Source organism: Nylanderia fulva, unplaced genomic scaffold (assembly GCF_048542155.1).
Source record: "Nylanderia fulva isolate GAGA-0341 unplaced genomic scaffold, ASM4854215v1 Scaffold5, whole genome shotgun sequence".
Lineage (NCBI taxonomy): Eukaryota > Metazoa > Arthropoda > Insecta > Hymenoptera > Formicidae > Nylanderia > Nylanderia fulva.
In genome coordinates, this window is record NW_028190587.1 from 6,266,520 (window position 1) to 6,478,663 (window position 212,144).

At 34.6% G+C, this 212,144-nt stretch overlaps 4 protein-coding genes and 1 long non-coding RNA gene across 10 annotated transcripts; 1 reads left to right on the forward strand and 4 right to left on the reverse strand.

Moving 5' to 3' along the window:
• Window positions 1-11,749: 11,749 nt before the first annotated feature.
• Galk (N-acetylgalactosamine kinase) lies at window positions 11,750-23,696 on the reverse strand. Of its 3 annotated transcripts, none has more exons than XM_029316777.2 (10): window positions 23,543-23,696; window positions 19,613-19,787; window positions 18,984-19,151; window positions 17,321-17,528; window positions 16,545-16,653; window positions 15,889-16,046; window positions 15,052-15,192; window positions 14,497-14,611; window positions 13,464-13,668; window positions 11,750-12,895 (listed from the first exon to the last, which is right to left on the reverse strand). In XM_029316777.2, exons 2-10 carry the CDS (start codon window positions 19,771-19,773, stop codon window positions 12,718-12,720), a joined length of 1,443 nt encoding a protein of 480 aa, XP_029172610.1. In that variant the 5' UTR covers window positions 19,774-19,787; window positions 23,543-23,696; the 3' UTR covers window positions 11,750-12,717. The 3 variants fall into 3 exon arrangements, with proteins under 3 accessions (XP_029172610.1, XP_029172612.1, XP_029172611.1); XM_029316779.2 differs by lacking the exon at window positions 23,543-23,696 and adding an exon at window positions 22,460-22,723; XM_029316778.2 differs by lacking the exon at window positions 23,543-23,696 and adding an exon at window positions 21,976-22,404.
• A 10,063-nt stretch (window positions 23,697-33,759) lies between these two features.
• exex (motor neuron and pancreas homeobox extra-extra) lies at window positions 33,760-62,454 on the reverse strand. Its single transcript, XM_029316727.2, is given in 4 exon segments — window positions 33,760-35,527; window positions 42,164-42,327; window positions 60,571-60,838; window positions 60,840-62,454. Coding segments are annotated over 4 exon segments (1,632 nt in total). The 5' UTR covers window positions 61,797-62,454; the 3' UTR covers window positions 33,760-35,284.
• Window positions 62,455-72,541: 10,087 nt separating this feature from the next.
• Window positions 72,542-82,551, reverse strand: LOC114941724 (uncharacterized). The gene is given in 10 exon segments (XM_029316822.2): window positions 72,542-73,129; window positions 73,463-73,576; window positions 73,901-74,113; window positions 74,315-74,414; window positions 74,498-74,598; window positions 75,362-75,438; window positions 77,467-77,749; window positions 77,751-77,857; window positions 80,231-80,413; window positions 80,992-82,551. Coding segments are annotated over 10 exon segments (2,133 nt in total). The 5' UTR covers window positions 81,791-82,551; the 3' UTR covers window positions 72,542-72,973.
• A 7,618-nt stretch (window positions 82,552-90,169) lies between these two features.
• Window positions 90,170-93,615, forward strand: Atf-2 (Activating transcription factor-2). 3 transcript variants are annotated; one of them, XM_029316756.2, is made up of 8 exons: window positions 90,170-90,251; window positions 90,437-90,526; window positions 90,622-90,715; window positions 90,791-90,933; window positions 91,196-91,518; window positions 91,789-92,005; window positions 92,235-92,568; window positions 92,806-93,614. In XM_029316756.2, exons 2-8 carry the CDS (start codon window positions 90,476-90,478, stop codon window positions 93,213-93,215), a joined length of 1,572 nt encoding a protein of 523 aa, XP_029172589.2. In that variant the 5' UTR covers window positions 90,170-90,251; window positions 90,437-90,475; the 3' UTR covers window positions 93,216-93,614. The 3 variants fall into 3 exon arrangements, with proteins under 3 accessions (XP_029172589.2, XP_029172590.2, XP_029172587.2); XM_029316757.2 differs by having other exon boundaries at window positions 90,170-90,526; window positions 90,794-90,933; window positions 92,806-93,615; XM_029316754.2 differs by having other exon boundaries at window positions 90,170-90,526.
• Window positions 93,616-93,645: 30 nt separating this feature from the next.
• LOC114941690 (uncharacterized) lies at window positions 93,646-190,524 on the reverse strand. Of its 2 annotated transcripts, none has more exons than XR_003821687.2 (5): window positions 190,337-190,524; window positions 160,279-160,393; window positions 104,576-104,732; window positions 95,406-95,599; window positions 93,646-94,793 (listed from the first exon to the last, which is right to left on the reverse strand). It is a non-coding gene; the product is annotated as an uncharacterized LOC114941690 (long non-coding RNA). The 2 variants fall into 2 exon arrangements; XR_003821686.2 differs by having other exon boundaries at window positions 95,406-95,604.
• Window positions 190,525-212,144: the final 21,620 nt, after the last annotated feature.

Genomic DNA, 212,144 nt, shown 5'->3' on the forward strand with positions numbered 1-212,144 from the left:
ATAATTTTCTATGAAGGAAAAAGTATGCAAGATTTCATTAAATGAATAATCTTTAATTAAATACATACAAAAAGTTTATTCTTTCCATTGTATTCCTGCCTCAATTTCTTATTTAAATAAATCTCTTAATTCGAACGTTTTAATTGCATTTACTTTGAAGGTTTATTAATTAGATTTTGAAAAAAATGTTTATTGTCCAAGTTTATTAGCCACGATAATTAAATTCTATGATTATTATTAGTGAATAAATTTTTGTTCAATATTTTTACTGCAAATTTACTGACAAAAATATTTCACTGGAAATTCACACTTTTATTATTTTTTCCTGTATATTTTTTATATCTTATATATTATTATTAAAAATGTGTGTCTATATGCAAACTTGATTTGACACACGTTAACGTATAAATTGAGATTTTATTCTGGTATTCTCAATTATCACTGATCTGCTACATAATATGATTTATTGGAATGCTATTAATAGTTGTTATCGTTACACAGCATATTCGATATCAAGCACGATTATATATTTATCCAGAGAGAGGGAGAGAAATCACACTTTTCTTAATCTGTTTAGACGTTATCATTATTTAAATACAATTTCCGTTATTATTATCCACGTGTGAAAATCCACTGTTACACAAATACACACACACACACACACGTGTCCTATCTATACGTATAGTCGTTTAATTAAAATGAGCTCGAGCTATAAATGCAAAATGAAAATTGCGCAATCTACATAACATATCGGATTGGTATAAACTTATTTTTAATTATGCATATGTTGGCATATATTAAATGTCAATGCATAGTATATATAATTTGCGAATTTATTTACCTGGTATATAATCGAGAAATTTGTATGAGCAGCAAAATGATAAATTAACGTAAGATTTTGCGCGTGAGTGTATGATTCTCGAAGAGCCTCGAGAGAGGCGAAATTTTATTTGTGTCAAAGTCTCGGGAATTATATTTGAGCTGCGTTCTCGAGGACGCGAATGGAATTATGAAGTTGGCGAAGTATATACCTGCCGTGGAAGGCGGAATTCGATATTTGTCAGACGGGAGTATCTAATGAATAAACAAGATGTAGATGCATCGGCGTATAAATTTTCCCTCTTCGGGCGAACGTGCGCCTCTTTTGACATCGGGGCTGCGCATGCAACAAGAGCAGAGCTTGGGGGGACAATTTTCTGCCAACTTCCGACAGCCTTAACATTACGCGAAAAGTCGCCGGGAGGAGGAACAGACACGCTTGGCAAACGAATTAAAACTTATTTAATGAAGATCGAGTAGTGAACTATTCCATTCTCGGCATCCTTAGGCAAGTTAGTACTCTTTTTAACATATACTCGATATTCAGTGTTGGGTATAGATACATTTTTTGTATCTGATAAGGGAAGTTAGGCAACCCGGAAATTCAAAAAATTCTGAAACTTGGTGTACAAGTAGTTTATTCATAAAATTATTTTTTGTTCATGCTGAATTACATCCTGAGAAGGTGAAATCACCCTTCATAGAGTGATTTATAAGTTTCCTCCTTTTATCTTGAAAATTATTCATGATATTGAAAAATGTTTTAGACAAAAGTTTTATAGTAAAAATACCTCTATTTAACCACGTTAATAATATTTTGAAAAAATAATTTTGGAGGATTGATAATTTTGAAAAATTATTTTTCAAAATTGTATTAACGTGGTTAAATAGAGGTTTTTTTACCATAAAACTTTTGTCTAAAACATTTTTTAATATCTTGAATCATTTTCGAGATAAAACGAGAAAAGCTAAAAACCATTCTACTTATAAAGGATGATTTTACCTCCTCAGGACGTAATTCAGCACGAACAAAAAATAGTTTTGTGTTAAAGATAAATTACTCTTGCACACCAAATTTCAGAATTTTTTTATTTTCCAGGTTGCCTAACTTTCCTTGTGAGTCTGTATCTGAGATATATTCGAATTGAAGTATCTATATCTGTATCTAGATACAAAACATGGTATCTGAATTACTTTTTTCAGAAACATTTGCAGATACATTTTCACATATTTTTTTGAATAGCCCAATTCTTTAAATTTGTAAAAGATCAAGACTAGTTATCAACATATCGTCATCAACACCGATTATTAAGCATTGGTTAAATTTTAGTACCATGGTGAAATAGTTTGAGTGACAATATCTTTGAGGCATTTTTCACCGAATAAAGTCGTAATATAAACAAAAATATGAATAACAGAATTATTCAGTACATTTTGTGCATATTACCGCATTATTACGATAAAATATAATTTAAAAATATCTGATATACTTTGAAAGTATCTGAGTATCTGTATTTATATTTTAATTTGTGTGTCTGTATCTAGATATAAATTTTTCACACATATCTGTATCTATATCGAGATACATTTTAAATATATCTTACCCATCACTGTCGATACTATACTTTCCTCGAAATAAGAAATCGATAATCGACAAAGCGGATGAAGCACGTGTACATACTATATGTGCACTCGTCGGATTTTGAAAAAGAATTGGACGGGATGAAACAAATCAAATCGCGCGAATTGATTTCGACTTCGCGAGATTGAAATCATATCGATTATCCACGATTATCTCGCCCGAACATTTCCGAATGAATCTTTACGAACACATCCTATTGATTCTCTGTGGGTCTACATATAGCTCTTTCTCTCTCTCTCTCTTGATTCTGAATTATAACGACGATAGAGACCGCGGGTAGAGATGGGAATATATTCGTGACGCGTAAAACTGGAACTGACGTTTTTGCGCGTCAAAGGCTACACTTGTGCTTTGTCGCAGTAATTTAAAGGCGCTTTAGCACAAAGTTAGGAAATTATGGCTGACGAACAATTAGTTAATTACAATCTATATTGATCGCAAGTAGACGATATCAAAGTGTAATCAAAATGCACCACGTTGAAGCCGCCAAAATTTAATTTATGTTGCTTCAAACAAATATCACGTTACAAATACTCATATTTTCTCTTAAATTTATTATAACTTTCACGGAATTCGTACATAAACGTGTATAAATATATACTTTTCAAAATTAATGTTATCTTATTTTAATTTTTAAAGATAAAACGTAGGAATAAATAAGAAAGAGAAAAAGAGAGAAATATATCGAAATATAATCAAAAAGTTAGTAATTCTACTATTTTTTATGTAAAGTTAAGGCTTGATTAATATTTGTGAAATTAAATTTGTATGGAAGATTTACCTTATAAACTATATAATAAAACACGTGCGTTTACTATTCAAAAATCTAAATCTTATGTGCGTACGACTTCGTTAACTCTTATTTTTCTCACATACACATACACATATATACAAATACATATATATCAGTGTAAGGGAGAAGCTGGTTGAATTTATTTTGCCAACGGAGTCTCAGAGATTACGTTCTCTTGATGGAAAAATACGTTGTTATTCAATGGATACTGTGTGTGTACATTTCTTCCATTCCATATAAGCTCTTCTAAATTCTGACCATGCTAAGGATATAACAAAATACATGCATGTACAAATAGGGATATACTTATATTGCGTGAAAAATAAAATTTTAAATTTATATATATAATATTTTAATAAATATTAAATATTTTTAATATATATTAAAATATTATATATACAAATTTAAAATTTTATTTTTTACGCGATATATATCTCTACTTGTACATGCATGTATTTTAGAAAAAATTTAGAATATATTTTTACATGCATTATATATTAAATAATAATGTTAAAACTGAGATTATTACGGAGATTATCGAGCAATTATTTTTACAAGTAACAAATAATACAATAGATTAAATAATAAAAAATAAATTAAATAATTAATTATATAAAGCGCGTTGTCACCCGAACCTATGATTGTTTTATCTTTCGCTGTTCCATCGTGATACCCATACATTTATTCTTATTTATTTATTAATATGATTAATTAATGAGATTATGAGATTATGAGTACACTAATCCGTGAAATACGATGTCTTCGTAACATTTTACACGACGAATCTTATTATATTGCAATAGGAGAACAATACATAAATTTCGATCGCACAAAACTATAATTTGTTCGGTACTCGAAAAATTGCGCGATCAAATTCCTCACTGATGCTACATTTGTTGCTGACAAATAGCATACGTTCTCGTTTTAGTACGATTACTATTTTCTATTATAACGTAAATGTGAATATATGAGTGGGAATTAAAATTTTATAGAAAGAACGTTAATGTATATCATCTCTTTACTGATTGAATTACTCTTTGCTTGCATGATTTTGATTGAATAAATCATGAATGGCAAAATATCAAATTTTTATGCATTTTGCATCTTTCCATTACCTAAATTACTCGATCCATGCATAAAAAAAAAGGCGAGCGTATTGTACTTAAATAGATGAAAAATTTAAGCGCAATATAGAAAATGTATATTTGACTTCAATGTATTTAGAATTTCTATTTTTTTGTCATATATCAATTTCTACATGATCATATATTTTTGGAAAAATCATCTCTGCGATACCTTATGAATAATTGCAAGAATTAATTAATCGTGCAAGTAATAATTTTTAATTTTAATTGTTTGTAAGAATAATCACGTTTGATATCTAATACTTGTCGATCATATTTTGGGAGATAAATGGGACGATACACACAAAAACTATTCGCATCGTTACCTGCCTGTTCGAGTCTGGTAGCTCGAATAACTACAAAATGTTTGTGTATAAGCAATACACGTCATATGTATATATACGTGCTATTTCCTTTCTTTTTTCACAAAAAATATTTTTTTTTATAAAGCTTTTATAAAAATATATTTTATAATTTAACATACTACAAAATAGAATACGTAGAATATTGTAATAATAAACATAAACTTTTAGAAGGACGAAACAGTTGTCGGTGCATATAATTAAAAGTAATGAGAATAATTATTCATATTTTAATCAATTATAGGCATTAATTACTCGGACTGTAATAAGGCTCTCAATGTAACAATAATATTTAAATTTAAACTCTAAATTGAATATATCATTTTATGCATATATATAATTTGAACAATATTATAATTTTAATCAGAACATTTCTATCATTAAATTAAAATTTAATATTAAATTTAAATTTATATATATATATAGAAATGTTTTGATTCTTGTTTGAATCCTCTTTAGTTGAAATTTATATATATATATATATATATATATATATAAATGTTTTGATTCTTGTTTGAATCCTCTTCAGTTGAAATTTATAATAAAAATAAGCCAAATATATACAGAGGAAATCGATTAATTACAAAGCGACAAAGAATTAATTAAAATCTTGCTAATAGAAATTTCTGGAATGTCACGAGTATAGAAAGTTCAAAAGCTATTAATTATTATTGAATATTCTGTTCTTTGAAAATTTTAAATTAATATTAATAAATGATAAATACATCACAATTTTTCATTACCTAAATCTCTCGATTCGATGATTCATCTATCAACATAAAATTCATTATTTCCCACTTTTAATTCGAAAACGTAATTGGCAAGTTACATTTACATTGACGAAAGTTTTAAAGCACGATGAGAGATAAGTTTGAAATTAAATATTGGACAAAAAATTATCATCTTAAATAGAACAAGAATTAAGTAGTAATTTATGATTTCGTTTCAAATCCTATTTCGGAGATGAATATATATCGAAATAAATAATTTTGTTTTAATATAATAATCACCATAATTAAAAATTGCTCTTATCAAAATTGATTAATCGCGCGGATTTATAATAATTATAATAATCGTAAAAAATAATCACGAGTTTGTCACATGTTTCTTAGTATTTATGCTCGAAAAAATGCAATAATGCAACAATGCACAGTGTTTCCCGCTCGAGTTTCATCCCGCGAATGACAACAATAGCGTGTTTGTATAGCGCAGAGAAAGTATAAGATGCGAAAAATTATTATGTAGTATTTTATACGTTTATCATAATTATAAGGATGATAAAAATAATTTTTTATTTCAACGTAATACCGGTTCTAGAATGATTATTTATATCTTTTTCTCGTATTGTTAATGTACGGTTTCTTTATGAGGTACCTATTTAAATGAAAATTTTCTTATCCGCTTTTTCTTCCCCATTTTGACCATAATAAGACACAGTATTAAGCCTTCGAGATAAATGAACGATATTTCTCATTGTCAGTGTCGCAAACTTTCCGGCTGTACTGTTTTTTCATGCAGTTATTTACATAGTTTTTTCTTTATTTTTTATGTTTATATGTTTGTACTATATTAGACTTCCGATAATAAATCGTTATCTTAAATATATCATGTTTATCTTAAAATATCTCAAAATAAAGATTTTTGAAATATGATAGTTTAGAAATTTGTGATTAGCATAAATTATTTTGACAAGGATTAAAAAAACATAGTCTTGTAATTATTTTTATTGTATTAGAGAAAATTATTCTTTTTCAAAATTTCTTTTAAATAGCTACACAAATTTTTAATTGACTGAAAATTTAGTTAATTTGAAAATCTTTCACAATTCAAAGATTATTCTATCAATTTGATTGTTAAAATAAAATTCATTCTTTTGAAGTTGACTTATATTCTTCCAGCCAATCGATTGATTTATTCAATTATAAATATAAAAATATACCGTTATCGAATCGTTATTTTTTTTTCTTTTTTTTTTCTCTTTCTCTCTTTTTGCGAGATTATCTATATAGCGATTTTAATCTTGCAACTATATTTAAAGAAGGTTTTTAGAAGCTTAAAACTTAGAATCTAATTAAAAATTATCTTATAATTAAAACAATTAAAAGAATTTTTTTCTTATTGTTAGTTTTTTTTTCAACTTTGAGTATGTATATTTTCACGTAAGATTTCATGAAATTTATTAACTTAAGAGAGAGGGAGAGAGAGAATTGTAAAATGTATGGCACAATAAATATACGAAATTTATATTTTTCAAGTTTTACGTAAAAAAATTACATAACGAATAAATACCTTGTAAGCTACTTTCAGAGTATGTGAGTCTGAAATTTCAAAAGTTTGTATCCTTAGAGAAGTCTTGCGAAAGTAGCAAGATGAATGAATAGAGTATTAAGCTTTGTACTTTCTCAACAAAAGATTGCTCTTCATTTATTTCTTTTATATTGAGGCATTTCACTAAGTTTAAAGTCTTCAGACGCGATCGGCGACAAGCTATTCATATAAAAATAAATTGTACTTTCTTAATTAGTTACGTAGTAGTTTTTCAATATATTATGCATATATTTAAAACTTGAACAAGTAAATCATCTGCAGAAGAAAAGATAGATATGCGAGAGAAAACTATGGAAAATTTAATTACTTTATACTTTACATAATAATGATAACAATAAAAATATAATTATTAAAATTTATATAGTTTAAACTATAAATAGAAAAATATTTAGATTATAATATTGAAAAAAGATTCATATAGAGCATTTTTTATTTACTATTTTTTCTTAGGGAAACTTTACGACGCCTAACGTGTTTGCCAAGGAGAACATATTTTTTTCTTTCTTATTTAGAGACACATAATATCAGCGAATACTCATAAGAGCTGAGAACATGAATTCTTACAATATATATTTCAAGTGCAGGCCTTTCAAATAAATTGAATCCTAAATCTTTCACGACAGACGCGTGACAATGTTGATATATCCAGCTAAGATATATAGTATAAGAAACTGTGATATATAGGGTGGTAAATTTTCGGAGAACAAATATCACGTGGCGGACTGAGCTTTAACTCTTCCGGATCACGCGATCTCACGTTGATATACGCACGTGCGGAATATTCGCTAACGAGATGATTCTTTCTTTAGGCATAAATCTCTCATTTTGGTATTGCTTATACATATACAGGGTGTTCCATTAAAAAAACGCATAATTCCTCGATAATCCTTCAACGAAGCATTTTCAGCAAAAATGTTTTAGAGTTGAGAAAAGTTTCAAAGAAAATTTTTATGGTTTCGAGGGAGACATAAGATGGTGCCATTGATTTGACCTTGAAAAGTTATTTGAAGGTCACGCGAAGGTCAATTTCTTAAAAAAAATACTTTATTATATATAGGGTTTTGAAAAGCTGCAAGAATATACAATGAAAAATAGATGGTTTTATTTAAGAAATTGAAGTTGACCTTCACGTGACCTTCAAATGATTTTTCAAGATCAAATCAATGGCACAATCTTATGTCCTCCTCGAAACCATACAACTTTTGTCTGAAACATTTTTGCTGAAATGCCTTGTTGAAGAATTATCGAGGTGTGTTTTTTAAAATGGGACACCCTGCATAGTCTTCTCCCAAAAACGAGGGTTCAATATAATAATCTAAAAGCAGCCTACGTGTTTAGTAGCACGCTCTGCGATATCAATGACCGCGTGTTATCGTTTAACGATGTTGAGGGATATATCGGACGTGTATAGGCGAGGCAAGATACATTCTGGAAATAGATTCGATCTGGTTTTCGTCCCTCCCATTTCTCTTTCTTTATAATAGGATTTGGGATAAACTGTCATTCGTTTCTTGCTTCAATGGCTCTAAAAGAATACACGTACATGTATACATATATATGTATATCATTCTATGTAAACGATAGCGCGCATTTCCACCATGTTATCGAGAAAAATGGAATAAAATTCGCCTCTGTTTAGGTGAAACGGGTGGTTGGCATGAAATATTCATATCTTCCATTCTATCGAACACAATAAAATCTGCAAAAAAAAAAAAAAACACAATGGAATGGTATTTCCACTGAAAGGAAAAAAAAGACTGATTTTATTCATCACTATTTATGCTAGAAATAATAGAGCGAGAATTTTAGGATAGAAAAATGGAAAATCGACGTTCTATCGTGAATGGCGAACACGTACTTCGAGAAATCTGATCTACAGGTGAAAAGCATAAAAAAAGAACGAGTTCCTCTCGCCCACGTTCTCTCCCCAAAGTGTGAACAATGGACAAAACGCGTGGTGCGTGGTTTAAAGGTGCCGTATCGAAGTGTCGAACTTCCCTCTCGTACATTCAGACGTGATTCTTGTCGATACCAGCTGCCGACATTCAATAGTCGTCGATAATTGCACCGTCAAATATACCGAAAAAAAATTTATTGAATTTGAATAAATATTTATTTCAATATATTGCCTAATAAATCATTTATTTGAAACTAATAATATTGATTTGATGTAAAAAATATTTATTTCATATAAGAAAACCCTTTTCAATTTTAAAACAGATATGAATATTTATTTGTTTCAAGTAAATGATTTATAAAGCAGTATTGAAATAAATATATATATTTATTAATTTAATAGTTTTTTTTTAGTGTAAAAATAAATAGCAAACTGACTTTATTCTTTTTTGTTGAAAGATTTGAAACAAATATGTTTAATTAATTATTTTAAATATAATATTCATGCTAAATATATTTTGGTAATATAGAAGGGAGAAGAAGATTGATAAATTCATATAGCGTATAAAAATGTATTAAAGACCAATGATGAATTCAAAGTCATATTGGAATAAATTCATAATTTATAGAATTCCACTTTATATACGACTCTCTTTTTATTCTTATTCGTATATAAATTATGAACTTTAACCTTCTCAATTGCAATAGATACCCGCTGATCGATATTCGAATAAAATTCAAGAAAAATAAATGTTAAGTTTCTTTTCGCCAGAGCACGATGCTTCTCTTATATGGACCAAAACTTCTCTTTATCCTATTCTCTGACGGAGCAACTGCTCCGATGCTTTAATTTTAGTTACTCTATGGTCAAATGCACGCTTGCCTGACCGCTTTGTCCAATCTACAGAGACAAACAAGATAAACCGACAAGTTTAATTCAACCCTGCGCAATAACTCTGCGAATAAACGTGAAAGTGCGAAATAATTTACGCGAATATTTTATCTGCCTATCGATTATTCTCTCTCTCTCTTGCATGCGCGCGTGAAATATTAATTCAAATTAATTGAGATTGGCTCTCTTTCCGAAGATAGAACTGGAAAAGAGATGGACGATCGGTCAAGCTTAACTGATGCTAATATAACTGCGCAAACAAAATACAAAATGGAAAGGGAATTGTTAAAAATGTGCGGAAAAAGTTTGTAAAGAGAGTTTTATACACACACCCACTTTGTAATTTGACTCCTGACTTTGATTTATGTGCGCGCAAACCCAGTTTATCCCGAGCAAGAGTCCATGTATAAGATGTCTTGAGATAAAAAAAAAATTGCGATATCTCTTTTTAGTCAACTATGATTTAGTACAACCCTATCTTCGCCGTTTTCCTTTTCGTTCCTTTTGCTTACGCGATAGTAATACCGGGTATAATTTGCAAGCATGCGGTACGTGTAGCGCCATTATACCGCCTTCACTACTACATGCGTGCCCTCGTTGCATGGTTGACCTTAAGTAGAACTAGTATTCACGCTACAGCAGTCATTAAAGCTGCGTATTAATGTCTGACGCGAAATTACGAACGTAGTGAGCGTGAATGCGAAACAAACGCGAAGTTTCTGGCATAATAGATATTACTTCGTCGTAGATATATATATATATATATATATATATATATGCATAATTTATTTATATTAAATATTGCATTTGCGTTAAATTAAAATTGCGCAATAAAATTTTCGCATTTAAATATTTATGATATTTAATAGATACTGAAAAGTCGGCATTTCTCTTTAATATCGGTTGAAACGTTGCAAAACATCTGCTTAATGTAATATTTTTATAATTAAATATTTTTTATATTTTTTCGAACCTCATTAGACATTTTTCCGCTGGAAAAGAGTGCATAACTGAGATCTTGTGTATCACATATTTCATTAAAACAGTGTTACGTAAAGGATACATTAGGAAAATGAAGTCTAGGAAGCTCGCTAACTAGTCTTGCAATTTTCAGAGAAACCCGCTTCCTCTGAGAAAATGCATAAAGAGATTTGACTAAAAAAGCATCTTCTAAATATATTCAATATATTTAATAATGATATTAAATATATCTATGTTTGAGAAAAACATAAAAATTAGTGTTCCTAATTAGCTCTATTCAGAGAAACTATTTTACTAAAAACCGATAAAAATTAATCTCCATTATTGAAAACTTTTAAAATTAACATTTTTTATTGATTTATATATCAGTTTACTTAATTCAAATAATAATTTTGTAATTCGAATATCTCGTAAAATAAATGGATGTAAATAAATATTGCGATTTCGAGTGAAAAATTGTTACGTCAATATATATTTTGGTTGACGCAACGTTTTATTCAATACCTCTATAGTTAGGATTTTGATTTCAATTCAATCGAATATGTTCCTCATCCGGGGTTGATCGTTTTATCGATGCAATAACATCGATGTAATTGAAATCGAAAGTGACTTCTCAAGGTGCGGTACCGATGATTACTTGCAGTAAAATTTATCGACACGGACAGGCGGTGGAAAATCAATATCCGGTCGGACTTTCGGACAGTGCAGCATCCCATTCCGCAAATAGAAATTTTTCGTAGTATTTTCTTTGCACAGTTATATAAATATCAAAATAATGCACATTTAATGATAATTTATTTTTATGAATAATAATTGCTAGCAAAGTTATGCAAAAGAAACATTTTACTTTATCATACTCTCATTGCATATTATGATTAGATACAAGGTACAACATGATAAAGTAAACACGTGTAAGTTATGAACATATATTTTATGACTATATTAGACTCTACACTTTAGTATGCAACACGCAATGGTGGCAATTTAACATAGGAGTATGAGAGTTTGAGTGAAATTTTGCTACGATATATTCCACTTTATCTCTCGTTATTCATTAACTTAACTTTGCTCGTATCTCATTAGAAGTTTATTAGAGATTTTTATCTTAAAGTTTGACGCAGGAAAACATATAATTAAAAAGGAAAAATTAATAAATTATTTATACATTTAAAATTTTTTAAACTTGGGTTATTACCTCTTTATCGATTTGCAATTACATATTCGCTAAGAGTGATATATTTCACTGCAAATTGTTTATTCATAATTATCTCATGTAACTGCTACAAACACTGTCACAATATGTCAAAAACTGTTACAATATATAATTATCATATATGAATAATTCTTTATATTAATTATTAAATATTGCTTATTTCTATTAGGCTAATAATAGACTTCTTATATTTATATAATAGCAAATTATATAACTCTTTCCACATATATTAAAATTATATTTTCACATGCAATAACTGTAAGAAAAAAAGATCAATATATGTTGATTTTTGACAAAATTGTTGAAGGATTAGTGTCAGTCTTCGAGAATGTATAATATGCTATTATAAGACACTACATTTAATTGATATCATGATGAAAAAGAATTTATAATGTATAAAATATAATTAAATGGCAAGAAGCAACGTTTGGAAATAATTGCGATTCGTTCGGCAGTGAATTTTAGACTCGAACGCCAATGACGTTAAATGGCACAAGTGGTATTCTTTCGTCAATTAGAATTCGTGGTGAAAAACAAAAAAAAGCAGGTCAGAGAAACAGACACGTAAAGTAAAGTGAGGCGAGGAGAAAATAATGGAATGTCAATAGAGGGACGACGCGAGCCAAGGAGAGCCGCAATATTTATTATATACCGCGGGCTTTACGATTCAAAACGGTGTTGACACAGTGTAAATAACAGCACCCTGGTTCGGTGCCGTCGGAAACACCATATCCTTTAGCTCCGTCCGGTCCTTTGTGCTGTTCTGATAGAGATATGTTCGGAGAGTGTCCACGAATTGTTGAACTTCGTTTTTATCAATGATTGCCACGATGCAACCGCCCCAGCTGTGTGCAACACGTGAATAGAAATTTGTTTTACTTTTATTACGGAACGACGAAGAGAACAAAAATTAATATAATATATATTATAAAATAATTGTTTTTTCAATAGAATTAATTTATATATTTATTTTTAACATAATAAAATTAGTTAAAAAATAATTTTTCTTTTTATATTAATATAATATATATTATAAAATAATTTTGTTCAATGGAATTAATTTATATGTTTATTTTTAACATAATAAAATTAGTTGTAAAATAATTTTTCAATAGAAAATTTAAATACAGCTATCGTGTAATAAATTCTTCATTGTAAGAAGTATTTCGCATTCGATGGAACAGAGAGAGAGTCGAATAGAGAATTTCATTTAAAGGGAGTTCACATTTTCCGTACTACATGCGCGGATTATTACTGCTTTAATAGGGCATATATTAATCATATCGCGCTATATAATATATATGTGGCGTACTCGTCGATATTAGAGATAAGCGGGTGGAAGCTCCCGATCCATCTGCATCTCTATATTTATCTCGCGCTTTCGGAGGTATTAAATATATACTATATACTTACCCAGCTCCGGTGAGTCTGGCGCCGTATGCGCCGCAACGCATGGCTCTTTCGACGAGCGAGTCCACGCTGGGATGGCTGCATTCGTACAATTGATGAAGACTGGCGTGGCTCTTCGACATCAAACTGCCCAGATGTTGAAGCTTCTCGAGCTCTGTTATGCCGCTTTCCTCGTTTATACGGCGAAACGCGAGCACTCGGCTGGCCTCTGTAAAATCAAGTTGATCGGGACGAGTTTACTGGATGTCATAATATAATAAAGACGCTTTTTAATCTGACGATGACGTAACGTGACAGCCAAGAGCGGAATGCTTAATCAGGCGCTAATCGATTTAATATTATTTAATATGTGACGTTTCATCGTATAATTTATCGTTGCATTGGAAATACAGATAAATAATTATAAAGTATAAAGTTAGTAATTATAACACTTATAAAGAGGAGAACATTTAAAATTTTATATTTCAAACGTCAATTTTTGCTCTTGTACAATTAATTTCTTTCTCTCTCTCTCTCTCTCTCTCTCTCTCTTTTCTACAACATTTAATTTGAAAATGCGAGCTCAAATTGGCTTCGAAATTATTTAAGAGGATAATATGTCCATCGAAATAGCTTTATAGAACAATGCACATATATGATTGCTCACCGCTATATTTTTACGCGCACAAAGCCGGACTAATACGCGGTAATTTCTACTTCGTAGAACGATAATTCGATTTGCAACTTTTGATGCTTCCTTTTGCTAGCGATGATAACATTAGGAGATAGGACAAAAAAACGATTACATAATTTTATAATTAGAAGAATAAATGGGAAGAGAACAGGCGCGCGCGTCTCTAACTTTTATAATAGTACACTTTTGAATGTTTCTTTTTTAATGAGCATAAAGTTCGTAAAGTTCAACCGAGATCTTTGCTTGCGCGAAACAATTAAGTTAATGCATTAGGTTGGAGAACGAGAGGGTAAGCTCTCTTGATTTATCGGATTTAAAACTGCGTTTTACGATTTACCAGCGCATGAAAATTGATGTTTTTACCTTGAAAAACGTGCAAAGCCCGTTGCTGCAGCTTGAACGTTTGCGAGGTATTAAAGGAACTGATGAGAGACGTTTTCTTCAATCGTTCATGGTCTGTACCAAAGCTCTCGCAGATCTGCGGAGGAGAAGCATTTATTTTGTCGATAAAATATATATATATAGACCTTTAATTCCATCGCAGACGAGAATTTCGTTTGATAGTAAATTATTTGACACAATCGAACAGATTAATAATTACAATACTCGAAATGCGTGTATAGCTGTTTATTATTTTTTTTAATAATAATTAATAATTTATAATAATTAATGATAATATATAATTTCTTTAACAATGAGAAATTCGTTTAATAGCAAGTTAATATGACTGATTGTGAGTTAGCTTGAGAAGTATATACATCTGAAATATATGAATAGCTTTTTATCATTTTTTATAGCAAAGTTTATAAAGTTTATTTTGTCCCGACGTGCTTTTTTAATAATTTCTAGGAGGATCCATGTCAGGATATTGTGCAAAAGAGAAATCTCACTTCCCTTTTATAGCGCAACAATGTATACCTCATCAAGAGTATATGGCTGCTCGTGCAGGTCTGTCATTACTACAGTAACCATCTCATCCAAGTCAAAGGCGAGCTTTTCTTGAATGTCAATTAATCTTTGAACATGTTCCCAATCCATATTTCTCTTCTTAGCTATCATCTAAATTAAAAAAAAAAGAGGTTTCATTACTTATTTCTTTGGGAAATGACCTAGTAATATCGCGAAAGAAAAATAATTGCGTATACGCTTTCGTAAAATTTATATCTCTGTTTTTTAATAAAGAAGAATGTCTTCAGAAAGCGAAGGGAAAATCAAAGGAAGAAAGGCGTAAGAGAAAAAGAGTTAGAAAATATTTTGAATATAAATGCAAGGTGCATCGATCAATGTCAATCGACGAGAGATGAAGCGTAATTGAAAAACCAGTCTTGTTCCTCTCCTCGGAGAGTCTCTTTTCGTGAATATATTTACAGATCTTTAAAGGGTTCAGCGTTGCTCAAACTAAAAAATAGTTAAGTATTCACAAATATTTACAGATCTTTAAAGAGTTCAACGTTATTTGAAAGGGTGAATCGAATTGAGCCGTTTAACAATTATGTTTTATTTGAAATCGATATTCGCGAGTAATAATATATTTACAAATGAAGTAAGCAAGTGTTAGAGATACGTAACGAGCAGAAGCGTATCAAGAGAAAGCCCGAGGTGGCTTATACAATTAGTGGTAAAAGCAGTTGTCTGATAATTGATACACCCGGATTCGATTCCCTTTAATCATCTACGTCTTGGTATTCTTCTAGCTCGTATTCTTCTCGTGTCTTCGTAATAAAAAGAAATTCTTCGAATAGGACGTAACAATACCTGTGCAGCTAATCGACATTCTGCAACTCTGAGATTGAAGTCGGTAGTCGAGGCTTTGTTGTGATAAGCCTGGCTATGCGCTATTACAAAGACTGCGTTCTCTGGCAATGTTACATCGATGGCACGTAAAGGGTTAAAGTTTATCAACTTAGCAGAACCTTTATAAGGAAATAAAAAATAAGATTTCGAAGTTTTTATATCATTATTCTAGAAGTTTTAATTTTATATTTCATTTTGCGACTAAACAATTGATATGAATTACTTTAAATAGATTTAATTTTATTATATTATATATTATATAATATATAAATATTAATATAAAATATAATATTATATATATTATAATTTATTATACATTATATTATATAATTTTACTTATATTATAATATATATATATATTATTTTTAGTTATATATATAATATAATAAAATTAAATCTATTCGAAGTCATTCATAGCAATTTAGTCGCAAAATAAAATATAAAATTTAAAATTCTCGAGTGTGAAATAATATATAAAAAATATTATTACATAATATTATGTACATTATATAATATATATTGTATATAATTAAAAATTTGAAAAATTATTTTTAATTAGTAGCTAATAATTCAATTTACATAAAACATCCAATAATAAATAATAAGATTGTAATCACCAGGTTTTCCAAGAAAAGCGATAGCTTGATCCATTCCTCCACCTTGAGTTCCGATATGTCGCTCTGCTCGAGCACTGATAGTCGCCAATTCATGCTTCGATAACTGACGCTACAATACCAATACAAATACGGAATGGAATGATGATATCGGCGCGTGATTCTGATTTATGTCGATAAAACATGGCTAATAATATCTAGAATCTGAGTTAAGATTAAAGGTAACTTTCTCTTTTTCTTACGAAACAAACTTGAAGATGAAAACTCTTGAACCGAGAAATATGAACATAGCAAGAAGTTGAGAAGAACAAGATAATGGCGCACTAAGACGAAGTATAAAGAAGTATCTCAAAAGATCTGCGGTGACTAATGTCGCGTTCGATATCCATTCGAGCAAATACGAAACTGCCAAAGAAATAAGATCTATATTCCAAGACGCCAACGAAGTAATAGAAAAATGCTTTATAGGATAGTAATCGGTAGTTCTCGATCCACTTTGAAACACAATACACATACTTTTCGAGTCGACAACAAATACGTCACTTCATCCATTCGTACAAGTCCATAAAAGTCTGATTGAGGACTCGTACTAGAGGAAATTTCGTAAAGAACAATTCCAAAAATTAAAACTCTCATTTTGCAATATATCCAAGCGGAAATAGTTTACTTCCCCTTAATTATTAGTCTTATTTTTTAAATACAATTAATAAATAACTAATATTGTCAAATAACAAAGTGCGAAGTTTGATGATATTTAACATTCTGCGTAAGATAAATACCTGACTGGCTTGCACAATTGAAAGAAGCGCGGCCGAGACGAGCGCACTGGAACTCGAGAGGCCAGAATTAGGAGGGATGTTGCCCCATATCGCAACCAGAATTCCCATGGGAACTGAGTCTGCCGGGATTACTTCCAGTGCTCCTTTTACTCCGCACAGAAAATATTTGTACCAGGCCGGCCCGCTCTCGTTATCATTAATACAAGATCTGTAATATGCGCGACTGCGTGTTACGCGGCTTAAATATTTATAGAATGCAGCCGGAATTGAGAAAGAGAGCACGATAACGTTATCAGATTTAATCGGATTTCATACAATTCCATCTCTCTCTCTCTCTCTCTTTGGCTTTCTATTCTTTTTCCTCTTTTTTTTTGTATGACATACAAAATTTACGCATAAGTAATATATATACGCGTGCGGTATTAAAAATCGGAAAATTGATAACGAAATATACATATATATATATATATATATATATATATATATATATTTGTTTAAATTTCGCCCACCAACAATAAGGTATATTTGCTATCTGACGTGGTTACGCGACATTAAATAATGAATGGGATTAAGAAAGTTTGTATTATCTTCTCGGGTATTATATCGTGGGCAAAAAAAGCGCGGAGGAGGTAATTTAATACAAACGAACAGCACAGGGTTACGAGACGAGAAAGAGAAAAGAGAGAGAGAGAGAGCGAGAGAGCACAATGTCATCTGCTTTTCTTACATTATTACAGATCGCGTGCATTCCGTGTTGGCCGCATCCATCTTTCTTTTTGCACCGTGAAATAAGCATTTAAATTTTTATTTGATTTAATTACGCGAAATGAGAGGAGCCGTAGGGATGTTATCTCAATCACGAACGCGCACGTGAGCTGTGTGATAGGGATAAAGCGCGCATAATTCTGGCTTCGGTGTCATAATCCAAGATGGCCGCGTGGGAGATCAAGAGGCTTAAATTGTTAAGGGGCTATAAGTGCTTATAAGTGCTTGGAGATTGCAAACTGCAAGCACGACAGTATGCTATAGAGGAGATATTATATGCCACGTGCAGTACACTGCGCTATATTAAGTATGTATATTTATCATAAAAGGTTTTAGTGAAGCAAAAAAATTATGTGTCGCGTGTTACAAGCTGTTAAGAAATTAATTAATCAATTCTCGAATAAATTATTACTAACCAACTTATCTTATCGTTAACTAACTTCCCAGTGAGCAAGAAATATTTAAGCAACATTTTAAAAAGTTGATTTTATATAAATTTTCTAAACGTTATCATGTTTTATAAACATGTTTAAAATATTTTAATAAACGTGTTAATAAAAATTAAAAAAATATTTTAACTGACGTTTTATAAATATGTTTTAAAAATATTGTTTAATAACATATTGCTCTCAAAATATTAATAAAATATTTTAAAAACGTTATTCAACATTACCGAAACTTCTAAATCGATGTCAAAGTTTGTTCATAATGATGTTGCATACAATGTTAAAAACTATTATACATACTTGACAACATTATAATGTTAGTGAAAATTATTATAATAATGTTGTGTAGCAATTATTTTTACTGGGTTATTCTCGTTTAAAATAATTAACTCTAACGTTGCTGTTCGCTTAACAAAATCTTAAATTCTCATTAAAAATGACATAATGCTTACCCTACGCTTTCTAAACTGCATCGGAAATCCTTGTATTTGGGATCGACATTAGTCAGATAAATGTCGTTATATTTCGACAATGCCACTGCAACAAGGATATCTTGTTCAATAGCCATTGGACAGACAGCATATCCGCAATAATCGATGTGCTCGCCTATCAGATTTACTCTGTAACAAACACACAATACACAATTATTCATAAATCTGTCATTGTCAAAATAGTTTATAAAATCTGTTATTCATGTATCTGTCATTGTCAAATAGTTTATAAAATCCGCAGAAAACGTTCCACTGTATTTAAATAATGATATATTACGCGTTTCAAAAATTAGGATATATAGCTGATAATTATGAACTTTATTATATTAATTTTATATATATTATATTATATTTATTTATTCGATGCTGAAATCATATATGAATTAAGCATTTTGTGTTTCAACGTACAATATTATATTAAAAATAATTTAGAATGCTTAATAATAGAGCGATTCCCTGATTGTCAACAAGATCAGATTCGATTTTCGATTGTGTCGAATTTACAATCTAAATAAATTCCGTTGTAATAAAAAGCAAACAATTGAGACTGAAGTAAAATAATCTCGTTGTGTGTAAACAAAATAACTCACCTTCCAGGCACTCGAGCGAAGAAGGAAGGTTCTACATTGTATTTGGAGTTGAAATGGGCGGCCAAGGTCTTTAATCGTGGTAAAATATCGGCGGTAGGTGTCAAGATGGGCACAAGGTCATCCGCTTCGACGACATAAGCCTCGTTAGCTTGACGGGACATTCCTAACAGTCAAACTGCACAAAGGCGTAAGAAAACCTCTTAAAACCGTGTGTAGGACGTTTTGCCAAAATTAATTCGCATTATTTGCGAGAGAGATCAACTGTAAATTCTAGAAGTTTCATCATCATTTATGCTGCGCGATTAGCCTAATGAAATTATACTGTTACACGATGCGGTTGCACAATTTGTTGCACGATTGAATGCTTTCCTTTAGCATTAACGGCAATTTTGTTGGTAATTACAGCACTATTTCAGGTATAGCCACAACAGATACATTTGAGTAGGAGTATGCATGCAACAATCCTGCTACGTAATCTCTATTTAAGCCTCTTATATTTGATGCGACTGAGATTATGTACTAAGAAACGCACAGAAGATATACATAGATATTAAAACTATATATAGTAACAAATAAATATAATTTATATATGTATATATATATATATATATATATATATATAAAATGTATATATATATACATATAATATATATAATATATATTATATATATATATATATATATATATATATATATATATATATAGTATATATATATATATATATATATATATATATAAATATTTATGTATATTTATGTATATACATATATGTATATACACTATACATAGTGTATATTTATATATAGTATACGAAACGCATAACTATTTATTTAAACATTTAATAGTATTTAACTTTTAAATTATCTTTATATTTTTAAAACATTTAAAATTTAATTTAAATAACACGGAACTGTAGTTGGTAATTGTTGAAATTTTTCCCATAAGTTTTATTAAGATAAAAGCTACATCTCCTTAATAAAATAATTAACAACTAACTTTCTTTGTGGAACTGTCAAACCGCATTACAAGATAAAAAGCAAGCTCATAACAATAAATAATATATAATGCATAATAAAATTCTCTCAAATTTCATTACCTGGTAAGAGCTATCTTTAGTGGCTCACTGCGGTGCTTTAATTCAAATGCCCATTGAAGCCGCAAGGTATTAACTCACCCTCTATAATTCTAGGATTGGTATTTGATGGAAATGACGTTTAATATGTACATGCAGCCGGCTTGTTACGTGAATCGCACAACAAATCTGCTTTATCGTTAAATTACTGACAAATTTAATACCGCATCATGAACCGAATACAATTTACGAAACTATTAATGCATATAACGGTGCAATTACGTTCACAAATACGCGCGCGCGCACACAAGCGCGCTCGCACACACGCGCGCGCGCACACACGCGCGCCCGCACACACGCGCGCCCACACACACGTGCGCTTGCACACACGTGCGTTTGCACACACGTGCGCCCGCACACACGCGCGTTTGCACACACGTGCGCTCGCACACACGCGCGTTTGCACACACACGCGCTCGCACACACGCGCGCCCGCACACACGCGCGCCCGCACACACGTGCGCCCGCACACACGCGCGTTTGCACACACGGGCGCCCACACACACGTGCGCTTGCACACACGTGCGCCCGCACACACGCGCGCTTGCACACACGTGCGCTTGCACACACGTGCGCCCGCACACACGCGCGCTTGCACACACGTGCGCTTGCACACACGCGCGCCCGCACACACGCGCGTTTGCACACACGGGCGCCCACACACACGTGCGCTTGCACACACGTGCGCCCGCACACACGAGCGTTTGCACACACGTGCGCCCGCACACACGCGCGTTTGCACACACGTGCGCTTGCACACACGCGCGCCCGCACACAGGCGCGCCCGCACACACGCGCGTTTGCACACACGTGCGCCCGCACACACGTGCGCCCGCACACACGCGCGTTTGCACACGCGCGCGCCCGCACACACGTGCGCACATATATATAGAATATAAACATTTGCATTATGTCTACACTGGAAATTGAACATACTCGGCAAAAAATTGTATATATATAACAACATAAAATTAAATTGAAATATATAAAATTGTACATATATAATCGCAAAATTATATATGAAATATGTCTATACATAATTAGATAAAGTGCTATATATATTATTATATATGAACCTTTATAGTTTATAAATATATTTATATAATTATGTATAAAAATAGACATAATTTTACGATTATATGTATAATTATATAATTATTTATATATAATTATATATCAAAATTTTGTTATCAGGTAATCAACGACACATTATTATTAAGTGATATTTTACCTTTACGAATTATTCGATTTTTTCTTAGAACAATTAATTTAAAGATGTTTGCTTATGTGCTTTCGCTCGAGATACTGCAGACGTAATGAAAGCTTACTTATTGTGCGACAAATGGAATCTTATTTATATTATATCGAGTTTATAAATCTCTTATTTCCTCATCTCAAACGATAAGATATATAAATTTCTTACACACACGTACTTAAACGGAAATGATATAAATTGATCACGATGATAATTATTAACACGATCGAATGTTAATATTTTAGTACACGCAGTAATTTCACAGTAATTTTTAATGTTAGTAAATGTCACGTATGGTCGAATTACATAATATTTGTCATAGTGCATATTGTATACGGTGCATAAAGGAAATCGATCGCTCGATAATTCATTAATAATGAATAATTGCCTGTCATATTGATTACCAACAATTAAAGATTTACATAAGATTTTTGTAAACATACCTACATGCATAACTTACATTTATATTTACATTGTGCATCGATCCAGTCGAACGATACAAGTTGGTTTTATTTCCATCTCGTGAAACTTGTTACGTAACTCGATAGAACATCTGTTGCTAATTCCACACTATTTATCATATTTTTTATGCGCAAGAGAAAGTTGAGATTATTCTTTTGATTAAAATGATAATTATTTGGCATTTTTTCTTTACTCTCTTGAAAGAAAAAATTAAACGCGCCAGAACAAACGAAGACGCGGTATCTCTTTCACTTAATTATAAAAAATTCAAGTAATCAGTAAAAGTCAAAGAGACCCTCTTTACCTTTTTAAAATTCTTTTCGTTTAAAAATTCTATTAAAGTTTTGTGAATTGTAAACTTTCATGACATTAAGAAAGGGTTTTTATGAGAAATCAGTTATGACAAAGAAAAATAAAATTTTATATAGAAGTATGAGACAAACGAGAGAGATTTAAAAAAATATAAGTTTTATAACATTAACCTAATACTCTCTTATTGTTAGTACATATTAAAAATCAATGTTACATATTGTTACATTTTTACATTGTATAAAAATTATTAAATCTCTATATAATTTGTGCAGTTTAAATAAAGAAAATTTGGAAAAAATTAAATATTATTAAATGTTTTTAAAAAATATAAATTTTATATACATTATATATATATATATATATATATTTTTTTTTTTAATTTAATTTACAGCAAGTATAATATTACTTCATTCATATGCAAGTAAACAAGTGTCTGACGATAAGAAGCGCGCGTCTGATAATTACTGAGAATAATTGCGATAGTATTATTTGCAATTATAATTTCTGGAGCATTGTTCGGGTATCATAATCTGTATTAGACACATTGCACGCACCTTATCTCGCAATACACAATTCATAATAGAACCGCGCATGTGTGATACGAGCAAGCGCGCGCGTATAGAGGCATTCGCGTGTAACTGTGGACTATAACTACGCCGGTCGTGCCGCGTCAGCTGTTCGTGCGTCAAAAACACTACGACGTGGCGATGGAATTAAATAAAGCGTTTCGGAATGCGGAAAGAATTTTTGAAGATTTTTAGAAACGTACCTCGGTTTGCGGCTGTTCACGACGATTCACTGAATGACACGAGACACGTTATCGCCGTTGATTAACCTTATCAACACGTGATGTTTTTTCTCGTTGTACGCTCCGTCCGGACTACGGTCCATCACTTATCGATCTGTATGTACATCTCACCAGGGTACGGAACGCCGTCGGATGAGTCGCTGTTGTGGGTGTATTATTCGCCATAGTGACTAAAATTATACGTGGCGGGTTATTTGAACACATCCGTGTTAAACGTGGCACGAAATTTGATTAATAATAATAAAGCGGAACGTAAACTCTTATTTTCGCGCAAAAAATTTAAAAATTACAAAAATATTGTTGCAAGTATTCCCAGGTTTAACAAATTTGCTCTTAGATACTTGTTTAATTATAAATCTTGTCAAATATATGAGATATAATATAATAGTAAACTTGCTTTTAGTTTAAAAGACTTTTGTTAAAATATTTTTGAGTTTGAAATATTGATATATTTAATTTGATTATATATATATTATATTTAATAATTAATATTTCTAATCTTATCTATAAACTTCTTTTCATTCTACCAAAAAGTTCTATAAAATATATTTTAATTTTTATCAATACTTCTTGTACATTTTAATTCATGCTTAGAAAATCTTCATATCTTGCTTTTTTTAAAACAATCGTTTGTTACGAAAATATATTATGTGTTTTACAATATTTAAAAAAATAATTTTTAAAGAATAAACATTTGTATGAGCTACAATTGTTCTGTTTTTATATCTCAACAGAAGTTATAGTATCGACTAACCAGCATTAATACCGTCAGTCAGTAAAATGCATGGCATTACAGGCAATTACCTTTAGCTCTACTTTTATTAATAATTATAATCAATAATACTATCATTAATAATTCATTTTAGGACGATATTAAGAGATATTTTACATAAATATAGATACTGAATATATTATTTTTTGTTCAATCGATAAAGCAGAAGATTTGAAGCATTGATTCTTTCATATGGATAATCTCTTTGTTATTGCGTGATAACAGTTGCATTTTATTATATGCCATTAAAAAAGATCAGTTATACAAAATTATAATAAACAATAATTATATTATGCAGATTTAAATCTCGATAATTTCAACACATTTTTTAAATTAATGCACAAAATGATACTAAAGGAAGTGTGTGGGGAATATATATATATATATATATATATATATATATATATAATTTTAAATATAAGTTAAGTTTCGAATTTATGAAACAAGAATGTTGCTTTTTTCTTTTCCATATAAAAATTCTACGTACTAATCTAAAGTCGTATTATGAAAAGGATTTTATCCAACTAGATTATTCTGTCTCATAATCTTTCAAGCTTTAGCGAGCATCCTGCAACAAAGTACTGCCGTCTCGGAAATTAGAAAACGCGTTTAAATCTCACTCGCGCAGTTCGTGCAATTTCGAAGAGAAAAGAGGAATATATATATTCTGGAAACGACGCGAGTACAAAAGCATTTCTTATATCATTCTCGGGATTAAATTGCGTTATCGAGGAAGATAGTAGGCAGTCAGCACACCATAATGTATGTTGCCCTCGAGGCTGAGTCGAACACGATCAGCCCGAATGAAATGAACCGTTCAGAAGGTACTTTCCTGAATTTTTATGTGATCCGTCGTGCGCAGACAATCCGAATTACTCCGACTTTGTTGGCGACGTTCGCTGCGAACGGATTCGAAATCACGCTTCTTAATTAGCTACGGACTTGAAAATGTCTCAAAGAACCTATTTTCATATCTTCTTCTGAAAGAAACATACTTGATTATATATTTAAAAAAATACATATTTAATTTCAATATTTAATATTAAATTTAAATATGAATGACTAAATATATAAGAAGTGCTTAAATTACTGCTATTCAAGATATAATTATGAAACTTATATCTCTAATTGTAAGTGATGTTATATTTAAAATTGTGATCGAAAGCATCTATAACACGGTCTTATATACAGGTCAGGACACTTTTATATCGACTACATGCTGTCAAGTGTAACAAAATGTAACTAATATGGCTCCAACTCCAGACCGATTTATTCAACGCATCAGCGCAGATTCTTTTTATTTTGACAGTTTTGTGTTAGATCTTGTGGACAATTGAAAAAAATGTTAAAAATAAACGCGGTTAAAAAACCTTTATATATATAAAATTTTAAATATTAAGAATAGTTTTTATTAAATTATTTAAAAATAATTAAATATATTATAATAAATATATTATTATATGACAGGCCTGAGTTGGCCGCCATATTGGTTACATTTTTTATTCCCTTCATTTTAATGAGTGTCCTGACCTGTATATAAGATCGTGATCTATATTCAGTTCCATCGATATTCGATTCGTATTTGCACCATTCGCAAATTTCAGAGGAAGATGTTGAATATTACTGGAGCATATAGAAAGCCGCGAACAAGCTCGTACGGTATGATTGAAATGTGCTTCTACTTTAGAGAGCGGTTTCCATGTCGTCGGATCCGGAGCGTGAATCGCGAGCCGATTTCATTAGCGTCGCATTTGGCGGGCTTCCGTCAAAATTGCAGCGGAGCAGTAGCAGCCAGCCGAGGCTGGGGTTTAAGTGAAACAGCCATCATGCAGGCGGTGGTGAAAAGGGGAGTGGTTGGTGGTGAAATAGGAGCCGGTGGCTGCTGCTACGCGATGGTGGGAGAAACCGGGCCAGTAATCTCCGCTCACGGCTCCACTTCTGCGTAATTTATTACGACTTGCTGAGCATCCCGCAGGGTCGAATCCAACTTCGGACGGAGATGCGCGCTTTCTCTCGCCAGCGCGAACCCAGGATTTATCGTAAAATACCAAATAAACTGTAGAGAAGATCCGGAGATCCTCCTCGTCTCGAGGAACCAAAGGAAGTACTTGAAAATCCAGCGACTACCTCGTTTCATGATCTCTATAAAGAGCAAAACTTAAGACATATATATCGAAAGAAGTTTTACGTAGGAGATAAATGATGACCGGATAGTTACAAATTCATAAATAGCGTATAAATTAAAATTGATAATGTTACGTGTCCCTAATAGCACAACATATCTGAAAGACACTCAGAGGACACCCTAAGGATGTTCTTTAAACATCTTCGGGATATGTGCGTTGTTAGGGATGTTTTACGTAAGTCACCCCACGAGCGCTAAAAACGCAAAGTCTTCAATTAGATTCCGAAATCTCGTTGTTACACCGTCGTAAAATATTTCTCACCCGTTCTCAGGCAGAGATAAAAGCTCGAGCGATGTAAGGAACTTTGGCGTGCCCGCAGAGGGTGCATCCCTGGGCGAACCGTATAGCACGTATTATACGAGGGTGAGGGTGATCAACAATGGCGGCACGACCTCAGGAGGCTCCTCCGTTCTCCGTTCCCTGTTCCCGACGCCATTTTACGTTGATTACGATGCGGTTAGCTCCTTCCAGCCTCTCCCGCAACCCCTCGAGTCTCTCACTCCATCGCTCGGACTGCCTTCCCTTCTCTCATCCTCCTTCAGGCATCTCTTCCCTTGCCCCCACGGTCCTCCTCCGTTCCTTCCGAGGCACTTACACACAATCGACTCGGCCAACGCAATCCATGCTCGCCGGTCGTCGTACTTAAACGTTGCGGTCCGTTCTGCCGGAGGTAAGAACCAGCTCGGCAGCGCGGATCAGCGACTGATCTATGAGTCTTCGTCATGTTTACCGAATGGCTGGCCGGACGTCTCGCTTTAGTCTCTTTTGCTCGGCGATATATCGCGCGAACGCGCCGTAAGCATCGTGTCGAACGTTGCTTTTTTGCGACTTACGTAGCGAAGAAAGTAGGAGTGTAAAGCGGAAGTTTCAAATTAATTTTTTTTTATTGCAATTATATATAATTTAGAAAAATTTTATATACATAGTAATTCGTACTGGTATGTAAAAGTGAAAAAAAAAAGATAGACATTTGAACTCTTCGCGAGATTTTTTTTACAAACGTGAAGTTGATTTGATCTTTCTTTAATACCTATTTTAAATGTTTTATTGAAATATATAAAAGGATGAAAACGCAGCGTAGATTATAATGGAGAAAAATGTTTCACGCTTTGTCGGTAGATTCATTAAAGGCAACATTTCTAACTTTACTCGACGTATCTATTCCGGAACATAAAAATGCATGTAATTTGCTTCGCTAACAACGACAATAACAATTCCACGTGAGTTATAGCTTTAATCCTAATAGATCCGATCTTTATGATTCCGACCTATCTTGTAATGGATAAGTTTGGTCCCCAGAAGACAAAGTAGAAATGAGAAACTCGGGAAAATATGAGGGATAGTAGATCAGTTTCTGACAGAAGCTACGGATTGTATTCTTCTGCTACTTTTTATGGAGTTGGCTAATATCTTCCATATCACCGAACAGAAGATATCACGGTTTTTTCGTCAATGTTATTATCTGGCTTATTGAAACTTTGATATTAAACAAGATCAATAATATGTTGTATTTAATATTTATAAGAAATCATTGTATTTTATACACTAATTCTTTATTCTCAATAATTATAGCAATAAGTGTATTGCACAATAATTTCTTATAAATCATTTAGCAAACAATAATGTCATAATTATTAAATTAAAATAAAATACAAAATAAAGAAAAATGTTATTCGAGTATCTTGCAACAATTCAATAAATCGTTCGTCGAAAAATATCACGATAAATGCACCACCCAGTTTGAACAGTTCCCGAAATATTCAACTTACATGATTATATTATACATTGTTGTTATTGGGGTGTCCACAAAGGACGCTATTACAATCGCGCGTTTCAACAGAGTGTCGAGAGAAACTGTTGACGAATCGTGCCGGCAAAATGGTTGTGGAAACTGAATAGCTTCCTATTTCGGGGTACACACTGGTGAGAAGCTCGGTGGAAGAGAGATGATAAGGGTGAGAGTCGGACAAGACTTCGCGAGAGTGACACAAGGATAAAGAGGGAAGATGAAGAACCGGAGGCGGTAGACAGGAATGGATGTAGATGTGGAGATAAATAGAGGTAGATGTAGAAATCAAGATAGAGACAGAACACTCCGGCAAGGAAGACGAAGTGCAGTCGAGGGTACACGAGATGTGGGAAGAGATGTGCACGTAACGTGACGGACGTCGCCTGAAAGCTCGTCCGAGAGAGCGTCATGACGCTCTGTCGGCAGCCTCGTCGTCGTCCTCGTCGTCGTTGGGGTTGATTGTCGCAGATCTTATTATCCCCCCTTCCACCCCCACCCCCTTGTTCCAAGGAGACCACGGCCGCAAGATTGTGTAGGTGTACGTGTCCGTGCACACACGCGCTCGCGCGCACGTGTCGTGCGCGCGTGCGTGTATGTTGCGAGCGAAGGGTGGGTTGGAGAAGGGTGGCATCTCTCCCTTCGTTCTCCTCCGCCGGCCTCTCCCTCCCCGGTCGTTCTCCACAGCCCCAGGCTAACCTTGTTAGCGCTAATGACGGACTCTGCCGCGAAATGCGCGCGAGCCAAAGGCAGGGACGTATTCTCTCGTGATTCTCGCGGGGTCGAAAATGGCGGCGATTGACCCCCTCGAGATATCTTGTCATGTCGAAGTTGATGCAATTAAAGGTCGTAGTTTTAACCGAGAATCTGAGGGTTTTGGATTGAAATTTTATTCACTTTTTTTCTTAAGCTTTCTTCTCCGTATGTGTTTGAATTCGTCTAAATCTTTGGAAAGAGATTTAGATTTTATGTACCCTAATGGAATAACATATTCGAAGGCTATTCAGAGGATATCCAGAGGACATTATCAGAATATTCTTTGAACGTCTTCGGGATGTTTTGTCAGGTATAATCATGTAAAGAAAATTACTGTAATGAATTGTGTATCTGGAATGTTCTTTGATTACGAAGTCTCTAGTTACTCAGAATCGAGAAAAAATATAATTCAGCACTAAATCTCTTTTTATATTTTAATATTTTTTACATTCCAGATACACAGTTCATTACAGTAATTTCCTTTATACGAAGATGTTCGAATGTTCTCTGGATATCCTCTGAATATCTTTCGAATATGTTGTGCTATTAGGATTCCTAAAAATATTGTATAGTATTCAATACATGTTAAAATAATTACAATGTGCAAACTATCGTGGAATCTGCATCCATCATCTTCGATAAAAACTCCAAGTATTTCATATCCTGTTTTGTGATCAACATTCCATTGCACAGATCGTTGACAACATCGGAACAGGATTCTAACAGGGGGACCCGTATTCGAAAGGTGCTAGAAATGCCCGTAGATCGAGAAAGAGAGAGAAAGAGGTAACGCGAGAAACTCTCGAAGCAACCCTCGACGGCCCCCAAAATCCATTAGACCGGAAAACGAGGTAGAATCGTAGAACGCAATGGCGTCTAGAAACAAACGACGGCCGATAGGAGTGAACAAGCAGTGAATCACCCAAGCACTTGTTTACCAAGAGAATCAAGGATTCAGGGATGCCGTTCTCCGACTCTTGGAATCCAGCCCCCATCCTCCCCCATCCGGTCCACCAACCCCCTCACACCATCGCCCTCGCCATCAGCTCACCACCGTCGTCGTATGGGATCTTCCGAAGGCGGATGGAGTAGCTCTTCGCATACGTAGACACACGCAGCATCTCGAAGCGGGTTGAAGAGAGATGGGGGATGGAGCGAGCGAGGAGGGAAAGAGAGAGAGAGAGAGAGAGAGAAATCGGGAGGGATGAAAGGGAGGGAAGTTACGCAGACATAGAAGCGGCACTAGAATCGCTAAATGTAATTCGGTTAAAAGGGTTTTAGCAATACAATGCATATAAACATGAGTGCCCCACCCTCGTCGCCGCCACGTCCTTTCGAACTACCCCTTCTCTTCCTCCCTCCTGCACTCTGTGTCTTCGCAATCCTCTATTGCAACAGCGACGACTCTCGACTTCCTTTTCGATGAGGACCAACTTCCGTTAATAGATAGATACGAGGGAAATCAGCTAACCGAGATATAACGTTCATCAAACATTAGAGAGTCTTGCAATCAAGTAGGATAACATGATTCCAAGATTTTTAAACGATTTTTACTCGAAGGAATGATTCCAAAGTATTTTTCGCAGCATTTTTTAAAGTAGACACTATATGTGTCTTATAATTAAGAATCACCTCGCTTCATTGTATTAGAAATTAGCAAAGCAGGAGTGCTTTGCTAATTTCTAATACAAAAAATCTAGTACAAAAAATTAAAAAAAATAAAAATATAAAAAAATGTATCATTTATACTCGTTTAAATTATACATTTTTATATATTTTTTTTTTTTTTAAATTTTTTGTACTAGATTTTTGTATTAGAAATTAGCAAAGCACTCCTCGACATTTAAATAATAATTTCGTTTACTTAGAGTGCTCCCAGGTAGAACATAAAACTCAGAATGACATCATGATGGCGTCACTTAAAAGTGCTTTTAGAAAACAATTTTTATATATTACAGTTATTTATTTATTTTATTGTTCGCACATGTTCTAACGATATTCAAGCAACATAAAATTTTCGAAAATTATATAAAGCGATTATTTTATATTAAGAAGATTTAAATTTATGATTTCTCTTGTCAATTTTAAATCATTTTTGAATCATTGTTCTCCAAGTAACTTTTAAGCGACGAATAAAATCACGATGACGTCATGTATATTATACAATTATTTCTTTATTCTATTGTTCACACATATCTCAACAATATTCAAGCAGCATAAATTTGTTAAAAATTTTATAAAACGATTATATTAGAAGGATTTAAATCCATGATTCCTCTCGTCATTCATAAATCATTTTGAATCATTGTTCTCCAGGTATAACTATTGTTCACACATATTCCAATAATATTCAAGCAGCACAAATGTGTTGAAGATTATATAAGAGGAATCTAAATCTATGACTCCTATATCGTTATTTTTGAATCATTGTTCTCCAGGTCGTGATGACGTCATTACGAGTTCTATGTTCTAAATATCTGGGCTGCGAAAGGAATAAATCACAGATAAATCACGAAGAACCAATACAATTATTCCAGATTGATCGAGATTGACGCGTACTATGTGTAATAGCGTTTTTCGTTAAATTGCCGTCCGCGAACGGGGCCTCGCACGCAAATAAATCCACCCTCGTTCTCTTCATCCCCCGAAACCGGAAGAAGGGAACACGCGGGAAACGCGAAGCGGGATTGGCCGTTATGCTAATTTGAAGAGAGAGAGAGCGCGCGCGTCACGGTAACACGCCTTCGCGCTTCCTCGGGTCGTCGGCATATTCCTCGAGAAAGCTTTACGGCCATTCCCTTTTTCCGCCATAGCGTAAACGGAGACGTGGCGCCATGCCAGAACGTTCCCGAGATCGCCTGCCTGTCCCGGACAATCCCGGAGATTTTTCCTCGCAAATAATCACGCCCGAGTAAAGCTCGCTTGAGTTGCTCTCGCCACGGATTTTTCACGACCGAAAGATGAAGACGAAAAATTGGAATGGTACACGAGAACAAGTGGGGTGAGAGAGAGAGAGAAAAAATTGGCAGTCGCGAATCGGTAATAAGAGGAACGACGAATAGATTGACGAAAATCTGCGCGGCAGCGAAATTACGAGGAAAATATACGTATAAGTGAGAAAATTCCAACACGAGACGAGAGGCGCGATCTCGATAATGTTTGGCGATCCGGAACTCGACTTGAATCATTTTCTTTTTTTAGTATAAAGCGTTGTGCGAATCATCTAAAATATTTTAACAAAATTCGGTATACGGTAATGTTGTTTCTTTCAAGAAATTAATTTTTTATTGCCGTTTGATCAGCTTGTAAATATATATTTATACAGATTATTTTTTGAAAGTCGACTTGAATAATTTTCTTTTTTAATATAAAGCGTTGTGCGAATCATCTAAAATATTTTAACAAAATTCGGTATACGGTAATGTTGTTTCTTTCAAGAAATTAATTTTTTATTGCCGTTTGATCAGCTTGTAAATATATATTTATACAGATTATTTTTTGAAAGTCGACTTGAATAATTTTCTTTTTTAATATAAAGCGTTGTGCGAATCATCTAAAATATTTTAACAAAATTCGGTATACGGTAATGTTGTTTCTTTCAAGAAATTAATTTTTTATTGCCGTTTGATCAGCTTGCAAATATATATTTATACAGATTTTTGTTGCACTCTATATAGATATACATTTTCCTTATTTCTGGTTTGCAATATGTCAATGCACACTCGTGTCTCCCGTTTGATTGAAACTCCCAGACCGTCGATATACATGCGCGCACCCGCGGTATCCTCGATTTTCCCGTGATTTTCGCGTTCTCGAAACGGAAAAAGAAAATGGCAGCGCGGGGAAAGCGGTGACATCGATCCGCGTTCGTCAAATACGACTTTGCCTCCTTCTTGCGCCGGTCGCGCTGACGTTTTCCGAACGAGCGAACTCTCTCTCCGCCGCGGAATGTCGCGGAATTCGTAACTGGGGATTAGCATATCATAAATACTGATGACGCGACGCGGCGCGGCGCGGCTCCTTCGAGTGCCTTTCGAAACACGACGTTCGGTTCTCCATTCGAGCACCAACCAGACCAGCCGGGAGGGTCGTCTGGGGGGATGAAGCCTCTCATTTACAAGCCATATACCAATCAGCGGCCATCATGCAAATAACATGAGGAGACTCCCTCGCACACGCGGTTCAATACAAGCGGGATACTCCGGGTATTCGTTGTTCCAAGTGTAAAGTCCAATTTCATATTTTGATCATTATACAAATTCGGATTTTTTTTACATTTATTTTCAAGTGTTACTGCGTGTGGCAAAGTTAGGAAAAGAGCAACTTGATTTTGGAGAACACTGAAATATATATATAATTAATTGTGTGGTTAAATCGAATAATAAATGATACTTTTAGTTTGAGAAACATTGACATATATATTTTCAAGTAATATTCTATCCGTTTAAAACTATAGAATGTACTTGATTTAGGACTTCTGCAATATTGTCAGAGAAAACCGTTTCTCCTAATTACTGTTTTTAGATCAATTGTGTGATATTGATTGTGTGCATTTTATTAGACGAATAATTCATGCAAACACATGTAGGATAATATCTTTTTATAATAGCATTAAATTAAAACAGTTAAATACCCGGGAATGAATTATGCGAAGGGGAAAGAAAGGAGGCACAGAGAGTTTGTTCGATTTCATAATTTATTTAGGAACTTCTCGCGATAATCATACCGTGTATCTGCATCGCATTCGCTAACTTAGAATCTATGCGGATAATATTTACACTCACATTGTATGCTATAAATACATGCTTCTCGCTCGTGCACTCATACAGGACAATACTCGAATAACGCTTATAACCCTGGACAGGATAGAAGATCCTAATATCCTGCGTACGTCTCCTCTTTACATCGTTTATATTAACAACGTCGCGGTTTCAGCGCTTATCTGCCAGCTCTATTTTACAAGCCGAGCGAACACAGAATAAATAGTCCCTAGAATGTCTATGTACATGACGGATTCAGATTAAATGGCATCCGTCTCGAGGCTTTCATCGATTTCGAAGCAGACTTTGCTGTCACGTGCACTGAAAAAAGAATTATTAAATTTTAATAAATATTTATTTCACTACTGCCGAATAAATCATTTATTTGAAACTAATAATATTGATTTGGCGTGAAAAATATTTGATCTGAGGAAATTCTTTTCAAAACAGATAAATATTTATTTGTTTCGAGTAAATGATTTTCTTAGGCAGTATTGAAATAAATATATTTTAATTTAATAATTATCTTTTTTTTCTAGCAGATTGTAAAAGATTAATCCGATTATACCACCATATCCAGTTACTTTGAGCTTCTCGAGAGTCAGCAATGACGCTCGTGTGTCTAATAACCGTGATTAACAAGCGAGGTATCGTTAATGATCGAGTGTATGTGAATACTATCTCATTTGCAATTATTTACATTAGGTTTTCTGGTGCAAAAGAAATTATAGAGATGAGATATATATACACGAGATCAATTATTTTTTTTTGGTAAAAAATTACGAAATCAAAATTTATCAACACCGAGGTAATTTCGATAATATCGATGCACGCAAAAATAATTCTTCCGTTTATCTCTGACAGTAGAAATGTGACTAATTGATATAAGCTGGATTTTTTTCTGACAAAAAATGATGCTGATTTTAATTTCTCCTTTATAAGTCATATAGCTTTATCAGTTTGCTGTTATAATCGATTATGAGAATTATATTGCGATTGAAATGACAGAAAGATTCTTGATTTTTACTACAAAAGTATCTATATAAGAACATATGCGCGGTTGAATTAATTAAGCAGAATTAACTTAGTCGAATCTTCAGATTCGAATTTTGAAAGACTCTGAAATAATGACTTTCCTTAACAAATAAATTGTTCAAGAAGCACAGTCAGCTTGATGATTTTCGCATCTTTCTAATCGTTGGAGGGCCAACAATATATAATATTTCCTACTTAATCCTTCGAGAAAAATATTCCTTTTTCCTGACTTATTCCTTTCGTCATAAACGATAATAAACAGAGAAAAATATTTTGTGATTTGCTTATTGCAAAATATGAATAATAAATAAAACAATAATAAATAGAACTGTAGCGGCAAAAATGTTCGCGGTTTATTTATTGAAAAATGTTGGTCTTCCAAAGATTAAACGAGCCTCTGGTGATTTTTTAAACCACGTAAGGCCGATACAAAGGTTCCTGAAGGTCCGTCCCAGTTCTCTGACTTTCCTGGAGCGTTCCTCTGGGTTCCTCCGGTGTTCCAGGCGCGTTCACGCTAACGTCACTTCCGGCGTCTCGCTCGACGCTTCTCGTGCTTCCGGTCTCTTCGGCTTTCCCGGTCGTGCGAGCCTCCTGCTGCGCTTTTTTGCTACGCTTCCATTTCATTCGGCGATTTTGAAACCAGATTTTCACCTGCAACGAAAGTGTACCGTGTAATTGCTGATCGAATGCGGGATAAAACTTATCGAAATTATTTATTACGCATCAAGCGAAGCGTTCGTGATGCAAAGATTAATGAAATTGCACGGCGATAAGCGATTTCGTGGAGCTAATACGTGGAACTATAGTGATATCTGCTCTGATAAATTATTTTTAGGCACTGAATATCTCATTTAATTTTAGATAATTTTAGAAATAATTATAATTATAATATTATTATATTATATATAATATAATATATAATATGAATAATATAATATATAATTATATATAATATAATATATAATATATAATGTAATATATAATTATATTTATAATTATATTATAAAATAAACCTTCGCGTAAAAAAAAGATTATTCTCTGTGTATTATAACATCTCTGTTTGCATGTATTTATTTTATTAAAAAATTGTATTTAAAATTATTGAAAATAGGGAATAAAAAATCAAATTTATCTATTTTGACATAATATCGTGATCGATTACATTTGAAAGGAGAAAGTCGACTCGGATATATATTATCTAAACATCACAAAGTAATCATTCCTCTTTTACTTACACAAACGATTATCGATTACTCTATACGGAAATAACGATAAATACCAAAAAAAAAAACAATAATCTATCTACTAACAAAGTACCTTGGACTTTCTATACACACATACTTACTCCTGATATTAAATGATAAAGATTTCCTCATAGTATATACGTACTTCAATTATGTAAAGATATATTTTCGAAGAGCATCATTATAATGAAAAAAAAAATTATTGAATTTGAGTAAGTATTTATTTCAATACTGCCAAATAAATTGATCTGATGTGAAAAATATTTATGTTATACAAGAAAATCCTTTTCAAAACAGATATTTAATTGTTTCAAATAATTTACATAAATCGCAAGATTTGCTAGTTCGATTTCGAGTCGATATCAGTTTTGAAAAGTGCTAATTATCTGACGATTTATCGCCGGGACACGAGTGTGCGTCTCAATCTCGACTCCGTTCGATCCACGCCCGATTTAATTTGGCGAATGCGTACTCCATAAGCGCGAGTAACATTACGTGAGCCACCCCGCGAGACGCCGTAAATCAGGTAGACAGATACAGGGACTCGATTTTTCCTCCCCAATCGTAAGAAAACGATGTAAATCTTTCGGACAACATATCATGCGCCCGGGCCAATCCCCTCCAGGCACACCGACCGTATTATATCTTTACCCTCCGCACATAGGAGCGCAGTTTTCTCGTACGAATACGAATGGGAAAATCCGTGAACGTTTCACCGAGTTCTCGCGTCGCGAAGGATCCTTCCGTGTGACAAGATTAATCCGAAATTTTCAATCATCTCGCAGTAAAGTATATATAGGTTTTTTCTAACTAAAATTTCAGTTAGAAAAAAATTGTTAAATTGATAAATATTTATTTGAATACTGTCTAATAAATCATTTATTTGAAGCAAGTAAATATCTCTTTTGAATAAAAGTATTTTCTTGTATAACAAATATTTTTCACATCAGATCAATATTAGTTTCAAATAAATGATTTATTTGGCAGTATTGAAATAAATACTTATTCGAATTCAATAATTTTTTCATTATAATGATGCCTAATTTTTAATTCATTCACAGGGAAAGGAGAACTTGTATAACATAATATTTTTCACATCAGATCAATATTAGTTTCAAATAAATGATTTATTTGGCAGTATTGAAATAAATACTTATTCGAATTCAATAATTTTTTTCATTATAATGATGCCTAAATTTTTAATCATTTCACAGTAAAGTATATAGGTTTTTTCTGCACTGAAAAAATTATTAAATTGATAAATATTTATTTGAATACTGTCTAATAAATCATTTATTTGAAGCAAGTAAATATCTCTTTTGAATAAAAGGATTTTCTTGTATAACTTAAATATTTTTCACATCAGATCAATATTAGTTTCAAATAAATGATTTATTTGGCAGTATTGAAATAAATACTTATTCGAATTCAATAATTTTTTTCATTATAATGATGCCTAAATTTTTAATCATTTCACAGTAAAGTATATAGGTTTTTTCTGCACTAAAAAAATTATTAAATTGATAAATATTTATTTGAATACTGTCTAATAAATTATTTATTTGAAGCAAGTAAATATCTCTTTTGAATAAAAGGATTTTCTTGTATAACATAAATATTTTTCGCATCAGATCAATATTATTAGTTTCAAATAAGTAATTTATTTGGCAGTATTGAAATAAATACTTACTCAAATTCAATAATTTTTTTTTATTATAATGGTGCTCTCCGAAAATATATCTTTACATAATTGAAGTTTCAAAAGTATACGACATGTAGAATTGATAAAAAACTGCATATTTTTACATCAAATTAAAAAAAATAAGAAAAAGAAATAAAATAATAATTATTACACATTTTTAACGTAATGTAATCTAATGTTTAAAGAGCATTTTTATGCTCCAAATATTGATCTCTTTTATAGTCTAGAATTTTATCGAGAGAAACGGCGAGTGCCATCACTTTTCAATCAGCTGGATAATTTGATAGGCGAAACACTACGATTTGCAGGGACTTACGTAAATCATTCGCGTCGCGTTAACAAATAATTCGGAGCGCGAGGCAAACAAGCGTTGGGGGTTGAAAGGGGTGAGTATAGGGGAACGAAAAGGCGCGAATTGTAGGCGCGAGCGAGTCGGTCGAAAAAAATGGATTAAAGGTGGGAAAAAAAGCGACATGCGAAAATAAATATTTGTTGTCGATAAATCGACGAGCGATGAAGAGCGAGCGGGCGAGATAGAGAGAGAGAGAGAGAAAAAAAGAGAGACAGAGGAGAAATAGATCGCGCTGTAAATTATCTCACGAATCGAAATTAATCGACACTTTGTACACGGGAAACCGAACGACGAATGAATCATGGAACACCGAAAGCGTTCCGAATCGACGATATCACTTCGATCGCAATCGCGCTAATTGCCGAAGATATTTTTTTTTTCTCGCTAACGATCATTATTGTTGCGTAGATTTCGCGTGTTATTACAAATGATTACGATCGCGATTTTGCGATAACTTTTAATCGCGAGTATTATTACCAGGTCTTAATTAATTCCGCCGAGCAGGAAATCCTTGTCGCAAGTCAAATCGAATTACTTTTGGTAAGAGTCCAAAGTCCGAACGATCGTCTGGAGAAAACATTAAATGCATAATGCATCGAAAAAATTCGCATTTAATCTTTCAACGAGATGCATTTTATGCAATTTTTGCGTTAAATGATAATGGCACACATTACACTGAAAAAAATGCATTATACATCATTTGTTTGAAACAAAAAGGTATTTATCTGTTTTGTAAAGGATTCTAATATTAAACCAATATTATTTATTTAAATTCAATAATTTTTTTCAGCGTGGAATTATTGCTTGTTATCTTTGGAAAGTTTTAACATTGTGACATTTATCTAATGAAATTGTTTGCCTTAGGATAGGTATGATAAGGACAAATCTTTATATATATATAAACGTATATACTATGAGGAAAAATATATATATATTATATATATATATATATAATATATATATATAATTTGTAACAGCCCTTTAAAAATTAATATACATATAAAAGGCAATAAGAGCTAATTAATTTCTGTTATTAATATTTATTTGTGGAAAAAATTTTTTAACATAAAATATTAGACAAAAAAGTTCGAACGTTTCGGTTGCCTTTTTCAATCTTCTTCAGCGCATCATTTAAAATTAAAGATTAATAGAAATTAACAATAAATTATTCATAACTGTCAATATACTAAAATGCGTTGATTTAGTTTTTTATAAAAATAATATCTTGACGTAGTTTATGCTCTGTTTCTGTATAGTTTTAGTATATTGACAGTTATGAATAATTTATTGTTAATTTCTATTAATCTTTAATTTTAAATGATGCGCTGAAGAAGGTTGAAAAAGGCAACCGAAACGTTCGAACTTTTTTGTCTAATATTTCATGTTAAAAATTTTTTTTCACAAATAAATATTAATAACAGAAATTAATTAGCTCTTATTGCCTTTTATATGTATAATTATATATATATATATTTTTTTTATAGAAAGAGAAAAAAATATCTACTGTAAGTATGCAACCTTTGTCTTTGAAATAAACGCGCATTCTTCGGACATCGCGACGCTTTTCCAAGCTCGCACCTGGCCGGTAAATCGACGGTAATTTCTGCGAGCGCGGAAGTCAGACGAACCGAAACGGGTAACAGGATTCTGGGGTAGGAAGGAAGGAAGGGAGGAGGCCGAGATGGAGGCGAGGCAGAGAATCGGTAAAATATCGAAACAAATCAGCGACTGAGCCCGCCATAACTCAGACTTTCACGTCTGTTTGCCGAGCGATCCGTCAGGGCTCGTAAGCTTCGGAGTTATGTTTAAGTTGTTGAACTATGCGAGAGAGGATTCGCGTGCACACGGCCGGGCAACCGGATGGAGAAAGGAAGGGCGGCGGACCGGATTATTCGGATTTTCTCTCCTTTTCGAAGAGAGGCTCTCTTCCTTTTTCTCCCGTCGCGTGCTCGCGTGACCTCTCGCGAATTTCCATTTTCGCGCTATTTACAGACCCGACGACGCGACGTCGCTCGACGAGGAGGAGTCGGAGCGACTCTTGACGAGCTAACTCGACTTCAAACTCCAACTCGGGAAATAACCGATTGGATTTCTTAACGATTTCTCCGCAAACTATCCTCTGTATCAATCGGAGATACGCTATTACGGAAAAATATGCTTTCGCAGTTTGAAGAATAGATATAGATACATGGACGTCCGCAAGATTTTTTTCAGGCAAGGATATTGATTAAATAAATATTAAGGAGATTGTTGATGATATCAATGTAATATACATATATTTAAATTAAATCGGCCGAAGAGCCACCGCGCGCGAAAATTAATTTCTTTCGCGAATTTTTAAACTTGACAGATTGCCAAGATTTAATTAGGAACGGTGTCTCTTTATTTGAGACTATCGATAGAAAAATTGGTGAGAAAAATAATATTCGAAATTATATGGGTAGAATTAATTTTTTTTGTTCTTTCTTAATTTTTTGGTTGTTTGTTATTTTCATTTTTTATATTAAATAAAAACTCGGGAAATAACCGATTGGATTTCTTAACGATTTCTCCGCAAACTATCCTCTGTATCAATCGGAGATACGCTATTACGGAAAAATATGCTTTCGCAGTTTGGAGAATAGATATAGATACATGGACGTCCGCAAGATTTTTTTCAGGCAGGGATATGATTAAATAAATATTAAGGAGATTGTTGATGATATCAATGTAATATACATATATTTAAATTAAATCGGCCGAAGAGCCACCGCGCGCGAAAATTAATTTCTTTCGCGAATTTTTAAACTTGACAGATTGCCAAGATTTAATTAGGAACTGTGTCTCTTTATTTGAGACTATCGACAGAAAAATTGGTGAGAAAAATAATATTCGAAATTATATGGGTAGAATTAATTTTTTTTGTTCTTTCTTAATTTTTTGGTTGTTTGTTATTTTCATTTTTTATATTAAATAAAATCTCGGGAAATAACCGATTGGATTTCTTAACGATTTCTCCGCAAACTATCCTCTGTATCAATCGGAGATACGCTATTACGGAAAAATATGCTTTCGCAGTTTGGAGAATAGATATAGATACATGGACGTCCGCAAGATTTTTTTCAGGCAGGGATATGATTAAATAAATATTAAGGAGATTGTTGATGATATCAATGTAATATACATATATTTAAATTAAATCGGCCGAAGAGCCACCGCGCGCGAAAATTAATTTCTTTCGCGAATTTTTAAACTTGACAGATTGCCAAGATTTAATTAGGAACTGTGTCTCTTTATTTGAGACTATCGATAGAAAAATTGGTGAGAAAAATAATATTCGAAATTATATGGGTAGAATTAATTTTTTTTGTTCTTTCTTAATTTTTTGGTTGTTTGTTATTTTCATTTTTTATATTAAATAAAAGGATAGGTATTATTACGTGCACTAAAAAAAAAAAAAAAATTATTGAATTCGAACAAATATTTATTTCAGTACTGCCCATAATAAATCATTTATTTGAAACTAATAATATTGATTTGATATGAAAAATATTTATTTGATATAAGAAAATCCTATTCAAGACAGATAAATATTTATTTGTTTCAAATAAATGATTTATTAGGCAGTATTGAAATATGTATTACGCATTAATAATTTTTTTCAGTGCAAAAAGATCATAATTTTCTAATCTCTCTCTCGATGACAGTCATAACATCAAACGAGAATTATGACAAAATAATTGCTTCAGTTTATTTCGTTTTTTTTCGGCGTTTTTTGCAGTGGGAACGGCCTTTTATTACATAGAGATATTTTATCGTGGAATTATAGGTGATTCACGATTTCGCGCATTACATTACGTCTCTCTCTATTCTGTGACTAATAAAAATTGTTTATCGCGCGATACTTATCGCGCGCGAAAGAGAGAGATGAATCACGGGCTTATGGCTGTCATTGAATTTGGGATATCGAAAGAGGTAATGGGCGATTTAACATTATTATCTCGATTTACCTGCGTTTCCGTGAGCATCAGCGACGTTGCGACCTCGAACCTCTTCGGTCTGCTGAGGTATTTATTCTGCCGAAATTGCTTTTCCAATTCGAGGAGCTGCTGGGACGTAAAGGCCGTCCTTGGCCTTCTGGTCTTGCCCAGCAATGCATGTTGTGCCGCACAACCTATTACAAAAAAGTAATATCCTATTTCAAAAAAAATTCAATTGAAACGAGACGAATTATGTTATAATTAATTCGAGTGACGATATTCGCGATAATAACCGATAAATTGAAATGTTCCCTAATTAAGATACGTAATACGAAAATAGATCATGCTCTTATTTCATACAGCGTCGAAATTATAAATAATTATACAATTTTTTTTAACGAACGTCATGTTGACTCTTGCATAATACAAATTCGCAATAAAAAATTTTTTTTTAATTGATTCGTTCGACGGAAAAGTCACAAATTGAATTAATGATTTTTAGTCCGGCAAACAGTTTCGGAGAGCGAAAATGATTCATTATCGCGATCCAATAAAAATCATCGAATGCTAATGCAATTATCGCGAGTGTAAATCCCTATGGATTACCGGGGGATGATTTGGGGTTAGACGATAGGGCGGAAAGCCGCCCCTGCAATTAGCCCCGTGAATGACTCTTGGTCAGGGGAGGATCGTCGACTTATAGCACCATGGGCGTAGGATCCTACAGAGCCTGATGAAATTATCGCCGATACAAACATGATGGTATTGCAATCAATCCATACGCGATGGAGACGCGGTCGCACCGGTGTCACACGATAGATACATGGACAGTTAACAATTTATCATCCAGAGCTATTTTACCTCTCTCTCGTTGCAGTCTAAATATATCATTTCTTATTAACAAGATGCCACATAGCATATTAATTATTTTATTTTCTATAATTTTTTAATCTATTTTTTTATCAATATTTTTTGAATTATCATACTTTTAAAAATTTTTTATATAATTTTTCAATCTATTTTCTTATCAATATTTTTTGAATTATCGTACTTTTAAAAATTTTCTATAATTTTTCAATCTATTTTCTTATCAATATTTTTTTAAATTATCGTACTTTTAAAAATTTTCTATATAATTTTTTAATCTATTTTCTTATCAATATTTTTTGAATTATCATACTTTTAAAAAGTATTATAATTATTTTTTTAATGCAAAATGCGCATTATTTATTTTCAAACGAGCAGATGAGGTAATATATTCGAGATAACACAAGAGATGTTCAAGTTTGATTCTCGTTGCAGTCTAAATACTATATCATTCCTTATTAACAAGATGCCACGTAGCATATTAATAATTTTATTTTCTATAATTTTTCAATCTATCGTCTTATCGAAATTTTTGGAATTATTACATATTTTTGAAAATTATTATAATAATTTTTTTAATGCAAAATGCGCATTATTTATTTTCAAACGAGCAAATGAGGTAATATATTCGAGATAACGCACGAGTTGTATGATTCCGGGCTTGAAATTCACGCGAGAGCTTAAAATTTGTGTACGAGAGACGCCGTTATTTTTGTCACGTGTTTTTGTTGTTGCCGAGCGTTGTGTCCACGATGGGTTTCCACGATTAACAGCGGGGGTAGGCCTTGCGTCACTGGCTTAAGCACCCTCGTAACTTAACTAGCAAGTGCGTGACCGGCTGTCAGTGTTTGTACACATGGCGGCGTTTAGTCGAGCGCATTCGGATTACCGGTCGCGCGCGTGATTCACTAAGCTACGAGCAGGTATATACGCACGCTCTCGCTCTCCCTCGAATAGTAGAGACTCGTGTTTTGATATAGGGCCGCGCGATTTCATCCCTGACGCACAAATAGGCGGCAGTTTCCGATATCTCGATGTTGCATTAACGGGATCTTACGCAAATTTCGCGCAAGTATTACGAAAAATCAAGAAGCATCCGAAAATTAAAAAATATAAAAGTCTCTATAGAGAACGTAAAAATATTTTAGAGGAAATTTATGGTATAATTAAAAATGTCAATTAAACTCTTACTTTCAACGAGTTTGGTCGTTACGAATGAAAAAAAAAAATTCCGAGCTTGCCGAGGCTTTTTGACAGTTGTTCACGTGCGCGAGGGACGTGACAGACTACATTTGATAGTTGTTAGTATTTAGAGCTGTAGCACATTTATTGGGTTATTTATCGTTGAACGAAGTGGAGTTTGGCTCCCTCTCTCCTTTCTCCTGCTGGGCACATATGGCCTGACCGATGATTTCCCTTCCCGCTGATTTGTGACAATTATTATTTGCACCATTGCGCTCCTCGTCCTGTCATGATTTATTTTTATATCCCTTTTTCAATTTCATCGTCTGCGGACACCATCTACGCGGTGCCCATTAGATCCTCGTGACACGCTGCATATATCAAACGTTATTATGCACATTGTCCAAAAAATTTCCATGTTCTGTTATAATATTCAAGATAAAAATCCATTTCAGTTACGAAACTGTTTATGATTACAAGATTACAGTAATCAAATTTTATCCACGATTACATATACTTTGTTAGTCAATCTGAGTCAAAAGATCGAGAAAATGAAGTTAAGATAAAATATCAACTCCAAGTAATTTTTATAATATTGAAACAGATTTTCGGGATAGCTTTTTAAGAGTTCTTTAAATTTAACATTCGGAACAATAAAAATGGAGGTAAAGAGATTTTCTGACAATTTGCATTTCTTCAAGTGATAATTTTCCAAGTTTTTGTAGATTAAGAATTTCTTCATTCTCTTGCAAGTTTTTAGATACAGCACAATTATAATTAAAATTAATTCTCTAATTGCAGTCAAAAGATTGTCATCAATTGTTGCCTGAACTTTATATGTTTGCGACTTTGCGTTTTAATCGCTAAATTTGTTTAAGCATCTCAAGAATTCTATAATTCTTCGGATGACAACCAGACCTTTATTAATTATCTGAAAATTCTGAATATTAATTGTTTGCCAAGACCGTAAAATTCGAATGTTGTCTGGGATGAGAACAAAACAAACAGCACCGGTTTCCGGTATATTTAAGAGTCGCATTCATTATCCTTGAAAAGTTAAAGAAATGACAAATAGCCGTCATAAATTGTCGCACCCTTCGTCGTCAAATTTGTCGGCTCATCGCGATAATTATTCATTGAGCCATCGTCGCATTAAATCGGCAAAGTTGCAAACGCGCCGAAGAAATTGTTCGCCATACGAAACTGAGGGGGTTGGCACCTAACATACGGTATGTGCCCCTTCATCATAGGGATGCTGCGTTAACTATAGCGCTAACTAACTGCAAATAGTCCTCCTCCCTCGCTTCGATAAATAAACTCGATTCGGCAATCGCGATGAAAATAATCGAGAGGCAAAAATAATGTTATAGAAATTAAAAAAAATTGAAACAATACATATTGTACATTAATAAGGATTTTAATCTACAAATAAAAAGGCAATAAGAGCTACATAAGTTCTATACTAGAATTATATTTGTGAAAAGATTTATAACATAAATTATTAAATATTATACCATCCAGATTTATAACATAAATTATCAAATATTATACATCCAAATTTCTACTAATATTTTAATAATTATTTAATAATTTATAAAGATTTATAACATAAATTATTAAATTATTAAATATTATAAATTATTAAATAATTATTAAAATATTAGTAGAAATTTGGAAATAATATTTTAATTTTTAATTTTTAATTTTGATGCGCTGAAGAAGGTTGAAAAAGACAACCGAAACGTACGACGAATCGAATTTACTTCTGTATAATATTTAATAATTTATGTTATAAATCTATTCACAAATATAATTCTAGTATAGAACTTATGTAGCTCTTATTGCCTTTTTATTTGTAGATTAAAATTGTCTAAAGAGCCGTTACAAATTATATTAATAAGGATCATTTTTCTTTACAACGTTTCTCCTTTCCGCTATTGTTATGCGCCGGTTGCATCGATTCCATATAAATCCGAAAAGCATATATATCGTTTTGTAATTAATTTCCATCATTAATTCCTGTGCAGTTCTTCGCGCGATACATTTGCGCTCGAATTGGCCTAATTTCATTGACACGCGAATGCACCGTGTCCCGCCAAAATTGATCATTTGGCACGCTGTGCGTCCGATCAGGAAATGCGCAAACTGTGACAGATGTCTGTAAACACGAGGAGGGCGACTTTATCGAGTGGACAATCACCATTCGCGCTCTTATATCGGGCGATAGAAGGGGCCTTTATCATGATAATTTAATTTATTTGGGGTCCCATCGGCCGCTTCATGCCGGGCCACCCTTAAATAGTGCCGATCATCGCGGCGGTAAACACCACCTATTATCTGTACTTAAAGCGACTACTCTTTCCCCTGTATAGCTTATACTCCCCTGAAAAAATTACACTCTACCGGTCGCATGAATACCCTTGCGCCTCAATGAAGGGTGGCAGTATTTTTTTTCTTTTTTTTTAACACTTATGATAATGGGATAAGATGAACACATCCTTGGGATTTTATTACGATTTTAATTATGAGCGAGAAAAACAATTATATTCTGAAATTAATTAAAAATACTATTTACTTTATCGGAATAAGATGAACACATCCTTGAGATTTTATTACGATTTTAATTATGAGCGATAAAAACAATTATATTCTGAAATTAATGAGATCGGAATAATTTTATATCGCTCGCGATTGTCGTCTAATAATAACAATAATCAGATAAGAAATATTTTGATCGGCTCTCAATATTAATAATAATAATATATGATATTTTCAAATCGGTCAATAGGCGAAAAATATGGAGAAAAATAGGAAATATTTTCTCCATATGTAAGTTCGAGATTAATTTATATATAAAACTTAGTAATCTCAAATCAAGAGATACAGTTCCGAAGAATTAATTTTTCGCGTTTGGGCTCTATTGGCCGATTTAAAAATATCATAAATAACAATAATGTTTGCAAATGCAAGAATTCAAGGTATACAAGTGTATACAAGTTTTATTCTCTCGCACGGCGATTGTTATGTAATACTTACAGAATTAATCATCCGAATGCAACTCTTTTTCCCGTCCAGCCGAGATCCGATCTCGTGCGCCGTTCTCTCTTTTTTTTTTAAGGGTCGCACGGTATCTCGGGCTAACGAGTAACTACCCTCGTTAACTCTCGAGCGAAAGGTACGCTTAATTAAAACTGATTACTCGATCCGAGCTTCCGCAGAAACTTCACCTTCGTTTTTAGTCCTTTTTGCGCGTTGGTGGCGCGTTACTCAAATGAATGACCCAAATGCTTCATATATCACGATAGAAAAGTAACGCGACATTATATTCTCTCGGTGGTGAAACATTTTTATTATACATATATCATACATAATTATCAATTTAGTTGCAGATTCTTCTGAGATATATTATTTCAAAAATTATGTCTAATTTTTGAACTTCAAAATAATATCTTAGGTAACTTTAATATTCATTAAAAACAAGGATTACACGTAGTAAAAAGTAAGCTTCTAATTCTCTCCCTATAATATATATAAAAATCAAAATGATTGTTGACGTGTAATTTTTTCATATATATATATATATATATATTCTATTTCGATTAATTTCTAATTTAAGTTTCTGACAGCATTCCTTTCATTACCATCAAGAATAAAATAAAAGCTATAGAAAAAATTCGTAACTCGAACTAGAGGGACACTCTTAATTCAAGATCCTATTTTTATAAAAAAAAAAAAAAAAAAACTAATAACTGACAGTTCCCATTTTATTCGAAGGAGCATCGATCCGCGCCGAGTCCTCTCGCATAGAAAAGTAACGCGACATTATATTTTCTCGGTGGTGAAACATTTTTATTATACATATATCATACATAATTATCAATTTAGTTGCAGATTCTTCTGAGATATATTATTTCAAAAATTATGTCTAATTTTTGAACTTCAAAATAATATCTTAGGTAACTTTAATATTCATTAAAAACAAGGATTACACGTAGTGAAAAGTAAGCTTCTAATTCTATCCACTATAATATATATAAAAATCAAAATGATTGTTGACGTGTAATTTTTTCATATATATATATATATATATATATATATATATTCTATTTCGATTAATTTCCAATTTAAGTTTCTGACAGCATTCCTTTCATTACCATCAAGAATAAAATAAAAGCTATAGAAAAAATTCGTAACTCGAACTAGAGGGACACTCTTAATTCAAGATCCTATTTTTATAAAAAAAAAAAAAAAAAACTAATAACTGACAGTTCCCATTTTATTCGAAGGAGCATCGATCCGCGCCGAGTCCTCTCGCATAGAACACATAGCTGTCGTGGACGCGGTTCTACGCTGGTCTACGTTGCAGCCGAAAATGGCCTCCCTCTAATGGGCAGCAATTACCCAATAGCGAATTGCAAATTGGAATTAGCGTCCTAAATCGGCGTGTATACCTCTAACCGTGCCGCTGTTACTCTCCGTCCGGCTCGCATCGCGCGCGCTCGTCGTCTCGAATAGAGGAGAGAAAGACAGGGATGAATAGAACGCAAGAGAGAGAGAGAGACAGCGAGAGATAGTGGGGGACGGCGAGCGAGCGAAGGGGTTGGTAACGACTTCGTCGGTGGTGCGTTCTCTCAGCTTTTGCTTCCGTGGCTGTGTTGTAACCTGTCCGCTTACGTGCACGTGTGTGAGTCGTCGGCAAGCTCCGCCCGCGGTTCTCGGGGCCCGTGTTCCGCCCCCCGAATTATCTGCCCCTCAGATCCGAGCTAAACGAATCTAGGCGAGTCGCTATCCGCCACCCTCTAGCCGTCCGATAGCCACCCCCGACGTGGGATGGTCGTAGATGGGGATGGAGCTGGACGAGCGAGTGAGAAATATGGCGATGGATAGATAAAGAGAGAGAGAGAGAGAGAGGGTGGAAAAGTTGGGCAAGTTTTATCAGGCTATTTTCCTTACCCGAAATGGCTGAATTTAATCCCGAACTCGGGCTCGCGAGCTCGCCACAAATCACGCCATAAACATCCGCGATGTTACTTCTTATTCTTGCCGCGCGCATTTCTACCCTACTCGCCATCTTCTCGCCGAATAGATGCAGCAGCCTTGAAAATGTCGCGCCTCTGTTTTAACACTTACAAGGGAAGTTAGGGAATTTGGAAATTCAAACAATTCCCAAACTTTACGCACAACATGGAAAGAAAGAATTATTTTATTAATTAACTATGACAGCTAATTTTTTTACCATTCTCCGTTAAACTAAAAATATTAGTTACCATAGCTAAATTTAGGCATGATAAATTTCAGGTTGTAATATATGGACAGCTAAAATTTAGCTTGGTAGCTAATTTTTTATTTTCGTGAAAGAATTATTAATCCTCAAAAATTATTATTTTTAAATAATTTTATTAACGTGTTTTTATTACAAAACTTTTGTCTAAAACATTTTTTCATAACTTGAATAATTTTCGAGATATATCGAGAAAAGCAAAAGCTATTCTATGAGGGGTGATTTCATCCCTTTAGATCGTAATTCAGCACGAACAAAAAATAGTTTTGTGTTACTCTACTTGTACACAAAGTTTTAGAATTTTTTGAATTTTCGGGTTACCTAACTTCCCTTGTTAAACAATTCCTCAAAAATGATTATTTTAAAAAAAATTTATCAACGTGTTTAAACAGAGGTGTTTTTACTATAAAACTTTGGTCTAAAACTGTTTTTGAATATCTTGAATAATTTTCGAGATATATCGAGAAAATCAAAACCCATTCTATGAGCGATGATGTCATCCCTTTTGACCATAAACTTTTTAAACCTGACTTCCCTTGTTAAACAATTGTACTGTGCCTGAAGAAGACCGATCGGAAGCTCAATCTTTAGCATAATAATTAATCCTCGATCTTTGGTCCTAATCGTCTGTCAGTGCCAGTCTCTTTTACCATAAAAAAAAAAGGTCTTTCTGGTCTGCTGGAAAATGAAGCCGGAGCTCGCAAAGAGTCGTCAAAGGTGTTTCGCGGGCGAAAGGAGTTCAAGCGTATGCATCACGTATCCAACGCACGCAGACACACACAGACACGCACACGTATAGGTACGCGAATAGTATTACCAACAAGATCGTATATAGACACGGGATGGCGCGTTTGAGCGAGCGCGCGGGATGTTACACATCGGGTAACCAAGATCTGTTTGCTTGTGGACGGCCAAACTAGCTGGCAGCTAATTCAGAAACGCCATTACCACCTATACGCTTATAGGCGGACCTGATGCTGCAGCAGCCGGTTTCCAGTGTATACAGCCAGTATATATACATATTCTCTATATATGTACCTATACGTGCGGTCGCAAAAGCTCGGCGAGCGAGTGTGCATCGGTTTTCCCCAATTCTCCCACCCGCCTACGACTATCCGCGCTCGTCGTTCGTGCTTCCTGCCACTCTCTCGCCGAGCTTTAATTCCGATCCGGAAACAACATCGACATCAGGCTTGTCCTCGTTGCGAGCTCGAACGAGAAGGCCGCTCGCTAACGACGCTGATTCGACCAACGTCGACTCTCCGACGCGAGGAGAGCCTACCGTACGTTCAAACTACTACCAATTATACGATGAATCCGATATTACGGATGTGTGGAAAAAAAAAGACAAATCATTATCGCGATCGGTTGGTTCCCGCCAGCGAATCTTTCCTCCTACTGACTATATAATTATATTGTATACGCATAGTTATTTTCTGTTTTTCAATATACGCTGTAAAAAAAAAATGTAAAATTACATAAATAATAAATGTAAAATTGCGTGATAAATAATGAAAAGGTAAACATTTCTATTATTTATCGTGTAATTTTACACTCATTATTTATGTAATTTTACATATTTTTGTGTAATATATTACATATTTTTTTACAGTGTACATATACGTTTATCAAAGCAATCATTTTCTATCGTTTTTTAATTAATTTATATATTGATCAATGAACAAATATTTTTCACGCATTCAGGTCAAAATATAAAAAATAAAATACTTATAATATTTTATAAATAATTAGATTGAGATATACAAATTTCTGAAAAATTATACAAATACATATTACTTTAATAATTATATTTTACTACTTTTCAAAGTCATAATTATGTGTAGAATATAACTATATATTTATACGACAATTGTTATTGCAAAATTCTAACGTTATTTAAAAAATAATTAGGCAATGATATAAATTAATCCTTGGATTTTGTGTACTTTGCGCACCCCCTTTCCTTCTCTTATCTCTCGTAAAAATGTCTTATCGCGTAATTTTAAATGAATACCCGATTAAATCTCCCTGGAAGTAGATAACTCGGCGATATCTCGTCCAATCAACCTCGTAAACCTAGCTATCTGGAACACCATAAGCGCTGCGGTCGAATTAATAGGAATGCTGTAAATCCCGAACAAATAGGATTAATCCTCCGCAATCGGCGCGCCATATGTTGGAGTATAAAGTACAAAGGGCGACAATAACGACACGGTAAGAGCCGACAGAGGTTCCTTCCGTTGTTTCGCGCGATTTAATTAGTTTAGTCCGCTTTAACATTTTTTTCTATCATTTCTTTTCTCGTTACGCAAATTATTACACGTCTTTCGCAATAATATATTATTTGTATTACACGTGCAGGCAAAGTGGCACTTTGTGTGCGTGTTTTCTGTGCGGAAAGCGGCCGATTTCCCACGCCGCCATCTTGCGACGGCACGGTGCGGGAATAGCCGCATTCAAAGCCATTGCCTACGGCCGAGCCGCGTTCAAAGTCATTGCCCACGGCTTCAGCCGTGGACAATGACTTTGAACGCGGCTATTCCCGCACTGTGCCGTCGCAAGATGGCGGCGTGCGATCGGCCACCTCGCGCACAAAGCCACTTTGCCTGCACTTGTAATACAAAATATCGTGTGTATCAAGTGCGGATTGACAATTGTTCACTCGTGTGGGGTGGTCCATTCCCCACACTCGTGACCAATTGTCAACTTTCCGCACTTGATACACAATATACTATATATTTTTCATCATTATTACAACAAATATTTCTGATCAATTTTATTATTATATAGAATGTATTTTCGAATTTTCATACATTATATTATATCATTGTATACGCGTGTAATGTTATAAGAGAACGACAAAGTGTGCGAAGCGGGTGGTTTTCTCTCGCGGGTCTCCGTCGGAAACGCGAAATTGGCCGTTTAAACGGACTATAAGTCCGCGGAGTTGCCATGGGAACGGTATGGTGACAGGAGAGAGGTGGCAGCGGCATGCCGGGAGGCTGCGAAGGGGATGAATAGACGGATGAATGACGCACAATTAACTAATTAAATCATCCGCCAACCCCTCACGCGCGCGCGCGCGCTCTCTGTCTCCCGAGTATCATCCCCCTTTTGTTGGTACAGTTTCCGCCGCCATCTCCTCGTCATTGTTTCTCCCCGTTCGTATGGACGGCGGGACCGGTTCGAAAAAAAAAGAGAGGAAAGAATGAAGGGAAAAAAAACGAGACTCCGGCCGTATCGTCACGCCGCTACCCTCACGGTTCGTCAAGTCGATTTAAGCCAAATTGCCGATCGAAATGCCCGTGAAGAAACGAATCCTCCTTAATTGCGGTTCCTCGAGGGGGATCTTCCAGTTTTCTTTGACCGAACGTCGTCGATTTTGTGAAATTTCGAGCTCCGCGAATATCGAATTAATAATACAGACACGCTTTATATGTACATACAATAGATTTGAATTTATTCAGCTGATTGAAAATGAAGCGCTTGGGAGGATAAAAGTACTGTCAAGATTTACTTATTCCTTTTTTTTTTTTTTTAGGAAATATGAAAAGATTGAAAATTCTCGATTCATTTTGTTTTAAGAAAAAAATTTATAATTTATTACAATAATTGAGCGGATATATATTTATATTTATATAAAGGAAAGATCGCATATCTGATAGAATTTATTTGAAAATAAAAATATAAGCACATGTTAAAACATTAATTTTTCATTTCCTACTATTTTATCTTATACTACTAATTTAATTATTATAAAACAAATTGTTTGACGAGCAAATAAAATTTACCGTAATAAGGACAGAAGTTTGCACATAATTAATAAAAATGTTTGTCGAATTGTACGGCGTTCATTTTCATAAGATATTTAATGTTCGCTGTACGATATCTCGTTGCGGCATCAAAAAGAAATAGCAATGCTGTTTTTTCTTCGACACCCTTCGACAGCAAATACCGCCTTTAATTTCGTTTGCGCCCTCTGCCCTAAGAGCCTCCCCATTAACTTGAAAAAATATCTTCACAGACCATCGGCCATTAGAAAGGAATTTATAACTCTATTTACATTTCGCGAAAAAGAGATTTAGCGAAAAAAAAAAAAATGAGAAACTGTGTGTGTGTGCTTGTATATGTAGGCAAATATTATTCCTCGATTAACGTTGTTGCACTAATAACAAAAATATAATCGAATCACATAATTTATACCACGCACGTTTATATTTATTTAACATTTATATTTTAAATGTCACAACTTATATCGAATTATATCGAAAATATAATGTAACAGAGGCAGCGTTGCGAAATAAGAAGCACCCAGACGCATAAAATAAAATGTCAGCGCTAAAATTTTACATTTTCATAATCGGTAAATTAAACATTCGCCATCATTAAATTATTGTCGTAAAATATGTAAAGTACAATGTCGAAAATAAAAATCACCGCGCTCCACCAGTTTTATCGAACGCGAGATTTATCGCGCCCTCTGCTATTATTTATGTATTTACCGTTGATATCGATACCTGCAATTAATATTGTTAAAACGCTTAAGGATTTTCTCAGCGCGCGCTCATATCATGTAAAAAGGTCGTAAATTTAAAATGAATAATTTATTCCTTCCTGAAAATATGCTCTTGCCGTAGAGAGGGAGGAGACAGTAATTATTACAATTGCATTTCAACTCGCACGAATATAATTAATCATCGTCGGCGTGTCCATGTGGCTGTCACTATTGGATAATCGATGATCGTTTTACACACGTTAATCCAAAAGCCAACTATCGATCGTCGCTGATTGACGATTATATATGTGCCGATTAAAAAAAATGTATAACTGAATTGAACAGAAGAGTTATCTCTTCATTAATTTTATTCTATCCTATTATTTTTTTTAAGAAAAATATATCAATGCATATTTTAAAATTTTAGATGTCTCTTGTCAATCATAGAAGAATAAAAATTAACATTTTATCGATCGTATAAAAGAGCAGTTGGTTTCATAGAAATAATGATCTTCATCTTGGAAAGGATGCATCGCGTGAGACCTTTTGAGAAAATTATGTTCATTACATTTTTAGGCAAAATTTCTTTCTCTTGGAAAGTAGATGATTTTTTTAATCGACATTGAATTATTTTGCTGCAATACTGAATTAAAATTACTCCGAGAATTTGATATCTCGTTGCTAATCAAATCGCGAATTAAATTTTGTAAATTTAAAATTTCGTTCAAATAAATCCTGCTACTTGAAAAATTCTCCAGGAATAATTTTTCAGTATGATCCTTAATTAAGACGCATTATGCAATTCTAAAGTTGAAACGAATTGCTCCTCAAGATATGTTGTTTGCATATGTATATACATTTTCAGTATAATTTTAGCACTATTTGCTGTTATCTAAATAAAATTATATAGATGATCATCTAGATGAAATTTTGGCGTCATCTTTATATAAATAATAAAAATATGCATTATCAATATCTGAATCTTGGATTTAAACAAATTATCCTTTATCTTTTATATCTGGATATGTTTCAAACAAAATCATTTTTATTTTATCTAAGATGAATTTACATATTCTTATCTTTAGCTAGTTAATTTTTAAATCATCTAAGCACAACATCCCGGGAAAACATTTTTTATATACATATAATTAATTGTACATATAATCGTAAAATTATATGTGAAATATTTCCATTTTTATACATAATTATATAAATTTTTCAATTATAAGGGTTCATATATAATCATGTCAAATTATACATAAAACCTATATATATATATATGAAGAAATGCTTATTTATTATATATAGATAAATTTATATAATTATATATAAAAAGCACTTTTATCTAATTATGTATGGACATATTTCATATATAATCATTTTGCGATTATCTGTATATAATTTTATATATACTTGTATATAATTTGACATTATATGTTATATATAAAAAATTTGTTTCTAAATGCTTATTTATTATATATAGATAAATCTATATAATTATATGTAAAAAGCACTTTTATCTAATTACGTATGGACATATTTCGTATATAATTTTGCGATTATCTGTATATAGGTAATTTTCTATACACTTGTATATAATTTGACATTATACGTTATATATAAAAAATTTATTCCTGGACTGAATTTGAGCAATATAATTGTCGCAGTAACGACGCTGCGTCTCAATGATCATTTCCATTCGAGGGCGGCAATCGATGGCCGCAGAATCGCGCTAATTAGAGCGGCCGCGATGCGGGCCATCCATTCGTAACGCGATATGGATAACTATCTGGCGAGCGGGCGTGTGGGGTACATCGTGCAATACGCGGGCCCCCGACACGTGCACACACCCCGTTTATAGCGCGCTAGTTAAATTTCGATACGCCGTTACGCGCGGCTCGGGATAGATGAAACATGATGTTGTCGTTGCGTCGCCGCGCGCGGGCATAACGCGCGACAAATATTCCGCAAATAAAAGCCGGCGTTTCCTCCCCCTCCCCCGGGGGGTTCAGGTTCTACCCTCGTTATTTACAAAACGTCGCGCGCGCGGGGGCGGAAGGGGGATGGAAAAAGGGGTGGAGGTCGATGTATTCGAAGCGCGTTTTATTTCGTGCCACGCGCATGTGCGCTCTCTCTCTCTCTCTTTTTTTTTTTTTTTTCGTTTTCCTCTTTTTTTGCGCTTGTTTTACGCCACCGCTCGATTTTTTTTTTTTTTTTTTTTTTTTTTCGTCCTTTTTGGTCGACGCTGGATTGCTCGGCAACTACCAATCAGGATCATCTGACAGGAAATACTCCGCGCGCCCGCCACTTGTGTCCGCGGCATCCTCGCCGCCCTTCCGCCTCTCATTTTTGCTTCCCTTCGTCTCTCGCCCCCGTCGACCACCCCCTTGTCCCACCACCCTCCGTTCTGCCGCCGCCGCCATCGCCATACGTTCACTGACCAATTTGTTCGATAAAAGCCCTCGACTGATTGGCCTGACAACGCGGCCACGGCTCTTTTTTCCGAGCGTGAAATTTACCGTGGTAACCAAGTCCCTTGTTGCACTTCCTCCTCCCCCTTCCCGCCCCCTCCCCCGTTTCCGGATCCTTTGCTTTTCAAGTTCCTCCGCTCGGTCGCTTAATACTCTTTTCTTCACTCCCGTCTTCGTCTTTTCCTTCTTTGTATTTTTGAGACAGTTCTGTGATTCGTGGCAAGCTTTGCGAATTAGTTGGCAGGGGGATGCGGTTCCTCTTAGTCCTCGTGAGTAAGGATTCTGGGAAAGGAACGAGGAGACCTGAATTTCAGAGCTTTCCCCATTTGTTCCTCTTTGGAAGGAATTCGCAAATGATTAATTAAAAAATTGCACAATTTATTCTGTTGAATAAAATCCAATTCCAAAGCGTCGATAAAGAATCAAGATTCTCTATTTAAGATGGAGGATTGGATGAGCGATTTAAAGGATACGAGATCATCCTTTAACAAAGAAATGTTTAATTTTAAACATTTCATTCCGAATTAAACGTATTATATATTTTAGCGCAATTGATATCCCATTTAACGGTACCCTTCTAATCGGAACTAGAGGCTTTGGTGTCCACTTGTTATCAATGATTCTCGCTTCCGACATTGATTCGAACGAGTCCGTAAAGCTCAAACTACTTAATAGACCGGTATTTGGGCGAGGAAAGTGTAGCAGAATGGCTCTTAAATCAAACAAACACTGGGATTGAAGCTATCCCTATTTAGGATAAAGTCTTCATCCGATCTAGACGATTCCTCGAACCGATCGATTAGTGTAGACGATGTTTCCTGCAGACGACGTGTCTGCCTTGTATCTAAACGGCACAGTTTCGAACGTGAATGTCACAATTTATTCTGTTGAATAAAATCCAATTCCAAAGCGACAATAAAGAATCAAGATTCTCTATTTAAAATGGAGGATTGGAAGAGCCATTTAAAGGATACGAGATCATTCTTTAATAAAGAAATGTTTAATTTTAAACATTTCATTCCGAATTAAACGTGTTATATATTTTAGCGCAATTGATATCCCATTTGACGGTACCCTTCTAATCGGAACTAGAGGCTTTGGTGTCCACTTGTTATCAATGATTCTCGCTTCCGACACTGATTCGAACGAGTCCGTAGAGCTCAAACTGCTTAAAGGACCGGTATTTGGGCGAGGAAAGTGTAGCAGAATGGCTCTTAAATCAAACAAACACTGGGATTGAAGCTATCCCTATTTAGGATAAAGTCTTTATCTGATCTAGACGATTCCTCGAACCGATCGATTAGTGTAGACGATGTTTCCTGCAGACGACGTGTCTGCCTTGTGTCTGAACGGCACAGTTTTGAACGTGAATGTCACAATTTATTCTGTTGAATAAAATCCAATTCCAAAGCGTCGATAAAGAATCAAGATTCTCTATTTAAGATGGAGGATTGGATGAGCGATTTAAAGGATACGAGATCATCCTTTAATAAAGAAATATTTAGTTTTAAACATTTCATTCCGAATTAAACGTGTTATATATTTTAGCGCAATTGATATCCCATTTGATGGTACCCTTCTAATCGGAACTAGACGCTTTGGTGTCCACTTGTTATCAATGATTCTCGCTTCCGACATTGATTCGAACGAGTCCGTAGAGCTCAAACTGCTTAAAGGACCGGTATTTGGGCGAGGAAGGTGTAGCAGAATGGCTCTTAAATCAAACAAACACTGGGATTGAAGCTATCCCTATTTAGGATAACGTCTTCATCCGATCTAGATGATTCCTCGAACCGATCGATTAGTGTAGACGATGTTTCCTGCAGACGACGTGTCTGCCTTGTATCTAAACGGCACAGTTTCGAACGTGAATGTCACAATTTATTCTGTTGAATAAAATCCAATTCCAAAGCGTCGATAAAGAATCAAGATTCTTTATTTAAAATGGAGGATTGAAAGAGCGATTTAAAGGATACAAGATTATCCTTTAATAAAGAAATGTTTAATTTTAAACATTTCATTCCGAATTAAACGTGTTATATATTTTAGCGCAATTAATATGCCATTTGACGGCACCCTTCTAATATTTTGCGTGAAATATTTCTATTACAAACCGGGGAGAGAAAAGCTGCATTTTCAAAGGCACGAGCATGTTATCGAGATCATAAAATTGGAGTTGTCGGCCAATATGGCTTAGTGGAGCGGTACATTAGACACGTAAACATGTACTATCTGCTCATCGTAGCGGCAATCTGTCTTTCGACGTTGCCTCTCACTTTCGAGTTAATAGCTGGTAATAGCCGTCGAGAGCTAACATAACACGACCTCCCACGCATGAGTTACCGTCGATCGACGATATCATCCGACGCGATCCACTCGCCTACGCAAAGGGGATTTCGATTTTGCGCAATATACGCATTTCCCTGCCTTCGGCTTCATCGGAATTAGATTCGAATATGTATACATGTATATGGATTTTTTCACAAATTACTCTTGATTGCGAAGTCATTAATCAATGTCATTTGATATCTCGTTGCTAATCAAATCGCGAATTAAATTTTGTAAATTTAAAATTTCGTTCAAATAAATCCTGCTGCTTGAAAAATTCTCCGAAAAAAAAATAAAAAATTAATCCGTTTATCTGTTTACGAGTCTCTTAATTTGTTTAATTCTTCGATGCGTTAAGAAACTCGAGGATTAAAAGTCGCTTTAAATTTTTATTCTTGGAAGATTCGCGAATTAAAAATCGATTATAAACATTTTTTTAATCGGTTTTTCCCGCCTCTATTCTTGCGCTATCTCGTTCTTACTGATGTTTATTACCGATTCGCGATCGGCGATAAAATCGTAATCGACGTATTTTTTCTGGGATTGGCATCACGTCACTGTCGACTTAGGAATGAACGATTTATGAGGATTATTATCGACTGTAATGATTTTTATCAGTTGTATACTCGATTTCCTCACAAATTATTATCAAATCATTAAATTATCAGATATTGAAAATGAATTGATGGTTTTAACGTCAAGGTCGAGTTGTGCTTTTACAAAGACATGCTTCAATTGTATTGTGCTTGCGATTTTTGCGATCTTATTCACGATTATGATTAAAATACCGCAAATGGCATTTGGAAATTTGCATTTTTGAATGTTGAATGCGCATCTTTCTCTAAAATAATATTTAATTAATATTGCACGTAAACATATGTCATTTTATGATGTTACATAAAAAATGATCTGTACACAATTAATTGTATTTTTTTATTTATAAAAAAATATTCTAAAAACATTTACAGAGACATTATATGTACATAAAATATAATTTTTTAAATTTTATTATATATTTTCACAGAGAGAAATTTAAAATGAGATGTCATACACTTGTAATTAATCATTATCAATAATCAAAAATTTATTTGACATATTATTGATTTATATGCCGCTGTTTCCTGACTTTATATATATATTATTTTAAAGATTTATATAAATAATATCTTATCATAAAATAACAAACGAAATAAACTTGCTTGTGTTTTATAGTGATGATAATTATTGAGATCTTTACAGATATCGCGCGATTAATTGCTTGTATCGTTATTTAGCGCGGCGATCGTAAAAATATTATGCAATTAATTACATGCATCAGCATTTCACTTTTATGATAAGCCTAATTTGATCAGAATGATTTATGCTTAGAAATGATAAATGCTTAGAAAGTGTTCTGACATATCATATTTAGTCAGATTTATCCATTTATATTTAACAATTGTAAATACACATTTTTAATTAAAAAAAAAAGATTGTTATCTTTTTAAAAAAAATCCAAACAAAGTTATTGAATTATCCTAATAAACAATTTAACTTTTTTATTACAAATTTCATCCATATTATTATCAAATTAAATTCTTATTAAGTATATCCGCTCTTCTTTGAAAAATACATGAAATTTTCAAAAGCAATATTCAAGAAATTTCAAATAGCGTTATAAAAAAATTTTAATTTTCACGCAATGCGTCTCTTTTCCGCAATAGCTGCATGAATTTTGATGCGCGAGCCTAGATTAAGATAGTACAAAGATTAAGATATCCGAAGCGCAGGGGCCGTCGTAATTAATCAGATTAATTGATGTGAATCCACTCACCGGCTAAATCCGCGGGCAATCTGGGATACAACATGCCGGTCCGGGCGAACCACTCGAGCTGAAGTGGATGGATGTGATGCTGCTGAGGATGAGGCCCGCCGGATTGGGGATGGCCGACCGGCTGACCCTCCTTGTGTATCGAGTGGAAGGCGCTGCCGCCGGCCGGATGATAGTACAATCCACTCGGATGGATAAGTGGTCCCGCGGGATGCAGCAGGATGCCCTGATTCTGCCTGACCACGGCCGCGCTCACCCCGTAAGGCCCGGTTCGCGAGAGCCTGGTGGCCCAGGACGCCATTGCTCGTAGGATCCTCCGAGCCGGGAGATATTGGAGGGCTGGAAGCGGCGCTGCGACTCGCGTTGCTTCCAGGACTGGCGCTCCCGGTCCGCGTCGGATCCACGTCGACGGACGTGTCGTCCTCGACGTTCTCCAACCGGTCGTTCCGGTAGTTGCTGGTCCCCGTTTCCGGCCTGAACTGGTTCCGCTGGACAGACACGCCGGATTCGGCAGGGTGAAGACCGAGGACGGTGCCGCGATCGGTGGAGTGTCTCTCCCGAGCCTCCAGACCGGGCGACTCGGACTTGTGATGCTGAATAAAGGGATTTAAGGGGTTTCCCAGGGTGGTCCTTTGGTCCACGGGGCATCTGATGGCGCTGGGAGATTCTCGTTCCTGAATCCCGCTAAGATTCAGACTGTCGGATTGGCTTCTGGAGAACGCTTTCTGCCGATCGGCCGCCGACTGCTCGATTTCATTCTGCTTCGTGGCACGACCCAGAAGCGCGTCGATGCAGAAGGATGTCTTGCCGATGGAGCTGCTGTGTTGATTGGACGAGCTGAGGATGTAGTTTTGCGGCGACGACGTTCTTCCGGGAGAGCTTTCCGACTCGCGGCAACGATTCGTCGCTATTTCGTCGCTGAAACATTTTCTAGTAGGGTTTTCCGAGTCCTGGAAGAAAGCAGGATTCACGTGGTCCTTGGAGAAACGTTTGTTCCCGGCGTCGTCGTGGTACCTAATCACTCTGTCTTCCGTCACGTCCGGCGATCTAGCACCCACGAAACGCACTTCCTCGAGCGATCTCACTCGACTGTTCAGCGGCGATCTAGCGTCCTCCGATCTAGGCGAGGATCCGGAATCCTGGAGCCTCTGTTGAAGATTGTAGAGATGTCGCGGATGCTGATGCAAATCTTCCGAGACCATCTGCGCGTTGTAATGCATAGCTGCCATATCCTGCGATCACTGTAGATCTCTAACACATGCTTCCCGATGATATTGTCTTTCAATATCAACACTAATCGGAACTAGACGCTTTGGTGTCCACTTGTTATCAATGATTCTCGCTACCGACACTGATTCGAACGAGTCCGTGGAGCTCAAACTGCTTAAAGGACCGATAATTGAGCGAGTAAGGTGTAGCAGAATGGCTCTTAAATCAAACAAACACTGTGATTGAAGCTATCCCTATTTAGGATAAAGTCTCCATCCGATCTAGACGATTCCTCGAACCGATCGATTAGTGTAGACGATATTTCCTGCAGACGACGTGTCTGCCCTGTGTCTGAACGGCACAGTTTCTTCGCACAGTTTCGAACGTGAATGTCATCGGAGTGATCGGTAACCGATTCATAGATCGGCCCCTCGATCGTTCCTCGCGATTATGTCACAATCTTCACACGAGGCCGACGACACGAGCAGGCGGCTCGGCGTCGCATCGCAAAGTGACGTTGCGGATGACCGCGTGTCCGCCGAAAAAGCTTCCCCACTAGACGGAATCGTTGCAGCTGGCTCTGACTACGCCCATCGTGGATCGGGCGTGTCCGAGAGCTACACCCACCGGATCCTCGCGGCGGGAGCGAGACCGAGCGAGGCACTTCCGTTCGGATGTGACGGGGATGGTGATGCCACCCTAGACGGCGAACTTCCCCCCTTCGACCAATCAGAAGTCGTTCGCGGCACCGACGCGAGACAGAGACGCACCGATGCTCGCCACGTGACCGCGCTAGTCGGAAGAAGAGGCAAATAGGCGTGAAGATGTGTGGCGAGGGTGCGAGCGGATGGACGATTCCGCGGCGTCTTCTTGGGGATTCTTGATGCGCCTCGCGGTGGATATCGGAGACGGGGATTGTAATCGATATTATCGCGTCATTAATTTAACTGTAACTCGAGTCCGATGATTACCCACTGAGTCTGACTCGGTGAAACCGTTCGGCTAAAAGATGGTGGTAAAATTGGCCAAATTGTCAACGAGAGATATTTCGGGTTTTCTTCCCCGAGAGGAGGATAATGATAATCATCCCGCGTCACGTAATCTGCGATATGATAATTCGCGGTATTTTATATATCATCCACTGTCATTGAATTTGTCTTTCTAATGACTCCTACAATATTAAGAAAATAAAATAAAATTGAGGTTCCGGATTACGGGGACGCAAATCATCCGTAAATCGATCTTGTTGGAAACTATAAACGTATTTCTTCTAATCTTCTTCTCAAAATATCTTCCAGAAACTCAACCCTCCCAATTATTCTCAAATAAAACTCGATGATTGCTAATGATTCATTTCTTTATCTTTTGGAAATTTTCTTATTTTATAAATTAATATCACTGTGAAAAAAATGTGTTAACTTGACTAAACCTTTCAACTAAATTACTATTTTGTTAATTGAACGCATAATAGAATTTAAGTCAAATATATATTTAATACATTATATTTAATTTAAATATTTTGATATATTTAATAACAAAATAATATTTAGTTGAAAGGTTTAATCAAGTTAACAATTTTTTTCAGTGTATATTCCTAATTTCGACAGATTTTTTTGTTACATTTATCTTTCTTAGTTATTGACAACCCCATGTAGGCCCGGTTCCACACAAACGTCGGTTAACTTTAATCTCCGATTAAATTATATCTATATCGCTTTTTAGGTATATATGTGAAAAGAGACAAAGATATAGTTTAACCGGAGGTTAAAATTAACCGACGTTTGTGGAACCGGGCCGTGATGAATCATATATAAAAACAAAGAATAAATGTGTAAAATGTTTAAGTGTTCAGATGCTTTCACAATGTATCTACACACAATTTCTTAACATTATTATATCTGTCGATTATAACTTTTCATAGATAGATTAACTAAGTAATCCGAACTTGTGTAAATATACACATATCTAGTTGTTGGGATTACTTAAAGTATGCGATAATGTTGATTATCTAAAAAATGTAATCGAACAGAGATATACGTATTAGTAGATGTCCGTCTACACAGATAGCATTGCACAATACAATGAAGTATTATATCAATAATACATGTAGCGTTATCAGGCATCTAATGGTCACCTAATAGGTATCACACCCCGTATGTAATCGTCCCCTTTATCTGTTATTTCTCGTATCGACTAAACTCGTATCATACTAATATTTGACTTTCAGAGGGGGTGGAATAACGCGCCTGGTGTTAAGAAATACATATATCTCTTCAAAGTATTCCACGGTTTGTAATGCAATTGATTTCAACAATCACACACAGAACAAAAAATTATTATAAAATAAAACTTATAATAGATTAATTATATAGTAAAGTTAAAATGATAAAAAATATCTATTATTTGAATATTTCTATTTCATATTTCCATCATTTCTCTTCTATGAATATTCTTTTTATTATTATTGGATGCCCAAGGTTTGAATATACAATAATTATATATGATATAGAATTGTGGAAAAATTATTTAGGGGCGCAAAAGTGAATAATAATGCGATATAAATATGCATCGAAGGTATCGCAGACACTCGAGGCATCTAACATGTCGAAAAATGATGGATCACCTGCGTCGTGGTTCGCTACCACGAATGACCACGGTGCCTCGAAGGTAAATGGTCCGCTCTCCTCGTTTGCCCGTATGTAGCCAAATAAGAGACGAAAGAATGTTTGCTTAAGGGTCGAGGCACGTCCAGCACACTCACGGGATACTCGTTTTCACTCGTCTCTCGATACGTTTCTACGTACTCCCGTAGTAATGCTATCGCGCATTACAGTGTCGTGGAGCTGCTTCCTGAGCCGAGGCATTTATTTGGAAATTTTATTGCGACACCAGTTTGACCCACTTTTCGAAGAATTCGAGAAAATGGAGTTTGACATTTTTTTCAAGTTTTTCAAAGAACGAATCGTATCCCTGTTGCGCGGAATCCTTTATTTTATCAAATCTTTTCGGCCGAAATATAATTTCTATACATTAAATGTGAATGTTATTTCTATTTATTGCAAATCTCTTTTATTTTTATAAATAATAAAAATAACTCAAAAAATTGAGAATTTAGGTACATTTAAAAATATTAAAATGGCTATCGCAAAACATTATTTTACGTGATTATCTTACATGTCACTTTTTTCAATACTCTTTAATCACACCTACGTGCTATCGTGAGAAGAAATAGATTTATCGGATGATAATAATTTTGTAAAATTATTTTGAACTAAATTTTTTTATCCTAATTTTTATGTATTTTCTCTTTTTACTGTAAATAAATTCTAATGGTATCTGTACGCGATTACCGTTTCGAAATTATTTTGTAACACGAATCAATCCTTGAACCTGTACAGATTCTACGCCACTGACGACATATCAGGGTCCATGCAGGTAGTAAACATATATGTATATATCGTATTGTGGATCGCTAGCACGTACAAACAGGTAGCTTTCTGTCACCTTTGGTTACCGAGTAAACATCAAACGATTTTTAACCACCGATTATGCTCCGTCACGATAAGCGCGAGAGAATTCCTCCACTGTCCTCCACCATATCTTTATTCGATTGAACAAAACTCTGTTCAAGAATGCCCGTTAAAAACAAATTTTTGGGATCGTGTATTTTTAAAAAATATTATTCACAATCGGAAAATAATATTACGTTGCGAAAAATTGCGTTTTATTCACGATAAATATAATTATATGTGTGTCATTAACAGTGTTGCGCTTGGATAATTATAAAATTAGCTAGATAAAGATGAGATAAAAATATGTAAATTTATCTTAGATAAGATGAAGATGATTTTGTTTTAAATATATCTAATAATAGATAAAAAATAAAATTATACGGCGAGCTAGATAATTTTCCAGACAATAATTTTTAAAACTGCTTATGCTAAACACAGTTATAAAAAAATGTAAATTATAAAAAGGATATAAAAATATATGTATTCATATTTTTATTTATACATTTTTATCGCTTACTGCTTAAGTTCTACTATTTAAGTATTTTTATGTGCTATGATTCTAAATCAAAATTATCTGAAAATTATTCTAGATAATTTAGTAACGATACTTTTTTTTTTGTCTAAGATGCAGATATAACATTTATTTTTATATACAAATAATATATATTTTATAATATGTATATTATAATATAATAATATATATTTTTATTATCTATATAAAGATAAGATGACGCCAAAGTTTCATTTACATAATTTTATTTAGATAACAGCAAACACTGGTCATTAATTGAATTATTAAATTGTTCCAAGAATTTGAGTAAATGCCTTTTCCAGATAATAATTTTTAAAACTGCTTATGCTAAACACAGTTATAAAAAAATATAAATTATAAAATGGATATAAAAATATATGTATTCATATTTTTATTTATACATTTTTATCGCTTACTGCTTAAGTTCTACTATTTAAGTATTTTTATGTGCTATGATTCTAAATCAAAATTATCTAAAAATTATTCTAGATAATTTAGTAAAGATATTTTTTTTTCGTCTAAGATGCAGATATAACATTAATTTTTATATACAAATAATATATATTTTATAATATGTATATTATAATATATAATAATATATATTTTTATTATCTATATAAAGATAAGATGACGCCAAAGTTTCATCTATATAATTTTATTTAGATAACAGCAAACACTGGTCATTAATTGAATTATTAAATTGTTCCAAGAATTTGAGTAAATGCCTTTCTCATAAATAAGCATGTCCGCGTTAAATCGATAACGTTGGACATTTTTAACAATGCACACGTGGCGCGATAGTACAAAGTCCTGATAATTATCCTTCACTTGATAATGTTAATTGGCAAGCGATTAGATTTCGCGGCTTTTTTGCCAATCGGAAGAATTCGCGAACGTATTAGATATGAAACGAGAGAAAGAAGGAAATGTGTATCTCTTTTTGGCGAAAGTAATTAACAATTTGATAATGCTTAATTCGCACGTCGCGCTCCTTATCCGATACGATAAGATTGCTGTTTCGATTAGTTATCGCCGACCACTGATAAGTCTTAATTGATGTCGCGTATTCGCTTATCGCGAATTGTCTATATTTATGTAAATATCGTTAATTGCGTCTTATCAAAAATCGTGCGACGCTCTTATCGGTCTAATTTCAATTTGCTCATTTTACATGTTGCAAAAGTGACACCACTTAGGCCATTTCTTTTTTTTTATGTAACGCGAAGCAAACAATATGTGATCGGCGAGATCAAAAAAACTCTCTCACGGTTCTCCAGCAAAGATGCAACAGTCCGGACTTTTCCGATTATTTGTTATTATCGTTATCATATATGATATTTCATAAGCTGATGCAATGTAAAAGCAAAAATACTGTTAGAAAGTTATTTAATATAGAATATGAGTAATATTAACTTTATTTTGTCCCACTTTAATCATTTTTCATTCTGTTGGTTAAATCTTTGTGGACATTATGAATAAAACTAAAAAAAAATATTTGTTAAAAAATAATTATATTTCTGCTAAAAATTTGAAGTTACTTTGAGTTTTTATCAAACTTCAAAATTTGACATTATTTAACGATGCTATAATTATTATCTGTTATTGATAAATATGTGTATGATAATCTCGCAAAATAAAAAAACTCTTTTGATAAAGTTTTATAAATAAAAAGAAATTATACATATCTTATTATTAATACATGAAATGGAATATTATGAGTCCTTTAATATATTTGAGAATTTAAAAAATACGTATGAATCACTGTAAATATCAGATAGAGATTGTACGGTAATTTTGATATAAATAGATTTATAAAATATTAATTTTATTAAAAAGATAAGTAAGTCATCATTGGTAGCGAATACATATCTCCACTTTAGATTAAGAAGTAGTAATAACAAATAAAACTATATAATCGATTTATAAGTTTTCCAATAAAGCTGTGTATCCAATAATCTATCGATCGCTTTATCAACTTGGACATAAAAAAATCACGTGCAAAAATATAATTTGTTCAATAGAAATTTCCTATCCGCTCGATTATATCTCGTCATTGCGTCATTAATATTCGCGTGTAGCTACATATTTTCACATACACATGGAAACATACTTAAGAAAGATTTCATACGCGATAACGTTCATTTCTAGCTATCATTACAAATGCGGAAATTAATTGCGCGATTTCAATAATCAGTTCTAAGGAACGGTAAGTTTTTCACGATGTCGTCGGGCTCTGCACAATTACGCGCGAGTCGCTCCGTTCCGGAGGGTGCAATTATGCCGTTTAACGAATATCATGGCGTCTTTCGACTCGATGGTCCACCCTCTCCGGATCCGGCGTTCGATCTCCTCTGCTCTCCCGAGCTCCGCCAGGGAAGTCCTATTCCGTAATTAGAATCTCCCAGCCCCCTAGGAGGCCTTCGCGACCGACTTCGCCCCCTCACCGGCCATTACTTTTAATGGCGTTGTTAATGAAACTAGGTGTCGCCAAATTAACCTCCCATTCCAGCTGTGCTCAACCGTAAACGAAAAGCGCTGCGCGGAAAAACGCGTAATTAAATTTCTCTAATTATGTCGCCGTGTGATTATCGCCGATAATAGACTGCTGCTTCGTAAATCACTTTTGATAGACTTTTAATAAATTTGCAGATCATGGGAGAGCTTTTAGAATGTTAGAGCATTTTTTCGTCAATCATCTTTCGCATCGCGATATAAATGCATTATATGAGCGAAGGAGTGTATATATATATATATATATATGTATTATTAAAATAATACAATTTTCCGAAATTATAACAATTAAAAACACAACTTGCAAGAGCAAATCTTAAACTCTTGTCAGATTTATTAGAGATAAGAGTGAGATCGATCGTAAAACACTTGGTACTTTGATATTTTAATACTATACAAATAGCTTAGAAAAGTATTTTAATTATTGTATTTTATCATTATTACGCTAATCACAAATTTATTAAAATATAAATTTCACGATGGAAGAATAAATTTAATTTAGTTGAAATCATATTTTCTCTTATTAAATCTACTTTTACAATTAAACAATGTTTGCTGTTAGCTAAATAAAATTATATAGATGATCTAGATGAAACTTTGGTGTCATTTTATCTTTATGTAGAATTGTGTTTCGCATAAGCAGTTTTAAAAATTGTTAACTAGAAAAATATCTAGATAAATCGCCATATAATTTGATATTCATCTAGATACATTTAAAACAAAATCACCATCTTATCTGAGATAAATTTCCATATTTTTATCCCACCTTTATCTAGCTAATCGCCATATAATTTGATATTCATCTAGATACATTTAAAACAAAATCACCATCTTATCTGAGATGAATTTCCATATTTTTATCCCATCTTTATCTAGCTAATTTAGAAATCATCTAAGCACAACAGTGCAATGAAATCTCTCGACGTTACATTTGAATTGAGTGAAGAGACTTTCATCCTTTCTGGGATGACGTGATATTAATGGAAAGTTCTTATACGGCGAGATACATGAATTCTTTCGCTTATAGGCACCCGATTGAAAATTATTATCTAGAAAAATATCTAGATAAATCGCCATATAATTTGATATTTATCTAGATACATTTAAAACAAAATCACCATCTTATCTAAGATGAATTTCCATATTTTTATCCCACCTTTATCTAGCTAATTTAGAAATCATCTAAGCACAACAAAATCACCATCTTATCTAAGATAAATATTCATATATTTATCCCACCTTTATCTAGCTAATTTAGAAATCATCTAAGCACAACACTGCAATGAAATCTCTCGACGTTACATTTGAACTGAGTGAAGAGACTTTCATCCTTTCTGGGATGACGTAATATTAAAGGAAAGTTCTTATACTGCGAGATACATGAATTCTTTCGCTTATAGGTACCCGATCGAAAATTATTATCTAGAAAAATATCTAGATGAATTGTCATATAATTTGATATTCATCTAGATACATTTAATACAAAATCACCATCTTCCTATACTATATTATAAATCACCAAGTTCTTATACGGCGAGATACATGAATTCTTTCGCTTATAGGCACCCGATCAAAAATTATTATCTAGAAAAATATCTAGATGAATCGCCATATAATTTATATATAATTTGATATTCATCTAGATACATTTAATACAAAATTACCATCTTATCTAAGATGAATTTCCATATTTTTATCCCACTTTTATCTAGCTAATTTAGAAATCATCTAAGCACAACACTGCAATGAAATCTCTCGACGTTACATTTGAACTGAGTGAAGAGACTTTCATCCTTTCTGGGATGACGTAATATTAAAGGAAAGTTCTTATACTGCGAGATACATGAATTCTTTCGCTTATAGGCACTCGATTAAAAATTATTATCTAGAAAAATATCTAGATGAATTGTCATATAATTTGATATTCATCTAGATACATTTAATACAAAATCACCATCTTCCTATACTATATATTATAAATCATCAAGTTCTTATACGGCGAGATACATGAATTCTTTCGCTTATAGGCACTCGATTAAAAATTATTATCTAGAAAAATATCTAGATAAATCGCCATATAATTTAATATTCATCTAGATACATTGAATACAAAATCACCATCTTTCTATACCATATTATAAATGACTTTCATCCTTTCTGGGATGACGTGATATTAATGGAAAGTTCCTATACGTCGAGATACATGAATTCTTTTGCTTATAGGCACTCGATCGAAAATTATTATCTAGAAAAATATCTAGATAAATCGCCATATAATTTAATATTCATCTAGATACATTTAATACAAAATCACCATCTTCCTATACTATATTATAAATCACCAAGTTCTTATACGTCGAGATACATAAATTCTTTCGCTTATAGGCACCCGATCAAAAATTATTATCTAGAAAAATATCTAGATGAATTGTCATATAATTTGATATTCATCTAGATACATTGAATACAAAATCACCACCTTCTCATACCATATTATAAATCACCAAGTTCTTATACGGCGAGATACATGAATTCTTTCGCTTATAGGCACTCGATCAAAAATTATTATCTAGAAAAATATCTAGATAAATCGCCATATAATTTAATATTCATCTAGATACATTTAATACAAAATCACCACCTTCTCATACCATATTATAAATCACCAAGTTCCTATACGTCGAGATACATGCTTTCTTTCGCTTCTACGCACCCGATTGCAGCCCGAGAGAGAATCGCGATCGGGAGGGCGACCAAGGAGGGTTTGAAAACCACTGGTCCGGGCTGATTATCGCGGTAACCACCCCCCGAGCGCCAATTAATCTTAACTTTTACGGGGCAAACACTTTTCATTAAGCCCGCCTCTCCCGCCGGCGTCGGCGTTTCGTCGTCCCACCCGGCCTCGTTTCTCGCAGCTTCAGCCACCCTCGCGAACCACCCCATTTTTCCTCACTCCACTCTCCGTTCAACCCCCATCCCTTTCATCCCCCGTCCCGCTTCGTCGCTCGTCCTCCTTCGGCCACGGCGAAGAACGGCAAGGAAAATGGCTCCCCAGACAAGCGTTTAATCTGGCTCTAATTAGCAACTTACCCTCCACCATTGCTCTCGCTTTCTCCCTCCTGCATCTCGCGGTAAGTGCATTCTCTCTGTGACCAATCCCGTTCTCTTTCTGTTTCCGCCGAGGACAGGAGTGGATCCACATATCTCGGGCCCCTAAAGTGGAAGGGTTGAATAATATCTCCTCTCCTTTATTTCTCATTAATTAATCCTCGCGAGGATGGACCAACTTTTTCTATCTCTCGCACGATTTATTTTCTAATTAATTTCTTGGATATTCGTATTTTACGAGAATTTTTTAAAATTAGGAAAAGCACGTTTCTTCGCTTCCTAGGAATGATGCGAAAGATACTTTGTACGATGAGATCGATAATCGTTTGTTAATTAAGGATAATTAATTATATATTGAAAATGATGAAACTTGAATTATAGAATTGTCAAGAAATAATGGATTAATATCATTTGTTGTAATTATTTATCAAGAGGGAATTCTCTGAAGGTTTCAGTTATCCTTCGTAGGACATTTACGGGTGAATGTATAGGAAGTGGCCATGCTTACAGATGGTCGATAACAGGAAGTAAACGTTCAAGTATCGACGTTGAAGTAAAGTACACATCTATAATCATGTGACGTTAAAGAAATCAGCTGCATTTTATAAATATGTTTTTGAAATAAAAATAAGAATATTGAACAATCTGACGTAAGAATGAAATAAATGCGTACATCGATCTAGCACAAATAAAAATAATATTTATCATTATGGAGGAAAAGTTTATCTATGCTTATCGAGAAATCAACAGAAAATTAAATTTTGATAATGTTGCTAATTTTAATTTACTACTGTTATCGGGATTTTTTTATAACTTCTGCCTTTGTTCATATTTTTCAAATATATGGTATATATTTCATGGTTGGAAAAATATAATTTTTTTTACAGACAGAATCTCAAGACAAATTTAATCAATTCTCATATATTATATTACATCACGTGTCATTAAAGTAAATACTTTTAAAATACGTAATATTTTTCGAATTTCTACATAAAATATAAATAATTATTATAAAAATCATTTCAATTCAATAATAATTTGTTATATTAATTTAAAAATAAATATTTAAATAACAGAACTAAATTCGAAAACAAATGCCTTTCGATTTGAATATGCGTGATAATAAATTATTACAACAACAACGAAACTTACAAGCAGTTCAAATGTTGTTTCAATTACATTAAATGTCCCATTCATTACTATATTAATCAACATCTCGACAACTTTGTCCCGGCATAGTAAATTGCTCATTGGGATATATTGATTGTAATTTTTATAACATTTCGTTATCAGCTTTGAATATACTTTATAAACAACGCCGTAACAAGCATCATGTTTCTTGGCACTTTCGAGAGAGAGAGTGCCTGCTGTTCAAGAATAATCAAATCGAGAATACGATCGCAAAAGTTCTTAAAGAATGAGTCAAGACTTTGGTAACTGGTGCGTGTCGTTCTCGCATGTTCTCTTCTTTTTTTTTTTTTGGGCAGCGAAGCAACCCACAAGCTTCGAAGGAACTGAGACATCTCTTCTTCGCTTAGCTCATAACTTTATCGATCCAGGGTACGAATTTCTGAATATTGGTGTACACCCCGGGCAGGTGTTCGCGACCGCACCCGATGCCCCAGGAAACCAAACCGATCAAAACGTGTCTGCCTTCCACCGACATCGTGAGTGGTCCACCCGAATCACCCTATTTTACAAATTAAATTGATTTATACGCACAATTTTCAATAGTTCTATACTGAAAAAAATTATTAATTAATTAATATTTATTTCAATACTGCCAAATAAATCATTTATTATATTAAATAAATATTTTTCAAATCAAATTAATATTATTAATTTCAAATAAATGATTTGTATTGAAATCAATACTTATTCGAATTAATTATCAAATTTATTAATTTAATATAAGTAAATATTTGTTCGACCATTCTGTATAGTTTGTCTCTTAATATTTGCATTGAATCTACATTTAATTAATTAATTATATAATTGATCTATATTTAATTAATCTCATTACCTGACAAGAATCTCGTCCACCCTCTTTATAACCTGCGCATAGGAATACATCGTGAATGGTCTCTCTTCTTCCAGCTGCTCTGAACCATCTCTGACACCTCTCGTTCGGTATTACCTGAACAAAAATATATAACAATGATTTATTATAATAATAAAAATTATCTACCACTTAATTGAATATTATATGTATGTGTATCTCTTAATATTTTTTTAATAAACCAACTCTTGTCAAAGTTTCTTCATAAAATAAAATATTAAATCTATATTATATACCAATCTTAAAAATTAAAAACATCGTTTAAGATAAAAAAAAGCTATAGAAAAAAATACATCACACTTGAAAAATCTGATATTATTATGTATATTATAAGGCGTATAATTCGCTGTCGGGGAGCGTTTTATCGTCAAAGGCAAAATACGTCGCCGAGAGTGTACTCACTTCGACGTCGACTTCTTGAAGAACGGATGGTGCCGAAGTTTGACCATGTCTGGTTCGTCCCCAACCAGCGACGGTTGCGGTTCTGCCGGAGAGCTTCAAATTCCTCGCCGGCAGGCAAACCGGGACAATGTGCTGCTTGAAAGCTACCGTCCGAGACAGCTTAACCAAAGCCACGTCGTTCCGAAAATCGGTAGGAGAATATTGCGGGTGTACCTGTTATATTATCCGACTTTTAGCACTATTGTTCTCGAGTTATCATCTTTCTCCCTCAATAAGGGATCGAATTCTCTTGAAAAAAAAAAGTATTCATATTTTTTTTTCTTATCATATTTGGGACATGCATTGTGTGCTCTTGCAAGTATAATACATTTTCAGAGTAATAAGATTTAAAAATCGTATTTTCAAAGACAAAACCTCTTTCCTCTCGATGTTGTATTCCTCGTGGAGCAGCCGCTCTGCTGCATCTCGAACGTCCCACTCTCCAAGTCGAACTTTCAAATTGTTGTTCGGCGTCCTGGCGTACAAAATATGCATATCGATCAACATTCTTATCACACCCCTTACGAGAACGTAATATCGCGATACTAAAATACTAACGTCGCGACACAGTGAGCTGCGGTGACGACCCATCGGTTGTTCAGCAAGGCGCCACCGCAGGATAGCTTCTTGCTGAGAAATCCCGATTTGATAATAGCGGCCTGTAACAGAGCCAGGGTTTGCTGTTATCTCAATCAAATTGTACAGCTGATCATCTAGATGAAATTTTGACGTTATCTTATTTTTATACAGGTAATACAAATATATGTATATTATTCATATTATTTACTCCAATTGATTACTCCAAGATTTTCTCGTCACGAATGAAATTATCTTAGATGAGATAATTTTATCTTAGATGAGATAACAATTTTCAAAATATAATTATCTAAATGAATCGCTACATAATTTTATCTAGATGTATTCAAAATCATCTTTGTCTTATCTGAGAAGAAAACTTGAGTAGTAGAACTTAAGCATATTCCTTTACATTTTTTATAACTATAACTTTTTTTACACAAGCAATTTAAAAAATATATAATTATCTAGATGAATGGCTACATGATTTTATCTAGATATATTCAAAATTATTTTCATCCTATCTGAGATGAATTTACATATTTTCATCTTATCTTTATCCAGATAATTTAAAAATCATCTAAGCACAGTACTGAACAGAGCGAAGACGTCAAGAGACTCGTTTAACAGTGCATTACATGAAATATGCATCCACGTCACGGCTCGCGGGCCTTTGGAGAAGATTTAATAGATTATTTTTCCCTCTCTTTCTCTTTCTTCCTCGCTAGACGAGCAAATTGATGGCTCGTCTCCGATGAATAATGCAGAGGAAAGGAAGAGTGTATGTGTGTCGCTCGCTCGAAAGATATTTATGGTGGCCGAGCAGTGACAGGAGAAGGATCTCACCTGCCACGGATGGCTGCCGAAACTGGACGAGTGTCCTCCGACAATCCTGTTGCTCCTGGTGTAGAGCTCGCCGCAGCCTGAAACGACGAGCACCTTATTAGAAATCAGGAATACGCGTGAAAGAAGAAGAGTGCCTGATATAATTTCTGTGACGGTGACATTACATATGATATTTGACAGTTGTGGGGTGACGTTTGGATTTTCTGGGTGGGATCGAAAAGCTGCTGCACTTGTGCGATTTGCAGTCGTAAAGAGGAAAATGAAAATATACGCAGTGTATAAAAAGGATAAGCTTATGCTGAAAAAAATTTTTTTTAACTGATACTTTCTACAATTATTGCGTGCAATTAAACTTATATAGAAGATTGTTTGCGCGTTGGCGAGAGACAGAAAGCAGAAAATAAGTATATAGCGAGTTATTATAACTGTAGAAAGTTCACGCAACTTTGAAGAATATATTATAATTTTATTACACCGCGATAGAGAGATGTTATTCAAGATTGATTACTCCAAGATTTTCTCGACACGAATGAAATCTTTATAAATATGAATACAATTCAAAATATATAAATACAAATGAAATAGATACACGCATATACATATTTATATCTTTATATTAAAAATATTAAAACACCATATAATCAATTTTTATATTTCAAGATATTCTTTATCCTATATCTCATATTTCTATTTTATAGTTTAATATTTAGGAGAACCAGACCATTATTAAGAATAAAATACAATTATTTATTTCTTCCATTTTCTGTTGCGTCTTCTATTCAGTATCGTCTTTCTTGTTTTTCGCTTTTTCTGTTTTTCTGTCCTGGTTTTGTCTTCTGTAAAGTCATTTTTCAGCGTTCTCTCATTTTTTGTCTTCGCAAATCCAGTTTTCCGGCAGCTTTTTGTACAGTAAAATGTGCGATGTGATGGCGGAAGTACTCATTCTCGTGCAGTTTCCGTGCGAAAAATTGCGTGCTCGTTTGGATATTGTCTCGGCCATGAAACTTTTTCGATTATTCAGATATACGTGGATCAATAGTTTATCTCAATCTATATTTTATCAGTAAATGTATCATTTATCATCATGTATCAGTTATCAGTAAATGTAGCATTTCGTGTGTCATTTGTTTTACAAAACTCGTCACAGTTACGTCTCGTAATATCATGTGTTTCTGTAATCATTTTCGTCGAAGCTAAAAATCATCTTCTATCTTTGTAATACTTTTTAAAATCCACTTATTTTTTCTGGATCATCGATAGATCGTACTCAATACTTATCTATTAGACCGCATACTTAATAACACGCATCTGTCTTCTAATCTAACATAATTAGATTAGAATCAAATCTAATGCTTGTTTGCGATCGATTACAGTTCAATCGACGTCGAACGTATCCAAACTAATAATCAAGTGCGATCTAGAACTCTCAGTCTGCTGCTGATCGAAGTGCAACAAGTGCAAAGAAGCGTATGCTCGATCATTTTGATTGAAAAAAAACTATACGAATTTCAGTGTTCGCTGTTATCTAAATAAAATTATATATAGATGATCACCTGGTTGCAATTTTGACGTAACCTTATCTTTGTATAGATAATAAAAAAATATATTATCTATATCTGCATCTTAGACGACAAAAATGTTACTTTTACTCAATTATCTAGACTAATAATCAGATAATTTGGTTTACAGTCATAGTACATAAAAATATACTTAAGTAATAGAACTTAAGCATATCCCTTTCATAATTTACAATTTTTTTAATATAACTGTGTTTACATAAGCAATTTAAAAACTATAATTATGTAGATGAATCGCTATATAATTTTATCTTTTATCTAGATATATATAAATCCAAAATCATCCTCATCTTCTCCAAGATGAATTTTCCCTTATCTTTATCCAGATAATTTTAAAATCATTTAAGCACAACACTGTGGATGATTTGAAATCGCAACTTCGATGAGATCAGTCTTCCATCCAAAGGATTCTGCGCGCCTTCGGAACACCGGAAGCGTCCGAATGAACAATCCTGAGTCTCCCGACACACAAATCGACATGCACAAATCGGTGCAACCAGTCTGCGTGCGCATATTTCGTGCGATTACCACGGTATCTAGAGTAGTCCACGGCGGCACTGGACGAGTCCTCGATCGCAGGAACGTGCGTGCCGGAAGTGGCGGGTTGGTAGCCGCCACCGTCGTACTCGTCCTGGACCGGAAAATCCATCTGGACCGGATGATGATGCGGGGGCCGAGTGACGGCGTACGTCGGCCGATCGTAGCCGATCGCGAGATCGTTCGGCCGATCGTGGTTCCAGACTGTGTAAGACGGATCGTAGAGGCTCGTCGGCTTGCCGCCGCCGCTTGCGGCGAACGTGGGTCGATGGACCAGTCCCTCCTTGACCCGGAGACGGTCTTCCGGGTCTCGCCGAGCTTCCGTAAATGTTCACGTCGTCGTCCACGTACGGCTGTTGGTGCCCGAGATTTAGGGAAAACGCTGGGCAACGTAACGATTGTCGCTATATTAGCTATTCGGAATCACTCGCGTCGCGATTCAATCCATATATATTTCCAGCAGAGTTGGGTAATAACTAGTTCATTAGTTTATTTAAAATGTATTCATTTCTTTTATCTCTGAATGCCATTATTGCTTTTTTATAAACGTATTATTTTTAAATTAAAATATTCTTAATTTTTATGTTCATTTGTCATTTGTCATTGTTCATTTCTATATAAAAATAAAAATTTCTCTGTTATACATTTTAAAAGAATTAACAAACAAAATTCTAATTTAATATAAATAATGATTTTTAAAATTAACTTTTGATTTAGCTTCTGTTAACTTAATCCTTTAAACCTTTTAACTTAACTAAATTAATTTTATAAGCAATTAACTTTAACTTAATTTAGTTTGAAAAATTTCATTAACTTACCCAACCCTGATTTCCAGATTTGTAGATTAAGAATATAATACGTCAATTTAATATTAATGCAGATGCTTATACACGTGGACGATATTTTATACTTTATAGTTATAGTATACATATAATTTTTTCTTCATTATTATTCTGGAACACTTTTATTGAAATTGACAGCAATTTATCAGTTTCTAATTGGTAACAAATTGCAATAATAAAAATTGGTCAAACTTTTTTCGATAAAAAAGCAAGATTACTTTAATTTTTTTTAATGGTATCATCGTGTTCCTTTTTAACAGTAATGTAGAATCAGTAAAAAATTCAATGAGAGTACATACATTCTCATTTTAAGTTATATACATTACATTTCAATATAATATTTTAAATCCCCTAAAGCGTAATTCTTCGGTATCGAGGAAATTCACTGATAATATAAATGTCGTAAATAGTAAATAGACTTGACAATTGACTTTATGTTGTCTATAACATGTAGTTTAACTAATCAGAAATATATCAGTTTATCGTGTGTCTGAGTGAATACCTGATAAATATAATAAATCACTTGTAATACAAAAAAGATATGTTATAGTGCTTGACCAACTAGTCAAAATAATCAAAATGATCAAATACCATCAAAACAATCTCTATAATCAAGATAATAACAAATTATTTTGTAATGATCAAAATTAAATGATCAAAGCGGTCAAAATAATTCAAACAATTTATAAGTGTCTTAATTAAAAATTGTGGCAACAATTACGAGGACTATTATATATATATATATATATATATATATATATATATATATATATTTCATTATATTATTTATAGCATACAAATAATCTTCTATATATATATAATAGTCCTCGTAATTGTTGCCACAATTTTTAATTAAGACACTTATAAATTGTTTGAATTATTTTGACCGCTTTGATCATTTAATTTTGATCATTGTGTCTTAATTAAAAATTGTGGCAACAATTACGAGAACTATTATATATGGTATATATATATAGAAGATTATTTGTATGCTATAAATAATATAATGAAACAAATGTGTATGTACAATAATTTGTAATTGTTCCTGCTGCGTCAGTGACATTATTTCCTCGTGTTCCTAATCGCGCTATTGTATTGATGGTCGCGTGGTTACGGTGAGCGACTTGCGGCTTGAGAAAGCCGCGTAAGTTCTACGAACGCGTAACGCGTTTGCCGTCGCAAACTAGGTGTGAATAACTGTATTTGAAAGTATCAGGGAGCCGGTATACTCTGTCGGTGGTCTTTCGCGCGCGCAACTGGACGTTGCTGGTTGTGTAATTTCGGTTGGTGTCGCCGAATAGAAATCAGGTTACTTCCAGCCAGCTCTCCTTTCAGTAAAAAAACGATCAATCAAACTTTTTCAATCTTCCTCCAATTTAATTGGCCCAACCCTTTGATTTAAAATAACACATATGTCTCCCTGAAAGCTAATTTATAGTCATCTATCTTTTTCTATATCACACTAAATGTTCATTTTCAGATACTTACTATAAATGAAAGATCAAGATTAGATCATTGAAATTTAATGTGTTTCGAAAATTGAATATATTTACTGGAAGAGTCGGCCTCTCTCAAACGAGTCGCGCTGAAAGCCACGAAGTCTCGGTTCAGAAAGTCTCGGTTTAGCGACATTCGAGGACAGAGACTCTCTTTCAGGATGTCATAAATTTATAGCGGTACAACGAGATGGATAAAAAGGACCTCAAGAATTAATTGAGGCACATTGTTAGAATGAAAAATTCTTCTGTGAGAAGAAACAGGCGGCGTTTCTTCCGTGTTCTAAAGGATAACACAAAGGACAATTCGCAAATTTATCAATTAAAATCTACTCATTTTTGTAGTCAGAAATTGCTTCTCTACGTGCTATCGGATCTCTCGGTTCTAGAAAGGCGAGAAAAAATATAATAACTTACTGGCATTCTGTAGCAAACCCACGGTTGGTCGTATCTTTTCAGGTATGTCGTCGTCGTCAACGCAGCAGCTCCATATTAAACCTCCGGAACAAAGGTCGACAGGTCGACCACCGCCTAAAACGCAGCTAATGCTAAGGCCGCACTCGAACTTTGCGCCTTTATATTTACACGTTTGCGGTATCACTGAAACAGATTATTTTATTTCATAAATGTCAATATTTCCACGACGGATAGATTTAATATTGACGGAGATAGACGATGTTAATATGGATATATAGTAAAACATTTCGCCGTGGAAAAGTTGCTGGATTTTTTTTCAATTAAATAGAAAAACAACCAATTGTGAAAATCTGTCACAATATCGTGTTTATTCACATAATTCCAGTTTTAATTAACACCACTTTTTTAAAAAATTTATGTTTGAACTTTATCGAAAATACTTTACACTTATAATTGCGTCGATAATTAATTTTTTATCAATTTATACCAATAATGAAAAATCAAGGATGTTAAATGTCAAATTTTACAAAAATCTTGAATGTATCATATATATAAGATGATGAATTATCTTGCGCTAATTTTGTACAATTTTATATATTCCCCGTTAATAATATGTTCATTTATTTATTTATATTTTGATATGCAGCAATGTATTTTACGCTCGAGATGAATAGTTTACTCGATTAAAAGCACTTTGAATCCTTTCGACAATATCTGCAACAGCAACATCTCCGTTCCGTTTTTCGATCTTACAAACATACTTCTGCCCAGCATATCCATAAGACCACTCTGGAGATTGGAACCATGTCCTCGATGATCATTGGTGTGATTTCGCTTCTTCCTAAGCGTTTCCACTAGCAAAACACCTTGCTGCTGACTGGTGAGTTTCCTTCTTCTGCCCTGGCGATGTCCACCCAACAGTTCCTCGAGTTCTCCGCTCAGTTTCTTCTGCCTAACCTCGTCCAGAAATTCCTGAATATCAATTTCTTCCTCCACCCCTTGCAGGTCTTTCTCGAATAAATTCTGTCCGCTCCAATCCTTCGTCTCCTCCTCCTCCTTCGCGTTATGATCGAAGAAATCTTGCTGAACGTTCTTGGAGAACACCGCGTTCTGCGCAGGAAAATCCGCGTTCTCCAATATGGCGTCGGTGGTCTCGTCGCTGTTGTACGGAAAATTCGAAAAGTACTCGTACTGCTCGACCTTGTGCAAGGGCGGTCTGCCGATGACGTTCTTCAGAGTGCTCTCGATCGCTCGATTCTCGCGCGTCACTTCCTGCCGCGTCCTGTGGTTCCAGAGATTCTGCTGCTCGTCCGAGTCCTCGGCGAACCTTCTCGGCGAATTTTGGAGAACGTCGACCTTGACGAGCGAACTCGACGGTCTCGATTTCTGAGCCAGGTGTATGCCGGATCGCTGCAAGCGAGCTTCTTTAACCTTAATCGATGGAACCGGTCGGCTCGTGGCCGCGACCTTGATGTCCTCTCGGCGTTTCCACGAGTAGCTGTCATCGCGATTGAGAGCGCCGGCTACGGTGATCAGAAGCATCCCGAGCGCGAGATTCATGGTGACGTTTGTTTATTGTTTCGCGGATACCTTGCACGTCATCGCGATCTCAAAATGAAGAGAGCCTCGTCACACGGTGAAGATAATTCAAGAATGGAACATTTCTTCGGACCATTTGACGAGAAAGAGTAGAGATTTTTCAAAATCGAATTTCTCCAATATTCCAGGAGAAACCTGATTCAGTGTGAAGCTGTAAAATCTCTTTGAATGTTTGACTAGTTTAAATTTCACTGGCATGAACGTTTAAGGAATTAATTAGCATGCAGTTTCTTTGGCTCATCGACTTTTTCTTCTTCTTCCTCTTACGACTGACAACTTCCACCTCCTGTTCGATGATGAGTTAATACGGACATTTTTAAAAAAATCTTAGACTTCGAATGTGCTTAGCATAATTTAATCACCAATTAATTTTAATTAATTATAGATCCTTGACAGTCTATACGATAACAGATTCCTCACAAATCTCTAGCTTCGTCGAAGGCTCCGGCGAGATGCGCGATAATCCCGGACGATCTGTAAAATCCGATGCAAATTTTCCGCCATTTTGGTAGCACTGATTTTTCTCGGAGTCACTTCGAGCGCGTCATCGCTTTTCCAAAAGCTCCAAGTGGACGAGGACCGAATCTCCTTTTTTTTCCAAAGATCGCGCACGATCGAGAAACCGGGGTTCGAAGGTCTCCCGGGTCCTTTATGACACTTCACCGAGAGATGACAAGCCGAAGACAATGCACGCCTTCCGCACGTGGACTAGCTTAAGCCGATGTCCCACGAGTCTCGATTCGCATCTAAAGAACCGTCCGCTGCTTTCACCGGCGTCAGCTTTCCCGCAACGGCGGCGGCAGTGTCGTCCGTTGGTCCCACATTGGTTCCCCACCCTGGCCATCGTCCGAACGTGGTGCGTGTTATTTTCCATTTCTTTCCTCTTCGTTGAATTATTTTTTTGCCGCGACGCGGAATTGTCGTACTTTGAATAGCGGGAAAACTTCATTAAGATTTGGGCCACAGCCGCTTCGCGAGGATGGAGAACCAAGATAGTCTTGGTCACCTCTTTCACGAGTCCTTTGTCAAATTGTTTAAGCTATTTTGTCATTTGCGCGTTAGTGATTTTACCATTGTCATTTTTTCCTACTCTGTCGAAATATGATGAAGAGATGTATTTTTTATTCTATTTGTTTCATTGGAATATTCAATAATGTGCATTATTTCAATTAAAAAATAATAAACCAATATTTTTGTTATTGTTAAAAATTATCAATTAGTAAAGATTCGAATTTATAAAAATTTGAAAGTTTAATAATTTTTTTATAAACAACTTTATTATAAATAAATAAAAGATAAGTCTTTATTATAAATAAAGAAGAATTTTTTTGCAAGAAATCATCTGCTTTCAATTGACTGAAATGATTATATATTCACATCGAATAGATTTGACATACTGAGATATTGCGACCTAATTTCATCGCATGGTTTCACTGAAAGTATTTTTTCTCTCTTTGAGAGTAAATTGATGAGGAATATTTGCCTATTAAGTTCCATTCAGAAACTTCAAGATTAGATAAATAATATCAGATAGTGTTTGCATTAATGCAGATCAAATATCACTTGACAGAAAATAATTACAATTAAATCGCGCTACGACATTTCATTCTAAGTAGAATGAATAAAAATTTCAGCAATTGATGTAGAAATAATTTAGCGAGTACCACGTTTCATTTTCAGCAAAAAGAAAGATGTAGAACTAGTAAAACGCTTTTAACAGAGAGACCAGGGATCCACTGAGGTCGCAGTGAAAACTGAGAGCTTCCGTGCGCTTCATTATAAATATTCTTGTAGAAAGTAAGCGTCAGTAAGTGGCCTTTCAAGTACGATTCCGATTTCGTCTCCCTTGTTAACTCAACTGTGAATCTTTCTCGTGCTCTGCTCACGTTTAGAGTAGAAAATATTACCCGCAATCTCTTCTCGTGAGAAATGTCAGATGATTGCGGGGCCAAATAAAATATTGCTCAAAGAGAATCCATTTCTCCAACTTTTCTTCTCAGTTCTTCGAATATATATTATCTTGCACGTAATAAACATTTTTGCTAATTTTAATTAATTAAATCAATGTTTAATTGATTATATATGCATTAAAAAATAATGTTCAATTTTGAATACTAATTTAATTAATTATTATGATATGCAATTAATATTTAATTAATTATTATATGCAAAGTAATGACCGATATTAATTTGCCTATAAGATGAAGATATAGGTCATTGCCTTAGTTTATAATCATGTATATCCGGTGAATGTTAACCGGTTTATCATCTTAAAATTTGTTCGATTTCTCGAACTCTCTTTATTACTCGTAAATAGATGCATCTATATTGAATTATCTTTTTTTACGTCACTCAATTATTAATAGAAAAGGAACAGATTAATTTTGAAGGAAGAGAGAAGTACGTACAGTTCGCCATTTGGATCGCATTGAGAAATGTCATGCATAACAATCCAGTCGAATTGTACTATTGTATTTAAATTGTGCTTAAGCATTAGCAGAAGCAAGGGCGACACGAGTCTTTCCGCTCATTTTTCGGTCGACATGGGAGAAAATTCATTTATTATTCAAGGCGTACACGACTGGCCTTTCTCTTTCGAAGCAATCCTTAAAATTCATTTTAACGCCTACTTGCCGTTACTTACACTCACGATAACGTAATTGAAACGAGAAGACTACCTCGCGGTGGCGAAGCAATAATTACACGTTATTAAATATAATAACTAAATATAAACAATATTATACTTACATCCCAGTTCGTCGAAGAATCTCATCTGTCCATGGGAATCGATTGCATTTTCGAGATTTTCCACTTTGTCCACGCGATCTATCAAAAAAAAAAAAAAAATACTATTTATTATCTTGACTGATATAATTAAATATGAACTGAAAATATAGCGTGGATTTATTTACCAAAATTCTTGAGGAATCGATTGTTTTTTCTGTTATTAGCGAGACAGCAGTTAATAGCGATCAGAAGTAGCCAGATAAGCGCTCCAGTTTTGAGAGCAATCATCTCTTTTCTCCAGTCAACGATGAATCCACGATGCGATCCACTGTTAGTCGCAAATTATGTTCGATTGTTTCTGATCCGGCACCGGATCATTTTGCCGCCTCTCCCGCGATTTCACCTTGAAATCAGAATCTCTCGTCTGTCTCGCCGCACCGCTGTTCTATTAAAAGGGCAAAAAAATACTCAAATGAAAAAGAGCATAGTACCCTTTTTTTTACAAGTTTTTTTTTTACGCAGCGCGACCTGCTCGTTACAATCCGACGAAATAAAATTTGTTTTACAATCGCGCAAGCGTCCCGTTTAATCGAACGGCCGCGAGGAGTTCAAAGGGAACCCGATAATAGTCGGTGGACCTTGATGGAAAGTGGTAATTGCTAGCCTGGAACTGTGAAAAATCCACTTCGTAAAACATGATTCTGGGGAGAAGAATTCGTTTGGAAATTTTTTTGTCAACGCAATGATTCCTGTGAGTGCATCGTATTACATAACGCTTTATCTTGTTTTGTTATTCCCGAGACTTATTATTTATGAAATTAATAGATAAATAGATAAATAATAGATTGCAAAACCTATGTTTTATATATCTTCTTATTTTATTTTAATTAATGCAAAAAGGAATTTGCAATGTAACTTGTCCAGAATTTCTTATAATGCACACTGAAAAAATTATTAAATTAATAAATATTTATTTCAATACTGCCCAATAAATCATTTATTCGAAACAAGTAAATATTTATTTGCTTTGAAACGGATTTTCTTATATCAAATAAATATTTTTCACATTAAACGAAATAAAAACCTATTCGAACTTAATAAATTTTTTTTAATGCAGAATTTTTTATTAAGTCATTTATCTACCACATAATCAGGTTGCATACTGATCAAATAAAATATGCAAATTTTTATTTCAATACTGCCCAATAAATCATTTAGTCGAAACAAATAAATATTTTTCGCACTAAACGAAATAAAAACCTATTCAATAAATTTTTTTTCAGTGCAAAATTTTTTGTTAAGCCATATTTATCTACCGTATGATCAGGTTGCATACTGATTGAACGAAGCATCCAAATTAGGGACGACGGTCGCGATTGACGGACTCGGTTCATCTGCGATTTCCCTGCCGATCTTGGGACCTTTTGTTCGCCGTTCTCGGTCGATTCGTCGACGGCATACCGTAAGCGCGAGTTCAGGCTAGCGTGTCCAAGATGTACAGTCCAACACAAAAGTGGGACACGAAACCAGGCCACCGAGACAAGTGGCACGCCTTTTAGTGCTTCGTAATGTTCGGCTAGTCTACATGCGGAACCGGGTGTACCTCTCTCTCTCTCTTCCTCCTTGGGTTATTAGTGAAAGTTAGCCGGTAACTTTCGACTTTGACAACGACGGCGATTTGCCATGGTGAACGCATCCGCGGTGTCCCCGGCGCACTAGATTACGTTTAAGAGTATCATTCTATAAAGTCTCTTCCAATCCTTTCTCTGCGATTGACAAAGGGTATTTAATTGTGACGGAGAATGTCGATCGAATTCTATATGCATATTTATTTTATTTTAATTTGTTTAATATTTCTAGGTTTTTATTTTAATATTAATTCATTAAGCTTGTTATCGTTAAGAGATTATTAGATTTTTAGTTGAAAAATCTCTTTTGTTGTCTTCAAAATCTGACGAAAAATTATGTAACAGTGATATGTTTCGCGGAATATTAAGTTTTAAAAGCTTGCTCCAATTTTGGAAATGGATTTCGGCTAGTTCGCTTAAATGATATATGGTGGGATTGAAAACGAAGGAAAGAGTGAAATATCACTTTCAACCATCACGCCGCAAATTACGAGTTAAAACTCGTACACGGGTTCGCTATTGTTTTTGACTGCTCGACTTTCTTTGTACTCCTGTCCTATCTAATAAATCAAAAAAAAGCACGCACACACCTAGGTATAGGTAGATTTACCTATGCCATTAATTAACACGTACTACATCTCTCGATTAAAATCTGCTCTGGTTTAAAAAACATTTTTATATCTCAAAAAATATATTATTTAAATCATTCAAATGCTCGAATTTTCTAAAAGTCTACTCTTGTATTTAAAACAATATTTTTTATATATCTTGTTAAAATTTACATTATTTAAATAGTTCATACGCGCGAATCTTCTACAAATTTGATAAAAGTCTGCTCTTGAATTTACAAAAAACATTTTTTATAGATATCTTGTTGGAAAATACATTATTTAATACACTGAAAAAAAATTTATTGAATTCAAATAAATATTTTTTTCAATACCGTCTAATAAATTATTTGAAACTATTAATATTGATTTGATGTGAGAAATATTTATTTGCTATAAGAAAATCCTTTTCAAAACAGATAAATATTTATTAATTTAAATTTAAAGAAATGATTTATTAGGCAGAGTATTGAAATAAATAATTATTAATTTAATAATTTTTGTGAGTGCACAAATTTTTAATCGAGGAACCCAGCCGGGAATGAAATAAGCGAAAGGAGGGAAAGATATATAGAGAACTTTAATCAATGTCAAGACACTAAGGGCACTTTCAGGGACGAGCCAGCAATTGCATACATCGTTGCACCGACGAGATTTTTCCGAATCGATCGTCACGTTCTAAAGAATTGAATGCACGTGCGGCGCGATGCGATCAACAACCTCACCTGGATTTCTATCAAGATCAAGGCCGACGGCGAGTTTGAGATATTGTCTGCGAGGTACGATCTAGCACTTGAGGCAACTGGCGAAAGGGCTCGTGCTTTCTCCTCGATTCAATCGATTCTCCTTTATCACAGCTCGATGCACCGATAGACTTCGCGCCTGTGTTTATCTGTCATAAATTTATTTCTCACATGCATTTATTTATGCATTTTTTAAATGTAAGAAAGTTCCAAGCTAAGCAAGCGTTTATAGGTGAAAAATTTTATCTTCGTTTCATTCTATACACAATATCTATCTATAAGAGTGTGTCAAAATTATACACGTACGTTTAAAGATCACTTTTTATTTAATGAATTCACTCCGTAGACATGTTTTTATTGGTACTAGAAAGTTTTAAAGCTACTTTGGTGAGATCCAATTCGTTTGAGATATAATCGTACAACGATGAAACACATGTATCACCGCTTATATCACGTTACAAGCCAATGAATAGAGCACCGCGACATGCGGTTGACTACTGATGAGGAACAGAAACATCAGCATCCGAGACCACTCTCTTTGGCCTGTTCTCACTCTCTCCAGATGGGCCCAAGACCCCTAAAGCGTTCCTTTTCTATCTATCCAGTGAAATTACGACCAAGTGTAATGAGTGTCTCTTACATCCGTTCTATCCAGATTAAAAAAAAAAATGTTCCACGAAAACATCACTTTCTATTCACAACTGTTCCTTTTCCGCCCTTTTTTATTTTACGTTCAATTTTTTCCAAATATTTTCCCCTAATTAATTTGTTTTTCTCTCTTCATCTTTTTTACATTTAATAATCTTATTGAATAAAATTGTGAATATATGTTTTAATTTTAATTAGTACATTCGCGACATCACTTTCTATCCAGCTGTTTCTTTTCCGTCCTTTTTAATTTTACATTAAATATTTAAAAAATATCTTCCTCTAATATTAATTTATTTTTCCCTCTTTTTATCTTTTTTTTATTTAATAATCTTATCGGGTAAAATTGTGAATATATACAATACTTTAATTTTAATTCGTACATTTATATCTTTATCTTGCAGATCTCGAGGAACAGCATATGCTCCACAAATCACGGTATTAATTTTATTATAATTATACAAATCGTTATGCATATGGCCTGGATTTTTTTTTCTCGGGGGTGTAATTATGAACAGACATGTCACACCGATATGTAACACAACACGATTCGCTATTCCCGCTTAGTAATCCCGAAACTTACTTTCACGGAAAGTTACAATTGGGCGAGATAATCTGTTTTCTTCCGCGCGAGATTTCACTTCTCAATCTCGTTGTCGCGTGTACATTTTTTCGGCCGATACATAATTCTTTGTAATTATTCATTTACGAGATAAATGCAAGAGATTGAAGAAATTACATTTACAAGATTAATAGATTGAAGAAATAAACGAATAAAGAGAAAATCTCTTTTTACACATTTTTTTTAAATTCTAGCTCTCTATCAATAATATATATGCATATAAGAGATGAATAAATGCATCTTTTATATATATATCAATGCAATAGAATTAAATTAGATGTAAAATTTTATATATAAATATATATTAATTTTTAATAGACTTTTATTTAATTATTTCTCGTTTGACACTATTTCGAAATATTATATCAATCATGTTAAAATATTTGTATTTTGTATGATATCCTTAGTCAGCGAAGAGAAAGATGCACATATATATTTTTCATTACTTTCGAACGAAGTGTCTATGCAATTCGCGATGTAACAACGTGACATAATGGGTAATGAAAAGCCGCGCATAAATTTACAAGCGTCATTACCAAGGTACTTTAAGTAGGTATTCTACATCATTACTGTGCTGCTATTTCCATGTCATTCTTACAATTACGTCTTGCAATTTTTATGCATTCAAATTTCATATTCCGTGCATATTTGTGTATGTAATCGAGAGATAATATAAAACTATTATATTAGTTTTTTGTTAAGAATATTAATATAATATAACGACTAAAAAAAATCGCCATTTGATTGATGTTAATATACGTCAATTGAGATATTATTTTGTAGCAGGAAATTGAAAGGAAAATAAATTACGCGTAAACATTTATTTATTACGCAATGACATCAATTGTTTTAATCGCAAATTTTGTGTAGATAATAAAAATTCGAGAATTAAAATTATGTACATAATATAAATTTGAGAATTAAAATTATGTACATAATAAGAAAATTGGAAATAAAAATTGTCCCTTTTTAAAAAAATGCAAAATTGATTCTCGCAAGTATTGTTGCCTTTCTTTCTGGTTTGTCTCGATTCGCACTGTGTATTTGACAGTTGTAAAATAAGAGTAACATCAGAAAGAAATATTTTTATCGGCTCTCAATATTAAGAATATAAATATGATGTTTTTTAATATGATGTTTAAATCGGCCAACAGAGCCAAAACACGAAAAATTAATTATTCGAAACTGTATCTCTTGGTTTGAGATCACTAAGTTCCATATATAAATTAATCTCAAAACTTACATATGGAAAAATAGGCGCGAAAAATATTTGAATTCATATTTTCGAGATATTATCGACTATAAATCGATACTATTCTTTTGTAATTCTTCTCGATATAAGATGGCAGCACGCATCTGTCAAACAGAGCGTACCAATATGGCTGCAGCCATCCTACAGCTGATTTGTGTTGCGGCAGACTCCGAGCAATCAAATCTTGTATATCTGTAAGCATAATTTTATATTAGTTATTTCGAAGTTCAAGAATTAAATGTCTTTGTTGGTGATTATATCCGAAAGATAATTATGCGATAAGGATATCCATGTATGCAAGCAAATATTGATCACATTCGCGCTTCAATTGAAAGTTTACCTCTGTATTTTGTAAATATTTTTGTGCTGGATCCGAAAGAAATCCGGGATATACAGAGCTCATCGAAAGATATTCGCAATGACTGATGCAGAGAAACTCTTCGCTTGTTCCACATCAGGCTGCAATATGGTAAGTGACAATTCTCTTGTGCTGAAAAAAAAAACATTAATTTATTTCAGAAGAAACTATAACAAGCTTATATTCTTCTTATTTCTCATTTACAGAGTTTTACAAATGAAGATCAATTGACATTACATAAAAAGAAGCATGATATGATGCTTAATCTTGGCAACAATTCCAAGAGTGCTGGCTTTGTTGGTAAGACATACTTGACATTTTGATTTATGGATTTTATATAAGGTGAATGTGTTGCGAAATTAATTTATTATGTAGCAGATCAAACTCCAACGCCGACGAGGTTTTTCAAAAATTGTGAGGAGGTTGGTTTATTTCAAGATCTTCAAGTCAATCCTTTCGAGGAGACGTTTCGAAGAGCTGTTGAGGCTGGAAACACTGGCACACTTACGGTACCAGAGGTATAATAAGAAAGAAAACATATTTATTAAACTCAATTGATATAAGAGTTATAAAAATACCCAAGAAAGCTCAATATCGGAGCTCTCAGCCCTGAAGATGCAAACTGCAACGTTTACGAAACGTCGGCATTACGTTGTTAAACCACGCGGCATCCATCCGGAAACCTTTTGCATTGATGAGTTATAAAAATAAATTACATTGTTTATTTTTATAAAAAAAAGCAATAGAAAAATGTATATTATATAGATTTATCTTTTGCAGGCTGGAATTGCAGATGATACACTGCATACACCGCATATTTTTCCTTATATATCAGATGTGTTACCTGCGAGTCAAATCCTTTCTGAAAGCAACGTTGAAGATTGTCCTTCGACTGTATCTCTTAGCGAAAAAAGTACAGAGGAGGCTATTAAATCGAACGAATGTAGGAGTATTAAAATAAGTACAAACGAGACGCAGGAATTGACGAAAGACGCAAATATTACGTCTACAAAAAATAATATTCTCGCACCAAGCATTATTGTCTCGGATACAAATACACCCATAGCGCCTAAACTTTCGCCTACGCAACTTTCATCGCATTTGTAAGAATTTCTTTTTCTTATAAAACATAATTATTTTCAAACATTTTATTGTAAATAACTTTTCGTTTTTGATTCAGCGTATTTTCTCTTTTTCATCTTGTGTAATTTTTATAATTCTAGATGAATTTTTTTTAAGAGAAAATAATTTCAATTTTTACTATATATTTTATATGAATTGTTTAATATATATTTATTTTTTCTTTAATCTAAAAATAGATTTTAAAATACATCGATATTTACATAAATTGCTAAAAATCTTCTTTTGTAAAGGTCTATCAATGGTGAGGAGGTGCAATTGCTACTGAAAACGGCGGATGGTAAATTGATGCAGCTCTCTGCGATGCCAGTGTCTGAGTCTTCCAATGTGGCTAATGTTAACAACGTCAAACAGCAAACCGTCGTTATCAAAACCGAACCAGCTCTGCGATGCGTAGTGAAGTCGGAATCCAAGAAAACTGTAATCTCCAGATTATCCTTAGCGAAAATGGTAATCTACATCAGATTATATCGCGATATAATTTACATTTCAAGATAAATCTCTTATTATAGCGTTAGACTATGCGCGCATTCGCGATTCATTTATAATTCGAATAGTGTGGATGGAATATTCGTCAAATAATCGGATTTCTTTTTATGCTAGCACCAGACTATCGCGAATTATAAATAAATATGAATAGGTATATAGTATGGAGTTAGCTTTAGAAATTACATTACAGAAGCTGAAACAAACCTTATCTAAGAACTCACAGAATCAAAAAGCGGTAGAAGAAAGCGCGAAAATGAACGATATGTCGAAGAAAGAAAATGTCAAGAAAACAGTCGATCAACTTAAGAAGAAAGATATTCTTGAGCGCAATCGTGCCAGTTCTATGCGCGCGCGGGCTAAGAGGAAAGCATGGATCCAAGACCTTCAGAGAACAGTCACTAACGTGAACGAGGCGAATGCAGCCTTGCAAATGGAAGTAAAGGCTCTACGCTCGGAAGTTGCGAAGCTGAAGACCCTTTTGTTGGCGCACAAAGATTGTCCGGTCACAAAAGCGATGCAGAAAGGTAGATTGTTGATTTAATATATTTCTGAATTTGTTTTCTAAAATTATTCACATTAGATTTAACATATGATTTTCCGTGTTTCTTTCTAAAATATTATATTCTTAAATTTTTGAACTGAAGAAAGAAATTTTATTCTCATAATATATCTATATAAAAAGATAGGAGAAAATTTATTTAAATAAACATTTAAGTAATAATGTTTCCAATTTAATCTTAATTTCAATTAATTTTAATCAGGAAGCGGGATATTCCTTGGACCAAAAATAATATCAATTAATAATCCGGACGTGTTGACGATGCCGATATCAGCCAACAGTATTCCTGTGAAACGATCTTACCCGGAGACCCCGAACACGCCGGTGAAGAAATCGACTGTGTCAGTCACGAAGAATCCCATCATCTTTCCGAAGGTTGATTGCGGCGCCGCAAATATCACACTTCCGAATACAACAATCATAAAAAGCTTGCCAACACTGAAGATCGTAGGTGTTAATCAGTTTTTGCCGGAGGCAACGAAGCCCGAAGAAACGAAGCAAATACTTATCGTGCAAAATCAGTCGAGAAAATTATGCGAGGCTAGGCAAGTCATTCAAATTAATCCGAATTACGAGGTGGAACATGCAGCGTCTAAAAGTACGGGAACGTAACTAATCGCTTTCGAAAACGCTCGCGCGTTTGTAATTGATGAAGCTTATCTGCGATTACCGAATATCATATAGTCGAATGAATCGATTCTATGATTTGTGCAATGTATTATATACTATTGCGGATTAGTTAAAATGGCGTTTATGGAAAATTTTAATTTTATACGTTTTTAATATTTCTTTTATTTCCAAAATAAGACAACTGCATAAGTCTTATCAGATTTTGAGCGCCAAATAACTTGGAGGAATTACATAATTTTTTAATGTAAAGATAGACCGATGTAACAGATTTATTCTTAATATAAATATTATAGAGAAAAAAAATATATATACATATATATATATATATATGTTATAGAGGAATATAAAGTGATATAGGAATTACCAGATTTTTGTATTATTTATTCTATTTATAATAAAAAAGTTTTTTATATTGAGAACTATGATTTATTTTATTGTCACCTAGATAAATCCTTTACATTTTACACTATATAATGTTATCTATAAGAATGTGGATTTGGAAGTTATTTAAATAATTTATATATATCTATATAGAGACTCCAACAGATTTATATATAAAACGAAATCAATAAATAATCTTATTTGCATCAATTAAATATATATAATTTGACTTTATTTGCGAAAAATAATTTTTTTTATTCTTAATTATAAATTTTTATATCAATCTAAAAATGTAAAAATATGAGATCAATTAATAATTAATATAAATGTATGCGATTAATAATAATACTTATTAAGTATTCAATTAACTATAATAAGTATTAGTTCGCGCTGATGCTGTTTTTTCCATGTGCTTTTGATGTTTCACGGAATACTTCAGGGAACAATGGACTCCGATAAAATAGTAGCGCCCTTATTTTAGAATTAAAAATATCGGTAATTATTGACTAATTTTCTAAGAATAATTACAGATATATTTTGAATTTCACATTATAAACCATCTAACTTTTTGCTCTATTATATTTACAACGCACGCATACAAGATCTCTAGGATTAAGATACATTAAAAAAAAGCATTATTATCCTCTAAATTTAAATTAAAAATTTCATATAAAAGTATAATTTGTATTACAATGTGTGCGTGCGCAGTAAAAGGTATAATAGAGCAAAAAATCAATACATATTTATGTTCAAACCTATAATAGTATTAAACATAGCAAAAAGTGACTCCATGTGTGATATGTATACATGGATTTCTAATACATATTGAGCTGGATGATTTATGTGAAATTCAAAATATTTGTAAGTATTCTTAGAAAATAGGTCGGCAACTCGCGATTTTTTAAATTTAAAAATGAGGGCGCTACTATTTTATCGGAGTCCGTTGTTTGCATAGGGATCCCCTTGACGAATGAGGAGCAGAATGTGAAGTATCCAGTCCCACGATGATTCTGTGACCCTCGGGCCCTTATCAGTTCTCCGTCCAGTCGTCTAATAATTCTACACCGGACAGGAGAATGATAAGGGGCTTTGGGCACGCATTGTTTCAAAATACGGGAAATGACCACAGAAGAATAGAGTTCCGCTCTGGAATGTGTAGATCTCCCGGAGGGAAGTTGTCTGGAAAAAATCCAAACACACAAGTTGATTACTTTGTTAATCGAAAAATGACGACGTGGCATGCGAAAACAATTTCAACATTTATTAATAAAGTCGGAAAAAAAAAAAAAAAAAAAAAAGAGATTGCACGCATATTTTTTCCATTTTATACAAAAATCTAGAATTCTATTTCATCTATAAAATGCACACGTGTGCGACGAGAATAATAATAGCTCGTTATCTCTCCCCTTATCTAGAGAAACGCATATAGGAACTGGAACGTGTCGCGCGTTAATATTAAATCGCCCTAAAATATCTCCCACTTTACTTTCTACGAATAATCGCTCTCTTCCTTGTAAGAGTATCTCGTATATACATATCTCCATCTGCCAACGTGATTAAATATATTTGACCCGATTGCCGGGGATACACGTGTCTCTCTGTGTGTGTGTGTCTTTCCGCGATCTTCGACGGACCAAATAATCTCGGCATCGCATCGCAGAAGAGAGCGAGGACCACGAATTGTTCGGAGACAATCGAACACCGATAAACGTCACAAAGGGTCCTTTCTCAAATAAATAAGATTTCCGCTCTCCTTTGGCGAGTGAGTCACGTTCGCTGAGCAGAACCTACCGTGTAAAGCAGCATCCTGTGTTAAGACCTGGCCCGTTCGAGTTACTCCGTAAACCTTGTGTCAACCGCTTTCTTATGTCGATAACAGACGCCGATAACGACCAGTCGGGCACAGTACCTCTGTTCTTCCTTGGGCCTCGCCGATGCCTTCCTTAACCTTCGTCCTCGGCGATGAGTATTAATGTGTGACGTTTCTGCGCTGAAAAAAAAAATTATATTAATATATTGATTTATTGCAGCACTGTGCTGATTATTAAATCATTTATTTGGAACCAATAATAATATTGATTTGATGGGAAAAATATTTATTTGATATAAGAAGATCCTTTTCAAAACAGATATTTATTTATCTCGAATAAATGATTTATTAGGCAGTATTGAAATAAATATTTATTCGAGTTCAATGAATTTTTTTATACGCGCAAAATATTTTCTTTTACAGAGAGTGCATAACGTAGTTATTAATTTAGAAAATTAATTTACGTAATAATGAAGTGCGTAATTAGAACCTTGAAAATTATGATAATTATATGATATTCGAAGAATTTTCTAAGATTTTCTCTGATTAATATTTACCACAATAAAAAATATTAATATGTACGTAGTAAAATTAATCGAATGTTTTGATGCCTTATTGTGGTAGATGCTAATATTTTTACTATGGTAAATATACATGTATTAATCAGAGAAACTCATAAAATTCTTTCAATATTGTCATGCGTATCATATAATTTTCAGAGTAAATTTGAAGAGAAAATTCTTTCTGTGAAGAAAGAATATATTTTAGAGTTTTAAGGATATCTTTTTTCTTTTCCAGAGATCTGTGTTTCAAAGTAGTAAGTTTCGAATAAAAATTCTAAAAATATTCACACAAAAAAATCCCTTTTCCATAACATTATCGTTGCTTTATAGTACGTTTATTCCAAGTTAAACAGTTCATTCTTATCAGTTCTCCGTAATACTCGAGCGTATATATACACAGCGCATTTCTCTACAAGTATTCCTATTCTCTTTTAAGTGCAGATGGAGAAAAGGCGCGGTTTAAATAGATTACCAATTAAAATAAGCACGTGCCTGAACAAAGACACGTCGCTTTTGTGTACGTCGAAGTTTCACGTTTCGGCCCTCGTTTACGCTGAAACTTTACGTGGCATCCAGTGTTGTGCTTAGATTTTAAAATTAGCTTATATTTTCTAAATTGCTTATGTAAACATAGTTATAAAAAAAGTATAAATTATAAAAGGGATATAAAAATATATTCATAATTTTATTCGTTCATATATGCTATAACCATCTTCTATATAAATAAATATTTAAATCTCAATATGAGTTAGTTGTAAGAACCAGAGCGCAGTTAATAAAGCGCTATTATTATAATTAAATTACAACGTTTTAATTAACGTAAATGATATAAAACTATGAAGACACCAGATGTTTTAATTAACGTAAATATTACATGTGAAGTACACAATATACTTTGCGAACGTTTCGGCTCTTCTTCTGAGCCTTCTTCAGCGCATAAAATTCATACAGTAATAATATTGAGCAGAGAAAGCGCAGGATGGTAATATTCAAGCCGCGAAAACATTTTTGAGATTTAAATATCTACAGGGTGTCCCAGAATTACCGTATCACACATTAATGGGAGATTCTTGAGGCGATTTGGAGATGATTTTTCCTCAGCGAAAATGTCGAGAAAGATCACCATTTTTTTAATGTTCCCAATTTTTGAAATCATGTATCTTTGTAACTAACAATAAGCCTTAAATTAAAATTCTATTAAAGTAAACTTTACCTGAAATTAACTAAAAAATGCAGTTTTGTGTAATAATTTATTTTTACAAGGCTTAGTTTACAAAATAGCTTTTATTTTCAATCATTTATAACTCGAAAAATATTGGTGCCTGGACATTTTCGTTGAGGAAAAATCGCCTCGGAAATCTCTCATTAACGTGTAATACGGTAATTCTGGGACACCCTGTATATTGAAAAATTAAAAGAGCCGAAAGATTGTACTCGATCATATTATTTTTATGAATCATCTATATGTAATTTTATCTAGATAACAGCAAACGCCGCAGTGGCACTGATAATAATCGATCAGTCGCAGATCGATTAAACAGTCGAGAGTTCAAAGCTATCGCGTTCGATCATTCGAGGAATCTTGGCGTCGATTCGTCTTCTCAATCGCCGCTTGTACGGAAATAGCATCGAGACAGAGAGAGAGAGAGCAGGTGCCTGATCTTACGGCCCTGCTCTGTTTTGAGATCTCGTTGAACCGCGTGGCTATTATACAACACGCATGATCTCCCAACCTTGGATCGAGAGAACCTTCTCTCTCGGTCTCGATCGTCGCGAACGCACAATAAAGAGTCGAGACACTTTAGCACGAGTTTTACGTAATCTTAGATTATTACAGCTCTCGTGCAATTTTAATTTTTTTTTTCAGTATATTATATAGTTAATAGTGCTCAAAATTGAGCAAGCCGAAATTTTAATTAGAATTTCAACAGCGATAATTTATTTAAGAACTGTGAATCTCATTTAAAACATATATAATAATCGTTTTGATATATTGTATTGTAGATAAAAAAGTTGATAAGCAAAAAGACGCGAGTGAAAAATTTGTTAATTTTGAGTAATATTTGTTGGTTTGATAATTAAACGTTTCGATCTCTCTCACTTTAATTTAAAACGCAAATAGAAGGAAAATAAAAATAAAAATATGAAACAATTTATACAAGCGCAAATCTAAAATTAATACATTACGTTGAGTGTGACCGAGATAAAAATTATAACATGATTAATTTCATGCTGCGCGATATAAATGAAGATTGCAATATTTGTTGGTTTGTAGAAATAGAAATACAAAAAGAATATGAAATAAAATTCATAAGAAAAGTGCAAGTCTAAAATTAATACATTACATTGAGTGTGAACGAGATAAAAATTATAACAACTAATTTCACGAAGCGCGATATAAATGAAGATGCAATATCTGTTGGTTTGACAATTAAACGTTTCGAGCTTTCACTTTGACATAAAACAGAAATAGAAATACAAAAAAATGAAATAAAATTCATAAGAAAAGTGCAAGTCTAAAATTAATACAATTACATTAAGTGTGAATGAGATAAAAATGATAACATAATTAATTTCATGCTGCGTGATATAAATGAAGATGCTCTATATACATTTTCTCTTAAAATTTACCCTGAAAATCATGATAATCATGAAACAATAAAAGAATTTCACAAGAGTTTCTCTGATTAAATATTTACCACAATAAAAAATATTAATAGTAAAATTTATTTTATAAAATAACTAAAATTAATCGAACATATTTTATATCTTATTATGATATTAATATTTTTTATTGTCCCACGATCGTCATAATTTTCAGAATAAAGTCTATATAAGAGAAAATTCTCTGTGTATAAATTTTGATTTGAATTATTAAAATAACTTCGCGGTACGTGTATCCTTGTTTAATATTATATACCTTCTCTATCTCTCTCTCATGTTATACATTAATCTTAACTATGGAGAAATGCCTGTTCTTGCGTTGGTGTAAACCCGCTTGAATGTATTCATATTAAATGTACGCGCCTAGAGAGAGCTCGCGTTAAATATTTAAAGATCTAATTCGTCGACTAACGAATTAACCGTGTACACACACAGCCAGGTGTGTATAGTATATACGCTGACTGTGTATAGTTTTGCAACCGTATCCATCCCTCCTCGCCATAATAAGCAGACGAAAATAGCTCGCGAATAACGCAAAACTCGCGAATATGAAAATTCGCTTGAATCAAAAATAATGGCTCGGGGTCGCAAGAGAATATAAATTAACCGCGCTCAATTTTGCGATTCGACGACCCTATCTGTGTATCAAGATATCGTCTTAGGATATATATTTCTTGTATACAATTTCGCGTTATCCCGCGTATATATCGTGGGGCGAGATTTGCTCCGAAATTCGCGTCTTAAATTCTTGTTAGCGGAGTTCCTCTTCGGCTTCGCCGCGCGGATTCCATTTACTGATTGGATATGGCATCAGTTATTCATCGCCGCCACTCGAAGGAGGAAAGGAGAGAGAGAGAGAGCACGTGCGGCCGTTATAAATACGGCGGATTTCCCGTCGGTATGCTACTGCATTCGGAAATTCTCGACGGGCCTCCACCTTCCTTTCCAGCTTCTCTCTCTTCCCATTACATCGCTCTCGCGTTACGTTCATGTTTGATCGTCGCGCTATCAATAAAAAAACAGGTCTCCTCCTCCTCACACGTGTAATTCTTTCTCGTATGTATGCATGGATATATATCCGCAAGAGAGGGCATTTGCCTTGGAATCAATGAAAAATTAAGCATTTACTCTCCTTTTGAATAAACACTAAAATTTATTTGCATATTTAATATGAAAAATTTAAAAATTTTTTTTAAAAGATAAAAAATAAATATAATTATGCTCCCTCTGAAAAGTTTGATCGTCGCGCTATCAATAAAAAAACAGGTCCCCTTCTTGTACGTGTAATTCTTTCTGAATCAGTGAAAAAATTAAGCATTTGCTCTATTTTTGAATACACTAAAATTTATTTGAATATTTAATATAAAATAAAGAAAATAAAATAACAAAAAAAAAATGTTTCAAATTAAGAAAAAAAAATTAATTGTGCCCCCTTTTAAAAAAAATTCTGCCCATGTATGTATATACAAGAAAGAGAGAGGCAAGATTTGTTTCGGAAGAAATGTATTCTTCTCACGCTAAGGATGAAGAAAAGTTGCGTAAAATAACTAATACATCGACCTTTACTACGGAACATCAAAATTCCCCAATGGTTCGCCTCTTCCCCTTTGCTTCCTCCTAGACTTTCTAGACATCAAAAATTCCGACATCGTAAATTCGCGATAGTTTATAGGAGAACGAGCGAGATCTCGTAAAAAAAATATATATATGTATATACACGAAGAGCGACGATTCAATATTGAATTTTCCTGATCGTGCGAGACGGAAATAATTAAATCGATATTTAATTTACGATTTTTTTTCTGACACGATTTTTGCCCGGTTACGTCATCTCTGATCTGGAAAAAGCGGTAGGTTAACGGAGAGGAGCATCGTGTAATCGCTTGAAACGTCAGACGGAATGATAGATAAGGACTTGCAGATCGAAATAGATACGCTTGAAGCGGAAGAAGCGATCGGAAAAGAGGAACGAAGCCTTGGAACGTGTTTATGGTCTTCAAAAAACGGCAATGAAACACTTTCACGAGGCCAATATGACGTAAGATAAAGCGTACGATTTTACATTTCTGAGAGGGATTAATATGCGGTCCGTTAACCTTGAAGAGTGAGAGAATGAGATATTTGCATCCTTCAGCTTTTTTTATATCTGACAGAGCATTGTCACTGACATTTTTATCGCGGTTTCCTCAGCAAATTTCTTAGTAAATGTGCTATTTCTGACTAATTGAGAACAGAAGTCTCGTGTGTAAATTGAAACGTCATTGGAAAAAAATCTATACAAGGGTGTCCACTTAAAAATCTTGTAAAATATTCCAGATATTCGTTTAAAATTTCAGGTAAACTAAGAAAAAAAATTTCTTTATTGTACACATTTTCTAATGTTTTCTATTCATACGACTGCAAAATTATTAGGAACGCAGTTTTTCTAACATTTAATATTAATTTATTAATTGTAGAATTAATTTTTTTAGACAATAATAAAGTACGATATATCATATCTAAAAATAAAAATAATTTATTATAAACGTCTTAAGGAATATTAATTTATTTATTAAATAAGGAGTACTATTTGTTTAAATATTGCCTCTTAAAAAATTGAACAATTTTCTTTGAAATTTATATATAAGATCTTGATCTACTAAAACTAGATCGTCAATAAAAAAAATTCCATGAAATTTTAATAAAAACTTTAAATGCATTAAACTGCAAATGCAAAACTTATTGCAAAGACATGTTAGATGTATATTTCTCAAATGCCGAGAATAAGAGTAGAATTATCTTTCAAAAAAATTTTCCGAATCGTAATCAAATTTCAGAGAAATCCGATTTTTCCAGATAGAAGAAAATTTCCTGAAAATACTAGATTTTTCTCGGAAATGCATCCTGTTGTATATACGCTTCCGAGAGATACGAATTATTATCTCTTGCATCATCATTTTTTCCACGTGCTCGCGGAGATTATTCAATTACGCCTTCGCTTTTCGCGGCCGAATAAAAAATAGTTAAATCTAGGAGCACAAAGAGTTTCGGGGAAAAACGAAACGAGCGAGAAAGAGAGAGACTCGATGGCCGAGAAATGATCAGGGATGCTGACGTCGGATCGGCGTCGCTAGTTAGTCACATGGGTGCGCGCGACTAAACGACACAACGGCGAGAAACACACAGGGGGGCGGTTTGTGCCGATCGATCTGTTCGCTGCCGAAAATACAGACACACGTACATACACACCCATACACAGAGAGCCGCGGGGCTGCGCGATACAAAACGCGGAAACTGCACGCACGCACCAAAGAGGTCCAGCTGCGGCGGCGCTCGAGGGAGAGAATGCGCGGCGGATCAGAGAGAAAGGGAAAAAGAGGAAGGGATACAGACGGCAGGAGGCTGCTCTCGCGGAAATTGTAACCGCGCGACGATTTCGGGGTCGAGACCTCGTTCGCCGAATCACCGTAAACACGCGCGAACGAGCCGATGACGCGTGCGATGACCCGCGAATGATCATCGATAAAGATAGCGGAATAACGAAACTGTTTCCTCCATTTTTTTTCTTTACGAACTCTCCTTATTGCCGCCACGCGCGGAAGTAAACGAAGTTATTAAAGGTCAAGAGTCGGATATATTTTTTCATCTCTGCGTTCTTGATATTTTTTTCACTCGTTCATTTATTATCATTTAAATGTTTAGTATGAAATTTTATATGCGAGAGATTTGCGTGGAGAATTTTTAGCGTGCGATTTTGCGATGAATGATTTTTTTTATGGCAAAGTCGATCGTGAAAAATACAGAGAGAGAGAAATATGAGCTGTCGTAAAACAAGAGATCCGCTGAATATTGATACTCTCGCGCGCGTCGCGTAACAAAGAGAGAACTTCTCACAAGTGCAACACGACTCTGTACCACGCTCGTATTCTCGTCTAATCGGAAGCTCAAGGTTATACCCACGAATCATTTTTTTCAATATCAGCCCCGAGCTATTATTCAGATATCCGAGAAAGATAGAGATTCCATGATAAAACGGATAATCGACGATAAGCTGCAGAGATAATTTCCGACGAGTTTCAAAGTTCTACTTACATGATTACGATATGACTTGCGCGATATCGGACACTCCCAATTCTTGAAGAGCACGAGAACTTCCGATCATCAGGGCACTCGTGACACAACCGACAATTTCCCGACGCACTTATATCGCCTAACAGCACAACATATCTGAAAGATATTCAAAGGATATTCAGAGGATATCCATAGGACATTCGAACATTCTCAGGATGTTCTCTGAAGAGCCGCGTAAAAGTCAAAATGCATATATAATCGATAGCTTAACGAATGATTAGAAAGAAATAAACTCACTATAAAATCCCGATCGAGGTCGCACACAGATTGAAACAATCAGCGTTGAAAACTCGGCGCGAGGCGAGATCTACATATATCACGGCGATATTTGCAGCACACAGACTCCCGGTATATCGTCGAGAGAGGCAGGCAACGACTGCTGATGCAACGCACGCGCACGATTGACGGCGGCCGACTGACTCGACTCTCTCTCTCTCTCACTGCGTCGATCCCTCTCCACGCGCGGCGGCGAGAACGATTCCGCTCCGCGGAGCGGGCGTGACCTCCACGGTGCACGTCTCGCGCGCGACTGAGCGGCCGAATCGGCGCGCCTCGGCGAGCCTCGGTCGTTTTCGCGGCGGCGCGCGGCGACGAAGGGGACGCGAGCGCTCTCGTCGCAGTCGTCGCGTCTCCGTGAGGCGCGAAGCGTCTCTGTCTCTCTCTGTCTTTGCTTTTACCCTTGTTCCCGCTTCTCTCGCTCGCACTGACAGGTCGGCACCGTTCGGAGGAGGGGGGATGAATAGAAGTGGCTTCGACGAAGGGTGAGGGAGCGCACAACCGCGCCAAGAATCTTCAGGATCATGGTAAATACGAAGAAAGGAGGTTCTGTGGGACTTTCAAGGTTTAAACACAGGGCGAAGAGGGTATATAACACCACCATCGGTTTTCCCTAGCCCTCGGCAGGCATCCCGCAGTTTGCGGGCGAGTGAAATTTAAGCGATGACGAAGTTCGAGCCTGTTTTACGAGTCTGTGGAAAGAGTACGAGGCAAGGATTTTTCTATCGAACGATATATGCACGAAAGCATTTTAGGAATTCACGATTTTTTTTCTATGGTTTATATTTTGAGAATAAGATTTAGTATCGTCACTAACGAAGAGATTTTTTTGAAGGATGTAATTAATATTAATAGATGATGCAAAATAATCTAAAATATAATAATATTGCAACTATTATTTGAGAATCATATTTAGTATCATCACTAACGAAGAGATTTTTTTGAGGGGTATACTTATTAATAGATGATGCAAAATAATCTAAAATATAATTTTGCAATTATTATTATTTGAGAATAAGATTCAGTATCATCAGTAACGAAAAAACTTCTGAATAAAATTATTAATAGATGCAAAAAATCACATATAAAAATGATAATGTTTCAATTATTAATACGCAATATAGGCGAGTGATAAAAATTAATGTCTTACGCGAAATAGAATCCGTTGAAGGAACATTTCCCTGACGTCGAGGTGCGAAAATTGCACCATCTGATTCTCTCTCCGGGGAGCGACTACCTTCAACCACTCCGTGATGCTTAAATTAGTGGCTAAATTAGAAATCGCCCTGGCGTCTCCGCGAAACGAGAGACCGCGCGCTAATGCGGTCAACTAAAGTAAAAAGCTAACTGAAGGAGTGGTAAGTAGACACTAACACTTTCGGGCGAGCGACTCGATATCGGCGGGAATGGTCTCTCTTTCTCTCTCGCTTCTCGGCTTTAGCCCCGAATTAATTCCTCGGGGGTGGCCGGGCTCCCTCCATTACCGCCGCTGAAACGAGCGGCAGTAAAGTGTTCCGCCTTAAAAAGAATACGTGTACCTTCATCCTGACGCCTGTAGTAACGCTTTTCTCCTCTTTCCTTTTTCCTCCGGTATGCCTCCTCTTGTCTCGACTCCACGAGATACTGTTCGAGTTCCTTGGAACATTTCAAGAAAAGTCCAGGATTTCCTCCGGGGCTCTCGATGCTTGGCTTCTCCTGCATCAGAAAGTTACATCGACCATTGTTTTTACTTATTGTCTTAGTTAAAGCGGCAGAAGAATCAATCGTTCTTTCGCAGAAAAAAAAAACGTACCGCGCATTTACAGATGCAGGGTGTCTAGTAAAGAAAATAAAATTTAAAGACACCCTGAGATGTTAAATAATGAATAGTGAAAAATATTTCACTTCGTATAAGAAATTGTCTGAAAAGAACGTGCATTTTTTAACTAAAACATTTATAATATATTGCCGAACATTATTCGTTCAAATTTCTGTCACAATTCGCTTATTTGAATTTTGTATTATATGAATATTTAGGTTCGAACAAACAAGGGAGCGTCTTCCTCTCTGTGTCTCGTTGACGTTGTAGCGAAGCGTTAATCTAGTTTTCCGAAGCATAACTGCTTCGAGACGAATCAGGCTAGTGGAATTTACAAAGTTTTGTTAGGTCAGGTACGTGTCGCGCAGTTGGTCGGCTCGGCCTTCAATTCCGAAAAGGACCGACGAAGGAAGTCGCCAGTCTGGGGCTATATACGGCACAAAGGCATTTTTTCAAGAGAATTCTTTTGGTTTGAACGGCTAGACATTGGACCCAGGTCGAACTATTCTCTGTTCGTAAGGAAAGGAAAAAACTAATTATGCTTCGTACTGGCGACCTTCGTCGTTATTATGGCAGCTGGTTATGTGTGGCATCCGGTTAAAATCGAAGAAGAAATATTTTTGTGAATCATCCTTGGAAGGTATCGAGTTTTCCGACTCTCCAAAAAATGTGGATTTTGTAGATGAACCACAGTTGTCTCTTTCAGGGTGTTCAGCAGACCCAATGAAAAGATTCCTTGACTTTTTCAGATTTTCTCAGACCAGAAATTTATTTTTCCTCTAACTTTTTAGTATATGGTAAATCATGAAATCCTTGAGATATTTTTGTGAACAATGAAAAGGTTTGGAAGTTAAAACAAAAATTTCAAACAATTATACAATCTGTATTATGTACGATAATCGAAACATGTCACTATAAACTATTTAAATAATCACTTTTTTATTTATATTATATCAAATTTTTTTAGTTTTGTCTCCATCAAACACATTGAAATAAAATATAACGCGACAATAAAAATACAAATTAGAAAACACGTTGTAGATGAATCGATTTTTAACATAGAAAATTATCGTGCTATAATAAAAGTTTATATTTATTTAATAAAAAATTTCAAATTATTGAGACAAATGTAGAATAATGTGAAAAATCCAAATAAATAGTAAAATTTTCTGACTTTTCTCTGACAAAGGAAGATTTCTAGATTAATAAAATTTCCTTACAATATACCCGCGGTTTTCCAGATTTCCCTGACTGCTAGACGCCCTGTCTGTGTTCTTTATCTTTCATTCCTCACATTTTTAGATCTAGGTACGAAAATAAAAAATGCATTGACAGGAGGAGTTGAAGAAATACAGAAAATCTTCTTCGCGATTTCTAATACTCTCGACGAAAAATGATAACGTCGAGAATGTGACACCCCGGCGGATGATTCTCTGTCGCGTCAAGTCTTCAATTTATTACCTCGTATTATCCGATGTCGTATTGAATATTCGATGCACGAGTGATCTCGGTGGATGAAGAAAGAGAGCACCGGGCGGCGGATGTTCAGCGGGCAAAGAGATCGATACGAGCCAGCAGCGAGATACCCGCGAGTTCTATATAATCGTAGAAGAGAGAGAGAGAGAGGGCAAGAAAAAGAGGAATGAGCAGTGTGTAGAGTAGTCGCTCGCGCAAGCCGAGATAAAAGCGTTTACGGGGAAGTAATGGGGATGGTTCGCCGACTGGGGCGTGGTGGGTACCATCATACCGCGCTATATATGAGGGTCAAGGTTAACGCGAGAATCCCATATGCCGACACGGTGCTTGATGCTACGCGCGTACCAAGCGCTCCTCCTTTATTTACAGCAAGAGGAATGGAAAGTTGCGAGGTGTCCTCTCGCGTCTATACAAAATCGGGGGATTTTCTTCGGGTTTTCATAGTATAATTCATCGCGATAGTAATCCTTTAATATCGTGTTTCATTTCAGATTTTTGTTGGAATAATCATTTTAAAAATAATAAACATTCATTATATTTTTATTTATAGCTAATATGCTGAAGTGATTTCTCCGAATTTTGTAGAATTCGTCGCGATGTCTGTAATTTTAAATTAATTTTAAATTTTTGCTGAAATAATAATTTAAAAATAAATAAAAAAGTTTTTTTTTAATTAATTATATTTATCTTCACAATTAATTGTTGATCGCCGGTGATAAATTTTGACAAATAATAAGATGCAATTTAATTATATTTATATTTTTATGTATAGCTAATATGCTGAAGTGATTTCTCCGAATTTTGTAGAATTCGTCACGATATTTTCTATATCTTTTCATGATGATGTCTGTAATTTTAAATTAATTAAAACAATTTTTTGTAATTTTAAATTAATTTTAAATTTTTGTTGAAATGATAATTTAAAATAATGCAAATTTTTTGAAAAATTAATTAGCTAATTATAATACAGTAATATGCTGAAGTGGTTTGTACAACAATGAATAATTACTGACTCGCTTACTTTATAACTTCAACTGAGATATAAATATGATAAAAAAGATGAAGCATATACTTATTACGCGCAAATTGGAGGATAAAGCACGTTTATGGTGAGCAATACGGAAAAGGGGAGGAAGGATGATTCAGCTCCGATAAAGAAAGTTTGCGATTGTTACGTGGGTCAAGGCAGATTCACATATTAGCTCAATTTGCGTGTGTGCGACTTTTCCTCGTTTTCACGACGAACAGTTAAAATTTTCCAGAAAAGCGGTCAATTAATTTTCACGAGAACTCTCGTGCAAACTGCATTTTCCAGACAGAAATATTTTTTTTAAATTTAAATTTCAACGATTACAATACGATGATGTTAAAAGTGCAAACAACGGAGAGATTCTTCTCATTGCATTGAAAAAAAAAAAAAAAAAAGAAAAATAAGAAAATCGCGGGAGAGCGGCTATACCTTCTTTTATTCGCGCCTTTTAAGAAGAAAATCTTGTTGTATGACATGCGTGTACGCGACAGGCACTATCTATGCTCTTTGTAAGAATTCCTGGAGCTGCACTTAAGGGACCTATCTATGTTCTTGCTTGACAGGTTCTTTCTTTCGTTAACGGATATTTATGGAAATAGCGTTACGCGAGAGCGTCATCTCGACGCAATATCGATGAAAATACATATCTGTTTTTTTTTTTTACAACCTTTATATAATCAGACAACTCTATATATCGCATAAAACTTCGTTCTTGCGTCACTTTGATTTCTCGATGTACTGATCAATAGAATTCGTTAAAAAAAAAACACAATAGTATACCTGCTTAATATTGATGATATACAGAAGATGAATACAGAAATGTGCAGACTTTGGTATCCAAATTAAACTTTAATGCGCACTATTGGAGAATATTCCGTCTTATTTCCGATTTTAACGCGCGATGTCATCTCTTCGACGTCCGAGGTGAAACTGAGCGTCCGTCGACAGCCTCGTCGAGTTTTAAGAATGCTGAGTAAACGTCCCTATTGTTCGAATTCGAGCATCGGTCGATCTTTGTAAACCGAATGTGTTTTTCATTCCATTTGCCGCGTGTAATGCCAATGTAAACTTTGGGTCTGACAAAAAAAAATATGACAATAGACGAAGATCGTCCTTATTTCAAAACAGTTCGCCGAAAATATGGAAGACATCTTCTAGGTCGTAAATTAATTCCGAAGAGAGAAGAGAGAGAGAGAGAGAGAGAGAGAGAGAGAGAGAGAGAGAGAGAAGTTAAATTCACACATCTGCGTCTCTCGAATAGCGAAAATGTGGCGTATCGATTATATGTATTGTTATAAATAGAGTTTTCATCGAATTTGTCGAAATCGAAAGTACGTCGGAATTAGATCACCGATTCGTTTGTAACGCTAATTAAATGCAAATAGGATTAATCACGTTTGAATGAACGATATCGGACACAGTCCGCCGGATGATTCAATCAAGGATGACTTCCCACACACGTACACATGGTTGATAATTTATACTAAAACACGAGAAAAAAAATCGATAAATTGTCTACTGTGTATAAGAAAAAAAAAAAAAAAAAATTCTGCACCAAGTAAAAATCGTCGTCGCGCCAGAGAACAGATACAATCTCCGATCTTATAGTAACCGCAACCCAACCCAATATCTCTCTCTCTCTCTCTCGGGTGGTCTCCACCGGGAATTCGAGTTTTGCGGTAAATAGCTCGCAGATTTGGTCCCGCGATACCTGCGACGATGTCGCCACGCGCTGATTGCCGCAAGAACTCGCGGAGAATAATAGCGATTTCCCAGGTCGACGCGGAATTCCTTAATGAGTCTCTCCTGAGCCGAAGGACGAGACTGCGAGTCATCGCGACGAGGAAGAAAAGAAAAAACGAAACTATACGGCGGATAGTCGATGATAGAAATTAGGACGCTGCAAAAGAGCTAGATTATTGTCTCTCTTTTATCCGTTTCAATTCAATTAGCTTGCTAATGTATAAGTATTGTCGATTAATTCGTAATAAGTCGTAATGAAAAATTTTCAACGAAACGAATTAGCTATTAATTAGAATAATCGAAATAAAATATTGAAATGATAGAAATTACAGCTCGTTCATTAAAATTGAAGACAGTTTGTACGAGACCTCGTTAGACTTTTCACGTCACTGTTTCTTTTCCCTAAAATAAAATATATTTCACATAACATTTTCTAAAAAAGAAAATGAGAAAAGTTGAATTTCTATTTATACATAAATGTAATTTACGAGACGCGCGCAAATAATTAATTCATAAGTTGTAATTAAAAATTTCTAACAAGGTTAATTATCTGTAATTAAAATAATCGAAATAAAATATTGAAAACATTAATAAAAAAACGAACATTTTAAAAAATATTTTTAAAATATTTTTACGATAGAGAGAAATTATTCCTCGTTGATTAAAATTAAAGAGAGCTTGTACGAGATATCGTGTTTCACGTTATTATCTTTTCCCCTAAAATATGATATACTATATTCATAATATTAAAAAAAAAATAGGAAAGCTGAACTTTCATTTATATATAAACGTAATTTAGTTAGGAGACGCGCGCGAATAATTACCGCAGTGTTAAATTGATATTCTCGCGTCTCACGTTATACACGTTGTATGGTCCGCACAAGTGCGAATACATCGTCGATGAGGGTGTAATTCTCTTCTCAAGGACTCTTGATTTAAGCCTTTGCAACCCCGTAAATTGAAATTATTGGCACGGGCCACCGCACATTATTGTCTCGTTATCGGGACATCGCATTTGTGAGAGCCCAGCAGCTCCTCCATTTTTCCTCGACCTTTCTTTTATCTGGTTCAATTTAGAGACGGCATTTTTACGTGCTCAACACTACCGTGTTCCTCATTTATATATATATATATATCGATATCAATCATTTAAGTCTGTGAATTCTTTTCACTGACACTCAATTTATTTATTAAATTAATCCCAATGACTCACTGTTTTTTCGTTAGAATTCTTTCCAAAGATTTTATCGGCGAATTTTTGTTGGAAAAATTTTGCACAGAGATATCGTCGACGTTTATCAAGCAAATTATTATTGAGCGCGCCAGTTATTTGCTGCAACGGGACCCAGCTTTATCTCGATCTAATTCACATAAATACTCATCCAGAGATGAACGAGATGTTACTTATCGCACAGCTAAAAGTGACCATTAGATAACAAATACACTGAACTGGGATATTTCATTTAATAAATGTATATATATTTAATTAAATACTTATATTAATTTAAATATTATTAGAAAAAATCTTAAAATTAAGAAATCTAATTTATGTGACTATTTATGCGTCACACCTTTTCATATTCTTTCAATTAGATTTTTTAAAAATATCGCCTAATTTTTATCATTCTTATCGCCATCATTATTCACCCGTCGCTTTATCCATGTTTATTGTCAATTTCAAAATGTTGGTGAACATGAAATATTTTTTCCGGCTCGAGAGGATGAAGAAAACGAAAAATCTGGGGAACATTCTCAGAATCCACGGATAAATCTGAAGAGTCCTTTCATCAGGGCCTCTTCCGTCCGCATTTCATTTCCGCCTCGCCGCGATTTCTCGCAAATTCGCGTCGCTTCTCGACGTTGCGGGAGCATGTCTCAATTTTTTTTTCATCGCGAATTATGTTAATTACCGGAGCGCTCGCTATCGCAGAAGAGTAAGTGGTTTCGACAGGTTGCTGTCAACGTGGCATGACAAGTAGGCAGTTAGATAGGTAGATAAAAGGGCAGAATAGTCGGAGTGTTAATTTGTCTCGGTGCTGGAACAGGAGAAAAGGCAACCACGATAAGGACAACGACGACGACCACATTGGGTGGATAGATAGCGAGAGAGGAATCGATTTATCCGGAAGAGTTCTAGAGTGCTCTCTCTCTCTCTCTCTTGATGACCCTTTGTCGTTCTGTTGGTTCCGCAAGGTATAAATTGGGCACGGCGAATCTTACGGATGTCCTGATGTCAGGAAACTTTTGGCCATTTGCGTGGAATATCGCGAATATGTGGATCAGCTGGTTTAATATTAAATAATCTCTAGCGATATTAAATAATCGTATTAAAATTGTATCCAATTTTTAGCGTAACATATACTCGTATTTTATGTTACGGATAAATTAATATAAACGAAAGAGAATTAGTATCTGCGAAATGCTTCATTTCAATCCGTATCAGCGATATTTTCGAACGATGCATAACTGCAGTTTTTAATTACACTAATTACATATACATACAGGGTGTAGCTAAATAAGTATGAAAAATTTTAGATGTTTCTTTGTCGAAAATTAAGGGGGCTTTCTTATATCCCTCTGAGGAATTACACTTTTCTAAAGAGGGAATGCTTGCTTAATAACGTATTTTATTTTTTTAATTATTGATTTTACGAAAAAAAATAAAAGACGTAAAAAAATTTCTAAAGAAATCAAACTTTTTAACGCATATTAAAAAGTTCTGATAAAAAAATTAAATAGGGGTTGTTAGTTTTATCCCCTCATAACGATACAGGAAGATAAAAAAAATATTACTAAATATCCTCTTTATTAATGGAAAATATCCACAAAGTTTTATTTTTTTAATTTGCCTGACATTTCAGAAAAAAATAATTTTATTTTATAATAATTAATTTTCCCTCAGAAAGGGATACAAGAGTATATTTTTACATAAGAAACCCCCTGAATTTTCGACAAAAAATCATCTCTAAAATTTCTCGCACTTATTTATATTTAATATTATACATTCTGTATTAAACGAGTATATAATTTTGCCAATTATCCACTGGATTTATCAATGATGAAGAATCCCATCGTCGAAAGTGACGCATTCGCAGTGTCACAATAATCCCGAATTGAACCCTTATTAAATTCTCGATTCGTTTTGCTCGGTTCGCGGGAGAGTTTAAAAACAGTAAAACGATCGTATCGCGGGCTAAAATGAGCGAAAAACTCATAAAGACGGTAATATGCCGAAAACGGCTAACGACGTTGCTCGCAACAACGGCAAGAACTCTTTTGCCACACGGTAATCTTCAATTCCATTAAATCTCGGCGTGGCGAAGCGAGGAGATGTCGGCGACCAGGTGTTCATTTGCCGATTTACGAAAGCGCGCGCGTTACATACATTCTTTCATCCTCTGGACCGGTTCCAGGATGCTTTTTCTAGCCGGGGAAAGAAAAAAAGAAGAAAGGAAAAAAGGATGTTGTCGCGGGCTTTCTCCTTTCGGATTCACTTAGGTGCGTATAGTAGACCGACGCGCTCCTCCGCAGGATCCTTCTCTTGCAGGGAAGAAAAGAAGGCCAGAAGGATTCTGTCTTTTCTCACTCAGCACGAGGCATCCAGCTTCGAGGTAGTTTCTTTTCCACCGGTATTCTTGGCCGGAGCGTAAAAGAGCTCTGGCAATAAGGCTAGGCTCTATTTAGCTCTCTCTCTCTCTCTTCTAGTTTGTTCTCTTCCGAACCGGATACTTTTTTGTTAGAGAACCGACGTGGCCCCATGTGGAATAAATCTTACCTGCGCCTGTTTTTGTCGCTTTTCCGGTTATTCGGTTAATTTATATTTTGATTGAAATCCCGCACATATACATATACACGGACACGTTGGTTATGAAAGGTAATTGAAAGAAAGATTGAGCACAAGGATGCAAAGGGTCGATATGTTTTCTAGAAATATAATAGCCGAGATATTCCATTTTTTTTAATTGATCTTTTTCGAGTTACTGTTTCAAGAATTTTTTCATGCATACATAATATTTTTATAATATAATAAGTATTATATAATAAATATTATATATAATATTTTTATAATATAATAAATATTGTTTTTTTTATAATATAATAAATTATAGAAGTATAAAAATATAAATTTAGAAGAATTATAGAAAATTGCTGCGATGATATCTTTGGACATTTTCGCAGAGCAAATTTTCATCCAAATTGGTTCGAGAAAAGAAACGGTCTGTGTACAAACGTCTGGCTAAGTTAAGTTTTCCCAAGGTGTTCGTCAACTTGGCTTCTCTCGACGGAGAAGAAAAGGAGGCGCAAAAACCAGGTGCGAAAGCTGAAAGTTTCGAGGGAAGACGCGAGAGAAGGCGACACTTTGTTGAGGAATTCGCGTATATATATATATATATATATATATATATATATATCCACGTTTAGAAGCCGTTTCTGCTCGAAAGGGTCAAAGGTGATTGGGGTCCGGTGAAGGTATGAAATGCTAATAAAGCCGTCCATTGTATTCGAATGCGATATTATGTCGCGTTTATTCTTTTTCCTGCGGACGCACGAGGAAAAAATAAATTCTTTGATGCGGAATAGCGATTTTTTTTTATTTTTTTTTTATTTTTTTTAAAGAAGCGAAGAGTGCGCGTGCTCTCTTTCTAGATCTTTCTCTCTTCGCGTTTCTTGGAGAATATCTATTTGAAATTATAATCCGGCCGGAAGTGTTTTATAAGTGCATGGGAAACGACGAGCTCGTCTTCCCGCGCATTCTTAATATTTATCTTTTTAATCCTTCTTTCAACTGGATATTTTTTAATAATCATCCAGTTATGAAAAGAATTCTCTGCGGAGAAAGAAGTATTAAAGTCGTAATCGTAAACTTTTCATGACCAATTATCTCTGTAAAACAGCCGGAAACGAATAAATCTAGTTGAATATATATCATGCGAATCTGCGCGTATATATAAAAGCCGCGTTCGTAAATTTTTTCAAAATAATGTGCCATTGGAAATTATAAAAATTTTATAATATTTAATCTAAATAATATATATGCATAATTTAAAATTTTAATGCAATTTTTTTATTTACATTTTATATTATACTTTTATATTTTTTATAATTTTTAAATTTGTTTCTGCTAAATAATAATTTTATGTTTTTAGACAAAAATATATGTGTATATATATATATATCTTGTGACATTTAAAATTTGCTCGACGATATTTCGTCAGCTCAACGCTTTAGTTTATGAAATATTTTCTGTGCGCATACTTCAACTTCATGCGGTTGTACGTTGTTTCAAAAGTTTCAAAATAGTAAATGGGCGTATGTATCGTGCGAAGCGAATTCCTTGTCTCTCTTTGTGTACTTGGACCGTTACTAACGAATTACATATAGAAAAAACGTGTTAAAACATCAAACTCTCGAATCTCGTCGAAATCTCGATTATATCATTCGTTCCTTTCTGTCGTAAGAACTATCGACTTTCCGGTTCACGGAGCAGCGTTGCGTGTAAAAATATTTGTTTGTGAATAGAGAACATCGCACAAAACGAGAGACAGAAGCGTTCGAAAACACAAGAATAAAATATGAATAATAGCTGTCAGTTAATTGATAATGTTGAATTCTTTTTTTTTTAACGAAATTATAATATATTACATGCGGGATGCACATAGTGATGGCATTGTTTCATCCGTGTGTAACTCTTTCTTTGTGTATAGCGAAATTTAATTACGTCAAATAAATATTTATATACCCGTTCTACTTGTGCACGGCGGTAAAACTTGATGCTGCACGAGATGCAATTTTAATTGGCTCGCTTTGAAGCACTGGTTTTTTTTATTTGTTTTTCCGCACGGATTTATATCTTGTTTATTTATTTCCTCATACTCTCAAGAAAATATAATGAACAAAGGTGTCACAATGACGTAGTATTCCTCATCCATACCATTAGTCTTGAATGCATATAATACAAGCAATGTATGCATATGATGTTGAAGAATATGTACATAAAATAATACAAAATCAGAATTGTCGTAAAAAATATGCTGAGAAAAAAATATCCGATTAAGAAGAAATAAAACAAATTTAATTTTAAATTATTAATATTAAAATATATATATATGAATATTTATGAATAAAATTATTTATTAATATATGTATAACTGCATATAATATTAAACTTATAATTATAAAATTTGATAAATTTTTAAAACATTTTTTCTCGACTAAAATTAAAATTATAAATTAAATTACTTAAAAGAATCTAAATTAGGCTTCAATATCAAATAAAAAAATTGAAATAAAGACTGGTCGTTCTCTGTCACAGAATTGCCGTAAAGAATGTCTTGAGAAAAAAATATTCGAGTAAGAAAAAAATGAAACAAATTTAATTTCAAATTATTAATATTAAAATATATATATGAATATTTATGAATAAAATTATATATTAATATGTATAATTTTATAATTATAAAAGATAAATTTTTAAAACATTTTTTCTCGACTGAAATTAAAATTACAAATTAAATTACTTAAAAAAAATCTAAATTAGGTTTCAATATCAAATAAAAAATTAAAATAAAGACTGGTCGTTCTCTGTCACTGCGTTCTTTAGCGTTCACAAAAATAGCTGAACCCCTTCTTCCCGGGCGCCGGCTTTCGTTTCGTTCGCATCTGCTTCATTCGAACGGTATAGTGCCATTGGCACTCAGTTCGATCAGAGTCTCGCAAGTCGCGCGAGCGGATTAAACGATACGACACGGACGATGCGATTACAAATGTAAATGCGCCACTGCGACCAGACGTTCCTACTCCCACGTCGGTTTGACCCCTTTATCTTTGTTCGTCGAGTCGACGATGACCTCTCTCTCCCTTTCAGCGAGCGATGGGGCACGTCACCGATATATATATATAATATATATATATATGTACACACACATATACGTATGCAACTGTCGTCGATCGAGACGGCTACTTTCGGGAATTAATGCAATTAATGCATCAACTTACCGGATATTAGCTCGATCGAGGATCGGGCGCGTCCGGTCTGGGTATGTAAATTAGCCGCGAGACATCGTGTAAACATTAGAATAAATCCCCAGCTGGAAACTTCGACTCGAAAATTTCGGTTCGCATATGGACGAATAAACATAAGATCGTGACTCGAATCTTATTATAGTAAATTCTTACAAGCAAGTTATTTACCTGTAGATAAGAAATTTCCATTTTGATTACTTGGTTCCCGTGTTTGAAATTTGCGGATCTTTGATTTTCACGAAGCATTTTTGAAAGAAGAAAAAAAAACAGTAAATTATAAAAAATGAAGATTACACTAAAATGTAGTTACAGAGCACGAAGGTGCAAAGAAATCGATTGACAAGCACAACGCGAGCTCTCGTGTAATTCTACATTTAAAAAATTTAGTTCAATACTTCCAAATGAATAATTTATTTGAAACAAATAAATATTTATTTGTTTTGAAAAAGATTTTCTTGATACCAAATAAATATTATATTAGTTTCAAATAAATGATTCAGGCAGTACTGAAATAAATACTTATTCGAATTCAATACATTGTTTTGTGTACTAATTTTCTATAATCGAACGCTGTCACATTCGTAATTAAATTTGTTTTGTAAATTAATTTCTTTTATATTACAGTTTAATATTTAAATTGAAGATATGCAAGATCGATCGATGTAGAAGATCTGGGTCGACATGAGATGCCTTTGATCGAAAAAAAACCACCGTTACACGTCATTTTTATTCATACTGCGCTCGTTACGATGCAATAGCGGTATCTTCGCCGAGACCTACAATTAATGATACCGCAGGTATTAGAGTTGCAAGTGCAGCTAAGTAGTATTGTAATGGCGGTAATAATAGTAATAGTGGAATGCCCAAAGAAGTTTGCCTCGCCGAGGAAAGAGTTAACTGGCGAGCTGCAGTTAACGTTTCACTGACAATGAGACGCGGTAATTAAGAATAATACATAATACGTTCTTTCGCGGGCAAGAAAAGAGGGAAATCACTTACGTAAGAAGTAAGACTTAATTAAAATTCACGAACAGCGATTTCGTTACACAAGCGGCAAAGCTTTCCTTTAATTCGCCAATTAAATATGTGATTCGTGTGCTTCCGCTCGAGAAAGGGGCACACAAAATAAATCTGTCGGGCGATAATAATCGAGGGAGATCTCGATAATTCACTCGGTTTTTTCTCCTTCAGTCGACGACTTTCTCGATCCGGGATTATTCCGTCTATTATCGCTTATTACGATCTGTTGATTTAATAATCTGACATTTAATTGCATTGTTATTGCGAAGATACACGTATATATCTCTTGCTAAAGAGTGTAAAAAAAAAACGAAGGAGAAAGTGCGCGTATTGTACGTCGAGTTCGTAGGCGGACAACAAAAACCTCTCTCGGAAGTGGACAACGTGAAAGTGCAAAAATGTCCGAGAAAATGGACGAGAGAGCTGCTGTTTTGTCGAGACGAGAGAAAAGGAAACGCGGTTGACCGCGTCAAATAATCTTATTAACCAAAGTGTATCTGATCGTTTAAAGTCAGACCTGGCGACGGGTTTCGCTATCGCCGGAATGGTTCTGTTTACTCCTACTTCTCCTCCAACACCTCGTTTTCCTCGAGACTACTCGTCGTTTTGCGTACTCGAATGGACCCGGGAGTGTTCCCGAATCCATTAACTGACGGTCCGGGTCAAGTTTACTTAAGACCACGGCACCGCCGTGAATCTGCCAAGAAAGCAAAAAGCTTTATTAGACAGTGACAAAGTGAGAACGGCGGTTTGTGCTACGGAATCATAATGAGGAACCGAGAAAAGTCAGGTTACGATGAAAAATTGCCTTACATCGCTTTGAGAATAGTCGAACGCGGCAAATAGCAAAGTCTCGTGTCGACAATTTTAATAGCACTTTCCAACTTATCGTACACAGATTATCTTTATATTCAATATTATATAATATTATACACTCCTCATAATTGAGGGATCAAAATAAATTGTCCAAGATTTAGGCAAATTTATTTTTTAAACATATTGTATATAAATCGATTATTTTGAACATGCGGATCACTATGAAGAAATTATCACAGCAAATCTGTGATTTGTTGCCAAGTTTGGGGTACTAAGAAGCACAAAAATTTCAGTCGATGAAATTCTTTTAGTCACATTACGTAACTTTTTTTCAAAGTTTAAACAAAAAGGATAAGTTTTGCGAATTTCTTCGTCATTTTCACTTATTTGTAAAAAGTTGACGAGTTAAAAAAAATTCAGTCTCCACATCACACTATAGAGCGAAGATTCAGCTTTAAGCATCCATTCTTAAAATTGCTGTACGATGATTTTTAACGGAGTTATGAATGATCAACGTGAAAATGACATTTTTGCTTCAACTTGGGATAACTTGATAAAGAAAGATCGAAATTTAAATTTTAAAAAACGATTTTGCAGGGAATACTTTAGGCTTTCACATAAAAATGTCAAAAAAAATTGTTTAAATCTTCTTGTGTATGCGACGTGTCTACAAAGTGAAAAGACAATTTTCGATTTCGTTATGTTCGTCATTTCCTGTATGTAAAAAATATCAGAATTAAAGAAAATGAAAAAAGCTATGATCTTTCGAAAGTAGAGATTTCAAGCTTTAAAACCCTTTTTTAAAATTTAAATTCTCATTTTTTTAAACAAAGTTACAGCTATATAAAATTTGCCTATTTTTTCGACAATTTTTTTATTCCTTAATTACTTTGAGGAATATTTATCCTATATTATCTATATTAAATATCCCATGAATTTTCGCGAATTAAGAGGCTTCAAGAACAATTATCTTCTAAGAATGATTATATACAATTTCATATTTTTATGAAAATAATAACGGGTCGTACATATATACAGACAATTGTATACGTATGATGCAAAATAAATGGTTATATGCAGTAAAGCTTTCCGCGTTGCAAGCTCGTTGGGAAATTGAGCTCTGAGATATCTGTTACAGCTGCTTTACGGTATACAGTTTACTCGAGACTCGGGTATTAGGTACTCAACGCGAGAAAGATCCCGACAAACCGCTGTGACGAGTACCTCGAAGACTCGCGACATCGATATACAGGATAGCTAACGAGGCGTTTCAAAGCGCGATTGTCTACATCAAAGTTGCACGATAAGGATCAAAGTTCTATCGAGGATCTCCTATCCGTTAGCGTCTCTCTCTCTCTCTCTCGTTTTCCGCGCATACAAAATTACTCCGCATTGTCTTTCTCTCTTTCCAAGAGAGGCGAAATGGCTGATGATGATTATTTTAGCTCCAGTTGCAACTACACAACGCGTCTTAAAATAGAAACTCCCGGTTGCTTCATTTGCTTCGGGAAGAAGAGAAAGATGAAAAAATAAATCCAATTAGAGAGTGATATTTTAATACGATTCGCAAATTAATTCTTTAATATAACCGTTGAAGATGGCGCGCGCCATATAAAATGTCATACTCTCTAATTAAAGAATTTCTTCTTTTTTTTCTTTAATGTTTTAAAGCTGAAAAGAGAGAGAAAGAGAGAGAGAAGGATAGAGGCAATTTCGAGAGCTTTCCGCAATCTCGATTTCGTCTTCATTACTTTTTCATGTCTTGTGTAATATAAATGTAAATTCGCGTTGCAGAGATGTATCGTTAGATTAGAGATGAATGGTGTATTTTGATATATTTGGTGCACTTCCCATCGCTTCCTCCGGGAAAAATCTTTCCTCGACCGTAGTAATCGAGCGAAAAGCGCGCACCCAAGCTACGCTCGCGCAGATTTTTAGTCGTCCTTGGATCACCGATCATGCGACAACCGCTACGGTAAAGTCAATGTTTTCGGAATGGATGGACACGAAGATGGAGTGGTCCAGGACGGACGAAGACGGAAATGTAGACAGAGACGGAAGTGGTTACCATGACGACCAGAGCAGAGGATGGAAGATTGAAGCGAAAGAGAGCAGACGAGAGGAAGACCGACCGAGGGGTGAATGAAGAGCTACGATACATAGGGTGGACCGAGAGAGAGAGAGAGAGAGAGAGAGAGAGAAGAGAGAGAGAGAGAGACCCGGGAAGAACGAAAGAGAAGTTACGATCTGAGGGATGCAAAGAGAGCGAAAGAATGGAAAGGACAAGGGAGAAAAAGGAGATAGGACTCGGGAGAGAATAAACGAGAAGATATTACTTGGAGAGAGCAGACAGGAAGAAAGAATGAGGAAAAAAAAAGAAAATAGCGACCAGAGACAAATACGCGACGACGGTGCAGCTTTATGGGTGTCAAAAGGGATGGGTGTTAAAAGTAGGCAAATCATGAGAGGACAATGCCTCGGGGAGAAAAAGTTGCAGAAAAAATGCCATTCGAAAGATATGCAAACAAAAGATGACGTTCGAAATTATCATGCAGTAAAATATATAATAATGATATACAATAAATTAAAGTCAGACAAATTTGAGACAATTCTTTGTCGAAAATTAAGGGGGGTTTCTTATATAAATATATATTCTCATATCCCTCTCTGAAGAGTTACACTTTTCTAAAGAGGGAGATCAAGTTTTATTTTTTAAATTTGTCTTAAATTTAAGAAACGCCCTTTAATTTTCGACAAAAAATCCTCTAAAATTTATCGCACTTATTTAGCTACACCCTGTATACATATTATATATATTATCAGTTATTTATTCTAGACCTTAAGGGGATCCTAAGCCAGTTTCCTTCCTGTTTTATCGACAAAATGTGAGGTTAGGTTCAGCTATAAATGTATATTTATTGGTTATACGAAATGTTTTTTACCCGAAATTAGAACGCTTCGCCCTTTGTTAACATCAATACTTTAATTTGCAATTCAAATTTCGGGTAAAAAAACAATCCGTATATCCAATAAATAGATTTATAGTTTATCTAATCCCACATTTCGTCGGTAAAACAGGACGGAAATCACCGACTTCTCGAGAACGTTCCCCTTAAATCATTTTATATCAGTATATATATATATATATTTCTTGCGAGATTCGCCAACAGAATGAGACGGGAAATTGGAACTTAACTTCCAGGACAATTAATTTATTATTGCTGAAAATTTTCAGGGGGTGAGGGTGGGAATTGCTCATTTCAACCCTTTCGCTTTCGGCACTGAAATATGCGTAGATCGACGCTGCCAAAAGGAATAGACAGAGACAGATATACATCGGTCAAAAACAGAGGTACAGAGAGAAAGAGAGAGACAGCCTGGGGTTGGATGGGGTTAGAAACGGTTGACTGGGAAAACTATTACTCTCTCTCCCGATCCTCCCCCGTCGTCTTCATCCCCTTCGCCAGGGAGCTCGAGCCCCGAGTGATGTTAATTGCGCTGCTACTGCCAGCAGGCAATATGTATTCGAGGAACGAACGCCCGGAACATTCGAACGAAGACGACGACTTGTAAACGCCACATATATTCGCGCCGGCTTTTTCTCCCTCACTTGGAAAAGGTGGGCAACCCCGCTTTCGGGGACTTTGGAGTCCAAAGTGGACCAAAGTTGCAATATCGCGCGACGATGGATACGCGCGTGTCACTGAGAGTTTCGATATAGTATATCGATGCCATTTGTATGGTAATTTTTTCGCAACTATGCTTCGCCGTCTAATTTCCGACGTTCCGCGAATATTGTGTGACGCGGAAAGTTGCGAACGAGAAAATGACACGATAGCTCGGGGAGGTGAAAAAGTTGGTCTTTCCTTTTTTTTTTTTTTTTTTATTGTACATCGATATTTTCTCGGGGAACAAGTTTCGCGACGTCATCTTATTTTCCGAAAACGCGTCTATTTGCATTGGAGAAAAAAAATAATAAAATAAAAACGATGCCGCCGCGATAATGTTGGGAGATAACGGATAAAAATCCTGTGATATTAATGTAAAAGAATCTTTCGCTATATGTGCGAAAAAAAGCGTGTTATAAAAGTTATAAATTAAAAGCCGCTGTGAAATATATGTCGTAATTTTTTTCGATCTTTAAATTGGACGGGAAATATCTCACCGCACCGTGAAATTTTTATTCCTACATAATACTGTGTGCTACATCCCTTCATTATAATCGACCTGTTATTTTTCTGACTCTGTGATAGAGTACAACATTGCTGCCTTCTTCCCGATTGAATTTCCCTCTCTTTCCCCTTTCATGAATTTCGAGTCGATTTGTCCCTGTTGAAAATTCCATGCCATTTCCGGTTACGAAAAAGCCAATGTCACAATTTCGCTAATGGAATCGCTAACACGTCGTTTACGGTGACAAATAAATATACCGGTTTAAATGACCGTAATAGAGAACGGCGATTTTCATATCAGTTGAATAATTTCCATTTTTGCGGTCAGATGCGAGAATATGACATTCCGAATTGTGGCGCAAGAGAGTTTAATGTCGGTAGTTAATTCCTGATTTAATTGATTTTTGTCCATGTACAAAAATCCCTAATGCATATTTAATTTGCCAGAAAAATTGAAGAAAAAAATTAAAGAAAGCTTGCGAAACTTGTATCGTATACAAAAAGAAATCACAAGGAGAATGTGATATAATATCCTTCTTTAAATTAAAAAAAAATTGGAGTACTTTATATTAAAATTTATATTAAAATACACTGGAAAAAATTATTAAATTAATAAATATTGATTTCAATACTGTCTAATAAATGGTTTATCCGAAACAGATAAATATTATCTGTTTTGAAAAGAATTTTCTTATATCAAATAAATATTTTTTACACCAAATCAATATTATTAGTTTGAAATAAACGATTTATTGGGCAGCGTTGAAATAAATATTTAATCGAATAGAATAATTTTTTTTTTCAGGGTATAAAATACAAAATTATATATCCCACGAATAAAAGTTATAAATATAAAATATAAAAAATATGTGTTGGAGTAAAAATTTCGTTACGAGAACGATTTTATTTCCCGCAAAGAATCGATCTCGAAACAAGACGGGAATTAAAGCCACGTAGTAGGGTCAGTAGCATCGTATACGGCCCGATACAGGACGAGACAATTGCGCCCAATCTTTCCATTGGTTTCTAAATGAACGGTCATGCCGGTGTGAAAGGCGCAGCCAACATGTCATTACAGTGATAGGGCTCCGGCCAATGATGCTGAGGTTTAATACCGCACGAATCACATACGAGTCATCATCATGAAACATTTACGGATTTCTCTCGTCGCTTTATACACTTTATTCTCGACAATTAATGACATTTATTTATTTATTCTTTTAGTAATATAAATCTCGACGTGTGGGTCTATGTATACATATATTTGTTAATTGAAAGATACAGAATGATAATGTGGAGGAAATTTATACGCAATTGCGTAGAGTGCGTGCATAATATAAAGGCAATATAAAGATAAAAGAAAAAAGTAGAGAGATATATATATATATAATTACCTTTGACAGCTCGTTCACGGAATGAGTAATATGATGGGAAAGCTCGCGCTCGGCATTAAAATTACACGAATTTGCGTGAATTACGTTTCGTCGATTTTGCGCGCGTTTTATGCAGCGCGTTTTATGACCTCGACGAAAAAAAATTATATTCGAGTTAATTTCGTTTAGCGTATTTCTCTCGCGTCTACGCAATTCACATTTTTTTGTTTTAACAAAAAAAAAAAAAAAAAAAAAACATACGCACGCGTGTGGAAGAGAGCAGGCCCATTTATTTCACGTCGAACATTCCTTTCTCGGTTCGACAGAAAAAACGATATGTTTACCGGAAATTCGAACTCGGACCTGACAAATGCGTTCATCAATGGCAAATGTGCAATTACGAAAAAAGAAATCGCTCTCCCTTTCGGACAGCCGCGACTAATTGGATACCGCGTGTCGCGATATTAATATATATACATACAGGGTGTCCGGTAACTAACGGACCAATGATTAAGGGCGGATTTTCTGGCCAATTTAGAGACGATTTTTCCTTAGTAAAAATGTTGAGAAGTCAATAATTTTCGAGTTATAAGTGATTGAAAAAAATGGGTTTTTTGAAAACCAAACGTTTTGGAGTTAAAAGTCTAACATAATTACATTCTTCAGTTAATTTCAGGTAGAGTTTACTGTAATAAAATTTTAATTTGAGGCTTAGTTATAAAGATACATAATGACAAATATTGGAAAGTTGTAAAAAATGATGACCTTTTTCGACATTTTCGCTGAGGAAAAATCGTTCCCAAATTGACCAAAGAATCCATTTGTAATCGTTGGTCCGTTAATTACACCCTATATATATATATATATATATATATATATATATATGTATATATATATATATTGTATGTATATATGTATGTGTTGCAGGGTTTCGCGTTGTTAAACCATCACCTGAATAAAGTAGAACGCTGCTGCCTACGCATGAGGTAAACGTCACTGTTCCTTCAAGAATATTAATGCATCCGGCAACGTCCCACGAACAGTGATCTACGACGCTAATCGTCGTTTGTGGGTTTGCGCGTTCATGTAGTTAGTGCAATGATCGAAAAACATAAACGCGTGAATTCTGCACAGAGAGCATTTTCTCTTAGAATTTACCCTGAAAAATCACAGTAGTCGTGCGATAATATGGTATTGGAAGAATCTTATAAGAGTTTCTCTGATTAATACTTATCACAATAAAAATATTATTAATTAATAAAAAATATTAATTGATTAATATTAATAAAAAGTTTGCTATGTATATATTAATATTTTTATTGCGGTAAATATTAATCAGAGAAACTCTTATAAGATTCTTTCAATATACCATTTATTGTCGCACGATTACTATGATTTTCAGGGTAAATTTTAAGAGAAAATTCTCTCCGTGTGTTATCAAACTCTCTTCTTTCAATATATTTTAATATTAAATATTGTATATTACGTAGATCGTTCATAAAGTTCGTACCTTTGCTTATAAAGAAAAGAATGCAATAGTTGAAACTATGCACATTTATTAGTCTTTTTCTATATATAAATGTTGCAAAGTTACACATTTTTCTCAGCGATGCAAGATCTGCCGGATACAATCATTATAAAAATCGATATATTGTCTTTTACAAAAATTCAAAAAATGATATTAAAATTTTATTAAATATTAATAACATTTATAAATTTATTAATTTATCAAATTAATTTTTTCGAAGCAGAGATACAAAACTTTATAAATGAGATCCTCGTATACGATATATCTTATATGTATATATATAATTACGCACATATCATATTTATACGTCTTAATAATATAAGTATCTCTCTTTGCGCAAATAAAAAAAATTAATTAATAAAATAATTTAATCATTAATTAAATGACATTTTCCGCGAACGTGGCACGTCAACGAGAAACTGGCGGTTCGACATATCGAAGCAATTATCGGGGTTGCCCGCGACGTTAATCGAACCCAGGGGAGCGAATCAACCGCGGCGATGCCACGTTCTTATCACGAGCGATCGCGGACGTCACGTGACACGTGGGTCGGCGCCGTGTGTTCCTGAGCTCGCTCCGAACGGACAGCTAGCCCTGGCGCTTTTCTGAAAGAAGAGACCAACGGGGGGTTCGTTTTCCCTTTGTAGATTACCCGTCGTATCATAGCACCGGGGACACGTAGGAAATAAGATGTCGAGTGGTGCCGCGTGACGTCACTCCCGGGCTCTTTTTCCCGCCACTTTTTTGCCGTCACCACTCCCGACTGTCTCTCTCGCTTCGATCCACCCTTTCGTCTTAATCAGCGTTTCCCGACCTCTTTTAACCGGCGCGACCCTTTTAGCATATACAGGAAGAATCTTGGTAATGGATTACGTAAGTATATCTTGTTAATGGCATGCATGTTGTGCATAATTTATGCTTACTTCGCAGGTCAATATTATACCAGCTAATAGTTATTATATGGCGTCCCGAATAAATATTATTTTATGTATGCAGATAATATTTGATAAATTTGTTTAAAACTCTCACTGGGAAGGACAAATAGGCATATTTCTAATCTGTTTGATGCAATTAATTTGAAAAGAATTACAAATTTCTGCAATGTGAAAGAGGAAAAAAAAAAGATAGCAACGAAATTAAAACGCGAGAGCGCACTACTTGTGGCAGAATCGACGCAACCGAGTGCATGTCGACAGAGAAGAGGCATCGAATGAAGGAGGCGAGAGTCCACAGGAGAGACGGAAAAGACGAGAAAGAGAACGAAGTAAAAAGGTCGGCCTCAACATGGGCGATAACAGCTCGCTGATAAGGGCCTTCCTCTCTTTCTGACACTTTAATATCTCTTTTATACGCCTGGCTTTTTAATTATCTCTTCAGCGATAATGGGCGACCTCCGCGGCTCTAGTCTTCGACAGGGAAATGTTGAAGAGGATAGAGAGAGAGGAAGGCAGAAGAAGGAAAACCCCAAAGAGACCCTTCCGGAACTCGACATATGGAAAAAATCAAATCCGTGGACACATGAGATGCCTCCTTCCTCCAAAATTGCCTTTTTCCCTCCATTCTTCGCCAGATGCTTATTTCCATTCAAAGAGATCAGTTTGTCGACTTCAACTCGCAATATATCGGATATTCGCAAACTTTTAATATAGACAGTTAATTCTTAAAAATTAATGACAGTCGATATTAAAAAAAATGGAATTAAATAATTTTTATATAATTATATATTAAATTTTATTATATAAATTATTATATAAATTTTTATATAATGTAATTTTATATAATTATTATATAAATTATTAATTAAATTTAAATATGTCAAAAGCAAATGTCTTGAAGCCTAAAGTCTTTCAACCGCGAAATGACATAATTATATTATAAGAATAAATGCGAAAACTACGCGCGATTTTTCGCTAGTAATATCCATTTCGCATTTCGAAATTTTCATCCGTGGAAACTTTTTTTTTTTTTTTTCAAACGCCGCTTAATTTTTGAACGTGCCATCGCATCGAGTTTGAACTATTAAGAGGATCCACGAAAGGAAGAGAACGACGACGAGAGAACCCGTTCGTCCGCGGGGCTTAAAAGGTGTCAGGGTGACTTCTCGCCAAAGTCCCGGGCTTTTCGAACCATTACTTTTTATTGGATCGATCTCTCTTTTCCCTCCTTTTCAACCTCTACCCTCTACTTTTGCTTCCACCCTCTGGATCTGTCTCTCTCTTTCTCCCTTTCTCGCACTTGCTCCGACGATTTCCAACCGTTTCCGTCTTTTCGCATTGCTAAATCGCGGAAAAGTCCGCGCTGAAAAGACGCCTCAGCCGCTTCCCGATGACGATGAAGCGGGAGAAGGAGGAAGCGAGAAAAATCCAGAAAAAGATGATCAAGATGACTGTCAAAGCCAGAACGGGGAAAACGCAGACGTCGCCGAGGCATACAAAGAGAAGATAATGCGGTATCAAACGTTCGCGGAATCACAATGAGGCGTTTGGAAGCCAACGGACTGCTGATGCTTCCTCGGTACGCGATTCGGTGAAATTTACCGCGAGGATAAATGTTTTTGTCCGATCGCGATATGACGTCTCTCGCATCGGGGAAACCCGCGTATCACGATTCTCACGACTAACGATAACTTAGGCTGACGTACGGGCTGCATCCAAGAATCACGATTATTTGTCGGAAAACATAAAGGAAATGAAAAATATATTTTCTATTTCGCGTCAAATTAATTTAAAAATTATTACATAAATATATAATCAAATAAATATATAATCAAATAAATATACATAATAAATCGTATTAAATAAATTTTAAAATCTCCCATTTTAAGAATTTCGAAAATTTTCTATAGAAAATTAGAGATAATATATGTTTTCAATTTTTACATTTAATAATAGCTATGTATTTTTCAATTCTTGTTATTTTTATTGACTAACGATTACTTAGGCTGACGTACGGGCTGCATCCAAGAATCACGATTATTAGTCGGAAAACATAAAGGAAATGAAAAATATTTTCTATTTCGCGTCAAATTAATTTAAAAATTATTACATAAATATATAATCAAATAAATATACATAATAAATCGTATTAAATAAATTTTAAAATCTCCCATTTTAAGAATTTCGAAAATTTTCTATAGAAAATTAGAGATATATATGTTTTCAATTTTTACATTTAATAATAGCTATGTATTTTTCAATTCTTGTTGTTATTTTTATTGACTAACGATTACTTAGGCTGACGTACGGGCTGCATCCAAGAATCACGATTATTTGTCGGAAAACATAAAGGAAATGAAAAATATTTTCTATTTCGCGTCAAATTAATTTAAAAATTGTTACATAAATATATAATCAAATAAATATACATAATAAATCGTATTAAATAAATTTTAAAATCTCCCATTTTAAGAATTTCGAAAATTTTCTATTAGAAAATTAAAGATATATATGTTTTTAATTTTTACATTTAATAATAGCTATGTATTTTTCAATTCTTGTTGTTATTTTAATTGACTAACGATTACTTAGGCTGACGTACGGGCTGCATCCAAGAATCACGATTATTTGTCGGAAAACATAAAGGAAATGAAAAATATATTTTCTATTTCGCGTCAAATTAATTTAAAAATTATTACATAAATATATAATCAAATAAATATAATAAAATATAATTTCTATAGAAAATTAAAGATATATGTTTTCACTTATTGTTTGATCCATGGCGATTTCTTGCACTTGTCAAAAAAAGTTTAATGAAAATTATCGGTCAACAGTTTCTCGACGTAACTTCATCGAATAAATTCAATTTTTTTATCTATCTCATGATGGTTTCTTGTATTTATAAAAAAATTATATTATTAGTCGATAGTTCCACGACGAATAAATTCATTTTTGTTATCTAGCGTAAAAATTTTTTGGCATTTATCAAAAAATTTATAAAAAATTAGCAGTTGATAGTTCCTCGATGTAACTTCATCGAATAAATTCAATTTTTGTTAACTAGTACGGCAATTTCTCGCATTTATCAAAAAATATTGATGAAAATTATTAGTCGAGAGTTCTTCAATATAACTTTGTCGAATAAATTCAATTTTTTTTATATAACATGATAAAATCTTGCATTTATAAAAAAAATCATAAAAAATTATCAGTCGATAGTTCCTCAACGAATAAATTCTATTTTTTTTATCTATCATAATTGGTTTCTTGCACTTAACAAAAAATTAATAAAACATTATCACATCGATAGTTCCTCGCAACTTTGTCGAATAAATTGAATGTATTAAAAAACTAGCATGACAATTTTTTAAATTGATACAAAAATGAATCAAAAATTGTTGATAGCTCCTCGACGAATAAATTCCATTTTTTAATTCATCATAGTCAATAGTTTGTTGCATTTATAAAAAATATTGACGAGAATGATCGGTCGATAGTTGTTCGGATATAATAAAATCGGCCTTCAGGCGTGGCGCTTTCTACGCGCGCAATTTAAGCAGGTGGAAAACCGATTAAGCGATCAACGAGCCCGCCGAGCGGGCTGTCAATTTTCCCGAACGTCTCCGCGGAATATCTCCCGGGCGCTCGCGCGAACGGCCGGAATATTACACGATAACGATGGGACACGTGCGCGCCGACTGGTATGATCCGTCAATCAATCGTCCGGGGGAATCGTCGGCGTGCACGAAAAAAAAAAGAAGAGCGAAAAGTGCATGTGACGCGACAGCCATGTTGCGATTTTTCCGCGCGCGGCTCGGCGCGACGACGGGGTGGTTGTGTGCATTATTTCCAGCATCGGTTTTGTGCTTTCCGGCCGTTGACCCACTCCACCGTCAATCCACCCATACATATGCACGTACCACCTACACACGCACACACAGATTCCTCTTCATCCTCTGTAGAGATCGCGCGCCCGGCAACCCTTCTCTTTCCCGTCGAACGTGTCCGCAGACGAGCATTTTTCGAATATTCGACGTGTCTCTTTCTCTCTCTCTCTCTCTCTCTCCCTCCCGGTTTTCAGCTCACCCTAGTCTCGCCATGACGGCAATCGATAGGCTCCTCTCTCGGTATAACTTGCTCGACGTAACTCGCCTCTTTGCTCGGGATCAATTTTCCGCGGAAAAGTGCGTCTCGCGAATTCGAGAGTCGAGTCTCGCGAATTCCTATAATCGCGTGCAGAAGATATTTGGCCTCCCTTGGAATCAGTCAAAAAATTAAGCAACGCGAATTTATTTGCATATATAAAAAATTAATATATTTTTTATATTATATTATTATAATATATAAAATTTTTATATTATATTATAATATAAAAGAATTTAAACAACAAAATAACAAAAAATTAAGCATTTGCTCTTCTTTTGAATAAATACTGGAATTAATTTGTATATTTAATATAAAAACATGAAAATAAGATGACAGAAAAATTAAGAAAAAAAAAAAAAATTAATTGTGCCCTCTCCTGGAAAAAATCCTTCGATCACGTTACTTAATCTTCTCCTAGATATGCGAATATCGATGAGTGCGCGAATACATTTGTATCCCGTGACGAGGAACACGCTGTGTTTGCGGTTAGAGATTAAAATTATTTATCTCCCCGCGAGAAACGTCATTTTACGAATAATCGCGTCTGCATTATTCGCCGAGTCTTTCAAAATGTATAAATGCGAATTCAACTGGTGCGCGATGCTGCTCACGTCACGGATATATTTCAAAAAATATATACTCCCATCATATATATTATATATCCGCGACATAGACAGCGACACGCGATATTCGTGATTTAAATTGGATTCTCTCTCTCTCTCTCTCATTTTTTTGGAGAATTATTATAAAAGGTATGAAAGCGCGCGAGAGATGATTTCCAGTGCTCGATTTTCGGCGAAGCGACGCGGAAGAATATATAACTTCGCCTCGCCGTCGGGTTTTTCGATATTGAAGGAGACGCGAGATTGAAGGTGTCGGGAGCGAGAGAAGCGAACAAGACGATTAACTCGATTATCTTTCGTGGTCGCGGCAAAGGCCATCGTCAAGCGCGCTTTTGTTTCGCAGTAATTGTCCTCGTCGGCGTTATAGAGCGTGGACGGCAACCTTCGCGTGACAGAAAGTCTCGTTAACATTGTCTATGGACAAGGGAATTACGAGATATCCCCTTCAACACGCATGTACGTACATGCAGCTTTTCCTCAATAAGCGAAGCCGTGCAATCTCTCGCGAGTCGTCTCTATTTCGAAGCTTTTTCGACAAGACAAATATTTATCCAGCATCAGTTATCACAATTTTCTCCTCTTTGTATCTCAACGTGGCAAATTATTTAATAAATAATATAGTATATTGTGTATCAAGTGCGGAAAATTGACAATTGGTCACGAGCCGAAGGCGAGTGCGACCATCCCACACGAGTGAACAATTGTCAATCTATTTTGTATTACAAGTGCAGGCAAAGTGGCTTTGTGCGCGTTTTCTGTGCGCGAGGTGGCCGATCGCACGCCGCCATCTTGCGACGGCACGGTGTGGGAATAGCCGCGTTCAAAGTCATTGTCCACGGCTGAAGCCGTGGGCAATGTATTGCCCACGGCTTTAGCCGTGAGCAATGACTTTGAACGCGGGTCAGTCGTAGGCAATGGCTTTGAATGCGCGCTTTCCGCACAGAAAACACGCACACAAAGTGCCACTTTGCCTGCACGTGTAATACAAAAAATAATAAATGAAGAATCGAAAATAATACAATTAATAATATCTAAATAATATACAAATGAAATGAAATAATAATAATAATTTCTTCAAATGCGTTTTTAAAATAAACGGTCCGTGATTTTTTAAATGGTAAAAAAAATGTTAGTGGAACAATTACACTTGCTCGACGTATCAAGCGAGACTCCATCACTGGACGAATCGAGGAAAAACGCGGAACAAAAATGGTGAAAGGATAATACCCGGGTCCATTAGCGAGCTGACGAATATTTAAAGCGACGGATTTTCGCTGCTCGAATAAAGATCAGGGCGAATATGGACGGACTGCGTCGTTCTTCGCGGTTTCTTACTGCGAACGAGCTGTGTGTAACGATCGCGCACGCTTATCATAATATTTGCACTGGAACGAGGTAATTATGATACATTTCCCGTGTACAAACTAATTTCGAGCGAGCTTTCCATAATGCTTATACATTATCGTTTTACGATCCAGAGAGGGCAACCAGAAAAGGACCCGAGCTAATCTTCGAGAAAACGTCGGCTGGGTACCGGTAATAATTGCAGGGATTATGAAAGGAAAACGTTTGTGCACGGAAATTATATATCTCCGCACGAAGAATGTCGAGCCTTTAAGAGGCAAATTTTTCTTAAGAGGATGCTGACCAAATATGCTTTATCGATCGAAAAAGTGAGATTAGATTCGACTATAAATCTATTTATTAGCTACGGATTGTTTATTCTTGAAATTATGATGTTCCCTTCATTTATTAATATTAATACTTGTATAAAATCTCATTATATTTTTATTTTTTCGAAACTCTCATACTGATTTCTCTCTGCCTCTGAGTTAAAATTACTTTGGATTAGAGGAAAATGTTGACAATTTTAAATCACGGAAAAATTAAAAAAGTTGACAAAAATCGTGCTTACATTTTCGCAAGATAATTATCGATCGACGTGCATTGTTTAATCATTAAGAAGATAAAAGGCGTAAAGCAAGCTAATAAAAACGCAGAGCGTGAACTTTCCTGCTGTTTTCATCTGTCACCCTCGCAAAAAAAAAAAAAAAAAAAAAAAAATGATACGCCAAGCAAAAAACTTTACGTCAATTCGATCCGTCTTAAGAAAGCGCCTCTCTTTCCTCCTAATTCGCTCCGTCGAGATCGAGATTTCTCGTTAGGGGTTAATTCGTACAATTGAGGCGGTTGCTATCTCAAAATGATTCTCCGTCTCTTTCCCTTTCGCAGACTGCCGACTCTCTCTGTTTCTTAATCGTTGCACCTCTCTCGCGGACTTGAAAACGGTTTCCCATTTCGGATCTACTACTATGCGGATTTGCCACCGCGTAATTTGACCGACGAAGTAAACGAACCGAGCGAGAGAGAGAAGGGAAATCAGATCTGTTTGTCCCGACGAATCTTTCTTTCAAATTTTCACTCATTGCACAAGCTCTATCAAATCCTTATATATACTTGATATCGTTTAAAGGGGAATCTAATATCCCGAGCTCAGGAATATTTAACAGCTTATTTAATACCTATAGATTACAGTGAATTGTTTTGTTAAATTTAAACACAGTAGGAAAATTTGTGTTAAATATTTAATACATTCATGTGTGTTAATTTAACATATTGCTATTATGTTATAATTAAACTTTAATTTTAAATTATTAAAACAATTGAAAAAGATGTAAAAATAACGCAATGTGCATCTATTTTTAATTTCACACAATAAATATATTCTGTTAAAATTTCCAGGAAAAATGTTGATTTTTTATTTTATAATATAATAGTGGAGGTAATAAGATCTAAAATTATTTTTTTATTTTTAGTTAATTTTTGCATTAAAACTCTGTGTTAATTTTACACGAAATTTATTTTAAATTACTTGAAGTATTGCATATAATTTCTGTTAAAGTATTAACGCAGTATTTGTATTTCCATTTAACATAATATCACATTACGTTAAATGAACACAAAAATTTCTGTGGACATGTGATATTTGTTATTTTTCAACTGCGAACATTCCGCATTTTTTCATCGCACGATTATCATTCTCTATTTTTTATCGGAGTTTTAATTTCATCCTCGTCGATGGGCACAGATTCATCAGTTCGATTTATCGTAAATAAAAATTGATCGTTCGAGAAAGAAGGATGGAGAGAGAAAAAGAGCATATTGTACTTTGTCGTTCTGAGAAAGATATCGACTGCGGAACTTTTAATTCCGCCTCGAAAAAACGATAAATTCGATTCGAAATGGGCGTCGTCGTATCAATTACCCCAAATGACATTTCTAAACATTTTTCCGTCTGCGTTCCGCCGTCGCGCTTTTATTAACAAATTAAGCGCAACTTGCAGTTCCACTTAGCGCCCAAGAGTGGAAACGCCGTGCTCGATTAAATTTAAGATTCAGTTCCATTTAAGTATTACGCCGAAGTGGCGGGAATGGATCTCTTGCACGGTTCTCCATCGTTTAATGCAGTTTTCATAATTCAATTTCGCCGCGAGGATTCTTACATTCCGACGTATTAATGTTTCCTGCGTCATACATAGCACTGGGCTTATTGTTAAAAATCATTAAAAATTATGCGGATGTTAATTAATCGTACACATCCACTATTTATTTCAATAATTATATATTTAATGTATTTTTAATATTTCAGTCGTTCCATTTTTTTATACCTAATATCGTAATTTTATTTCTCCCTCTCTTTATTAAGATATAAATAACGGGTAAAAAATGAAAAAAAAGCATAGTTAGGATGCAAAATATTGATATTAATTAATCGTACACATCCACTATTTATTTCAATAATTATATATTTAATGTATTTTTAATATTTCAGTCGTTCCATTTTTTTTAATACCTAATATCGTAATTTTATTTCTCCTTCTCTTTATTAAAATATAAATAACAGGTAAAAAAATGAAAAAAAAGCATAGTTAGGATGCAAAATAATTGGAGATAATTTCAACGTCAAAACATGTTCGAGATAGCGCCTGTAACTTCCGGTAGTTTTGTTTTTGCAGTGGATGGCTGATTTTCTTTCGTGGAAAAAGCAAGCGATTGTTGCGTATCGTTTACTTGACTTATCAACTGACAGCTTGCAAATTTCGTTACGTAGCCATATAGGAATTGCGGACGAGGTTACGTGTACGCTCTGTGCTGCGAAGAATCTAATATAACTGATAGAGTGCATTACTCAAAACAGTATATCGCTATACCAGGATGACAAAAATAAACACGTGACGCAATGCCGCGAGGTGAAGAATGACAGAAGTCTCGCTAATTTAGATTGGTATATCTATACTTACGTAATATGATGTCAAATTATTTGGGAAATCCAGATCAAGTTTTTCTTTCTCCCGTTTATTAAATAAACATTTATTAAATAATGTATTAGCGGGAATCTATGTTTGTTGATTTACTTTTAACATATTTCTAACGTCTGATTTTAATAAATTCGAATAAACGAATTAATTAAATAAATAAAAATAACAAATAATTAATTAAACAAAAACAAGTGATATAAATAAATCGATGTAAATCGATAATATAAAATATTGATAGCTAGATTTTATTTTATGAAAATAATGACACTCACATCGGTACTAGACCGATAAAAATTTTGGAATGCCTCTTAATGCCTGAGAACCTTGAGCCTTGAGATAACGTTTATACAGCTTATCACTTCGACAGTGTGTTCCCATTTTCCTATTGCGCCTTTCGTAAAATAAAATAAAATTTTTTGTCATGCACTTAATATTTAAAAGAATTTTGATCATACAATAAATAATATTTATTCGTTTTTATATAAAAAAAATTCATTTTTCGTAATGTTAAAACTTTTAATGACGTCATCAAAAAAAATATTCGTAAATTGCATCTGTCTAAATCAGTTTTTCCCAACTTAAAACAAAGGCACATTCAGAAAGGCATTAATTAAAACTTACCGATTGCATCGATATAGTAACGCAATATTGAATTGACGTAGCAAACCAATTTTCAATTTGTTCGTCGAATAATTAAATATTTAAAGTGCCTAGAATTTTGTGTCGATTTCAAATACTCCGTTTCTGTTTCTCGCAACGTCTCATAATTCACGTGTGTACATATTCAAATAAAAGAAAAAAATTAAAAAATGGCAAAAGTCGCGAGCTTTATATAACATATGACTTTGACAAGCGCTGTAAATGACCCGATAAAATTTCACGCACGTTTATATCGAATCGCGAATTCGACGCTTATCGATCGTTTCGCGTCAAGATCTATACTTACGGAATTCTATCGACGAGTATACATACGTCGTGGAAATACACACACAGTTGAACAATTTGTGTTAAATTTTACAAATATTACAAAAAATCACAGAAATTTTTGTGTTAATTTAACATGGATATATATTAAATGGAGACACAAATAAGTGTGTTAATATTTTAACACAAAGATGCAAAACTTCAAATAATATAAAATAAATTTTGTATAAAATTAATTAAAAATATGTTAATTTTAGATTTTATCATCCGCTTATATTATAAAATAAAAAAATTAATATTTTTATTATAAATTTTAACAGATAAATTTTGTCACAAAAAAAAACATTTATTGTGTAAATATAAAAATAGATGCACATTGTGCTATTTTTACATTCCTTTTAGTTGTTTTAATAATTAACTTTAATTATAACACAACAGCAATATGTAAAATTAATATTACATGAATGTGTTAAATATTTAACACAAGAATTTTAACGGAAACTGTTTTATAACAGGGTGTCCAGCAGACTCAATCAAAAAAATTCCCTGACTTTTTTAGATTTTTCAGAAATTAATTTTTTCAAATATATAATTTGCGTATAATAATCTATATGATAAATCAATAAAATGTTAAATCATAAAATCCTTGAGATATTTTAGTCAACAATGAAAAGTTTCGGAAGTTAAAACAAAAATTTAAACGCAGATTGTATAATTATACAATTGAAATAAAATAACACGACGATGAAAATATAAGTTAACGAACACGCTGTAGATGAATCGATTTTTACCAACACAGAAAATTAGCGTGCTGAGAGTCAAGGAAAGGTTTATATATTTATATAATAAAAAATTTCAAATTATTGAGACAGCTGTAGAATAATATAAAAAATCCAAAAAAATAGTAAAATTTCCTGACTTTTCCCTGACAATCCCAAATGAATCAAATGAATAAAATTCCCTGACATGGCCCGGTTTTCCAGATTTCCGAGTGCTGGAGACCCTGTATGACAGGAGAAAACCGAAATTTTTCCGAATGAATTCGATGGAACTCGCGATAAAACTGGCGAGTGCGCGGAGAGACTCTGTCCTACAAAGTAGACACAGTGTTTTACAACAACGTGGCCTCGGCTCGTTCGGGCTATACATATACCGAAAGATAATTGTTCGCTATCAGCTGACCCTTGTCGCCCGCCGACACCTCCCCCGTTGTCGATGCAACAACGCGTCCACCTACGTTTGCCCGCACATTGCGAGCAGCTCTCGCCGCTACATCGGACGTACAAAAGGTACTTCGTCGGCTATCGTTTACACGATAATCTCAACGCGTGGAACTGGACAGATACGTGGCGTTACATGTGGCATTAATAACGTTCGCTGTGTAGCCAATAATGTACCCGACGTGCACATATATATACCCAAAGTGCATCATCGGTGCACTCGAGTGCATCGCTGCGGCGAGCCGCGGTGTTTCCTCCGTCATCGCGATGCGTTATCAACTTTCGAGGACTGATATATCGCCCCGAGCTCGTGTCTTCGCGTCAATTATACCTCGTACGGATTATTTTGGATTCTCTCCAATTTTGCAAATTTCTCTTCGCTCGACAGAAGCTTTGATTTCAATAATTAGCGCGCGCCGGCTCTCAATCTCATTAATGCACGTTCGTGTTCTCAGAAGTCATTTAAAACGGCGCGTCAATATAATGATAATTAATAAACGCGACCGCGATGCGGAGAAATGGTTAATTACCATATCAATTATCATCAAGAGGAGTGAAGGAGACGAGGAGGCTGCTAGCTCGTTAATGCCAGTACTTGTCGATACAACATGCTACAATGTCCAATAAAATTGTGCTCGATAACAACAGCGTAAACACGCGTATTTACGATTTCATGGTACGGCATATCGCGGCATTTTCGTAACACTCGGCCTATATATCGTCGGAGAACACACCCGAGCAGATAAAAAACGATTTCCCCGTTCAACTGAAGAAGCATAAGAACCATCTAACTCTCTCTCTCTCTGCATCTCAGGGTCACCTCGAAAAGACGCGACGGAAATTGGATCAATTTAATAAATATATTTAATATTAATATAATATAATATTTATATATTTATATATTTATTTAATAAATTTTCGAGCATCAACGATTTATTGGTTGTTGCAGATTTTTAGAATAAATAATTCTCGGTTGAAACGTTTATTTTAAAATGACTGTATTTTTGCGTTAGTTTTAATATTCAATGATTGTAACTTTATAATTTATATATGAAATAAATGTCATTTGATTGAACAACTCGAATATTCAGCTCGATAAGTTGGCCTTGCATTTAGCACTTTTTGTTTTTCAATATACGAGCGAATCTTTGTATCAATTTATTTTTAAATAATTCTCGTTGTACATATTAAAATAATAATGAAAGTAGAATAGGATTTTGGATAAAATATCGATATCTTATCCAAAATCCTATTCTACTTCCATTATTATTTTAATATGTACAACGAGAATTATTTATTCTAAAAATCTGCAACAACCAATAAATCGTTGATGCTCGAAAATTTATTCACTTCTCACTTGTATCACGTTATATACACTAAACAAAAATTATTAAATTAATCAATATTTATTTATGCGTTTTGAAAAGAATTTTCTTATATCAAATAAATATTCTTAGTTTCAAATAAACGATTTATTAGGCAGTATTGAAATAAATATTTGCATTCAACACATTTTTTTGTTCAGTGTAAACAAGTGTAGTTTATTCTATCATCAAAATTATATAATTAATAAATGATAAAATATAAAATGAGATCCGTGTTCTCGTTCATGTTAAACGTCAAATGATTTTTAGTTAGATGTTTTTCGAGGCAAGTGCGTTGTTCGATGTTTATCTCGACGAGAAAAAGCATCGTACGTGTCAAATTTTTATTTGTTCTTCCAAAGAGGTGTATCGCGAAGAGAGAGAGCTTTTCCCTGGAAAGTATTACGGTATCGTGAATTTTGTCGGCGCCGACGGCGGAAATGTTGCCTCCAACCCTGGCGAAGGCGCTATATCTATCTACTCCACTAGCCACCCTCGTCGACTTTCCGCTCGCAAGAACACACCATTCTTCGCGATCTGCTGAAGTATCGTAAATTCGATCCGAGGTAAACGATGCCAATGGGAGCAGTCGATATTGTGTCGCGCGCGTTATGCAGATACCGATGCGGAGGAGCAGAGGAAGAAAAAGAGAGACCGAGAAAGCTAAATTCCGTTTCTTGCTGTGCAAGGGTGCATCGTGTCGCTGCTAATTGGCTGGAGGAAAATGGCGAGTAGACAGCCTGTGAACACAAAGTTTTCCCTATCGGCCGACGACTCGATTAAAGCTTTTTCTTCACGCGAGGTCGTTATCGAACTCGATACCGTCTGCGAGAAGGAAGAAATGTAGAAGCTACGTCTATAGTGACGTAAGGAAAAAAATTTTGAAATAAAAGGAGATTATCGTACGGGTGTGTGTTCTTCTGTATCGAATTCTCAATATAAATTTAGATATGAAAAGGGCTGGAGCCAGGTACAGATATTTATGGTAGGTCAAAATTATTTTTAAGTTCTTTTACATCTCTAAATAAGTATAAAGGAATTTAAATATAATTTATATTAAAAAATATATCAATATGTCAAATGTATATAAATCAAAATATTCTCGATTTATTGTCTTCGAAGTCGAATTATCAATCAGAAATCGAATTATCAATAGAAATTCAGGTCAGAACGGAGCCAAATACGGATATTGGATGCAACAAAAGTATTTTTAAATTCCTGTATACCTCAAAATAAATATAGGTAACTTATTGTAAAAATAAAAGAATTTAATATTTTATTAAAGGTAAAATAATTTATTATTTTTGGCGAATGAATAAGCACTGTGTCTTTCATAATTACTTAAAAATGAGAAAAAAAAGGTATGTATCTGCAACAAAAGTATTTATAAATTCCCGTATACCTCAAAATAAATATAGATAACTTCTTGTAAAAATAAAATAATTTCTTATTTTCTTATTAAAGGTAAAATAATTTATTACTTTTAAATTCCTCCATACTTTAAAATAAGCACACAGAAATTAAAAAATAATTTATACCTACATTGGACCTTTTTCTATTTATTATTATTATTTAAAAATTCTCAAATAGAAAGAAAAGGCGGAGTGATTGAACGAGGACTGTCTTTCATGATTACTTAAAAATGAGAAGAAGAGAGAGGTATGTACATATCTGCGCCTCTCGAAGCGGAGAAAAGACGGGGAAACGGAGGTGGAGCCGTATTGTCTCGGCGATTATTTATGGCGAATTTTAAGCCCCTAAGTGTGGCCGCTGTAATAATTAACAAAAGGCATTATGCTCGCGCGGGAGAATGAGCCGGCCTCCCTCGCTCTCGCGTTTAAGGGTGCGAAGGTGAACGCGTCCGTTCGCCAGGAGAGATAACACCTGGGACCAGCGGCGCTCGATTGCCCGGGGCTCATTTACTAATGAGCACGGCCCTATAACGTCTGCGAGAGTAATGTGACTTCTTTCCCGGCGGCCGCAGCCGGTCGCAAAACGACGCGCGCGATTTACGCGACTCTCTCTCTCTCTCTCTCTCTCTCTCTCTCTTTCGCAAAGAGCTGATGATCGCGGAGGCGAGCGAGTTGCAGCACAAAATATTTCTCGCGACGAAAGATTCGGTAGTCATACAGGGCGTCCCATAGGAAATTGCTGAAACTAATCAGCTGTCATTTTTTAATGCATGCAGTTATTGAGAAAATAAAAATTGTGTTGGAAAGTCTGCAGTTTTTAATGGATATAAGTAAAATATTTGTATAATAGTTTATTTTATTGAGAAAAAGTGTTAATGAAAAAAGTGCATATATTGAATTCTACGCGCGTTTTCAGGATAAATGACAGCTCCGCTTAAAATTGAAAATCTTGCGACGGGCTAAATATAAATAAAATTTAATTATAATTAATATAATTAATTAATTAATTATTTTGAGTTATGTAAGGTTTTTGGAGGTAGGGAAGGTCAACATTTTCTTACGCTTTCTTATGTGAGAGGAGGAGAAGTTCTTACGTAAGATTTTTTAAATGTTTCGCTGATAAGATAAGATTTAATAAATTTTTTTCGCCACAAAATCGTGAAAGTTTTCATTTTCATTCATTGATTAATTTTATCAATTAATTTCAACTATTTTCTAGTTTTTCCATAAATAGTCGAGTTACATTTTCATCATTTTATAAAAATAATAACTTGGTTATTTATAAAAAGACTTACTTTATAAGCGTGTTCAAATTTCATATCCTTCACGTTTAACCAATTTTTATCTCTAAGAAAAAGATTAAGTTATAAAAAAAATGTTATTATAAATAAAATTGCAAAATATTACGTAAGATACAAGGAGGGAAAAGTCACAGAAAATCTTACGATTCTTTCACTGTGCAACGGATCGAAAATCCTAAATCATTGGAATAATGATTGCGAATAAATCCTTTCCGAAAGGAAAGCTTACTTTACATTTTCATCCGATTTTTACTGCAGCAACTGTGAATATACGTAAACGAATATGTGAAAATCGGAACTTTGTTTTATATCATATAATTACTAATTAATAACAAAAATGAAAGTTTAATTAGATCATTAGCGGTTATTTGAATTATGAACAATAATATATGCGCGATAAGCGAAATTGTGAAACGCGGAAAGCTGGGTTATTAAATTAAATATCAATTAAACGGACAGCATAAAGGATATCGGACGGTCACAAATAATTATAGATCGAAAATCAAGTTAAAACGACTCGTTAATGCTCGGATATGTTTGAATATATTTTCGTAGACCGGTTGTTGCATATATATATATATAATTATATATAATTTAATTATACAAAATTTATATATAAAATTATATATAATTTTATATATAAATTTTGTATAATTAAATTATACATAATTTTCTATCAAGTTTTTATTTTTAATTCATATTATATATATATTATATATATATATATATATATATATATGCATATCTCGGCCGAGAAACATCCCCCGAATCGTCGCCCCATTCTGGGAGTTCGCCGACTCCCTTCATCGTTGTTCGATTCGTCACGAGACAGGAACGTAAGCCGGATGAGTCAGGGTTGTATACCACACAAGGTATTCGCTCTCCCTCTTTTTCGTATAATCTTTCTCGACGTCGAGCAGACATGCACGACGCTCGTAAAGTTCCGAGGGAGCGCTCGATGACAAAAGAGCGAATCCGAGTGTTTCGGAAGACGGACGTGTGTGAGAATTAAGTTCGTGCAATCGAATAATCGCGAAATGCGATAAATGTGTCCACTAGATTGATGTACTATATTATAGTATATGTTTTCGGGGGCGTGCATTATGAGTCGCGCATAAATATCGCGTGTAATTTATATAGAAGCAAATAAATATCGCTGAACGATTATTCAGTACACACGCGCTAGTTTATATAAAGACTTAATGACATAATTATAAATATCGAGAGCTGTCAATTATAATCATTGAAATTTTGAATGTGTCAATTGCAGCTGAATGTTTGTGGCATTTCGCGTGCCATACATTTTTTTTCTATATAATATATCAGTGGCTGATTCTTTGAATTAAAAATAAAAACTTGATAGAAAATTATGTATAATTTAATTATACAAAATTTATATATAAAATTATATATAATTTACATATATAATTATATATAATTTTCTATCAAATTTTTATTTTTAATTCAAAGAATCTGCCACTGATATATTATATAGAAAAAAATATTATACAGAATATTAGATATATTATATAGATATATTATATAGAAAAAAATGTATATAATATATAAAATTATATATATAAATTAAATTGCAATTTAAAGATGTATGCATATATATTTATAGGTATATGTAAAATATGAAAATTCCGAAAAAACCAAAAGACCTCATTCCTCAATTAAGCATGGCATCCCGTATAAGCGGCTTCGCAAAGTGCGTGCTAGGCTGTTCGATTAAAATAATAACCGCACGTCACATGTTGCACACGTGCACTCCAATTAATACTACTTTATGTTAGATAACACGCCGAGTAAATAATGCCGATCTAACGGCCACTTAATGTTACCACCACTGTTAGATTAAGAACGATGAACCCGTTACAGAAATAACGACGCGATCTAATTTTGATAAGGATATTCGGTGGATAAAAAAAAAAGATTATTTCTTATACGACGATTTACAGAGACGTTCGATTATATACGGTGCACGGAGATAGAGATACGCTTCTATCTTGCGCGATTACGCAATTTACACCTTCCACCACCTCTTCTTCCTTCTCCCACCCTCTTTTCAGCAACCCATCGCGAAAGGGGCCACCACAGACGTATAGGGACTTAATGGTTGAAATTTAGAACGGTTTAAGTGGCATATGGTGGCATTTTAATTGACAGTCTGGTTAGGTCATTGCGGCCTGAATCGTCGTAACACATGGGCGAACGGATGGACGACCAGACCGGAGAGATGGCGAGAGAAGGAGAGGATAAGCACCACGTGGGGAACACTTCATGAGAACCGGGACATCAGGGCCGTGCAAATCGTGCGGAAAAAAAACGCCCCTACTCGCCAGACTCTCTTCGCAGACGCACTCATTAGAACCCGGTAGATTCCCTCATTCTCAGTCAAATCGTGCGTATACCTATTTAGGGAAAAATTATTTCATACAAGGGTGTAGCTAGATAAGTGAGAAACATTTTAGATGATTCTTCGTCGAAAATTAAGAGGGCTTTTTTATATAAACATGTACTCTTATATCCCTTCCTGAGGGAAAATTAATTATTATAAAATTAAATATGTGATATGTAAAATAAAATTATTTTTCCCTGAAATTTCAGAAAAGTAGGTAAAAAGAAAAGATATTTATTAATATTTTTTTAATCTTCCTGGGGATGAAATCAACAACCCCTATTTAATTTGAAAAAATATTTTTATTCTTAGAGTATACGTTTATATCAAGAAATCCCCCTTAATTTTCGACAAAGAATCATCGAAAATCGTTCGCACTTATTTAGATACACCCTGTATATTTCCAATCTGGTGATAAGGAAACTTGCTTAAAATTTTAACGCGACTTGCTGCGAAATTTCCTATAGCAAATAATTTTTTTTCACATCCGTACCGTCACGGATGAACGAGTTTTTGTCACATCTTACGTTACTTTCTCATGTGACAGACGCGTAATAATAATTTATTATCGCACACTCACCGGCTACATCCGCACACGCCCAGAAAATCGGACGATGGAGTCTGTCTCTTTCTCTCTCTCTTTCTCTCTCCGATTCCAGGGACAAACCAAGTATATCGTCGCACAGCTTATCTCGCCCCCACGCACTTATATTATATCAGCGGTTTATCTTCGGACAGGAACCGAGATTCCTATACCACGCAGAGAAACGAATGGATGCACGGACTGTGCGCAACTGAATGGAGCCGCGGTTCGGCGACGTCTCTTGGGCGTCGAAGACGTCCGAGGGTCGTCGACGACGACCGAGTGGAGACGAAGCAGCGCGCTGGGGGATGCTGCTGCTCCTCTCTCTCGAGCGCGTCCCCGACGCTTTTCATCTTGTCGAGAGGAAAGTTTTCAGATTCGATTGTGTGCCGATCGGACGTAGTCAAAAGAGAGAGGAAGAGAGATCCCAGGGACAAGTGGAGCGAGGCTCTTCTCTCTCTCTCTCTCTCTCTCGTTGACTCTCCATCTCTAATTTTAGACTTCCTGATAAACAAGTCTAAAATGGAAATCTCCGAGCTCTTTAAAGTGCACTCTATGTAAACTTAATCGAAACTTTGTGTGCAATTTTATGTAATACCTTAATAGCACAACATATTCGGAAAATAGTCAGAGGATATTCGAACATCCTCAGGATGTTCTCTGAACGTCTTCGGGGTATGTGTGTTGTTATAGGGTAGGGATTATAAATAAATTAAATTAGAGATTGAAATGCAAAATTACGGTACATGTTGCGGAGAGCTTTTAAATTTCTAATCTTTAAGGGGATGCTGACCATGTTTGTTTTATCGACTTTGAGTTCAAGAGCTTTTCTTTTTATTTGGCTATACACGGATTAAACAATCCTTCTCCACAATTAAAGTACTGATAAATGAACGGGAAGCGCTGTAATTTCGTATAAAAAACAATAAAAGTTAAAAAATTACAGTTTTTATCGGCCTCTTGCATCACCTCATAACAATACTTATTTAATATAAAAGTTCTGCAGTTTATTTGTGCACAAAATACGGCGCTCCCAATAGAGATGACATGAAAGAATAATACAGAAGTAATAGAAATAAGATTAAAAGCCTGTATCAAAAGATTCAATAAAAAGTGAACCTAACCTAACTTAAAGTCGGTAAAACAGAATTATGGTAGCATCCCTTTAATTTTATTTATCGAAATGCAGATTGCGTCGTGTAGGTGGAAACGTGTCTTTTCCTGCGTGTGTGTGTGTATGATATCATAACTATATTGCAGCATATCGTGCAACCCGCAATTACTCGTTTGATGTACGATCATGGAGGGAGAGTAGAATAAATATGGGTCCAGGCCCACCTCTCTGCTTTGTTCGGAAGCTCGAAACTTATTTACGAAACTAGACGCAGCTGCTCGTAAATCGATTTTCAGTCATTCAATCGAATATTATTATTTCTTGCACGCATGAAAACTCGCTCTCATGAAGAAAAAATCTTCGACTCCCTAAAGTGCGAGGGTCTCGAACAGTTTCCGATTTATCAAAAACTTTTCTGTATTCTTATTACTTTCCTATATAATTTTCAAGCGTAATTAAATCACAATCAAAAATAATTTTGCTTATTAGAATTTTCAAGAAAAAAATTAACAAAAAAATCATATAAATAAAATAAATAATAAAATAAAAAATAATATAATAAATACTACAATACTATCCCCCTTATTTGACCCTTAATTTGAATATGTAATTTGGGGAACCCATTGACAATCGTGCAGAAATCTACATGAAGTTCTCTCTAAAAGATTCTATCGCGTGCGCCTCTGCTTTGTGGGACCGGGAGAGAGCTTCAGTTCATAAAACATTGCTTTGATCACGACGCGTACTGAAGATGACCTTTGTGACACACGGGAATCTCTTTCTCGAAATTCTAGCCGATGAACTTAATTATTAGCGTGAGTCAGTTAGTGAATCGAGCGCGTGGGACGTATCTCGTCTGATTTCTCCTCCTCCTCGTCGATTCGTACCTAAATGTTTGTACGCAATTTTTCGCGAGGTCCCCCAAGGGCGCGAAGCAAGGTCAAACGGGGTCAAACGTGCAGAGCTCGTAGCAAAGCCATTAGTCACCGAAGAGGAGCCGATTCGCTTTGCAATCTTTTTCTTTTTTTAACGAGACCTGTCCCGAAACCGAGATCGTTCGGAAAAATTGTTTTCTTCAAATTCTCGGCTTCGTCGTTATTTTTAATTTTCGCGGAAACTTTTGCGGGACGAGCTAAATTTAAGAAATAAAAATAGCGAGAAGAGAAAATATTATACGATTAATACTACAACTTACTCTTTCACGACAGAGATTTTTTGATCGATAAAAAAGTGAGAGACAGAAAGAACTTTTGCAAACTGCTACGGTTTGTTTAATCACTCGCAGTTTTTGATGCGTGCAATCAGTCATAGCCATTTCCTGGTTGTTTGTATATGACCTATGTCTGTTGATGGTAGTATTGCTTTTTCTCTCCTTCGCGTTTGTTATTTATTCGTTAAAACGAATAACATGTTCCGCCCGAAAGTAACCACAACTGGCTGCGGAAAATTTTTATTTCATATATTGTCGACAAATATAGAGCCAAGCTTTTTTTCCCACGGCGTCAAGCTGTCTTCTGTCTGTTTTAAATTCCGAATCTTGAGCTTTTAGTTTTCCCTTTTTATTTAATCATAATGCTATCCATGTAATTAACAATGGAATATATTTTTTTGCGAAGATTAATATAGTGTAAAACAATTTTAAGAAATAAAAAACCCACAAAAATTACACAATCATACGAGAAAGAATGCATTAAATTTGTTCAACCAGAGAAATATAATTATCAAAAGGATAATATCAAAGGATATATCAAAAGGATAATAGAAAAAAGAGAAAAATGTTATGAAAAACCAAGGGATCAAGATATACGCATTACATATAGAACTTATTAGGCCTTGCATTACATATGGAACTTAGGCCTACGAATATTTGTCGCTCTTTCTTTGTGTGTGTTTCTGTATTTCTTTTTCTCTCTCTCACACAAGAGGAAAAAGTTGCAGTGGCTAGAGAGACGAGGTAAAAGAGTAAGAGAGACCTAGGGCGCGCAAAGCTCGGACCAGGTCGGCCTTTTGTAAGAGGAGGCCTTTTGTCGTCGCGACAAAGCCCGAAGAATATCCATCCTTCAAATGTGGAACAGCTGCCATCGAATGGCCTGGCTACCTTTTTTTTAGAGAGGCCCGTGCACACAAATACACATGTACTGAGCTTTAGGTCGGAGCAAGAGGTGAAAAGGGATGATATCGATGTAACAGAGAAAGAGACAAAGAGAGAGAGAGAGAGAGAGATGAAGCAGGATGCTGTTTCCAAATAGGCAGATTTCGCGTAGGTTCGCCTTGAAATGGTTCTATACACATCTCTATGCATAGGCGTAAAGTCCTCAGTAAAAAAATTAAGCATTTGCTCTTCTTTTGAATAAAAATTATTTGCATAATATTTAATATAAAAAAAATAAAAATAAAAAAAAATAAATTTTAAAAAATTAAGAAAGAATAAAAAATAAAAATTAATTATGCCCATGTTTTTATATATTCTACTTTATATTTTATTTTCTCTGTATTACTGCTAATACGCCCGAAAGAGTCAAGTCTGACATATCGAATTTGCAGTGACGTAATGTATAAAAAAAAAAAAAAAAAACGCGTATTTTCGATGTTTATTTATACAATCTACCGACTTGTACATTTCGCGATTATATTACGTGTAAATAAACAAACATATGGAACGTATTGAAAATAGCAAAATGATGGAAAACTTGAAACGTTAAAAAGATTCCACGCATTTTCGACGAGGTAGGAGGAGAAGCGCGCGATTTTTTGATGTATCCTATATAAATGCAGACTCTCGCTTGTATCTCGGTTATAGGCCGACAGCAAACGGAATATTCAATAAGCTAATCGCGATGCCACGCGTGCCTTTATTATTCATTTATTGGGACACGAGCGAGGGTGAAGGAGAGAGGGAGACAGATATCACAGTCTGTATTTATGATGCGATCGATATAGGGAAACAATATATACATCTCCAATTTAAAATCTATACGTCACAATAGCGCGTGCGATTTTTCCTCTGCGATAAAAATCGATTTTTAATCTTCCTATTTGTTATCGAAGGTATACACTTGATTTTTTTCTGCGTATAAAATTTTGTGTAATGGTAATAATTTAGTATGTCAGGGTGTAAAATTCCCTGACAGATTTTTCAAGCCCAGAAATTAATTTTTTCCTCTGACTTTTTAGTATTATTTTTTCCAAATATATCATTTGCATATATCTATATGATAAATCAATTAAATGTTAAATCATGAAATCCTTGAGATATTTTTGTCAACAATGAAAAGGTTCGGAAGTTAAAAATTTAAATCAATTATACAATCTGCATTATGTACTTTTTATTTATTATTTATTTATATTATATCAAATTTTTTAGTTAAGTCTCTATCAAACACATTGAAATAAAATCACACCACGATGAAAATATAAATTAACGAACACGTTGTAGATGAATCAATTTTTAACAACACAGAAAATTAGCGTGCTGGAAGTCAAGGAAAAGTTAATATTTATTTAATAAAAAATTTCAAATTATGGAGATAAATGTAGAATAATGTGAAAAATCTAGATAAATAGTGAAAGTTCCTGACTTTTCCCTGACAATTCCAGATTTATAAAATTCCCTGACAATGCCCGGTTTTCCAGATTTCCCTGACCGCTAGATACCCCGTATGTGTTAATTGAATCGAGAAAAGACTAATGAGCGTAAACACATATATGCGAAAGTAAACTGATGGCGAGACTATTACGCAATCGGTGAAAATTATTGTACCATAAAATAACAGCACTGGGATAATGTAGCCAGAACAGCGCGTTGTTGAGGTAGCGGCGTGATTTCAGACCCGGCTTTGCTTTAATTCGAAACAAAGTTGAGGAAAGAGATCTGGAGCAAATCCTATTGTTCCCTGTATATGGATCCAAATCTAAATTCGCTTGTAAGCTCGATTTTGGTAACTTTATATGTATATATGCTCAATTATATATATTATATAATACAGTCATTTTTTTATAATAAATATTAAATAAAATTAGCTTGAAATTAAAGAACAGAGAAATAGATGCTTTCCAGTATTGGATAAAATTTTAGTTGATTAAAGTAAGCCATTAATCAATAATTAAGAGAGAGATTAATCAAACGTACATGTGGTTGGTGTACTAATTTATTTAATTTATCATTTATCAGTGTAAAATTAATCAAAGCATAGTAATTGATTAACGCTTAACATTGTACATATGATTTAATAAATCATGGTTAATGTAATCGATTCAAAATTAATCGAATAATTTATTTGATTCAATATATATGATAGTAGATAATTACAATAATCTAGACATACCTATCATTTGTGTACATTTTCTTTATTACAAATTTTTATAATAAATCTACAAATAATATATCCACATTACAATGTATTTGATTACGACTTACATCATCGCTATTTGATCGTACAATGATTAAATGTTAATCGATTACTTTGCTTCGATTAATTATACGTTGATGAATATCATTAATCAATCAAATTATTTCCGATTAAATAATGGTATTATGCATATAATATTATATAATAATTAATTTCGATTACTTTAATCGATTAAAATTTTAATCGATCAATAACAAACACTGGACATTTCAAGCAACAGATTTCTCAAAAAAGATTTTGTTTTAAATATATTTAGATAAAATTATATGGCAATTTATCTAGACAATTTCCAGATAATATTATTTTTTAATATTTAAAATTTCACACAAATGTAGAATAATGTGAAAAAATCCAGATAAATACTAAAATTTCCTGACTTTTTTCCCTGACAATTCCAGATTTATAAAATTTGTTCCCTGACAATACCCGGTTTTCCAGATTTCCTAGACACCCTGTTTATGCTATAACTCTAAACCAAATTATGTGAACATTATTCTAGAAAATTTAATAAAGATAACACTTTTATTGTCTAAGATGCAGCTAAAATGCAGATAAAACATTGTTATTATCTATATAAAGAGCGTGTCAAAATTTCATCTATATAATTTTATTTAGATATTTAGAAGACTACTTGTAATATATCCATACATATACGCAATTCATTCGCGTTCGAAATTATTAAGACGATTCCAGGATTTCGAGAATCGCAGCACTCGCAGCGCGAACTCGGCGAGCTACCAACGCGCGGAAATAAGAGCATTCGAGCAATGCCGCGATGCAGCGATGCCGGTGCATCGTTGAAATAGCGATTAATTCTCCCCAGTTTCGGCGGCCTGGTACAGCGCGCGGTTCAAGTTCGCAACAAAGTTCCCGGCCAAAGGGAAGGCTCTCTCTCACTCTCCATCTCTCTCTTTCTCTTTCTCTTCGCGGAGTATGGGTGGCGTCGGAATCCACCGGCAAGTTCCGAAACCCTCGAGATGAAAATGCCTCTCCACCGGATTAGCCCCCGCTGGCTGGCCGATTGTGTAGTCCCCATACCTAATGTAGACTACACTCATTGCTGGCTAGCTTCCGGTCCAGGGCCGGCCAGATCAGAGAGCGGACCCCGCAAGTAATTGTGTAATTCCAGGATTTTTTCGCACAAATTATTTTTTAAATTATTTCAAATATTTGCAATAAAGCAAAAAAAAAAATTCTTTTAAACATACAATGGAGAATCAATATATCTCACTCTAGCTTTTTTATCAATTGTCTAAAATATACTACTAAAATATAATTATATTCGATATATGTTTTTTTAATTTTAGCGAATAATGAGCTTTTTTATATTATGTAAAATTTTTAATCCATTGTAAAACTTGTAAGCATTTTATTGACGTAATAATGAAATAATATCTTCAAGAATTCTCTTAAAAATAGCACATAACGAATTTAGAAATTCTGTATATAACAAAATAATAATTTTAATTTAATGATATGCAAATTGAATGATATCGTAATTTTTATAAAATTCACAAAATAGTTTGCTATATCACATCGATGCATGTATTTATTTATTGAGATAAATGTCTGTTATATTTATTTTCAAAGAGAGTCGATAGTAAATTATGTTACTGAATTTTCAATCAGTGGATGCATCATACTCGTATACATTTGCATACAAAATCGTATGCGTTCATCTAACAAAGTACGTGACCGTACAATTAATGGACCAGCTGAGATAAATTTAGAATTCAAAGGAAGTGTATTTAATGGAACCGATAATTTATTTGAAATTTATTTTTTACTTCTAAAAAAAAAAGAATTGATTATATCACTAAACAACGCAGTCTATAAAATTAAATGTATGATTTAATTTTTTTATTAATTTTTTTTGTAATGATCAAACGTAATAATTGTATTCCTAAGTTTTGGAAAATCGAAAAGATTAGTGTTATCTCACGCTGTGCGATAACAACAAGTTTGGCGAACGTGTGTGAAACAATCTAGATGAACAGGAATGTGTCGAGCAGAGGAAATGATAAATTAACCGATTGCGACACATCTCTGTCCTCTTCTACCTTGATGTTTGCAAACATTAGCTATTCAGATATTTATGCGAATAACGCGTTTTACATTCAATATTATCTAAAATAAATTTAGACCACTCTGGGGCTCTTCCCTTATCATATTTAAAGTAATTATTTCATACATGTAGATCGAAGTAATTAATATCGTGGTAAATATTTTTTTAGCAAAAAATTTGTTTTTTACTTCTAAAAAAAAAGAATTAATTATATCACTGAACAATGCAATCTCTAAAATTGAACGTATGACTTAATGACCAAATACAATAACAATTGTATTCCCAAGTTTTGGAAAATAGAAAAAATTCGTGTTGTCGCACAGCTAACTCACAAGTAACCATTCTTTTTCAAATTTGGTACAAATGTAGTACTACCAAAAATATTTGACCCGTATTTTTTTATTTGTGCCCATACGCAGTTTTATGAGTATATAGTTTATAGACCTTTAAATTCGAAAAATATTGAATTTTCTATCTTTATCTTTTTTATTTTTTTCTCTATCCTTATAAATATAACAAAATTAATGTAACATATAGAAGCTTTTTGGATCGCAAATTATGAATGTAAAGTAAAATTTGTAAAATTATGTTTACATAAAATATTGAAAAAAATAGCAAAAAGATAGAAAAAACAATGTAGAATAGAGAATTGAGAATGTTTCCGTTGCTCATTACATATATTATTGACATATTTTTATCTATGTACATATTTTGAGGAATTAAAAATTTAAGATTTAAAATAGTTAAAAGAAAAAATAAGAATAAAAAAGATATAAAAGAATTCTTTCTTTAAAAACTTACAAAAAAATATAAATATAAAACAAAAAAATATATTTAATAAAATAAAAAAAATAAATAATATATAATATGTTATATATAGATAATTAGTATGTGTTATATAATAATATTAAAGAAAAATGTATATAGTGCGTGTGTGTCAATAATTCTCTATTCTACATTGTTTTTTTCTATCTTTTTGCTATTTTTTCAATATTTTGTTATGTAAACATAATTTTACAAATTTTACTTTACATTCATAATTTGCGATCCAAAAAGCTTCTACATGTTACATTATTTTTGTTATACCTATAAAGATAGAGAAAAAAATAAAAAAATAAAGATAGAAAATTTAATATTTTTCGAATTTAAAGGTCTGTAAACTACTCGTAAAACTGCGTATGGGTACAAATAAAAAAATACGGGTCAAATATTTTTGATGGTACTACATTTGTACCAAATTTGAAAAAGATCGGAGTGTAACACTTGGGTAGGATTACTTGTCAGAAGTTTTACAATGGATTCGATGACCGGAGAAATGACGTAATTTCCTCTGCCACTTGAAATGTTTAATCTCGCCGAAATTCCGCTACTTAAAATTGCTACAGCGCATCTCCTCCCACGATCAATGCAGCGTCTTCCTTATTCATAAAGATCACCTTTTGTAGCGCTATTAGCGCTCACATACGTCACCTTCACGATCACCAGCGGCATTCTTGTGTATCCTCTTTCCCTCTCTCTCTCTGTGTCGTTCTTTCTGTCATTTCGATCTCATAGAAAACGTCTATTAGCGCGATCCTATTCTACAAACACACGGCGCCTTTGTACCCGGCCAACAACGCGCTTACGGTTCTCAATCATCGTTCTGAATAAGACGCGGCTCAGCGGTTATCCAACGGAATTTGTTTACGTAGTAAGACATCGTTCGTCACTTTGTGTCATCGTTGTCTAACATCGTCGCGACGCTACATAAATCTTTCTCTCAGCTACCTAACATCGTCATTTAATCGCCGCTTTAAATCGCGACCTTCTCCTCTTTCACGGAAATGCTTGAGTCTAACAAGCGGTTCTACAGGAATTTGGGCTTCAATTTAATGCAAAAAAATGGAAAATGCATATATCATATTCTATATACAGGGTGTAATAACAAAGGGAAGTTGTTATTCTGCCCATTGAAATGAGCAAAAAAGTTCATATAAACATATGTCTGAAAATTATTTTTTAATGGGCTTCTTCATCCTGCCGTTTGACAGATGCCGGTTACAAAAAATTTTGGTTTTGTCCATTTTACTTGAAAATGAATTTTTTGAAATATGAAAATAATTTTCTACTATTTCATATTGTTGGAAAAAAATAATACACTTTGTACACTAATTATCCTAAAAATAATTTTTAATTTCCTACGAGAACGTTTGACAGATGATTACAAAAAAATTTTATATTTGCCCATTTTGCTTGAAAGTGAATTTTTTGAAATATGAAAATAATTTTCTACTATTTCATATTGTTGGAAAAAAATAATACACTTTGTACACTAATTATCCTAAAAATAATTTTTAATTTCCTACGAGAACGTTTGACAGATGATTACAGAAAAAATTTTATATTTGCCCATTTTGCTTGAGAATAAATTTTTTGAAATATGAAAATAATTTTCTACTATTTCATATTATTGCAAAAAAAATAATACATTTTGTACTAATTATCCTAATAATAATTTTGAATAAGCTTCTTTATCCTGCCACAATATTTGACAAAATAATTTTCTACTGTTTCATATTAAACATATTTGAACACATGTTATTTATACAACGAACTTTTCAGTCTTTCACATTTTTTACACCCCGTATAATTGTTTACCCATCTCTGCTCGATTTCGACGAATCAGTGCCGGTGAAATATATACTCGGACGGCTCTGGATAAATTCAGAGATAGAGAGAGCCGATGGACCGGCTAACCGTTCGACCGGTTAACTACTCGGTTAGCGATTTAACCGCTACGCTGCTAATCACCCATTCGGTTAACCAACCCCGTCGCGGCTACAAACGGAGACACGCGCGGAATTTCGATCGCATAAGCACCCGTTCGTTCGTTCGTTCGTTCGTTTGCGGCGGAACGCGCGCGAAAGCGCCTCTCTCGCGCGGATGTAGCCTCTCGCGCTATACGTCGGAAATGTTCGGCATTCTAATGAGGAAACGTTCTACGGCGCCGCCTTATACATATTTCGTTCGTTGCGCGTTGATTGTTTGCCGCGCGTGGGCGATAAGTCGCGTGCCTAACTTTCCTTCTCTCTCTGCTCCCTTTTCGAGCTCAAAGGATTAAGCAAACTGTTAATCGCTTTAAATCAAATACCGCCCGCCTACAATGCGAATATTTGCTGCATTATCGAATCCATTAAATGCAAAAGGGAAACTGCGGAATTCGGATTAAAAAGAAAACAGGCTTAAATAAAATTCAATCATTACTTTCGAGTTATATTGTTGTTGTTTTATTTTCATTAATCGTTCAAAAGGGGATAGCTACAAAAAATCGTGCTGCAGAAAAAAATTATCTAACTTACTGGGTTAATATAGCCAGATAATTAAACAAATTTTTTTTCTTCTATATTTGATTATATTTTGATAGAAATGCTGAGTAAGTGTTCTTCCTCAATTTTAATTATACATTTTAGTGTTTGTAATCGTTCGTAATTTTTGATAAAACTACAATTTTTCTTTAAAGTAAATATTAAATCATACGCGGAATTTTCTCTTAGAATTTACCTTGAACAAACACTGTGGTATTGAAAGAATTTTATAAAAGTTTCTCTGATTAATATTTGTCATAATAAAAAATATTAATATGTACATAAAAATTGTCGTATACATAGTAAAATTAATCGAACATATTTGCTTTCTTATTGTGATAGATATCAATATTTTTATTAAAATTCTAAGAGAAAATTCTCTCTGTGTAGATTATTTATTTCCGAAGAAATTAAAAATTAATAATACCATTCAAATTAGTGACTTTCAAAGAAAAAGTCCTTAAAGATCGAAAAACACGATTTTAAACAAGTCTCAAAAATTCTGACATTCAAAATTCTTTCATTGCACTAAATATATCCACACAAAAATCATTTTATGTAATTTAAAATATTTAGAAAATTAATTTTTTTTCTTAAAAAAAAATTTAATTAAGCACACTCGTCTTCCGTGAAGATAATATTTGCGCAAGATAGGGTCTCCGGAATATGCAATATCTTTTGCTCATGTGCCGGAGAAGACGCCATTGGCCCAAATTTCCACCATCAAATTACTCTTCCAATTACATCGCGATTACTTGCGCGGACCTAATAAACGCGAGTCAATAAGCCGACAGGTAGGCAGCCCGGTATCCTGAACTGGCGTTATGCCTCACCGTAATGCTGAATTACTGTCTCAGCCCGGCCACGTGATTAACATCGCGGAGGCCCGCGGTAACAATTAGAGAAACCTCGAAGAGATCTGCCGGTTTGGAGCGATAGATAGAGCACCGGGAAAACGAGAGAGAGAGAGAGAGAAGGAGGAAGAGGAAGGCTGATTACGTCGCAGCGCGATATTTTACGTCACTTCCGGTTACAAACCTCCTCCGAGCGGGTTATGAGACGCCATTTAGTAGAAGGGAGATGCGCGCGCGGACGAAGAGCGACTCTCTCCACCGCCGAGAATTAATTTGAATTGAATTACCATGAATATCGTCGACGCTTGGCATTTCCGTCGCAAACTAAGCGCTTCGAAGAGAGAAAAAAAAATAATAGTCCGCGCGTTCTTTGATGATGCGCGGAGTACCGTCTCTGTCAATTTGCGCGGGAAAAATCAAATTTTTGATTTTATTTTTTTGTGTCGCGACATTTTATACAAATATTGGTCATATAAATAAATATCGGCAAATTTTTTCACATTGCTTCTTCAAACGGTTCGGTCATAAAAAAATTACTGTCATATATAGGTAGTGTTGTGGTTAGATGATTTAAAAATTAGCTAGATAAAGGCGAGATAAAAATATGTAAATTCATCTTAGATATGATGAAGATGACTTTGTTTTAAATATATCTAGATAAAAGATAAAATTATTCATCTAGATAATTTTCTAGATAATAATTTTCAAGACTACTTATGTAAACACAGTTATTAAAAAAATGTAAATTATAAGAGGGATATAAAAATATATGTATTCATATTTTTATTGATAAATTTTTATCGTATACTGCTTAAGTTCTACTATTCAAGTATTTTTATGTGCTATGATTCTAAATCAAAATTATCTGAAAATAAAGATAAGATAAAAGTTTCATCTAGATGATCATCTATATAATTTTATTTAGATAACAGCAAACACTGCATATATATTTCTCATAATTTCTAGATATAGCAGGGAGCCAAGATATTACATTGTCTCTAACTGCAAACCAAATCGAGGTTGATGGTATATATGGGTTCGTATTGTGCCAGGCAAACAAAACGAAAAGCGGATGTCCGTGACCGGAGAACTTTTCTCGAGACTAACGATAACCTCCCGATAAGAAACCAGTGGAGTCGTCTTGAAAAGATAAAAGTGTGTATATACATATATACATATATACATATATACATATATACATATATACACATATATATACATACATATATATATATATATATACATATATACATATATATATATATATATACATATATACATATATACATATATATAGATATACATATATATATATATGTATATATGTATATATATATATATATATATATATATGAACACAGAACGCGCGCGATCTTTCGCGTTCCTTCGACGTGAGTTTCCTCTCTCTCTTTCATTAGCGATAGACGATAACCACCAGGCCCAAGCAAGATGAAGAGGACCGGAGGAGAAATCCCCAGCCAGCCCCGCGGCGATCTTTAACAACCGAGAGACGGACGCAACTTTCTTCGCGGCTTCCGTTTTCCCCAGGGAAACGCCCTGCGAATTATTCCGAAGATATTCATCTCGATACGAGACTCATTGTTGCCGCACGACTTCCAATCTATTGTATGCGCGGATCTGAAAGTTCGCCAATTTGCGTTTTGGCCCTTAGCGATCGAGAGAGAAAGAGAGAGGGAAAGCTAGACTTTGGAATGCCAAGAACGTCGTTTCGAAATGCATCTATGAGACCTTAGGATTTTATAGGACCTTGAAAAGTCAAAGTCCCGGAAATAAATTCGGGAAGTCGTAATTTGTGCGAAATACACATTTGAATATTCGAATTTTGTGTATTTCGGAATCTCTTCCGAATTTCCTGCCATTAATTACTCTGTACGACAGTGATGATAATAATGAATCAAAAGGGGTTAGTGGGGAGAAAAATCCTGGCGCAGCTTCGTCGTATTTAATTACTTACATGCGTAGTTAACGTCGCGCGCTCTCTCGCGTCTCCGTGATAATGCACGGCCAAACAGCGTCTGACATATTTTAGGAAAATCGGAAAATCGCGAGCGACGAGGCCGGGAATACATAATATCGCGCCGTGTGACGGTGACAGGTACCTGATATATACAAAGTGCCCCAGAACTACTGCCCGAATTTTCCAGCAAATTTAATGGCATTTTGAAGCTTGAAAAATTACCATCCTTTCAAGATCGATTTTATATCGGTAACACTGTTCAATAAAAAAATTACTTTTTTCGAACACCGGAACGAGATTAACAAGGTGTCCAACAGACTCGATGAAAAAAATTCCCTGACTTTTTCAGATTTTTCAAGACCAGAAATTAATTTTTTTTCCTGGCCTTTTAGTATTAGTTTTTCCAAATATATAGTTTGCATATATCTATATAGTTTATCAATTAAATGTTAAGTCATGAAATCCTTGAAATCCTAAAAATTTAAATAAATTATACAATCTGTATTATGTTTACGATAATCGAAACAAACATGTCTCTATAAACTATTTAAATAATCACCTTTTTATTTATTCATATTATATAAAATTTTTTAGTTAAATCTCTATCAAACACATTGAAATAAAATAACACGACGATGAAATATAAATTAACGAACACGCTGTAGATGAATCGATTTTTACCAACACAGAAAATTAGCGTGCTGGGAGTCAAGGAAAAGTTTATATTTATTTAATAAAAAATTTCAAATTATTGGGACAATGTAGAATAATGTGAAAAAAATCTAGATAAATAGTAAAATTTCCTGACTTTTTTCGCTGACAATTCCAGATTTATAAAATTCTTTGCCCGGTTTTCCAGATTTCCCTGATCACTAGACACTCTGGTTTCTTATATTCTTTTTGACGTCAAATCCGGTTTCCAAATTGCTCCATCACGTCACAATTTGAAGAAACTTTTAATTAAAGTTGCAAAAGAGCTATTTGCAACTTTAATTAAAAATTTTTCAAAATTGTGATAAAATAATTTGGAAACCAGATTTCCGCATTCAGCATCCAAGAAACTATATATAAGAAACGACTAGTCACGTTTTAATTTTTTTTGTTGAACAGTGCGATATATAAATATTCGAGAGAAAATATATAAATATATTTTTAAAATTAAAATTGATTAATTGCTCCGACATATTTACATGGACCTTTAATACGGAGAAAGAGAGAGAACGAGAGAAAAAAAAAATGGAAAAAAATTCCTAAATCTAAATTACGAAAAGATTAAAATAAAGATCTCGCTGAATAATTGCGAGTCTGTCCACTCGAGAAAAAGGAAGGCCTGACGAAAACGCCTCGGCATCCCGGCAATTTCCTCTCTCGTGGACCTCTGCGAACGCCCTCTCGTTCCTCCACTCTATCTTCATTTAATCACTTTTGCTTTCGTCAACGCGCCGCCGCGGGCTAAACGACAGGCGTTGATGGAGCTCGACGGTGAAGACGTCGAAGAAAGAAACGCGATAGGTTCGAGGGGCCAAACTGCGCCAAAAAAAAAAAAAAAAAGAAAAAGAAGGACGGAAATCTCTCTTCCCCTTTCGACGGAGAATGACAGGGTAGGAGTTCTCGCACCCTGCGGCGATCGGAAAGTTTCACGGAAATGCGACCCTTCAACCGAGAGTCTCTTTAGGTCGTCGCGAAACGCTTCGAGAATTGCATAAAACAGAGAGGTGCAGCTATTGTGATTGATATGCTACGTCAAGTCTCGTATCGGCGAATAAAAATATATGTATTGTATATAATCACGACTGCTCTGTCAATTAATTCTTTTTTTATACATCTCTCTTTGAAAGACGCACAAAAGTCCCTCGTTAGAATAAAATTCTTCTATACAATCGCCGATGGTTATCTCCCTTTCTCTCTCTATCCATTCCGTGGAATGTCTTTTTAAGAGCACCAAGGGTGACAAAGGGAACAAAATGTCTCGAGAGGCCGCGAACTTAAAACTCGCGACAGAACAATAGCCCCGCATATGTGTACGAGCGCGTTATGTATGTATAGGATGATCGTGTTTTTTCCATGGCAAAAGAGCACGTTTTTCGTTTCACGAAGCTGTTCGTCAGCGAATACATTTTTCGAGAAAATAAACGGATATATATATAAATTGAAACGGATACGTTTCTATTTTTTTGTCACCCTGTATATTAGTCCGCGGTTATGCATATGTATGTAAAAACGGATGTGACATGCATTAGAAAAGGAATAAATTAAATGAGACTTACGTAACGTCGATGGACAACAGCTCGAAGTCGCCAAAGTGTTAATTACGACCTCGATTACGCTGCTTGATAAATGTGAAGTAGTTTTTTTTTCATTTTCGTAGCAGTAGCATCGGTTCTGAAACGTATGAATAAAAATATATTAACAAAATTAAGAACATTATTCTATATTATGATATAAAAATATATTAAGCTATATTAAGTCTAAAAAAAGTTTAAAAAATATATTAAATATTATATAATATAAAAATATATTAAATAATAAGAATATTAATTGAATATATTAAGAATATTAATTGAAAAATATATTAAGTTTTAAATGCAAATATAACTCGTGAATAAAAAATATTATTTTTTTGCGTACATAAGGTTTAATAATATAATAATCAAACATTTTGTCAAAACATAACTTTATCTTTATGAGAGATAATATGTTATCAGCGCATAGTTTTTTTTATATTAAAATATTAATTTTATATATCGATAAGACTAGAATGGATTAAAAAGAACAAATTTTTTTATCAACTGATCTGCTAAAAATAGTCATCGAAACGTCAAACGACTATTGGTCAATTTTCCGGCCGTGAATTTTTGTATTAAAATATTAGTCTATAAATATAGTTTTCGGAGTGTGAGGGAGTTTTCCATCTAATATCTATCGATCTGGGTTGTTGTTCAAACTACTATGCTCATGCGTCACGTGTAACTATGTCGTTAAACTTCGTGCCATTGTGTCCGTGTGGCGTAACTTGTATTACTAACACGTCTATTAAAAGTTTGGCTCTCGGCTATATAGGAAGGAGATTCGTTAACGAAATTTATCCAGCCCTGCGACGAATCGACAGCAACAATAGACATTTCCAATATGCGGGAAAGTTCAAAGTCTAATATAAAATTATCAGTGCTTGCTGTTATCTAAATAAAATTATACAGATGATCATCTAGATAAAATTTGGATCTTTATACAGATAATAAAAATGTTTTGTCTGTATTTTAGACAAAAAAGTGTTATCTTTATTAAATTATCTAGAATAATATTCAGATAATTTGGTTTAGAGTCATATAAGACATAAAAATACTTGAATAGCAGAACTTGAATAATAAGCGAGAAAAACTTACAAATAAAAATATGAATATATTTTTCATGCCCCTTTCATAATTTATACTTAAAAAATAATATTACCTGAAAAGTATCTAGATGAATCGCCATATAATTTTATCTTTTATCTAGATATATTTAAAACAAAATTATCTTCATCTTATCTAATTGTAAGCTAAATTTACAAATTTTTATCTCATCTGTATCTAGCTAATTTTAAAATCATCCAAGCACAACACTGAAAATTATACGAATCAAAACATATATGAGAACGAGATAAAAGCGAATAATGCAATAGTTTTTCCCCCAGAATATAAAAGAATATTATATTTTCGATTCGGTGCCTTCGTACGCACGAGGCGTATCGAAAATTCGATTTTTATTTCATATTACCATAAATAAATTCGATTTATTATAGTTCATCAATTTACGTTCATCAATGGCCGTGTGTACACATGCACATACGTGCCCGAGATGCAACGCATATGGGTAGTAGAGAACGTTTATCGATTTCTCCATGTGTACCACCATACGCATTTGTATTCGATTCAGACGCTCATTACAGTATTGTCTCCAACATGCGCTGGAACACACTCTATCGAGTTCGTTAGCGTTAAAAGTATCGACGACAAAAACGTTAAAACTGAATATCTCGTTAATCCTACACTTAACGCCAGAATCTGAGAGTTGACGAAATCGCTGAATCGTCATCCCTTCTCGCACAAAGGGAAAATATTTTCGCGCTACAATGCACACAGATTTATTACATATATATATATCTCTGATAAATTGGACGATTTTTGGATTTATTTAGATTTATGCACAATATTTTGAATATTGAATCCTATATATCTCTTTCTCTGTTCGCTTCTTCTCGGTGCACCCCTTATGCATTCGCACTCTCGAAATCTCTCCCCCTTCGGTAAAGTGCACACATTCCCGGCGCTCGTGCGAGACGTAGGAAGCCGAGCATGTGCATTGAACATTGATTTTAAGCGTATACTACTATCGGGGGAGCGAAAGAAGGGTAGCAGAGGGGTAAAAACGCGGGGATTTGCGCGCCATCTTACTTTTAATGGGAAAAAATCGGTAGGGGGAGGAGAACGGGTACACAAACCGGAAGACGGATGTGGGAAAGATTTCACGACTATCGAGACTCGATGGACCGACTCGCGATGGAGAGACCGGCGGACATTGGCGTAGCCACCCCTCGGTATTTTTCTTCCGTAGCCCATTTCGCACGTGTCCCGTTTTACACGAGAGAGAGCGCGCGCAGCGGACCACCGCACTTTTTATCTCTCTCGCCGGGCACCAAGTGATTCTTTAACGTCAGCGATACCTCGAAGGCACGTGTCAGTTGCTCGCTGCAGCGTTAAATGTATCGCCACGTTTTTTTTTTTTTTTTTTTTTTTTTCGACGCAATTTTGGCACCTCTTTGTAACAGAGTCACAGAATTGAAAATGTTTTATCAGGGTGTCCAGCAGACTCAATGAAAAAAAATTCTCTGACTGTTTTACATTTTCCAGAAATTAATTTTTTTCCCTGACTTGTTAGTATTATTTTTTCCAAATATATAATTTGCATATATCTATATGATAAATCGATTAAATGTTAAATCATGAAATTCTTGAGATATTTTTGTCAGCAATGAAAAGATTTGGAAATTAAAAATTTAAATCAATTATACAATCTGCATTATGTACGATAACCGAAACAAGCATGGCAATATAAACTATTAATTGACGCATAATTGAAATAAAATAACACGATGATGAAAATATAAATTAACGAACACGCTGTACATGAATCGATTTTTAACAACACAAAAAATTAGCGTGCTGGGAGTCAAGGAAAAGTTTATATTTATTTAATAAAAAATTTCACATAATTGAGACAAATGTAGAATAATGTGAAAAAATTCAGATAAATAGTAAAATTTCCTCATTTTTTTCCCTGACAATTCCAGATTTATAAAATTCCCTGACAATGCCCGGCTTTCCAGATTTTCCTGACCGCTAGACACGCTGTTTTTTTCGAAATAATAATTTCTTGAATGTTAAATACAAATCCGGTTTTTTAATTGCTCCATCACGGTGGAATTTTGAGAAATTTTTAATTAAAATTGCGAAACAGGGCTATTTTCAAGAATTTCGTCATATTATAACTTTAATATGTGCTGGAGAAGTTTTATTGCCATCTCAAAAAAAATTTTTGATGTCGATTATAGTTCATAAATTCATAAGATATCTATGGTTAAATATGAGCTGTGTTGCGGAAGTTAGTGACTTAGGTCATTCACAATTTACCAAATAAATTTAAATTGTTTATTTAATCTTAAACGTTTTTAGATCACTGAATATGAATCCAGCGTCAAAATTGTCAAATTTTAAATGATGGACTCAAGTGGATTTATAACATTTTTCATATTGAGTACTATTTTAAATTCGACGATTTTAACATTGAATTCTTATTCAATGACTTAAAAAAATCCTTAAAAGCTATTTCGTAAATCGTTAATAACATAATGATACTTTAATATATATTTTCACTTTAAAAATACAAATAAAAAATTACAGTGACAGTCAAGTATCTTTTCCAGTGCTGAACAAATAATTTCCATATAAAAGTACATTAATTTCTTTCAGTGTAAGATTAATTTCTGTTTTTTTTCTCGAACAGTATAAATTTTTCAAACAAAAGAATTCGTTCGTATAATAATTTACTATCGTCGTACTGAGCGATAAAAATTATTAACTCGCGGAAGGGAGTAACGCGTGAAATATTTATTAGCGGGGAAAAAGACCGATAGAAAATGGACGTATATATTTATATATATATATATATATATACACACACATATACATATACTCTGCTCGGTTTATCTCGGTGGCGTATCTATCGGGTAAACGTTCGAACTCTCTCGCGAAGCGTAATTTAGTTAAAGGGTGTAAGCGCATAACTTTCGTAAAACACACCAACTGTATTATTCAAGACGGCGATAACACGTGGTGGCTAACAAACGACCCGCCCGTACCTTCCTGGCAATTTAAGGGGTCAAAAAGAGAAAAAATATAACGCCGCGCGTTACTATATACCTACGTTCATACTACGCTACACTTTCCGTATGGGTGCGCGCTTACTCGTTACGGATATTTGCGTCTGCAACATTTATAACGCAGCCGGAATGTAAAATTTTGCGAAAGCTTTTCACAAACTTGCTTTGCATAAACACGACGGTGCGGTGCGCCGTCAATTATTCGTGAGTCGATCGACGGAAAATCCTAATAAAAAATCCCTACAGTTGTGGAACAAGTTTGCAAAAACTTGCTTCGGAATACTCCTCATTCAAGAGTTTTCAAGAATTTTAATGGAAAAGAGAATTCTCTCTTTTTTTTTTCGAATAAATAAATATTATTTTATAAGGGGGACTTTTTTCCCGCGAGATTTGTACTTTTGACGCTATTCAATTTTACAATTGGATTGCACAGTTGAGATAACATGAGCTTTCGTCGAGGGCTCCCGCTTAATTCTACGTCACACGTGATACGTACGTCCGAAACGACACACCCTCCCCCTCCCTCTCCCCCTTCCGCGCATTCTTTGGTTATTTAAGGGGTCAAAGTACATATCTCACCGCGGCTCTGTGCATACGTCACGTAATTCTCCTCCGGAAATTATTTTACGCTCGTAGCTCGTAGGTGCTCACATTATTTGTAATCACATTATATCCTCGAATTACTCTTATCAAACGCGAACCGTCGTGCTCTACATGCTTCTGCTCGGCTTAATCAAATTCTCGGGTCGGCACGGTTTATTTCCTCAACCCTATTTATTTGTCTGTCCATATCGGCGTTTTCGGTGTCTATCGCGTTATTAAAGTCACTTTCTCAATTTATGTCTCGTGTATGTCTTACGTAAATCGCTATTTATTATGTCATTAGGAATTTTAATAAAGCTTCATTTTATGTAAAGAAAAATATACGAACCTTTTAGTCTGTCTTTTTAGACTTTCAAATTTTCATCTCAGACGTTCAGTATAATAATAAGTGTCATATTAGGTTTTGTGTTTGCATTATGCACTACATATATGGTTATCTTCATTATTTAACTCCCGCCGTTCTCTAAATAGATACAGGGCCACATAGTTATTTTAAGGAATAGGCCCTCACTTATATGTATATATAAGTAATGACAAAAAGAGGGAAACCGACAAAAGCATGCGACATACTCGTGAACTTTCGTTATATTGTGTATAGCTTCATCTTCTTCGATTTTTACTTGACGATAATGTAAACATTTAATCATTATTTCAACAATTATTTTTGTATTACACGTGCAGGCAAAGTGGCACTTTGTGTGCGTGTTTTCTGTGCGGAAAGCGGCCGATTTCCCACGCCGCGCACAAAGCCACTTTGCCTGCACTTGGAATACAAAATAGTATGTGTATCACGTGCGGATTGACAATTGTTCACTCGTGACCAATTGTCAACTTTTCGCACTTGATACACAATATACTATTATACAAGGAGAATCGCTATATAAAAAGATGTTCGTCAACTTAAAATTTTAAAAGTAAATGTAGACATATTATATATCATACAAAAATTGAAGAAACAAATTATTACAATTAAAACGAAAAATGATACTGATTTTAATATTTAATTCTGATTTTTATTTCGAAAAAATAATTAATCACTGAAATTTGAGATTACACGGGAACTATTTTGCGAACATCCTGCGAGCTGAAAAGGATAGAGATCGCCGGGGCAAGGGTTGTGTGTGTCGAAGGAAGTACATGGATGGACCGACGACGTAATATCGGAGGCCGAAATGGTAATCGATAACGCATATATCTTCGCCGATGTATATTCAACCGTCCTCCACGATTTTCCGAAAGGAACCCCTTAATAAAACTACTTACGAGCCACCGAGAGACTCGACTCTTCTGGCTATATCTCTCGGGTCCTCTCCCTCTTTCCTGCCCATCCCTTTCGTTTCTATATTACGGCGACCTGAGGGACCGCCGACGATGAAAATACGTGAAATACGCCATCACGCCGTACGACTCTATTTATTAACTCTGCGTCTCTCACGCTGCCTCTTTCTCGAACTTCAGTATCATCCGCAAGTCTTCGATTGTGTATTAAATCTTTGATTTTCTCATAAAATTTTTTAAAATTTTGTATGCTTTTTTTTTTTAAAAAAAAGGAAAAATGTCTCCATAAAAAGTAAAGAAAACAACGAGCTTTTAAATATCAGAGTGCAGTCATTTCTTGAATAGATTATTTGAATTTAAAAGCGCATTTTTATTTATTTGAAAAGTGTTCACGCGATGAATATACAGGGTGTATCTATATAAGTATAAAAAATTTTAGATGATTCTTTGTCAAAAATTAAGGAGGGTTTCTTAGATAAAGATATATCAATAATTATTTTTACACAAGGAGAATCGCTATATAAAAAGATTTTTATAAACTTAAAATTTTTAAAGTAAATGTAGGCATATATCATATACAAAAATTTAAGAAACAAATATTTAATTAATATTTAATTAAAATTAAGTAAAAATAAAGTTATAAAAAAATAATAATAAATATCCTTTTTATTAATGGAAAATATCCACAAAGTTTCATTTTTTTAAATTTGTCTAAAATTTGAGAAAAAAAAAAAATCTTAATTTTAGTAAAGAATCATCTCTTAACACTTTTCGCACTTATTCACACCCTGTATAAAGGCAGTATTCTAAAAATATAGCACGTGTGCACTTTTTTTTCGTGTCAAGTTGAGGATTAGAAGCAGTGCAACCTATTTGAAGGAGTTCTTCAAAGCCTCGACAGAGAGAGATTTGTAGATACCAGACTTAGAAACAGATAACCGGAACATATCAGTAATTAATGTCATGTCACATTTAAGCGACTCTGGCCGTCACTGTCAGAAATGATTTCGAGTTTCGAGCTAATGGGGAAGACGTTCTCAATCTCTCTCTCTCTTTCTCTCTCCTTCTCTCGAGATATTTCCGACTACCACACACATCCCCTTCGGATCGATCATATCGATACGACCTACATTCAAACACGCGTCGCAAACACAAGTTTCCCAAACACAATGATCTGAAAATGCAAACATTTGTAGACGATCAAGCGTTATTACTTAAATATTATTCATGGCTCGCGTAACATGTTTGCGTGAAGTGCGTCTGCAATTTCTATTAATATCCTCCTCGCGCATCGGGTGTAATTTGCAACCCTACTCGAACAACCGCGCAATAAATAAAACACGTGTTTTTCGAACGATTCGCGCGCGAATTTTCTATATAAATTTAATTATATAAATTTAATTCCGCAAATATACAACATACCGGACTGATTCTCGATATTATGCGCGTTTATTGTTTCCACGCGTTTCTCCGGGAGTAATCGCGCGACGGAGCATGCGAGAGCATGCTTCGAAGGGAAAGAAGGAAGTAAAAAAAAAGTAAAAAAAAAAAAAATAAAAAATAAAAAAAGGAATCGGGAAGGAAGGCGAGAACCTGGGTCTTTCCGAGCGAGCGCGTATAAATGCATGGAGTTGCCGGGCTCTTTGCACTCTTCGCGCGGAATACTATTAATTTCGTATTCACTTCCTTCAGCGCGTCGCGTCGTCTCTCGCGCGCGATCGTCTCTACTCGTTAAAATTTGTGCTCGCGGAAAATTTTTGCAAGGTCTCTCGCCGACGCGCCATTATAATACGGCGTATGTAAATACGATATCGCGGCGTTTACAATGGACGGCGTAAAAATGGGAGAGAGGAGGAAGGTGAATATCCGGGGCCGAGGGCGAAAGATCCTCTGACGTCGTCTTTGGCCGACATCGCCGGAGGAGCATCGAGGGAGGAAATAGATGACCCGGCCAGCCGAGGCCTCGGTATCTCGATTGTATCGCAGCGGAACGAGAAGGGCGACAGGAGCGATGTAAATTTAGACACCGAGAGAGCGTTTTGCAGCTTTTTTTCCTCCCCTGCCTTAAATATCGGACTAAGGGTCGGTTTATGCGCTGCGAAACTTTGGAGGGAAAAAATAGACATCCCGTGTCCCAGATAAGATTTAAACATAATAATATTATAATGTCATATATTAATAGTATAAATAGATAGATTATAATGTCATATATTAATATTATAAATAGATAAATATACTATATATATATAGGTATATATGTATATGTAATATAATTATATAATGTATTTTATATTAATATATTATATAATTATAATTTTATATGGAGGGCGTATCTAAATAAGGGCGATGAATTTTAAGAGATGACTCTTTGTCAAAAATTAAACGGGGTTTCTTATATAAATATATACTCTTATATCCTTCCCTTATATCTTTCCCCATGAATGGATATTTTCCATTAATAAAAAGGATATTTATTAACATTTTTTTTCTTGGATCGTCATAAGGGGATGAAACTATCTTTTCTTCAGAAAGGTGTACGTCTTCAGGGAGAGATATAAGAGTAGTATGTTTCTATAAGAAACCCCCTTTAATTTTCGACAAAGAATCCTCTAAAATTGTTCGCACTTATTGACACAATAATAGAATAAATATATAATACTTGCTTATTTTCTGCTCTTAATAGACTGACGTAAGATCTGAATTCTTGTCAAGTCTAAATCTCAATATATATCTTCGCATATCTAGAATAATTCCACTTAGAAATCCTCGTAGTCGAGCGGCGACGACGCGAGCGTAATTCGCCATCGCGTTCGCACCTGAAAGTTGACCTCCTCGCAGCTGCGCAGCTGCCGCAGCGTCTATTAAAGGACTCGAACTACGGACAGAGAGAGAGAGAGAGAGAGAAGGGCGCGCGCGCCGCAAGACACTATATGGTAATTAGCTGCGGAAACTTGCCGAGCGAATTGTACCACGGGCCGCGCGCGCGGCAAACTATGCCCGTATGCCCCTTGGGTACCAAATACCACCATCCGAAGGGAGGAAGGGCGGAAGGGGGAGGGCGCGGGTGGCGCGGTTGGCTTAGACGGTGGCGACATTACTAAAATGTCAGAGAATGTCACCCATCTCATAATCTATGCCCCACGATCCCGCCGCTGCTCTCTCTCTCTCTCTTTGCCTCTTGTGCACCAGTCGAGCTTTCAGCGCGCTCGCTTCCTTCCACCCTCAGTCGGAGCCCAACCCTCCGGCTGCAGTGTCGCCACCGCATTCTCGCGAGAAATTAATTTGACCCTATTAAAATGATCACTTCTGGATTTAAGTTACGATCTCGCCCTGCCAGAGCCTCCGCCCACATCCTCCTGGCGTTCTAAATTTTGGACGGCAAGGTCTCGCGTCATCCCTTCTTCTCCTCCTCGTCGGGGGGATGAAAAAGTATACCTATATATGTGATTTCCAAGTGGTGGTGGGGCGAGTTACGAGGTCGAACTTCAAGCCGAGCTTTTCTTCGAGCCGCGAAGAAAAGTAGGTCTGCTTTTCTCTTAACGCTTTTTTCTTTCTTCACGCTTAAAATGAGGTGAACGATTCGCGGATCGGGAACGAGGTGGGAAGAGAACAGGGGCGGAAAGTTGTAAGATAAAAGGAACGAACGCGTAGCACATTTAAGAGATTGCGCGAGATGGGAAGAGCGTATAGTTGTTTCTCTTTTTTTTTATGATAATAAAAAAGAAGAAGCTTTTCTAGTCTTTGAGCCCGGTAGCGTCCATGTGCTTAACATGGCATGAAGCACGTGTAAACAATTTATGACGCGGCATCTACCAGGGAAAATTTTATGTAATTATAAGTTGTTATACACCGATTCAATCTCACGGTTATATATTATATGAGGATTTTAATACAGTTATATTAGTTTCAAACCATTTCAGGTTTCAGAGTCATAGATATAGCGCATGATTATGCATAGATGCATACTCGTCAACTACTAAACTCGCGAAAATCGGTCTCGTTACACCTAGACGACGGTAATTGCTGGTTGTAATCTTGATTCCTACCAGAGTTTCAATTTAAATGGCGCAAAATTAATTTTCGAATATTACAATTAAACTGGCAGCGAAATATACAGAGTGTATCTGAATAAGTGCGAAAAATTTTACATGATTCTTTATCAAAAATTAAGGGGGTTTCTTATATAAAGAAGAATATCTTTGAGAGAAAATCGTCCTTGAGGAAAAATTAAGTTTCTCTTTTTTTTTCTCAAATTTCAGACAAATAAAAAAAAATAAAATTTGGTGGATATTTTCCGTTAATAAAAAGGATATGTATTAATATTAAAAAAATATTTTAGATACATTTCGAAACATTAGATACACTCTGTATATATTTTTGCACGCATAATTTTCTATATTTCGCGGATCATAAATTCCGCAAAATAACGTATGTAGGCTCTCTCGAACGGTGCAATATTTGTTGCAACGCGCATCCGCGATGATGTCCGGTCGCATTTTCGCGTTATTGCGCGCGGCAAATGCGGGACGGGCGCGGGAAAAAGTGTGTAATTAATTTGAGCCTCCCGTCTGGGCAAACTCCAATCAAAGTGTACAAATATTAGAAAGCGTATCCGCGCGCGCGTGCAAACCGGGTCTCTCTCTCTCCCAACCAATTACCGCCTTCGCACCGGGAACGCGACGATCGCACGCGCGGATAACGAAAATTCTCCTACCGTCGATATTATCGCGCGGCGCTTAAGCTCCTTTTTTTTTATCCTCGGTTTTTCTCGCTCGAAAGCTCTCGCGGAAATGGCTTTACCCTCCGACATATCTCGATCTTCTCTCTCGCTTTTTCCCTCCCGAGATACGTGCTCGCGTTAAGGGGCAACAAAGTGCATTTAAAGCTGCTGGAAATGCAGCTTGTCCCCGAGGTTAATGCGTCAGCTGCTCGCTGCGAAAAATTGAAATTTTTTTACATTAAAACGGGAAGACATTTTTTTCGGAGCAATTTTTTGGAGCAATAAATTAATATATTTCTGTGCCTTGTTATTTTATGTTTAATTAGCTCGATTTATTTCTTCTAATTTTACGATTGAGAAAAATATATCAATTGTAAAGTAACCACATTGTCTAAAAATTCTAGATACAATCATGGGCGTCCGCAGGATTTTTCCCAGGAGGGGGCATGATTAAAATTTTTTTGTATTACACGTGCAGGCAAAGTGGCACTTTGTATGCGTGTTTTCTGTGCGGAAAGCGGCCGATTTCCCACACCGCCGCAAAATGGCGGCGTGCGATCGGCCACCTCACGGACAGAAAACGCGCACAAAGCCACTTTGCCTGCACTTGTAATACAAAATAGTATCACGTGCGGATTGACAATTGTTCACTCGTGTGGGGTGGTCGCACTCGCCTTCGGCTTGTGCGTCCAACCCCCGCACTCGTGACCAATTGTCAACTTTCCGCACTTGATACACAATATACTATTATTTCTTCTTTTTTGTTCCTTCTTAATTTTTAAAATTTATTTACTTTTTTTATACTAAATATGTAAATAAATTCCAATGTTTATTCAAAAGGAGAGCAAATGCACCCTCATAAGAGCGAGATAAATTTTGTTCCGCAAAGATTGATCATTATTATTCAATTAATGCTATCTGATTTATAAAGTCACGCCGAGTGACGCCAGACTCTAAGGCGACGGATTTTTAATTTGGACGCAATTAATAGGCTGGAAAAATCCACGGAGCATTTACACGGTGCCGCTTAATTAACAACGAAAGAGAGTGTATCGACAGCTCGCGGGTAAAAAGTGTTAAAGCGCGGTCGCGGAATCTCCCGAGGAATCTCGTCGCCGATCGAATTAATTAAAATTCGTCGCGCGGAAGCCTGTGGAGATCCTGCGATCCTCTTTGCCGGAGATATTTCGACGGTAATGATCGTTAATTACGGCATCGACTTGCCGCTTATTAACTCGGCGCCGCGCTTTAATTAGCCGCGCGTGCCCTCTTTCGTGGAAAATAAATATATATATATATATATATATATATATATATATATCCCCGAAAGAGAGACGTCACGGTGCCAACCGGGACTGATCGATCGGATGGTATCGTATCGTATCGGCTTGTCGCATTGATAAGAGCGTGACGAAACCTTTTTCCAAACTCGATCAAGAGCGTTTTTGTCCGGGAGGAGAGATAAAGCTGAAACTCTCTTCTGACCGGATATGGGGAGATAAAGGAGTCGCAGCATGAAATAGGGCATTTGCCCCCTCTTGGAATCAGTAAAAAAATTTGATTTTTTTTTTTTAAATAAACACTGGAATTTGTGTATATTTAATATTTAAAAAATAAAAATAAAATAACAAAAAATTAAGCAAAAAACCAAAAAAATTTAATCATAGGGCATTTGCCCCCTCTTGGAAACAGTAAAAAAAATATGGATTTGCTTTCTTTTTGAATAAACACTAGAATTTATTTGTATGTTTAATATAAAAAAATTAAATTTAAAAAATTTTTTAAATTTAATGATGCCCCCTTCTGGAAAAAATCCTGCGGACGCGGTGTAACAAAGAAATATATAATCTCATTTTTCCTTATTCAAAATAATTTGATAAGATTTTTATTACATGTTATTCTTCTCGAGAATTCTCGTGAAATACAATCGTGAAATAATCAATTTCACCGCTGAACAGAATTTAGTTTCCAAACATAGGTCATATATATATAAAATTGTAAAACTGAAATAACGTATCTCGTTTGAAAGATTTAGAAAAAGTATTATATATATCTTCTACGTATGTGTGAATGTATCTGATAGAATTATATCGAGGAGAGGAGATAGAAGATATTGATGTAATTATAACTTTGACCCAATATATAGTATATCGTATATGTAACAGGATAAAATATGGCGAATATCGCGCGGTCGATCTAATATTATATAGGGGGGTCCGAGTTAGTCCAGAAAGGTAAGCCCTTAAGAAACCAGGACCCTTCTTCATACATCATCGGGAATGACGGAGCATGTAACACACGTGACATAACTTGAAACGACGTGACGTAATGCGACGGGACGCTCTGTACAGAGTCATCGTTCATCATTCGCATAATACGAGTATGATACGATACTGCTATAATCGTCCTTCCCACATTGCTGCACCCGAAATCATTATTTGACGAAATGACCAGTCAGTTTCAGAAATTTCTTTATTTATTTTTCGACGATGAAATGCTATACCGTACAAAAATTGAAGAAAATAAAACATTCAGATTAAAATTTCTGCACATGTTCTTATTTACAAATTTTTCGAATGCAAATATGTAGCACGGAAATTTCGCAAATTTATCATATGAATAAATTATTGGAAAATAATAAATGGCATTGATTTATATAAATGTAAATTCAAAAAAAGCTAGTCAAAAAAATATTAGGTGCAACATTATTTTTAATTATTTGTTTTTATTACTTTAATATTAATATTATGAATTTTATTAATGTATTACTTTTAATTATTTTCAATTTCCTCTATACTTATTCCGCAACAAACTTTTAAAAATAATTTTATTGCGCCTAATACACTGTTTAATTCTTACTAGCTTTTTTTATATTTGAAAAAATATTATTTTGTTATTTCTATTCTTGTATATTAATTTCATATTGCGCAAAAATATTTCAAGCCGTGCAATAAAAGTATTAATATCCTCGGAGTGCATGCAACTTTTTGAGAAGATTTTATTTTTCTTTACGCTCTTTGTTACGTTGGTCAATTAGAAACTCCCTCTGTCTCCAAAAAAATTTCCAATTAAAAATTGTAGCAACTATAGTCGCGCCTTTCCCCCTTTCGAATGTATCGTTGTGTCTGCCAAATAACGGCATTCGTTTGACCATTGGCCATTTGCCTTTTTTTCGGGGTAGCGTATAGCAACGATCGATCTTCCGTCACCATCTGTTCGCCGTCGCGAATTGTTTCAAAATATATCGGCAAACAAACCGCTCATTGATTGCGTCCGAATAATAACGCAGTAATTTCATTTCTTGCGGCGAGATCGCTATTTTTTCCCCGATCCGACTAAATCAAAGAGAGCGAGAAATTTGCCCATCGTGAGAGCTACAACATTTGTTTGAAAACCTAATAATTTTATAAGTGTAGAATATAGAATATTAAATATAAATTAATGTTACGTAAATATATGTGATGTGTGTGCACGTCGATAAATTAAAATATTCGATTATCGGATATTATTAAACCATTATTATATACTTGTATAATAAAACTTTTCTAAAATACAAAACGCGTTCACCGCAAAATCTATAATTTTTGTATTACACGTGCAGGCAAGGTGGCACTTTGTGTGCGTGTTTTCTGTGCGGAAAGCGGCCGATTTCCCACGCCGCCATCTAGCTTTGTGAGTGAATAAGCCGCGTTCAAAACCATTGCCTACGGCTGAGCCGTGTTCAAAGTCATTGCCCACGGTTTTAGCCGTGGGCAATGACTTTGAACACGGTTATTCCCGCACCGTGCCGCCGCAAGATGGCGGCTTGCGATCGGCCACCTCGTGCACAGAAAACGCGCACAAAGCCACTTTGCCTGCACTTGTAACACAAAATAGTATGTGTATCACGTGCGGATTGACAATTGTTCACTCGCCTTCGGCTCGTGCGTCCATCCCCCGCACTCGTGACCAATTGTCAACTTTCCGCACTTGATACACAATATACTATTATCAGCCCGAGAAAGGGGCGATTATATGTATGCGAGGGACAATTATATGCGCGCGAATGCAGTGTCTCGGTGCAAATCAATGCAAATTACGGCCATTTCGCGACGCTACTTCTCACGTTGGGGGAGGACGGCTCTTAATTTCTCTCCCTTTGTCCCCTCATCATTCGCGCACAATGGCGGAAAGTTCGAGAAATGCTGTCCTAGACAATGCGCGGCGAAGGATTCATATTTTCCGATGCACAAACGTGAAGAAAAGAGAGCGAGAGGGACAAAGAAGCCGGCGCACGAACAGAGATAAAGGCAACGAGAGGGAGAAAAAAAAGGGTAGGAAAAGGAAGGTAAGGAAGAAGGAAAAAAAAAAAGCTGTGCTAAAGTCGCTTCGGCTGGCGAAACTTCGGAATATGGAGACGCCGGAGCCGATATCGAGGAATCACGCGGCCGATATATATATATATATATATATATATAGGGGGTTGGAGGGAGAGGGAAGGGGGACCGCGGGGTATATGCAAATATTTTTCCAGTACCCACACGGAAAACCGAGACCCCTCTTTGCCCGCGTCTACCCTCTTCGTCATCTATTCCTTCCCTGACGCTTTTTTGCTTTCTATCGCGCGCTTTTCACGCCGCTCTTTTTTCCTTCTCCTCTTTCTCTCGCGCCGCGTGTGTAAAAAATGAAGGCGAGAAATCGGTAATCGTCGTGCTCTTTTTATATAAAAAAAAGAAGGGACCCTCGCCTTATTCCTCCGTGTCTTCCTCTCGCGTTTCCGGGGTTCGCTGCTGCTCGAAAAGGGGTTGGCGGCCCGATGGTATTCATCGCGGTGTTATCCGCTGCGTATTGTGCATCTTGAATGCGCGGTGAATGCGAACAGTGGCACACTGCGATAGCTAAGATGTCTATTTTTTCGGGCGTCTGCGAGATAAACGGATCGCTAATTTCGGAAATATTTCTATATTATATCGTATCTCAATTATCATAAAAAATATAGAATATATAAAAATATGTAAAATTACATAAATATAATAAGTGTAATTAATAATAATTTTTTATGCAATTTGTTTTTTTTTTCTAATGTACATATTCTTTCTGCAATATCTGAAATTTTCTGCAATTTCAGAAATATCTCTATATTATATCGTATCTCAATTATCACAAAAAATATAGAATATATAAAAATAAGTAAAATTACATAAATATAATAAGTGTAAAATTAATAATAATTTTTTATGCAATTTGTTTTTTTTCTAATGTACATATTCTTTCTGCAATATCTGAAATTTTCTGCAATTTCAGAAATATCTCTATATTATATCGTATCTCAATTATCACAAAAAATATAGAATATATAAAAATAAGTAAAATTACATAAATATAATAACTGTAAAATTAATAATAATTTTTTATGCATTTTGCATATTTTTTTTTTTAATGTACATATTCTTTCTGCAAAGATGTTTATTTTTTCGGGTGTCTGCGAGCTAAACGGATCGCCCGGCTAATATTTCAGAAATATCTCTATATTATATTCAATATAGATTTTTTTTTGTAAAAAATATATAACAATGCAATTTTGAGAATTGTTAAAATGTGTTCCGTATATCTTTACGCGCACATAAACACACACAGTTGAAAATGATTCTTTTATTATATTCCACGTATCTCAATCATCATAAAAAATATGTAATAGAATACATAAAAATATGTAAAATTACATAAATAATAAGTGTAAAATTAATAATAATTTTACATATTTTTAATATATTTTTTCTTTCTGTCGTTAATATCGATATCTTACGTAAACGTGAATCTTTAAAGTCCGCATTCGGGGGAGGAAAAAAATTTTAAAAACGAGGAACGAGGGCAACGTGACGTCTGGCGGATATGAAGACGCACCGCGGAAATCCCTGGAGAGAGAACGGCGACTGGAAAAGTGGCTGTTTTACGAACGCCATGGAGTGCCAGAAGTCGTTGATGCGGGAAAACGAGAGAAAGAGAAAGAGAGGAAAAGGAAAAGAAAAGAAGTGCTCGAAGAAGAAGTGGAAGTATGGAAGTTATCCTGTTGCGTTAGCTAACGCGAGCGAGCGCGCCGCCCCTGAGAGGGATTTCCCCGACGTGTGTTTCAAACACATTCGCGCGGGATCAGGGCACAATGGCCGGTGGCCGTTAAAGAAAGATCCCGGCGACGAGACCGGCGTTATTCGCGGTAATCGACGATGCGTACGTGCGCGCGTTTGCAAAACCAGTCCTTTGCGCTGCCAATTTTGCCCGCGAGATCTCTTTTTTTTTTATTTGCATCGGGGCTCAGAAAGGACTTCTTCCAAACTCGAGCTGAGAATTCGCGATAGAGAGATCTTTGTGAGTTGCAACACGATCCGTTTGTTTCGCCCGAAATCTCGTCATTTCCAAACGAGAAATATTTTTTAAAACACGGATATTCGATTGAAGCAGCGCTCGTGTAAATTAAATAAACACAAAGGTTTCAACGTTATTGGTCCGCAAGAAAATTTAATTTCTTGAAACCTTTTTCTACTCGTTCATAATACACAAAGACTACATAAATATAAAAGAGATTAAGCGCGATAAATTGATAATCGTTAAAATACAAGGGAAATGATTTTTTTTATTTTTAACCAATGCGAAGTTATGGAAATATTTCACATATGACATCTCGGACGTTCGCATCCTTTTTTTTTGTTAAACTGAAGAAAGAAAAAAATTGAAAAAAATGCAGTGTCCGAAACGTCACAATTGTAACGTTTCAATTTATAACTCCAGCAAATATATTTGTAATATTCCGACCAACAAACTGCGAAAATATTATTCTGAAAAAAGATATTGTCTCAAAGAATGACAGATAAAGGTACGAGATATGTTCGATCAGTTTGACAGATGACATCGCTCTTGTGAAAATTTAACGGAATTAGTACGTTGTTATATTAACATAAAAAATTGAATTTTCTACAACCAGAGCAACTTGCCTGTGCAATTATTTATATATAAAATTTTTTTATCTGATATATAAAAATCAGTATTATAATAAAAGATACTCGAAAAAAATTAATTATATTTTTTTCTTACAAATGTTTCGGCATTGTTAATTAAAAATGGCGTATATACTCGATCTGCTTCGAGCATTCGAATTAACCCTTCCGAATGTTCCAAGTATATCCACGGATCGTCTCGCCCATCTTGACCAAATTAAAGTGGATTTAATGTCGGCGAGTGGAATAAGAGAAAATAAGAGGCTTCGATTATCGCCCGCCATTGTTTGTCGTACGGGGAGAGAAAGGGGATGAAGAAGACGAGAGGCCGGAAAGAGGCGGAACGTACGAAAAGAAAAAAAAAAGAGAGGACCGAAGAATGAATTCATTGAGTGAACCTCTCCTCCTGCACGCGATCGTTCGACGTTTTAATTAAACGTCCGCGATAATGCGCGCGATGTTTACGCAGCTTATTATAACACCTCATCTGTCCATCGGCTTTGCTTTGGATATATTATCGCACCGAGCGAAGGGATAAAAGTCCATTTTATTATAACATATATACGCGAAATTTTCCTGTTTGCGCTCCTTTTTTTTATATTTATCTTTGCAACGCCGGCGCTTAGCCGGCAACTTTTAATCGAAGCACGATGAACTCTTCGCGATTATATGTAAAAAAAAAAAAAAAATGATTACTGACCATATTGCGGATGCGATAATCTGCTTACTTGAACTTTTAATGAAACTCGGTCATTTAATTTTCGCGTTGACTATATAACCCGGGCGGCGTTTTAATATCTTTAACATGTTTTCCGCCTGTTTATATACGCAAAGTAACTCCATTTCACGATCTCATCTCTCTCGCGATTTACGTCAAGTTATATTATCGACGATCGGCCGGGAGAGGGTTGAAAATGTCCGGAGGGAGCTTTTTCGGGGGCGAGAAACGGAAGTGGCAGAATTTCGATAGGAACGCGCGGGATGTGCAGTTCCAGCAAATCGTCGGCAAGGTATATAATAGAGGGAGGAAAGGAGGCGAAACGCCGCACCGTGTCGTCTACCCGGACTAGGGATGAAGTTTGTCTTCGTAAGAAAGAGTAGTCGAGAGCGCGGAGGAGGATCGCGAGTAACAGGATTTTCGGATTAGGGTAACACGGCCCTGGTAATTGTTCCCTTGTCTCGGTTCAATCCCGAGAAGAGAGATCCGGCGAAAAAAAAAGGAGAGACTTTGAAACGCTCTCGAGCCTCCTCGCAGTCGAATAAAATGTGCCGTTCTCTGCCCATTCTCGGCCCTAATGATTTTATGTTCAATTAACCCCCTGATATATCACGACGATTCACCGTCGAGAGAGACGGCCGAGCGTAAATCGTCAATTTTGCATCCCGAATGGAAGAGCTGAACGTGTCTCTTTTTCTTAATTACTTACTATAATATTAATATCTATTGTTATGCGGAGAAACGCTAGAGAAAAAAAATTCTAAAAGGGGATCTTGACCATGTCTGTTTTACCGACTTTGAGTTCAAGGGCTTTTCTTTTTATTGGCTATACAGATTGAAAAATTCTTCTCCACAATTAAAGTACTGATAATAATGAACAGGGAGCGCTGAAATTTCGTATAAAAAAACAATAAAAGCTAAAAAATTACAGTTTTTTATCGGCCTCTTGCATCAGCTCATAACAATACTTATTTAATACAAAAATTCTGTAGTTTATTTGTGCACAAAATATGGCGTTCTCAATAGAGATGACATGAAAGAATAATACAAAAGTAATAAAAATGAGATTAAAAGCCCGTATCAAAAGATTCAATAAAAAGTGAACCTAACCTAACTTAAAGTCGGCAAAACAGAACAACGGCAGCATCCTCTCAATCTCCTTCCTTAACTCATATAACTGTGTTAAATGATAAAAAGATACACATCGATATTTCTCATAAAATATTGTATTTACTAATTTAGAATTTATACACGCGCGAAAAAAGATGCCAAAATAAAAACTACCAATAAAAAGTTATTTGCCATTTGATGCGATGCATTTATTCAGCGGAATGATATTTATTACCACACATGTGATGCAAAAATACTTTTCAAATTTCAAAAAATAAATACGAGAGCGTCATACATTTGACGTTTATATTCCAGCTGCGTACTCTTGATGCGATATTAAATGGCAATTGTCATAACCTGTCGAGGAAAAAGCTCTTTGCCGAAAGTACAGTACAGTATTCCTCGTGTATAACCGATTTGCAAGTAACAAATTGCTTTCTCCACTCGACTATGCGCTCTATATATCCTACACAGATGAAAAATCTGTATTAAATTTAACAAATATCACATGTCCCAAACGATCTACAGAAATGTTTGTGTCAATTTAATATAATATGAATATTTTAAATGGAGACACGAATATTGTGTTAATATTTCAACACAAAAAAAATGCAAGATTTCAAGTAATAAAAATAAATTGCGTGTAATTTAAAATTAACATAGTTTTAATGTATAAATTAACTGAAAATATATTAATATTAATTTTAGATTTTATCATCCCCACTTATAAAATAAAAAAATCCTTTTTTCTGTAAATTTTAACAGACAAATCTTGTTACTAATAAAATAGAACAAATTTATTGTGTAAAATAAAAAATAGATATTGTGTTATTATTACATCTTTTTTTAATTGTTTTAATAATTTAAAACTTTAATTAACACACCAGCAATATGTAAAATTAACATTACATGGATGTGTGAAATATTTATAACACAAAAATTTTGAACGAGGACCGTTTCTAATAAGAAAACACAAATTTTCCCACTGTGTGGCGTATCTGAAAACTCGGCGATTAGTTCGATCCCGTCCCTTTTCGCCCTTTTACGCTGTACTATTAACTGTTTTTTCCTCACTCATGTCCTTCGCGTGTGCGGAGCTGATGCGAGAGCGGCCTCCCTCATTACGCGCGTTTCAAATCGAGCGGAATCGATATTCAATCGAACGCTTCTTCGTCCGTAGAGCGCGTCTTTGCCACGTGGGGAGGCGACGATACCCGGAATAAGGCGAACGAGAAAAATATAATGGGGATATAGTGTGAGATAAGCAAAAGAGAGACGATGCGAGGAGAGAGAAAAAGAGAGAAAAAGAGGAAACGGCACTTCGAGATCGAACAAAGAGTGCTCGAGGGGTACTCTGGGAGTACCAGATGGAAAAGTGGCTGTTTTACGAACACAACGGGCGTGTTGGAATTCGTCGTGCGCGAGACACACAATGTAACGACTCAAGGGGAAGAAGTCCGAGGGAGAGACGGCAATGCGGAAGGATATCGGGACAGGCCGGGTCTTGTTGTCTCGTTTAATACCTTCGGAGGTGACGAGAAAAGCTCGCCGAAGCTCCTCCGGGTCTCTTCTCCGATCTCGAATAACCGAGTTTGAATGTTGTCTATCGATAAAAGTTGATAACTTAGCATTGGCATCTCGAAATATAAAACACGTACGAAAGAGCTTTACATATTTTTATAAATATTTTATACATTTTTCATGAATTATTCGATATAAAATTTCTATTTTAGTATTATTTTACTACTTATAATTTTGAATTTCTTGCAGCTGTCAAACTTTGTAATGAGACTCGCGATATATTTCTATCTTAAACAATTTAAACTGCGAATATTGAAGTCGTATAGAAATAATTAAAGCTTTGCATTTTCTATTTATACATATTTCATGAATTATTCAAAATATTTCTATTTTAGTGGCATTTTATTTCTTACAAATTTGTATTTCCTTCAGCTGTCAAATTTTATAACGAGACTTGCGATATATTTCTACCTTAGAAATAGAAAAAAAAAAATAAATTGCGAATATAGAAATAATCAAAGCAAATTTAAATTTTCGTATTTAATTAGAAAACACACGTATGTGAAAATTCGAGGCGTTCCTCATAAATCAGATGTTTAGCTTTCGCCATAAGCAAGCTATCGCCGGCGGCGCCTTTTCCCTGCGGATTTTCCCGCGGATCGATCGCATCCCGTCGCATCGTCATCGCCGAATGATTTGTTTTATTCGTCTCTCCCTCTCTCCCTGAAATATATATATAGAACCAGCCATCCGATCCTGGCCAGGAATCGGCGCTCCGTACAGGACGCCTCGCACAATGGCCAGGCCACTGACAATGGCATCGTTAGCGATGGCCTCGGGCTCCGCTCTCTATCCTCCGCCTGCAAGTGCACCGGGGTGTCGTATACAGGATGCCCCAGGAATCGCGCGCCACCCCGTGCTTATTCCTCCCTTGGAAATTGGGAGTTAAATTTTCATTGGCGCAAAAATTCGATCAAACGCATACGCTGCTCTTTTTATTAATTTTCAAACTCGAGTGCCTGCCTCGAGGCAATCGACGGTGTTTTAACACACGCGTATGTATATAATCTTGCTTAAAAAGATTGAACAAAAATTATTTGAAATTAATTAATTTATTGCAAGATATTTGTCACTTACGCACACGCGAGTGTTGGTCATTTTTTTATTTTATGCGTTTTTTTTTTTTTAATATAATTTTTCTTAATATTTTTTTTTGCGTGTCAAAGATGATATTCATTTCGATTTATTATCGGAGGATAAACGATTTATGAAACATCCTGTATACGTCTCTATTACTCTCTATGCTCCACTCTGTCTCCGTTGCGCAACAATGCGAAATGCAAACGATCAGTTCTAAAGCAACATACACACTGGGAGCAAATAGAATCTTGTCGCAAATATAAATGAATATTTACATACGCAACCAAAGTCAAACGTAAATGATTTCAAAATTTAATTAAAATAATATATCGCTTTTATATTACTCACTAAAATAATTTTTTTAATTATGCTTTTTTTCTCCCATTTCTACATTTAAAATAAAATAATTTTATTTCGTTTCAAAGACGAAAAAAAAAAAAAAAAAAAAACGGGAAAAATGTACAAATTAAATTAGGAAGACGTGATTCAAAGGGTGTGTATGCAGCTTAAAACTGACTGCAGGGAGGCTTAATGTCGACACTAATCGAACACTCCCTCCTTTTCTATTCCATCTGTTCACTGAAAGCAGCGATATAATGATCTCTCCGCGATGCGCCTAATTTCTTTCTGCGTGCATCTTGCATCTCACGGCCTCTGGAACAATACGAGTTCTGATTTTCGCGCAAAATGCAAATGCGATTGTTCGTTTCTCATTAAGCAGCTGACAAAATGAGACAATATCGATCGCGCGAGACGAAACTCGTTAAAAAGCTGCTAAATGTGGATCAGACGCCAGCAAATGATAATGATGAGAAATGATAAAATTTAAAATATGATATTCGATAAATTTATCTGTTTCATTGAAATGAATTATTTGTGCCGAATAATATGTTTGCTGTGCGCAATTGTTCTTATCAATCTAATTCAATAAATAATCTTATCGTATTCATCTCAATTAATTTATTCATTAATTATAACATAATGGTGCAAATGTGCTTAATTTAAAATGAAAAACATGCACCATTTATTACAAAAAACGCAGAATGTTAGAATAATAAAGACAACCTATTAACCCAGATGTCTGTGTATACGCCATCATATAATTAAAAAGTATTTAAACGTCCATACAAGTCGTTTAATTATATCAATGAAAAAGTATTTGCAAATATCATAAAAAATTAAAAAGTACGATTAAATTTGTGGAACGTGTATAAAAAAAATCATTGCGGACCGTGAACAATTTCGGTACCGAAATTTACTGGAATTCGACAAAGAATTTGACGCACCGCACCGATCAAATGCACGGGACGCGATCGAGTTTATCTGAACTTTTTGAAAGAACCATGAAATCACCTGACAAAGGAGAGATTGATGGCACGAATTCTTCAAAAGTATGTACAATCCATTCGACAATCTGCTTTTTATAGATCTACCTTTTAGAGACAGAGAGGAGCGTAAAACGAGTATCCTTTCATCGAAAATCGATTTATATTTCGAGATTTTATTATAGATTATTATTCGAATATCCTCTCTAAATATGATAAAAAAAAAATCCATCTCGGAACACATATAGAATATACAAATATACACTTTATGTGGAATTTGCTAATTGTTTCACCCCGAATGAATAATTATTATTAATATCATTATAAATAACACGCAAAAGTTATAATTTTCTCTGGCAATTTTCGATATATTTTTAAAATTATTTATTTATTTCTTAAATTAAATACTTTCAATAATAATGTGACAATAATAAAAATACATATACATATAAAAGGCAATAAGAGCTAATTAAGTTCCGTTATTAATATTTATTTGTGGAAAAAAAATATTAATAACAGAACTTAATTAGCTCTTATTGCCCTTTATATGTATATTAATTTTTAAAGAGCTGTTACAAATTATAAAATAAAAATACAAATGTGTGAAAAAAAAAAAAAATTAAGTATATCACTTGATGCATTAATATATATAGAACGATTTCGATTCGCAAACGCGCGAGTTGATCCGACAAAGGAATCCGTACATTTACATTCGTACGAATTAATGATAACACGTGACTCGCGATAAATAGCCGATGATCGGCTACATCGACACGCCGTTCCCCGATTGTCTATTTTAATTTAGTGTTTTTATTCGCGCGCGAGCGCGAACGGTGAAAGCTCCCGGCGTTAATTAATACTAATATGGCCGAGTCTCATTAACAGCAGCGTTCATTAAATATTCACACCGCGCAGACGACAGCCTGTATCCCGGCCGCATCGATTCAATCGCATTGTGACGAGATGAAATGAAAACTTGCCACCGTGTCTGATACCTTTCATCCACTTTTCTCTTCTCCCGTCGCGCGACAGTGATTCAAGCACGTCGCAAACGCGACGAGATTCTTTCTGTTTCAGGAGAGAAAGAAAGAGGGAGAGACAAAGTCGCGCGTCTCATTTTTTTCGATTTTTTTTTATCATCATTATTATTGAAAATATTTAATTTGAGAAATAAATAAATAATTATAAAAATATATCGAAAATTGCCAGAGAAAATTATAACTTTTGCGTGTTATTTATAATGATATTAATAATAATTATTCATTCGGGGTGAAACAATTAGCAAATTCCACGTGACGCACAGCGATAAAGTTGTTTTGGAATTCTTCTTGCATAAATCTACGATTTTATATTTCTTCTAATTACGAGAATTATTTTCTTCTATACATTTTTTATAGGAAAAATAAGTATATAATTTAAATTAGTAATATAAATATAATAGTATATTGATATAAATTATAATGTAAATAATTAATACAGTAAATATATAAATTTATATCAATAGTAATTAATACAAAGTTATATTAATGTTAATTAATATAAATAATAATCTAAATATTTTACTCGCATAAACAAGTTATTTCACAGAAATGATGTTAAAAGAGAATCTTCTCAGACAAGAGTAGCGTAGTTTTCAATTTTATGGTCGGGCTACAGTCTGGTGGAGAAAATCGTGGTGTCTGTCAGCTTCGAGCTTAGTATTTCCGACTTGCGCGAACTTGTGCTCGACCAAGTTTCGCTTAAATCAGCGGAAAGATACATTATGTTAGCCGATGGAAGATTATCTCCTCGCCGTTAAAGTCAGCGCATTCCGAGAGTGCTGCCGGATGAAGGGATTTAATGGGATTGCGAACGCGAAGATATCTCTGCGCGAAGTAAAAGGCTTTGAGTGTGTTGATAGGTTAACAGGATTAGGGCGAGAGAGAGAGAGAGAATTTAGCGTGACCCGACGAGATGCTTCCGTTAAGCCACCCTCGCGGACGCGAAATTTGCAAAAAGCGCGCAGCGCTCAAAAGGGCGTGTAAATAAAAATAAGAGACGCGGAAAGAAAAAGGGCCAGGGTTGTCGGCGCATTTTTGAGTGGCGGTATCCAGGCGCGGAATCAAACATGTAAATTCCGTCGGAAAATATCATGTAAATGCGATTTGCTTGCGCGGCGACGGCGACGGCCAGAAAACTTTCAGCACCAAAGCGGTCTGAATTAATTTAACGGGGTATAACGCGCCGCGAGTACTTAACGTGACTTCGGCTCGATGCGTTGCGCGTTCGCAACTTGTATCTCTCTGTCACCGCCGAAATGTTTCCCGCATTCCGGATTATTCTGGTTTTCTGGAAATAAATTTGTATCTCTCGCACGCGCGTGCGTGGCGTTAAATTTCGCATGGGTGGGATTATTGTATATATATGTAGTGAGAGCTTATTATAAATTGCTCAGTGTTTGATGTTAAATAACTCCCCGTGTGGAGTTGAATTTGCGGTTAAAAAAGTCAATTGAAATTAAAGAGGGAGAGAGAGAAATTAGCGGAAACCTTTAAAAGGTTCATTATCGATGCACTTTTTCCGAAATTTTATACATATATATTTTTTTTTTAATTATATATTTAATTTTTTTATTTTTTTATTACTTTATATTTATATAAATAAATATATATATATAAATATTTGTATATATATGTATTTTTATATTACATATATATAATAATCTCGAAAAAGTATATGTACACTATAAGAAAATATGTAATATATTACACAAAAATATGTAAAATTACATATATAATAAGTGTAAAATTACACGATAAATAATAGAAATGATTACCTTTTCATTATTCATCATGTAATTTTACATTTATTATTTATGTAATTTTACATATTTTAAATGTAATTTTACAAAATTTTTGTTTTACAGTGTATATATGCATGGCGATTTTTTGCTACCGTTTTCAAACTTTTCACGCTATATCTCTCGACCATGAGGAATCTCATCTTGTCGTATAACGACGTATAGCGTACTCCATTTCACTATGTAGATTTACGTGCCTTTATAGATCAAAGAGCGCACGGGCGTGAAAAATAAACAGGACCGCTATTAATTTGCGAAATAATGCGGGAGACGCGACGTTTTTTTCGAACTGGGAAACTTACTGAGGTGTAATCTTCAAAAGCAATGAATCGATCTCGTTTTGCTCGGTTTGCGCGCCAAACACGATTGTATTCGCTCAAGTTTATCCACGCCGTAGAAACGTAGGTGCATACAATGCGCATAAAGGATCTCTTACAAAGGCCCGCCACATGCACGGGTATTTAACTCGATTAAGAGTATAATCATTAATCTCGCTGCTGTTAATTCTATCTCACGCTCCCTCTCTCTCTCGTGCTGCGCAAACGTTTCCGCACGTTGTAAGAATGCGAAATGACGCGTTCTCGAGATACCCGTTTCGCGATCTACGTGTTTATTTTGCTCCATATATTCGCCGGCCTTCGTACTCTGATTTTTCAAGAGCGAGTATATATATATTTCAACAGTAGGTACATTTCGCTCAAGAGATTTTAATTAGCTAATTGAAAATGTATACCGAGCAGAGTAGGTATAATTTGTCGACACTTGTCGACAATTTGCAGCAATCTTGAATTGACATTTCGTGTATAAATAATCTATGTTTAGTTAATTAGGATTGTGTTATCGATTTTATATGCAAACTCGCTTCGTTAAGATGACATGATGTCGTTTTTATTTAATGGAGTTTATTTTATTCACAATTTTCTTTCATTCTTTATATTCCAAAATTAGAACGATCTATATATCTTATGTGCCAGATAATCGAATATAAATTTCCGATTCGGACGCTCCAAAACCTTTTGACCGATCGAATATCGCTGACCTCTTTATGATTTTAGGATCGCAACTAAATCGGAAATAGTTTCTGTCTCCTGATCTATTAGTAGCGAGAAATAAAGGCTAACATTCTTGATAATCGGTTAGATTATTTATAAGCTATCCGTTCAACACAAATGGCAAAAGTAAGTCGAACTCGCATCTATAAAAAAATGTGTCAAATAAAACAATAATCGATTCTTCTCATCTATGAAGAAAAACGAGTAATTATTAATAAGAGATAGACCAACTAATTAAATATATAATTTTTATTTTATTACATATATAATAATTGCTATTTTTTGCTTATTTAACTAGCTTCTCTCTTGTTAATAATTTTTTAATTTACACGAGCCTAATTAATAATTATTAAAAAAACCAATAAAAATATATTAATAATTTTTTTATCTACCCCATTTCTTTCTCTAACCCCTCATATTAAAATTTCATTAATCTGACTTCCTTTTTTTTGTTTTATAGGAACATATTGCGCTTGCGCAAATTACGCGAGTATTATCGAAAAATTTCAAAAGACAATATAGGGGAGGCAGAGATTTGAGATACGTAAGTATCTATCCTCCTCCTCCCCCGCCCCCGGCAATACTCTCGATCGTACGTTCCATTCTCCCCCTCGTGTGGCGGATCAAACGCGCCTCTCACTCGCCGGCTAATGCAAATTTCACGTGTTCCAGAAGCATCGATCGCTTAATTAATCTGTACCGACGTAAACGGCGGAGGAGGGAGGCCGCCGGCGGCGCGGCTCCCCCGCGGTTTTCCAATGAAATCGAATTTCGCGAGTAATCTCGGGCGTCTCGCGAAGAGAGTCCGGTGCGTCCAATCGAATCGCCCTGCTAGAAAGCGAACGAGAGGGAAATTCCACGATATATATATATATATATATATATATATATATATCCCATCAAAGAATATTCCCCTAATAGCACAACATATCCGAAAAATATCCAGAGGAGATTCGAACATCCTCAGGATGTTCTGTGAAGAGCCGCGTAAAAGTGAAAATCCTAATAGCGCAACATATCCGAGAGATATTGAGAGGATATCCAGAGGACATTTTCAGGATGTTCTCTGAAGAGCCGCGTAAAAGTGAAAATCCTAATAGCGCAACATATCCGAGAGATATTGAGAAGATATCCAGAGGACATCCTCAGGATGTTCTCTGAAGAGCCGCGTAAAAGTGAAAATCCTAATAACGCAACATATCCGAGAGATATTGAGAAGATATCCAAGAGGACATCCTTAGGGTGTTCTGTGAAGAGCCGCGTAAAAGTGAAAATCCTAATAGCGCAACATATCCGAGAGATATTGAGAAGATATCCAGAGGACATCCTCAGGATGTTCTGTGAAGAGCCGCGTAAAAGTGAAAATCCTAATAGCGCAACATATCCGAGAGATATTGAGAAGATATCCAGAGGACATCTCAGGATGTTCTGTGAAGAGCCGTGTAAAAGTGAAAATCCTAATAGCGCAACATATCCGAGAGATATTGAGAGGATATCCAGAGGACATCCTCAGGATGTTCTCTGAAGAGCCGCGTAAAAATGAAAATCCTAATAGCGCAACATATCCGAGAGATATTGAGAAGATATCCAGAGGACATCCTCAGGATGTTCTCTGAAGAGCCGCGTAAAAGTGAAAATCCTAATAGCGCAACATATCCGAGAGATATTGAGAAGATATCCAGAGGACATCCTCAGGATGTTCTGTGAAGAGCCGCGTAAAAGTGAAAATCCTAATAGCGCAACATATCCGAGAGATATTGAGAAGATATCCAGAGGACATCCTCAGGATGTTCTCTGAAGAGCCGCGTAAAAGTGAAAATCCTAATAGCGCAACATATCCGAGAGATATTGAGAAGATATCCAGAGGATATCCTCAGGATGTTCTCTGAAGAGCCGCGTAAAAGAGAAAATCCTAATAGCGCAACATATCCGAGAGATATTGAGAGGATATCCAGAGGACATCCTCAGGATGTTCTCTGAAGAGCCGCGTAAAAGTGAAAATCCTAATAGCGCAACATATCCGAGAGATATTGAGAGGATATCCAAAGGACATCCTTAGGATGTTCTCTGAGCGTTTTCGGGATATGTGTGCTGTTAGGGTCCGGTAAGTATATAAAAAATCAAATAAAGGGAACGAGAGAAAGAATTTTTCTTGACATATCTATGTATCCTGCGCGCGATGTAAGCTTTAGAGAATATTAAGCCGTGACAAGATAATGCGTGCCGTATTCATAATGAACATGCACGAATATGGCTACACTGTAACTAGGGAGTTGGTGGAAGAGAGGGAGGATGATGAACGAGAAAGAGAGAGAGAGAGAGAGAGAGAGAGAGAGAAAGAGAGAGAGAGAGAAACGGCGAGATGGAGAGGGGGAAAGAGAATAACCAACTATAACCACCAACTATACGTAAGCACCGAAAAAACAAGAGATTCGTCGAAAGTCCCGGTTCGCCGGTTCTTACGTCACCAAATTCTCGGGGAACACTATATATTCGTCCAACGCACGTTTCTTTCCTTCCTCGACTTCCGGCGAAAGCGGAAAAGCACACCGTCGAAAATCATCTCTCCAGCCCTCTTTCTCGATCTACTAACAAGAAGAGAGAGAGAGAAAGAGAGAGAGGCTACTTACGGTTCTCGCAGTTCCCGAAAGTCCCAGAGTCCCCGGAGCCAACTACACCCTCGTCGAGTCCTCCGACCCTCTTCCTGGGTCGTCGCCGACGAGACGATAACTGCGTGTCGCATCTCGCGAGAGTGCGAGATGCGGCTTCGAGAGAGAAACCTCGCACGAGTCGTGCGAACGATACGATGTAACCGATACGCTCCTCTTGGACGAACTGAGCTCTCCCCCCCTCGCGTCGGCCTGATATAGCACCCCCACCCCTCCCAAGTTCCCCTGACGTACCCCCACCACCGCGGCGGCCGCTGCGCGCGAGACGGAGCCGTGGGGATGTGGATCCTGTGGTGGTCCACCGAGGACCCCTCGCGTCCTTTCTCGCCCTCGTCGAGCCAGGAATGGAGAGAGAGAGAGAGAGATTCTACCCATCTATCTCCCACCGCCTGTCTCTCCGAGTGCTCCTTCATCTCTCTCTCTCTCTCTCTCTCTGTCTTTCTCTTCCCTTCTCTCGCATAGCTGCTCCTTTTTTGCAACTGACGTTTGTTAAGATGACTTTCATTATCATAGCTACCCTTGGATGTGCACTGGTTCTCACACGTGGCACTCGTGACCACTGTTCTCGTTTTCATTATTTTTATGTCTGCACCGAAATCTGGAAAGTATACGTCCTTGTTAGACTTGTCTAATATTCTCTAAAGCTTACATCGCGCGCAGGATACATAGTAATGTCAAGAAAAATTTTTTCGCTCGGGTATTTAATTTTTTATATTTTTACCAGATCTCTAACAGCACAACTATCCCGAAAACGTTCAGAGAACATCCTGAGGATGTTCGAACGTCCTCTGAATATCCTCTGGATATCTTTCGAATTTGTTATGCTTTATTAAGGGAATATTCTTTGATAAGATATTCCTCTTTAATATATATATATATATATATATATATCTCGTGGAATTTCTCTCTTTCTCTCTAGTTGAGAATTTTATGCCGCGCATCCCCAGCTACAACGTTTCTTTTAAGACGGCTTCTCTGTTATGTAAACAATTGCGTACATTTATTATTTCCGCAATGATTTTAACCGCCAAGTACAATAATATTATGATTACGGTAAGTTTAAAATAAGAGATTTTCTCGTGATTCTTGTTTTAGGATCTCGTAAGTTTCTCTCCCTCTTCGCTCTTTTCTTTGTCTCTGTCTTGTTAATTGTCTAAAGCAAACGCTACTGAGCTTTTTATCGACATGTAACATTATATGTATGACTTTACAGTGTGTGTTTGCTATTATTTAAATAAAATTATATAGATGACATTTTGGCGTCATTTCATCTTTATGTAGATAATAAAAAAATGTATTATCTACATTTGCATCTTAAATAAAAGTGTTATTTTAATAAATATATTTAATAGATAATTTAATAAATATATTTTTATATTCCTTTAAGAATAATATTATCTGGAAATTGAATCGCCATATAATTTTATCTTTCATCTAATCATCTTTATTTTACCTAAGATGAATTTACATATTTCCCGATCTCATGTAGCTAATTTTAAAGTCATTTAACCACAACACTGATAGTATGTCATATTGCCTCGACTTATCAATAATTTATAAAATATCGATTCTAAAAAGCAATTATTTTGGAACGCTCGATGCTTATTATATATCAAAATAAAATAAAATAATATCTCAAACGCCGTTTATGTTTACGCACGCGCTTTACATTATTTTACTTGAAAATGTGTTTGCATATTACGTATTACATGAAATGTATGTTTTTACAACACGCGCACACAAAATAAACTTGCGATAGACCCGAACGCAAACTCGCGCGCGCGCGAAACTTAATAAAGTTCGGAAACGTTATTTCGCGCATTATTAATAAACTATCATCCCTCTCGCGCGCTTCCTAACTTTCTCTACCCTCCTTCATCCCCCATCATTTCTTCGTCGCCCTCTCGTTGCATCCGTTTTTTCTCTCCCTGTCTCTCCATCCGCGTTTCTCTCTCCCAACCACCCTTTCAACCCCTCAACGTCGCAATTCTCCCGCAGTTCCCTTTCGCGTTCCAAATGACAATGCGAAAACTTCGTGGCTCAAAATCCCGCGCGACTCACCGGACGAAGCTTTTCTACTCTCTCTCTTTTTTGGACGGTAGCAAGCCGGAGCGGAACATGGCAAGAGAGAGAGAGAGAGACCTTACGTGTCACGCCAGGAATGTCCCTCGGGGTCAAACCCGAGGGGCAGCGACGACGAAGGGCGGCTGTAATAGACGCCTGTATACTCGAATTATCCACGATAAATATTTACGCGCGATCCGCCACCTGAAAAGCGCAGCGCGCCGAACGGAAGCGCTTCCGTTTCGTTGTATTTCGATGATCGGTGAAACCCTCAATTTCTCTTTTCATTTTCTATTATTTTTCTCGCGCGTTATTTTCAGATTTATAATTTTTTACTAATTCATTACCGATTAATTTTTGTTGCCGGTTCTGCGTTCGACGGGAATGTAAATAATAGATTTTGCGTATCCGAGTGTAGATATATTAATAGCGTGTTCGCGGTGCGCTAATTGAAATAGTTTAGAAGCGGATTTGTGTCTGTTTACTATCCCGCTTACGCGTTTGTTTGCATTAATTATTATGCCATCGATATAATTGTCAATTGATATATAAATGTCATTAATTTCTCTGCAACGCGCGCCGATGCAACTTGTAAATAAAATATCATTAAAACATTATTATAAATATATTTTATCGTATTTACACGCGCGATAATGATAATTTATCGCACTGTAATTTATATTTCGAAGAACGTAGAGTTAATTAATCACGTATTTATCTTTTCAACGGGGCATGATTATAAACTTAAAAAATTTCTTGTTATTTTCATTTTTTTATATTAAATATGCAAATAAATTAATGTTGCTTCATTTTTTTTACTGATTCCAAGGGGGCAAGTGCTCCCTTGTGTCTTTCAAGCAGATATACAAGAGTCTTTCGTCGTACGTAAAAAAAAAAAAAAGTATATTTTGCATAAATCTTCATATACATTCGTATATACGTAAATCAATCGCGGCGACATTAAAAATGTGCGAAACTTTGGAAATCGCGCTTTCGCGAAAATGGCACGCACGCGCGAGGCTCTCCCTCGGGAGATTCTCCTGGCAGAAGGTTTGAACTTTCCGCGCTTTTACTCCTCCTCCTTCTTCTACTCGGCCTACTCGTAATTCACGTGTGGCGAACCACACATCATACACTTGACGCGCATAAATATCATTATCTCCAGCAGGCCGCGTAACTCGATTTAGAGAGTCTCCGAATCGGACCTTCTCTCTCGGTCATCCTTCGCTGTCCCAGAGAGCATCTCGCTTTGTCCCACACACGTGTATCGGATGTGGGATTCATTTTTTATTTCAATATATATTTAAAGATTGAAGAACGCGAGCGAGCGTTCTTCCTTCTTTATATCACGTAAATTCTATATTTTATCAAATATAATAAATGTATATACACAGTGCGTATTAATAAATAATTCCCTTAAGTGAATGCTGCCGTTGTGTTGTTTTACCGACTTTAAGTTAGGTTAGGTTCACTTTTTATTGAATCTTTTGATACAGACTTTTAATCTCATTTTTATTACTTTTGTATTATTCTTTCATGTCATCTCTATTAGGAGCGCCACATTTTCTGCACAAATAAATTGCAGAACTTTTGTATTAAATAAGTATTGTTACGAGCTGATGCAAGAGGTTGATAAAAAAACTGTAATTTTTTAGCTTTTATTGTTTTTTTATGCAAAATTACGGCGCTCCCCGTTCATTATTATCAGTACTCTAATTGTGGGGAAGGATTTTTCAATCTGTACAGTCAATAAAAAAAAAAGCCCTTGAACTCAAAGTCGGTAAAACAGTCATGGTCAGCATCCCCTTCAGCTTTAATCGCTTCCGAGGGATTCGTGCGTGATAACTTTCGCTCATTTTAATTTGACACATTTCCATCGATACTTTTTAACGAGAACATTCCTACGTGATTCTAAATGATGCTGTCGCGTTACGATTAAAGAGCCAAGATTGTTGGAATTCAATTTGAGAGAGCGGCTTGAACAGTCGAGAATTAATCAACGCGTGGCAAATCCATACTCCGACACACCAGATACGTATAATCCAACTAGCGACCGAGGAAACATGACTGTATCAAGCGCAGCGCAACAACCGCGTACTGTACGATTATTTAGTAGGAGCCACCTGACCCTTGATAAATGCTTAAATCTATATATATATATATATATATATATTCGCGTCTGCAACTGAATTATCCTCCCGTTCTTTCATAGTTAAGTAGTCAAGGAATATTCAATATTTAAACAGCTGATAATTTAATCGACCAATCAGATGACTCTCGCAGAGCAAAGTTATTAATAATCTCCATGTCATATAAGTCGGAGAAGTATGTATCCATAGAAACGCAAAATTTCCACAAATATAACTTGTTTATAAAACGTATATTATACAAGCGGAGCAGAAAGACAACTCTGGGGGAATTAATTTCCTCATTTCATTTCTCACATTTTAGTCCTTTTAGAGAATGTTACATAATTCAGTAGAAACAGCCAAGTTGCAGGGCGGAATATAGCCGAGTTCATAATCGCATGAAGCATAGTTTTCCTCACGAATAATTTCCCAGCACATCCCCCACGACGATAAACATATATTTAATCATCAAAATGAGCCGCGTAAAAGTCGAAACCCTAATATACCGCAACATATCCCGAAAGCTCCAAGAACATTCAAACATCCTCGGGATGTTCTTCGAACGTTTTCGGGATATGCGCGCCGCTATAGAGAGGGATGAAAATTTCGGTTCACAGAGAGACAGAGACAGACTCCGCAACGATATCGGTCGCGTTGATTGCCGGCCGATAATTTAATCAACGAATCAGCCGGTGGTGGTGGCCGATACGGTGTCAGGGCCGAGTCACTTGGAGCGACCTACCTGACCTCCGTCGCACGTACGTGTAATGCGTGCGGGTGGCCGAGCGTATAGAGACACGCAGATAGATAGATACATAGATAATAGATAATAGATAGATGGGAGAGAAAGAGAGAGATCATGCTAGAGGATGGAGGGTCAAAATCCCCTGGTCGTCTCCCTAGGAATTCCTCCCTGCGGCGGCGATAGAGGAGTTCGGGGAGGATGTCACCCCTTTCGCGGCTACCCAGGTGCCCCACCAGGGGCGCCACGTTGCTTCTGGAGGTGTCGGTGGGGATGCTGTCGCCATGACGACCGGCGCTCGCGGTGGGGACAAAGCATAGAGGGGCCCGACGATGGCATTGATCGCTGCGCGACCATGGACCATCGCAGTGATGTTGTTGCCACGGGTGTAGAAGGGGTGAATACGAGCGCGCCCCCACTCTCTCACCCTCATCCCCTGCGCGTTTTGCGCGCGAGCGTGCGAGAGAGTAAAGAGATCTCGTCGCATCGCGGTTCTCTCGTACCGCACGCATTATGAATCTCGTATTCGTACGGAAGCGTGCGTCCAAGTATGGACTTGCGTGCGCTTATATATGCGGCCCGCGAGCGAGGCGTGAATGATTCGTGACGTCGCGAGCGAGACGCGGCCCCAAGATTTCGCTCTGGAGGATTTTTTTTTTTTTACCCGCGAAGTAAAACTCTTTCTCTCCTTCACTCTCCGTTGTAATTGCGAAAAACGTTATGTAGGGTTGAGGTAATTCAAAGATTTGTATCTCGTTAGAAACTTGCGAAAGATATATACGTGAGTTTGGAAAAAATTCTGCGAATTTGGCCGCAAAGAGAAGCATTTGAATCAAACGGATCGAGAGACGCTGTAATATAATTAATAATTAGCTGTTTTTAATACGATTTATACATAAATTGAAAGGATATTTATATAAAATATCGATATGCAGATCTTATTGCCATATAAAAGGCAATAAGAGCTAATTAAGTTCTTTTATTAATATTTATTTGTGGAAAAAGATTTATAACATAAAATATTAGACAGAAATAAATTCGAACGTTTCGGTTGCCTTCTTCAGCGCATCATTTAAGGCGAGCAATCAACATCTGAAAGCCTTCACGTCACAATATAATATCTTACTGGATTTAATTACATATTAACGATTGCTGTTATCGAGATTCGCAACCGAACAATTAGCGAAAGATCTGTTTCGCGACAATTCTCGAGGAATAGAATATATAAAAATGCGTTGATTTCGTTTTTAAAAAAAATAGTTTGACGTAGTTTTATGCGAATAACTCTGTTTCTGCATAGTTTTAGTATATTGACAGTTATGAATAATTGATTGTTAATTTCTATTAATCTTTAATTTTAAATGATGCGCTGAAGAAGGTTGAAAAAGGCAACCGAAACGTTCGAATTTATTTCTGTCTAATATTTTAGAGAGTTTGAAATAAGGTGTCTTTTTATAATTGTTGGTCTTGTCTTGTGTCATCTTCAATAACATTTTCAAAAAAACGTGGTTAAAATCATATCGAGGCGAACATTTGTTGGATATGACGGATTGAAACACGCTTTAATTGCTTATAAATTCTCGACTCTTATTGAAGAACTAACATTAATTTTCGATATTATGTGGAATTTTTGTATGATTTTGTATTTTTTAATAATTACTGTAATATAATACTGAGAAAGACCGCGTGCGGTTGAAACGTTTATTTTATAATGATTGTAATTTTCGCTTAAGTTTGAGTATAGAATGTTTGTAGCTTTCACATAATGTTTTATGTTTAGTTTATACATGGAATAAATTTTATTTGACAGAACAACTCTAATAATTGCTCGATAAGTTGGCCTTTTTATTTATCACTAATTGTATTTCTAATATTTTATGTTATAAATCTTTTTCCACAAATAAATATTAATGAAAGAACTGAATTAGCTCTTATTGTCTTTTATATGTATATTAATATTTAAAGAGCTGTTACAAATTATACTAAATAATATAATGTCTGTCGGTGTAAAAAATTGATTAGATAAAAACAAAATAATGATGAAAAAAATTTTTTAAAAATATTTATATAAAATACCAACGCGTAGATCTTTTTCACTGACGAATGAAACGATTTAAAGCTGAATAATATAATATCTGTCGGTGTTAAAAATTGATTAGGTAAAAACAAAATAATGATCAAAAATTTAATTATTCCACGCTTGTCGAGCAGCTTTATTTTCATTTCCGCTTGCGACCTCATTGATCATCAATCAACACAATATATGTATATATATATATATATACACACATATGCATGAACACGTTACAGAAAAAATATTGCATATGAAAAGCAAGCATATAAAAATTTATTACATATTTGCAAAAGAGCTTCTGCGCTGCGCGCTATAAATTCTCCGTTATTTTTATTTGAAAATGCGAATCAATTGCGAGTTAGAAAACGGAAATAAAGTGCCCGTCGCCGCAGTATTATCGGTATATACACCCTTTCGATTAGCGGCGATGTTTGTTTGCGCGCACATTCAATGACGCCGCGGCCATCCTTGTCTTTCGCTCGTCTCGCGACCTTTTTTCTTTTTTTTTTTTTTTTTTTTTGCATATTATTTTGCTTTTTAACCCAAAGATTCTTATCACGTGCGACGAGCTCTTCACTCTCGGCTGGGGCCGAGAAATAGATATCGACGAAACAAATTCTAGTTAACTCGCAGTCGTTTAAGCCGGAGTGCGGAAGTTTTATCGCGATCTCGGACGACATTATACTAGGATAAGGGAGGTTTTTAACGCTGTCGTAACCCCATTACGCGCCGCGTCAACCCCGTACCTTGCTCTTCCTCCCTCCCAACCCTCTTCCAACCCTCTCTCTTTCTCTTTCTCTCGCGTGGGGATGTGGCACGTAGAAAGATAAAGATACAGAGCGAAACACACCCCAATCTGACATTCCTGCCCTCGTGCTCGTTTCGTGTCGCGCGACATGATGTATCGCGGAGATTCGCCGTGAAGAGTAAATTGATTGATATACGCGATGGTAACTAGATTGAAAATTCTTTTTTTTTCTGGGAGAGCGAATGGAGAAATTATTTAAGCCGCGCGAGCGCGTGAGATTAATGTAAGTGTTTGCTGCACTTTCCCAATGAGGGACGATCGAAATGTCATTGCGGAAGCTCGTCGCGCGTAGCCATGACATTTCATTTGTTCGACAAGCTGCTCGATTATAAAGTTTCGCGCTGGCTCGACGTGGATAAATTGCAAAAAAACGTGTATTGTAAACAACTTGGGAAAAGTGATCATTTGAATATTTTGACATCTCGCGGGTCCTAATCAATCCCTTTCCAAGTGTCCATTAGCGTTAAATATTCTTAAAACCAACATCAATAATTCAAGTCGACTTGGCATCAGTAATGAATGACATTTTTGATCGGCCAATTCGCCTCGCAGACTTATAAACCAAGTTTCTTTTACATGCGTATACCTAGAGCGGCGAACATCTCCCTAACAGGTCGTAGGAGAATAATCCTTATATTTCCCGCTAGAGAGTATTGCACACGATCCTGTGCGAGATACAATTATTGCCGAGTCCGGCCGAGACGTACCGTGATCACGCGAATGCTCGAGTTGAAGCACAGCCTTCTAGCACGCACCAACTAACGAAGGGTTCAATAATATATGGCCCCTTTCTCCACGCGCCACTGTCATTTTGTGATCATCCACTCGCGAGACGAAATTCACTTAAGGTATATAATCGTATGGCGCATCGGCAGGAAATAGGGGCTGTACAATTTTCGCGAACAACCCCTTCTAGCTTCGAACGACCTACAGCCGATAACTGACGTAATAATCACCGTGTGTATTCCCGTCGATAATAAATCATTTTTTCTTCCCACAATTTTGGGACAAAATTTATACAGATCGTAAAACAAATTTAAGATACATTTTTTATATATACATATAAAAGGCAATAAGAGCTAATTAAGTTCCGTTATTAATATTTATTTGTGGAAAAAAAATTTTTTTAACATAAAATATTAGACAAAAAAGTTCGAACGTTTTGGTTGCCTTTTTTAATCTTCTTCAGCGCATCATTTAAAATTAAAGATTAATAGAAATTAATAATAAATTATGGCGGTCGTGTCTCTCTGAGAGTTAAAAATCATACGTTATTGTTACCTCGAGGTATTAACATCTGTAAGCCTCCACGTCACAATATAACATCTTACTCGATTTAACTGTAAGTCCATTTTCATTAATTTACTTATCTTTCAATGTTAATTTTTTGTATATAATGATTTTATAGACATATTAACAATTGCTGTTATCGAGATTCGCAACCGACCTCCTAACCGAATAATTAGCGAGAGATCTGTTTCGCGACAATTACATTAAATGACGATTCGAGGAATAGAATATATAAAAATGCTCATGCTTTTAAAAAATGCGTTGATTTCGTTTTTTATAAAAATAAAATCTTGACGTAGTTTTATGCGAATAACTCTGTTTCTGTATAGTTTTAGTATATTGAGAGTTATGAATAATTTATTGTTAATTTCTATTAATCTTTAATTTTAAATGATGCGCTGAAGAAGGTTGAAAAAGGCAACCGAAACGTTCGAACTTTTTTGTCTAATATTTTACGTTAAAAAATTTTTTTCCACAAATAAATAATTAATAACGGAACTTAATTAGCTCTTATTGCCTTTTATATGTATATTAATTTTTAAAGAGCTGTTACAAATTATATACATTTTTTATTTGCAAGTAAGTTTTTTTCTCTTCTCGCGTGGGATTTTAATATTTAATCAATCAAAATTAATATTGGACGCTAGAGGTGAAAATAAACTTGGCAAAATTCATTTCGACGTAACTAGCAATTTTATTCAATACTTTCACGACGTTTCGACCATTTGGTTGTGGCCCTTATCGAGTGAGAATTCTATAACACAATATTGCACAATAGTTTTTAACAATGTTGAAACATACAAGAACATATTCAAATGTTAAGTTACGACGTACCCATCAATTAAAATGAGATTAACGCAACATAAAACCGCTCTTATTTAAAATTAATAATACATAAAATTTAAATTTTACGTCTTGTATGTTTCAACATTGTTAAAAACTATTGTGTAATATTGTGTTATAGAATTCTCACTTGATAAGGACCACAATCAAATGGTCGAAACGTCGTGAAAGTATTGAATAAAATTGCTAGTTACGTCGAAATTATTTTTGCCAAGTTTAATATTTAATATTTGAAAAAATTCTGAGTGTCCAGCAGACTCAATGAAAAAAATTCCTTAATTTTTTCAGATTTTCCAAGATCAGAAATTATAATTTTTTCCATGACTTTTTTGTATTATTTTTTCCATATATATAGTTTGCATATATCTATATGATAAATCAATTAAATCATGAAATTCTTGAGATATTTTTGTCAACAATACAAAGGATCGGAAGTTGAAACAAAAATTTAAATCAATCATACATCTGTATTATGTACGATAATCGAAACAAACATGTTCCTATAAACTATTTAAATAATCATAATAATCTTTTTTATTTATATTATATCAAATGTTTTACAATTAGTTTTATTTCTATTAAACACATTGAAATAAAATAACACGACGATGAAAATATAAATTAACAAACACGCTGTAGATAAATCCATTTTTAACAACACAGAAAATTAGCGTGCTGGGAGTCAAAAAAAAGTTTATATTTATTTAAATAAAAAATTTCAAATTATTGAGACAAATGTAGAGAACAATGTGAAAAAATCCAGATAAATAGTAAAATTTCCTGACTTTTCCCTGACAATTCCAGATTTATAAAATTCCCTGACAATGCCCAATTTTCCAGATATCCCTGACACCCTGAAATTATTCTCAAAAGAAACTTGTTTGTCAAAATTTCAAATATTAATTAAAAAAAAGATCTATACATGTCAAAATTATCCGGCTATTCTTTCGAACCGTCGAGCTTCTTTAATTTTCTGCCCTATAATTAAGCCCTCATCTGCTTATATTCTAAGAAAGAATTGCTCCCAAATTCGTTAGAGAACCCACTGATTATTAAGAGAAAACGCGCGGTATGCAATAACGAGGGTGGTTCGAGCTTCTATGAATTTTCGCGATCATCATCATCATCATTATCAACATCATCATCATCATCATCGGCTGTCCCTTTATTCGCCCGCGGCAGCGTAACCACTAATTAACGAGCCTCCTTTCTCGCGCTCGTTTCCCGAATACCGGGACGAAAAAGCGAAACACGACCGATCGAGAGATTGGAAGTCGCGTATAGTGGATGTTGCGCGCGCCTTTATAAGCTCGCGCGACGATTTCATTCGCCCGTTCTCGTAACGGGCTATCGCGGCATTGGATTTTTTTCAGGTCCTTTGCTAATTAAAAAATTCCACGCGAAGTCAGATTTCCTGCCGCCGCGCCGTACGAACGCCTGTATGAACAAATCCAATACTGCGGCCCATCCCTCATGGTTCTCTCTCTCTCTCTCTCTCTCTTTCTCAGTTTCCCTTATCTCCACAATACGCGTATTTAATTCGCGGAACGGAAACATTAGCGCGCGATCCATCGTCTCGTGACGTATTAAAATATTTCACCCAGAATTCGATTTTAAGAATCAAATAATGTTCGTCCTCATTAATTTATTATATTATTGTGCGCGTGTCCTAGTTTTCTGTCTGCGTTTGCAAACGGACCTACATTTCTCTTCTCTCCCTCGCGGCGGTGTCCTCGATTTAAACAGGAGGAGAATGGACACGCATTGATCTATCGAAGAATACCTTCGCTCGGCTTCTCCCTCTCCCTATTTACGTAATAAAAACGCACGTTCGGAATTTCGTGCCGAGGGTTCGTCCCGTTTAACGGAGGCAAGCACGCGCGGAACGCTTCTCTTCAGGAGCCACGATGCGTTTTATCGTGTTGCAACGTACACATGCAACGCAGACATAAGCGCGATTGTTGTCCGTTCGCGAGATTTATCAATTTTTTTTTTCGAGTGCGGCGTCTTCATTAAAAAAAAAAAATAAATTTTATTCGACACGCACCGACGCGATGTTTTTTTTTTATCTTTATTTCGGCGTAATAGCTCGACGGCACGTCAAGGAAATTAACCGCGGAATGCGGCCGCCGCGGAGGATATTTACGCGGTCACGAGGAGAAAGAGAGGCGGCGCTTGTTAAACATTTTTTAATTAAATCCAAATCGATCGCGCTTCGTCCGATGCATGCCTGCGAACGAGCGAACGCAGTGAAACGTGCGGTGAAAAGAAGGAAGGAGGGTGCGAGCGTTTCTCGGGATCTTCTTTTTATATAGCGGACGATTCGATATATTCGGAAATATCGCTGGCCAATGGAGACTGTTTGTTTAACTTTTCGAAGAAAAAAATTAAATAAATGTTTTATATGTCATAGATGTTGCGAGTAATTTTTTCTTTTAATCTAATTTTCCGACTATAGTGATATGTATTAAATAATTTACCCTTGTAATTAATTTAATTTTGTTTATTATATTTTATTTATATTACAATAAATAAAACTTAATTAATTTAACTTTTCGAAGAAAAAAATAAAATAACGTTTTATATGTCATAGATGTTGCGAGTAATTTTTTCTTTTAATCTAATTTTCCGACTATAGAAATGTATTAAATAATTTAACCATTTAATTAATTTAATTTTGTTTATTATATTTTATTTATATTACAATAAATAAAACATCACTTAATTAATTTAACTTTTCGAAGAAAAAAATAAAATAACATGTTTTATATGTCATAGATGTTGCGAGTAATTTTTTCTTTTAATCTAATTTTCCGACTATAGTAAATGTATTAAATAATTTAACCATTTAATTAATTTAATTTTGTTTATTATATTTTATTTATATTACAATAAATAAAACATCACTTAATTAATTTAACTTTTCGAAGAAAAAAATAAAATAACATGTTTTATATGTCATAGATGTTGCGAGTAATTTTTTCTTTTAATCTAATTTTCCGACTATAGTAAATGTATTAAATAATTTAACCATTTAATTAATTTAATTTTGTTTATTATATTTTATTTATATTACAATAAATAAAACATCACTTAATTAATTTAACTTTTCGAAGAAAAAAATAAAATAACATGTTTTATATGTCATAGATGTTGCGAGTAATTTTTTCTTTTAATCTAATTTTCCGACTATAGTAAATGTATTAAATAATTTAACCATTTAATTAATTTAATTTTGTTTATTATATTTTATTTATATTACAATAAATAAAACATTACTTAATTAATTTAACTTTTCGAAGAAAAAAATAAAATAACATGTTTTATATGTCATAGATGTTGCAAGTAATTTTTTCTTTTAATCTAATTTTCCGACTATAGTAATATGTATTAAATAATTTAACCATTTAATTAATTTAATTTTGTTTATTATATTTTATTTATATTACAATAAATAAAACATCACTTAATTAATTTAACTTTTCGAAGAAAAAAATAAAATAACATGTTTTATATGTCATAGATGTTGCGAGTAATTTTTTCTTTTAATCTAATTTTCCGACTATAGTAAATGTATTAAATAATTTAACCATTTAATTAATTTAATTTTGTTTATTATATTTTATTTATATTACAATAAATAAAACATTACTTAATTAATTTAACTTTTCGAAGAAAAAAATAAAATAACATGTTTTATATGTCATAGATGTTGCAAGTAATTTTTTCTTTTAATCTAATTTTCCGACTATAGTAATATGTATTAAATAATTTAACCATTTAATTAATTTAATTTTGTTTATTATATTTTATTTATATTACAATAAATAAAACATCACTTAATTAATTTAACTTTTCGAAGAAAAAAATAAAATAACATGTTTTATATGTCATAGATGTTGCGAGTAATTTTTTCTTTTAATCTAATTTTCCGACTATAGTAAATGTATTAAATAATTTAACCATTTAATTAATTTAATTTTGTTTATTATATTTTATTTATATTACAATAAATAAAACATCACTTAATTAATTTAACTTTTCGAAGAAAAAAATAAAATAACATGTTTTATATGTCATAGATGTTGCGAGTAATTTTTTCTTTTAATCTAATTTTCCGACTATAGTAAATGTATTAAATAATTTAACCATTTAATTAATTTAATTTTGTTTATTATATTTTATTTATATTACAATAAATAAAACTTAATTAATTTAACTTTTCGAAGAAAAAAATAAAATAACATGTTTTATATGTCATAGATGTTGCAAGTAATTTTTTCTTTTAATCTAATTTTCCGACTATAGTAATATGTATTAAATAATTTAACCATTTAATTAATTTAATTTTGTTTATTATATTTTATTTATATTACAATAAATAAAACATCACTTGATTAATTCAATTGCAAGATAATTTAATTATTCGTCATATAATAAGAAGCAGTGGAGAAATATTGATTTCTTTATAATTTGTTTCCTAATATAAATTTGAAAGATTTGGAAAAAAAAAATACAATTTTTCCCGATATATATTTATTATAATATATTGGGATACATTGGCGAACGCAGTGAAACGTGCGTTGAAAAGAAGAAAGAAGGGTGCGAGCGTTTCTCGGGATCTTCTTTTTATATAGCGAACGATTCGATATATTCGGAAATATCGCTGGCCAATCGAGACTGTTTATTTAATTTTTCGAAGAAAAAAATTAAATAACAAATGTTTTATATGTCATAGATGTTGCGAGTAATTTTTTCTTTTAATCTAATTTTCCGACTATAGTAATATGTATTAAATAATTTAACCATTTAATTAATTTAATTTTAAGAGTTTAACTAGGCTCTGTAATATAAATATAAATTTAACATATAGAAGATAGGCAATAAGAGCCAAATCGCGTTTATTTACCAACATTAATATATATAACAGAGAAAAGTATAGAATCGAAAGGATCTGAATAGCTCAGTTGGAAGAGCAGTCGCCCGGCAAGCGAAAGGTCTCGGGTTCGATTCCCGATTCTGCGACTTTCGGATCTATATTTTTCTCTCGCACTTTATTTCTTTAGGGGGAATAGGGGATACATGGAATTAAAAATCTCTTGTAGAGATTATTCCAATTTTATATCTTGGCCGTGTCCAAGTAAAAATTTGGTGCCTTGTGCACAGGTATTTAATTCTAACGAAAAAAATTTAGTTTCGTTTAGAATAACGCACTGTCATCCGCGATTTGGCTCTTATTGCCTATCTTATATATGTTAAATTTATATTTATAATTTAATTTTGTTTATTATATTTTATTTATATTACAATAAATATATTTTATATATTTAATAACATAATAAATATATTTTATTTATATTACAATAAATAAAATATTACTTAATTAATTTAATTGCAAGATAATTTAATTATTCGTCATGTAATAAGAAGCAGTGAAAATATTGATTTCTTTATAATTTGTTTCCTAATATAAATTTGAAAGATTTAAAAAAAAAAAAAAATACAATTTTTCCCGATATATATTTATTATAATATATTGGTACTCTTTTTTCGCGTCTACTTCTCCTCGATTCTAACCGAAGCCGGCATTTCGGGTACATATTCGTCACGGCGGGACCAGGCAATACTCGACGCGACCGCGCCTTTTCTGCTTACTCTTTCACCCCGTAAATAGGGATGAAAGGGAGTAATTTCCAATCGAGACCGGCTGCGAGGGCTGCTCGGCCTCGACTCTATCGCTCACCCCCGATGTTCGCGCGCGGCAAACGAGAGAACGAGAGGAGTTATTTTGAAACATGCTACGAGACGGCGACGAGAGAAACGAATGAAAATCGGTCAGCTAATATCGATATTTCGCGGTACAGTTACAAGTCGACACGTAAACAAACAATGCATATATATTTAAGGGGAGAAATCGAGGCCGCCAGCCGATAAATGAGACGGCACAATTATTATTCTGTGCGAAATAAAGTTAAATTATTAATAGTCCTGATGAGGGAGGATTTTTTTTCAACTTCAGAGTGTCCAGCAAACTCGATGAAAAAAATTCCCTGACTTTTTCGAATTTTCCAAGACCAGAAATGAAGTTTTTTTCTGACTTTTTAATATTATTTTTTCCAAATATATAGTTTGCATATATCTATATAATTAATTAATTAAATGTTAAGTCATGAAATCCTTGCAATCCTAAAAATTTAAATAAATTATACAATCTACATTATGTTTATGATAATTGAAACAAACATGTCACTATAAACTATTTAAATAATCACTTTTTTTATTTATATTATATATCAGATTTTTTAGTTTTATCTCTATTAAACACATTGAAATAAAATAACACGACGATGAAAATATAAATTAACGAACACGCTGTAGATTTTTAACAACACAGAAAATTAGCGTGCCGGGAGTCAAGGAAAAGTTTATATTTATTTAATAAAAATTTCAAATTATTGAGACAAATGTAGAATAATGTGAAAAATCCAGATAAATAGTAAAATTTCCCGATTTTTTCTCCTGACAATTCTAGATTTATAAAATTCTTTGACAATGCCCGGTTTTCCATAGACACCCTCAGTTTTGAGAAAATTATTTATATAAGTATTCTTGACACATTTTGCTCCTGGAAAAATGTGATGTTTAAAATTGGAAAGATTTCGCAGTTTGATTCTGTCTGCAAAATTAATTTTCGACTTCTGTCTTCTATTACCTTTTTATCCAATTAACGATTAACGACGGTGGCGATATACGTTTGAGCTCATTCGTGCAGACTTAACGTAGCGTTATTGATAATTTTGTGGGCCGTCTGTTGCTGACATATTCCGCAGCGGATGAATGGTCGCGCGGAAAGGAGGCCGCGCTCGAAATCTCATTAACGCGACATCCTAATTTAAAGTTTCTACCGATCTACGTAATACATTTCGGCCTCTATCTAAATTATTAATCGTTAACCGCGGACAATATCTAAATTATCTCTAATCGACCAGCAAACGTCAAAGTTGAAGTTTTTATATTTCATTCGTGACAATTATAATTTTTCAACATTTTTTTTTAGATAAAAGCTCACATCGAGATACACTGAAAAAAATCCATGTACTTTTACATGGAAATTACTAAGTTCAGAACTGAAAAAGTTACTTGCTTATCACTGTATTTTTTTTCATTTGTTTTAAAGTGAAAATATATATTAATGTAAAATATAGGTAAAATTACTATCATATGTAATTTTAAATTTACTATTTTTATTTTATTATATAGAATTTTATTTTATAAGCATTTATCTATTTTATTTATAACATTATTTTATAGCATGTTCCACACAGTGAAATATTTTTAATCTTGAAAATATTTAAAAATATATTTCATAAGTAATTACATATATGCTGTAATCTTCCATATAAGTATCAATATTGCATGATTATGCTGGGTCGGAAAAAATCTAGCTTAATTTTACATAAATATTTTTTTCAGTGCACGCAAGATATAATTTTCTTGGAAATATTACGTCGATTTTGCACGGAGGAATAATCGAGCTTGCGATACACGTGCGGGATGAACTTGTGAGAGTGCAAATCTTATCCAGGTATATAGACAACACACTGCATGCTCGGAACTTAATTGTACAACGGGATCTTCTACTTACTCGGCGCTCTCCACTTTCCGCAAGTTTGTGTTAATTTCCGCGTGGAAAGAGGAACTTCGCGAATAAAGTACGCTTCGACGCAGAATCAATTATGCGCAACAATCGAACTTCTCTCCGTGAACGAGTGAGGGAAATATATTTCAACCGCGACCGCACTTTCCGCACTCCGAAAACTTTTCATGCGCCGCGCCGAGAATACTTGCGAATAATCTATTTTGTCAAGAGAAACACATTTTGCCTCGTATATATAAATTTAATATCGTCCACACAATTCTACGACTTTTTTTCCTGTATTACAGAGTGCACGATTAAATTTAAATATTTGCGTTTAAGCGCGCATATATTGATAGAAATAAAAAAAAAAAAGATTTGCGAAAGGGATCGATTAATCCAACAGTCAATTCTGCAATTAAATCTCTCAATTGTAGCGGCACAATCTTCGAAAGCACGAGACTCGCGCGAAATCAACGCGAAGCGCGAACAATCGACTAACTGTACGCAATTAACTTAAGACTTCGCTCTCTGCGCATAAATAAATTCGAGCAACTTGCGTCGAATCGACGATGGGGTGTCAAACCGCGCGAGTTTACCGCGTAAATACATTCGTGGGGCGTGCATTGATAGCCGAACTTGGCAAGTTTCAACAATGTATTCCCGAAATACAATATCCCGCGACACTTAGCGTCAGCCGTCGAAAACGTCGGCGTCGTACAATAATATCGCGATACGGTCGTGTAACGTTGCGAGCGCGATTAGATCTTCGTTCTGGTTGTACCTCCCGGAAGGAAACGACCTCGAGAGAAGTTACCGAAACATCCAGACCGGCTTGCAAATGTTGCTCATAACGTGAAGAAAGTTATCGCGATACGCGTCGAGTTGTGTAGACGGCTCCGGTGCTTTAACGTGCCATCTCTTTTACGAATATGTTCCATCTAAAAAATCATTTTCAGTTTGCCCAGTGGACTTCCAATTTGTATGTACTCGTGAAACGTCGCATTTCACGCGACATATTTTTCTGTCTCTTCGTTTATATAACTTAATTTGACAGAAAATGCAATATTAATATAGAGTATTTTTTGCAATTTGTTACATTATTGTATCTACACCGAACAAAAATTAATATTCATTTCAATACAGCTTATAATAAATCATTTATTCGGGATTTTCTTATATATCAAATATTTTTCATGTTAAATCAATATTATTAGCTTCAAATAAATAATTTATTAAGCAGTATTGAAATAAATACTTATTGAAATGTAATACATTTTTTCCAGTGTAATAATTCGATATTTTTAGAGATAGAAAGAATCACTGTTTAGAAAATTTTATTCTTCCAAAAAAATTAGGAACAATTTGAGAACAATTTCTAATTTTTTTGTTAAATATTTTTAGATCCTATTTCTTTGATTTATTAATTTAATTGACTTATTTGAATATAATATCAAATAAATATTATTAGTTTCAAATAAATGATTTATTTGGCTATTTCAATACTGCCAAATTTTTTTTCGTGTGCATGATTACTTGAATATATCGACATTAGAGACATATAGAAATGAATATCACTGTCTGAAAAAATTCTAAAGTCTTCAGAAGGAAACTGAGACAAATTTCTTATCGCTACGTGTCCGAATCTCTCCTTTATCGCGAGTCGATCGCACAAAACGACTCATCAATTGGATCGAGGCCATTACTATGCGCGCGGCAGCGATGATGACGGTCGGTGGCGGCGATGTTGGTGGTGGTGCACTGTCAGTGGTGCAGGTCCATTGTTCGTCAGACACAAAACAGTCGGCGTACAAAGTGGCTGCTGCGGAGAAGGCGAAGCCGAGCCGAGGCGAACGCGGTAGGCGAATGGTGCACAGCGCGATAGAGAGAAAGAGGAAGAGACAGAAGGAGAGCGAGAGAATCACAGCGCTATCAGAGGGTGAGTATTGTCTACACAGAGCTAATCAAAACCAGCCCTTTCAACACACCCTTCCTCTTTTAGCCCCTTCGCGGACCAACACACACGAATAAACGTAGCAACGTATGCACGAGGTGTATGCACACATAGGTACATCCACGATCCCATCTAAATAAGAGAGTGCACGAAGGTAAGTTTGCTCGCGCAACGCGTTCGAATGCGTCATCGCGGATTTCAGATTTCGGAGAAATTGCTTAATAATGCGATTCAAACTCGCGGATAATAGACATGATATTTGTGCAAGGAACCATAATTAACTATCTAAAGGTAATAAAGAACTTTCCTTATTAAATTATCAAATAATTCATTCCCCCAAAATTTGAGTCTTTATTAATATTGAGAATTTTTTAATACATTAACAGACCCTACAGTCTGCAATGATTTTTATTAATATTAAATTTATTTTGTTATTAATATTAATTTAATTACCTTTTTCATTTTTATATATATATATATTTAAACAAAAATGAAGGAAAATATTTTCGTTCGCTAGATATGATATTTGTGCAAGAAACCATAATTATCTAAAGGTAATAAAGAACTTTCCTTATTAAATTATCAAATAATTCATTCCCCCAAAATTTGAGTCTTTATTAATATTGAAAATTTTTTAATACATTAACAGACTCTACAGTCTGCAATGATTTTTATTAATATTAAATTTATTTTGTTATTAATATTAATTTAATTACTTTTTTCATTTTTTTTATACGTGTATTTAAACAAAAATGAAGAAAAATATTTTCGTTCGCTACGAGAGCGATTGCATCAAGGAGCAATCATAGTTTTATAAATTGAAAAAAAGTACTTCAATTGACCGTATATTTTTGATCGTACGTCCATCTATCAATGTCTTCGTAAATGTTTTAGAACGCGCTTGATTTTTAAACCGCGAGCTTTACAGATAAAGAACGACTATTTTTCTGTAATCCAACGTTGTTGCAAATATACACGAATCAAGCTGAAAAAGGGAGAGAGAGAGAGAATATTTAACTGTCAGATGATTCGAAAAGTTTCTAATATTAAAAAAAAAGTCTCACGATTATTCTCTTATATGATCAAAATTTTTCAATCCATAAAAAATCGTTTTAATAAAGCAAATCTTCGTGATTGGTAACATCTGTAGGAATTACGAATTATTATTTGGGAGCGTGTGACCGAAAGATAATAACAGTTTCATCGGTCGATCGTGTGACAGTTTAGCGCCGTTAATAGAACATGCACATGGGTCTTCATGAGTACGAATGCGACATTTCGCGCTTGCGACTACGGTTATGAGAAGAACGATAGGGCTGGATGAGAAAGCCAGATAACGTTTCTAATTTCCGAAACGAACCGCCATACCGTAGTCGCAAAACACTTGCTCCACGAATTTCGATCGAGAGTGTGTGTTTCCATAACGCGCTCTTCGTAAAATCCCTTATCTCGATTACGTCAATGTAAGTAATAAATTTCATTATTGCATCGGTTCCTCATCCGATGTATCGGAAAATATGTGCACGATTAAGAAATTAGGTCTGTTCTTTCCTACCGAATTGACTCCACTAGTTCAGAGTTTATACGCAAAAAGAATTTTCTCTGAAAATCATGATAATCGTGGGATAACACGGTATTGGAAGAATATTAGGAAGAGTTTCCCTGATTAATATTTCTCGCAATAAAAAATAAAATATATATACACAATATGTTTGATTATCGTACATATATTAATACATTTTATTGTGGTAAATATTATATATAATTTGAGAAATTCTTCCAATTATCATATACAAATATTATATTGTCCCACGATTACCATGATTTTGAGAATTCTAAAAGAAAATTTTCTCTGTGTATCTTTTTCCTTTACTGAAAAAGATGTATTAAATTTGGAAAGTATTTTATTTCAATATTGCCAAATAAATCATTTATTTGAAACTATAATAATATTGATTTAACGTGAAAAATATTTATTTGATATAAGAAAATCCTTATTTTTAAATTTTCTATATATATATATATATATATATATAATTTTTAATTTTCTATATAATAATTTTTAAGACTGCTTATGTAAACACAGTTTATAAAAAAAATGTAAATTATAAAAGGATATAAAAATATGTGTTCATATTTTTATTTATAAACTTTTATCACTTACTGCTTAAGTTCGACTGTTTAAGTATTTTTATGTGCCATGATTCTAAACCAAAATTATTTGAAAAT

Coding starts and splice junctions, on each gene's coding strand:
- Galk (XM_029316777.2), bottom strand. CDS start 19,773: ATGTCCCGTCAAGCTAACGAGGCTTATGTCGTCGAAGCGGATGACCTT. Junction 16,047..16,544: donor CGCTTTTCTTGGAAAACCTG/GTGATTACAATC, acceptor TTCCTTATAAAG/GTTCTGCTAAGTTGATAAAC. Junction 12,896..13,463: donor GCCAGACTCACCGGAGCTGG/GTAAGTATATAG, acceptor TGTTGCACACAG/CTGGGGCGGTTGCATCGTGG.
- Atf-2 (XM_029316754.2), top strand. CDS start 90,476: ATGACTGATGCAGAGAAACTCTTCGCTTGTTCCACATCAGGCTGCAAT. Junction 90,527..90,621: donor CCACATCAGGCTGCAATATG/GTAAGTGACAAT, acceptor TCTCATTTACAG/AGTTTTACAAATGAAGATCA. Junction 90,934..91,195: donor GCACACTTACGGTACCAGAG/GTATAATAAGAA, acceptor TATCTTTTGCAG/GCTGGAATTGCAGATGATAC.